The 288,358-nt window shown below is 45.4% G+C and overlaps 4 protein-coding genes across 4 annotated transcripts; 1 reads left to right on the plus strand and 3 right to left on the minus strand.

The window, feature by feature from the left end:
* Positions 1–31,496: 31,496 nt before the first annotated feature.
* Positions 31,497–185,221, plus strand: WWC2 (WW and C2 domain containing 2). Its single transcript, XM_080928496.1, has 23 exons — positions 31,497–31,813; positions 101,633–101,742; positions 117,332–117,535; positions 118,644–118,720; positions 130,303–130,382; positions 134,313–134,442; positions 137,694–137,840; positions 138,853–138,926; positions 142,188–142,430; positions 146,928–147,017; positions 148,013–148,629; positions 152,572–152,701; positions 153,095–153,175; positions 153,252–153,338; positions 156,402–156,594; positions 159,050–159,214; positions 162,912–163,030; positions 165,131–165,299; positions 167,546–167,707; positions 168,785–168,877; positions 171,659–171,901; positions 178,850–178,977; positions 182,318–185,221. The coding sequence occupies exons 1-23, from the start codon at positions 31,683–31,685 to the stop codon at positions 182,382–182,384; spliced, it is 3,540 nt and encodes a 1,179-aa protein (XP_080784622.1). The 5' UTR covers positions 31,497–31,682; the 3' UTR covers positions 182,385–185,221.
* Positions 185,222–185,756: 535 nt separating this feature from the next.
* CLDN22 (claudin 22) lies at positions 185,757–186,782 on the minus strand. Its single transcript, XM_080929055.1, has one exon. The coding sequence runs from the start codon at positions 186,452–186,454 to the stop codon at positions 185,792–185,794; it is 663 nt and encodes a 220-aa protein (XP_080785181.1). The 5' UTR covers positions 186,455–186,782; the 3' UTR covers positions 185,757–185,791.
* A 1,193-nt stretch (positions 186,783–187,975) lies between these two features.
* LOC308429479 (claudin-22-like) lies at positions 187,976–188,638 on the minus strand (the record flags this gene model as incomplete). Its single annotated transcript, XM_080928335.1, has 1 exon — positions 187,976–188,638. The coding sequence occupies one exon, from the start codon at positions 188,636–188,638 to the stop codon at positions 187,976–187,978; it is 663 nt and encodes a 220-aa protein (XP_080784461.1).
* Positions 188,639–245,004: 56,366 nt separating this feature from the next.
* On the minus strand, positions 245,005–245,442 carry LOC308429521 (small ribosomal subunit protein uS19-like; the record flags this gene model as incomplete). The annotated part of the gene is made up of 1 exon (XM_080928392.1): positions 245,005–245,442. The coding sequence occupies one exon, from the start codon at positions 245,440–245,442 to the stop codon at positions 245,005–245,007; it is 438 nt and encodes a 145-aa protein (XP_080784518.1).
* Between the last annotated feature and the right edge of the window lie 42,916 nt (positions 245,443–288,358).

The following is a 288,358-nucleotide window of genomic DNA, read 5'->3' on the forward strand; positions in this document are numbered from 1 at the left end:
GTCTTGAAAAACAAATGGATTCTAGAGGGACAGATAGAACTGATAGGCGAGAGAGGGAGGGAGGGAGGGAGGGAGGGAGGGAAAGGGAGAGAGAGGGAGGGAGGGAGGGGGGGGAGGGAGGGAGGGAGGGGGGGAGGGAGAGAGAGAGGGAGAGAGGGAGGGAGGGAGGGAGGGGGAGAGAGAGAGAGGGAGGGAGGGAGGGAGAGGGAGAGAGAGGGAGGGAGGGAGGGAGGGAGGGAGGGAGGGAGGGAGGGGGAGGGAGAGAGAGGGAGAGGGAGGGAGGGAGGGAGGGGGGAGGGAGGGAGGGGGAGGGAGGGAGGGGGAGGGAGAGAGAGGAGAGAGTCTATCATCCAGCTTGTTCAACACTGACTGTTTACCAACAGAAGATTCAACAATTCAGTAGTTGTTACGTTCCGGGTGTCTCGGCTGGTCTTCAGCCCAGACTAACGGTGGATGTGGATCATCCTTAGAAGACCTGGGCTTCCCCACAGGTGTGCTGAGCTGGTTGGGTTTTAGTCAACTCCAGATGTGGCCCAGGTGTTGACAACCAAGAATAGCCATCACATACACTAAACTTTTTTTTTCTTTTGGTCAGTTACAAGAAATGACAGTTAAAAAAAAAAAAAAAAAAAAAAGAAACTCTTAAGGTGTGTGTGTGGTGATACACACCTGTTATTCCAAGTGCAGGGGAGGCCAAGGCACAAAGGTCTTAAGTTTAAGGACACCCAGACCATATAAACAGACATTGTCACTAGAAAGAAGAAAGGGGCTGGTGAGATGGGTCAGTGGAGAAAGTACTGTCTATTACAAACATGAAGACCTTAATCCAAACCCCGGCACCCATATAAAAACCGTCAGCAAAAGTGCCCGGCTGGAATCCAGCTCTGAGGAGCCAGGGATGGGAGAAAAAAATCCTTTCTCGTGAACAATTCTTTCCTTTCCCACACTTTCTGTCAATGGCTGCAATTTGTATTTTGTGACCTTGCTCTTGCGTGCATGCCGTTACAAGACTATATTTTCATGTGTATTGTTCCTGTGTATCATTTCTTTTCTTATCACTGATAATCATTTTTGCCTCCAACTCTTAGGTTTTCAAGAGTGGCGTGGCCCACAGGTTTTGTTTGTTTGTAATTTAGTTTTGATTTCCATCTTCATTTTCAAGATTTTTATTTGTTTGTTTCATTATGTTCTGTTATAAGGAGAACACAGAAAGGACTCTTTTTAAAACGCAGTTTTTAACTGAAAACATACTCAGTTAAAGTTTAGATTTTTTTATTTTAATTTTTAAAATTTTGTCGGAGGGGGATGGGGAGGCTGGCGAGATGGCTCAATGGTTAAGAGCACTGGCTGCTCTTCCAGAGGACCTGAGTTCAATTCCCTATACCAACAGGGCAACACACAAACATCCATCCGTAACTTCAGTGCAAAGGGAGCTGAGATCTAACTTCCTCTTCTGGCCTCTGAGGGTACCATCCCCACACACACCCAAGAACTCGGGGCCACAAACATGCAAGTAAGATATATTTTAAAACAGAGTCGAGTGCATGTGCATGTGTGTGTGTGTGTGTGTGTGTGTGTGCGTGAATGCAAGCACAAGTATGAAGGTCAGATGACAACTTCCAGGAGTCCATTCTTGCCTTCCTATTTATTTCTGAGGGAAGCAAACCTCTTGTTCTTACTGCTTACCCCAGGCTAGCCGGCTTGCAAACATGCAAGTCCTTTCCACCCCCTGCATGCAGCTTTTACCCAGGTTCTGGGGATCCAAGTCCGGGCAGTTGTGGTATGCACCTTCACCCTGAGGTTCCTTTACTGAGTTTGTTGGAACAACTAAGACACTGGTTTCACTTCGATTACAGTGCATTTGTTGTGTTCCTGTGGTTTTTCTTTGTTCCTGATTGCCTTTCGGTTCTCCTGGTAAAGCATGTTTTCAGCATTCCTCCTGTCTTAGGGTTTTGCTGCTGTGAACAGACATTGTGACCAAGGCAACTCTTATAAGGCTGGCTTACAGGCTCAGAGGTTCAGTCCATTACCTTCAAGGCGGGAGCATGGCAGCATCAGGCATGGTTCAGGCAGAGCTGAGAGTTCTACATCTTCATCTGAAGGCTGCTGGTAAAAAAAACTGGCTTCCAGACAGCTAGGTGAGGGTCTTAAAGCAAACACCCACAGTGACACACCCACTCCAACAAGGGCACACCTCCAAATAGTGCTACTCCTAGGGCCAAGAATATTCAAACCACCACATTCCACTCCCTGGCTCCATAGGCTTATTCAAACACATGAGTCTATGGGGGCCATACCTAGCCATAGCATAATAATAATAACAATAAAGTACACTTAATCCAACTTCCAAAGACCGCTTTGTCTATAGCAGTCTCAACAATGGTAAAAAACTCAAGTTCAAAGTCTCTTCTGAGATCCAATCACTTAATTGTAATCCCCAAATCAAGGCAGGAAACCAACTGGGCAAACTCCAAACTGCACCTCTGTGTCTGATGTCAAAGCGACCTTCAGACCTCCACTCCACTCCATCTTTGTTGACAGCAAGAAACTTCTTTTCCTGGGCTGGTTCTGCTCCCTGTTAGCAGCTTCCCTATGGCTCTGACATCTCAAAAATCTTTGGGTCTCCAAGGCAGCTGCAATGTTACAGCTTCTTGTTTCAGTGTCTGGGATCCACACACAATCTTCTGGGCTCCTCCAAAGGGCTGGGGGCACTTCTCCATCTCTGCCCTTTGTAGCTCTCTAGGCTCAGGTTGATCCACTCCACTGACGGTGCTGTTCTTGGTGATCATCTCATGGTACTGGCATCTCTAATACACTGGGGTCTTCTGCTGTAACTAGGCTTCACCAATAGCCTCTCATAGGCTCTCTTCATGATGCCAAGCCTCAATTCCTTTTCAATCCTGGGCCATCAACTACAACTGAGGCTGCACCTTTACCAATGGCCTTCCCTGGCCTCTCACAGTGCTAACCCTCAGCTGTTCTTCATAACTCTTTCACACCTTCAAAACCAGCACCGCCTGGGTGACTCTTACACATTACCAAGTACAGCTGCTTCAGGAGGTAGAACCTTGGCTACCTCTGGAACACAGCTTCTTTGTGCTCTCAGAAAACACTTCCCATAATATTTCACCTCAGTGATGCTGGACTCTTCTTAATCACCACTAATTTTTTATCTTCAGCTGACCAGCATCAATTGTCCCAGTTCTTCTATTCTTGAAGCCAGAGCCACATGGCCAAAGCTGCCAAATTCTGCTCCTTGCTGGGGCTGAAACATGGTCCCTTTGCTCTATTACATTAACACCAGCTTGTTTTCCAATTCCCTCTCTGCCTAAGCTTGGCTGCCCTGGATCTTACTCTGTAAATTGACTTGGAACTCTGAGATTTGGGTTCCTGTCTCCTGGGATTAAAAGTGTGTACCCCATACCTGAATCTAAATTTAGCTGGGTAGGCTCTTCCTGGAGCCCCTTTAATACTCAAACCATGTGTTTTATATCTTTCCTTTCTCAGCTTGATACACTTGTTTAAAGTGCTCTTCATGACACAAAACCAGAGAACAAAGTCTATGATGGGAGATGTTTCTGAGACTTTCTTTGTCAGTGTAATTAATCTGAGTCTCTTCATGTTAGCCTCAGGTAGACTCTTCAGACAAGTAACCACATTCTTTACCAAAACATCACAGAAACAGTCTCTAGGCCACATATTGAAATAATCCACTGAAACCTCTTGGGACAGGTTTCAAATCGTTCACAGTAACAAAGTTTTCCATATTCCTACTAGGATGGCCTCCATTTAAAGCATTCTATTGCTTTCCAAATCCAAAGTCCCCGAATCCACATTCTTTCAAACAAAAGCATTGTTAGGCCTGTCACAGCAATACCCCACTCCTGGTACCAACTTCTGTCCTAGTTAGGGTTTTACTGCTGTGAACAGACACCATAACCAAGGCAAGTTTTATAAAGAACAACATCTAACTAGGGCTAGCTTATAGGTCAGCAGTTCGGTTCATTATCATCAAGGTGGAAACATGGCAGCATCCAGGCAGGCACGGTGTAGGCAGAGCTGAGAGTTCTACTTCTTCATCTGAAGACTGCTAGTGGAAGACTGGTTCCCAAACAGCTAGGATGAGGGGTCTTAAATCCCACACCCACAGTGACACACCTACTCCAACAAGGCCACACCTCCAAATAATGCCATATACAAACCATGATACCTCCCTTTTATTTTCAACTTACTTTAAAGTTGTGTGTTTACTTTTATTTAGGAACTACCCTTAAATGTTTGTCTTACTTAGGGTTTTACTGATGTGAAGAGACACCATGACTAAGGCAAGTTTTATAAAGAACAACATTTAACTGGGGCTTGCTTATAGGTCAGCAGTTCGGTTCATTATCATCAAGGTGGGAGCATGGCAGCATCCAGGCAGGCATGGTGCAGGCAGAGCTGACATCTTCATCGGAAGAAAGCCAGGAACAGACTGAGCATCCTCAGGCCCTAGGAAGAGGGCCTTTAAGCCCAGCCCCACAGTGACACACTTTCTCCAACAAGGTCACACCTTCTAATTGTGCTACTCCCTGGGCCAAACATATGCAAACCATCACAACATTCAAGATGAGTCTGTGACCTACAACAGAAAGTCAGTACACATTCTGACCCCATTCCCAGCTATGGCCAGGATATAAGAATATATTTTAGAGCCATCATAACTGATGTCCCCCTTTCCAATGATTTGGCTATAACATTGTCTCACGTTTCCAGAGAATTATTATCATCATCACCATCACCACCACCACCACCATAACCACCACCATAACCACCACAACCACCACCGCCATAGCCACCACCACCACTACCATAACCACCACCACCACCACCACCATAACCACCACCACCACCACCACCATCACTACCATAACCACCACAACCACCACCACCACCATAACCACCACCACCACCACCACCACCACCACAACCACCACCACCACCACCACCACCACCACAACCACCACCACCATAACCACCACCACCATAACCACCACCACCACCACCATAACCACCACCACCACCACCACCACCACCATAACCACCACCACCACCACCATAACCACTACCACCACCACCACCACCACGATCACCATCACCACCACCACCACCACCACCATAACCACCACAACCACCACCACCATAGCCACCACCACCACTACCATAACCACCACCATCACCACCACCATAACCACCACCACCACCATAACCACCACCACCACCACTACCATAACCACCACAACCACCACCACCACCATAACCACCACCACCACCACCACCACCACAACCACCACCACCACCACCACCAACACAACCACCACCACCATAACCACCACCACCATAACCACCACCACCACCACCATAACCACCACCACCACCACCACCACCACCATAACCACCACCACCACCACCATAACCACCACCACCACCACCACCACGATCACCATCACCACCACCATGACCACCACCACCATAACCACCACCACCATCACCACCATCACCACCACCACTACCACCACCACCACGATCACCATCACCACCACCCTCATCATTATTGAAAGTTCTTTTCACATTTCATTCAAACACAGTACATTTCTTTACTTTCTTTTGGTTTTTTTGTAACTTGGTCTTTCTAAGTGATTATAATCTTCTTCTCTCTGGAGAAGAAAACTAAGTGGTTCTCTTGGTTGGTGATGGTGTCTTTGGGTATTAAAAGCTAAACTACAGAAGTGTAGTTGGTAATTGGTATAGCCGTGATGGTACCCACATTTAGTCCCGGCACTGGGGAGGCAGAGGCAAGTGGATCTCTGTGAGTTCCAGGCAGGCCTAGTCTACAGGAAATTCTGGGACAATGGGACCACATAGAAAAACCTTGTCCAAAAGGGGGATAAAAGGAGGAAAGAAGGAGGGAGGGAGAGAGGAAGAAAGGAAAATAACCACTGTGGTGGTTTGAATATGCTTGACCTAGGGCATAGCATTACTGGGAGGTGTGGCCTTGTTGGAGTAGGTGTGTCACTGTGGGCATGGCCTTTAAAATCCTACTCCTAGCTGCCTGGAAGTCAGTATCCTGCTAGCGGCCTGCAGATGAAGATGTAGAACTCTCAGCTTCAGCCCCATGCCTGCCTGGATGCTGCCATGCTCCTGCCTTGATGATAATGGACTGAACCTCTGAACCTGTAAGCCAGCCCCAGTTAAATGCTGTCCTTATAAGAGTTGCCTTGGTCATGGTGTCTGTGCACAGCAGTAAAACAATAGCCAAGACACCTACCATAGTATCTAGAGAGGACAATTAGGCATGTCTATCAAAATCACAACTGTACATACCCTTTGACTGTGCAACCCCACCAAGAATTCTTGGAAGATAACAAATCCACGGCATAATTAGCCTGACGGTTGTTTGCTTGCAAGTAAGGACATTTTGTCTCCTTTATTACTTATTTATATTTTAATTTTATGTGTGTGAGTGTTTTGCTTACATGTTTTTTTTTTTAATGTTCATTTATGTTATGTATGTGAGTACACTGTCCTGTCTTCAGACACACCAGAAAAGGACTTCAGATACTATTACAGATGGTCGTGAGCCACCATGTAGACCCCTGGAAGAGTCAGTGCTCTTAACCACTGAGCCATCTCTCCAGGCCTAGCTTACGTGTTTTATCTGCACCATGTGAGTGCCTGGTAACCAGGGAGGCTAGGAGAGAGTATTGAATCCCCTGGAACTGAAGTTACAGATGGTTGTGAGTCACCATGTGGTTGGGAAGAATTGAACCTGGGTCCTCTGGAATAGCAGCCAGTGCCCTTAACCACTGAGTCATCTCTCCAGCCCTACAAACAGAATTCTAAAACTGTGAAGTCCCTCCTTGTTCTCTCAGTGTCTGTGGTTGTACTTGCAGCTTCTTTGGAGTTTTATAACTACCACAGCCTGGCGATGTTCTACATTTGAATCCTCGTTTAAGTGCACGGAAAAAAATTCACGTTATAAATTGTGTGATGAATTACTCTGTGAAGTAGCAAATATTTTTTGATTATAAATAAAACAGCCGTGGATTTATCTGCTTTTCAACTGCAGAAAATGGCCATGGCGAAGCAGCCTGAATTTCCAAAGCTTTTAAGCTATTTGTTCAAATTCAGAATAAATTCTTCCTAAAAACAGTTTTATTAGTAATGATTATATTCACAAACACCCTTAAGAAGGCTGATTTAATCCACAGTGAGTTGAAATGATTTGAATATTTATGATAAAAATAGTAGAAAGCAACATTTATTATTTCTAGAAAATTGAAAATGGAGGAGACGAGTCGATCCTTTTTCTTCTGTGTCCGTTCCTCATAAAAAGTCGGTGGGAGACACGAAAACAGCACAGCTAGACACAAAGAAAAAAAGAGATTTGGAGAGAACTGTATCCAGAACCTTCTGGGGACTTTCGAAGTACACACACACGCACACGCACACGCACACGCACACACACACACAAATCATAAAGTTTGATTTTCATTTATCTGGGGGAATGCGTAACAGCGTGACTCATGCTTTAAAGTCGTAGTTAGTGTCACTGATGGCATAAGAAAGGAATCTCAGAAAGAAGATTGGGGGGCCAGCCAAGGGTGGAGAAAGAAAGGTGATAGTAAAAGGTTGAAGATCTTAGAGGTCCAAGAACACAACTGTGTGGAATTAAACCAACTTGATTTCAAACAGTAAAACAAAGAAAAGGCAGAGAGATCTATACCTGTCCCCAGACTAATTGTCACATAGCCTGGCCGTCCTAGGAGTTCAATAAGAGTTCATCAACCAGAGTAGAACCCAGCTGAACTCAAGGTAGGATGCTCCTGCGTGTTTGGGGGGGGGGGGCAGATGTTAGTTACCCATATTGACCACCAGGTGGCAGCAGCAACGCATGGCCCCTTGGTTGTCCCAACAAAAACCTAGGCACGCTGAAGAAGTCTGGCTACAAATGGCTCAGATTCATAGGGCTTTTCTTTAATCAGGTGAAATACGGCTAAAGCAACCTCGTTAATAGAATTTTGTTCCCAATGTCATCTCTGCACACTGCCCCCAAACACATTTCAACAATCAAGCTAAACACATGGAAGCGGGTCAGTGAGAGAGGGCTCCGTGGCAAAAGCGCTTGTCAACTAACCTGATGACCTGAATTTGATCTCCCAGGTCTACATGTGGAGGTAACTAACTTCTAAAAGCTGTCATCTGACCTCCACAAATGCTCCATGGTACATAGGTACACATACGCACACACAAATAAATATGTAAAAATTGTAATTAAAAAAAAAAAAGCAATGGGTCAACAGTTTTGATGGTCATTGTTCAGAAAGAACTATTGTTACACCGAGATACCTTTTGAATTGTAGCTATGAATTGACCTATTTCCCCCAAATACAATTATTAGATGCTTTATTATTTTAGGCTTAGTCACATATGGATATTCCTCTGGGTATCACCAAAATTTTTTAAAAATCAAGTAAAAAAGATTAAAAACTATATTTACCAGTCCCCAAAGGAGTCCTTTCTCAAAAACCTTTCTCCTACTCCATGCTGAAGGATGACACCAAAATAGCTCGCAAGTTGAAAGTAGGGCTGGAGGGATGGCTCTGCTCTTCCAGAGGTCCTGAGTTCAAATCCCAGCACCAACATGGTGACTCGAAACCATCTGTAATGGGATCTGATGGCCTCTTATGGTCTGTCTGAAAACAGATACAGTAAACTCACATAAAATAAATAATAAATAAATAAATCTTTATTTTAAAAAGCTGAAAGTAAATGATTAGGAAGTAAAACAAACCATTCTTAGGGCTCATTGATGGAAACAGGCAGAAACCCCGAGGAAGACAAGGCATGCAGCCTGGGGAATTACAGACTGTGGTTTTCTGTGTTGTGGATGGGGATCAAACACATGGCCTCACACAGGCCTCACACGGGCCAGGCTCCCCCCCTGACTAGTACCTGAGCCCTGTGTGCGTGGCTTTTGACTCTGTTTTATCTTAGCTGTCGTTGCGGTGACTTGCTCTGTGTGCGGTCACCCATCACTTCCTATGTTCCCGTTTCTCAAACACTCACTTCCTGCGTGTTCTCCGTGGCCAACTGTGTAGCCCTTGGCAGAGTCCCCCCGATCTCCTGAGCCAGGGGAGCTCTGAGTGCACAGCACACACCAACCTCCCCTTACCAGCTCAGACCTCTGCCTACTGATCATCTGTGACAGCAAAAGTGTGACCCCCAGGGCTCCCAAGTCTTTCAGAGTGAGATTTCATTTCTCTTCTTCTTAGTTAGGGTTCCCATTGCTGAGAAGAGACACGTAACCAAGGCTACTCTAATAAAGGTTAATATTATAACTGGCTCACAGTTTCAGAGGTTTCGTTTATTATCACTATAGGGGTAGCATGACAGCATGCAGGTAGACATGGTGCTGGAGGAGCCAGGAGGAGACTGTTTCCACACTGAGTCTTCAAAGCCCACCCCCATGGTGCCACACTGCCTCTAACAAAACCACACCTCCTAACAATCCCTCTTCTTATGGGGACCATATGTAAAACCACCACAATGTTCATGTGGCTAAGGATGCCACACAGATTATTGCTAATTTAGGCACAGGCTATTGGCCTTATAGAACATGCATTTGACTGAAATGGATCAAGTCTTATGCTTCTGACGGTTTTCTGAGTGGCCCTTGACACAAACCATTGGAAACGCTAGAGAGAGGACACCGCAGCCTTGAAGTTCTAAGCCAAGGTGTAGAAGGGTTGAAGACACCCAAATGACGGAGCCAACTCCACAGTCATTGTATAACAGGCACCAAGGACGCATGGAGGTAGGATTGGTGTCTCTGCGGGGCACGATGACACGTGTTTTTAATGCCTGTACTCAGGAGGCAGAAGCAGGCAGATCTCTGTGAACTCAAAAGCAGCCTGACCCATAGTGAGTTCCAGGCTAGCCAGAGCTACAAAGGGAAACCCAGCCTCAAACATAAAGGTGGAAAACAGCTCTCTTAGTTTAGGTTTTATTGCTGCAAGGAGACACCATGACCCCAGCAACTTTTATAAGGAGACACTTAATTGGGGCTGGCATACTGTTTAGCGGTTCAGTCCATTTTCTTCATGGCAGGGAGCATGTCAGGCAGACATGGTGCTGGAGAAGTAGCTGAGAGTTCTACATCTGGATGAGCAGGCAGCAGGAAAAGACAGTGAACCGACAGGCCTGGTATAAGCTTCTGAAACCTCAAAACCCATCCCTAGTGACACACCTCCTCCGATAAGGCCACACCCATTCCAACAAGGCCACACCTACTCCAGCAAGGCCACACCTACTCCAACAAGGTCACACCTACTACAACAAGGCCACACCTACCCTAACAAGGCAACACCTACTCCAGCAAGGCCACACCTACTTCAGCAAGGCCACACCTACTCTAACAAGGCCACACCTACTCCAGCAAGGCCACACCTACTCTAACAAGGCCACACCTACTTCAGCAAGGCCACACCTACTCTAACAAGGCCACACCTACTCCAGCAAGGCCATTCATCCTAATCCTTTGAAATCATACCATCTCTTATGAGCCAATGGCGGCCATTTTCAGTCAAACCACCACAATAGCATTTGTGCAGGAACTCAGGATTTCCTTCATTTTATTTGCCATGTGGATACAATCTGGAAGGACATCTTGTCACTTACGAAAGACAAGGACCTTCGCAGAATAAATGATTACTATTTTCAGTGTCAACCACTCCACTGATTTTGGAAATTGTCCTTTGTGGAACCAACATAAAGTACCTGGGTGGTTTTATGAAGCCAGAGTTGTTTTTTGTTGTTGTTTTAGTGTGTGTGTGATTGTGTGTGTGTGTTCGTGCATGTGTATGGATATATGTGTCCATGTGTGTGTTTTATGTGAATGAGTGTTTTGCCAGCACACATGTGTGTACTACATCCATGTATGGTGCTCTGAGAGACGGGAAGAGGGCATCAGATGCCCTAAAGTTGGTTGTGAGGCACCATGTGCATTCTGGGAACTGAATCCAAGTCCTCTGCAAGAGCAGCAAACACTCCTAACGGCTGAGCCATCTGTCCAGCCCCATTGTTTGACTATTTTGTTCTAAATGCCCTGTAAAGCTGAAAAGGAAGGGCGTGTAACAGATCATAGGAAGCCGTGAAGTATTTCTACTGGAAGTAATTCCAGTCGCGTTTGCTAAATTAGTCAAGGAGTTGCACTGAGGTTCAGAGAAGAAAATTATATAACTTGTGTTTTAGGGAAACTTTCCTGAATGGTAGCAATTTAAAACCAAAGAGAAAGTAGGCCATGTCTGTAGAATGTGGGGCAAGCCCCACTGAGGCCTGAATCAGCACAGGGACTGAGAATGGGGAAAGACAGAAATTGAGAAAAACTAAATAAAACAAAACAATAATAATGAATTATAATATTTGGGAATAAGTAGTGATGGAGGAGGGACCTGAATGATTACTGAATTGTATTACTTTGGTCACTAAGAAAATAATAGTAGCTAAAGGATTAGGGGGAACCACATACGGGAAAGCTGACCGATTGGGTGCTGCTGTAGGGAGCCCTGGGGTTGGACTCAGGCCTTCATACTTGAGTGTCATTGGGAGCTATGTTGAGGCGATTTTAAAAAAATAGTCTAACAAGTTGATGCAGAGTCTGTAAGCAGATTTCAAGAAGAGAAAACCCAGAGCTATAGGTTTGGGATTTTTTGGCACAGAGGTGGTAATGGAAATAGTTCATCCAGAAAGGAAGAAGGAAAGGCGGAAAAAGAGCCTAGGGGGCCCAAGGTCCTGCCCACCCTGACTCCACCTGATCTCATCTGACCTCCGACGTCCAACCGGGCAGGTCCTTGTTAGTACTTAGACAGAAGAGTCTATAAAGCATGTTGATTGTGGGTCAGAAAGTGGCATAGGGATCCGAGCGACAGTCTGAGAAAAGGACGGAGATCGGAGAAGCAAAAGTGCCCGAGGGAGGGGGGATGGGAGCAGGGTGGGGTAAAGGGATAACATCTCAAATGTAAATGCAGAGTATCTAATAAAAAATATATTTTCTTAAAACGAAAATAAGTGCCCAAGGACAGGGAGCCTAAGGACAAAGTTCCTGCTTGCCAAGGTATGAGTTCGGCCAAGTCACCATAATAAAGGACCAAAACAAGAGTTAGTAAACAGAAGTTTGCTGACTCAACATTCGAAAGATGGAAGCCCACCATCCAGGTTCCTTCTTCCTCTTCCTCCTTCTAATTAAATAGTGGGTATTGTTTTTTCAGTCTGTGTATGTGCTCTAGTGTGTGTGTATGCCTCTGCATATACGTGGAGGTCAGAGGTCAGGACCAACCTTTGGAAATCAGTTCTTTCCTTCCACTAAGTGAGTCTTTGGGAATCAAACTCAAGTCCTTAGGCTTGATGGCAAATACATTTACTTGCTGAGACAGCTTGCAGACCCAGCTTGGTTTCCCCTAAAGGCCTCTCTCCTTAGCTCGTAGCTGGCTGTCTTCTCTACTGTGGTTTTCCTTGTATGTACACCAGCACTTAGCTCCTGTCTTAGAAAGAGACCAGTCACGGATCAAACTTTCAATTATCCCAATGCTGTGACCCTTTAATACAATTCCTCAAGTTGTGGAATACAATAATGTTTACGTATTGTAAACATCTGATATGCAAGATCAAGATATCTGATATGCAACTCCCAAGGGAGTCGAGACCCACCCCTTCAAAGATCCCAAGTGCTCACGTTGTGATGTGACCCTGTTAGAAAGTCAATGTGTGAACTCAGCAGGGGACACACTCAATCCAAGTCAAGTTATTATATCTGGAAAACCTTCTCCGGGCAAGCACATGGGGTAGAGTAGTAACGGCTAGCCTTTCCTGCAGAGACTCAATGTCGGGCCAAGTCATGAGTACTTTGCTTACGCTACTTCATTTAGCATTCGCTAGGGCCTCATGTATCAAGGGCCGTGATTGGACCATGAGAGCTCTAGTCTCGTGAGTGAACCCAAGTTTAGGAACTAGGAAAACAGTTTAATATTGGGAGGAAAAAAAAAAAAAAGAAGTCTGTTATAATTTTCATCACTATAAGAAATGTTGAAAGGTTCAATGTCATGAGATTTCTGAATTAGAAAATTGATTAGCTGGGCATAGTGACACATACCTTTAACCTCCTCACTTGGAGGCAGAGGCAGGAGGATCTCTGTTAGTTCGAGGTCAGCCTGGTCTCTAAAGCAAGTTCCAGGAAAGCCAACCCCTATTACACAAAGAAGCCCTATCTCAAAAAAACCAAAACAAACAAAAAAAAAAAAAAACAAAAAAACAAAAAAACAAAAAAAAAAAACCAATTAATTAATTTAGGCCTGGATGAGATGGTCAGTGGATAAACATGCTTGTCAGGAAAGCTTGGTGACCCGAATTAGTCCCCGAACCCAGGTTAGAAAAACAGAAGGAGAAAACTGACTCTCACCGCCACACATATGCATGGTGGATGTTACCCCCACATACATCATGCAGACAAACAATGGCAGAATGAAAAAGATTTGAAAACGTTGTTTTCTCCTTAAGCGATTGCAGATTTTGGTTGCAGTAAGGCGACAAACCGGGGTGGCAAAGAAAGACAAGGCCATCAGTGGATGGAAGGTAAGGGCAAAGGAAGATGAAATAATTCTAAATGATGCTTTGTGTCAGACACACTGAGACGCGGGGTCCCAATGCCTGCACAATTAATTCCTAGGTCAGGTGATAAATAGAAACCTGGACAGGAAGATGGCTGTAGGGTTGCCGAGTTAATCTAAATCAACTGGAAACCAACAAAGATCTTCGTGACCCAGATGCTTCTAACCCCCAGCCCCACCAGTCCCAGTAGACCATGACACTACATCACATAATTGAAACTAAGGGGTGACCAGGGTAGGCATTGTAGAAAATTTGGCAGCAGCAAAAGTTTCTGAATTATCAACAACAAAGCCAATCGTGTAACAAAGCTGAGATGTTTGCTCAGTATGACTTCCCCGCAGCCTTGGTTCTGACGTCACATGGGGAAGCATGTTGCATATGCGTCGCCCTAGCCACCAAGCTGACTGCTGTCTTTACAGTTCAGCCCAGACTAGAGTGTTGAATGTTACTCATTGAAGTGTTTTATTGTGCCTAGAACATTCTCTGCTCTTAGGAGGAACATAAATGATTTAATCACAGAACTCAAAACCTTTCTTCCCTACGTCACCTCTTAGCAAGTAACAGATTAGAGCAGGTTTTTTGTTTTTGTTTTTGCTTTTGTTTTTTTTTTGTTTTTTTTGTTTTTTTTTTGCAATTATATTGTGTTTAAAGGCTTTATTTTAAAACAGTCTTGGAGTTGCTGATTTGAGTTTCATTTTTTAAATGATTAAATGAAGTTTCTCTTGAGACTAGGACAGAATTTCCAACAATTTCTGAATGGTTCTAAACACACTCTTGAGATTTTGTACTATGGTTTTGTGCAAAGTGGACACTCAGCTTGGCCAGCTATGACAGCCAACTATCTATCAGCTATGAAAATGTTGACGATGCTCTGTGCCCTGAATAATCAAATACTCAGCTAAAACAGTTCTTGATTTAAAGCTCAATTAGCATCTCACTAATATACAAATTCCCCTTAATCGCGAATAAATGCTAAAATTATATGTATGCCAACAAATTGCTTAAATATGCATTTCTGTATGAGTTATTATCACTGTTTGACATGTATACATACAGGCCAAAGGTCGTCTAAAAATTCCTCCGAAGCGGTAATCAATAGTTCCTAAGAAAAATTGTGCAGAAAAATAAATACAACCGGAAAAAGCATGAAAAAGGAGAATACACAGACACACATTTCTATGTACTCCAAATGTATGTGTGTGCACCGGTGTTACCTCTGTGTCACTAAAAGAACAAGAGGAGAGGGAGAGAGATGGCAGGTTTTGAAAGAACGCTCAGGTTCTCCCGATGGCCTCTGAGCTAGGCTCCGAGAGTCCGGATGTCAGCCCTTCCTGTAGCCACGGGATGTCGATTCTCTTGGCAGCATCCCTGCATGTGGGTGGCTGAGGATCTGCACACTTGCAGAGACTCATAGGCCAGATGTGAAGCCAGAGTGGCAAAGGTCTTCACCACTCGGGAACAACAGGGGAAAAGACTGGACTTAACAGGTACGAGGCCACCCACTCCCTCTGTGGTGAGAGGCACTAGCTTGCAGCTTGGACTTTTCAAAAGAGGCCAAGAATTGTCTTCCAAAAGAAAAATCACACCTAAGGTATGTCAAGTCTTTGTTCTTGTTGTTGTTGTTGCTGCTGTTGTTGTTTCCCACTGTGTAACCAAAGCAAAGCACAGAAATAAATTTTACAGTAGTCTTACTCCAAGGAACAGTCAGGTTGCTAAGAAACTGAAGTGCTTGCGTGTGTGTGCACATGCTTATGGGCATTCAAGAACACATGTGAACATGAATTTGGTGTCATTCCTCAGGAGCTGAGTGAATCTTCTCCCCAGCCCTGGGATCCCCAGCCCTGGATAGCTGCAGCTTTTAACTGCACATTTGCCAATGCTCTTATGCATTGCCTTCTATAAACTGGTATGCAGAATGGTTTTCTTGTGGGTAGCCTGTCTACAATGAAGTGCAAATTAGTACCAGTGCCATGACATATCTGTCTGCCTTTATTCAGTTAACTGAAAACCCACGAAGATGAACCAAGATGAACCGCACATAGGTGGCTATATTTAAGCCACAGACACCCCAAGCTGAGGTTTCTCTGGGCATTGAGCCCAAATCAATGCTGTGGTGCTCGACCTCCTACAGTCTCTTAGTGGATGCTTTATAAATTCTTAGTCTGTTGTCTGTAATATTTCAGTAGATCAAAATATAAGAAAGGACCAGGATTGTGTCATGTGTCTGTAATCTTGGTATATAGGAGGCTGAGGCAGAAGGATCTGGAATTCAAGGTTATCTTTGGTTATATGGTTATCAGGTTTGCATGAAACTTGGTCTCAAACAAAACTGTGTGTGTGTGTGTGTGTGTACATGTGCACTGTAATTACATTGTATTTCTAGCTAATCTATAATCTATAATGTATAAGGTCAAACAGTTTACCACCACAAATAGTTGAAGAACTGACGTTTTATTAGTTACAATATAAGAGCCAAAATAGACAGGAGAATTTTCTGGCCTTTATGGTGGGTCAGAGACCATCTGTTTCCTCTGTATTTAGCTGTCTGAACAGTTGGACTTTATTTCCTCTGCGTAATGCTTAACTTTTAAGACCAAAAAGTTTTATCTAAGGATGCTGCACAGATGTGTTGTATTACAAATTTAAAGTCATTTCTGTGTGCCTCAGCTTGACATCCAAATATAGCTGGTGGAATTTGGTCTAGAATTATATTTTTGGATCATTTAACCCATGATTGTCCCCAGCTCAATTAATATACTGTATATTCTTGCACAAAAAAAAAGTCATTTGATTTTAAAAAGATATGGCAAACTCATACAAACTGTAAAGGCAAACAAAATTATTTAGAATTAGTACTATTAGATTTTTTTTTTCTTGACTCTGGGATTTACTTCAGTGTCGGAGCGCGAAGCTAACATAGTCCTGAACTTGACTCTACAGAGAGAAGAAACAACATAGTCCATGTGCATACTCTGCAATGCTAATAATGATTGTTTTACCAAATAAATGTTATTTGATGAGGTCTGTATACAATATAGTACATATTATTGTTACAGAGTAAATAAAAGATGTCTCAAAATAGCATCTGTGACCTACATTTCTAGGCATCTACAGATTACAACCTGTGGTGCTTTGAATAAGAATGACTGGAGCTCCGCCCCCCTGAAGGCTCATGTATTTGAATGTTTGGTTCCTAGCTGGTAAACTATAGAGGAAGGATTAGGAGGTGTGGCCTTGTTGGAGGAGGTGTGTCCCTGGGTGTGGGCTTTGATGTTCCAGAAGCCTACACCAGACACAGCCTGGACCTCTGCCTGCTGCCCACAAATAAGACATGAGCTGTCACCTACTAGTCGAGTGCCACGCTGGTCACAGACTCATCCTTTGGAACTGTAAGCAAGGTCCCAATAAATGCTTCCTTTGGAAGATGTCTTTGGTCACGATGTCTCTTTAGAGCAATAGAACAGTTTCTACAGATTCGACCAGAGTTAAACTAAATGCTTATTAAAGAGGAACCGCAGACCTTGGAGAAGCCTCAAGACATAAATGACATCATCACAGGTAGGAGACTTGCCCATCTCCTGGAAAGATTGTGCTCACACATTTAAAGATACCTTCTGACCAAGCGATGTGTCATTCTTGGGCTGGTTGGACGTTCAGTCTTTTGAAGAGGTTGCCTTGATCCCCAGTCCCTGCAAGTTATTTTCCCTTAGTGAAGCCTTAGTCTGGAATGCTTTTGCCTCTGTGGTTTATGGTGTGGAATATCCATACACAAGCTTCACTCAATCTCCCAAAATGCTAAAAGCTTTCAAAACCACTTGTCCCAGTAAGAAATTTGGTGCACTGGTGAGAAATGCAATGCATCGCCATCCACTAAATTCCAGTCTGGGGGACATTTATTGTCACACCACTGAGATTCCTCCAATCTCGACGGCTCCTTGGTGTCCCCTGTTTTGTCCTGACCTGTACACTGGTCCTCAGTCCTGGCTTAACTGAAGCTTTCCTGTGATTGGACTGGAGTCAGGGGCTAGGGGAACAGCATGCAATAGGATGGATGGCCTTCTTATCACAGCTCAGCAGGGGTATGATTTACTGCTGCTAATACTAAGCTTGAGCGTGTAGTTTAGTGTTTGCCCAGCCTCTTTACTGTGAAGTTACTCCTTTTCAACAATAGTGACACTACCTCCAGGCCATACGCAAGAGCTGAAGGATTAGGACTCTTCCTCTCTTTCCCATTTCTTCCTTCCTTCCATCCTTCTTTCCATCCTTCCTTCCTTCCTTCCTTCCTACCTACCTTCCTTCCTTCCTTTATTCATTCATTCATTCATTCATTCATTCATTCATTCAGGCAATCTCAATATTTTATATTTGGAATCATGTATAATTTGATTTTGGGTTATGATCCAATCTGTTTGGGGTTTCATGTAAGTAGCCTAAGATAGTCTTGAACTCCATATGTAGTCAAGGACGACCTTACAATTCTGCTTCTCCGGTCTCTGCCTGTCAAGTGCTGAGATTTTAGCCGTCACACCTGCCTCAGATTATAATCCAATTCTGTTTCATTTATTTCGTTGCTTAAAGTATTCCAAGAATCGTGTGATGGTTTTAGTGGGTAAAGTGCTCGATGTACAAGCATGATGTGAACTGAGGAGCCTAGAACCATATAACAGCCAGCAACAGTGGTAGAGGACTGCGAACCCAGTACCGGGAGGTGGGAGCAGATGGGTCTCTAGAGCTCAGTATAGCAAAGACAGAAAGGTTCAACAAGAGACCTTGTCTTAATCAATCAACCGGGTGATAGATGAAGGCACCCAGTATCAACTCTGGCCTACACACATGTACACCCAAGTACACACGCGCGCGCACACACACACACACTGATGAATTTCACTGCGGCATTTTCCTGTTTGGATTCAGCCTGCTTCTATCATATTTAATTCAGTTACTGGGAAGCCCTGCCATGCACCACACACCGTTACCTTCCTTGCCTGTCCCTCTATAGCCAAGAACACAGACATGGGTGCCATTCCCTCCTCTGGAGTCCTGGCTTCCTTTTCTCTCCTTTTCAAAACCGTTGTACTCAGGAGGCTGAGGCAGGCGGATTACCACAGATACAGGACTGGATCGTACACAGTGTGAGTTCCAGGACAGCCTGGACAGTGAATGAGATGTTGTTGTTGTCTCAACAAAACAACAGCAACAAAACAACCAGTACTGACCACAGTAAAATGCGAAATAATTAACTTAAAAAAAAAACCCTAAATCAGATTTATTTGCCAAAAGTATCAAATAGCCAACAGGAACCTGATGACTAAGTTTTAAAAGTATTTGTAAAAAATTCAAAAATCATTATGTTGCATAAAGAAAAGTCATCCAGTATGGGGAAAAAAAAACTTTTTTCATTTAGTATTTGTTCTCTGAGCATCTGTGTTTCTCTGTGGTAACCCTGTAGCCGTACCTTGCCTGCACCTACCCCATCCTTCAAGTGCATGGTCAGGGCTGACTTCACTATCATTGTATTTGGCTGCACACATTTTCATTATGTCGGAAACCTATTTTTATTAATATTATTATTATTATTTAATTAATTAATTTTACTTCCTTTACGTGTGAAGGTTTTATTTTACTATGTAGCATTCCATCGTTTTAATATTTCCAACGAGAAAGCAGTGAAGTCGTACTGGCATGGGGCTTTGGCATTTTAGGAATACTTTAAATCTTTGACGTGACAGTTCCTTTAAAAATGGGAAAATATCTGAAATATTTAGGCTTGACAAAGATACAGATGCTGGGTTCTGAACCGTCATTTATGCTTATCTCATTGGGACACTACGCAACGGCTGTATGCAGGCAGCCTTTGTTATTTTCTTCGAAATGTACGGCTATTGGTCCGCAGTTAAGTGGGGGAATGCTGCTCACCGGCTTGCTTCCCATGGCCCACTCAGTCTCCTGTCTTATGTCATCCAGCACTACTTGCTCAGGAATGACTCCGCCCAAAGTGGGCCCGGTCCTCCCACATCAAACATCCATCAAGAAAATGACACACATCTCCCAACTGCGTCATCTTATGGAGGCATTTTCTCAAATAAGAGTCCCTCTTCCAAGATGATTTTATCCTGTGCTAAGCTGACAAAACAGCCAACCAGCTTATTCAAGAAATGTTAACGGTCACAACTGAACATTCGTGCTCTGGTTCTCTTTCCCTGAATGGCCTAATGTAAAAGCTATGACTGGGTCTTTTAAACAGTAATACCAAGAGCCTTGTTATGGGGCAATTTTGGGAAAACTGCTATAACCTGAGACTTCATTCTATGTGAGTAAACTAAGGCCCAGGGAGAAGACGATTCACCCATTATGAAACACATTAAGCACCTACCATTCAGTGTACCAGAGAAGCACAATTGGAATGACCAGAAAAATGGGGATGGTGCACTGTGGTGCGTTCCTGGTGGCCTTATGAATTGGCAAACCATTCCGGCAGATAGTTAGGTCATCCAAGTCACAATATTAAATATGCTTATCATTTGATTCCGTAACAGCATGGAGAGGTATTTTTTAAAAAACAAACAGAAACAAAACAACCACAAAACTACTCCTCACTGCCTGCCACAGGACAGAGAGCTGTCCCCCACCTCTTAACTGGGCAAAGCCAGGATGACTAGCCCTGGTGACTTGGCCCTAGAAAAGCTGTAGGGCTGGTAAACTCAGCTACCACCCAGACCCAGATCCAGGGCTTTGACTTGGCCATCCCAACATCTACTCCATCTATGAACCGCTGGAGTTTGAGAAGGGACTGTTCCTGCAGGACCAAAGCTGTCGGATCTCTATGACTCAGGGTGACAACAGGCTATCCGAGAGGAATCCCCATTTATTGATGGTGTAGCAGAAGCCAGAGGCCTTAAGCCAAACAAATGACTCGTTGCAATGAATGTTTGGTGTACTGTGTGACACACGGCAGCTTCCATGGTGAGATAGAGTTTTTAGGTTTTTCAGGAGTGTTTCTCTGGGTAGCCTTGGCTGTCCTGGAGCTTGTTCTATAGACCAGGCTGACCTCTGCCTCCCATGTGCTGGGATTAAAGGGGTGTGCCACCACCACCTGGCTAATTTTTATTTTTCCTTGACGGGGAAGGTGCAAGGGAGGAGGAGGGATAGGGAGGGTCTAGAGATGAGTGGGATTAGGGGGGCAGGATGTGAAATTCACAAAGAATAGATAAAAAGTTAAAAAAAACTTTTTATATTGGTGTTGGGGGCAAACACTCTTAATCCCAGCACTGGAGTTGGGAGTGGGGGCAGGGCAGAGGCAGGCAGACCTCTTTGTGTTTGAGGCCAGCCTTATCTACAGAGCAAGTTCTAAGACAGCCAGGGCTAAACAAAGAATCCCTGCCCCCCCCAATAAAACAAAAGAAAACAAACAAAAACCAAGAATCACTAACACTTTTAAACATTTACTTGTTTGTGTATGTGTGTGAGCCTGCAAGATCAGAGAGCCTCCGGAGGTCAGAGACCAACTCAAGGGTGTTGATTTTCTCCCTCTACCACCATCAAACCTAACTCACCAAGCCTGGTACCCAGTGCCTGTACCTGATGCAATGGTCACATTAAGCACTTGCATCAGAAGCACCTGGGGTTTCGGTGGACAACACAGACTTCAGGGCCCCATTTCAGATCAACTGGATCAGACTCTCCTGTCATGGGCTTTGGCAACCTGTATTAGCAGATGCCCGCCACCATACTCTTGTGTTCATTCGGGGTTAGAAAACACTGTCATAGTAAGAGAGCTGAGATCAGTAGACAGCAACACAGAGGGAGTGCCCTGGGGTTGATGCTGGAGATCAGGGGGCACAGAAAAGTTCACTTGTATGGGGACTGAGGTCAACGAGGTGAAGATGAATTCCTTGGAAATGGGCTCTGGGTAGACCATCAGAACCCAAGAAGATGAATACATCATCCACGAGATGGGGTAGGGTCTCCATATGTGGGGAGTTTTAGCTTGAGGGGTAAAGGGCATCCTTGTGATGAAGGTGTGAGGAAGATTTTGATAAGGGAGTTGGCCAGTCATGAGGTATGGAGGCCTGAGTAAGGAGGGCATCTGGAAAGTAAAGAGAAAAGACAGTTCTGGTGACTGGTTCTACTTAGAGGCACTGATGAACCACTTAAGTGTACAGGGACAAGGAGGTCAGATTTCTCTAACTTTCTCAGGTTAGAGAAGGGCGCTCCAAACATGGAAAGGAGACAAAACTGCTCTTATCCTGAAGATTGCATTTGAAGCAAAAGAACTATCTGTGCATGTGGGGCAGACAGATACACAGATCCGCAAACATGTTTAAACACAACAGCAGTAAATCCACCTAGCTGTTCAGCCCTTCCTTCTAATAGCTTTTCCCACTGGGAGAACCAGAGTCCTTAAAGAGATAGGCGATCTCAGCAATCAGGGGATGGTGGTGTGTGGTTTTCTCTGACTTACAGTTTGAGGGGATACAGTCCCTCTTGGAAGACAGGGTATGGTAGCAAGACAAATGGGGAAGGCTATGTTGCACCCACAGCCAGGAAGTAGAGAGGGGACAGGAAGTGCCACCTCCTCCCAGGTGACCAACTTCCTCCAGTAAGGCTCTACCTCCTCCATGTACTATAGAGGTTCCACAAAGCAGGGGTCTAAGAGTTCAAACACATGAGTCTGTAAAGACGTTCCACATTCAACCTACAAGGGGCCTGGGTCCCCTTTGCTAAATGTGCGTGGTGCCTTCTGGAGGAAGCACAGATAAACAGACATGGAAGAAGAAAAGCATCTCCTGTTTGCTTGCCTTCTCTCTTGCAGGCAAGCTCATCTATCCCATCTGCTCTTCCAGAGGTCCTGAGTTCAAATCCCAGCAACCACATGGTGGCTCACAACCATCTGTAATGGGATCAGTGTCTGAAGACAGCAACCATGTACTCACATACATAAAATAAGTAAATAAATAAATATTTAAAAGAAAGATTGCCCATTCCCAAGAAGGGTCTTCCTACTTGAAGTGATGACATAAGAAAAAAAAATCCCTCACAAGTGAACCCAGTCATTTAGATATTAGTTAATTATTAATGTGTAGTTAGGTTGACAACCAAGGATAGCTACCATAGTGTGTGTGTGAGTGTGTAATCAGTTCTGTTCGTTTAGAAAACCCTGGCATTCATTTTTTTTTTTATTCATTAATTTACTTTTCCACGTTACATCCCGATCTCGGGTCCCCTCCCTCCTCTCTTCTCAGCCCCACTCTCACGAAACCCTCCCCCTCATCACCCATGGGTACCAACCAGGCCCGGAACATCAAGTCACAGAAGGACTCAGGGCATCCTCTCCCACTGAGGCTAGACAAGGAAGCCCAGCCAGTCCGGAGAAGTTCCAAAGACAGGCAACAGAATCAGAGACAGACATTCATTTTTATTTTTTTATATTCAAATGGAAAGAGACTGAAAACCTGATAACCTAGAACTATGTGATACTCTTACCAGTATCTTGTTTTTAAGAAGCAACAAAGATCTTCAAAGGACATTGTGTGTGTGTGTGTATGTGTCTGTCTGTCTGACTGTCTGACTGTCTGTTGCATGCATGCATGTGACCTGTGGCTTCTTGTAAGCAGGAGGAGGGTGTCAGGCATTCCCCCCTGTCAGTCTCTGATGTTTCTGCTTCCTTCAGCATTGCTCGGTGTCGGTATTAAGACAGGCATGTGACACACCTGGCTTCTTTACATGATGACTAGGAATTGAACAGCTGGTCCTTATGCCTGTGAAGAAGTTGCCACCACTACAGGATGCCTATGGGACAGTAGTAAGGCCATTTGTACATTAAGGTTACTTAGTAATTAGCTAATTCTATTTGCTTGTTTGTTTGTTTGTTTTTGTATCCTCAAGACTTAGGAGACTGAGGCAGAAGGATTGCTGTAAGTTCAAGGCCAACTAGGTGACATAGTAAGTTCTAGAATAACCTGGGCTAATAGAGTGAGACACTGTAGCTTTGGTGCAGGGTAGCATGTCCGAAAAGATAGAGCTTTGTTGTGTAGAATTATCCTAAGTGGATCTTCTTGGTCAACATATGCTCACCAACCGTCAAGAGAGCTATGAGTCTCTTTTTAGAAGAATAATCGTTAATGAAGTATTTGCCTCCTCACTAAATGTGCTAAGGGTAAGCACATTTCTACTCAGTAAGGAATGACTTCCAGTGCTGGAAAAGGTGTTGAATAATCTTCACACTTTAATATAATTCTGTAGCATTTGGGGGCTGGGGCGGGGTTAAGGCAGGAGTCTGGAGTCAGGAATTGTGGAGGAACATTGCTTGTTCTCTGGTTCCCTAACAGGCTTATGGTCAGCTTGCATCTTTATATAGCCCTCCCCATCTTTTTGAAAAGATTCACTTATTTATTTTATGTATATGAGTACTCTCTATGCCTGAATACCTGCATGCTGGAAGAGGGCATCAGATTTCACTATAAATGGTTATAAGCCACCATGTGGTTGCTGGGTATTGAACTTAGGACCTCTGGAAGAGCAGCCAGTGCTCTTAACTGCTGAGCCACCTCTCCAGCCCAGACTAGGCCCATCTTGCATAGGGATGGTGTCACCCATAGTGGATCCTCCTGCATCAAATAACAGCCAGGAAAATCCCAAGTATGTCCTAAGGCAATTTATTATCTAGGCGATTTCTCTGTAGAGGCTTTCCTGTCAGATGTCAATAGCCTTAACTGGACAGTTAGTGATAATTAGGAGAACCACTATTTCATGCTAATCGGCAAAATCCATTGCTCCTTTTTCCCCCATTAATTAACTTATTTATTCACAACATCCCCATCTCTGCCCTGCCTCTATATTTCCCTCCTTTTAAAATTTGACTATCTCGCAATCAAAACAAATTTGGGAAGTTATATTATAGATACATTTCTTTTAGTTATTCTTGCTTTTAGTGTTATATTTTGTTTGGTTTTTATTTATTTATTTTTTGTTTTGTTTTGTTAATGAGAAAGTTTTTTATGTAGCCCAGGCTGGCCTTGAACTTGTTATGTAAATGAGGATAAGCTTGAATTCCTGACTTCTGCCCTCAACTCCCTTGTGCTGGAGGTAAGGGTGTGGTGTGCGGGGATGTGCGGCTGTGAGTATAAAGTTGTTGTTTGAGACCACGTCTCCTTATCTTGTCTTTCCCACTCCCTCCCATCGCTTCCTGGCTAGGTTTACTGGCTCAAGCTACACATTTTTTGAAGACAGGCCCACATCCCACATCGTTAAGGAGTGGATGAAGTCTGCTTCTCTGTTTCCCAGCTTCCAGCATTGCTATGTAAAGAGTTGCTCAAGGGGTTTTGTGTAGCTGTTTACCTCTTCACACAAACTCCACCAGCAGATTCAAACAGAGTAAACTATTTATTATTGCGTTTCTTTGGTTCTGTGTTGGGGACGGGAGGTAAGGGTAGGAGCAGACAACCTGCTGGAGTCTGACCTCATACTGCACCATGCAGTTTCTAGGAATTTAACTGGGATCCTAAGGTTTGGTGGCGGATTTTACATGCTCTCAGCCCACTGGCTCCAAGATAGAAAAGAAAATGTAATGAGAAATTCAGAGAGACAGGGCAGAAAAGGCAAAGTCGTTTTAAAAGACAGAGGTGAGGACAAACAGTGTGTGTGTGTGTGTGTTTCTGTGCACGTGTATACCAGTGGACAAACTCTCAGGTGGATCCTGCCTTCCATCTTGTCTCTGGTTGGGTGTGGTGGCACATTCCTTTAGTCCCAGCAATCCAGAAGGCAGAGGCAGGATTGTCAAGGCCAGCCTGGTCTACATAGGGAGGTCCCGGGACTACACACACACACACACACACACACACACACACACACACACACACACAGACTTTTCTATTGTCAAAAAGACAATAGAAAACTTGAGATAGAGCCTCTTTGCTGTTTGTTGTTGCACGAGTCAGCAGGGTGGCTGGCCTAGGATCTCGTCTCTGCCTCCCACCTGCTTTGCTGTGAGTATAGAAGTGTGCTACAGTGCTTGGCTTTGCATAGTCTCTGGGGATTCCAGCCCAGGTCCTTATGAATGCTTGGCAAGTGTCTTACCCATTAGGCCATCCCCCTAGTTTCCACAATTCCACTTTTAGGAGGAGCTGCTTTTCCATGCAGTATAACATTGGCATGTGTATGTGTGTGTGTGGGGGGGGGGCTGCAAATCGGATGTGGTAGAATGAAAATCGAATGTGGTGTTATGTCTACCCCAGAGAAGGCCAGTGGATCTTCAGACTTACAGGAGAACCACGATGTCTGAGCATCTTTCCTTTGTACAGTTAGCTGCTTTGGCTTTTGATGGGGGTGAGAGCTCAAACCTTGGGTCCCTCTGTGTGCTTTCCAATGGACCGCCTTCTTCACCCGGGACGGGTTCTAGGTAGTCAGAGTCTACTCTGTGGGGTCTCCTATGAGGGATTAAGGAAAAGCCCAATCTGCTTGGTGACGCGTATTATGGAGTCAAAATAAAACTAATGCTTTGGCCTAAGGTGTTGGTACAATGATTAACAGGAAGAGAAGCAGTTATGGTAATGAGAGATTCCAGTTTGGGCCAGCCCTGGGAGTTTTTAAAGATCAGCACACTAAGCTTCTGAGAGACCTTTTAGATGATAAAGCCTAGGAAGTGTGGATCAGGTTACCTATTTTTAATAACTAAATACATTATTTAACTCGTTTGGTTGCACAAGAGCAAAAAAAAAAAAAAAAAAAAACCACCAAGTTTGATGGGGGGAAGGGGGTGTGTCCTCTTTATTTAGAATTTCCGTTTATATAATCCTTGATCCCCTTGAGAAAACAAGGGATATTAAAAAATTGAAACCAGTTCATCTTGCCTTACAGAGTTGGTTCACAAAGCAATACATAGACGCTGTGACAACGGTTCCTTCGAAGTCGGGTTTCCCTGCTAGCGACTAATTCTTACACACCTCACTGGAAGTGGAGGTCATAAAGAAATAAACAAAGTTGTATCACATTACCGAGGCAGCGCAGGCCAAAAGTGGGATTATCGAGGAGCTACTTAGTTCCCTCCCACCGACCGACTTCCCCCTCCATCCTGGGGCTGCAGTGGAAGTCCTGACCTTTACAGTGAGCTGCACCTCTCTGCCAAGTATCTCTAATTTCTGAACTCAAATCCTATATCAGATTCCCCTGTGGACTTCCTCATCTCCCCTCATCCCCCCAGTTCTCGGGGTTTCTTTCAACTCCCTAAAAACTTGGACAGATCCCAGAGTCCTCCTTGAAGTCCGTCCGTCTCTCTCCTCCTAATCTAATCAGCTGCAAATTCCTGTCAGGTCGTTTCTTTTCATCCCCCAAAGCTGTTTGTCGAACCCTAGCTCTTGTCTATCTAGTGTGCACACTATCACCGCAGCCTCCTTAACTGGATGGCTCCAGTCAGTCTTGAGTTCCTTCATGCCAGATGCATTTTTGAACTTGGGCTTGTCCATGTCTTTTCCACAAACATGCCCGGCCCGGCCTGTACATTTTGGTATCACATCTGTCCTCTGAGGAGTCTCCGGACCTACCCCTTGTAGAATTCTTTGATGGGGGTTTCCATGACAGCATCACACTTGTAGCAACCTCCCCCTCCTCCCTGGTTAAGAGCTGTGCTGTTCTTTGGACATGGAGCTAGTGTTTAGGAGACTATGTTGGTCATTTTCGGCCACCTGTCCTTCAAATGCATCATAATGCCACGGAAGTTATCTAGTGAGTGTCTTTTTGCCTCTTGGTTTTTCTTCCACTTAACATCTCTTTCCTTTTTAGACAAGAACCTGCATTGTGCTTACCTGATGCTTTGCAATTACTTGCTGTATAGTTAGAAATTCACTTAATCAGTAAGGACACACACCCTTATTGACACCCCCCACCCCGTGTGTGTGTGTGTGTGTGTGTGTGTGTGTGTGTGTGTGAGAGAGAGAGAGAGAGAGAGAGAGAAATACACATCCTTTGTAAACACCTTTGGGAACTTTAGCAGCTATCACCGAACTGGGATTGCTAGTTCATGCATATTTTGAATCCAGATGTACTAACAATTTAGGAAGTATTTTATCTATTCATGTGTATATATATATATATACATTCCTGTGTGTGAAAACGGGCTTGCGCATGGAAATCAGAGGACAGTCTGAGGTCCAGCTCTGTGTCTTCCACCTCATTTGAGACAGTCTCTTTGTGGTTTTGCTACTAGGTAGGCCAGGCTAACTGGCACAAGAGCCTCTCCCCTTGTTTTCCTCTTTTTCACCCTAGAGTGCCATGAATGCTCAAACTTGCTATGCCCTTGGCTTTTGTTTTGGGTTTTGGCAACAAGGTTTCTCCTCGTAGGCCTGGCTGTCCTGGGACTAAAACTCACTCTGCAGACCAGGCGAGCCTTGCTCAGAGATCCACCTGCCTCTGCCTGGCACGTGCCTCACCAACTTCTGGATACAATACTTGGCTTCATAAGATTCTGTGTATTTTAACTCAGGTCTGTCTGTCTGTTTATTATGAAAACACTGTAGCTGTCTTCAGACACACCAGAAGAGGGCATCAGATCCCATCACAGATGGATGTGAGGCACCATGTGGTTGCTGGGATTTGAACTCAGCATCTCTGGAAGAGCAGGCAGTGCTCTAAGCCTCTGAGCCCTCTCTCTGGTCCCTCAAACTCAGGTCTTTACATTTGTGTGGAAAGCACTTTTGCCCACTGAACCACCTCCTCGGGCATGTTTTGAAACATGTGCTACCACATGTTTTAGTTTTACCATCTTTATCCCTTTGTTTTTGTGGACTTTGTTGTTATTTTACTTTTTTTAAAAAAAGATTTATTTATCTTATGTAAATGGCCACACTGTCCTTGACACACCAGAAGAAGACATCAGATCCAATTACAGATGGCTGTGGACCACCATGTGATTGTTGGGAATTGAACTCATGACCTTTGTTAGAAAAGCCAGTGCTCTTAACTGCTGAGCCATCTCTCCAGTCCCTGTTGTTAATTTTTGTTTTCTTTCTTTCTTCTTTTTTTTTCCTTTTTTTTTTCTCATGTAGTCTAAGACAGTCTCAAACTTAAATAAGCTGGTTTCCAACTTCTGGTCTCCCTGTGCCCCTCCTAGCTGCTGAGATTACATGAGATTACAGCTGTCCACCACCTTCGAGTTTGTTCACTGTGCCTCATCCCAACAGACTGTTAACCCTGGTGAATGTATAAAACCAGGAGAAAAGTCAACCATCAGAGCTAGTGAACAGACCCTTTGCTGCTCAGTGCCTCGTAGCTGGCATCCCCAAGCAGCCTGCACCCTGTTTCTGGCCAACACGCACCAGAAGCCAAAAGCAAACTGAAATGTGTCTCTCTCTCTCTCTCTAAAAGGGGATAATCTGTACATCTCACAGATATGAACATAAATAACTTTTTTTTTTTTTTTTTTGCTTAACCCTCAGGGAGTCTCCAAATAAACTCAGAACCTGATCCTAATAACAAAGGCCCTGAGAACTGCAACCCTTCTCTCTGTCATGTGAATTGCTTTTGCCTAAAATTGCTGGTGCCAACCAGCAGGAGAACTGAGTGTGTCTCTCCAGCTTTGCCAATTTGGCATGTCTTTCTGAAGTCTGACAAGTAATGGGACAATAAATGCCATGGAGTGCCATGAGCCACTTTCTTGAGTGATATTTAGTTGAAGGCTTACCAAACTTAGTTATACAGAGGACTCCTGTGAAGTACTCATTCCAAGGAAGCAAACTGAACCTACTGGACCAGCAATGTGCTCCACTCATAACTTTTGAGTTGTAAGGTGTTGACATGCTAGCACAGTAAATATTTTCCAAATTCTTTAGGGGAAGGCAGAAATGCACTAGGAAGACTCAAATTGGGGTAGTTTTGATTAGTCGCTGGTTACATTTTGGCCATGTGAATGGGCACACAGAGAACCACACATTCAGTAGTGTAACAGGTTAATTTTAAACAGGATCCCTCTCCCCACTGAGGACTAGGACCCTGACTGATTATCTTACTATTAATGGACTGAGGCAGAAGGTTAGGGAGTAGAAACTCCCCTCAACAGAGCACAAAATGGAGCTTTCACAGGCCTTGGCTTTATGGGAAAGATCTAGAAAGTGGGAGGTTTCTCTTGGGAACAGCTGCCTTTCTCTGGTTGTCCTTCCCAGGTGCACCTGGCTTTCCAGGTTTTAAGGGTCTGCTGCTGCATAAACTGTTTCATTCAGAATAAATCCCTTTCCCCTTCAGGGCATGTGGAGTCCCCTTCTGGAAGCTTCATTCAAGGCTTGGTTCTTACTGTTTAGTGCTATTCACAACTTCAGGAGAAGCCCAGACACAGAAAATATCCCGCCCGAATGCCAGGTCCTGAAGTTATTTACATCAGCATGTATGATTAAGGGAATTCACACCAAGAGGTGAAGGACTGAGCTATGAGACCTTTCATCCTAAGGTGCTGCCTTTTCAAAGACTCTGCTTAGGGGCCTGAAAGAAAATTAATAAGGGGACAGAAAGGCTCCCTTCCAGACTGAGGACAAGGGACACTGCAAGCCTAGTGTCTTGACTCTGCCAAGGCTTTGTCGTCTTAGGAGTCTGACATCGGCTCAATTCGTTAATAGCTAAATAAATAAATGTTTGTGAGGTAAGGTCTACATCTCATACCTGATGGACCCTTGATCAAGCAAAGTGTGGCCTCTGACTCCCCGCCTTGGGCTTCCTTCAGAGTGATTATTAACACCTTTTGGGCTCCTGTCCGGGACTGGGGTGGAAAACTTCCCAGGGCAGAGGTTTGGAAGGAAGGGAGGGACTGGATATTGGAGGCAGCCATGTCCCTTGGATTTAAACCCAGAAGGGGAAGCCAGATGCACAGGGTCCTGCCACAGAGGGGAGGCGCGGGTGATTCGGACCTCCAGGGCCCGCGTGTGGCGAGTGGCGGCGACAGAGGCCCTATCGCTTCTAAGGATCAGGCCGGAGTTGCCCCGTGGGCCATTGGGGCGGACGTGTCGCGGCGCTCACGGAGAGGGACCCGCCTTTACTTTGCTCCCTTAGGCCTGCGAGGTCCCTGGTGAGGTCACCGAGGGCCAGACTCTGAGCAGAAGGCTCGGGGGCGCTGCGGCCCCGGACACGCCCCGGACACACTCCCAGAGCTTTTGCACACTTCCCCACCGCCAGGAACAGCCAAGGCATGGGGCGCGGCGTGGGGGTGGGGGTGGGGGTGGGGGCGTTCTGTGCCCTTACTGTTTGTTGGGACTTCTTCCCAGGACAGCATTCCCCACCCTTTCCTCTCGAAAGTCTTGTGGTTTCCCTAGAAGACGGAAAGAAGTTGAGAGGGTTGCAGACTTTTCCTTTGGGCTTCTTTCTCGTTCCCCCCAACACCCCCCCACCTCTAAATCCTCAAAGGGTCCGGCAGAGAGGAGACCCATCGGCTGGAGAGGAGGGAGCGAGCTGTGCATTCCTTCGCCCTCCCGCCTCCCACCTGGCCTGGCCGCTCCCCTCCCCCGCGCGGCCTCGGGCCCCACGTCCCGCCCGGGCCGCCCCGGCAGCGGCAGGGTTAAGCTCAGGAATGTGGCGGCGAGGAATGTGCATGCAGATGAGGCGGGCGCGGGGCGGGGCGGGGGCGGAGCGCATGCTAATCGCATGCAAATGAGGAGGCCAGTCGCCGCCGGGCCGTTGCTCCGCGGAGCTTCCCGGATCCGAGCCCAGACGGCGTCGGCCAGGGCAGCCTGGGCGCCGCGACCCTCGGCGGCCACAGGGGGACGGGGAGGAGGAGGAAGAGGCGGAGGCAGCGGCGGCAAGGAGGAGGAGGGCTCGCTCGCCTGTTCCGACGCAGACATGGTGGACTGATCCCCGGCCGGGCTGAGAGCAGGGATTCCCGAGGCTTCCCCGCGCGTGGCTCGCCGTGCCCCGAGCCCCGCACGCCCCTCGCCGGCACCCGCGTTCCCGCCGCTCCCCGCGCCCGGTCCCTATGGAGGCGCCGCTCGCCGGCGAGGCCGCCGACCATGCCTAGGAGGGCCGGGAGCGGGCAGCTGCCGCTACCCCGGGGCTGGGAGGAGGCCAGGGACTACGACGGCAAGGTCTTCTACATCGACCACAACACCAGGAGGACCAGCTGGATCGACCCCCGGGACAGGTGGGCGGCCGGGCCCTGGCCGGGTGCGGGGGGACCCGCCACGGGAAGTGCTGCGGCGACTGTTGTCTGGGAGACCTCGAGGGCGCGGGGGGCGTGGGGCGTCGCCAGCCCTGCACCCCTGAGGGGCTCCGGGGTCGGCGCGGGACCGTCGGCCTAGGCGCGGCTGTATCTGCCCGCCAGGCGCCCCTTCTCGGGCCCCATTGCCCACTGCCTTCCCCACGCCCCTCTGGGACTTGTAGACACTCCCTGTCCCAAGGGAAGGGAAGGATTGGTGCCCTGGATTGGCACCCTAAGTCCAGTTAGCCGGCTCAGGGTGGGGGGCACTTGACCCCTTTAGACCTCCCGTGTGCGCTTTAAAGTTGGTCAGATGGAGGGGGAGGGCACCTTTCGACCTCTGTGAGGCACGCTGAGCTCGCGGCCTCCCGGAGGCGTAAGTGATGGTGAACAACTAGCCATCTGGGCCACCTGTGGCATCTCTCCAGCCGGACCTAGTTCCTGAGCATTGATTGCAAGCTTTTTACCAGGGCGCACCCCGAACCATGACCTATATAGGTCCTGAACGTGGGGGGGGGGTCCCACTCCTGGCTCGACCTTTGTAGCTTTGCCCCTAAGATTTTAAAAACACTGTTTTGGAGTTTTGCTTCTAACCTCGGTTCCTCACCTGAAAACTTGGTCGGATTTTCTTTCGAAGTAGTAGTGGAGACTGGGACGGAACCTTGGCTACAGCTACGGGTAGCCCCCCAGCCCCGACTTGAAGCTTAGCCTGATTTTGCACAGGTCTCAGTACAAGCGTTTTGTTCTTACCTGGAGATCTGCAGCAAGTAGGCAGACATCTAAGAAGTTCAGGAGCTGAAGTTTAGTGGGATGCTCCACCCGTGTTGTTTCTCAACTTTCGCCTTACTTTTAAGGAGGAACCTTTCTTAGAATTATGGTTGTTAGAGGGCAAGGTCTCACACATCTGGGTAAACTCAGCACTTGTGAAGTGAAAGGATCAGGAGTTCAAGGCCAGTTTGGGTTATCCAAGATTCTGACTCAAAAAAAAAAAAAAAAAAATTAAGGAATGCCAGGGTGCATTTTTACTTGTAAATTTGAAAGCTGTCCATTAAAGAGGTATTTTGTTTTGTTTTGTTATTTTTTTACTAGACTGCCTCACACTGTACTGTAGCTAAGGCTCACTGGTTGGCTTGGAACTCCTTATATAACACAGGCTGGTGCCAAACTCACAGCAATCCCCCTGCCTCAGCCTCCTGAATGACTGACACCATACTGGGTTTGTTCCTCATTGTAAACTCAAGTAAGATCTCTTTAGGGATGCCCTTGCCACATACAGTTTTAGCATTTCTGAAAAGTCTCATGGGCTTTTTCTGCAATATGGTCTGGGGGGGCGTGTAGCCTTTTCAGGAGCTTTTCCTGTTAAGCCCCACCCCCTCTTAGTTTAAAACACACTGTTCTATTGATATCATCCCCAGGTACTCATTCCTACAACAATTGTATTTGAAAGCCATTAAAAAGCAGTTATAAGAAAGTCCTGAAAGACATAAATTTATGGAACAATCCTTGTTAAATTATCCATGAAGATAAGGTTTAGGTTTCCCTCTTGATGGTGATGAGGAAAGGCACCTGTGCCAGGCCTCATCTCTGCACACCCCATACATAAGCCATTGCTGTCCTGATGAAGGTTCTGACAGGGGTCACACCTCCATAGTCTCTCCAGGCATATTAGGTGTCATAAACCTCATCATGCCCAAGCCCGTTACCAATATGGTTGCACTTTGAAACTACTTCACGGACAGTCAAGGTCGGCACCGATGGTACTCACGCAACAGTGGTTTGTAGGGCACCTGTATAAATATTTGACTTTTACAGTTGTACGGCAGTTCTGGGGATACTGGGAGTCTCAGGTTCACTTACGCTTTCTAAGCATTCCCATCCTCTCCTGCCTCTGCTCACGCGCTTCTTGGTCTCGTCTCCTCTGTCTACCAGAGAGGATTATAAGAATATGCAAGGGCTGGGTGAGACAAACAGAAAGCGAAGTTACTTGGCTTATCTGTAGCACTGTTTTCTTACACAAGCCTGATGTGCAGTTCGCTTCGTTCACTTCAAACTGGAATGAGTTTGAGTTTTCTTTGCAGCTGCTAGGTCTTTCAGTACTTGAGGCTATGCATGTGGGTTATTAGAACAATTTCTGAATTTTGGTTTGAGAACTTTGGAAGCTGTTATGTGATGTCAGCCACTGTGATTTGTCAATTTAAATTATGTTTTCTTTTAGTGCAGCTAAGCGACAGTAAGTTTCCTACACAGTGTTAGAACTGATTAGTAGTTACTTGGAGTAACTACTAACTCTTGTTAAGTTTGCTACACAGCCAACAAGGAGAGATGTTACCCAGGCCAGGGAATGGGTGGATTCTTCTGCATGATCAGACTACAAATCCTGAAAGGAAAAGGAAAAATGTCTAGAGATGCTGTGGGCCTGCGGTGGTGTTGGATATTTATTTATTTATTTATTTATAAACAATTTAATTATTTATGTATGTGAGTACACTGTAGCTGTCTTCAGACACAGCAGAAGAGGGCATCTGATCCCATCACAGATGGTTGTGAGCCATCATGTGGTTGCTGGGAATTGAACTTAGGATTCTGGAAGAGCAGTTGGTGCCCTTAACTGCTGAGCCACGTCTCCAGCCCGGGTCGGATCTTTAAAGCCATTTCATTAAAATGGTCAGAAAGATCCATTCATTGGCTGTCGTTCCTTTCATTCCTTTAGGAGCGAGCATTTTGCTTTTGATGGTGCATCAGGAGGTGTCTATTTCTGGTTGGACAGAGTTCTGCTGAGGGATTGGGAGGAGGCTGGGGTCTACAGTAGCATCATTTCATCCAAGGAGTCGTGGCAGTAGGGCATGGGGGTCAGTCCTACCTTCAGGCTTTTGGCGCTAGGTCACGTCATGCAGACTTCGCCCAGGTGTATCACAGCTCTTGTTGTTCTGTTGAGTGCACAGCTGAGTTTCTGAATTAACTTTAAAATTGGGGGATACCACTCCCTCATACAATGTTTTCAATTCATAATTAGGACCAAATAGCATTATTTGCCCTGGTAGCATTTTATTTTATTTTATTTTATTTTATTTTATTTTATTTTATTTTATTAAAAAGAAAAAGAGTGTGTATGGGGCTTATCTGCTCCATGCCTGTGAAGTATCTTCAGAGGCCAGAAAAGGGCACTGGGTTCCCCTGGGGTTGCAGTTGCAGATGATCGATCCTCTCTCTCTCTCTCTCTCTCTCTCTCTCTCTCTCTCTCTCTCTGTGTGTGTGTGTGTGTGTGTGTGTGTGTATCTGATTTCTCACTGCCACATGGATGCTGGTCCTAGGTGGCCTCTGGGAAAGGTTTGATCCCCAAGGGGTCTCCACCCACAGGTGGACCTTGTGCTTGGTTCCCTCCCCTCTTTGCTCACCAAGAAGACTCTTTGACCACACCACTTGGTGTTTCTGGTGTTGTGGTGCTGGTGTCTTAAAGCACCAGATTCACACAGAAAGGGTGGAGTGAGCAGACAGGGAGGGCTGTTCTGTATTCTCATCCTTGGATGCCAGCCAAAGATGCCTATTTTTGTCCATTGAAGTTTACAGGTTGCTACGCAAAGGAATTGTATTAAGACTGATGGACCCTAACCTGTAGCTTATGATTGGGGCCTCATACAGAACAGCTTGTGGTTTGGAGTTGAAAAGAGACTTGGATGGCTGTGGGTGAATAAAGGGGTCAGGCAGATGTGTGTCTATCCACACTCAGTTGCTGGCATGTGATTGGGGTCCCAGGAACCCCGAATCTTCTTTCCTTTCAAATTGGAGTAAGTAAATGGATCAACCCACTGCTAATGTGCAAATTTTGAAAATCCAAATTTTGTATTTTTTGGTGGATGTGAACCGAGTGTAGGTTAGTCCAGTCAAAGGCTAAGGGTGTAAGTTGAGCTACCTACCTCTCCTGTTTTAGTTTTATTGGGATTAAAATATATATATCTCCTGAGCTACCAACAACCGGAGATAATCAATTTTCCAGTTGGATTAGAAATAATGAGAGAAGTGAGCTGCAGCTACATTTCGAAGAATAATATCAATATGTGAGTTACTTATAGCAGCCACACCAAAACAAACCGAAACAAAAAACTCACGGTCGTCTCTGGTCGCCGGAATGGTACCACCATGGCCGTGGTTGCTGGACGTTGTTCTTTCTCGGTAGGGTTAGCATCAGATGCCAGGCAGCGCTGAGCAGGGGCTGAGTGGGAATGGTGTGGGAGGTGTGGAGAGGCTGCTGAAGGAGTCTGCTTTCTAATCACTTCACCTAACTATGATGTCTCCCAAAAATAACCATAGCCGGATTTCTTGTTTTCTGCACCACTGTGTTCTAATGGCTGCTGGGTACATTGACTGACTAAGGTTCTTCTGTGACTTTAATGGTCTGTATCTGCAGTTTAATTTTGCTGCAAGATTCAGGACAATAGTTGGTTTTTCAAGAAAGACTGTTATTTATAAACAGGCTATTTGTTTTGAGCTGAAAATTGCTAAGTTGTCAGCTACAGTCAGCCATTGTGACATGTGGTCCACAAGCAAGCTGTATTTAAATTTAATGAGAGGAAGCCTGGGCTATTGCAAAGTGTGGAAGCTGCCCGCAGGCCCTGCTCTGCCTGGTAAATGGCACTTGCTTCCTTTTCTGGGTAAAATCCTATAGAAAAGGAGACACTCTCTGTGTAGGGGTGTGACCAGCTTCATCTTGCTCCTGTGGGAGTTGGGGACATGGCAGGAAACAGAGCTACTGCTCCAATATGTAGATTACTTCACAAAGACTTTCAGTCTGTGTGTGCGGGTACTGTAAACAAGATTGAAGTTGGTTGGCTAACTTTAGTTAGATTTTGGACTTAATTCTTCACCCACTTCTGAGATTGAAAAAATGACCACATACCTCTAGTATGTGGGACTAGAAAGAAAAAATTAAAGGCACAGAGTGTAGGCGAAAAATGATCTATGAAAATGTAAATGTAGAATGTTTTTACCATCTTGAATGTTTTTTTTCTTAGTCATTCTTATTGTGATAAAACAAACCACACAAAATTCACAATTTTAGCTGAGGTTTACAATTTAGTGATTTGTTTAAGTATTTTCACACTGTTAGGCAACCCTAACTACTACAGTGTTCCTGGACCTCAAAATAACCTTACCTATTAAAAACTCACTTCCCATTCTACCCCCCCCCCCCCCCCCACCAGGCTTTTGGCAGCCATTGATCTACATCCTGTGTCTGGTTTTCCCTGTGAACATTTGGTACTGACAGAGTGACACACTAACCCTCTGCCACCGGCCTCTCACTTAGCAGTGTTCCTGAGGCCCTGCCTCTTGTTGGCCTTAGCAGGAGCTTCATTTCTTTTCTGACCCACATGCCAATTCTATATCTAACCTGTTATTATTATTATTATATTATTATTATTGTGGGCTACAATATCAGATTTGTCATTTTAATGTAAATACAATTATAAGTTGTCTTTCATATAGCACTTTAATATAGTACTTCTTTTAAAAAAATATCGTGGTGGTGGCGCACACCTTTAATCCCAGCATACGGGAGGCAGAGACAGGCAGCCTATAAAGAGTTCCAGGACAGCCAGGGCTAAGGAGAAATCCTGTCTTGAAAAAAACAAGAACAAAGCAAAACATGTGAGTGAGTGTGTATTTGTGTGTGTGTCTGTGTATGATATCTGTGTGTGTGAAAGAGTGATTGTGTGCTGTGTGGGTAATATATGAGGCCGTGTGAGAAACACTGCTACTTGACCAGGACAAACTATGTCAGAAACATTTCAAGTTTTCTTGGTTTTGCATTTCTCTTCCTTTTCCTACTATATCTGAGTTTAGTAAAAATATTTTTAGTTTTTTATTTGAGAAAGGGTCTCACTGTGAGGCCATGTCTGGCTTGAACCTTGCTGTCTATCTAGACTGGGCTGCCTTCCACCTCACAGAGATCCGAATGCCTCTGCTGGGATTAAAGGTATGTGCCACCACACCTGGTGGAATGATTTGAACTCTGACATTATAGATGTTACCAGTGTATCAACCAGCTTGGTGTCTCAGACAGTAGGAGAGAGGTAAGAGTTGGTTCTGGGTCAGTCTGCTTATAATGGAGTTTGCACAGCTATCTAGTGAGACCTGCCTTGATACTTCTCTGTAATCTTTTAATTCAGCCTAGTGAGTACCACTCCAAACACAAGGGGAAACACTCAGGGGAATTAAATGTAGACTGTAGATTCAATGTACACATTACATTTTGTGTTCATGTCAAGTGTGCTTGTTAGGAAGTATTTGTATGAACCATATCATGAACCAAACCACGCAGTGTATGTTTTTATGAGTTTATTCTAAAAGAGTTAAGAGCTATCCATTCTACGTAGCCGTTTATTAATTAAACCTGCCTGTTATCATTTAAAATGTTATGAGACCTGCAAACCTTACCACACTCGGATGACAGAGGTCACCTCAAGAGCCATGTGTGCTGTCAGAGTTCCACCCCAGCCCCATTACAGCCCCAGCCCAGCCACGAGGACACCCCTTAAGTAAGTAGTGCTCAGAGGGACCTGAGGGGGCACAGCACTAAATGTTATGTGACATCTCAGGATGGAAAAAGGGAAAAACTAAGGAAATATGAGGTCTTGGCATAGGCACACAGATACCTGAGGTAGATAGGTATCGGAGGCACATAGGCACACTAGCTGCAGTAAATTCTCTGAGCTTCTAGGAGGAGCCTCATGTGAGAACCTGGCGCCCATTCTGTACCAACCTTGTGTTTTCCTGTGAATAGGAAACGCCTTTGGAAATGTTATTAAAGTTTATTAGAATATTATTAAGATTAAAAACAGCTGTCTGTCTGTCTACTGATCTTCATCATTTATGGCGAGCAAGCATGGCCTGGAGTGCGGTCCTGCCCTGCTGGCCCCCGGGCAGCCCTCAGCCAGTGGCTCTAAGGACGTGCTATGGCTTGCTCCATAAGGAATGGTGGGCTTCTTGCTTTTATTACTACCACCACCACCACCACCACCACTTGTTTTTTGAGATAGGATTTCACTTTGTAGTCTTGGCTGGCTTGGAACTCACCTCAAAAGAACTGCTTCTGAGCTCAGAGTGCTGGGATTAAAGATGTACACCACTATGCCCAACTCAAGCCTTAAACATGTTTTATATAAATATTTAAAATACATTTTAGCTATTTATGATCACCTGTCTTTTCCTTTGATCATTTATTATACAAATGATTTTTAGATATTGTATAGCAGGAAAATGAGTCCAGGCCAGCACAGAAGCTGAGTCTGAGGAATCGTCTCCGTCTTGGGTTGATTTTCTTGCAGTGAAGTGAAACACATCACTTAAAGTTTTCCATAATCCATTTCTTTTGGGGGCGTCTAGAAACATGGTAGCCAAGTTTGGCTTGTAGAATTCACAGCTGCTGCTGCTTGCTAACACTGTATATCACTCCATCTGTTGCCTTGAAATCAGGGGCTGTCCTGGGAGCCCGGCTTTGCAGTACAGGCCTGAAGTAGAGACTGTACGGTATATGGATAGATTAACCAAGGCTTATTTAGTTTGGTAAGTTACCAAATACTAGGCATCTGTCAGATTTATTATTATTATTAATGTTAATGCGTTTGTTTTGGGGACAGTCTGTAGCCTAGATTGGGAGCGGATTTTCTGTGTTGTGAGGGTGACCCTGAAGCTTTGTTCCTCCTGCTTTCACTTCCAAGTCCTGGGGATGGTGATGATGAGGAGGAAGAGGAGGGTGAGGATGATGACAATGATCTTGTGTATATTTGTGGGTGTGATGTGCATTTGTATATGTGTGTTTGGTTGTGTGAGTGCACTTGTGTATGTGTGAGGGGCTAAAGTTGATGTTGAATTTTTGTTTTTCACCTTATATGTTGAGGCAGGGTCTCTCACTGAACCCAGGATTCAGCAACTCCAGATAGTCTGGCTAGCCAGCTAAACTGGATCCTGAAAAAGTAGGCTCTAATGCCAGTGGAGGAATGGCCTTGCCAGGAAGAGCAAGGGCAGGCAGGTGCTTCCTCCTCATGTTCTTCATGCAGGCTCCCATCAGAAGACGTGTCCCAGATTCAAGAGGAACTTCCCACTGAACAGGTCTGAGTTTAGGGTAGGCCTTCCCATCTCAAATGATTTGATGAAGGAAACCTTCATTGGTGAACCCACCTGTCCTGGCTTTTAGTTAACTCCAGATGTAATTGCTTGACAACCAAGAATAGCCACTACACCGTGTTTCTGCTCCCTGAGTCCTAGGATGCTGGGCTGGCCTCTGTGTCCAGCTGCTTTCCTGTGGGTTCTGGATCCAGCTCTGGTCTTCACATTTGCACAGTGAAAGCTTGAGCCATCTCCAGAGCACTTTTCATTAATTTACTTTCAAAAATTTAACATTTAAATTTGTAACGTGTGACACCCGTACAGAGAATCTCAAGTACTATGGCCCCAACATGGAGGTCAGAGGACAACCCTTGGGAGCCGTTCTCCTTTTTCTGCCGTACACTCGGCACCAGGCTGGGGTCTGCAGCCGTCTTGTCGGCCCATTGATTTAATTTGTGAGACAGATTCTTTGCGTTCCAGGCCCCTTTGACCTGTCATTCGGCAGCTTCACTGGTGCTGAGAGTGCAGGTGCGCACACCTCACCTGGGCGTAGAAAGATTTTGAAAAAAGAATTGTGAATGTAGAAAACACATTCCACAAAATATCAAACTTCAAAGGCACAATAGCAATTCATTGTAGGAGACATGAATATGGTATTATGTCTTAATAAATAGAAATGCTAGTTATTTAAGTGTGTGTGTGAGGGATAAATGAGTGTGTGTTTGTGTAGATATGCATGACCATGGGTGTGCATGAACGAGCATGGATGTGGAGAGCAAATGTGACTGTCCTGGAAACACCAACCACCTCTTTTGGGTTGTCCTGAAGCTCCCGAGTTACAGTAGGTTGACTGGCCTCTGAGCTCCAGGGATCCTCCTGACTCTGCCTCCTTGGGGTTGAGATTACAAGTTTATACACACATAGCATTTTATCTGTCAACCTGACACAAACTAAAGTCATCTGAGAGAAGGGAACCAACCTCAAGTAAGAAAATGTCTTCATTAGTTGGGTGAAGTGGAAATTTCTGGTTTCTTTAACAACAGCTGTATCATGTGATGCTTTTCTGGAAGCTGCCTTGTGAGAGCGCATGTGTGAGGGCTTTTCTGAAAATCACACCAAAGAGAGAAACACACCAAAGAACTCGTGGTATTCCAGCTGATTTGGGCCGATTCTGCTTGTATTGAACTGGACTGCAGGTATCCTGACAAGGAAGAGTGGGGTCACCCCCAAGCAACTACTTCTAAACAAGTCCACGACACCCTTTCCCATTATCCTTTTTCCACTCCTCTGGTCGATGGGTTAGAAGGTGTTTAAGAATCCTTAATAAAGTAGGTTTTGAAACAAAATCTAACCCTTTAGGGCATTTTCTTAATGATTGATGGGGAGCCCATTGTGGGTGGAGCATCCCTGGTTGCTATGAGAATGCCCGCCGAGCGAGCCTTGATGAGCAAGCCACTAAGCAGCACCTTCCATGGCCTCTGCATTGGCTCCTGCCTCCTGGTTCCAGTCCTGTGGGGAGTTCCTGTCTTGACTTCCTTCACTGATGGATTGTGATGTAGAAGTGTAATCTGAATAAGCCCTTTACCCCCACCCCCTCCCCACATTGTTGATTTGGTCATGGTGTTTCAACACATCAATAGTAAGATACAAGGGTTCTGACCACTGAACTCAGGGTCTCTTGCTTGCAAGGCAAGTGATTTATTGACTAGCCATTCTTCTGGCTCTAGAAGCATTAACTTTTCTAAGCTAATAATGATGATCAAACAGAAAATAATCCCATGTAACAACCTTACTATACAGAGAGTTGAAACTTGTTAGAGTCAAGGGTGCCTGTCTCCCAAATATACCATGTTTATTTTTGCTCTTTGAATAATTTTTTTGTGTATTAGTCCTGTTCTTAGTAAATGATTCATCATTCCAAAAGTGTAACAGTGAGACTATTTGGGAGCTGGAGAGATGGCTCAGTGGTTAAGATCACTGGCTAATCTTTCAGAAGGACCTGGGTTCAAGTCCTAGCACCCGCATGGCGGCTCATAACTAACTGTAGCTTTTGTCCTGGGGATCTGACGCTCTTCTGGCCTTTGAGGGCACTGCATGCATGCGTGCACAGACTGCAGGCAGAACTCTCAAACACATTAAAAAACAAGTGAGAATGTTTGGAAACGGAACTGCCTGTGAAGTTACAGGTTAGCAAAGGAGGCGCTGGGAACTGGTACTTCACCCATAGCGTAGGAGGAGGTCAGTGCAGTCTTCTCTGCTTGCGCTTTTGCTCATACTGGTTGATGCAGTTCTGAATGTGAGGCTCAGTAGTAAATGTTGAGCTACAGAGGTTTACACTATACATTCCTGACGAAATTCTGCCTAACTAGCAGACTGCGGAATGTGTTTTGGTTCTTTATTGTTTCTCTGTCCTATAAAAAGTCTGTTTTATTAACTGACCATGATCCTTGATAAAAATTAAAACATGGTAGGCAACTCTTGTTGCAGGTTTGAAGGACACACAGTTTTATTTAGTGTAAAGCATTGATCTCTGTTTCCTTTGCATGTGGTGTTCAGGAGAGATAAGAGTTGTTTTCTTCTCCCTTGAAACTGAAGAGAGGGGGCTGGAGAGATGGCTCAGTGGTTAAGAACACTGACTGCTCTTCCAGATGTCCTGAGTTCAAATCCCAGCAACCACATGGTGACTCACAACCATCTGTAATGAAACCTGACGCCCTCTTCTGGTGTGTCTGAAGACAGCTACAGTGTACTTATATATAATAAATAAGTAATCAAAAAGAAATAGAAGAGAGTGGCTGTGTGGAATCTGTGGTTATCAGGGTGAGGTTTGGGCTGGTCAGTAGTTTGTCTCACGCTGCATCTTTTTTTCTTACTGATTATCCAGGTATTTGAATTTGGTTGAAACAGATGTTGTATTTACCTTCTTGTTGCTTCCCATCAATTCTGCTGAATGGTGTAAGTCCTGACTCTTAGGGCAGTAGGAATGCGCAGGTTTCTGAGATACCCAGAAGGGATGTGGGCATACCCTGTGTCAGCAGTATGTCAGTAGGAGGTCTGGAGATGCAGTCAGGACAGCGAGGACCTCCTGCCACCTGCCTGGCTGGGTCACTAATGGGTTTTCAGACTTTCCTTGTGTCTGTTGAGAATGGAGTCCTGTTTGGAATGTGTATGTCCCCTTTGCTCCTCTTTAGATTACCTGTTCCCACAGGGCACAGCACTGTGGAGCTCTGTATTCATAAAAATGACACGTAAGCATTTCAAGGACCCTTTCTAAGATTTTTCCAAGATGTAGGCATTTGCCCTGGTTTAGTTTACTGGACATGACCCCATAGTCATTTGTCAAACATATATTTGAAACATTAATAACATCAGGAGGAAATAGTGCTGAATAAAGTGAGGTCTTTCATAGATTTTTATGTTTTAAATTGGGGAGGACAAAGAAATTATGATAGCCTTGGCAAAGGGGAAGGAGTCTTTAGAAGCTGCTTTGAGTTAGAAGGCGCTTCCTTCTTAAGGATCTACATTTAACTAAGATCTTTCATCCACTTTGAGATCTTGTGGGCACAGGCTTAAGAGAGGGCCTTGAGAAAGTCCCAGACAGCTTTAGGGCATGATAGCTGCTAGGCGTGTGTAGCTATTTCCATATGAACTAGGCCAAGTTAAACATTTGATGGTAGCCACCTTGTAAGTGTGCAATAGCCCCGTGCATATATAAAGAGCTTTGCCTTCCCCTGCAGAAGGCCTGTTGGGCTGCCTTCTCCCAAACAGACAGGTGGTGTGTGAGAAACGGAATGGAAGGCTTTGAGTGACTGTGGGACTGAGACTGGGGGAGAAGAGGTCTGGCCACTTCTGCCTTGTAGACCATTACACTTTTGATGCTTTTGGGGGGTTCTTAAAATTGGAGATTTTTAGTTGGGCAGGGATTGTTGTAATCCCACCTCTCAGGAGGCAGGAACAGGACCGTAAGTTTGAGGCCAGCCTGAGATACAGGTACGTTAGTGGTAGTGCTCTTCCCTAGTTTGGGCAAGGCCCTGGGTTCAGTCCCCAGCATTGAAGAAGCTGAGATGATGAGAGATGGGACCTCTGTGTTTTGTACCGAACAGTGGCTCAGGAGGTGAAGCACAAGCCTAATGGCCCAGCGGCCAGGCAACCAGGTGACCCTGCTCTCCTCCTGTGACCAGGTGATCCCTGCTCTCCTCCTGTGACCAGGTGATCCCTGCTCTCCTACACTGTGGAAGGTGGGAACCAACTCCTGAAAGCTGCCCTCCGTTCTGACCTGCACATGTGTGTCAGGTGTGTGCATGCCTGTGCGTGTGTCTGCACACACATAATAAGGGAAACATACAAATAGTTAAAGGAGATCACTCCTTCCTAGAGAAGGGATCAGAGATGCTACTGGTGGTGAGAAACTGTTGGATTAAAATGATGCATTTTGCAATGGGAAACAGTGAATGGATTTTCTGGTTTTAGGTTAAAAGAAAAGAAAAAACATGCTGACATGTTCCAGTGCAGGTGCTGGAAGCCTGGGGGAGGGGCAGAGGCTTTGGGACTTTCTGATGGGGAGAGACCAGGAAGGGGGATGGTCAGCTAGTTCCTGCTTGCACTGGAAATCCAGAATTCTTTTTTAGATGTGTAGATGTTCTGGACGTAGGATCTGCAGTTCAGGAGATGCTCAGAACTGGAGGGACATATCATTCAAAGCTGTTGAATCTTGAGGCTTGTGCCGATGTGTACCTATGTTTTCAAACTTTTCTAGCCAAGATGACTTAATTTTTTTTCACTAAGTACACATACCTTATACTTACTGAGCGCTGCTGTGCTAAAGATGATGATGATATTAATACATACATTTATTGAGACCTTCACGTGTTATCTCAAGGTCAGTGAGGGCAAGCACTGTGTTTTGTTTGGTTACATTTTAGTGTTCATCTGTGCATAAGATCTTAATTTATCGGACAAATGAAACCTTTGATAGATCCATTATCATCCACTGCTATGTTTTGAATGAAGTTTGACTTTGTCCTCCACAAACTCAGGAGGTGTCTCAGGTCTTGTTGGGGGGGGGCTGTCTGTGAAGAGATTGAAGTTCTCTTAAGAGGGAACCAGCTTGGCCACTCTCCTGCCTGGGTGCCATCCAGCCACAAGGTCTTCAACAGAGCTGAGCAGAAGGGGTACCGTGTGACTTTGGACCTCAAGACCTTCTTTCTTAATAAAATTGGCCACTTTCAAATATTTTGGTATTGTAAGAAAGAGTTGAGTTAATACATCCCCAGCTTAGGAACCAGAGGCATACAAGGTTAAGGGACTTGTCCTAAGCCATGAAGCTTTGGGGTGGAGTGGCAGATCTAGGCTTGTGTGTTTGACTTCAAGCTTTAGCCGCATGCCATCTACAACCATTCCCTGCACAGCCTTTGCCTCTTGTCTGGTGCTTGGGAGTCACAGCTGCCTTTGAGGACTTAGTCTAAAATTCATCGTTTGGCACCACTCAACCTTAGCTGTCATTTATCTGTCTCGAAGGACCTTAATTGTTTGACTGGATTCTAGCTTCTGGAATGTGCAGTTACCTGCTCCTGAACTACAGCCTCCCCAGTTCATTGTCTCCTCTTCCCACGTGGTCAGGTCATGCACACCCTTGTTTATGCCCCTGTTCAGGACGTATATCGAGACACAGGCCTGTCAGCATTGGTTGCACAGACACAGCTAATTTGATTCTGTCACTTGTGCCGTATTCCAGTGTTGTAACTTCTTTCAGGGGCTGAGATCTGACATGCTGTAAATCCTCTTTATCCCTGTCATCTGATTCTAAAACCCCTTTGCCCTTGGAGCAGAGCCTCCTCCCAGCTCTGCTCAGTAACCACGTCTTCCACCTGTGTGCCCTCCAGGCTCCGCCCTCCTTAGAGGATCGGTGAGCAGTGTACTCAGGAGCGGACTTTCCTGATCCAGGGTCTCCCTTTCCTGTCAGCTCCTTTCTTTCATCTGTTCAACCCTCACCTGATCCGTTGTGTGATCAAGCCTGGGTTCTACTACTGATGGGGAACTACAGACCTCGATTGGAATTCCTTTCTACCTTGTAATTAGTCCTGAGTCTTGGCTGAGGTGGGTGGTGCAGGGTGGGGTAGGTAGTGTCAGTTAATCTCAGCATATCTCAGTACTTCTGGGTGTTTGGTAATAGAGCAACATACTGTATATATGCTTCTATTTGGACATCTAGTAGTCCTAACGCTTCCACTGTTTACTTCCTTAGAGAGCCTAGTTTGTGAACTCTAATTAAGCACTTAGATTATGCATGCAAAAAATCTTTTGTTCCTGTGTTGCTAAGAGCAACAGTTGGGAAAGTTAACCTTCCCTTTCTGAAGTTGTGGACAAATACAGGAATGTTAGCGGATTTTAAGAAGACTCCTTAAGTGTTGGGTGTTGCACCTATAATAAACTGCTAAGCAGTTGACCGTAATTACTGCGAAGGAAAAATGCAATAGATGTGAATAATCACGGGACACTGACAGAACATTCCTAAAATACTATTCAAATGAGACCAGCCCTCCCTGGGCTCTGGCAGAGGAGGGAGTCTGCAGCTGCTTGTCTGACTAACTTTGCTGTTGTGTCTAAAAACCCTGCTCAGTGGTTTGCTGGACAGGCCATGACTTACCTGGAATTTGCCTGACTTATTAAATAGTTTTTTCCTTTCCCAGGCAAACTATCTCCTTCCCTTTATTTCTACACTGCGGCTTTCCCTGCTCCCACCGTCTGCTCTAATTTGACCGACTCCTGACGACTGCTCAGGAGTTGTGTGCTTCTCTTGTATTTTTTTTTAAATTTTATTTCTTTGTGCTTTTTAAACTGTTTACTTACCTAAATTAGTGGCAGCAGTGAAGAACACATTTTGGCCCAATTGAATAAAAGTCTGGAACCATGGTTCTTAACCTTCCTCATGCTGGACTCTTTAATACAGCTCCTCATGTATTATAACCATAAAATTATTTTGTTGCTACTTCATAACTGTAATTTTGCTGCTCTTATGAATTACATTTTAAATATCTTATATATAGGGTATCTGATATGTGACCCCCTAAGGGGTAACAACCCACAGGTTAAACACCTGGTCTAGAGCTTTTAAACATCCATAGGTATTCATGAATTCTCTATCCAGAATTGCTACTCTGTGGAAATGGGCTAGACAAAGGAAGGCATTGAGTGGGGATGCTCTGAGTTAGGGGTTTACTGGTGGCAATTTAATTATTTCTCATTCAAGGACAGAGTGCTCATGGAAGAGGAGCCTGTGTCCTCTCCTCTGCCCTACGGCTCTTGGGCTCTTGGAAGCAAACCCTAGAAGATAGTGTGGCCTAACTTGTGAGGAATTTTAGAAGGGCTGGCTAAGTGTCTACCTCCAGGAGGAGGGCCCACTCTCACCCTGTTGCTTGGTGGATGTAAACTTTGCCCATGTGTATTCCAAATGATGATTTTAAAAAAAAGTCACATTTTTAACGTCAAATATTTAAATTACATTTTGCATATCTTAAAATTATGTATTATATATGCATATATATGTATGTAAAACTACAAGTATAATCTTAGGTGTGAATTCTAAAAGGCACTGTGTTATGCTTCATTGAAAACTGGGCAGGACATCCATTGATGCTGGTTGAGGGGTTTTTAAGAAAGAAGACCGTGATGGAGATAGAAACATCTGATTTCATCCCAGTGCCAGGAACGATGCAGCAGCTGCAGAGAAGAACATCGTCTACAAATATTGAAAGGGAGTTTGGCTACTTCACAGTGTAGTCATTTTGAGCTAACCATAATTTGGAGATGAAGGAAAAGGAAACAAACAGAAAAATTGGTTTTCCTTTTCTGGTTTTAGAACAATGAGGACTCAGTTGGATACCAGTTATCTTAAGAGATTTGGTGTCAGCCACCTGTTTATTTGTGCATTTTACTGAAAAAAATCCAGTATTTGTGTTCATAAAAGGATGGCATACAGAACAACATTATGAACTGATAACAGAAAAGATATTTAATTCTGAGATACAAAAATCTCCATAATGGTTTCATTTGAGCTAAAACTAATGCATAAAGCCATACATTCTGACATCTGTAAACTAGTCATTTTGAACAAGGAATTTTTATTTGTGGCTCTTCTGGGAGGAAATAGAATGCAGATTGGAAGAAATTGAAGTTTATGTAATAGTTCTGGAAGCTACTTGAAATGATTCTATACGTAATTGTATTGCTTAAAAAGTCATAAATTAATAGAACTCTGCCTTTATAAGAAATAAAATGTTCAAATGTTTCAAGTTTTTAACTGAGTGCAAAAATATTTAATATTTAACTTCACTGTGCCTTTATCTACATAGGAATTGTCTTGAGGTCTTCTGGTGTGAGGTAGACTTGGATACATAATACACCAACATTAGTTTTTCATAACATTGGACATTGAACTGGACCTCTTGGGAGAAGAGCGCTCTGCCTTGAGCTGCCCCACAGTTCCCTAACCACGGTGTAGGGGAACATGATGAGGTTGTTGATGTGTTAATCCTTTGTGATGATTGAGGCCCTAGTGTAGAGGCGCAACCTTCTCTATGGGTGAAGATTGTCAATGGAGGGAATATCTTTACTCCCTGTGTCTTTTTAGTTCTGCTGGGTTAAAATAGTACCACTTGGTTACCTGATTTAGTTAAACATTAGTCCAAATTAAAAAGTTGTGTGCAGTTGAAGATCATCTGAACTGAAAATACCTTGCTGCTTTTTATTCCCAGTGATGTGACAGTTCTGTAAACTCCACATTTTAGTGTCTTCTCATAACAAAGCCTATTCCTTCACGTTTCTGCCTCCCACTGTGATGGCAGAGTCAAAGAGGGACCAAACACACATGGCCCACAAAGGATAGACGAGTCCTCAGGGTCTTTTACAGGAAGTTTATGGAAGTAGCTTAGAAGGAAAGATTTATTTTGACTCACAGTTTGCATGGCAGTGTGTGTGTGTGTGTGTGCACGCGCGGGCGTGCGCCTGTGTTTTCACATGGACCCCAACTAGGAATTGGAGAGAGCTAGAGGGAACTAGAGGTGGTCTCTACACTGAAGATCTACCTCAGTAGCTTGTACCACAGAGAAGTCTCAAACATCACCCCAGCTGACACTTACTTCAAACACAAGCTTGTGGAGGACATTTCAGAGACAGACTCTCAGTGAAGCATTTTTGAGAAGCTGCTTCTCGCAGAACCCGCCCACCTCTAAGCAGGGCACTCTGCTGTGTGGCCTTGGCACGCAAGTCAATCATTTGCCTTCTTGGACTCTGGGCCTCTGAGTTTTCTGCCCCATTGCTCAGTATGTCTGACCTCATGCATTAACAGGCTCTCAGACTAGCACCATCCCTGGGAATGCTGGGAAATCAGGTTTGTTGGGAATGGTAAGGGCAACGTGTGCATTTATTTTCTTCTGTCTGTGCTGCTGAGTTGTAACTTTTGTGAAGGTGAGAATGGGACTTTGTGTGCGTGTTTCTACTGCTGTCCCCTAAGGGGTGACTAGGAGTTGCTGTGCATTATGAATATAATGTGCATCATCTCACATTCCCAGCAATTTATAATTCACACTTATTATGTCAATAATTTACCCTACACTTGCCGCACTGTTTGCTGTGAGCCATGTATCCCTCACGGCTCCCACAGACATGATTCCAGTCTTTTTAATGAACATGTCTGTTTAGTTTGTGTGTGCATGTTGCCCAGGTTGACTTGAAAGTCTTCCCCACTTGCTCTTGGTCTTGGTTTTGGAGGCAGGGTCTGTCACTGACCCTGGAGCTCATTGGTTTGGTAAGGCCTCCTGGCCAGCCAGCTCCACAGGTCCTCCTGTCTCCACAGTGCTGAAGTACAGGCACATATACTGCAACCAAATGTATGTCTTCAGACACACCAGAGGAAGGCATTGAATTCCAGTACAGATGGTTGCAAGCCACCTTGTGTTGCTGGGAATTGGACTCAGGACTTCTGGAAGAACAGTCAGTGCTCTTAACCTCTGAGCCATCTGTCCAGCCCCCATCTTCCCAGTCTTATCTCTTAATTCTTACCACAGCATCTTGGGTTGGATATGTTCAAGTGCTCTAGTGTTGGGCTCCTAATTTAATTCGCTGTTGTATTCATTAAGAAACATGAACTGCTTAATTCTTTCTGCCGACTGTCCTGAGCTCCGAAGCTCTCTTTCCATGGTACAGTGAGGTACTGCCTTTCCCACTGCACGCAGACCTGGAAGAGCCTCTATTCCAGTGAAGACAGGCCTCACCAGCCGCTCTCTTCCCTGTAAAGGAGTTTATTATTTTGAAAGCTGCACAGGTGACACAATTCGGATGGATGACATTATGCTGCTGTGGAGTGGGTTTTTCAGTGTCCCCAGGGTTTGTTACTGTGGCCTTGATCTCCAGAGGAGCTGTTTAAAGGTTTGTGTCCTAGGAGATGCTTAGGTCGGGGATGTTGCCATCTGAAGAGTAAAAGGTAACTCTTGCCAGACTGATGGCTACAGAGGCTGGACTCGAGCCCTGTCTTTCTGTGGCTTCCTGTCTGGTTCGTCCTCTTACACAAGGCTCCTGCCATTGTGGTTCTGTCCCCAGGTCCTCACCAGAACCCAGGAGATGCTAATGCCCCGGAACTTGCAGAACCCTAAAGTGTCTAAACCACTTTTCTTTATAAAGTTTCCCAGGCTCAGATAGTTTATTAAAGCAACAAGAATTGTACAAATAAATATATTCAGTGTGATGGTTTGTATATATTTGGCCCAGAGAGTGACACTATTTGAAGGAGTGGTCCTGTTGGAGTAGGTGTGTCACTGGATGTGGGCTTTATGACTCTCATCATAGCTGCCTGGAAGTCAGTCTTCCACTAGCAGCCTTCAGATAAGGATGCTGAACTTTCAGCTCTGCCTGCACCATGCTTGCCTGGATGCTGTCATGCTACCACTTTGATGATAATGGACTGAACCTCTGAACCTGTAAGCCAGCCCCAATTAAATGTTGTCTTTATGAGTTGCTTTGGTCATGGTGTCTGTTCACAGCAGTAAAACCCTAACTGAGGCAGTCAGTGAGAAGAAATCTTGCATTGTTCCTGGGATCTATTTCTCTTCCCAAAGGGAACATGCAAGTTAGCTGTGAAAGAAAAAAATTTCACCTATTGTAGCATTATTTTACATTGACTTGTTTCTCCTGAGAGGTCTTAGAGATTATGTAATCCATTTGTATATATGTTTGTTTTTTCATATCCTCATTTTGTGAGTGCACTGAACTTTTAAAAAAGTACTTTTCTCATTTATGAACATGCACCCTTTTCATTCACTCATTCATTCATTCACTCATTTATTCTTTCATTCTGGAGACTGAACTCAGGGTGTTACCCATTCTAGACAAGTACTAGGCAGCATCCCGACCTAAGGATCTCCCAGGACATGAACCATTGAACAGCCCACTAGCTACGACCAAGGCCGCAGGAGTGAGTCCTGGAGAGACACTGGAAGCGGCTCCAGCTCACAGCAGCACACCCTCAAATCACAGTTCTCACCGTTCAGAATAACAGAGACTCAAAGTGTCTCCAGCGGCCCAGTTTGTCCCTTGTCAGTCCTAAACAAAGTTCTGTGGACACTTACGTAGTCTCTGAACTGCAGATCCCTTTCTAGACTTGGAAAGGCTATCAGAAGACAAATGAAGTCTTAGTTTTAATACATTACTTGCAGTTGCTTTACATAGAATTTGTGTCAATTTATTATCCCAGTGACCCAGTGAATGAGGGTGTGTTTCCATACTTCCATCCAACATAGCATTTGGAAAGATTTGGTATTTGGAATGGATATGAGAAATATAAATTGATAGTACTGTGAAATATTTTTATCTTTTATAAAAAAAAAAAAGAAGAGGTTGAACTTTCCCCCTGTTTTATTGAGAAACACAGGAGGCAGAAATTTGAGGCCAAGAAGCAGCTTGGTGGGCTCCTTAGGGAGGGATCACCGGCATCCAGTTGTTAGAGTAGGACCCAGTGTCTGTAGCAGAAGGGCCGATGTCACACCTCCATCGTGAACCTGAGGAGAAAGGCAGCCTGGAACAGGCTGAGGCTGGTGGCCTCCTCGAACTGCAGGACCGAGCTGGTTAAAGAGGAGTTGCAATGGGTTCGGGCTAGAGCAAGTGGGAAAAGCCCCAACTACGGTAAGAGAGGCGTATAGGCGGTGAAAACCGGGCCCCAGAAGATGTGAGATGAGCTCCAGGATGAGGTAAGCTGGCAGTCCTGTCGCCGTGGGCCAAAAGAGCAGATCGGACTGATGAGCAGGGCCATCTGAGTGTAGCTGGAGGAGAAGATTGCCAAAGAGCAGGCGGACAGAGTGGCAGCCAGTCTGCCAAAGATGGCTGCCGCATTGGAAGATGGCAGTCCAGAAGGATGCTGGGCCAGCCCAGTTTCTCCTCTGTCTGGCTAGACTGCTGGAAACTGACTTCGGAATCGAGTTGATCTTTAACTAGACGGTTGCTTTCTCTCTTCCCTCTCTACCCTCCATTCCTCCTGTCTTGCTGACCAGCCCATCTCTGCGGAGGCTGAACACATTTTAGAACAACACTTACGTGACTGTGGGCAGCGCGCCAAGTGTCTTTAAACGCGTGTTGTGATGTGCATGATTTGTAATTAGTTTTTGTTGCTGTGGTAGCAGCCGTCTGTGAGAGACTCCAAGTAATGGCAGGGCTCTCCCAAGCAGCAGTCTCATTCCGTCCTGCCTGAGGAAGGTAGCTTTTCAGCCTAATGCAAAGTGCCTTCTGCACAGCGGGGAAGTTGTATATCTGAGTTGTAGATAGTCTAGGCACAGGCTTCACCCACCCAGCGAAACCTCTTTAAACTGTACCAAAGAACCAGTCAAACCTGAAGGGGAGTCCAGGAGGCATCAGCCTCCCCCCAAATAGTAATAAAGCAACAAAATCAAACATTGCATTGTGAAGGTTTTCAGTTGTATATCTCTTTTGACAGCTTTATCTTTTGATTGATTGATTGGGATAGGCATAATTCTTCATGTTTTCAAACCTAAAGGTAAATGCAAGAATAACATTACCTAAATCTTGGTCATCTAGAGATAGATCTTTATCTGTCTTTGTTTTTAAATTAACATCTTTGTTTTTAAATTAACATTGAGCATGGATTTTGAGTATTTCTGTATGCTCCTCTTTACATAGAGATAGTTTGTGGTTTAAGCCATCAATAGGATAAATCTCAGTAGTAACAGATTTCCTAAGTTTGATTTTGTGTCTGAAGCTCACTTGGCTCTTTAGGAATGTATAGGCTAGAATCTTTTGATTGTCCTGTTAATATTTTATGATGCCCTTACCCCAGTACCGAGGACCAATATTGGGGCCTTGCGCTTTACCCCTTGGCTAAGCCCCCAAGCACCTACTGGTAGGACCTTCTTGAGAGCATTTACGGAAGTGTTTCTGAGAGTGGTCTGATTCCACCACCACTCCTCTGGGGCCCTGTTTGCCAAACTGGATAATTTAAGTTCCTTCATCTTAACTCGTTCAGGTATAGTTCGCATCCTTAGAGCTGTGCAGAGTTGCTGTCTGAGCGTTTGTTTCATCTTGATCTTGTTGGGGATGTGTGGGGTGATTACTCTCACCCTTGACTGTGTGGGCAGTCCCCCTGTTCTCATTTAAACTCAGTTCACCTCTGGTTTTGCCTTTCCCCCTTCCTTGTTTAGGTGACTGAATTGTTCATTTCTCGTATTTTCTTAAAGTGACCACAGTCTCCTGTAAGAGCTTTTTTCCTGAGTTAATGATTTTTTTACTTTTTGCCTTTTTCTTTCATTCTGCATTGATTTTCATTCTTATTTTTACTTTTTTTTTTTTTTTTTTTTTTTTTTTTTGAGACAGGTTCTCTCTTTGTAGCCTCCTGAAAGTCACTGTGTAGACTAGGTTGGCTTCAGACTCACAGTGACCTGTCTCCGCCTCCCAAGAGCTGAGATTAAAGGCTTGTGCCACCACACCTGGCTTTTCACTTTGGCTTTCAGTTTTTGAAAATTTAATTTATGATAATTTGAGATTTTGTTTTCATTATTATACTTTATTCATTTGATTTTAATTATAAGGATAGTTTGTTTAATATGAAAAATTAGTTTCAAAAAAGCTTTATTATTTTATGTGTGTGGTTGTTTTGCCTGCATGTATGTCTGTGCAACACATGTGTGTTTGGTGCTGGCAGAGACCAGAGACAGTTTTAGATTCCCTGGAACTGGAGTTACAGATGCCATGTAGTTGCTGGGAGTCGAACCCAGTACTCTGGAAGAGCAGCTAGTGCTCTTAACTAATGAGCCATCTCTCCAGCCCTTTTATTATATCCTTTTAAAGACTTACTTTATTTTCACTTGTGTGTATCTGAAATCAAAGAGCCGTAATTGACTACTGCATTGTTAGCACTTGGTGTAAACTCTTGTCTGTCTGGTTCACACTGCTCCACCACAGTGTCAAGCCCGTGAAAGGTATTCAGTGTTCAACTAAGTGTGCCTTTTTAGGCACTGTTTAAATTTCAAAACAGAAAACCACGCAGTCTTTGTGGGTGTTTATTTATCTTCACACTCTAGAAGAATTCACTCTTGCTTCCCATTCTCCTGTCTAGATTAGAAAGGATCAGGGCATTCTTCCTTCCTAAGGAACAGGCCATCTTCCTTCCTAAGGATCAGAACATCCTTCCTTCCTAAGGAACAGACCATCCTTCCTTCCTAAGGAACAGACCATCCTTCCTTCCTAAGGAACAGGCCATCTTCCTTCCTAAGGAACAGGCCATCTTCCTTCCTAAGGAACAGGCCATCTTCCTTCCTAAGGAACAGGCCATCCTTCCTTCCTAAGGAGCAGGCCATCCTTCCTTCCTAAGGAACAGGCCATCCTTCCTTCCTAAGGATCAGAACATCCTTTCTTCCTAAGGAACAGACCATCCTTCCTTCCTAAGGATCGGGACATCCTTCCTTCCTAAGGAACAGACCATCCTTCCTTCCTAAGGAGCAGGCCATCCTTCCTTCCTAAGGAACAGGCCATCCTTCCTTCCTAAGGAACAGGCCATCCTTCCTTCCTAAGGAACAGACCATCTTCCTTCCTAAGGATCAGGACATCCTTCCTTCCTAAGGATCAGGACATCCTTCCTTCCTAAGGAGCAGGCCATCCTTCCTTCCTAAGGATCAGGACATCCTTCCTTCCTAAGGATCAGGACATCCTTCCTTCCTAAGGATCAGGCCATCCTTCCTTCCTAAGGAACAGGACATCCTTCCTTCCTAAGGATCAGGCCATCCTTCCTTCCTAAGTGCACAGCACACACAGGCTGACTCTGCTCTGAGGACCCACTGCTCACTGGAGAGAGAGTTGTTGGCCTTCTCCAGCCTGGTCCCGAGTAAGACCAGGCAGTGCACTAACATGAGGCTACTTCTGTAGAGCCGAGGTCAGCACTGCTTTACTCTTAGAATGGGAGTTCCCTGTGATTTTGGTGGCCCAGGTTCTGGGGTTACCCGACCTGTGAACCTCAGGTATTGTTCCTCAGAAGCCACACACCTTGTTTTTTGAAACAGGATCTCCTTCTGGGACCTGGGGTTCCCAGATTAAACTATGGTGGCTGGCAAGTAATCTCTAGATACCTGCCTGCTCCTGTCTTCCCAGAGGCAGGATTAGGAGCACATGCTTCTGCCTAGTGTCTAAGAGGCGCACAGAGATTGAGCTCCGGCCCTTAGTACTCTATCATCGGAGCCACCTCCTCAGCCTCTCTCAGTGGCATCCTTCATCAGGTACATGACTGCATGAACAGGGTATGTGGAGTCTGCTCACACCGTGGCTTCTCTGGGTTCTCACTGGCAGTACCCACACAAAGTTGGTCTTCGTTCAGAGTGCTGTCTCACACTTGTCTGGCGAGAGTGGCATTTCCAGTGTGTGTGGGACAAGAGCCCTCAGTGTTTCAGGCTTTCTGTCCCCCACCCGAGTCTCTCCCCTCTCTGCCCTTAAGACAGAGCATTATCTTCTCCACCTTTCTCTTAGCTCAACTCAGCTTTGTTTCCCTAAGTTCACATATACCAGCTGTCTCTTGTCCTTCATGATGCCCACTGACAGTTCTGACATGTGTGGATTAGTATGTTCCTCAGTGAATTTGTCTCATGCCAACTTCTGCTTTGGTTTTTGACCATTTATCTCACCACAGGCTACATACAATAAATTATGCCTTTACCATGCCACATGCAGCGGCATTCTGTGTTCTGCGGTCTTTTGATTGCCCATGAAAGATGTTGCCTTATTTTGCACTGTACAGTTACTGTTTTTGAGTCTTATAACCAAAATCCTGGTTTTGGGAGTTGCCAAGATGGCCCAGTGGGTAGAAGTGTTTGTGGTGCAAGGCTGAGCTCTGGTCCTGGAGCCCAAGACAGGCATCTGCAACCTGTGTGGGAGAAACGAGAGACCCTATCTCAGCAAGGTAGAATGAATGAACTGACTCCCAGAGGGGGTCTCAGGATCTCTGTGAGTGTGCCACAACAGTGTGTTCACACACACACACACACACACACACACACACACACACACACACACACACACTATGACATAGAAAAATACTAACCCAGTAGTAGGGACATTTGACGTGTTATATTTACTGAATGAATTAGTGAGTAAATTAATGTATTTTTATTCTCCTTTCAATTACTTTCAGGATCTGTATTGACATAGAGATACTGTCTTCAAACAGCATGCTTTAAAATAATCTTACCCAAGAGACATGCTTCACAAACATCATAAGCATTTTTATCAGGCATATTTATTAGTGATTAACCTAATTGTCTAAGTACACGATTACTTAGTGGAAGTGTAAGGAAAAAGATTTGAAAGTTTGAATTATAACTTGAACTCCACCAGGGTAAAAGATATGACCTGGTTTCTGCTAAGGTGATCTTCTGTGACCAGAGGGATACCGTCTTCTTTTTCTTATCACCCTATGCTGGAAGATCGCTTTCAGGCTGGGGACACCAGCTGCCTGGAACTTGTTGGGAGCAAGGATTAAGGGTTAGTGATGGAGCTGGAGAATCTGCCAGAGGTTCTGCGGTGAGGGTTTCCTATGATGAAGCGTTGCTGTTTCACTGGGAGTACAGGACCAGCTTGTAACTAGATGATCATATATTTTACTGTCTGGTCCAAGAGTCTCCAGGGATGGAAAAAGACATGCTAAGGTGAAAGGTATATACTAGGATTAGCCTAGAAAATGGAAACAGGTGGTCACCTACTTAAATACTCTTCAAATATTTGGAAGTCTGTCATGTGAACAAAACACTAGACTTCATCTGTGGGAGAGCCAGGACCAGAGGACTCATGGGGCAGGCTTCTTGTAGTCCTCTGCTTGTTAGAAAGTGGAGGGGTCTTCCTTACTGGGTGAGGTGCTTTTTATTGCTGTGGGTGCCAAGGCTTTGCATAACTCCCTCCTAAGGCCTGGTCAGGTGAGCCCATGCCCCAATCCATCAGATGTTTGTGACATTCTTTCCAAGTGTTAACATGAGCTTGTTAAGTGTAGCTCAGGCTTTTGTGTACTCCTGGTCTTGTACTACTGAAGGTTAGGATTCACTGTTCTGCTGGTTTTTATGAAAGGCCTATCTCTCCAGTCATCTGAGCTCTTGTACCAGCTGCAGCATCTGCCCACTCTGTATTATGCATAAGCTCTTCCTCCTCATTCAGTAGAGTGCATGGCTGGTCCGTTCTTTCTTTTTTTAACCCTTTCACTACCTCCATTCTCTGTTCTAGTCTGTGCCTTCCTCTGCCACTGTAAGGTTTGTTATCAGCACCCTCTAGTCTTCTGTAATCATTCTGTGTTACATTTATCTACCACTTTTCCTGTTAAACAAAAAGATGTTTTGCTTAATGGCAGAACAAGGTTTTAAACTGAAAGGGACATAAACTTTGGGTCTGTCTACTCCTTGCTGTAGGTACCATGGCCTTCCTTGGCTTTTACCAGGCACCAGTGATCTGTTTTATTCTTTGCTACTTTGTTAGTTCTTGGGAGAACTCCAAGGGGCAGGTGTGACTGTTTCTACTTAATGAGGAGGTGTAAAAAGGTTAAATGATGTGTCTGAGGTGACCCAGTCAGTAGGTGTGGAAGCTGGCTCCTGGCCCGGGTCTCTGCATGCACTACACTCACTCACACAGCCCATGCCTGGGTGCTGGCAGCCTGCCAGACATTGTGCCTGTTCCTGTCTGCTTCTCCAGATTAGAAGACGTTACCCTGGCCTTCCCCGACTGATACACATTCTAGTCATCGTCTCAGTTCTGTTCCTCCTTGGTATCAAGTTGGAGTCAGCTACTACTCTGGTGGAGCTGGGACTCTAGCCGGACAGGAAGACAGTCTAGGACTTCTGGAAGCTTCATGAGTACTTAAGGGAGATGTGACGGCAATGTACACGTTAGGTGGCCCCTGAGTTCCTCTTGGGCTCAGGGAGGCCCTCCTGGGGTTCAACAAGGACCATTGATGAGGTCTGGAGAGATGGCTCAGTGGTTAAAAGTATACTGTTCTAGTAAAAGGCCCGAGTTTTGTTCCCAGCATCCACATCAGGTGGCTCTCAATCACCTACAATTCCAGTTTCCAAAGATTTGACATCAATGTGTTCTGCCCTCCTTATGGATACCACGGGAACACCCCATACTCAATTTACAAGCAGACATTAGATTCTGAGAAATAAAGAACTGTTAACATGGAAATTTGGGGATGGTAAGAGGGAGCTAGAAAGTGGCTTGGACAGAGTCAGAGGGAAGAGCCTGTGCAAAATCCGAGCAGGAAAAGCTTCAGACCCTTAAGAAAGGGGTGGGGTCGGCAGCAGGTGGGAGTGATGTTAGAGCGGGCGTGTTGGCAAAGTTAGATCAAGATCTTGATGGTTTATCCTTGCAGCAACGTACATCTTTTCTTGAGTTTGATTTTGTTTATTTTTTGACTAAGTATTCTAGGTTCATTCTGTTGCTGTGATAAAACACTATCCTTTAGGAAGGATTTATTTGAGCTTACATTTTTAGGTCTTCAGCGAGGTAAGCCAGGGCAGGAACTCCAGCAGAAACCATGGAAGAATGTTGCTTGCTGTTCCTTTCACATGCATAGCCAGCTCTCTTATAGGACCCAGGACCAAATGCCTATGGGTGGTGCTGCCCACAGTGGGCCGGCCCTCCTGCATCCCTGAACCATAAAGACAGTCTACCACAGGAATGGTCACGGCCCACTCTGCTGTAAGCAATCCCTCAACTGAGGCTTTTCCTGTCAGATGACTGTGGGATGTGTCAAACTGACAAGACCAACCGGGAACTGGGTGGAACAGTTCCATAATGATATTCAGAAGTTACTCATGTGTTCAGCAGTTACAGACTTCCTACTGCTGTCTCCTTTGCCTTAGGGTAACTATACTTCTATTTCCTATGTGGCCTCCTATAGTGGTTTTATGCACTGAGGTTGACACATAGTCTATATTTTTCTCACCTTAAAAAGCCCCAATAGAATATATTAAACAGATAGTTTTCTTCACTTTCTTTCTTTCTTTTTTTTTAACTTAACATTTTTGGATACCATTTTATGTAAGTATAAGATCTCTTTGGTTATTTTTATAGCAGTATTATATTGTCTTTTGAATATACACTTTATTTAATTTGTCTAACCAGTTTATTACTGTTTAATTCACATAACGAATTGTGTGAAGTGGAAATGAGTTGATGAGTATCGTCTAGTCACTAGGTCCTAGTGGGAGGTAAGTAATAAGCTCAGGTAGTAGTAATGGAGCTGGGTAGGAAGTGGCGTTTTATAGAGATTTAACGTTCAGACACAAAGGGAACCACAGAGTGCTGGCCATTAGGGGTGGAAGTGGAGAATGAGTCTTGGGCCCCCTGGGGGACGATGTCACGTTGATGTCACGTGGCAGTACGAGTTCAGTTTTCAGACATGTTGAGTTTAGAGGATTGTGAGATATTTGAGGTGTAGAGGGGTCATTTGACATGAAGTTCAGAGCTCTGGAGACAGGATAGAACTTTGAGAGGTGTTATGATACAGATAGAGTATATTTACAATTACAGTGACTGAGATGTTGGCTTAACAGTGAATGTGGTGGAGTGTATCAGGAAGCGCGCCCTCATTTGCTTTTAATCTTTGAGAAAATTATTCGTAATACAGAACAGTTATGAAATTCTTTTTTCTTTCTTTTTAAGATTTATTTATTTATTGTGTCCATATTTTATTATAGATGGTTGTAAGCTACCATGTGGTTGCTGGGAATTGAACTCAGAGCCTCTGGAAGAACAGCCAGTTCTCGTAACCGCGGAGCCATCTCTCCAGCCCCCAGTTACAAAATTCTACTGGATCAGTTTTTTATAAAAAGAGTTAGCATGTTCATTTGTTCAGTATTCTGCCAAGATGTTGGCTACACAGCTTAGATAGTCCTTGTCGCAAACACATAGCGGATTGTGAGTTCTCCCCCAGTCTCCCCCAGTCGTGTTGAGGCACACAGTGTCCACTTCTCTAGGACAGTGCTTATGGGAGGGTGTTTGTGTTTGGAGCTTTCCTGAGCAGCCTTTGTCTACAGTTTCTTCTCTTGCATACCAATCATTCATTTCAGAAACCTGTTGTCATCTGCAATTCAGTTCTGGGGGACTTTATTAACCAGCTCGGTGTCGTCACACACATGCAGTTATTTCCAAAAGTGTTTTTCATCTCTATTTTTCCAAGAATGAAATTTTAGACCTGGGAATTGTGGTTAAAATATAAGAGACTGCAGGTTGTGGTAACTAATCCCAGCATTCAGGAGGCAGAGACAGGTGATTTTAGTGAGTTTGGGGCTAACCTGGTCTATATAAGTTGAGTTCCAGGCAAGCCAGGGCTACATAAGGAGTCTCGAAGGAAGGAAGGAAGGAAGGAAGGAAGATAGATTTGCATGTGTCTATTAATTAAAATTAACTATAAGTATACTTAGATGTACATATAATGTATATCTCTACATATTTGTGGTTTTGAATGAATGTGTGTATATGTATACACATACACACACATGCATAACTTCCTTATGACTTTTAAAATACAGCTGTACTTTTCTGTTAGTTCTGATTTTTTTTTATAGCACAAAGGAGGAGACATGGTAAGGATAGGTGGCTGGAGGCATCTGACTGTAATGTTGTGACCCTGCCCTGACGTGCACTTACCGAGGGAGGAAGGGAACAGCAACAGAAGCATCGAGGGAGCCGCCAGGCACTCTGAGCACTCATGGGGGTGGGGGTAGGGTGCATCCTGGTCAGCATGTAAAACAGCCATGTGGTAGATGTAAAGCTAATTAGACAGGCCCTCCACTCAGGCGGCTAATTCCATAATTCAGTCTAAAAATATTTCATAAAACCCAGGCATATGATTTGGGTTGATTCTTGACCCAAGACAATATATAGAATAAATGGACGCGTGGTAGGTTTTCAGCATCCACCATAGTCATTCGACAACTATAACTTAAGCCTTGGGAAACCACTGTCCCATTGAACATGAACAAAGCTAAGCCATGATGATGTAGTGTGCTCCCTAGATAGGGAGGAACTGGAAGCCCCAACACAGTGTGACAGCTGTGTCAGATTGAATACACCTTTACCTTTCAGGCCAGCCTTCCACTGCAGGCTTTCCTTGGAGAGAAGCTGTAATATACCCCTTTCAGATGAGCTGACAGTCCCACAGTAAAATACTGCTGAGTAGGAAAAAGGAAAAATTACTAAAGTATGCAGCAGGGAATGAATCTCTGTGCATTGTGCTGTGTTCCTGAGCCCCAAGTCCTTTCAGATATGTCTTTCCCATCTAGCACTACAGCTACATACTATAGCTACACAACTCTTTGTAGGACACACACTGATGCAACATCTCAGGCCTTTGCAACCTTGGTAACCAGCTCTCCTTCCTGGGAGCAGTATCATGTTCCTTTCCCTATTTAGGATGCTTGGCCTAAGTGGAGGACCACATCCTGACTCCATGGACTACAATTCAGTATATATGGCAGCCTTAAAAAGCTCCAAGATGGCTAGATGGTAGTAGCAATTGCCTTTAGTCATCTGGAGGCAGAGGTAGGAGGATGTCCATGAGTTCAAGGCTAGCCTGGTCTACAGATTTCCAGGACATCCAGGGCTACACAGAAAAACCCTGTCTCAAAATCTGCTAATTTAAATGTTGACACATTATAATTTGATAATATAGAGTCTGCATATGTTACATATCAACTAGTAAAACCCTAACGTTGCCTTTGAGCAGGGTATGGCACCCAAGGAACAATGAGGGAGTATGGATGGGGATCGTTCCCGAGGTTCTGGGGTCCTAATGGCCCCTCCCCAGAGCGGAGTCTACGTCAGTCAAGATTGGAAGTCCTGGTTCTTCCGTGGGATTTTCTAACACCAGCGTGGGCCTGCGTCTGCAGAAGGGGCAGCAACAGCGGGAAGTTGTCAGTTTCTCAGTAGGGCTTGAGTTAGTGTGTCATTCTTGAGTTGGCAATGGAAAAGGACCTTTTTATACCAAAATCCTTGTTGCTAAGGCTGTCTGCAGGCTCTAACTAAAGCATATGATCTTGTGTGAACAGGCAAGTTGGTAGAAATACAGGTTCTGCTTCTTGAACCACTGTCTCAGGTATTTGAAAAGGTCAGTGATGTCAAGAAGTGGCGTTCCCTTCCCCTTAAAAGTTCTTTTGTGTAGTCCCTGTGTGGCATCTGATTCTGGATGTTGTGTTTCTGATACAGCTGCAACAAATGAGCTGCACCTAAAATCATACTGAAGACAGGCTGAGTGCTAACAACAGGGCGTCTAGTCAGTTCCCGATCATATTTACAGTCCGTATTGGGGTGGTGGCAGTGGTGACTAGAGAGTACTTTTCTGGTGTTCGCAGCCTTTGCCCCTCCGCTGCGCTGCCGCACTCTCTAACGCCAGTGCCGCCTCTCCCTTGCTGAGCTCCAGCCGCAGGAGAAGGGGTAAGTAAGGAGGTGCCCATACCATGGCGCATACAAAGCCAACTGCCGGCAAATTCACCCGTGGTAAAGCGCCCAGGAAACAACTGGCTACAAAAACTGCCCGCGAGTGCGCCCTTTACTGGAGGGGTGAGGAAACCTCATCGTTAGCCTGGCACTGTGGCAGTCCTTGAAATCAGATGCTATCAGAAGTCCACTGAACTTCTGACTCACAAGCTCCCCTTTCAGCGCCTGGTGTGAGAAATTGCTCAGGACTTGTCAGGAGGCAAGTGTGGTTGGCCTTTTTGAAGACAGATACCAGCTGTGTGCATGGTATCCATGCCGAACGTAACAATTATGCCAAAAGATGTCCAGCTAGCCCCGCATACGCGGAGAACGTGCTTAAGAGTCCACTATGAAGGGAAACATTTCATTCTCAAAAAATGTTTTCCTCTTCTTCCTGTTACAATAGTTCCGAATGTTAGATATTTTTCCATGGGGGTCAAAGGTACCTAAGTATATGATTGCGAGTGGAAACATAGGGGACAGAATCAGGTGTTGGCAGCTTCTCCACGTTCATTTTTAATATTTTTTAAATTTAAATTTTTAATATGAATGCAAGATATAAAGCATTAATGCAAGCAAAATGTTTCAGTGAACACAATCCAACAGCTCATCTTTATAACAATTATAAATAAACCTGTTAAAATGATCTGGACTGTGCCAACATTTGGATTTTTTTTTAAATAAGTAAATTTCTTATTGATGACAACTAAACAGTGTTTGTAGCGTTTTTATCACCCAGTTGATCCCATCCATCCACTAGACTTTCTGAGTCGTCATATGTGCAAGTACATGTTTTTAATCTTGTCTGTCTCCTGTGCTGTCCCTGTAAGTCTGCTATTAAAATACATTAAACTATACCTGCAAAAAAAATCACTTTTCTAAATGCAAAGAGCACAAACAAGACAGTCCTCAGTGTGTGCGACCGCTTAGGCTATGACACATTACTGGCTCCTCTGACACCCGCCACCCTGGACCGTCAGTGCTGACTGGTGTGGAGGAGGGTATGCCAGCTCCCCATGAAAACCAGCTCCCTTTTCTCCTTTCTGTACCAGCCCCTGGAAGGAGGCCACTGTGCTTGCTCAGGACTCTTCCCAGGGTGCAGTGCGGGCACTGCTTCAAAACAGTAGCTAGTGGGAAGTGAACAGTGTAAGAGCTTCAGAAAGTGAAGCCCCAAAGAATTAATCTGACTAAATATGCATAAGTGGTGTGCTCTGAAAACGCCAAATACTGATTAAGAAATAAACCGAGGAAATTCTGGACAAGTGTGAAGTGGAGGCTGGTGTTAGGTGCAGTTGAGTTAGTGGGCTGCTTATTCTGCATGTGCATTCCCGCACTGTAAACCAGGCGTGGGAGCACACGTGGACTATCCTACCACTTGGAAGGCAGAGGCCAAGGGTTCAACAGTTGAATCCTCACCTATATAGCAAGTTTGAGGCCAAAGTGGGATACTGAAGGTTTTGCCTCAAGTAGACATGTAGACAGGAAAATACCGTTGTCAACTGGAATAATAAACATTTAAAATGTCACTTGTTACCTTGTCCCTCATTGGCTGTCTGAAGGCCAGATGGGTGACCAAAAGATCCACTGGAATTATTCTCAGAATTTGGTGAGGCTTGCACTTTGACACTGCCTCAGTTTCTCCAGAGTATGGGCTGAACTGTTCCACAGGCACGCAAAGGGACTTCATTAATGTTCTTCATCAAGTTGGACCAAGCAGCTTTCTTGAATGGATTCTCAACCTAGTGAAAGGCATCATGCTAGTCTGTACATTGTGATAAGAAAGGTAATTCCTTCCAAAAATATCATTTTCTCCCAAAGCATTTTGCTTCAATGCCAATGAAAGTGTCAGCACAGGGCTGTGGGCAAAGCGCGGTGGAGGGTGCTCATGACAGGCCCGGGTTTGGTCCAGTACTTAAATCCCCCAAACAAACTCTGAACAGCCTCGGGAGCCGTTGTGCATGGGGACAAACTGATTTTAAAATGTGTGTGAGAAGCAAGCGTCAGTGAGAGGGGACAGAGGCAACAGTGTTCGAAGGAAGGGTGGGTGTGGGGCTGAACTCTCCAGCATGATTAGGCATCTGAGAAGTTGTAGAGGTCATGAGTCTCCAGGAAGCAATGTGTCCATGCGAGCACAAGGTGCACATGCATGTTTATCAATGTGGAGCACACGGCCAAGGAGTGTGGTGTGTATAGAGGGACAGCCGAGGAGTGTGGCGTGTATAGAGGGAAAACTGTGGAGTGTGGTGTGTATAGAGACACGGCTGTGGAGTGTGGCGTGTATAGAGGGTCAGTTGAAGAAAGACAAGATGATGCCAAATCGAAATGTGGAGGTATAAAACATTGAGAAATGTTTATGGCCTTACAGTGTAAAAAGAGTGCTCAGATATGCATCAGATGCCGAGTCACCTAAAAACTTTAGATTTCAGCCAGCTTAAATACTTGGAAGCAGAGATTCTTCTGAGAATGGGGCTGAGCACGTTCTGAGCAGGTTCTTGTTTGTGGCCACTTGGCTAGTCCTTTTATTTGCAGCCCCTGGGTGGGTTTTTGTTTGCTTATCCCATTATTGCCAGACTTTTACTGATTCTTAAAAGTTCCTTACACACTGTAGAAAATTTCCTTGTAAGTTCTTTGTGCTCCAAGTATCTTTCTAGTTTCTGGCCCTTTTCTGTCCTCCCTCGCTCCTTTTCTTTGTCTTTGCCTCACATCTTTATGGAGTTACATTTTGGTTTTTAGAATTTTTAAATTTTTTTATTCTATTACATACATGTATGAGTGTTTTGCCTGCATGCGTGTATGTCTGTTTACCATGTGTATGCCTGGTGACCAGAGGTCAGAAGAGGATATTGGATCCCTTAGGCATAGGGTTTGGGAGGTTTTGATCTACCATATGGGTGCTGAGAATTAACCTGTGGTCCTCTGGAAGAGCAGAGAATGCTTTAAACTACTGAGCTCCCTCTCCATCCCTGAGGTGCTGGAGTTTTGTTTTTAAATCCATATCAGTTCTTAATGCAGTCAGATTTAATTAATTAATTAATTAATTAATTAACTTGTTTATTTATTTATTTATTTATTTTAAATACACTGTCGCTGTCTTCAGACACACCAGAAGAGGTCATTAGATCCCATTATAGATGGTTGTGAGCCACCATGTAGTTTCTGGGATTTGAACTCAGGACCTCTGGAAGAGCAGTCAGTGCTTTTAACCTCTGAGCCATCTCTCCAGCCCCCAACCTCTAATTTATGATTGGTCTTTTTTTCCCCCTCGCTCAGGAATCTTGTGTTTTGTATTCTTTGCAAAGATTTGAAGATTTATTGTTCACATTTGTATCAGTGACTTTTCAGGATGTGGTTTTGAGTGTTGTATTCTGAACAGAGTGACTTTCTTTTTCTGCTCTGTGGTTCTTGTTTTCGTACTGTGTACTAAAATTCCTATGTCAATAGGGAGAAGGATGTGCTTCCACACTAGTTTCTATGAGTGTGAGTGTGAGTGTGTGTGTGTGTGTGTGTGTGTGTGTGTGTGTGTGTGAGAGAGAGAGAGAGAGAGAGAGAGAGAGAGAGAGAGAGAGAGAGAGAGAGATCATTTCCTTTATTCTGTTTAATTCAGCCTTTACCAATGTTGCATTTTCTTCAGTATTTCGTTTTGCTAGAAATCTTGACATTTGGTAGAGAAGGTCCGGATTATTTTTGTGAGGACATTAGTACCATTTATAAATAATGATTCTTTGTTCTTCCTTGCTTTCCCTCCGTTCTTTTATTTCTTTTCACTGCCATACAGTTTTAGCTCAGAGTTGGAACACAGGGTGGAACTGAACTAGAGATAATGGCGCGTTTGTTTGGTCCAGATCCCCCGCAGGGAGTGATGTCGGCCTACACAGGTATTTTGTGGACATCCATTACCAGTTCAAGGAAGTCATCTTTTGAATTCGATATTGATCCACTGTAACATCTGTCCCCCGTTTTATTGGTTGATTCAGCTGACCTATCCCCAGTACATGTGTCCGACCCAAGCCTCTCCTGGTATAGGAAGGGGCCCCAGAACCAAACAAGCTGTCATGATTGCCAGTCCTTTCTGTTTGCTGGACACCATGAGGCAGTTTTAAAATAAAGTAAGTGGTTGTTGAATTTTATCATGAGGTTTTCTTAATTCTTTTTGATATATTCACAGGTGATGTGTATGTGTGTGCGCGCATGCATGCATGTGTGTGTGTAAAGAGAGAGAGGCCCAAGTAATAATAAATATACCAATTCATCTTCCATTGTTAGCTGACCTTGTATTCTTTGGAAGAACTTGAATTAGCCTTGAATTATCTTTTTTTGTTGTTGTTGTTTTTGTTAGGTTTCAGCTCACTAGTTCCTTATTTTTCCACATTTAAAGTGCTATTGATATAAGGTCTGTCTCTATCTCCGGTTATACAGACCCTCAGTTCTGGGAGTACAGGCCCTGCCGCTGTGCCTGGCTTTTTACATGTGTGCAAGGACTTGAACTCAGGCCCCCATCCTGCAGTGCAGTCACTGAACTGACTTATACTCACCCCCTGGGCACTGACTCTGCTCCTCTTGTTACAAGTGTGTTACGGGCGGTGTCTGGCTGTGCTCTTTGTTCTCAGTGTGACTGTGTGTGTTTAAATCATTCTGTAGTTGTGCATTTTGTCTTTGTTATTTATTTTTTACCACCATAGAAAATAAAACCCAGAAACAAAACCTAAAAATTGTATTGTTTGTACTAGTTATTGAGGGTTAGGTCCCCCAGCTTAGTGCTTAAGTTTGGGATGGTCTCTTCCCTGGCTGTCCCCTAAGGGCCTAGGGAAGGTCATTATCAGCTTGCTCTTAATGAGAGCCTGGTCCTCGTCCAGACAGAATACTAGACGATTGCTCTAGGGCTAGCACCTTGCTCACACTCTGAGTGGAGTACTAGACTCATTAGGCAAACTCATGCTTAATTCAGGGGTTAGCAGACTGGTCTGTAGACCAGATTTGATCCAGGGCCTTCATGTTTTGAGTGGCATTTTAATGGAACTCAGGATGCCTGTTGTTTTCTGTTATTACCTGTGACTGCTTTTGTTCTTCGCTAGGCAGCACTCAGGGAAATGCCTGTGTGGTGACATTTGTTGACTTGTAACTCTAATTTACTGACACCTTGTTTAGGTGAAAACCTTCTTTCAGGCCCTACTTGTTTTTTTCTACTGTCTCTATGAGCTCCTAACCCAAATCTTTCTTTTCTTGCTAGCTCAGAGACAGAGGTTTTCATGTGGTTGGGGATGGTCTCTGTGCGTTTCTACTGTGACTGTGGGCCATTTTCTGTTGGGCACTCCAGTAGTGGCTGGTGGCATGAGCTGACTCAGTGGTACCTCATGTTCCTTTTACTCTAACTTAGAGCAGACACGGAATGGGGATCATGGCTGCTTACTGTAGTTGGGGTTCACCTCAGTAGTGGAGTCTGATCGGGTCAGCTCAAGAAGATGTACGAGGGCCACTTCAGTAGTCTTGGTTTTAGGAGCTGAGTCATGTTTTTGCTCCCTTCCTTTAGTTAGTGTCACTTGTTAGGAGTGGCTCAAAGTTCTCTTCCCTCTTATTCCCATATGAGCAGGGTTGGCAGAGTGGGGACGGCCTTCCCCTTCATCTCTGGCTCTCATCCTTCTTAATGTGTGAGCCTTTGATATAATTCCTCATGTTGTTGCTACTTCATAACTGCTGTCATTGTAATGTAAGTATCTGACACTCCACCCACACAGGCTCAGTACCCACACTGTCTGTGCCGCTCTAGACTCAGGAGCGAGAACCAGGGTCTGCAGCCCACGTCTCACTCGGTGCCTTCCTTCATCGAATGGAGCTCAGCAGCAACCTTGGGATCACCACCTGCTGCGCTGCCATCACAGAGCCCAGTAGCTGATGTAGAAGCTGCCTGGCCACTTGGATTAGTAATAGCCCCCATCCCTACAGTGTCTGAAGCTGAAGTCCCATGTCCTGCTGTCTGCTGTTCACTTCTCTTAGTAAATACCAACTCTTAACCAACAGCCAAACCCATTTCTGCTTGTCTACTTCCTGTGTCCGTCAGCGAAGCTCCTGAGTGGTGACAGAACCCGCTCTGTGCGCAGGCAGTGGGGGCACTGTGGGGACCAAGAAGGGAACATTGTCGTTTTTTTTAGCCACTGAGATTTTAAATTTGCTTCTGAGCTTGGAACTACCCTGTCCCAACTGAGAGAATTAGTTATGCCAAGTGTACACACGGGGACATTCACACATTTGTGTGCCTCCCACAGGCCAGTTCTGAAAACATGACTTGTGTGTTCTGCACCTACAGTGCACATAGATCCATGAGTGACCTGGGAGGGGGAGGTTGTTCCGGAGCACACAGCAAGGAGGCCCGACCTACCTTAGAATCATCTAGGTTGCTAAGAGTGGACAGACATTCTGCCTTGCCTAAGACCCACAAAGTCAGGATTTCTTTCCTTCTTTCCTTCCTTCCTTCTCTCTCTCTCTCTCTCTCTCTCTCTCTCTCTCTCTCTCTCTCTCTCTTCCTTCCTTTCTTCCTTTCCCCTCTCTCTTTCCTTCCTTCTTTCTCTCCCTTCCTTTTCTTCCTTCCTTCTCTCTCTCTTTCCTTCCTTTCTTTGTTCTTCCCTTCCTTCTCTCTTTCTTTCTTTCTAGATTTATACCTTTTTTTAAAAGTATTTATTTATTTTATGTATGTGAGTTTTGTCTCTCCAGCTCCGGGATTTCTACCGTAGGCTGGGATCTTCTTCTCAGGACGTCACTGCAGGGTTTGTCCTCTTGCCTGGCTGGTTTTCTAAGAACTTGAAGTGATATTCAGACTCACACAGAAGTAGTATGTTAATCTGTTTCTGTTGTTGTGAGCAAGAGTGTTTGTCTGCTGTCTCTTTTTGTAAGGACCTGGCCCTGCTTTGCCAGGGACCCCGTTCTGCCCTAGTTTAAGCTGGATTTCGTCTTAGAGAACCTGTTTGTAAAGAGCCACACGGAGAGTTACAGCTTCAGGAGGGAAAGTGCAGTTCAGGCTGTAACATCCTGTTGCCTCTGAGGATAGCTGTAGCAACAAATTACATTAGAGTAGAAGAGTTCTTCAGTGTCCCTGAGTTAGGGTCTCTTTTCAATTTTTAAGTATTTATTTGTGTATATGTGTGTCTGTGCACGTGTGTGTCCATGTGTGCACTGCATCAAACATGTGGCAGTCACAGGACCACCAAGGGAGTCTCTTCTACCCTCTGGGTCCTGGAGATTGACAACTCAGTTCAGCAGGCTTGGCAGCTGAACCATCTCACCAGCTCAAAGTCAGTTTTTTTATTCGTAAATTTTCACTAAGGTTACATTCACATTTGTATTGATCTTGCTTAAGGCCCTTCCTTGGTCTTCGACATATGCCAGTGTGCTGTGGATACCTGTGAGCACGCCTTTCTGTGGGCTGTGATGTGTTTATCATGTAGGGGTACAGTTTTGATATCTTTGTGAATTATACATGATGTCTTTATGTTAGACCTTTCTAAATAAATAGATAGCAGGTATTGTTTATCCATCTCCATGCCAAGCACTGCTGGAAGGCTCAGAGACTACATAGAGTTCACCAGAGCGAGGCCTGTCTCCATAGAATGGGGACTAGAGTAGGGAGTGCGTACTTAGCAGGCAAACTGATACACCGCACGAGGTGTGCTGGGAAGGGACAAACAAGACAGGCCAGATGACTGGGGTAGTTCTCTCATGGGCAGAAAGTATGGGTATCCATCCGGGAGGGACACAGGACAGACAGGTACAATACCAAACAGGCCCCTACTGGGATGTTCTTGGGAAGCAGTGTAAGCGTGTCCCTTAGTGTATAAAACCGTGGGTTTGCTGAATAAATGTTTGATATTTCCGGCACACAGCTGAGGGAGCAGCACACATTTACTTATAGTAAACAAACGTTTTTGCCTCAATACACTTTTTGTTGTTGGCCATCCTTCTGCAGATTCTTGTCTTACTCTGTGCCTGTGAATGGATCAATGATGGACAGCACTGACTTTTCACCAGAGTATCTTACGGCAAAGAATAGTGAGCCCCCAAGGTTGGTGTGTGTGTGTGTGTGTGTGTGTGTGTGCTCGTGCACACGCACAGGTTCTTTTAGATAAAGAACAAGCGTTTTCTTGCCCCGTCTTTCTACTCTTCTGAAGATTCACCCAGTTTTGTCTTCCTTTATGAAACATGTGTGTGTTTATTTCACTATTGAAACGATGTGTAAGTGGTGACTTGTGTGCTCTGCATGTTTCATGGATGGATCCTCTGCCCTGGGCACACTCCTGGCCTTCATCAGTGAGGAGCCCTGTGGTGTGTGTTCTGGCTCAACATTCAGCAGCAGGCTAATGTTACCCAAGGGGACAAGGGTGTGGGCTGGGTGGTTTTACTCTTCAGTATCCTGGAAGGCAAAACAGAAATGTTCAGCTGCCTCCCATAAATTATATATAAAGTCAAAACCAAGAACAGGCTATTTGCTTCCCAGGATGAGCAGTATAAAGAGAAGAATATGAGAATTCAGGGTCCAGGTCAGAATGAACACTGGAATTCCTGTTGTCATCATCAGAGGAGAAAACCCAGTTGTAAAATACAGTGTTAATCATTTCTTCAAATCACACTTTTATTGGTTTTGGGATTCTTTAGCAGGCTGATTTTGGCTGTATACTGTGTCTTATTGAATTAACATAACATCAACTTGGCCTCTGATTTGAATTTAGACTTCATAATAGTTATGGTTGACTTGGGCTTGATACCGGGGTCAGAAGAGAGCCACCGGCACGCTCACCGTGTGCATTCTGGTGTCTGTCCACTGCCCCAGAAGCCTGCCTAACAGTTCTCTCTGGGAAGTCATTACCAATTGATTAGCGTTGCCTGGAGATGAGTCACACTTGGTAACTTCATCCTGCTAAGCAGAGATGAACTCATTTGGATAATTGAGAACTGTTTATAGAGTAGTTAGTACCATCATCCTTGGAGGTTTATATATTTTTAATAATGCACAAACATTTCTAGGCAAGTGTTAATGCCACTTTATTTCTAGATTAGTAAACGGAATGCATTTCACATTTTTACTGAAGTTGAAAATGGTGTATATTTTGAGTTAAGTGATGATTTTACTTAACTCATTTGGTTTTCCTGGCATAATCTAATTTCCTAATAGCATTCTGAGCAGCTAGGGAATACACAGGCAAGACTGACGCTCGGGATATGAAGAGGGAAACTCTAGAAGTTTCTCCTCTACACCTTTAGGTGTGGGAGCAACTGGTAAGCTACTGCACATCCTTAGAACCAGTATCAGGACTTTCTCCTCCGTTTGAATGACCTCATATCTGAAAAGGAACAAAGATAAATTCCGTTTAAACAGTAGGTGAGTTGGTTCATCAGTGCTCCAGTAGTCTGAATCAGTTTCCTCTGCGGTTCGTGTGGACTTGGGAGGGAAGTGGCTGCAGAGAGGAAGCGAGGTAGAAAGTGTGACTAAGCAGAACCCTGGGACTGCTCACTGGGCCACCTTACTGCTGTGTCCACTGTTCTAGAATCTCAGTTGCCAGTTGAAAAAAACAAAACAGAGCATCAAGAGGGGGACTGATAGTAAGACGCATGTGCTGGGTCAGGAAAACTGTGGCACGTATTTCAAATCTTGGAGCATTGTTCAATCATTCATATGCAGGTTAAAATTAATATCTGAAAGCAATAATTAAGTCCATGACTGCCAGAGCTAATTGGAGAGAGAAAATGCACGATCCCAGATGTCGTTACTTGTTCCTGATATATCTTACTAATAAGGGCTCTGCTTTCTGTTGTTTTCCTACTAATTGTTTGTAGCAGGACAAGATTTGTTTAATGAAGCTCATTGAACATGGACCGTTATTAATTGTAATTAGAAAACAACACCCAAACAAACACGATTATCTTCAGCAATTGGCAGTGAGGATTGTCTTGATGACATCGTTTTTTTAAACCCTTTGCACTTTCTCTTTCTTTCACAATACTGGCTAAGATTCAGTCAAAGCCAAGGATGGATGGCAACAAGTGAGATGTGTCCCTGTGGTCTCTCAGAGGTCAGGCCCTGCAGGAGGGGAGAAGCGTTGGTCAGTTGAGACTTGCAGTGCTGTTAAGCATGATGTAGTGGTTTAGAGCAGGGTCTTTTTCCCCCCAAAGATTTATTTATTTATTATATATGAGTACACTGTAGCTGCCTTCAGACACACCAGAAGGGGGTATCAAATCTCATAAGATGGTTTCGAGCCATCAGGTGGTTGCTGGGATTTGAACTCAGGACCTCTGGAAGAGCAGTTGGTATCTTAACCACGGAGCCATCTCTCCAGCCCTGGATCATGGTCTTAATCTTGGCACTGTTTAGTACTGTTTAGCACTGCAGCAATGCTCGCCTCCTTCACTGTTGGCTACATGCTATTTATAAACACTTAAAGTCACAGCTGCCTTATAATGGGAGGCTTAAAACATTCTTGTCAATATTGATTTTCAAGCTATTTGGAAATGAACCAAACAGCCCCCTCCACCCTGTAAAGTAAGTGTGTGTGTGTGTGTGTGTGTGTGAGTGAGTGAGTTATATGTGTGAGTACAGGTGTTGTAGTTTAAGTATGGAGATCGGAGAACAACTTTAGAAATCGTTCTGTCCTCCCACCACATCTGGATTTTTATATCGGTCCCAGGGTCAGACTCAGGCTGTTAGGCTTGAGGGGCAAGTACTTTTTTACTCACTCAGCCATCTTGCAGGTCTCAGATTATTTTTTTAATGTGTTATTGGAAACAACAACAAGACCAGCAATATTAAAGAAGCTTAGAAGTAATTATATTAAATATTTAAAAATAACATTTGTGTATACCTTCTGATTCTAATTTATACACATGTGTGTTTTATATTATGGGAATGATAACATAGGTAGCATTCACTGTGGACAGCTGAATACGGCCTGTCAATTGTGGCCAGATGCTGGGTGGGCAGTGGGCTAAGCCCTGAGGCAACAAACGGACTTTAGTGAATGCTGGGATTTCTCATGCTGCAAAACATACCCGTGTCACAGGCAGGGGAACTGGTCAGGAGGGACTCAGTGTTGGAAAGGACTTTTTTTGGCCCCACCCCTCGGGAGGCTGTCCCAACTTGGTAGGAAAAAAGAATGGAGCCACGCTGGAGGGCTGAAAGTGACTGAGAAGAAGCAGCATCAACCTGTCCCCTTTCCTAGAGCAGTGCTTCCCCCATGCTAAGGTTCTTAGGACATTGTTTGAGATTTGCTGACGGTTTCCTGGCTGCCCTCAGCACTTCTCGCCTGATCTCTTTATCTATTTTATATCAAGTGTCACCATGGATATTAAGTTCAGTGGGACCCGAATCACCACAACTTCAGAGGCTTACAGATGCTAAAAAACATTTTACTTTTTGCTTCAAGACTATAAAAAAAGATGCTGGAAACTAACGAAATTGAACATGTTTGGGATCATGGAACATGGGACAGAAGTTTCTGGCATGTTCCAGTTTAAATTTTGTCGTGAGAGAATTTTGAGCATTTTCAGACATAAAGATGCCACGAAAGCATCTCAAGGTGAACAGGAGAGCAGTTGTGAGGCAGGTTTGTCTCTGAGATGCTCATGTGCACACGGTTACACATGTCACTCTCAGTGTTCCGTGTGAATGGGGTCCACCTTTACAATACACAGTGATTGTGCCAAACAGCTCCTGTTGTGAGCAGATAAAACATAATGTAGGCTGTGAGAAATGTTAGAACTCTAACACCTTAGCTCTGCAGTGGGTGATCTTACAGAAACCATCTTTAAACTCTGATTTACCTCCCTGAGTGCAGAAGTGGACATACTGTGTCAGACTGGTTCTCCCACAAGCTTTAGGGGCGCACCTTCCAACTTCGTCTAAAAATACCTGTTTTGATACACTTACTAAACAGTGACTTTTGGGAAGATAAAGTACTAATGAAGAGATTGTTCAAAAGTTATCCAAGGATTAATCTGGTGGTATTATTTTCATGCCACTCCGAATGGATCTTGAATTTTAATAAGAGTAAGAAGCACGTTTAATGACTTTAAATTAGGTCAGACCTTAGGCATACAGAATATGGTTTGTCTTGCATAGCCTCCCATTTAATATTATATAAGGTGTTGTATATTAAGCTTTGAGACCCTGATGTTCTTGGTTAAATTAGCTTAATGTTCACTGAACTCTGTGTTTCTGCATACACTAATGGTAGTTATTGTTGCTGTTGTCCTTCCTTCCTTCCTTCCTTCCTTCCTTCCTTTCTTCCTTCCTTCCGTCTTTCATTTCTGACATAGGTTCTTGTAATGTATGTAGCCCAGGCTGTCTCGATCCATAGCCTCTGCCCCTGCACTGTATTAGAATGACAGATGTGTGCTACTGTGCCCAGCTTGGTTTCCTTCCTTCCTTAAATCGATTCCAGTGTTCAGAAGGTGGATACATTTACTTCTTTATAAACATCTTCACTGCAGTTCTTAGCTAGTAAAGTGATTGTCCATGTTCACGTTTAACTTCTGGTTCCAGTTTGAACCTCAACCAAGCTTAACATGGCAGTGAAGACCTGAAATCCCATCACTCCGGATGCTGAGGCGGCAGGCTTAACAGTTTGAGGCTAGCTTGGCCTACACATCAAGTACCAGGGTAGCCTAAGCTACATAGTGAGGTTGTATCATTTTGGTTTTGTTGCAGTGATAAAACACTACAACCAAAAGTGACGTCTGCTCCCCTGGAGCTGGAGTTAGAGACGTTCCTGAGCTGCCTGATGTGGGCTCTGTCAGCTGAACTCAGCTCCTCTGTAGGAGCGGCAAGTCCTCTTTAACTGTGAGCCGTCTCTACAGCTCCAGCTTCTCCCCTTCTGCTGTGTGGGCTCTGATTTGCTCCTCCATCAAACTCCAGAGTACGCGCTTTCCCTCTCTGACCAGTCTCTCTGGCTTTGGAGTCCATGTGTAAGTAAATAATCAAATCAGAGTCGTCCCTCAGTAGCCTTTAACGTGGACACCGTTCCCAAATTAATCTGGTTGTGTGTAAATAAATTACTGTATTTGGGTTTTTTTAGAATTCATAATTTACTTGTCCTTTTAGGACTATATTTGTGTAGTGCTTCACAGAGGAGGCTGTCGGCAGAGAAGCTCCTGGTCCTGCCGTGTAGCGCCAGGTTAGTCAGTCTCCCTAGGACCAGTTAGAAAATACACTTCCAAAGGCTTATTCAGATTCACTATCTGATTTTCTGCTCAAAATACAGTAATAATTTCTGACTGCCTTAGATGGGGAACTATTTAAGTTCTATGCTGTTCTTGGAAAGGGTGGTTCCGGGGAAATGCTAAAATGATGCTGAACCCTTTCAGCACGAGGTTTCTCACACGGGGTTTGCTGTTCATGGTCCATGTCCTCATTTTATAGTGACTGCAGTGTTCTGGGAGAGTCTTCCTTACTTATGATCAGTCCAGTGAGCATTTTAAATGATTGGTACTGGATTAGGATGGAGCTCGCCCGGTCTGATGTCTATGGCGGCACCATCTGCTCATCACCTGTCTTTCCCACCCCACCTCTTCTGCTTGTAGAATCAAGGAAGACAATAGAGATGCTGCCAAAAGCAGTGTACTCTACATCTCTGTAGTGGGCAGTGGGCTCAGGATTGCTCTGGGTCCCTGGCCCCTCATACAGACCAAAGACACCAGGCTTCTGAGGGCTGGCTTTGCTTTTATAAGTTTCCTCACACTTTAATTTCTTTGACGTCTCTCCCCTCATAGCCACTACATTCCATTGTGCTATATACTAAACATAGTCTCCTGCATACACACCTGCAGGATACCAGCAGGACACCTGCAGGAAACCTGCATGGACACCTGCAGGACACCTGCAGGACACCTGCAAAACACCAGAAAGACACCTGCATAGACACCTGCAGGACACCTGCAGAACACCAGCAAGACACCTGCATAGAAACGTACATAGACACCTGCAGGACAGGGGTAATAAGAATGCAAGGACAGAGGAAAGTGAATGACCAGAAGGCATGTCATGTGTTATGTTATATGTTAATGACACAATAGTTAATTGATACTCATAAAGGGAAAAAGTTAGGACGTAGTGGCCACCCATCATTCATCTGTCTATCCACCTACCCACCTATCTATCCACCCTCCCTCCCACCCATCCATCCATCCACCCATCACTCTCATCTTCTAACTACCGTGGAAGAAGAGATATGTGTGCAGTGAGAACAGACTTTGAAAGTCAGTGTGGGCTTTGGATCGTTAGAGCAGAGCCAGGGGTCAACATAGACACTGCAGCTAGTTTTTAGCAGCAATGAGATTTGTGACCTGGTAGAGGATCTCGGATGTTGAAGGAAGATGTCTGACTCTAACGCCTTTAAGATGGTTTTCATGAAGGGGGGACAGCATGGAGGACTGTTGGAGGGGTAGACTAGCTTGAACAATGTTAGTGTGACCTATGGGTGATGATAATGTCTGCGTGGAGTGCGGTCATTGAGACAGAACTGTGTTTAAGAGTTCTTACAGCATGCTTTCCTCTGTCAGAAGTGGGTAGGCAAGTACTGAGATGGACTTTGAAGTGTTATGCAATGTCACCCTCCACTTGGTGATTCTTGTGGGTGCTGAGGAGCCGCTTCCAGCCATCGACACAAGTGTGTCTGCTGAGGCTTAAATAGCCTTTTCTTGAGCTGGCTGGCAAAGTGATATAAATCACAAGTTTTCAACCTATAATTATGGACAAAAGTTTTTTATATGTTTGTTGCTGCCGTCTGAGTTCAGACTTAAAGGTGTGGTGATGTTGTTTGTGAGTGGACAGTTCTCTGTCACTTGTTGCTCTTGAAGTCCTAAACTGACAGAAACAGTTTCATTAATCCAGCCAGTAATCCAAGAAGGTATTTCAGCCTTTAAAGCTTTCTGTCTTCCGTGGCCTTTCAGACTGAGAGTGTGCCTCTCAGTGGCTGAATATCCAAGCGTCCTGGTGGGAAGTGTATGGGAACCGTGTGGCAGAACTATTGACCAGGCTGTTGAAGTCACATTACCAGGTTTGATCTCAATGACTCTAGAATTCTAGGTGTGTCTGGCAGTGGGGACTTGCGTCATCACTGCTCCAGCTAAGGGAGTTAATGAAGGCAAACTTTCCAGCAGTGAGTGTCCACCCTAAAGGGACTCCAGGGACCGCACTCATTCTAGAAAGCTCCAGGATGAAGCAGTCTGCATCCAGTCCAGACCTAAAGGGAGTGTTGTAACTTGGGGCGTTGGGGGGGTAGTGGGGTGGTGTGTTGTGGTTGAGGAGTGGGGGCAGGTGGTAGGGGGCGCTCTCACCCTCAGGCCTACAACAGGAAGGACGTGATCTTCCCTCACTTGATCCTTGTCCTTTTTAAAAAAGAAATGAACACTAACTCTCAGTGATTCTAAGTTTAAACTGCAGCGTGCCATGTTGATACCTTGCCAGTTTTTCACCTTCTTAATACTTTTATAGAGAGGTTTGAATGCTTTGTTGAAGATTCCCAAGGGTCACCGAACAGTTCTAGTGTTTTCTCATGAATTATTAAGATGACTCTGTACAGCTTGGCTTGCACATTATCTGAGCAGTGCTACTGTGTGAGACAAGGGTTGCCGTTGTTAACAGTCCTTCAGCAGCCGTTGTCTCTAGTCCGACTCTCAGTGCTGGGGCTTGCACCTGAGGCCTTGCAGCCCGTGATGACCCTATGCTAGTGCAGTCTGGGCTGTCTCCCAGCCCCCCCACCCCCGACTCTTAACAGCTCTGCTAAAAGTTATATGACTCCCAAACTCCAGGATTTAGCACCCTCCTTGGGTGTCCCTTGTCTGGCATTGCCTGTTTCCCTGGATGTGGTTCCAAGTTACAGACCTGACACCTGGCTTACTTTATAGGAATTTAAGTTGTCAGGCTGTAAAATGACAACACAATCTAACCAACACCCCCTGCCCCATGCTTGACTCCACTGGCCTCCACATTCCTTGGTAAATAAACATGAGCTGCCCCTTTGTCTAGTTAACAGAGGTCACATGGTATCTTCTGCAAACCCAGGTGTGATCAAGGTCTTTCCCTATTCCAAAGTATTTGTCTATCTCTTACATTCCCAGAAATCCTTACTATTCCTGTGTTCTATTCTTTCCTTCTTTTCTAGAGTGCTTTGGTGAGACAGGGTGGCCTCCAGGGAGTGAGCTCTTTTTGCGGGTCACAGTAACAACCCTTAAGGAATCCCAGTGGTTTGTGTAGACAAGAGGGGAGAGTGGCCGGAAGCTGTCTCCTCAGGTGGCTCCTTCCAGGAGGATATCTCAGGGTGCAGGAGAAGGTGTGCAAGGTGAGCAGGAAGGTCAGAAAATCATTCCCTTGGCTGCCCCTGAGCTTCAAGGCTTACCAGGCAGTGCCCTGGAGCTGGGGGTCTGTCTCAGCCTGCATGGGAGGCCTGGAGCCAACCGCTCCAATGACTCATGTGGCATAGTCCCTGTGCCAGTGACAACCAAAACAACCAAAACCAACGTACTTTATGATAGGGAGGATGTAGGATTTATTTAGGTAAACTGAGGGTCAGCCATCTCTGTGGCTTGACATGGGGCAAATCAAATGAAGAAGCCAGGTGCTAAGCTAGTGTTTTCCAAGCATGCCATGTCAGTTATGGGGTGTCCGCTCTTCCTTCCTGTGTTCCATTTGGATTGCTTGACTTGATCAAAGTGAGGGCCAGCGGTCCATTACTCTGGGGGCACCCCTTGTCTTGTTATCAGGTGTGGATGGTACATGGTACTCAGCCATTAAATCAACTTAGATATTTTCAATCTTATGAAGAGACGGAATTTTCTAGGTCATAACGAAAAAGTGATTTGTGATCTCACTTTTGGGTGTCTTATAATTTTATAACTTAATTATAAATAGAATTGAATCATCAAATAAAGTGGTGGGTGGGAGTGGCTTGCTTTAATGTTCCAGGATGTATTAATTTTAGATAAAATGAAATTAGTATTCCAATGGACAATTGAACCAGGTTTCTGAATTACTCTATTCAGTTGGGATTGACTCAATTTAACAAAACGGTATTTTTAGAGTTTTTGCAACTAATGAGAAAATGGAACTGAAATTAAAATTCTTTCACAGTGTGGGCAAAATAATTTTTGTGAGCAGCAATCGGAAGGTCCATAGAAGAGTCACGTTTGCTCTAATGCCATTTGTCAGATTGCATGACTTTTAAGCTCCCTCTTACTTTATTTGGAGAATGTATGACTTTATACATGTCAGGTTTTTCTGAGTCACATGATTGTGAACCTTTGTTTTTTTAAGTGATTGGCACAATTAGAAATCTGCAAAGACAGAAAGCTAGATCAAAGCCAGTGACTCCTCCTTTTCTCTCTCTCTCTCTCTCTCTCTCTCTCTCTCTCTCTCTTTCTCTTTCTTTTTTTTTTTCAAATCAAGAATATTTTAAGAAAACTTTTATGCCAAGACTACACGTCGAAGGAAACCCTGTAATATGCTTGTCTTTGGAACCAGCAGAACCCTCTGGGTGGTGAGGGTTTCAGAGTGGTCTGGACTTAGGCCAGCTTGATTTACTATTATAAAAATGCTCTTTGATGGAACCAGAGGTTCCTGGACACCAGTTGGCTTCTAGGGACATGGGCACACGCCTTCAAGTGGAGAGGCTGACAAGCTGGCTGGGTGCCAGTTCTGTGTGCCAGCCTGCAGTGTGGTGTCCACATAGCGTGACCCTCAGTGTGTTGCTTCATAAGCATGACCACCATAAAGTCTGTCATAGCCAAAGGACTCTCGAGAGGTGTGTCTGGGCATTAATAAGGAAAGGCTGATAGCTGCCCCTGGTGTTGGCCCGAAGATACTAATAATCAGATGCGTGGCTCCTTGGAGCCTGCACAGTCTTCACCTTTAACACACTTCAGGCATTCCTGGGCCTGTGCACGCCACATTCTGTTCATGTCAGCCTTATATTGACGGGGTGAATGCCTATGGGAATTCAAACCCTGGCTGAGCAAAGTTGATTTGAGGGTAGGTCAGGGTGTGGGGGCTGGGGTGGTGATGGAAAGGGGTGAAAGAACCTCTTTTGACTCGAGTGGTCACCACAGTTATGACAAATGTAGGGAGGGCCCTTTGATCAGGGTTTGGTATGTGGAGAACAGAAAGCTGAGTTGGTAAGCTTTCTTCTTTTTCTCCTAAATTCCACCCTGATAACAGAAAAGCATATTTGACCTGCATGGCACTAAACTATTTGAGCGTAAGGGTCAGGTGCTGGGCCCGAGGAGCTGCCTAGGTTATCAACAAACGGAGGGATAGGTACACTAGTTTTTATTAGTAACTAAAGCTTAGCTTTTTAAAGAACACAACAGGCCTTTTGAAAGCAGTTTAAGAAATGGGTGTGGAAGGGGGTGTGGGGGAAGGAAATCTCAGCAGAATGCTTTTAGATATTTCCTGTTGTATAAATGTTACATACTTCTCATACCTTTAGACTCATAGCAGATGGGAACGGAGCCCATTGAAGCTTACATTTAATCACTGTAGAAAGAATGTAGAAACTTACAGATTGTAAAGGAACTTGTAAAACTGGCACAAAATATAAGTTTGAAGTTTTTACCCGAATTCTACAATCTTTGTATTTGAATACGGTATGCTGAAGTACACTTGGGCCCCAAATAAGTATTTGACTTTTTAAAAATTGCTTTTGTTTAGCTCACAACATTTAATCAAAGCCATATACATTGGACATGGTCCATCTGATAACCCCCCCCCCAGGTCTATAGTGTCTCCAGAGCACCTGGATTGTTGTGTAGCACATTTTCATGGGTGCCTCTGAGGAGGACTCATAGGGACTAGACAGCTCTTAGAATCTGCATTTAGTCTAGTAACTTGGGTTTTGTGTCAAAAATGGGAACTTAAAAACTAAAGCTTTCTGCTTCTAACTTCCCAGTGAGCTAACCTCCCCCTCCCCAACAAGGGCTTTGCTCGCCAGCACAGTCAGCTAGCTCTCCAGTTCAGGGCCTGGACAAAGGCTGCTGTTGAAAGTGTCACCTTAAATCTCCCTCATTGTCAACAAAGATACAGAATTTGGAAAGATTTGGAACATTTGTTGTGAATATTTTCTTGGTTTTGCTTTGTTTTGTTCAAGATAGGGTTTTTCTGTGTACCCTTGGTTATCCTGGAACTCTTTAGCCTTGGTTATCCTGGAACTCTGTAGCCTTGGTTATCCTGGAACTCTTTAGCCTTGGTTATCCTGGAACTCTGTAGCCTTGGTTATCCTGGAACTCTGTAGCCTTGGTTACCCTGGAACTCTGTAGCCTTGGTTATCCTGGAACTCTTTAGCCTTGGTTATCCTGGAACTCTGTAGCCTTGGTTATCCTGGAACTCTGTAGCCTTGGTTATCCTGGAACTCTGTAGCCTTGGTTATCCTGGAACTCTGTATCCTTGATTATCCTGGAACTCATAGCCAAGGAGATCCGCCTGCCTCTGGCTCTACTGGGATCAGTAGTGTGCTCTGCCACTGCCCAGTGTAAATATTTTCCTTGGATAAATGCCATCCTGTTCAATTCATAGCTATATTCCTGGGTGGGTTAAGATTGTGGGGGCCGGTGGACAGAATGTTTGGGTTTCAAAACCATCTGTCCCTTAATAGCTCACTCTGGACAACCTCTTCATTTCTGTGGACTGTAGTGTTTTGTAAAGTGGACTTTTGCATATTGGGAAGTTGAAATCAATGAATGAAACAGGCCTGAGCCGGTATGTATCTGAAAGATGCTTCAGGATGACCAGAGAAATTCTCGGTTCAGTCAAGCAAGGTATAAGCTCACACCTTCTGCTTATATCTTTCAAATTAATTGTATGAATGTTTATCCCATTTTTGGTATTTGTTACTTTGTGTGCTCTGGAGGATGCACAGATCTGAATCCCCAAGGGTTGTCTCAAGGACATAACCAAAAGTGGTAAAAATAGCTTATAAAGAATACGGTTTAGGTACATTGGGATCTAGGGAGTCAAAACTCTGGGGGAGAATAAATAATTCCCCAGCCTTCTGTCCATAGAACAAGTGTTCTCTGAAGTTTTCCTAAATAGAGCAACATACCTCGTGGAAGCCCAGAGGTCAGTTTATCTTGTACTTAACTGTACTGGCATCATGGCACCAAGGGGTTGGGTGATATGGTTGTGTTCTAACTTAACATCATGTGTAAGTCTGTTGTGGTCAAACCATCATAGTGAACACAGAACATCACCAAAGGAGATGGATCTTTGAATTGACCAAGGAATATAATTTCTTTCTTTTTCTTTTCCTGTATTCATTCATGTATGGTATGTGTGCATGTGTGTATACATGTTTACATGTGCGGGTGCATATATATTCAGGTCCCAGTGGAGGCTGCAAGTCTTTCTTAGTTCCTCTTGCAATTTTTTTATTGAGGCCAGTCTCTCAATCAAACCCAGCACTAGCTCTTAGGATTAGGCAAGTCTCCCTAACCAGCTTGTTCTGGGGATCTTGTGCCTCTGTTTTCTGAGCTGAAATTACAAGTGGGCCACCACACTCACCTCACGATAGTGTGGGTTCTGGGGGTCTGATTTCCAGTCTTTGTTCTTCCGCAGCAAGCTCTTTAACCACTGAACCATTTCTTCAGCCTCTTGGTTCCTGTCTCTAAACAGTGCTGGTTGTTAGAAGGCATGTACCAACTTTCTGAAGTTAGGTCCACTTAAGGATTGTCCAGCCTATATACACTAAAGCACTGAGACCCAATGTAATGTTGAGTCATAGCATGACTCAGACTGGGCTAGGCAGTAAAGACTTCTATACACATAGCTCAAGTATGTGGCAGAAATAATAAAATGTAGTAGAAGGTCAGATGGGAGAGGTTTGTTTCTACGGTGTCAGGATTTGATGGGTTTTCTGTGAGCCATTACATTCCCGTTTGTGGACAGCCATGTTTTAGTCTTGGTATCTCATCTCAGGGTGAGAGTTGCCCTAGTTTGGATGATAAAGTATGTGTAGTCTAAGAGTTAGTAGGACTTGAGTGTGTGAACACAGCAGTCCAACTAATGGTAAGTACTGTAAATTAAACACACTGGCAACAGACAGCTCTGGGAGCTCTGGGAAGATGTTTTCAATAAGACTTGTGGCTGTGGGACAGTAAAGGAATTACTGGGGATGGAAATTGGAAGGTGAGTTGAGGCCAGAGTGTGAGTGTCCTGAATGTCAGATCAGACACCTCATATTCTATCTAATTGGCCATGAGTGATATATATGGTTTTAAATTATTTTAAAAGACCCATGTATTTTCTGCCAGATAATACTAAAGGGCTCTTTTGGGGCACAGAGGTTTAAAGCAAGATTGTCAAAGTCTACTGCTAATTAAGAGTCATTTCCATAAGTCAGTGAGAAAATACCACATAAATTAGTACAACCCGAGGTGAACCTAAGAAATCCTTACGTTTTCGAGCATAAATTAACCTTGGGCATTTGAATCTAATTCTGTTGTTTCACTGATGAAAAAGCCGACAGCCGGCATTGTTAAGTGGCAGAGAGAAGGGGTTGGACCCTCCTTTGACTTCTGCAGATCTGTGTCTTGAAAATTCTGGGGTTCACTTTGTACCTGGTCCCGTCAGTGTCCCTGTGTCTTGGCTCTGCTGCCATGCAGCTTTCTGTTCTGCTGAAAGGGTGACGAAGCTGGAGTCTCAGGCATGAAGGGAGCCTGTTGTGCAAGACTCCTCCCATGTGCCCTTGAGTGCCCCAGTGCATGCTGGGAGGTAGAAAACTGGAAAACAAGGCAGAAGATGTTACTCCCACCTGTGGGAAAGGCTTTTACATTTTGGCATGTGTTAAAAGTGTTCAAGATAAAAAATGGCCTTTAGCTATGAAATCATATTTTGTGGTAAGAAAGAGAAAGTCTGTATGTTACAAATGGAAGTAATGGATTTAGCAAAACTAAATTAAAACTAAAACAAGTCCAGTGTGGGCAAGCTCATATGCTAGCATGAGGGGACTTATTTTACTGTGGGTACACTTATTAAATATGCTGCAATAAAAGCTGTAAGGCTCGAGGAAGACTCAGCAAGTATAATTTATGTGTTTTATGTTTTTATGGATGCGATTTTACCATTATTTCTTAGGGGCCTTTAGAGAGACACAGCGTAGACCGTGGGTCCTGTGGCTGGATCAGCACTGTTACATCCTTAACTTGATCACATGACACGGTCGTTTTAGGAATTCCAGCCCCTATGAAGAAACCTTCCCCTCCCAAACCAGCCAATTACAGTCTTCAACGACTGTATTATCAAAACAAGGTTAAGGAACTTTGTTCTCCCCAGCAGCATGTTTAAATCCGAGTCACATGTCACTTAATGTTCAGAGACTGGAGACATTTCCTAACTTGACAAGCTCCTATAAAACCGACACTTTCCCTGGGACACCGGTTTGTACTGTAAACCGGCTTTGGGATGGAGATCCATGCCATCCAGCGAAGACCAGCTCCCAGGCAGCCCAGCCTTAGGGAGGCTCAGAGTGGAAAGAGCACTAAGCGGCCTTCAATCCTAGGAGAGGCAGGGCTGGAAAGGAGAGCAGCTTTGGGGATTTGTGGACTTTCTTCAGCTCTCATAGGAGGAGGGTGCTAAGGGCGAGACCTGTGGCTGCACTAGGCACATTCTTGCTGTTCTGTTTCTTTCTCCTGTGTGCTGACAGAACAGTAGGTAACTAGACAGAGACCTGCTCATCACAGACTACCAAAGGAGTCATTTGCTAAAATAAGGAAAAGTGCCTGCTGAGAGTTTACTGGGTCAGCCATTACAAACGCAGCCACAGGGACATTTTCCCAGCAGCCACTGCCCATTTCTTCTCTGTACCTTCAAGGCTCTTAGCACCAACGACTGCCTGCGTTAGGAACAGTTTGGACATGCTTCATCCTCCCAGGGGGCTGGAACCTGCTTGAGTGTGGAGACGGCTCTCTTAATAGGATGCTGACTCTAAAAAGGCTGACCAGGGGCGGTTGGAGGCTGAGCAGTCTGAGGCTAGACCGGGGCACACAGTGAGGCCACGTGGCACAGTGGGTATGAGTGCTTTCAGATCTGTCTCAGCCTCCAGCGCTCAGATAAAGCTGGGCGTGGCCACGCACGCCTGTCATCAGCACAGTGGAGAAACCACGAGCTCCAGGCTCAGTGAGAGACCCTGTCAGGAAGTGAGGCACAGTGACTCGGTGACTGACCCGTGCTTTCTCTCACGCACACACACATGCACGCACCACACACACAGGAGACGGAAGCTCAGAAGAGCAGAGGAGAGCAAGGTGCCATTTATGTCACTGTCGACCTAAAGCTCGCTGGAGCGTGCTTTATTCTCCGAGCTGCCCTGTTGCCAACATCCTCACGGTTCACATTTGCACATTACTTTAGAGTACTGAAAACTATATTATCATCTAGGAAAATTTTAGCTTTAAAACTTCATATGCACTTGCTCTAGGGATGAGTTGGTAACTAATAAATAGAGAAAACAAAGTTTTATGGCTTTCAAAATTAAAGTTGAAATTATTTTTAAAGAAAGATTTTATAGCTTCAATACAGATAGAGTCAGTTGTATCTGCAGAGGATGAATGAGCACACATGGGTTTCCACCCAGGGCTCTCCGACCAGTCCTTCTTAGATTCTGTCTCCATGGAGTGAACCACGCAGCGGATGGGACGGCCTCTTAGTGTTTATCTGTTTTAAACTTACATTCAAGGGTTGATTTCCCAGAGTTAGGGTTTTAAAAAAGCATTTTCCCCGTGTGTGTGTGTGTGTGTGTGTGTCTGTCTGTCTGTCTGTCTGTCTGTCTCGGGTGGGGGAAGTACATGATATCTGGAGTTTCCCTTCTTTGCTGTTTATAGTATTTTTTTCAACAGGATTGCTTTGACTTGAGTCTTTTGTGCTTTTATATGAATTTTAGGGTGGTTGTTTTTCTATTTCTGCGAGGAATGTCATCAGTATTTTGATGAAGATTGCATCGAGTCTATATAGATTACTTTCAGTAATATTTCTATTTCGCAGAATTAATTCTGCCAATTCATGAACGTGGGGTGCCTTTCCATTTTCTTGTCCCTCATCTCCTTTCTTCGGTGTTTTATAGTTTGTTACTGGCGGTGTCTTTCAGTTTGTGGTTCTCCCTAGATGGTGTGGTTGTTGAGGCTGTGAATGGAATGTTCTTCTTAATCTCATCCTCAGGGAGTTCATTATAGCTTGTATCAAAACTACCTATATTGAATATTGTTGCTTTGCTGAATTTTATTGGTTCCAAGCGCCCTTTGGTGGAGGCTTTGGAGTCTTTGTGTATAATACCATAGTCTGAAAAATGGGGTAGTTCTGGTCCTTTTTTCTGGTCAGATCTAGGGATTAACTACCTGTACTGGCTGGTTTTGTGTCAACTTGACTAAAGCTGGAGTTATCACAGAGAAAGGAGCCTCCGTTGAGGAAATGCCTCCATGAGATCCAGCTGTAAGGCATTTTCTCAACTAGTGATCAAAGGTGGAGGGCCCAACCCATTGCGGGTGGTGCCATCCCCGGGCTGGTAGATCTGGGTTCTATAAGAAAGCAGCTGAGCAAGCCAGGGGGAGCAAGCCAGTAAGTAACATCCCTCCATGGCCTCTGCATCAGCTCCTGCTCCCTGACCTGCTTGGGTTCTAGTCCTGACTTCCTTTGGTGATGAACAGCAGTGTGAAAGTGGAAGCTGAATAAACCGTTTTCTCCCAACTTGCTTCTTGGTCATGGTGTTTTGTGCGGGAATAGAAACCCTGACCAAGACACTGCTCTTCTTCCTAGTAGTTTACTTTGGCTAGTGGTCTGAGAGCAGAAGTGGTGTGTGTGCCCTTCCCTGCTGCTTCCGATGCTGCTTCTGGTAGGAGCTGTTGCACATCTAAGACACAGTCAGGATGCTGAGCCATGCTGCTGAGGGTTACTGTCTGGAGTGCAACTAGGACAATGTTGGGCTTGGCTTGAGGGAGGATGTGAGATCTGGAGGGTTTTGCTGCAACATTGTGTGACCTTTCATGGCACATACAGCTGTCAGTCATATTGAAGGAGACACAACGAACCATGTGCAAGCCGTGTACTGGGGAGTGTGTGGCATGATCAGGCACAGCCTTTGTATTACGAGGGCTCTCCCAGCACCCCCCCCCCTTTCCTCTTGGGCTAGTTAGCATTCTGCAGGACAACTCAAAGTCCCCAGCCTCACAGATGTCAGCCCAGTTCCTAGGGTTATCCAAAACAGACAGAAAGGGAACTGGGGAAGCTTGCTCTCAGTGAGTTCATGTTGCCTCCATTTTTGTTTTGTTTTTAAGAAGGTGCATTTTCTGTAAGCTGCACCAGATGCTTGTCTGCAAGTCTACAGTGCCTTTGGCTAAGCCTCCACAGAGAATCGACTCTTCCGTTTCTGCCAGCTGTTAGCTGTTTCCTAACTGGCTGTAAGGGAGGCCTGCCTCCTGGGCACAGCCCACAGTGAGGTCTTTGATGCTGGGATCCCATTCAGGCTGTTGCAGTGGGAGCTGATCTGCTTCCCGGCTTTTTCTTTGGTGACTTGGTTTCCCCATTTTTCTAGTCTGCTAAGTCACCTCTCTGTCATTTCTCTGTCACCCCTAATTAAGATGCTTTTGTCTGCTTACCTCCTTTATCCTTTGGTATTTGTTATTTTTAAGTTTTTATTTATTTTTATTTCATGTGTATGAGTGTTTGCCTAACTTTGTTAGTGTATCATGTGTATGCAAATGTCCTCAGGCTAGAAGAGGTCACCTTGGACTAGAGTTAGTGACAGTTGTGAGCTGCCTTATTTTTTGTTTTCTTTCAGAACCTTATTTCCTTTCATAATTCAATTAAGGCATGCGTGGTGTCAAATACCTTTAATTCCAGCACTTGGGAGGCAGAGCCAGGCAGATCTCTGTGAGTTCAAGGAGCTTCGAACTCTGTAGAGTGAGTTCCAGGACAGCTGCCCCAGGGCTGTTATACTGAGAAACCCTGTCTGGGGTGGGGGTGGGGAAAGTCAGTTGAGATAAACACTCAGTTTGACATTGGTATTTCATCTGAATAGAACAAATCCTTACCCATGCATCTTATGTTGTGATTTTTGGTTCTATTTCATTTTAACATACTTATACCTACAGAATCAGCTGAACTACTAAAGACGTGTCTCTGATGATGATCAGGAGGAGCTGGTGAAAGCACGTGGGGAGGGAACGGGCTTTATTGTACAGGGATTGTGGTGGTTTCTTTCTAACTCCTGCACTTTAGTTAAGACAGCGCTGCTCTGGTCAAATGGCTCCTTAGCGTTTAGAATAAAGGAACGGAATTTATGTGAGTGGTGATGGCTCTCCCCCAGCTCCGCCCAGCCGTGTCACCTTGTCCCCTCCGGCCTCATGACTTTTGTTTGCCTCAAGTGAGTCTGAGGCTAAGCTCAAAGGGCATGCATTTTTGTTTATGACTAAGGGCTGATCTCTGAAGTTATCAGACATTCCTCACATTCCATATGTCTAATTTTTAGTGCCTGGCGGATCTGCTGCTATGCCAGAAGAAAACACAGGCTAGCAAGGAGGAGGAAACACCAAAGTCTCCACAGAAGCGGAGAAATCCAGCCCTGTGTTTGACTAGCAAAGCAAATGCGTGGTATGGAAGTGATTTGTAACATGTTAGTGTCTTTCCTTAGGCTGCTTAGGAGCATTGCTCAATTTTCTAATATTTGAGTCTTGAAATTCCAAGTGAGGAGCTTCAGAAAACTCGTGATTCTTTCCGTCTTCGTGCATGTCGCGCTCAGGGCCAGCACGGTGTTTTAGGAAAAGAAATAGTTACAGAGGCTAGTGAGCATTGTGGGAGTGACTTAGTGTGACTACTAGGAACCTTCAGTACAGATGTGCTCCACAGTCAGACACACTGAATGTATTGATGGAGTGTTTCTGTCTTCCAAGCACTGTGGGAGAGTGGGGTGTGCAGAGAGGAAAATGGTGTCAGTCAGGCATGGAGGGTTCTGTGACTGACAGCTCACTCGTATTGGTCAGGCTGCTAAGGAAATAAACAACTTGTAAACTCCAGTGACCCCTTATTTATATAGCAAGCCAATTGAAGATTCAAACCAGGAAGTACTCACGTAAACAAACCATCACAGTCACTGCCATGCTTGGTAAAAACTCAAATCTGTCTTGGTCAAATATTACATATACTACCAAGATGTCAAACTGGATCCTAATGTCAATAACTTAAATGCAGATTTTCTAAGTATCTCAGTCAGTCTCAGTCTCAGTCTCTCTCTCTCTCTCTCTCTCTCTCCCTCTCCCTCTCTCTCTCTCTCTCTCTCTTTCTCTCTCTCTCTCCATCAGGATTTAGGGAAAAGTAAGAAGAATAAGAATGTTTCCTCATTTTAAGTAAGGCATCTTATATAAAATATGTGTATAGACATTCTGTTGAATCTGGATGTAATTGAATTATATCTAAATAAAAAAAATACTTTGTCCATTGTTCCTAAGAAAACCAGGACCATTTATGGATGTAAAGCACAGTCTTTGATATGGTAAGCATGCTTTCTGAATATGCTCTCCGCCAGCATGAGTGGCTGCAGGTGTACAGAAGCTACCTGACTCCTTTACCGTCCCAGACCTTTCTTTGGAAGACTGGACTTAATTGTCTAGGACTCCAGTCTGAGGTCTCCATGGCCTTCAGTGCTGGGGTTCCTGTATGGAACCAGACACAGGAAGAGCACTCAATACACACTTCCATAGGGGCCAGTTAGGGACAGTCCTGTCAGTAGATCACGCTCTGCTAACTAGCTAGACCTGATATATCTGAATACTCCTTTCAGAAAGGCTTCATAGCAACTGCAACCTAAAACTTTCCCCATCCAGCACCTTCTTCCCATCACACACCCACATACTTTGTGCATGTGTATAGCTGTGTGACAGGTGCCACCCTTCTGAGGTCACCTTTATAAACCTACATCGGACAACATACCAGTCGGTATCTAACCTAGCGCTTATCCAAGGCTACTTGATACTGCCTTGTTTGAGGACGATTAAAATCCCCATCAGCCCCACATTGCATGGCAAAGACCAAACAGTCCGGGATGTCATGGTGAAGGAAGTAAGTTAGCAGCAGCATTGGGTGAAAAGTAAACCCCAGGGTGTTGCTTATGTACAAAGCAGGCTCCATGTAAAGTCTAGAAAGCACGGTACTTGTTGTAGAAGGTACTTTTAAAGGAAAGGATGTGGGAACTCCAGTATTTGCTACAATAATGCAGTGTTTTTCAAAGAATATGCATTCTTGTAATTTTCTGATAACGTTTTAGTGGTTTTGTTTGGTTTTGCTTTTTGACTGTGTAGTCCTGACTGTTCTAGAACTCACTGTGTAAACCATGCTGGCCTCAGACTCACAGAGATCTGCCTGCTCTGCCTGCTGCGTGCTGGGAGTAAAGGCTTGTGACACCATGCCCCATTCCCATTTTGCCTAATGAGATTTTAAAAATTGTTTTCAAGAGACTCCAGCTGCTGTGTGGAGAAGTGAGCACAGAGGGACAGCAATGGACACATACCCAACCTTGGTGGCAGGTCAGGAGCAGGCACTGATTAGAGACGTGGTGGCGGAGAGGCAGTTGTATGAACTGAGGGCCTGTTCTGGAGGGTCAGCCCCTAGGACTTTGATGGACGCAGGAAAGGCTGTTGGAGGAGACAGCCAGGCTGGAATGCCTCCTGGGTGTGACTTGAGTATCTGAGTCCTGTTGCTGCCATTTGCTAAGATCAAATTGTATTCGGGGACAGACGGGTGAGGGGGTGGGATTTTGGAGGGGAAATCCAGCACTGTAGTTGATTTGAGTTACATTGCTGTGGCAGTGGGCTGTCCTGTGGCACTGCCAGGTAGAAACAGCTGGAAGGGAGTCACATGTCCATTGCTTTTCCTTAAGCTATGTCTGTCAAGCACCTCATACCTTGCTAGGTGCTTGGCATACAAAGACGAAAAACCAGTAGGACTGCTGTGGACTGAACAAACTGAGAAATGCAAACACCGGGAAAACGTGAATGGGAACAATATTTTCCAGGCTTATAGAATGTCACAAATTAGTGTCATCTCAGAGACGAGGAAGTTAATTTTAAAGATGGAATCTTAAAGGACAAGGACACTGAAAAGGAGAACCCGGCAAAAGATGGGAAAGGGATGGAGAGAGGACGCTGGCACTGTCGCCTCCGTTAGGAGAGCAGGCTTCCGCTGCCTGCCCCTTAAGCTGGCTGGGTGTTCTTGGCTGCTTCTGGCTGTTGAGTAGTTGGTGTCAGGGCTGCACACTGTGGATGTCCTGCTCCTAAGCTGTGAAACATCCCCACTCTGTCACACTTTCTCTTGTTTTTCTGCTGTTAATTAAAGTATCTCATACTTCCATTAAAAAAATCCTAGTGGAATCTTTCTTCCCGGATGCTGGGTATTTGTAGAACACTGTGGCATTGATTTTTACCAACCACATTAAAAGCAGTCTTAGAATTACTACATTGTAGCATGATGGGTAGTGGCCCAGACCAGGAAACTTCGCTGTAGGCCGGATTGTTGGGTGGACTTCGTATATGGAAGGTGCCTATAGTGTGGACTCAGGCAAGTGACCTCCTCACCCCAGAAGACATGCCCTTTTTAACGGATACGGAGTCTTCAGATGAGTAAAAGAAAAATCAGTGATTTATTTTGAAAATATTGCTCTTTTTTTTCAAAGGAGAGCAGTTTTGGCACATGGCTAGCTGAGTCCTGGGTTTCCGATAGCAGTAACGCAGGAACACCTTGGTGTGTGCCAGGGGCTCACTTTATGGCAGTCCAGAAATGTAAAGAAGGCACAATTGTTGGCGTGTTTCAAATTCTAACCCTGTGCCATTGTTATGAGGATTGTTTTGTGTTAACTGAAGTACCTGAAGAATTTTCTGAAAGTGTGATAAGAAGCAACAAAGCATAGGTTGTTTCCAAAATCTGCACGAGGTGCTGTTGACACACCGGCCGCCAGGGGCCAGCCGTGTGCACAGGACTGGCTCCCGAGGGCAGCGCCTGCATCTTACCTGCTGTCACGGCAGGGGGCTTGCTCTCTGCTCTGATGGAGTGGCTGTCTCCTGCAGCAAGCTCAGCCCACGTGATGAGAGCTTGCTACTGAGAGAGTGGGTGTCTGGCTTTCTGGGAGGGGAACTGGGTATTTTTGCATTGCCAAAAATTTTCAGCAGGAGCAGCTTCTGGCCAGAGCAGTTAGACTCGGCGTCTCAGTTAATGGTGCTGGATTCTGCTGTTCCCTGCTGCAGTTCTTAAAAACAAAAAAACAAAACAAAACAACACAAAAAAGAACAAAGAAAAGACAATCAAGTGTCTGTTAGCAAGCAAAGAAAGTTGTAAGTTTTATTTAGCCTCGAAACCATCTTTAAGTTTTGTTTTATTTTTGGGGATGTCTTAAAATTTTAAGTATCTGTTGACTAAGTTTGTGGTATGTGTGTGTGTGTGTGTGTGTGTGTGTGCGTGTGTGTGTGTGTGTGTGTGTGTGTGTGGCTCAGAGGACAACTTGTAGAGTCAGTTCTGTGCTTCTGCCATGTGGTTTCCTTTCCCTGGCATTCACTCTGTGGAGACCTGGGTAAGGGGCAGAGCCTGGAGTGCTCCGGGTCTTGCACAAACCCGTCCTGGCAGGCTTGCACATGCGCCCTCTTTCTCTCCAGTCAGTTGCATTCGTCACAGGTAACTGGACTTCCCTGGCATTAATTCTGGAGTAAAGAGCTAGGATTCAGCTTTTGTCCTTGCTAACTGGACAGCCAGCCTTGCCGGCATTTAAAAATAACCTTCCTTCCATCATAGGAGATAAGTAGGTTCTTCAGAGATTTGACATTCAAATTGTGTAAAATTCTGCTGTAGGTCAGTAAGACCAAATGATACGCCTGTAAGGTGAAGCCAATCAGGCAGTGAAGGAGCTGCCCCTCAGTAGGGGGCACACACAAAGCTCAAATATGAACCCCAAATGCTGCCAAATCCAAACCCTTGTGACCTTTGGTTAGCACCACAAGTGAAAACTTTCACACTGTGGCATTTCACGCACAAAAGTATTAAAATTATTGCATACAATTACCTTCAGGCTATGTGTGTAAGATCATATATGAAACATAAATGCATTTCATGTTTAGGTTCAGGTCCCTCTTACAGAATAGCTCATGAACTTGCAATATCCAAATAAATAAATAAATAAATAAATAAATAAATAAATAAATAAATAAATAAATAAATAAATAACCAGAAGCAGATCTGGTCTCACTGACACCCTCTGTGAGTAGTAATGAGATCACCCGAGCCTAGCTGGCCCAGGCTGGGGGAGTGTGGGTACACACATTCTCTTCTGTCCTGTGGGAAACTGTTGCTGCCCACATGCAGGAGAACGTATGTGAGAATTACATTTTCATTTTGTTCTTTAATGTGTGTGTGTGTGTGTGTGTGTGTTCGTGAGTGCATGTGTAGGTAGGTGCACATGTACTTGTGTGTGCACCCAGGGATAATCTCCGGTGTCATCCTCAAGAATGGCGTCCAGTTCCTTTACATCTTTGGTTGTTCTGGAGCCTACCAAATTGACCAGACCTGTTGAGTGAGCCTGAGCTGCCTCTCTCCAACCCCACCACACTGGGATTCTAAGTGCAAACCACCAGCCATTCCAACTGCTTCCCCCCCTAAGGTAGGTTCTGGGAATTGAACCCAGATCCTCAGGCTTACAAGACAAGTATTTTACCATCTGAGCTATCCCTTCAGTCCAAGGATTACAAAGTCTTGGCACCAATATATGTTTAAAAGCACGTCTAACACACTAGAAAAGAATTGATATTTTTAACTGTAAAAATATGCTTGCTCTTTGTTCAGCTACTAGGGATTTACTAGGGAATTTATGAACTGGGAAAGTTCCCTGTTACGTCATTAACCCTCACTCTGGGAAATGGAGGGGTTTTAACAGTAGCACACACTGTTGGTTTATGTAGTGTTTATAGTAGGGGTATGTGATGATTTCAATAAAAATGGCCCCCACAGACTTACAGGGAGTGGCACTGTTAGGTGTTAGTGTTGGAGGAGGCGTGTCACGTTGGGGGGCAGGCTCTAAGGTCTCAGGCACTTAAGCCAGGTGCAGTGTGACAGTGTCTTCCCACTGCCCTTGGATCTGGATGCAGAACTCTCAGCTACCTGTGCAGCAGCAGAGGCTGCCTTCCCCAAACTGCAGCTCCGCAGCACTATAGAGCCCATGGAAGCAACAAAAGGACCACACAAACTCCGTCTCTGGGGACAGCCATGTCTACCTGAATTCCGCCATGCTTCCCACCATGATGGTAATGGGCTAAACCTCTGACCAGTAAGCCAGCCCCAGTTAAGCATTTTCCTTTGTACGAGTTGCCTTGGTCATGGTGACATCACAGCAATAGAAACCTTAACTAAGAAAGGTGTAAAGGAGGCATTCATTTTTTAAGCACTTGATGCTTTGCCTGCTTGTGTGTTTATGCTGTTTGTGTGTGCACGGTGCCCACAGGCTGGAGACATTGTCTAGTCCCCTGGAACTGGAATTGCAGACAGCTATGGGCCACTCACTAGTAGGTGTTGGGACTTGAACCTGGGTCTTTTGTAAAATCTACTTAAGTTAACCTTAACTCAAGTTAAGCCTTAACTTCAGGGCGGGAGAGAAGGCTTAGTGGTTAAGAGCACTGGCCACTCTTCTAAAGGTCCTGAGTTCAATTCCCAGCAACCACATGGTGGCTCACAACCATTTATCTGTAATGGGATCTGATGCCCTCTTCTGGTGTGTCTGAAGACAGCTACTTATATACATAAAACAAATCTTAAAAAAAAAGATTCAAAACTTTAGTATATATATATAGCTTATTTAGTATAATCTCAACTTGGTAAAATACATGTATTTTTATTATTGTATATGTGTATCTGGTTATTTAATAAACACAGCCTCCTGAGGAAACATCTTGTTGTTAACTGAGATTACTATCGTAAGGCTAAAGGGATTTTAAAAAATTCTCCTAGCTCTGCAGTTTTGACAAAAGTCACATATCAGGACTGTCCCCAGAGAGACGGAGGTTTGTGTGGTCCTGTTGTTGGCTCACTGGGATCTAGTGCTCTTGAGCTGCAGGCTGGGAGAGCGGCCTCTTGGTGGACTGTTTGGATAACAATCCCTTAAGAACCCCTCTTCCTCTTACAAACGTCCCTGCCTTCTTGGCTGGCATGGCCACTTACATTCTCAAGCCAAAACCAAGTAGCCCGACAAGCAAATTTCTCTTGGCTGTTAGCAGGGAGAAGAGGTCAGGTAAAGTGTTTGCTTTCCTCAGTGGAGTGAAAGTCCTAAAGAAAGAAGAAAGAAACCTACTAAGGTGCTGGTCTGATTCATACGTGACTGTAATAAATAAAAATAAATCACAAATTTGATGCAGTACCGAGAGATTTCCTCTCAGTTGTCAGGCAGTGTATCAAGTGTCACCCTAACATCAACCTTCATATTGTTCCTTGCTCAAATGCACTTACTATTAATGTATACAGATGGCTCTCTTTTAAAAATACAGAACAAAAAGGGTCTCATTCTGTAGCCCTGGCTGGCCTGGAAGTTGCTAAGCAGACCAGGCTGGCCTCAGACTCACAGAAACTGGCCTGCCTCTGCCCGCTTCCTTCCCAGTGCTGGGGTTAAAGGCGCGCTACCATACCCAGCTGTAAATGGAACTTTTTGAAAAGAGTAATGTATAATCCCTCAGCCCACGTCCTGACTATGCTGTGAGGCGGGTCTGTGCTCAGGGACATCAGGCAGAAGCAGGGTTGAGGGAGACTTGGAGCACAAAACATAGCCGGTAGCAAAGGGTTAAATAGAGTGTCTGGCTGAAACTAAATCAACTCTTGGGGACAACACAATAATAATGACTATTATTATTATTATTATTATTATTATTATTATTATTATTATTATTATTATTATTATGTGTTTGGGGGAAGGAGGAAGGGAGGTAGATAGATTGGAAGAAAGAACATGCATAAGTGTGTGTGTGTAAACACACACACACACACACACACACACACACACACCCCAAGGAGCTCTTGTACAGAGATAGAGAACAGCGTACTGCCTTCGGGGTTGATTCTCTCCTGCCAACATGGGCTTCAGGAACTGAAGTAAATCAGCAGCTGTGGACCTGCTAAACCACCTCACTGGCCTAATTCTTTTATTTATTATTTATTTTTAATACTGCCAAGTTTTATAAAAGCATATTATCACCCAAACTGCATTTCCTCACTGAAAAAAAGCAAACCCAGACAGAACCTCCATAGCTTAATAGACTTGAAACTCGGCCTGGGGATGTTGCACTTGGCATTTCTCTTTATTATTAGGGATGTTGGGCCTTTCCTCATTCTTTAATTATTTATTGTCTCTTGTAAAAGGACTTTATTTGCTTGGAGTCTTGGCTTTCTTATATGCTTCTTCTTACTGTCTAAAACAACTTACTGAAGTAACATTTATGTAACGTGGAGTCACAATTATTATGCGAGCAGCACAAGGCATTTAATATAGCCATAGCACCGTGTAACCCTAGACTGTATTCACTTTGAAAGATTCCCATTTCTCCATGGAGCTCATAAGGTGTCTGTCTGTCCTACCGTCTCCCTGTCTTCTGGGATCCAACCATTTACCTATGTTCAGGTCTTATGGGTTGGGTGTTAATTTTATGTGATGGGATCATGCAATGTTACTTTTTTTCACTTAGTGTTTTTTAATTATTATTATTAGTTTAATTACTGTATGCAAAAAGGTACCCCCTTCTTGAGCTATACTATTGTAAGCTCTGAAGCGTTTGTCAGTAGTGTATCTGGTCCCCCAAACAGCAGCACGAGTTTCCAAGGTCTCCACATGCCCGCTTTGCTTTTGCAGGGGGTACTGGTTAGGTGAAGACACAGCTAGGTGTTAGGTGCAGAAGGGAGACCGACTCCTCTGGGCCATCTTCTCCAGGCTAGAACGGGCAGTGACCCTGTTATTGCTGGGGATTGTGTTTCTAGGCCAAAGGGCAAAGGTCAGCTAGCCTGTCACAGTAACTTCCCATTGTCAGAACATCACCATAGCTGTCTACTTGGTTTTGATTATTTGTACTCGGATATAGTATTCTAATCTGATGGTTCAGTCTTTCACTCTGACGTCTGTAGGTGTGGAGACAGAAAGGCAAAAATGATGCTGGGCAGATGTACAAAGTAAGCACAGACGTTCCTTCTGAAGTGACACTGGGAAGACTTTGCACTAACATGAATGAGACCCTCTGAAGGACTGGTTCTCTGTGTTACAGTCAGATTTACGCCTACAGATGTAATTCTGCTCTTACCACTGTGACGGTTAAATCAGTTCTCACCAACCAGTTCAGAGGGAAAAACGAGAGAATTACTCGCAAATTCACGATGTCACCATAGCTGAGATCATAGTACCCTACCTGGAACTTTTGGAATTTTTTTCGGTAGTGAGTGTATGTGTGTCATACTCGGGCTTACACGTGTTGGTTTGGTACCACATGTAAGATCTGTCTCTTGTCACCTAAGCTTGCCTCTCTCCATTTGCTCGGCCCTCACTTTGTCACGCCGTATGCCTATGTGCAAAGTCAGAGAAACAAGTTCTCCGGCTGAGTCGGGCAAACAGCATGGTTGCTTCTGGGCAGACAGCGTGTACAAGTCAGACAGGCATTCTTAGGGGGTGGGCTTACATGGGTCACTTTCTTTGGCACCAGATCTTTTGATACTGTTTGTAATTCCTTTATCAAAAGAAAAATATTTTTCTGGGCAGCTCATTGGCATGAGGTAGATTTTGAGTACAATTCTAAAACCAGGGTTTTTTTTTTTTTTTTGTTTTTTGTTTTTTTTTTTTTAAAAAAAAACTTAAATTGTGTTCAGACTTACTTGACGATTTGACAGTAAACTCAGCACACGCTCTTTTAACCTCTAAGAGTCATTTATCATTTAACTCAGACAACAGATGCAGAAGTCTACCGTTCACGCTCTGTGCTGCCTAGCTGTTTTAGTTAGGGTCTACTGTGGGAATTGAAAGACCAGGAGCCAAACAAGTTGAGGAGAAAGGGTTAATTTCAGCTCTCATTTCCCGATTCAGTCCATCGCTGAAGGAAGTCAGGACAGGAACTCAAACAGGGCAGCAACCTGGAGGCAGGAGCTGATGCAGGGGCCATAAGGAACTTATTGGCTTGCTCCTCGTGGCTGGCTCAGTGTGTTTTTCTGCCACGCCCAGAGGGGAGCTGGGCTCTCCCACACCAATTATCAGTCAAGAAAACGCACCACAGGCTTGTCCAAAAACCAATCTGTTAGGGACATTTTCTTAAACAAAACTTTCTCTTCCCAAATGACTCCAGCTTGTGCCAAGTTGACATAAAACTAACCATCACAGCTAAAATTTACCCCTTTCCCCTGTCCCTTTTGTTGAAAACCCAAAATCTAAAACCATATCAGGTACCAGGGCTCTTATAGAGAGAGAATGTCGCAGGACAAAGATTTGAACCCAGATCTCCTTGGTGTATATGTTAGATTCTTCTAGGTTAGAGGCTCCAGAACTTCATTCTGCAGTAGAACTACCTGGAGCACATATGTTGCTAGTACCCTGAGTTTGTAGATCTACCTTAGAGTACAGGACGTGTGTTTCTGTTGATACAGCCAGTCCTGGGGACACAGTTCAATAGCGTGAGGATTTGGAACGTGCCGCAGTGCCACTTAAGAGTAAATGGAGGATTCATGCCAGGTTGTACCAATAACCACTGTGTCCTAGAGAGTGTTCCTGTGTAATCTCTCTCTGTTTTCATGGACATCCTAGGGCAGGTAGTTGAGTTGCCGGAAGGGCATGTGGATCAGGGGGATTACCACCTTTAGAGAGAGGAACCAAGGAGGGAGAGATGCCCAGTTAGGAAGGCTCACACTTGGCTCTGTTAGAGCTGGTGGCCCTCAGAATTGACTACGTGTGACTCGAAGGCATGTCTAGATTTCATGCCACAGGGAAGGTAAGTGAAGAGGTGTCAGGGTTTTGTGTCCCTGAGAGGCCACTGTAGTTGGGATTCCAGGTCATTTCCTAGCATTCTGAGGAGTAGACAAGAACTCTGCTCTTCTGATGGATGTCATGGTCTAGGAAGTGCTCTGTAGAGATATTTGCTTCTCAGCACGGGGAGAAGGGATTGTGGGTGATTTCATAGGTGAGAGCCATGCCGGTACTGGGAAGCCATACTTGGTCAGCAGATGTGGTGACTGATGGTAGCTTCCCTGCAGCAGGGCAATCCTAATCTGCAACAGCAGCCTGCTGTGGCTGCATGAGCAGCCATGGAAATCCCCTGAAGCAAGATGAGGGATGTGATGGGAAAAGTCAACCGGAGATTATGTCTGAACCTGTGCTCTGCTGAAGGAAGACCTTTCGTTTCCCATCAGTTGTAAGGAGGCAGGTAATGACAGTCTCAGCTGTCTTGGGAAAGTCCTCTTAAGGCACTTGAAAGGTGATATTATGTTGATATGTGAATATTGGACGTGCATGGCTCCATTAGATGTGTGTCCTTCCTCCCAGGAATAATTCATAGCACACGTCAGACTTACAAATTTAAACCAGTCCGAGCATCCAACATCCAAGTTTGAAACTAGGGTAGCCTAGATATGTGTATAAAGAGAGTAAGTCCTCTCTCTCTCTCCCTCCCTCCCTCCCTCCTTCTCATACACACACAGTTATGAGTGTGCGTGTACTTACATGCACATGTGCATAGGCCAGATGTATTGTGTTGTGTCCGATTTAATTTACTGAAGCAGGGTCTCCTTGAACCTGAAGCCCACCCTGCACTGGTCCAGCTGGCCAGCTTCCGGGGGCATCCCTCTCTCCCGTGGGGATTGCAGGAGGCTGCACACTCGCTCAGTGTCCATGTGGGCACTAAGGGTCCGACCATCACAGCTCTGTCCATCCATGGAGCCATCTCCTCGGCGTCTCAGGGCACACTTCTGTCTCAGTGCTGGCTTTGTCATTTCATCGTGTTAGCGTCTGAATCTGGGGAGGTCTTGCTTCTAATAGGCGATCTACATTGCTCCAGGGTCTGGCTAGGCCCCAACTCTCCGACTGAAGATGGCCTGCCTTTATTTATAGAGATTTATCCTTCAGTGTCAGGAATGATCTATTGTATGTTTTTTGGATATCCACTTCTGTTATTTTTGTTCTTGAAAAAATGAAACAGCTCAGAGGTTAAAAGCATTTCCTGCCCTTGCAGAGAACCAGAGTTCGGTTCCCAGCACCCATGTCCTTTGGTTCACAACTGTCTGTATATAACTCTAGTTCCGGGGTATCTGACCACCACATCCACCTGAATGTATAGGTAAAATTTTAAATGAATTTCAGATGCAATAATGAAAATTCTAAGAACAATCAAGAACTAGAAGGAAATGCAACTTAGATGTTTAAATTCCCATTAGGATGCTGACTTAAAAAAAAAATGTACAAGTGTATCTGCATATATACCTGCATGCCAGAAGAGGGCATCAGATTCCGGTATCTGTGAGCCTCCATGTGGTTGCTGAGAATTGAACTCGGAACCTCTGGAAGAACAGACAGTGCTCTAACCACTGAGCCACCTCTCCAGCCCCAGGATACTGCCTTTGACATGCCTGGCTTGACGGACAAATCACAGTGTGTTTCTTCTGGTTTGTTGTAGGTTAACGAAGCCCCTGTCCTTCGCTGATTGTGTTGGGGATGAGTTACCGTGGGGATGGGAAGCAGGGTTTGACCCTCAGATTGGTGCCTACTACATCGATCACATCAACAGTAAGTTGTCTTTTTGGTGAAATAAGATATATTAGAAAACAAATCTAAAAATCTGTAGGTAGTCCTGCAAAAGGGTGAATGTTTTACAGAGTAAGTCGCCTTGTTTTTAAACTCCTGTTTTCTTAATGTCTAGCACTCAGCTCCAGGGCCCACTTAAGTATATGGGGTGTATATGAGAAACTTCGTATGAGTCTATAATCCTGTATAGGTCGGCAGGGCTGTGTCGATGGTAGCCCGGAACTTGCTATTTAGACCATGCTGGCCTCACAGACATATGCCTACCTCTTTATCTTGAGTGCTAGGATTAAAAGTATTGTCTAATACACCCAGCACTTTAGTATTTATTTTGTTTTTCTGTTTTAATATATAAACATTGCAAACTCTCAAAATGAATCTAAATCAAAACTACAAAAGAAGAAATGAGTAACAAATTTCTCTCTGTCCCCAACACTGTCCTTCTATGTGTCCAATCTCTGCTGACCATGTGCTCTCCAGGAAGAGAGAGAGAGAGAGAGAGAGAGAGAGAGAGAGAGAGAGAGGGAGACTTTGCAGATGCTCCTGTTGTGTTTTAGGATGTCGAAAGGTCTGACATGGCTGCTCCCTCACCAGTTGCAGTCCCTGACAGCCATGACCTTCATGAACTTCATCTTCTCCGTTTCCTGTTTTCTCAGTGTCCACGCTTGCTGAGGTCACCCGAGATACCACAAGATGGTGGTGACAGCTCATCCCCGCTGTAATCTTGACTTCTTCGGTTTTTCGCCATTTCTTCTTGCTGGCTCCTGAACTGTGGGATCTCCGTCCTGGACATCCTCTTCAGTACCTCTTGTTTCCTTCCAGCATTTCTCTTGCTTGACCTTCTTTACCAATACCTTCTTGTAGGATTTCTGGAAGATTTTTCTGCTTCTTTTATTCTGTGGATCTTCAGGGGTGATGATTTCAGGTTGTTCTGTTAGACTATTGTCTGCTAAATTTGTCACTCAAGCCTTTCAGAAACCTGGATGTAATATTTGTTTTCTTTCCAGAGCATTGCTGCCCATTTGCCTCTCTGCTTCCATCCCCTGGCCTGTGTTTATACTCTGTGGAGGGTGTGCAGCAGCAGTGCCTCCTTGGTTGCCTTCTGTTCTGTGTGTGGTTTGTCTAACTCCAGCGCCAGACTCTGTGCAGTCCCCGGGGCTTCTCTCATGACCACAGCCCTCAGCGTTCTAGAAGTGGTCTGTTCAGAGGCCTCTGCTCCCAGAGGCTTCCTCCTGCGCTCTCTGCTATACATCACCCTTCCTGTGGATAAGGTGCTGGTCTCCATGGCACATGGAGAATTTTAAAAGTGTTGTCATCTTCACCTGTATTTGTCTGCACGTCATGAGTCTTCACCAGCTTGTTAGCCTCTTGGAGGCAGTAACTGCATCTTATGTACTTATCCTTGAATCCTTCTGAACCCACGAAGGTCAGTCACAGAAGAAAAACTGGTTTTTCCTAAAGGATTTAAAGTGCATTTCAAGCATATGTTATACTTTAGAAAGAAACGTTCTGAATATATGAAACTTTGATTACAGGAATATTAATTTTTAAGCCTACCATATTGCTTTATATATAACTGTAGCCTAGTAGCCCAATGAATACTGTTCCCTGAGGGACCCGAGTTACCCGAAGCAAGGTGTTTCCTTTCTGAAAAGGAGCTGCCTGTTATCTCATTAATCTTCAAGACATTCCTGCAAAGTAGTTTGTCAGGAGCAGATGGTATTATTTCTTCATAGCAGCTGGTCTGCACAGATGTTGTGCTTTGACATTGTATAGTTTCAGCATTATTTCCTCTTTATTTAGATAAAAAATGAGACAAGAAATGTTTGGTTGCTTACTAATGTTGCTGCAGAAGACTCACATATTGGTCGTAAAGGGTCTGGCCTTGGCAGTGGAGTGTCTTGGGCCATGTCTTACATTTGCCTTTGCCTTCTTAGTGGGTGTGTGTGCGACATACTACCTAGGAAGTAGTATGATGCTTGTAAACTTTTGACACGTTTACTACTACCAGAAGGAAATGACTCTTAAAAGATTAGTTTATCTGAAAGTATATGTGCGAACCTGTAGGAGTTTATGTGCACCATGATGTGCAGGAGCCAGGGAAGTCAAGAAGATGGTACCGGAGGTTTGAGCCGCCATGTAGGTTCCGGGAATCAAATCCAGATCCTCTGGAATTGTAGTGAGTTAGCCCCGGAAGAAAAGCATTTGACAGCTCAGTACTGCCATGGCTTTATTCTTTCAGAAATGGAATTGTTGACATACACACGACTGCACAGATGTTAACACACAACTGCACAGATGTTGACACACACAACTGCACAGATGTTGACATACACACAACTGCACAGATGTTGACATGCACACAACTGCACAGATGTTGACACACACACAACTGCACAGATGTTGACATACACACAACTGCACAGATGTTGGCATACACACAACTGCACAGATGTTGACACACACAACTGCACAGATGTTGACACACACAACTGCACAGATGTTGACACACACAACTGCACAGATGTTGACACACACAACTGCACAGATGTTGACACACACAACTGCACAGATGTTGCATATGTTTTCAGTGAACTTTGACCAACATGTGATCCTTTGTACTCTCACCACAAACAAGACAGAACGTTTCTTCTTCGCTGCTACAAACGTTGTTCAGATTTCCGTCACCATAGCTTAAATTTGTCTATTCTAGAAGTCACTGTAAAAGGACAATATTGGATGTGGTGTTTGTTTGTTTTGCTTTTTTTATAAAAGGGCAGTGTCTCCCTAAGTAGTGCTGACTGGAATTTGCTATGTAGACCAGGCTGTCCTCAAACTCACGGAGCCCCTCCTCCTTCTCTCCCATTGCTACCTGGCCTCACTGGTTGTAGATTCTTTTACTTGACATGTTTTAAAAAACCAGAGGCCCAGCCCCTGCCACAACCAGCATGGCTACAGTGACCAAGCCTGTGGTGGAGAGAAAGGAGCAGAACAGTTTGTTCACTGTGCAGAGGCAGAACTGGAGACCAGAGGGTGATGCAGACCAGCCTGACGTGAGAGTAGACTACACTGCCATCTGAGGCCATGCTGATGTCCGAGGGCTACACACAAGTGTCTCTTTCCCCTTACTGGCCGTGACACCGAGACTCCACACCTTGCCTACCATAGTAGAGCTGGCCTTTGGGGCGGGGCACAGATGTGTTGGCCCAGAGGGTCTAAGCATGGGAGAGATGCCTGCGAGTGCACCAGCACACACACACACACACACACACACACACCTCGGCAGGAGAGCTGGGCCCACCCTTCACTGGCTGCTGCACTTGGGAGAGTGCCACCCAAGAGTGTGAGAGCAGGAGGTGGGCCCACCCTCACTGGAGCGGTGCTGGAGAGCTGGCCCTGGTGGCCTAGGAGCAGGAGAGCTGATGGGCTGAAAAGCTCAGCTACCACCCAGATCCAGGGCTCTTGAGTTGGCCCACCCCAGCACCTACCCTGTGTGAGCTGCTGGAGTGTGTGAAGGAGCTGGCCCTGCAGATCACAGCTGCAGAATCTCCATGACCCAGGACCAAACGGTCTCTGAGAGGAGTCCCAGTGAGGATCCAGTATGATGGTGTGGCAGAAGTCAGAGGCCTTGAACCAGACCAATGACTCACTGCAATAAATGTTTGCAAGTAAAGCTGTGTGGACAAACGGGTACACTGAGTGCACACTGAGACACATACAGCTTCCACGGCGAGATTTTTGTTGTTGTTTTGTTTTTCTCCACTTGCAACTCCAGTTCCATGAAATTCATCATCTTCCTCTGGCCTCCTGCGCGCACCTGATATACATGCGTACTCTCAGGCACATATGCATCAGTCCAAATAGATATTTAAACGTAAAGTGCCCTAACGAATTGAATAAAATAAAACTATAAGTATACTTATAGGGAACTCATATTCAAAGCATATGGGGTTTTCCAAAAGTCACTGTTAATGAGGAAAACTGATCTCAGCATTTTGTGGGCATGGCTGTGATGTCGATATATTATATCCCTTTCTATTGCTCACTAGGATTCCATCCAAAGATCTGAGCTGACATTGAAATTGCTCCTAGTGGGCGCTATTATGTCAGCGGCTTCTGTGGCCATAGTTATAGCAGGTTTTTTTTTTTTAAACCATAACAAAGTAAACCTTTTTATCTTGACCTGTGTGAGCAAGTGTGTGTGCATGCAGTGAGTACTGTGTGCTGAGTCCATGCCTTGTGCAGCCGGACAGAGTGCTACCCCTGAGCCACAGCCAAGTTTGTCAAGGCAGGCTGAGGGTACAGTGCCTCAGTGTTAGCTCTGTGCTCTTGGCTGTGAGTGCAGATCTCACGCAGGCTGAAGCTACGGTCCGGTGGTGTTTCTGCCCCGTTTGTTGCTCACGGCAGCCATCATCCTTGTCTTTAAGTAAGAGTTTCACTCTGTTAGATGCCTCATCTATTTTTTTGAAGTAAAAATTTGTGATTAAAATTTCTCTGTGTCATCTGTGGTCCAGGACAGGATGTGCTTATGTTGTAAGCTTGGTGACGGTCTAGGGTAGGTTTACAGTACATTTCTGTTGCTCATCATCAGGGGATAGGCATTTAGGTTGCTTCCAGCTTTTAGTTATTGTGAATGTTGCAAGGAACATGGGTGTGAACCTTTTCTTCGAGATCCTGTTTGTGGTTGTTCTGGATAAACATCCAGAAGTCGGCTGCTTGGATCACAGCTCTGGCTCTGAGGAATCTCCGCTGCTCTTCACAGCCAGTGGGCAGCAGTGCTCGGAGCCCGGTTCCAGCCTTCTCTTCAGCAGCCGTGAACCTCCTGGCTTACCCAGCGTGGCTGTCCTAAGGGGGCCCGGGACACGCCGTGGTGTTTTCATTTGCATTTCTTTGAATATTAGTGATGCTAGACATCCTTTCCCATGTGTATTGGACACTTGAATTTCTTCTTTGAGGAAATGCCCCATTTTTTTAACTAGGTTGTTTGGAGTGTTAGGAATTCTGTGTGTGTGTTCTGCTCATGAGTTCTTTATCAAATATATGTTTACCAGTACTTGTTTTCAAGTCTTGAATGTACCCATCTTGAGACGTGGGATTTTTATTTTCTTTTTAATGTTGAAAAGTAATCTGTTTATTTGGGTTTTTTGAACAAAGTCTAACTGTATCCAAACTGGCCTTGGATTCCTGACCATTGTTCTGTCTTAGCTTCCTGAATGCTGGGTGCAGGCTTTGGTCCTCAGTGCTCCTGTTGGGCAGGTCACAGCTGTCAGTAGCTCCAAGTCCAGGAGGTTGGGACACTTCTGTGTTCTGCAGACACCATGTGACCTTTCCTCACGTGCAAAGACATACCACATATGTAATTTAATAAAAATAACAAAAATCTTAATTTAGGTTTGTTTTTGATGAAGCTCACTTCACCATCTTTTTCTCTCCTTCATGGTTGGTGGGTTTGTGTTCTGGTTGGGAAATCTCCACAGGTAGAAACGGTCTCCCTGATTGCAGTGTGATCTGTCTTGCTCTTACTTGCATGAGGTTTCCAGGCTAGGCAGGAAGTAGCTTGACCTCGGTGTGATTCCGCTTTGTTCCTTTGGCTGTGCCATTCTCTGCTCTGGCTAGAATGCCCCGCATGCTATGTGATTCATGTCACAGTGAGAGGCCTCCAATGTCTAGTGGTGACTTTAGATCATGTGCATAGTTAAATGTACTTTAGAATCAGTTTGTTAGTTTCTGGCTAAAGAGCTTGTTGGAAGTCTGATCACTGTCTCTAGGCAAACTGGGAAGAGTGATTATTGTGACGACACCATGAATGTTATATAACTCAACATTCATTTGAAGTTTTTAGTTCCCTGGGGTTTTCAGAATGGAGATTTTTGGTTTTGATTTCTTTTGAGGTCTTTCTTTAAAAAAAAAAAAAGATTTATTTATTTATTATATATAGCTGTCTTCAGACACACCAGAAGAGGGCATCAGATCCCATTACAGATAGTTGTGAGCCATCATGTGGTTGCTGGGAATTGAACTCAGGACCTAGAAGAGCTGTCAGTGCTCTTAACGGCTGAGCCATCTCTCCAGCCCCTGAGGTTTTTGTTTATTATTTCTATTGAATTCATGCATAAGTTTTTATTTTCTGAATACAATTACAATAGTACAATGAAACAACTTTTCTGTATAGAATTTACATGCACAATGTATACATTTTAAGTATGCTGCCACCTGACTCACAACAGACATTTTTAGTCATAGAGGAATTTTGTCTTTGCCATTGACAATCAGCCTTTCTCCAACACCATGGGAATCTTTGCTACTAGAGATTAATTTTGTCTTTTCTTCCTAAGGATACCCAGGAATGGCCTCTGGACCATTCACACTGAGAACAGGTGCTCTTTGTGCTTCCAAGTAGTATTGGCATTGTAGTTAAATCTAGGATGGATGTCTGTGCTTGCTTGTTGTGAATGAACCTACTGCGAGCTGCCTTTTGTGGACAGACACCACCGTGTATACTGTAAAGAACCAAGACATGTGAGCCACGGTGAACACAGGCATCTTTTAGATGGTGTATCTGAATGGTCCAGCAAAGTGCCTGTGCCTTTCAGTGTCATCCTTAGTCTCGGAGAGTTCCAGCTGCTATCTGCCCTTGTGTTCTCCTCGTCCTGAACTCTAGCTGGTGCAGGTGTGTACGACATAATTTTCATTTGCATTGTCCTGCTGGCTAATGATGTCAAACATCTCAAGTATTTTCGTCAGCATTGCTGTGTGAATCTGTGTGCACACATTTCTGTGAATATGAAGAATTTGTTCATATATTTTGCCCAAGTTTTGAGTCACCTCTCTAATTAATGAGTTCCCTGAACTCTGTTTTCTACCTTTTCTTCTGCTCCATGGTTTCTCTTCACAGTTTCCTTGCAGCAGATTTGAAGAGCTGAAGCTTTTGAAAGTCCAATTAATTTTTAAAAAATGCCTCCTACTTTTTGAGTTCTAAGAAGTCATGTTTTCCTCTGAGAAAGTGTAAAGTGGTCTGCTTTTGGTTGCAGAGATTTCATGAAGGTCTTACAATTTAGATTGCTGTTCCACACCAAATTATTGTCTAAGTTTGGTGTGGTAAAAATGAAGCCTGTTCATCCCAGACTATTTCTTTTCTTTCTTTATTTTGTTTGTCTTGTCGCATGTATCTCTATACATGCATGTGCACCTGTGCATGCATCTCTGTACATGCATGTTAGAGGCCCGAAGTAGATATTAGGTGTCTTCTCTTGCTGCTGTTCATGTTATTTTAAAATCCGACTTACTGAACCTGGAGCTCACGGATTTGGCTTGCGTGGTGAGCCCTTGGCATCTGCCTTCCCCCCAAAGCACTGGGATTATGGAAGTACCCTGTTCCCAACTTTCTGTGTTGGTGTTGAGGACCTGAACCCAGTCAGTCTCTCGTGCTTACATGGCAAGCATTTCACACACTGGGCCATGTGTACTTATGTGTGTGTCCCATGCCTGTGCTGCTGGCAGAAGCCAGAGGAGGGCAGAGCAGACTGGAACTGGGGTCACTGGAGGCTGTGAGCAAGCTTGTGGGTGCTAGATGCTGAACCTGGGTCCTCTGGAGGAAAGGTGAGTGCTGTAAACTGTGAAGCCGCCCCTTTAAGCTATCTGCTTCTGTTCTGATGGAGTGTGTGTGACCTTAAGTCAAATTCTTTCCTTCTTCAAGTTGCTTTAGTTCAGTGGGTCTTCCCTCTGGGGGTCATCGACCCCTTCACAAGGGTTGGGTCAGACCACCTGAAAACACAATATTTGCATTATGATTCATAACAGTAGCAAAATTACACTTATGAAGTAGCAACAAAATAAGTTTATGTTGGGGATGTTGTAGTAAATATTTAATCTCAATCAGGGTTTTCTACCCCGCCTTTGATTCAGTTCCTAGATAAAAGATACAAAACTTTTACATTTTTAACCAGCTTTAATGAGCATTAGAGCTGGGCAGATACCGGCCCTCTGTGCTAGTGTGTCTACTTTCCTGCCAATAACCCCGAGGTGGGACTTGCTGGGTTCTGTCTGGTCCTTCCTACTCAGGCTGGTCAGTGCTCATGGCCGGTTCTCATGATGGTTTTCCCCATGGCATCTTCTGTTCTCTCTACCTTTTTCTCTTTTCCTCAGGTCCTGCCTCAGGACCTGAGCCCAGGAATGGAAAATCACACCTACTTCTCTTCTGCCCAGCTATAGTCTGTCAGCATCTTTATTCCACCAATAGTTTTAAATTAAGGAGTAAAGTCACATAGCATCACTTTATATAGATGTGAATTCTCTTGTCCCTGAGGAATCCAGGACTCGTATGTAGCATGACTCTGTGTGTGTGTGTGTGTGTGTGTGTGTGTGTGTGTGTGTGTAGCACAGACCAACTGTCCTAAAGGACCACATTAGGAAGGCAGAGGACTGCTGCTTTACTCAGTGTTTTATCACAGCCTGAGGTTTCTGCTGTTCTTCTAGGGTGGCCCAGGAGATTCAAGCATTGTCTGACAACATTAGCCCCTCCCCACACTCTTTTGACAAGAAGTAGATTTTTGTTTTGGAGTTTTTCCTCTCAAGTCCATTTGTAATCTCCTGAGATCCAGGAACCAACAAGAAATATTACAGGCATGAAACAACGAAGCAGGAGTTACTCTTGTGTCTCAGTTTCTTTCTAGTCCTTCTTGCTGGCTAGTCTTCCTTTGACTGGCTCTGTGCTCTGGTGTTAGTTGTAATCCCTGGGAGTGAAGGGTGGTGTGTGCTTCTTCCATGTTACCCTGAAACAGCTTCCTAGGCAACGTGTTTTGCTGGGATTTGAAGATGTTCTGGTGTGTGTATGATGTTTATATAGTGCTGTCTCTCAGAGAACATGAGTCTCAGACCTTTCTGTGGCTTCAGTGCATCCTTTAATCCCAGAGAGACAAGCTTGGTATTTAGAAGGAAGAGAACGTGTAGATAGGTTTCTAGGTACTTAACATAACCAGGTAAAACCTAATCCGAAGGAGATGTATTTGCTCTGCCTCTGCAATGACTCTGAGGTAGTGTGGGGTACTGCTGGAGCCCTGCTACATTGGTTAGAGCACTGCTGTGCTCTGACAGACCTTTACTGTAGATGTCCTTTTCAGTGACTAAGTTTACTCTACACTGTTGGGCACCTGAAATAATCTGACTCCGACTGATGAACTTAGACCCTTCCCTGTTGAGCTGTGTTTAGTAAAGGACCACCAGCCTAAGAGCTGGCCAAGCGGCCTGGATACTTTGAACTTCAGGACTGCCTGGAGGAGGCGGTGCTGTAGTGCTTTCTGCTGACGCACAGGTTTGGCTCCAGAAGCCTACTTCCTGCTTGGTCTTTTATGAACTTGACACAAGTTCAGAGTTATCTGGGAAGTGGAATCTCAATTAAGAAATGGTGTCTATCAGATTACCTGGAGGGAAGTCTGTGGAGCATTTTCTTTATTAAGGATTGGTGAGGGAGGGCCTCGCTCACTGTAGCAGGTAGTCTTGGGTTACAGAAGAAATCAGGCCAAGTAAGCCATGAAGAGCAAGTCTGTAAGCATCATTCGTCCATGGCTTTAGCTCCTGCCTCCACGTTCATGCCTTGAGTCCTGTCCTGACTTCCCTCAGTGCTGAAGTGGGACCTGAGAGTTCTTAGAAGAAACAAACAAACCCTCTCCTTTGGTCTTAGTGTTTTGTGACAGCAATAGAAACCCTAGCTAAGACGAGGCACCCTCCTGTGCCACCCTGGGGTGTTGCAATATTAGGCTCCTTAGAAGAACTGTGTGAAATGGACTTTTAAATTTTATTGTATTGTTAATTAGTTCCTTGAGAACCGTGTACACACGTGTGATAGGTCTCAGTCATGTTTCTCTCTCCTCCTAACTCCTCCCAGATCTCCGCTCAGCCTCATGACTTTCTGTGCTGACTAAATATTCAAGGGTGTGGGAGCATCCACAGGAACAAGGCCCCCCTACCAGTGGCCACAGCCTTAAACAAACCTGACTCTCCCTCCCCTGAAGACACCCATTTGCCCATAGCTGCGCGGTTGGGGATGAGCCCCTCACCTCTCTGCACTGAATGATGTGGGCCTTGGTCGTCTCGCGCAGGTCTTGTTCAGACACCACGGTTTTTGTGAGCTCATAAATGCTGCTGTCCTGTCATGCCCAGAAGACAGTCTTGCCTGGGTTCTCCCTGACTTCCGACTGTTAGGAAAAAGATGAAGAGAGTGCGTGGGGGTGGGGTGGGAGGGGGAATATGGCCCATGGCGGTGCAGCGAGGCCTGTGGACAAGGGCGATAGCTCTGGAGGACCCATGTTGGGAATCCCTTACCCCTGAGGAACCAGCCACATGATGGTAGAATACAGAATAGAGTTTATTCAGGTCATGGGGGAGTTAAGAGGGTAGTAGAGGCAGAGAGAGAAGAGGAAAAGAGAGAAGTAGAGGAGCAGAGGCATGCCAAGAGCACGTGGTGGGGGGATGGGGAGAGGAGGGGTAAGAGGGAGAGTGAGAGAGCAAGAGAGTGTAAGAGAGTAAGAGAGAGAGAGAGAGGAGGGGGCAAGCAGCCCCTTTTATAGTGTCAGGTCACTGGGGCAGAACATACCTGGCTATTGCTAGGTAACTGAGGGGTGGGGTTTACAGAATCCCACCATTCCCCACAGAGGTATTCCCCAATAGCCAGGTAGGTATGTTCTGCCCCAGTTACCTGGCACTATAGAAGGGGCTGCTTGCCCCCTCTTCTCTCTCTCTCTCTTACTCTTTCTTGCTCTTCTCCCCTCCTCCCTTGCCCCCAGGCCTCACCACACCTCCATGGGCCATGTCCTCCTCCACCTCCCACTGTCTTCGTCTTTTTTCTAACAGTGGTACTGAAACCCGAGATGGAACCAGGGGCCTTTTCTTTTTTTATATACATACATATCACTGGTGCCCCATGTTAAGATCCTTGCATGCATTTGCATAGGTTCTTCTCTGACACACTCTTGCTTTCAAATGGAGTTTACTACTTGATGTGAGAAGAATTGCCCTTGCACGGATAGGTCAGGGGTGAGGGGCAGGTAGAGCAGGGGACAGGTGGGAACCCCTTTCTTCTGAAGTGAACCTGTGCTGCCTGCAGAAAGTGCTAGCAGACCCTCAAAGGTTGGCTGAGATAACAGGAGAAAGATGGCCCCGGGTGGAGTTTAGGGGGTAGGAGAGGGAAGACCATAGCTAGATCCAAAGCATGGGGCTTGGGAAGCAAAGGACACTAAGTGTCTGGTCTGTGGGAATCCTGGCTGGAGAAAGGCAGGGGCGGGGTTGGCTTCCCTGGGACTTTTGGTGTCCTGTTTAATTCTTGCTGGATTCACTGACTTCTTCAATCAGATGAAGTCCTGTGCTCTCTAAATTGCTATTTCATTAACCATCCTTCTTTGAAGATGCGTGGGTTTTTGGGAGGTTACTTTGTGCATAATGATTTCCTCCAACCTTATTTTATTAACCGTCTAGTAGGTGGCTTAATAATTGTATGTGGAACAAATGAGCAACAGGTAAGTGTTGCAAATCCTTTATAAAATGAAAGTTAGAAAAGTTGCTCCTATTTATTTCATCCATTCTTCAGAACACAGAAGGGAGAATAGAGGTCTGCATTCTAGACAGAAACACTAGTCTCTGAAGGGTAATACCGTCTTCCACCGTAAGGCTGGTGCTTCCTGTCTGTAAAGTCCCATGTCTATGAAACTGGTGGATATGAATTCTCTTGAGATATGCTATTTTAAAATGTAGTATGTTCTCTAATATAGCAGACAGCATGCAAATTACATTGCATTATGATATAGTGATCTCCCAAGGCCAGTAGGTCTTAATAAAAAAATGCCACGTTTGTAAAGCACACTCTCCTTGCATGTTTACATTTAATAAATATTCTTTTCAAATCTGTTCAGCAAATATAACAGATGGAGATGAAGCCTCGTCTTGCTTTATGAAACCTTCGAAGATGCCTTTGGGAGTCCTCTATCGTAGTTCATATTTGAATTGCGCGATATTTCAGAAATATAAATGTTTCCTGCCTCTTGTAACAAATTCAAGCCCGTCTGCTTGAGTGCTTCTCCAGACTCATCCAGAACACATTATTAGTGCACAGCATACGGATAGCGTGTTGCCGGGTGCTCTTGTTTGAATTCGTTCATTCGAGTGTCAGTGTTGGAGCAGTATTTCAAGGCAGTTGGCAGCTATTTAAGTTTACCAGTTCCCAGACATGGGGACAGATAGACAGACTCGCAGATGCCTGCTTACTATTTTAATTTAAAACGTCTTTGCAGCTCTTCACTTGATTGGTTTAATAGTTACATATCTCGTGATGACAAATTACTAATATTTGTTATGTCACAGTTCCTATGGGCCATGAATCAGGTAAAGCTTAGCTGTCGTGGCCACAGTTTTCCCAACCCCATAAGCAGGAGCCAGGCTGCAGCCATCCGGTGCTGCGGGGGAGGACTCGGCTCTCGGTTCAGGCTGTGGTTTTGGCACTATTCCTTGCTGCTGTTGGCCAGAGGCCTCCTCACACCTTTCAGGGTGAGCTTCTCCAGGGGGCACATCATGCCATGGCAGCTGGCCTCCTTGTGGTGGTAGGGGTGGGGTAGCGGGAGAAAAAGAACCCAGCCCAGCTCAATCCGGAAGTGCTGTCCCCTCTGTAACCCAACAAGACTTTAGGACCAGAAATTCCTATTTGTTATGTTATCGGCTCTGTGCTTTGAGCCAAAGTACTGTCATTGAACTAAGTGAACCATGAACATCTGTGTCTGTGTGTGCACCATGTACATCTGTGTCTGTGTGTGAACCATGAACACCTGTGTCTGTGTGTGTGCACCATGTACACCTGTGTCTGTGTGTGCACCATGTACACCTGTGTCTGTGTGTGCACCATGTACATCTGTGTCTGTGTGTGCACCATGTACATCTGTGTCTGTGTGTGTGCACCATGTACACCTGTGTCTGTGTGTGCACCATGTACACCTGTGTCTGTGTGTGTGCACCATGTACACCTGTGTCTGTGTGTGCACCATGTACATCTGTGTCTGTGTGTGCACCATGTAGATCTGTGTCTGTGTGTGCACCATGTACATCTGTGTCTGTGTGTGTGTACCATGTACCCCTGTGTCTGTGTGTGCACCATGTACATCTGTGTCTGTGTGTGCACCATGTACACCTGTGTCTGTGTGTGCACCATGAACACCTGTGTCTGTGTGTGCACCATGTACACCTGTGTCTGTGTGTGTGCACCATGAACACCTGTGTCTGTGTGTGCACCATGTACATCTGTGTCTGTGTGTGTGCACCATGTGTCATGTCTGAGCCTGGTGCACAGATCAAAGAAGATGTCGGGTTCCCCAGAATTAGAGTCACAGGTGGTTGTGAGCACCTTTTGGGTGCTGGAAATTGAACCCAGAGTCTCTGAAGTGCAACAAGTGTCTTAGATCAGAGCCATTTTTCTAGCTCCACTGTCTTTAAAGGGATGCCCTTCATCCACGTCTTTAAAAGTATACGTTATCAACTTTAAACCTTATGTATTTTTAAGAAAGGATATTCTTTTCTCTTTTTAAAATTCACTTATTTATTCTAAGTATATGAGTACACTGTAGCTGTCTTCAGACACACCAGAAGAGGGCATGGGATCCCATTACAGATGGTTGTGAGCCACCATGTGGTTGCTGGGAATTGAACTCAGGACCTCTGGAAGAGCAGTCAGTGCTCTTCACCACTGAGCCATCTCTCCAGCCCCTAAACCTTATTTTTTAAAAGTAATCTTTTCTTCTGCATTCCAGGGAAGGAGGGGGGAGTGTTAGGCAGGCACTACAGTGAGCTACATTCACTTCAGTCAGTTTTGTCAAAGTGCATTGTCTCTGTTTTCAGTATACAGGTATATATCACATAACCTTTGTAATAAGGAGATGGTGTGTTTCTGTCCCCTCAGAAAGGACGTTTGCCCTCTGCTACAGTGAGTTTCTGTCTTTGGTCTTGATTTGCTCTTGGCCAGGATTTCGTATAATGGTTATACAGTGAGTGCTGTTTGGGGTCTGAGAGTAATGCTTATTGTCTTATCTATTTTTTTTTTTTATTGCTGAGTAGTATTTATTGTATGGATATACCAAAAATTAAATGCTGTAGTGGGTGGCTTTTGTCTTCTGTGAATAAATATTTTTATTCATGTATTTCTATTAATACATATTCTCGTAGTTCCTAAGTAAATAAGTTGCTGAATACTGGGCTGTATGACAATAAACTAAATGTTTTATGAAACAATTATTGCATTGGACATTTCTAGCCACGGTGAATGAGAGTCACAGTTGCTTCACGCTCCCTCTAGCACCTTGGTACTGGCAGTTTTAAATTTTGATTTTAAAAATGTGTCATTGTTTTGCCTGCACATGTTCACCATGTGAGCGCAATGCCTGCGGGGCCAGAAGAAGGCGTGAGGCTGGGACTGAAAAATGAGAATGAACCACTGTGCGGATGGATGGTGGGGACAAAACCCAGGCCCCCCGGAAGAGCAACCAGGGCTCTAACCATCTCTCCGGCCCCATAAGCTTTGATCACTTACGATGTGTGATGCTCTTCACCTGTGAGATGAGCCTCTTCATCTCCTCTCCAGCCAAAAGTGTATATTCTCTGTGACTTTCAGTGTGGACATTTTGAGGAGGTCTCTTAGCCAGCCTGCACTAGCCTCCTCGAGGATTCACAAATGCCACACCTTGCCTGTAAGCCGAGTTTACCCCACAGCTAGACACGAGCACAGGGCATCTTCCTGCCCCAGTATTGGCAAATATATTTATTATAAAATAAAAGGGCTAGGGCGACCCTTCCCAGGTCCATGCTTTTTTGGCAGGGGTTATTACTGGGTTAGGGAATTTTAGAGTCACTAAAGAACTTCCCCCTCAGAGAAAGAGTAGGTTGGCTTTGGTAGTAAATTTTCTATCTTCCACAGTTACTGATATTTTTGGTAAATATAATAAGAGATGAATTCATAGAAAAATAACATATCCACAAAGAAATGTAAGTCCCAATATTTATGGATCAATAGATATGTAACAACTGAACAAAATTGCCATTAAGAGCTAAATGATCTTTTTTTTTTTTTTTTTTTTTTTTGCTATTGATATTTATTACTGTGAATGTGAGGACCAGTGGTGGTCTGTGGCCTAGACCAGGAGTAGTGCTCATGTGGTGGGTACAGGGACGAGAGTCTCATGTTAGGTCAATGGCAGTGTGGCCCTTCAGAGTCCATTTGGCTCAGAGTATTCGTGGCCTTGGATGCTGACGGTAATTTGGCTCTTGTTTTTTGGAGTATGGGGAGCCAGATAATTCTCAAAAGGATGGTCTGATGGGTGGCGTCTGTGTGAAGGGCTCATAACTGCAGTCACTGTTGTCAAGGACTGTAGATGAAGGGACAAGGGATGGGGTCACAGTCACGTCCAAGTCTTAGACAAGTCACTTCTTAGACATTTTCAGCAGATGCTTTAGAGGATACAGGAATTCAAACTAGCTAGTCTCTAGATGAGTCATCCCATAGACAATGAAATTCTAACACGCAAATTCCCACCTACTGTCTTTTCAGAAACCACACAGATTGAAGATCCGAGAAAGCAGTGGAGAGGCGAGCAGGAGAAGATGCTCAAAGAATATCTCTCTGTGGCTCAGGACGCACTCAGGACACAGAAGGAGCTGTACCATGTGAAGGAACAGAGGCTGGCACTGGCCCTTGATGAATATGTGCGGTTAAATGATGCCTACAAGGAAAAATCAAGCTCTCACACGAGCCGTGAGTACTGGCCACACTCCACTGAGGGCGGGTGGAGGAGAGCTGACAGCCACGCACACTTCTGTGCTTCAGTGTTGAGCCCTTCCCTCCTAGACAAGAGCTCCTCCACGCCACGGAGATGCACCCACCCTACAGATTGCTCAGGGAAGTACCCCACCCCTACTCGAGGTGCAAGTCTCCCCATTTGGGCATCGGGCAAACCCTCTGTTTCTCCTGATCCTTCTGACTGGTTGCCTTTGATTTATGAGTAAATGTCTGTTAGAACAAGCAAAGGAGGCCAGAGGTATCTGGTCCCCTAGAGCCGGAGTCACAGATAGTTAGGAGCTGCCCAATTTGGGTGCTCAGAGCTGAACCCCTGGAGAGCAGCAAACGCCTTTCGCAGCCCGAATTTGAGTCATTTAAAGGGGATTCTCGCTCACTGTTGTCTCAAGGGTGCGACTGGGACAGGAGGGCATCCTCCTGTCTCGTTGTCACCTGTCAGTCCTCCGGAGCAGGCCTTCTTTGAAGAAGCAGGTCTGATGGGCTCGGAAGCTACAAAACAGAGTTCTTTATGGACGCAGGACAAGTTCCTTTGTGGTATTATTTTATATTCTGAGGTTTCATTTTGCTTTGTTTTAGTGTGACAAAGGCTTGAAGAGCCAGAACTGGTTGCTCATGGCAGTGATCCTTGCATTTGGAAGGCTGAGGCAGGAGAATCACTGCAGCTTTGAGTCGAGCCTGGGCTAGTTTTTTTTTTTTCCTAAGAGAGAAAAGACAACTAGGTCTGTAAAAGAACATAGATCTTGGCTCTCTGTGTGTTTGTGTGTTACAGGACCCAGGAAGGGTCTCACACATTTGGGGCCTGTGCTGGACCACTGGGCTATTTCTCCAAGCCTCTTACTTTTTATTTTAAGCTAGGGTCTCACTTAAGTTGTTTAACCTGCCCTTGAACCTTCCTTTTAGCCCAAGAAGGACTTGATTTTGCAATCTTTCTGCTTCAGCCTCCCATCCAACTAGGGTCACAGGCCTGGCTGGGATGCAGTTCCACCCGATAAGTCTTACTTGTAAAATCAGTAAATTATAAGCTTACGGTTATTGCAAATTTATAATTTTTTTTCTCTCTTAAAAGTTTTCTCAGGGTCTTCATCTAGCACTAAATATGATCCTGACATTTTAAAAGCTGAGATCTCCACCACGCGATTAAGGGTAAGATGGCTTTTGCTATAGTTTGTGGGTAAAAGTGGGTAAAAGCTTCAAACCATGAAAGAAACACGTGTGGCCATCTCCAAGCTCTGTCTCTGAAGGAACTTCTTCACTCTGCCCTGCCGAGCAGGCCTTCTCCTTTGTTTGAAGTTTGGATTACTTTGGTCTCCTATCCAAGTTCTAACCAGCCTGACCTTGCTTAGCTTCTGAGGTCAAATGAGATCTGGTACCTCAAGTAGTGGTTTGTTTCCAGTCGTATGGCCGTATACTGGATTACCTTTGTTGCTGATGTTGGCAGTTAGTGTATGCAAGGGAAACCTTGCATCCTGATAATTTACTTTCCCTCTCTGTCTCCTAAGCCGTGTTGTTCTTTTATCAGATGCCCTGATATTTAAAAAGGTGCCTACCTTGGCTGTCATTCTTCCTCAGGAAGGATTATTTCCCGATCATTGCTCTAATTATTTTGATAAGGCTGCTAAATACTGATCTGGTGTATCCTTGATTGGAAGATCATATGGACTGTGCATGAGCAAATGATCTCATATTTAATAAATACCAGGGTCAGGAGGCACATTACCATCATAACTGCAAATGCTGTTGTGCGCCCTCCAACATTACCCGCCACAGCCGCTCTCCCCGCATCCACGCCCCCTCCAAGCACGAGCCTAACGCCTTTTTTGGCATTGTAAAGCTGCAGTGCCCCCACATACATGGCTCCAGGCACTATTTCAGGATTTGCCCACATTCTCATTCAGGTTTAAAGTTACCAAGTACTGCTTTGGTGGACACAGCTCTCTGGTGTGCCACAGATGTGAATCCATTTATTCCTGATCATTAATAACTAGGTCTTTATGTACACATCATATACATGTATACTTTGTTGTTTTGTTTGTTTTTTTTTATTTTTTGTTTTTGGAGACAGGGTTTCTTTGTGTAACTCTAGCTGTCCTAGGTAGGACTCACTGGCTGGCCTTGAACTCACAGAGTTCGCCTGCCTCTCCCTCTGCCTCTGCCTCTGCCTCCCGAGTGCTAGGATTAAAGGTGTGAACCACCACTGCCCAGTTACATGTGCACATTTCTGATATAAGAGTGGGATTGGTCCGTCCGATTGTGCACATCTTTATAGTAGTTTATATAGTTTAATTGTCTGAGTGCTTGCCTAGTGTGTACCTCGAAACAGACAGACAGCAGACAAACCCAGTCCGTTTTGCAGTGGGCATTGCAGAAGAGTTTCCACCACTCTTGCTTCCGCACATTTGCATTCAGGCTCTGAATCACTTAATACGTATGACTTTTGCTTACATCTCATAGATTTTGAAGTTTTACTGTGATGTGGTTCCAAATATTTTCTTTCCTCTCTGGAAAAGTATAGTCTATTGCTTCATTTTCAAACACCTGGAGATTTTCTTAATCATTATGACTACTTCAGCTGAATTTTACTTATGTGTGTTTTTTCTTTAATGGCTTTATTTGTTTATTTTGGTTTCTAGTTCATTGCCCACATTCTGCACTTTAATATGCATTTTGACCAACATAGTCATAGTCATGAGACTTTATATTTCCACGCCTTGATTAATCCAGTGCCTGGCTCTCCTCTCTTTGGGGTCCTTGGGTCTAGGTGACTTTTCTGTTGGCTTTTGGTCCGTTCTTGATCTTTACAGATGCTTACTTTTAAGCCGTGTAGCACTTGTGCAGAAGTACGAAGATATGGCAAAGCTTTGGGCAGTCTTGCGTTTTTCTGAGCATTTAGCTTTGCTTCTTATAGGCATCTGGGTCAGGGCAGATGATTGAAATCCAGTCAGAGTTGGAAATGACTGTACCTCAGTCCTCAGTCCCTAAGGGCAGTCTCCAGTTTTCCTGGCTCACAGGCTGAGCTCTCAGAGTTCCCATGAGTCCATGGAATGTCCCCTGCATCGTGTGACTGAACTTCGACACCTCTGCTGGGCCGTGTGGTTCTCCATTCTCAGTCGCTGTCTTCGCCCACCTTCTCTGGGGTCCTTAGACAACGATCCACGTTGTCAAGGCTCTACCCCCTTTACTCTTGGGGCCTTTAACATAAATTCTATGGTTCTCCGGTGTCTTCAGACCGTGTGATTTCTTTAGATGGATAGACTGTTTGGTTTTTCTTATATATGCATTAAAAAAAGAAAGAAAAGGAAAGAAAGCAGGAGAACAGTCCACATGGGTTCATGTGTGGTCTTAGTGTGGCTTAGCCAAGGCCCTACTTTTGAGGCCCCAGGACAAAACGGAAATAGAACATGGAAGCACAGATCCAGGTTCCGTGTACTGGAAGTCTGAGTCATCTGCATTTGACTTATAAAACCATGGGAGAGGTGGTCTTTGTGATCTGTAGTAAATGCTCTTTAGGTGTCCTGGGCTGGGCCCTCCAGTCAATTTGTCTACAGTTCTCTATGCATTTTTTTAAGACTACCATGCAATGGCCTCAAATGCTTTAGAGTTGCGTCTGTACGCCATGTGATTTATTAAGCTAGACAACTTCTCTTTAGAACATGGAAATACATTTTTTAAGACCCAGTCTTACTAAAGTCCACCAGCACTTGATTGCGACATTTTAGGAAGTTATTACTGTCCTTGGAAATGTGAACAATCTCCTAGTTTTCTTTCTAACACTAATCATAGCCACAGCAGGCTACTGTGGTCTGCGCATTTGAGGAAGAGTATCCAAACTTGGGGAGGAATGGTTAAAGACAAAAGCATATTAAGGTCCCTCATACAAATAGCCATTAAAAGGACCCTGTCAGTCGGATCTCAGGAGACCCCAAGTGGTCACATCTCCAGATCTGTCTCCTAAGGCAAGGCTATGCCAGGATTTCTGGTCTTAGTTAGGGACAGTGTACCTCATACCTGTTCTGTTACCTTGTAACTACAAAGTGAGTCAGAGACGCCCTTCTTGGAAAAGGTGCTTCTGTGAAGAAGAGGATGTGAGGCCTCTGCCCTGCTGCCCTCACTGACCTGCTCTCGTCTCCCTCCCCCGTCCTCACCCATCACTGGTGCTCATGCACAGTTGAGATGCTTTTTAGAAGTAGTCAGACCCTGACTGTGCTGCTGCTGTGGTGCTGAAGCCTGAGCCTGATTTGAGCACTTGCCTGGCTTGGCTAACTCTTCCAGGTTTGGTTGGGTAGCACTTGGGGAAGAGGATGGGTGTCATAGGGTCTCTGTGGTTGGAACACCCTGCTTCTCTTGGCTGGTCTACTTGGGTAAGGGGATGAGTATCATTGTAGAGTGGCTGCAGTTGGGGCAACCTGGGCTACCCAGCAGAATCCCTGTACACAAAAGCCTCTTTCATAAATTGATGTCGGAAGCTAGTAATTAGTGAAGGAACTAACTCCACTGCTATGGACACCTACCTGCTTTTCAAGTCACACTGACAGGTGTCAGGGGTAAACAGGTACTAAGTAGTTCCATACTTAACCGCGTCAATGTAAAAATAGTACAGAATTACTATGTCGCTTTTCCTGGGGGATGTACAGACACCTAATGGGACATCAACAGTTGCTTGGTCCATGCTGGTGATCCAGAAGGGTTGCTTAGTAGGACCATGGGTGAGGGGTTACTTACTGAAGCATTGTACTCTTAGATACATGTTTCACCAAAGAGGCCAGCTCCACGTGTGTGAAGACTCAGCAGCTGCATCCTGAAGTCCCCGTGCAGTTAAATTGAAGGTTTGATTTGTAATTGTGAATGGAGTTGAAATAATTCATATGGAATATTTTACATTACGTTCTAAATGGTGTAATGAAATCATAGTACTGCTTATTGTGTAGGGTTATAAATCCCTATAAATAAGGATTAGCTTTTTGGCTACATATGAAAGATCTCTGTGTTTGCATTTTGTATAAACTTTAAAGTAAGGGTGGTGGTACCTGCCTAGGGTCCCAGCATTTTGAAGGCTGATGCAGGAGGATTGCAAGGATTGCAAGTTCCAGCCTGTTTAGGCTCCACAGTCAGCCTGGGAAATCCAATAAGATCATCACACAAATTCGCACACACAGGCACTGGCACATGGACACACACACATTTTGTCTTACACTCTGAGTTCCAGATGTGCCTGATCTTATTTTGGGATGAAGGAATAATCACACATAGCATGTGCTAACTTGTAACATCTTAGGATGTTAGATCAATTTGTTTTTATTAAGAATTGGTGTTTGGCTAAAGAATATAAATATAACACAACTTTTAGAGTGATTAAGAATGAAATTGAATATTATATGACTAAGAAAAAGAGGAAACTAAGAGAAATTGAGAGAAGACTGTCCCGTATAAGAGCTATTTTCATCCCCTGCTAGTGACTTCAAAGTAATTTTATCACACATTTGTGCCCCCTTTTTCTCAAGAAATCAGTGTCAGACCTTGAAAAGATAGCGCAATCATATCATGGACTTAATGATATTTTATTTCTTTTTCTCTGGTGATTTGACCTCTTTGTCTAATTTTAAGGGTGCTGTGCTACAGGCTAAGTAACAGATGCACATGAATTCCTTCACTGGCATTGTGTTGTTGAGGGATTCTTATTCTCACTTGTGTGAGTGACGAACTCCCTGCTCTGACTCTCAACACCCTTGTTTTTACCATATTTTAAATGCAGTTGGCTTCTCTAGGAAAGAATATAGTCTGAACAGTCCATATTGGCAGGTGGAGAAATCATTTGTAAATGATCAGCGTCGATGGTTTTATAAAGCCTGGACAAACAGGCAGAACGGGGGTCGGGGAAGGGTAAAATCGAGCAGGAGAGATGGCTCAGAGGGCAAGAGCACTGGCTGTTCAGAGTTCAATTCCCAGCACCCGCATGGTGGCTTATAACCATCTATAGTGAGATCCGGTGCCCTCTTCTGGCAGTCAGGTGTACATGCAGGCAAAACACTGTATATATAATAAATTAATCTTTTTTTAAAAAAGCACAAAAGAGATAAAACTGTCACTTCCAAAATAGCAAATATCATAAGAAACTCACACTTGCTACATTTAAAATTTGAGATGAAAAAGAAAGGCATTTTTAATAATTGATCAAAATTGACTCAAGGCAGGCAGGATGGCGTTTAGTCCCAACTCTTGGGAAGCAGAGGCAGGTGAATCTGAGTTTAAGGCCACCCGTGTGTACATAACAAACTGCAGGAGAGACAGAACTATATAGTGAGACTCAGTCTTAAAAACAAAACAAAACAAAAACCAATTCAAAACCAACCAAACAAACAAACCTACATTAGACAAACCTTGAAATTTTAGAGAAACAAGATTAAACAAATTTTGGTTTAACAGCAAATTGTATTGGGTGAGAATTTAAAAACGTATATGTCAGGTATATAAAGCCTAGATGCCCAAATCTAATTTAATTATATCAGCATTTAAAAATAATATATTATGACCTACTTGGGCTTCGTCCTAGGAATACACAGCTTAGCATCCGAATATGATTTAAAATAGTAACACAGTAATGGAAAAGAACCTCGCCAATAGATAAGTTTGAGCTTCTACTCATGGTTTTATTTTTAATATTTATTTATTTTATGTATGAGCACACTGCAGCTGTCCTCAGACACACCAGAAGAGGTCATCAGATCCCATCACAGATGGTTGTGAGCCACCATGTGGTTGCTGGGAATTGAACTCAGGACCGCTGGAAGAGCAGTCAGTGCTCTTAACCACTGAGCCATCTCTCCATTCCTACCCATGTTTTTAAAATTGTGTGTGTGTGTGTGTGAGTGTGTGTATGTGTGTGTGCATGTATGTGTGTACACCTGTGCCCTGAGCTCATATGGAAGTCAGTATATTTTGTGGAATCAATTCACCCTTGTGTGGGTTTCAGGAATGGTCAGGTGTGAACAACAAGCACTTTTACCTCCTTACAGCCAGACTTTACTCTGTCCTAAGTGTTCAAACTGAGTAGCATGAGCACTACTGAATATAGTACAAGAAACAAAGGAGACTTGGTCCCAGGTTTAAGTCAGGTATTCAGGGTATGTGCCATTAAGAAGGTGACATTAAATAGATTTGCAGGTGTGGTGAAGAAGCTAGTCTGGTGGGAGGAGCTACCGTAAGGTTATGATTCGGAAAGATGTACGTAGATCCCCTCATTATCACAATCTAATGGTAAACACTTGAACCTCTAAAAAGAAACCCATCCCCATTAATAGTGATGCCTCTTTCCACACACCTCTCTTCTCTAGCTATTCAAATTGTAGACGGTAGCCATCGTTTTTCCTCCATCCTTAAATTTTGTATGTTGTGACTTTTACAAACACCATTCTGGAGGCTTAAATAAGAATAACTCCCCCTAGGCTTTATATATTAGTCATTAAGGAGTGGCACTATTTGAGAAGGGTTAGAGGTGTGACCTTGTTGGGAGCATTATGGTGTATGGGGTGGCGGCTTTGAGGTTTCAAAAACCCATGCTACACCCAATTCTTTCTCTGTCTGCCTGCAGATCAGGTTGTAACTCTGTCCATCCTTAATGCCAGGATGCCATGACTACAGTGGAGAAACCTCTGAAACTGTTAGCAAGTAGTCGCTGTTTCTTTTGTAAGGTGTCTCCTCACAGCAATAGAGCACTGACTGAGACAGTCAGCAGTAACATTATGTGTCCTTTAGTTGGCTTCTTTGTTTCACTGTGTTTCAAAGGTCCCTCTGTATGATAGCATATTTGGAAGCAACAGTCCTTTCTAGTATGGAGGAACAGACTATAGGTAGCCTTCCATCAGACAGTGAGATCTGAGTTGTAGGTGACTCTGCATCTGTGAGGCTGTGGACATACATGGATGCATGTTTGAAAAGATACTTTCCCATTTCTCCAGATATTTTCTTGGAGTGAAATTGTTGGGTTATATGATAACTTTCTGGTTGATTTGTGTGTTTATAGAGAACGTTTACATAGTTCTGTATTGTTCTTATTTTCAGATAGTAAATTTCCTAGATGTTCTTAGGATTTTTTCATATAGGCTTTATAAATATTTTTATTGAAGGATCAATTTTTTTAATTCATCTTGTTTTTAGGGCAAAAATCCTTTAATTAGTCATCATAAATAGTTCTGGCAGCTTCTGGGGCTCTGTTTTCCTGTGTTTTTAGAGTTTAAAAATGGTGTTCACGGTCCTCCCGTTATCCGGAGTTGATAAGATGGTGCAGATTCGGAGCAGGGTAGGGACAGTAGTCGAGAGATTTCCAGGAGGAACACGGTGACAGTTGCCCTTTCTTGTCTTCCTGCACGACAGCGGAGTGACCGTGAAAGGGGAAGGTACTCATTAGTAAAATACCATTTTGCTCATTATAGCTTTAATGCTGCTGAGTTCACCTCAGGGGCAAGCCTGGGAAACCTGCCTGTCAGAGGCCTATGGGTTTTAGGTTTGCTTCTCCTCCTCCTCCTCCTCTTCCTCCTCCTCCTCAGTCTCCTGCTTTTGAAATAAAGCAGCGCTCCAGGGCTGTGCCAGGTGGGAAGAGCTGCTGTGGTTTCCAGCCATACACACTCAATTACGGCGTCTTCCTAGTTTTCAGAAATAACTTTGAAGTCAATTTAAAATGTCAGTTACTTTAACTTAGTCAGTAAAGAAAGCAGGAAAAGTGCAAAGGCCATGAGTCTCTTGTCTCTGACTTTATACTGAGGATTGTGAGTTTGATTCCAAAAAAGCCAAGGCATAAAAAAACAGAAAGCTCTCATTCTGCCAACGGGCTGGTGGGGGGGGAGCTCTGCATGTTGTCGGGTCTGGCCAAGGAACATTGACACTTCTAAGCTGGAAGAAAGGGCCACAGGTTTTACGTAGCCCAGTTTACTGTAACACTAACTGTAGCTTTAAAACTTCTGGGTTCCTCTTGGCTCTCTGTTAGGTTCCCCACTGTTTACTCTTCGGGTCTCATACTCCTCACAAACACTGTAAGTATTAGAATTATGTCGCTATCATGCGTAATTGGGAGAATTGAAGATGGGAGTCGTTGGTATGGTGCCCAGAGTAGCACAACTACCTGTTACAAACCTCCTCCACAGAGCGCGTGTGCGGGCGAGCATGTGCTATGACAGTGTGTGCTGCAGCGTGCGCTCCGCACGCAGACCAGCACTGGCCGACCCTCACCTGGCTGGGAGTGGAGCACGCCCCACAGCTAGTGAGGAAGGTGAGTGGACGCCGCACGCACAGAACCAGGGGACAGTTCGAGAGAGGCTCTGGCTGGAAACCAGATCTGCTCTCATTACTCAGTGTAATAGGAGTGAGTTGTTTCACAATTAAGAAACAAAATCCATTTGATTTTTAAAATCGATTCTTAGGAAGTAAGAACCATTCGGGTAATGTACCAGACTCCCTAAGCTAGGAAGGGTTGTGCATATGACCAGTGTTAGGAAGATTCAGTGAAGCTAAGGCAGCTCAGGTTAGCTCCTAACATTGCTCCATACACAATGAAACCCACACAGAATTAAATTTAGATTTTCCTAGCTTTTACCATGTGTGATAGGGACATTTCGCATGAGCCCTAGCGTGCGTTGAGTGTACAATGCTGAACTGCTAACTGTAGGTGTCCTGTTGCACAGTGGAATGTGTCACCTTGTATAATGAAAGCGCATGGCCCACTGAACAGCAGCTCCCTGTGTCCTTCCCTTTAGCCCCTGGATGCCATTCTCCCTCCTGTGAGTTTGTGAGTTTGTGTATGTGGCGCATGTAAGTAGAACCGGGCACGATTTATTCTTCTGTGAGTGGCTTCTTTTATCTAATGTGAGGTCCTCACGGCTCACCTGTGCTGACGCATACCTCAGCATCTTCCGGCTTTGTGGACCTGAATGCTGTTTCATTATAGGTACACAGCGTACTTCCGCCGTGTTTGCTGATGGCCGTTTGGTGTCTTCACCTCTTGGTAGTCACCGTGGCGAATGTGAAGCATGCTAGTATCTCTGAGACACCTGTCATTCTATCCCCAGTGACTCGTAGGACAGCACTTTAGTCAGTGTGCGGTGCTGACACTTCAGCAGCTCTACCTGGTATCAATAAGTCTGTGTGCACCACCTCTCTTCAAAAGGAAGCATGGGCCCAGCCATCTCTTTGAGTTGCTATTGATTTCTTGATGTTTGGTTTGTTTTGTGTTGTGTTGTTTTAAATAGAAGGGTTGTTGTCGTTTTGACAAAAAGTAGGAACAGGCTGTCAGACCCACGGGTACACAGGGAATGAGCTGTTGGTCACTCATGACTCCTTTGACATGCGAATGGCTAATGTCTCTCCCAAGATCCCATCAGGTACCCCCACCCACCTCGGTCTGTCTGCATTCCAATAGCTTTGGCCTTACTTCTAGAAATAGAATTGCTTGTGTTATTTTCCACGATAAAATATACGTGGACACAAAGTGAAGCGACAGATTGAACTCTAAGGCGTCAAATACTGAACTTTAATCTATTTTAACCACAGTACTGTGCTTTTACACACGGAGCCATGACGTACACAGCGCCTGCCTCTCTCACACCTGTGCCCTCCCCCTCCTACTCTGCCCCCCCTCCATTTATTTTGTGTCTTCTCTGGGCTTTCTGGATAATGGAGGTGTCTGAGGCTTTTACTGTTGAGTGATCTCATACTCTCTCATCTGTGATGTCTGCTCGTCTCCGAATCTAATCGAGACACTTTTTAACATTGAGTCCACGTGTTCCACTCGACTACAGGTTCTCCCAGCTTTAGCCTGCTATTTGGGAAGGTAGTTTCCTCCTTTGGGGAGAGGGGGTACTAAGCAAAGTACTTGAAAGGGATCTCTGCTACCTTTCCCTATCCCCCCAGCACCCCCCCCCCCAGCCTCCACACGCACACTGAATCTCTCACTAAGTCCGAGCTCTGCTCTCTGAAGCAGTTGTGCTCATCCTGGCGTATACAGGAAGCGGGTCCCACGGGTCCCACGGGTCCCACGGGTCATCAGTGTGACCCTTTAACATCATAGAGCAGAGCTTGCTGTAAAAGTGCTTTCCGATTCCTGATTAGTGTGCTGTCTAGTGCAGGGTTGAACCACTATAACCAAACCAACACGGGGAAGAAAGGACATGTTTGCCTCACACTTCTGTGACCCCAGTTCATCACTGAGGGAAGTCAGCAGGAACTCGAGGCAGGAACTGAAGCAGAAGCTTTAGAGGAGCTCTTCTGACTGGCACGCTCTGCCCCATCCTGTCTTGCTCAGCCCTCTTTCTTGTGCCACTCAGGACCACCTTCCCAGGGTGCCACTGCTCATCCCAGCCAGTCATCAGGCCAGAAAGTGCTCCAGCCTTGCCTGTTGGCGATCTAATGGAGGCATTTTCTCAGTTTAGATTCTTCTTCCAGACAGCTTGTGTCAAGTTCACACACACACACACATACACACACACACACACACACACACACACACACACAGGAGCATTCTCATTGCTCTTAACATAAGGTATTAATCTTCAATATGGCTTCAAGACTACATCTCTGACCTTTTGTAGCCCAGGCTTCCCTTTCCCTGTGATCCAGCAACAGGATCTTCTTTAGCCCTGAGAATCAAGCGGCTCTCTGACCTGGGCACTTGCCTTCCACCGAGTGAGGGCACACTCACCCTCTCCCCCACCTCACCGTTTTCTCAGACAGCCTCTGTCCAGCCCCTCACACTGCCCTCTGTCTCCTCACATACTGAGCCTCTCCTCCCCATTGGAGAGCTTCATTTCACTGGGTGGCCATTTCTACAGCCTGGCTCTTCTGTGCTTCAGTGGGGCCCCGGGGCAGGATGAGAGGCAGTGGGTTCATGCCTCAGGCCCAGACCTGGTCCCAGGACGCAGTCAATAAATACTTCAGAACGAGTAAAGTAAATAGAGAATAAAAGTACAGAAACACATTAAAGCTATCATTTGATATGTGGAGGAAGTTCCTGCCGCTCACGTGAAGGCCGTCATTGGATTGTAACTGAACACCAGGAATGTGCAGCTTTTCTGATCTGTCAAACTGCCACATTATCAATGCCAAAACACAGAAGAGATAACAGGAACAGTGTCTCTATCAGTGTGGTGACACACATTTATTAATCACTTGGTTTGCTTGAAGCCTTGCAGATGTTTGGGATGTCTGTGGTTTCATGCAGCTTACTGTCCCTAGACAGAGCACCCACGCGCCTTACTGTCCTGTGGCAGGCAGAGCACCCTGCAGCTGTTGAAGAATAAATAGTCTTGGCTAAATAACGCAGAACAAGGATGAGGAGAGTGATCTGAGAAGTGCCAGTGGGAAGGTGACGTGTGAGTGACGTGTGAACTAACTCAGAGACACCTGGGAGGAGTCAACCTTGGGAAGCAAAGTGTGATAGCATGTGTGAAGTCCCTGAGGCATGTGCCAGTGCGCTTGGCTGGCCACCTAGAGCCCAGTAACAGAAGGGGAGAAGTCAAGGGCATGGAGTCTTCGTGTGTCCCTGACTGAGTGCCTAACACAAAGCAAAGGCCAGGATGCTGCCCTGCGCTTCACAGTGTCCATCACTGACCATTCAGATGCAACTCATGGACCCTACACAATGTATGTGCGAAGAGGTTTATTAGCTTGCTAACTTCTCTTCTGAAATAATGTGCTGTTACTAATTCATAAACATTAATGGCCACCCTGATTTCTCTTGCAAGGTTAAAAAGCTGAAAAGAGAACTGTCCCAGATGAAGCAAGAACTTCTCTATAAGCAGCAAGGCTTTGAAACACTGCAACAGTGAGTATTAAAATACTAAAATTGACTTTACAGCAATTCAAAGCTCCCTAATTAAAAAAAAAAATAGATATACCAATTACATAAGGCATTTCTCAAAGAAACATAGAAAGTAAAAGGCTTAAAGCTCTGTGCCATAAGTCCAAAAGCAATCAACTAAAAAAATACTTGGAAAAAAAAATCTATACACTTTGAAAAGGTCTGAACTTTCTCTTAATCATTGAAGATGAGCCAAAGAAAACCAGCTTGAAGATTTAACTTTGTATCTTGGCCCACAGCCAGCCTTCTTCAGATTGTATGGGCTGCCTTGAAGGCCGGACCGAGATTCTGCACTGGAAAGGCTCTGACTCCCCGGCTTCTGTCCACCTTTCTGTCAGTCCCAGATACCATGTGGAGTCCAGCCAGATCCGTCACAGGGAGTCAGGGCAGGTGAGGCTCTGCAGAGGAGCCTGCTGTTCCCTTGTCCACTTTCTCGGCATTTCAATTCTGAATGACGGTGGGTTGCTGCAGTAGTGTTAGATGGGTCAGGTTCAAGGGAGACAGGAAAGAAACAGTGGCCAGTTCTGGAAGAGCCCATGCCATTCCCAGCATATGTTAGCCTGTTTTCTCTCACAGTCAGCAGTCCACAGATACCTCGTGGAAAGAAAGAAAGAAGCCTGTGGTTTTTATAGCCATGTGACCACAGGGAGCACCAAAGGTGTCAGCTGCGTGTCCTTCCTCAGCCATGTGTCAGGAGTGCCCAGCTACCGCAGAAGCCACCTCTCTGGAAAGTGCCCAGTGTTCCTCTTGCCTATGAAATCTTAGTCTGCCTTCCAAGGAAATCTGGTGCCATCCAAAGCGTTGCCCACTAAGGCTGATTGTTCTGCGTGCTGAATGGTGACTTACGTCTTGTGAAGCGCGCTCACTCTTCTTGGCCTGCAGTCAGACACATGGCTGTAGTCTCAGATGTTTGTAATTCAGCCTTCTCGCCTCCCACCATCAGGGCGCTGACGATCTACTGGGTGTGTCCGTTCAAGTGCTCCTCAAATCAAATGGTAGACAAGAAGTCTCACGAGGCACCTGCTGCAGTCTCTCCTAAGCCTCCCGTTTAGACTTGGAGCAGCTTCAGCTGGTTTCAGACTAGAGCCATCCAGATGTGTTACTTAGTACTTGTGTATCAACATTTATCGACAAAGCAGAACTTTGTAGGCAGGAGATCAAACACACTTTAAAGACTGCCACAAGATATTTAGCCATACGGTAGACATTTTCAGACCCATGAAATGTTAGAGGCTAGCCAGACTGCTGTTTGTTGTGTCCATGTGACAGTGACACTCAGATGTTTCAAGGCAGTGTGCTTGCAAACACATTTTAGAGGAATCTAAGCATCTTTAAGACTGTCAGAAGCAGTCCATGAGCAAACAATAGACATTTGTGTAGAAATCCAGGCTTTCTTGCAATGAACCAAGAACGGAAAGATACCGTACCTAAGGATGGAGACCTCTCCTGTTGCTCTTGGGTATTCACAAAACAAAGCTTTTTTTCCTTCTTCTGTTGTCACCATACACTAAAACACTGGGGGAGCTGGTAGGACCAGAGAGCAGACTTAAAAAAACCTCACTGCTAACTCTATGAAAGAATCAGTCTGTCTGTCTGTCTATTTACTTATGTGGCTGTGAAAGGGAAAGTTGAGAACCCTGTTGCAGGATTCTGTAACATTTCACTTCAGTGGGATTTTTTGTTTGTTTGTTTCATCTTGAATTATGTGATTTATCCTTGAGATTTCATTTTACTTGGTACAACAGTTTTATGCTGGATGAACAAATATTTTTCTGCCTATATTTTTCAGTTTATACCTTCATATCTGACTGTGGCCTAAACAGTAAGGTGGCTGGTGCCTAGGTAGATACCAGGAACACCCCTATGCCATCTCCCCAAATGGAAATGCTAGCAGCACTTAGCCAATCAAAAGCACATGTGATCCCCAGGAAAATCTGGCTCTAAGGCACATTTTCCAAAGAAAACATGCAAGTGAAAATCTCTTTCAGATATAAAGTAAACAGTTTAAAGTTTAAAAAAAAAACAGAAAAAAAATAAAGCTCCTTTTCATTGGAACACAGGTAAAAATATAAAACAAAACAAAAACATGGTGCTTCATTTTAAAAGCAGAAGGTGGCCCGGCCTATGATTCCAGAGTTAAGCCATGAAACCATGCCCATGTTTTTATAGTCAGGTCAGGAATGGGGGACAGGGCGAAGTAAGGCCTGGAGAGAAAGGAAAAGCCACTAGAGATGGAAATAAATGAGCATCAGAAGTGAACAGAGGAGAGGGTGGAAGGAGGGCTCCGAACAGAGCAAGACAGTCGAGAAATCGCCGTCAGCATGCAAAACTCAGAACTGTAAACTCGAAGTCAGCCCTGACTGCTTTCTGTATTCAAATGACAGGCTGTGATTCTGAATTAAGGGCAGGCTGTATTTACCATTTTACTTTGAGGGTTTCTGTTGCATGTTAATGCTTTCATAAAATCCCAGTTTGTCTCCAGGCTTTGTTTGCTCGTTTGTAACCGAGAGCGTCCTGCTTATCATGAAAGACTACACTTGCATTTCTTTCTCTCAGTGAGTCTGCATGGATGGCGTTGGTGTATAAAATTCTTGGAGGACCCTGAGGTTACTTTGATAAATCCCTTCACAAAGAAGTGAATATAGACTTGTGTGTATAAGATTCCTCAGCCATGGTTCAGAACTTTAGACTAGTCACCCTATTAGCTTTCTGTGTGGCTTAAGAGCTGAATTTATAGAAGCTGTCTGGCCTTACTTCTTCATTTGGAAAAAGTGACAATGGAATCTCCAAGGCCCTGTTCCTACTGTGTGTGTGTGTGTGTGTGTGTGTGTGTGTGTGTGTGTGTGAGAGAGAGAGAGAGAGAGAGAGAGAGAGAGAGAGAGAGAGAGAGAGAGAGAGCGCCTGTCTGTGTGCTGTGCATGTGTGTGTGCCTGTGTGTGTGTCTATGTGTGTCCGTCTGTTGTGTCTTTGTGTGTGTGTATCTGCGTGTATGTCTGTGTGTCTCTCTGTGTATATTTGGGTGTCTGCATGTATGTTTGTGTGCATGTGTCTGTGTGTGTGTGTGTTTAATTCTAAGACTTTATTGTCTGTACTTCATTATCAAATGACCTTATAATCAAGTTTACTTTGTTAGGCTTTTAAAGGCTTAGTTGCTTGTTCAGTAGCATAATATATTTACTAAATTAGTACTCAGGGAAATGCATTATCTACAAACTACTTGTTTGAGTTAACTTTGTTTGGCAAAGTGATTAATATGGCATTGTGTTTTATTCAGATTGCACCTTTCACATTGGAAGTTCATATTAATTATTAAGTGGCCTAAATGAGATGAGCTCAGAGTCCATTTCTTTTGATTCAGTGCCTGTCTGACTTCCCCAAATTGGAACTCATTCAGCAAGGCAAGACATTCCATCTCAATCCATGGCTTTAATACATACTTTTCATGTATTTGACAGAAATAAGAGACCACATAATCCAAATATTGTAAGAGATTCACTAGTCCAAATAAGTGTTTGTCGAGGCTTACTGGAGGCTCCCGCTGCTGCCCGTGCTCCCCAGTGCCGCTCGTCAACAGCAGTGGTACTCCTGTTGCTGGAGTGTTGTCCCTGCCATCTTTCTTTCTTGGTGTAGAGATAAGGCTGAGTGTGGTAAAGACTGGGTTCAGCTAGCATCAGGAGCTGCCCCAAACGTGTTTGTGCTTGAAAGTGGTTAGGAAGGGACAAAGCTGGGACATGGCGGATGGAGAAATTGAACCCGAAGGCAAGGTAGAGCGATCAGTGTCTGAGGTGTTGTGTGAGAAGAGTAATGCAAAGTCATCTGAGGGGGCCCCAAAACCAGGGGCTCCTCTGCACTTGTCTCTTTATTTCTTTTGCCTGTCTCCTCCTATCTTCATAGAATCGATGAAAAGATGTCTGGAGGCCAGAGTGGGTATGAACTTAGTGAAGCCAAAGCCATCCTGACGGAACTGAAGTCTATCAGAAAAGCAATCAGCTCAGGAGAAAAGGAAAAGCAAGATCTGATGCAGGTACGTTATGGGACTGTGTCTGTCTGCGGTCTGAGACGCTCCCTGCTCATGCGGATCGGCCGGGCCGTTGCAGGTGCCGAGGAACATGTGGAGAATGAGTCGGTTCCCAGCTTCTGGTGCCCTTTGTGAAGGCAGGGCTCAGGTGTCCTTTCTGAGTAGAGTGTAAGGAGGTGTCGTCAGAAGCCCGGAGGAGGAGCTTAGTATCTTAGCACCTACCCCCACTGAGCGCATTAGATAGTTCATGACTGTCAGGGATTCTCTAACAGTGACCCCACCCAGGGACGGGAGAGTGTATTGCCATCAGTAGGTAATGGGTTTGTCTCCTAGGGTGGAGGGTGTTGGCCCAGCCAGGGGGCGGCCGCAGTCACCTCTGGGAAAGGTGCCACCTGATCCTTCATTCTCCAGGTACACGTCCCAGCCGCAGGTCTCAGTCCTCACGTCATCCTTGTGCAGAGGAAAGCTAAGCAGCTGCCTGGTGTGAACCTTCCAGCGCTTTGCTTGTCAGAGCCAGGACGTGTGTTCACGACCTTTGTCTCCCTTTCCAATTCCCCATCATTGTGAGAAACTGGGGAGACGGGAGTTGGCCATCCTTTAGTCTGTATGTTTGAGCAGTGTTGAGCCAGCAGCGATTCTTGGGTCTGTACCAGAACCTCTCCATTTAAATGTGACGGTCATCTTCTGCGTGTTGGTTTCCAGCTGTTTTCTGCGTAAGAGGAATATTCTTATATCCATGTGGTTTTCAGTTTTAGAATTTCAAAATAACTTGCAAGAAGTAATGTAATGGAAAAGACGGTGCTGGCAAGGACAAATCCTTGGTGTCTAGTGCCATGTCCTAAGTGCTGCGCCCACGTGCAGGCCATTCATCCTACTGACGTCCATGTGGCATGGCCCCATTACAGTCCACGAACTTTAGTGTAGGAAGCCTAGTACGTTACTCAGATTGCAGGGCCAGAAGCAGCACTGTGGAGGTGTGAGCCCAGCTAGCCTCAGTATGGGATGTTTATACACAGATCTATACCAGCCGTAAACGTCACTCGACACTTCACAGTTGCTCACAGTTGTCCTGCTTGACTAAATTGGTAATGTCTGAGATGCACACGGTAGTTCTGTCCTTGGAGCCTGAACACAGTCACACTGGAGCCGGTAGTAGATCAAGTTAGGACTGCCCTTGTTTCTTCTGAATGCTTTGGTCTTGTCGACAGGTTAGGTTGAATTCTTTCGGCTACTAAAGTACATAGAATAATTAATTAGCAGTTGCTGAGATCCACAGTAGAACTAGACGTGAGATCAGATATTGGCTATGACTTGTAAACCTACGAGTACAATAGCAAATATTTTACATAGAAATCCAATAGCATAATTATGTACAGCTAAAGATAAACACACAGCCACTCAAAACCAATTCCACAGTAATATTCTTTCTCTTCATACTGGTAATACGCTCTGAGTTTATTTTCCAGTGTCTTCTATTTCTTTGAAACATATTAGTCAAAAGCTACCAAGTTGATTAACTATGTCATCTCCAAGTTAAGACAAAAGTTACTGATCATTTCCATTCAAAGACAAGCAGAGAAAAGTTGCCCACATTCATCAAAATATTTCTTTGTTCTTTTCTGTAATGAGTAGTAACTTGATGTGTCTCTGCAAGTTTTATCACATGTACATATGTGAGTATGTACTGTATGCTTGTTCTTGTGAAAGGAGAAAATTAAATATCGGATCTCAGGTATTTTCCTCCCTTCTTCCCTCCCTCCCTTCCTCTCTTCCTCTCTTCCCCTTTTCAACATTGTTTCCTTCTGTAGCCAAGCTGAACTAGAGCCTCCTATCCTTCCTGTGCCTGAGACTGCAAATGCATACGTCAGATCTACAGGCCTCTTACACCTGTTCTCCTAGGATGGAAATCCTAACCATCAGGTTAAATATCATCTTGTTAACAGTAACAAATGGGTTTTTAGTTTTTGTTCTTAAACTTAGTGCTACTATAGGGCTAAAAGCAGATTGGATTAGATTTTCTTTCTAGTACGCTGACTTGTGCACCCCTCCTTCTAAAGTTAACCCAGTGTGCTCAGCCTGGGCAGCCAAGAAAGGCACATAGACTTGGGTTACTTGCCTCGCTACCAGCCGTCAGTCACCTCCACAGGCAGTGCCGTGCAGTCAGCATAGATGGACTCGGTTTCCTACTCTGTAATATGAATGCAAAGTGAGTCACCTCTTGGGTCTAGACATTAAGTAGTATAACTGTAGCCCTTTCTAAAGGGGAACAATGTCTTACCGAATAACTAAAATGAGAGATTACATCATAAATAATGAATGAATGAATGACTCCTTAATTTCTATAATGTTAAGTGAGTCCTTCTGTATTAACCTGTTCTCCGTTGTTATAGCAAAACACCTGAAGCTAGCTACTTTATAAAAAATAAAAGGCTTGTTTGACTTACAGATTTAGAGGCTGAAAGCCCAGGAATGTGTGCCCCATTTCCTCTTCAGTTTATTGTAAAGTCCTCATGTGGCTGGTGTCACAATGACAGGATTGTACCTTGAAGAGATTGATGGTAAGACAGGAAGCCAGAGCAGTGCTTTTAGAGCCCAAACCTGTGTTCTCTGTACCAGCATGCTCTTTGGGAATGATTCGTGGTCTTTTCAGAGTTGTGTTAATATTGTACTGACCCCTTGTCTTCTGTTCTCTGCCACTTCTGAGCATCATCATATTGAGAATGTAGGGAATGCATACGAACCACATCCAAACTATAGTAGATCCCTATTGAAGTAAGGGTCACTTAAGAGGGTGTTTAAAAATAAGAATTGAACATACTATATTATATTTGAGGCCAAAGACTAGAGAGCTGGGCAGTTGAGTTCTTGCTGCTCTTGCAGAGGACCTGAGTTCTATCCCCAGCACCATGTCAGTTAGTTAATCAGATAGATAATTACAAGTACCTGTAATTCCACTTACGGGTCAGACACCCTGTTCTGGCCTCCATGGGCACCTGTTCACATGTGATAGGTGCACACACAGACACACACACAGACACACACACACAATGTATATAGTAAATAAGTACAAAGCTAGATTCTGTATCCACAGGGGAAGGGAGGCCATCTTCTGAATCAGCTTCACATACTTCCAACATCATGTGCTTGTGCAAAATTTACAAAGCTGTTTTCATCAGGACTCCTTCCATTTAGTGATACTGTGGAAATCAGCGGCCCGCTGCCTCTCTACTTAGGAGGTGCTGTGTGCTTCTTGACAGAGCCTTGCTAAGCTGCAGGAGCGGTTTCATTCGGATCAGAATATGGGCAGTTCCGAGCCGGATCTGAGATCTAGTCCTGTGACTTCTCATCTCTCTCTGTCCCGACAGACCCTTGATGCTGGGTCACAGACGAGCATTTCTGGAGATGTAAGTAGTCAGAGGGCATTGGCTGTCCCCAATGCCCTGAGGATGGGTTGAGAGGGTTGGGGCGGGGGATGGGATGGACCGTGTGGGGCAGAAGGGTAGTGACAGGATAGGGCTCCAGAGTACAGGATCAGGAGCTAGAGTGCATCCAGTGCTTCATTCTCCAGATACATCTTAAAAGTCACAGCCTCATCTTTCCTGTGAAAGTGCCAAGTACACATAGCTGGAGCTTTCTCGGGCTACATTTACAGATAGATGCTACAGTAAAGCTAGAAATGTATCCATGTTTAATTTCTCACTGGCTCAGTGTACAGCTGTGTGAATTGGAGTTGTTTCACATGAACATTGGGGGAATAAGTGTGTACCACACACGGGGTACACACTCACACAGACATACATCCCTGTGCATGGTGGGTTTTGTTTTGTTTTTTAAGAAATTTCTTTTTATAAATTTGACGTTGATCAAGTATTCATGAATTATAGCTGATGTTTGAAAATATTTAATGTGATCATCCCCTTCCCTCTCAAATTCATTTCTAAACATTTCCTCTTGTTCAGCTCCCAGTTGCATCTACGCCTTTCAGATGCGTAGGTGTAAGAGGGGGAGCAGGTAGCTGCGGACCGGAGGACTTTCAGTGCGAGCATCAGTTCCTGGGGTCCTTAGTTTCCATCTTGTGTAGTTAGGAGCTAAGTAATGGTAATGTTGGTAAAGAAATCAGTTCCGTTTCGCCAATTTCCTTGACCTGCATACCCTTCATAAACTCTCAGACACCAGACATATTTATGTGATATTTTTGTCTTGAATTTAATGTGTGGAGAAAGTGGTACTAAAGGCTCCACAAAACAGGTGAGCCCGAGTTGAAGACTCCCCTCCTGAGTAAGTGCCTTTAGCTTTGCTCCCCATTTCACAGACATTTTCTCCAGCTTTTCAATTACTTGTGCCTCTTAGAAACAAAAGCAGTTTACCTCATTCATTAGCACAGCTAATTGACTTCTTTCCTTCTGTTTTTACTAGATTGGGGTTCGAGGCAGATCAAATTTAGCCGAAAAGGTCAGGCTGAGTCTCCAGTATGAAGAAGCCAAGAGAAGGTGAGGCCCCGGAGCTGTCTCCCTGCGCTGGTGGGTTTGGAGGCTGGTCTGTTTTCTGCTCTGTGGTGACATGTGGCAGGTGCATGGCCACTCCCTCCCGTTCTCCCCAGCCTGCCCTTGGTGCTTTAACCTATCAAGGTGGCTCCCAGCTCTCTCCTTTCCCTGCAAAGCTGAAGAATAAGACTTTAATTTTTAACTTTTATTTAGTTATTGGGTTTTTAAGACAAGTTTTCTCTGTGTAGCCCTGATTGCCCTGGAGCTCGCTCTGTAGACCAGGCTGGTTTCGAACTCAGAGCTACCCTGCCTTTTGAGCACTGGGATTAAATGCGTGCACCACTGTGCCCAGCTTGACTAAGAAGAATTTAAGGAGAAATGTGGGGATAAATGTTTCCTCTCCCTTCTGGGAGAAAAGTTTTGAAATGGTGTATTTCCAATTGAAAGGGGGATGGTTGGTTCCTCAGACCGAAACTCCGTTCAGTGGTCTGGCCCTGCACCTCTACTGGAGACTTATCTCTGAGAACCTTTGTCCCAAAGGCTCCCCACTGCTTTCTGGAAGGTGCTGTGTGCTTGTGCCCTCTGACAGGCCACGGAAAGAGGGGGGAATCTCTACTGTACCTCATCAGCTCTTACTAACCCTGTGCTCCTGTCTTGTTAATTTCTGGACTCTGCACCTGTGCCACATGGCTCTAATATAAGCAGGTGGATACTCAGATCACTTCCTAACTATTGCACACCCCGAGGGTTTCTGAGGGCGGAGGGTATTCGGATACCATTGAGTTTACTATGCTTCTAAGAACCTAGACGTTGTTTCATCATTTGGGAGACATTAGGAGCTACTACATCACCACACAGGAAAGCAAGGGCTTCGTCTTGTTCCTCCTCTCAGAGTGCTGGGGCTCCTACCAGAAGGACCGTTGCCCATTAAGATGTGTCCACTGTTACTCGAGACGATGGACTTTTAACGTAATTGGCCATAGGCCTTAGAGGTTATCTGGCTCTTGAAAAGTGAAATGAATATTACTACAATATTTGCCTCTGTGTCAGCCAGGGTTTCAAACAGTACTTGGGTCTTCAATTTACTGAACAGAAACCCAGGTTTCATTCCGCAAATGATTAACCACATGACCTTGAACAAGTCCCTCGGTCATTCTGAGCAGCATTTAACTCAGCCAATTTTAATGTCTTTAAACTTCCCCTGGAAGATTTTCAATGTCTTGAGGGTAGGAAAGGATTTTATATTAATGCTATCTCCTTTCCAGGAATGGAACAGGGGGTCTGCCTTCAGTACGTTTTAAGGGCTGATCTTTGGAGTGGAGGCCTGGTGACTTAACAGCTGTCCTATGCCTGGGCGCTCTCACTGTGAGCAATCTAGCCCTCTAACAGCCAAAATTCCTTGGATATGCCGTGGACAAAGCCCAAGTTTATGCCTGGTTTTCTGAAGGCTAATGGCCGTAACTCAGAATTAAAGTGTGCCGGTCCTTACACCGTAGCCTCTCATGGACTTAACCTTGTTGCCTTTGGGTCACCTTGAGTGACCTCTAGTGGCTGTGACATTTGGTTACCTCCAGAATTTAGGTAACATTTCCCTTCCTAGTTCCTGGAAGTCCCTCCACATTCTCCCTGTCAGATATGTGGGCCTTTTTCCAAAGAAAGGTCAATACTCTTGTGCCCTTGAGTAATAGACACCTTTCTTCTCTCTGCTGTGCCGTTGCTCCAGCTCAAATGGCTACTTCGATCACATCAAAACTTAGCTCATTACTTCTCTGTCACTTGGCTGCACTGCTGTCATTTGGGATGGGTTTTAGGGTTACTGGTGATGCTGACCTGAAGGGGACCCACAAGGGATTTTGCATATGTTGAGAAACTGCATTTCCCTCCTCAGTTCTTAACAAGGGAAGAGGTGAGCTGCTGTTGGCGGAATCTGTTTTCTCCTGCGGCTTGTGTTTCATGTGCCCAGTGAAGCTAATAATAGCACGCTTATTTAGCAATCTGATGATTAATTTTCCAGTGCATTGAGACAGTTGTTTATGGCTTCGTGGGTGAAGCTGAGGAATTGCTGATGTCACATCTCTCGGAAGCACAGACAGGGAAAGAAGTGTACACGGCATGTGCACCGTCTAAGACAGCTTTTGTTGTCTTAAACCACGTGGGTGCAGCCCAACTTCACATCTCTGTTTTTCATAATAGTTGTTTTTCATAATAGTTTTTCTTTTCTTTATAGTTTCTTCGAAATCGGAGGAACAATCCCCTTTCTGTTTTTCATGCATGGTCACCAAGCAACCCCCTGGGTTGATGTGGGACATGGATACCTGTACCAGCTATGGCCATAGGTCATGGATACCTGTACCAGCTATGGCCATAGGTCATGGATACCTGTACCAGCTATGGCCATAGGTCATGGATACCTGTACCTTCTGGCCAACGAGCCATTGGCTTTCATCCTGTGTGAAGTCCTGATCCTCTTCTCAGTGCTACAGAGCAAGCCCTGTCATTGCAGAGTGCACTGTTAGTGCTGGCTTGGGAGCTGTGTCAGCCGACCATCCATGACTGCACAGGGAAGCTGGGGGTCGCAGAGCTGTGACTCTGGAGGCGCTGCTGTGGCGCCTTCCCTCGTCTTCCTCTGTCCTTTCTTCCTCCACCCTGTGGTCGCCACACCACCCACCTTCGCTTCTCTGGCTAAGGTCCACTGTGCCGGCTCTGTGCTGCCAAACAACCAGCACAGGGGAGCACAGGTCGGGAGCCATAGCCCCAGGGACAGTACAGGGTCACTCGGTAATTAGTGCTTACTGTGCAGAGGCCCAAGGAGGGGAGAGTTGGAGGCCTGAGGAGAAGGGGTCTGGGGGGAACCATTGTCCTTGGTGATGTGGGTTTAATCTGAGTTGCCCCAAGCTCACTCTTTCTCCTGGCTTCCTCCTGTGATCTACTAACATTCCAGTCTCCACCCTGCTCTGGGAAGTGCCACCTTTTCACTGGGGGACGCAAGCTTTACCCAGAAGACTCAATTTTCAACACTGGCATTTTGGGGTACTCTCACAGGCTGGTGTGCTTCTCGGTGGACGTGTGTAGGAGCCCTTCCCATCACACCACACGCACACTGGGATGCCCGCCCGTGGCACTCGGCTTTACACGTCGATGTCCATCTGACGGCTGTTCCATACACTGCGGCTCAGGGAATACGCAGATTTCAGTTACACCCCAAGCCTGGGCTTGCCGGCTCCTTCTGTGGGAGTCCTGAACACTTGTATCTTCTCTGTCTTTTAGCATGGCTAACTTGAAGATTGAACTGTCAAAGTTGGATGGTGAGGCCTGGCCTGGGGCCCTGGACATTGAGAAGGAGAAGTTGATGCTGATTAATGAGAAAGAAGAACTTCTGAAGGAGCTGCAGTTCATCACCCCCCAGAAACGCACGCAGGATGAGCTGGAGCGCCTGGAGGCGGAGCGCCAGCGCCTGGAGGAGGAGCTGATGGCTGTCCGGAGCGTGCCCAGCAGGGCTCTGACTGAGAGGTTTGTTTTCTTCTGGGAACAGGATGACATGGACCTGTGGTTGTGTCTTACTGGTGACATATCTCCAGGTTTGGGACTCTAAATAGCTTTGTTGTTAGTAGACTCAGAAACAGCTTGTCGGTGAAGCACACCTCCTATGCCCCGTCTCCTCGGTGTGTGTTAGGAATGTGAAAGGCTCACATGTCGGATAACTAAGGAATGCTGACACAAAGTCAGGAATTCGGTGCATCATTAGCAAGTCTGATAACCATAGCTACACTCTGCTGCTCTCTGATGGGGACGACCTAGACTGTCACAGAAAGTGAGCCTCGCTGCTCTCCTGACAAGAAGTCACATGTTTATCGCTTTTAATTTCACAAGGAAAGGAAAAGACAGCGTGCTCTCTTTGATATCTTAATCAGTCACAAGATGTTCCTTGCATGTGGCTTGTCAGTTGAAACCTGCTTCTGAAGCAGAGGCAATCAAACTAAGCAATTTTGTGATTTTTCTGTGGGAAGGTATGAGAGTTATTTATTCTAAAATATCCAGTCTTGCGGGCAGATGGGCAGACGCGTGTGTCTCCTGGGTGTGAGCTCTGTGCCCACACACTGCTGCTGTTTGGTGACAAACTGTGGCCTTTCAGATCATTGCCTGTCACAGACAGCTAGGGAGGAGCAGTGTCTGCCCCAGAGCAAACCTGAATGTGTCTCACGAGACCCGGAGATAAGTTCAAACATTCATCCAGAGCAGTTTCTCTTGCTTTTTACTCCTCATCTCTCAACAAATATCTAGATTCAAATGTCAAAATATTTTGAAAGTGTGGGAACAGTGGGGCGGGGAGGGAAAAGGCTGCTTTTCCTGATTAGGTCTTAACCTGTGAGCAATTTGAATTTAGCTGTTTAAGGGAGTTGTGTTGATGGAGACAGCATATGGCTGTAGCATCCCAGATTTGGGGAGCACAAGCAGGCCCCCAAGGCAAATCCTCTGATGACTGCACGCATTCAAGTAAATTCTCACCGTTGCTGGTCCCTGCTTCTCGCCCCCTCCCTTACTCTGTTTTCTCTGTCCAGTGCTGATCGGAGTTTTAGCTTAAGGTGTGAGGAAGGTCTGGGGTAGGTAACAAGTACCAACAAAGAAAGAAACACTCTGGGGTTTGATTGTATAACTTAAATTTCCAGCAGAGATTCTTCGGTGGATGGGATGAAGCAGTTAGGGTGGCCTTTGAACCTTGATTCAGAGACTCCTCCGTGACAGAGCAGGCAGGTGGTGTCCAGGAACATCTTAGGAAGAAGAATTCAGTTTCATCAAGTACAGCACCAGCACCAGACCCTCAGTTTCGGCCTGCTGTCAACATGGCCACCAAAGAAAGCTTCTTGCTGCCTTGCCTTAAGCTTTCCTATTCTCCATCCTGTTGTGGGTTCCTCATTATGTCGGGAGTAGGGGTGACTCAGACTGTGGTCTCAAGACACTGAGTTCTCAGTCATTCTGTGGAACCGGATCCTGATCTCTGCTGCCAACACAACACCAGCAGGGAGCCCCACAGCAGTGGCTGAGATCTCCCTCTACTGGTGACAAAGAGCATCTGCACAAGCCAGATTCGTTGAGGGAGAACATCAGGGTAAAGGAGAAATTGTTCTCCTTTCTGTAGCCCTTCCATATGCTTACCCACAGCATTCCTTAAGCTGCGGTTTCCTGTTGCTGACAGGTTTCTGCTGCTTCCCACAAATTCCAGGTGCTTACCTAGCATCTCCGATGAGCCAGGAACACTTAAATGTTGTTAAGCATCTGAGGATTGTTTAAAACAAGTGGGCCAGGGTGTGTGTGTGAGTGCCATTTATTTTATTTTTAAAGGAAAGTAGACTGCTTTACTGGATCACCGGCATGATCGCTTCCCAGATGCAGAGTTGTGAGCTCACGGGAGGCAGTGCATGTCTCCCTCTGCTGAAGCAGAGGCAGAAAGAGATGGTGGCCCTGAAAGGCTGCCAGGGTGGTGAAGAGAATGAGGGTGTGTGTGGGAGGCTCGCTGAGGGGCCAGGGTGAAAAGCCCCTTTCTGAATGAAGAGACTAGTTCAGGGCTGGTAAGGAGCTCAGACAGACAGACAAGGGCAGAAAGGACCGTGTATATAATCTTCTGGGAGTGGAGGGCCTTGTCACCACAGAAAGACACTTAAGAGTCTGAAGACTTGCAGAAACTGCTGCTCTACTAAGGTTTCTGTGGCTTTTCACTGTTCCTTTGTCATTTATTTTATTTTATTTCAGTGGATAAGAGATTGCGCTACTGGGTCTTGCTAGTGACTCCAGCAAGAAGTTTGTGTAGCGGAGAACCTTCTGAGACCTTAGCGTTATTTTGGGAGCACAGAAGCTCGGGCTTTTGAGATGGTCTAGTCAGTAAAGCGTCTGCTGTGTGTGCACAAGGACCCAGCAGGGCCATAGCACCTGTGTTTGGAAATCTGAAATCCAAGCAAGGCTCTAGGTGCCTGTAATTCTGGTCCAAAGGTCCTGAGGACTAACTGCTCAGCTAGTCCAGCCAGTCCACAAGTCCAGGTTCCGCAACTCCGATGTCTCAGAGATAAGGTGTGGCCTGGGGAGATGGCTCAGTGGTTCAGAGCACTTGCTCTTCTCACAGACGACCTAAGCTCGATTCCCAGCACCCACATGGTGCCTATAACTCCAATCCTGGGGAATCTGATGCCCTCTTCTGTCTTCTGCAGGCACTGCATGCATGTGGTAGACAAACCTATACAGAAGCAAAGCAGCCATACACATAAAATAAAAATAAAAGTGAAAATAAATATGGTTGAAAATGATCTCCAAAGATACCAAACATCAACATCAACCTCTATCCTACATACCACAGACACAGACACACAGTCACACACACACACACACCTTATGAACACACACACATACATAGAATACACCACATACACAATGCACACACCACAGACACACACAGAGATACACACAAACACAACCACACACATACACACCATATGAACACATACATATATATACATAGAGTACACCACACACACACACAACCACGCACTGCACACACACATACTCGATGAGTACTTGTGAGCACAGAAGACAAGCACCTGTCGTTGGGAGCCAGCCTACAGGAGCCGCCGAGCATCCCACAGCCTGGAGAACATGAGGAACCTGCATTAGGAAAGCTGATGTGTGTGTGTTCCGGCAGTGTTTGAGGCTTTCTTCAGTCCTTTGTGTCTTCTGACTCCGTTAATCTTTCTTCCTGATTGAATAGATTTAAGAGATTTCAAAAAGTAGAATTGTTTTTTAAATACCGTTGGAAAATTGTGAAAGAATTGATCATGCTGGTGTTATCGAAAATGGCAAGAATTACTTTTTAATTGTAACACATAATAGAAATTGTATTGTAGACACATCAAAGGAATAGGTGCCTATAAATAAAATAAAATTGGGGAGATTTTATGTTTTTCTCCAAACCAGTGTGGCTAATTGCGTATCTCCCAACCTTGTGGCCGTGAGGGAGTTTGATGGTTCTGTGGTCTGTAGAGAACTTTCCCACACCTTAGTCTTTGATCCCTTTATCAGGTAGACACAGCAGGATCATAATCACCACTCGTGGGTGAGGAAGGTGAGCTCCTCTCGCCAGTGGCTTGCTAGAGGATCCCAGGCTCACACGCTTCGTACCCCAGACTAGGACCAAGGCCTCCCTCGGATGGTGTCTCAGGACCCTGGTTGATGCAGCTTGTGCATTTTTCTTGGATGCCTGACCTGTTTTGAAACAAGTTTGTTTCTAAAAATCCTACCTTGTTCTACCTGTACAAAATCTGCTCCAAGTGATAAGACAAGATTGGGCTAGGAAGGCAAATCTCTTGACCTTCGTGTTGAAACTAATGGGCAGCTGGGCCCATAGGAGTGCGCTCGCTCGCTCTCTCTCTCTCTCTCTCTCTCTCTCTCTCTCTCTCTCTCTCTCTCTCTCTCTCTCTCCCTTCATCAATCCATCCCCTCCCTCCCTCCCTTCCTCCCCTCCCTCCCTCCCTTCCTCCCCTCTCTCTCAGTTGTTAAAGCTCCTAGGAAATTCGCATGGCCGCTTTCATCCTTAAGCACATTTTACAGCAGCACTTGATAAACTCAGTCACCTTTTACGTTTCCTTATTATTGCTACCTACGGCTTTCTAAACGAGAAGCCAGCCTCCGTCCCAAAAGGTCCTCCAGTCTTTGCTTAGCCTTTTGCTGTGCTCGGTGGTGCTGCTATGACTTCTTGCCTTTCTCCACGACCGAGGAGAGTTTACACTGTGAGCATTTAAAGTTTCCCGAGCTCTGGGACTGGACATAACCCCACCTCATTTATCGTGGCTGTAAGGTTTTGCTCCTTCTTTCTTGGTTATTCTGTTTTCTCTTTACCAAGTCAGACGAGCAGCCTCCCTTCTCACACATGAGTCTGGGATACTGAGACTTTCTGTTGTCTAGTTTGGATTTATTTCTACACTATCGTTTGAAAATTAATTTCTTTGTTTTTGTTTTTCCTAGGTTGAAATTGGAAGAGAAAAGAAAAGAGCTGCTACAGAAACTTGAAGAAACTACTAAACTAACTACTTACTTGTATTCACAACTTAAAAGGTAAGCATGTCCTCTGAGGGAGATGTTCTCTGCAGCATCCAGCCACATCCTGGGTCCTCTTTAGTTGGCCTTTAGCTTCTTAACAGTGAACAAATAAGTTTTGGCCACTCAGTGTTTGAATTACCAAGTTTAGGAACATTTTCCCCCTACACTCCATATTTATGTTTAGAATGCATTTTGAATGTCCTACAGAAAGAGGGTTTGCTTTATCTGTCACTGACGACTTGAGAACAAGTTACATCTCTGTCATCATCCCACCTGTCATGGAGGGAACTAGAAGAGCCACTGTGAGGTTGCTGTGCCATTCTCACACGCCGGGGGAGCTCGGGCTCTGTGCCCTCTCTCTCCAGCCCAGAGGCCGCAGTGACACCAAGCGTGAGGTTGCTGGGGACAGCTCTGCAAGTGCATTTACAAACAGGCATTTGATTTGGGTTTTTATTTAAACTTTACAAAAGGCGTGTCATTGGCAGTGGGAGCAATAATCTTACTATGTAGCCCTGGCTTGGCCTGAATTTGATATGTAGACCAGGCTGAACTTGAACTCACAGAAGTCCACCTGTTTCTGCCTCCTGAGTGTTGGGATTAGAGGTGTGCACACATCACTTTACCTGCCTGTATCATTAGATTCTTAAAAGTGGTTATTTACATTATATATGTATGTATGCATGTATGTATGTATGTAGGTAGGTAGGTATTTATGAGACAGAGACTCTGTGTGGCCCTGGCGGTCCTGGAGCTGGCTATGTAGACTAGGCTGGCCTTGAACTCAGATCCTTCTGCCTGTACCTCTGCCTCTGCAGTTCTGGGATTAAAGGTGTGTGCCACTCTGGTCAGCCGTGTGCCATGTGTCATTTAGAAAGACCAGCGTTGGTGACAGTAGAGAGTGGGTGGGAAAGTCTTTGTTCCCACAGCGAGTTCCTCTGCACTTGGGCTTCGCTCTCTTTCCGTTCCCTGTGGGGTGCAGGGTTTACAGTGTGCTGTTCTCCTGTTTGCAGCCTCTCCTCCAGCACACTGTCCATGTCGTCTGGGAGCAGTCTGGGGTCCCTGGCGTCCAGTCGGGGCTCTCTGAACACCTCCAGCAGAGGGTCACTCAACTCCCTCAGCTCCAGTGACCTGTATTACAGCAGCCAGGGCGAGCGGATGGACACAGATTATCAGTGTAAACTGGACTTCCTTCTTCAAGAGAAGGGTGGCTACGCTCCTTCCGGACCCATCACCACCATTCACGAGCATGAGGTGGTCAAGTCCCCCAGCCAGCCCGGCCAGAGTGGGCTCTGTGGGGTGGGAGTTGCAGCAACTAGCCACACTCCCCCACTGACGGAGGCCTCAAAGTCAGTGACGTCCCTCTCCTCCAGGTCCTCTCTCTCCTCATCTCCCCCCGGCTCTCCTCTGGTCTTGGACAGCACATTCCCAGGGTCTTCTCATGACACCTCTCTGCACCGGTTCACTGCTGACTTTGAAGACTGTGAGTTGAGTCGCCACTTTGCTGACATTGGCCTTGGTGAAACTCAGGCCTTGCTGGATTCAGACTTGGGAGGAGCATCCCAGTCTCTCCTTGAGGATAAAGACCTGGATGAATGCACCGGGGAGATGCTGTATGAAGGAACAGCAGGTAAGTGCACACCCTTGTTTCCCACTGTCCCCTGAGCCATCTTAGGAAGGATTGCGCTTTTTTCATATAAAGAAAGTATATGGTTCTCGTCTTTCTCTGCGGTGTTCTTTAATGAGTATTCATTAGGAGTATTTATTCTTTTTTTAATTTTTAAAAAAGATTTTATTTATTTTATGTGGGTGAGTACACTGTGGCTGTTTTCAGACACACCAGAAGAGGGCATCAGATCTCATTAAGATGGTTGTGAGCCACCATGTGGTTGCTGGGAACTGAACTCAGGACCTCTGGAAGAGCAGTCGGTGCTCTTAACCACTGAGCCATCTCATCTCGTCAGCCCCTGGAGTATTTATTCTATACCTGGACGTTTTTCTCCATCGAATATAAGTTGCCATTCCAGACGGGTGTATTTAGCTCAGTGGTACTGAGGTATCGAACCCAAGGCCTTTCACATGCAACCTGTCTGCCACTGAGGAGATGTTTCAGCCCGTAACTGAACATTTCAGTGTCAAGTTCTGAATTCAGACCCCCGTCAGCAACTCACACCTCTGCACTCCCAGGCAGGGAGCCAGAGAGGGGAGTTCCCAGGGCTTCCTGGCCAGAACCAGATAAACCTGCTGAGCCCTGTCAGCATTCAAGAGACTGTTCCCAAAAGTATGGTGGAGAGTTATTTACCAAGGACACCCAGTGTCAACTGCCAGTGTAGACACACAAACACATCCATGTGCATACTCAAGACACACTGCCTTCCTATTTAATAGACTCAGCCATCAGTGGTGTCTTATGGTCCCGGGCTCCTCTGTTGGCGGCAGATGCCTAGGATGTGTTTTGTGAGCAATCCGTATTTCACCTGGATTCTGGTTTAGAAATAGCAAAGAGATGAGGGCATTTTTTAAATTGACCTGAAACACATGAAAACAAAGTGACTTAGCATATTTGCTGATTAACACAAAGGCTTAGTATCTATCTTGCTCGGAGGATTCTGTATAAACAGGTTTGGGATTGTGCCGGACTCCCCTTCTGCCCTGGTTACTCGGTGCCCGGCGCTGTTCTGCCCTCTGCTGGCGGCTCTCCCAGCTGCAGCTCCAGGAGGAGATGGGCAGGGCGGGACGTCCTCACTTCAAGCTGAGCCTGTTGCTTTACCATTGCTTTCCTCCGCGTGACGGAAGCTCTCCATTTGTGCCATCCATTTACAAAGAACCTGTGTTCTGAGGATGGTCCATTCCATTGGTCTTGAAGCAAGCGAACTCTCTGCTCCTGCCAGGAAGTCCTGTTCAGTCAGCGTGTGCTAGCGTGTCCCCTCATGCAGAGAGGACAGCCTCTGTAGAACCCGGTCCTTGCTGTTTTAAGATTTCTTTCCCTTTGTATACACACTGATTGATTGGCCAGTTGTGATCTTTAAAGATGAATACAACTTGATGGGGGCATTCTGACACGGACCACTGAGGTTCTGTGTCATCAGTGGCCTGGGGCGGAGCTGGAGTGGACGAACCCTTCATGTGGTTTGTATGCTCTTTCAGAGAGGTGCTAACATTGCAGGTTAAATACCTATATGAAGTAAAATGCACACACACACACACTTGCTCATGGACACATTGGAGAGGTGTGCATAATGGCTCTCACACCACAGAGCCACTGAGGGGTCTCACAGGGACGGCTGGAGAGATGGCTCAGTGGTTAGAGCACAGACTGCTCTTGCAGAGGTCCTGAGCTCAATTCCCAGCAACCACAACCGTCTGTGATGGGATCCGATGGTGTGTCTGAAGCTGTGTGCTCACATACGTTAAACAAACAAATCTTTAGAAGAACCGTGGAGGAGGCGTGCCTGCTTTCGTCAGTGGACGCCAGGGCTGTTTTGGCGAGCGTGCTACCCTGTCTTCTACACCCATTCCTCTTCTGCAGTCCCCTTACGGAACTCAGGGTTAACCCCACGGGAGCCTGCCTGGCACACTCAGCGTGTGGCAGTGAGAACTCATACACAAGGCGGTGCAGCACTCCCCACACAGCACTGTAGGGTGGGGACAGACATGCCATTGCTCTTGCTTTTTTGCCTTTCAGGCTGTGACACTCCTTGGGCGTCTTCAACTGATTGTGCCCTTTATATATTTGGAATGTTGTCTAGTCAGCATTTCTCAACATCCTGTCAATGTGGAGAACCCAGTACCTGAGGGGAAATGCTCAGAAAGGGGGAGGATCCCAAAAACTTCAGCCCAAGGTCCATCGCAATCCTGAGTCTTCAGTTGCCAGGTGCACACACTGCCTTCTTCCTGACACTTGAGTTTGCTACCAGCTCTGTTGATTGAGACAGGTGCCTGGAGGAAGTTCCCATAAGACCTTTAAAAAAACAACCTTCTAAATGTTGAACAGCACCGTTATTTAAAAGGCACCCTTGGCCCAGTGTTGAGTGGCAGCGTGCTTGCCTGGGACATCTGACACCCTGGGTGCCATCCTATACCCAAGCCGTGAAGATTTTCACACAGGAGGGCGTTGTCTGCAGTGAGCTTTCCTATTCAAGGAGCATCATTCCCACCTCTTAAAGGGAGGGCGCTTGGGAGGACACTGTTTCTGAGGCCCTGTACCATGAAGCTGAGTCCGTGCTTTTAGCTTCTTCGCACTAAGCCCTGCTGGATGACAGAAACCAAGGTGGAATAGCTATGAAGCCTCCCACAGTTGGTCTCTGTCATTGTCAAAGTCAGCTTTCAGTCTGCCGTGGTTATCCCTGGGGGTAATCAATAAATCATGCCGTCACCTTCAGCCCTCACACAGAGGGTGGGCAAAGAGAAGGCACTTCATCCTCAAGGAAAAAGTGTTCCCCCATTGCAGAAATAAAAGAGAGGATGCAGCAATCAACCCCTGTAATCTGAAGCCTTAAAACTTAAACATCTTAACAGGATGTAAAGTCACAACTCAGAGGGGGGCTGGGATGCATACCCAGACCCTCCTCTGCTCCCTCACTGGAGGATGAAAGACGCTCTGCGGGCTTTGCTGCTTATTACAGTACAGAGCGAATGTTCCTCGCTCCCTGCAGGATGCTGGCGTATGAATATGAGCTAGAGATAAAAGCTCTAAGTGGTAGCTGGTGCTAAAGATTCAGTAGCACAAAAAAAAAAAAAAGTTGTTTTGTTTCTTTAGTAAGTCAAAGATGATGTTTTCTCTCTAATTTCCGATAGAAGAGAGCACAGATGGAGCAGGCTGTGTAGAGAGAAGCGAGAGCAAACTTCAGTAGCTGAGTTCAAGTCTGAACAGTACCAGTGTTTGGTGGGGGCATGCGCTCGCCTAGCCAGAGTTGGTCGTGGCTCATGAAAGCCTGAAGCAGAGAAGCCGGGGATAATGGGAATTATGTATCCCTTGCCTTAAAATAATTCAGGGCCATGACCTGTGAGGTGGGTCAGTGGATTAAGGCTGACAACCTGAATTTCATCCCCAGGACCCACATGGTGGAAGGAGAGACCTCCTTCAAGTTGTCCTCCAGCTTCCACATGTGCATCACACACATGCATGTGCATGTTCACTTAAATAGATGAACATGCTTTTTATCCGTATCTAATGGGAGTGGGCCTTGGAAGCTGGCTCTGGGGTTAAGAGCAGCTGATGCTCTTGCAAGGAACTGGAATTCAGTTCCCAGAACCCGCGTGGTGGCTCACAACTGCCAGTAACCCCAGACCTGGGGATCCACTGCCATCTTCTGGCCTACCTCGGTACTGCATGTACATGATGTAATTCTATAAATACCAAAACACTCAATACACATAAAATAAGTCTTTTTAAAATGATTTTTTAGACAGAAGCAAAACTAGTTTTTTCCCCAAGTAACCAAATCCTAACCCCTATGAACCCCAGCATTTCTCTCACCCCATCAGTGAGTCTTGTCTTTAAGAAGGACACTTTGGGAGTCTGTGGTGTGAGTATTTTAAACTAACAATGTTATCATTTTCTCCATCTCAGATGTGGATAAGTCATTACGTAAAAGAAGAGGACTCCATCTGCGAGTGGACAAGACTGCTCGAGTGTCTGCCGCCGCCTCTGATGAATCTGTGGCTGGGGACAGTGGGGTCTATGAAGCCTCCATGAAGCAGTAAGAAACCGGCAGGGGTCCATTCGGTCCCTGCAGCCTGTCAGCCAGGCTGGTGCATACTGTAAGGTGAAGTGGTCTCTGTCAGAAGCGTTCTGCCAGTCATGGAAATGGAAGACTGGTGTACGGATTGGCAGCTGACCTGGTGATTGGCCAATGCTTGTTGGCACACGCAGTCCCTTGTGTACATGTCTGGAATCCTCCGAGGTGGTGGGATAGCCTCTCGGGCTTAGGAATCCCAGACATTTAAATTTTGTTCCCCAAGCTCACAGTCAGACCTGATTCTTGTCCAAATTAGTGGAAACCACAGGAATTGGTTCCTTGGGACCGGAAGGCAAAGAGTAGCCACAATCAGTGTCCCTGTTAACTGACTGTGCACCTGTTCCTGGTTCCTAGGCCTGGTGAAATCGAAGACGTTCCCTACAGTGAAGAGGATGTCGCCATTGTGGAGACTGCCCAGGTGCAGATAGGACTCAGGTAAGGCAGGAGGGTGAAGGGAGGGGCTGTGGTTACCCTGTGGTTACTCTGTTTGATTCGTTGTCTCTTTCGGCAGATATGATACAAAGAGTTCAAGTTTCATGGTGATTATAGCACAACTCCGAAATCTTCATGCCTTCTTGATACCTCATTCTTCAAAAGTGTAAGTAAAGTCAGCACAGGAAACAAATGGAGGACAAATTGTCCTACAATGATTCTGCTTGTGATCAAACAGCTCATCAAAAAGGAAGATATGGGAACAGGGGCAGGCAGCTGAAGAGACGGCTAATGGGTAGGACTTCCAGCTGCTCTTCCAGGGCTCCCACAATTGTTTCTTTAGCACCCACATTGGACAACACCCAGTAACCACCTACAACTAAGGCTCTAGGGGTCTAACACCCTCTTCTGACTTCTGCAGGTACACACATATGAATACACACAGATACACATAATTAAACTAAATAGATCTTTTTTTAAAAAAAGACGAATGTGTGACCCAACAGTAGGTAACAATGATGCAGAACGTGTGAGGAAAGTGAACAGGGTCAGGTCCCATTCAGAGGATTGCCGCTGAGGCAGGGGGTCAACACTTCATGGTCCCTTCTCCAACCACAGGCCGTGTTGGGGCCTGATTGCTGGGGATCTGATTTCATTTTTTGTTATTGTATAGCAGTTACTACCATTAGTTTGGAAGCATTTTTTTTTCTGATGCCTTCCTTCCTTCCTTCTTTTTTTTTGTTTTTATTTTATGTGTGTGTTGCCTGAGCAAACGCTGTGCACCGCGTATGTTCCTAGTGTCTAAGGAGCTGCTGTGTGAGCACTGGAAACCACGCTTTAGTCCCCACAGAGCGGTGAGTGCCCCCGGCTGTGGGGCAGTCTCTCCCGCCTCTGTGCCCCTCCTTCCTCGGCTAGGCCAGTGACAGCCACCCTCACCTCACAGGAGGTCCCAGGCCCCCTTAAACCCGAGGGCAGCTCAGGAGCAATAGTGCTTCAGTAACAGCAACAGTGATCGCCGTTGCTTGTCTAATTGGCTGAAACTTCCCTGAGATGCAGTAACATTTTCTCAACCTTATATATAAGCCTGATACTGACGCTACCGGAAGTATCAACCGTGCACAGTACTCTGAGATGTTCTCCAGCTAAAGACCTGAGAGGTTTTTGTTTGACTTTATTTTCCTTCCTTCTTTCCTTCCTTCCTTCCTTCCTTCCTTCCTTCCTTCCTTCCTTCCTTCTTTCCTTCCAGTTTAAACTTAATTATTTTAAAAGTTACAAAAAGAAACATCATCAACCAAAAGTTACCAGACCGAAAGACTGTGTAACACCACAGAACCTGTGGAGCTTCACATTGGGTTTTATATTTTTCATTTCAAATATTTTTATGCACTTAGCCGCTGCTCTGAGTTAGAACTTCTGTGCCCTCTCACTGGCTATGTTTAGTTCTTCCTCTTCCGTTCATATTTAGCCTTGCTTGTTTACCTTTCTACCTGATAGACTGTACCCACATGTATATGTGTTTCCTGTACACATACACTGCTGGATAGATTCTGCACATAACTGAAAATGTGGGTTTTCTGATAGTGTGTGACTTAATACTGTGTATTCTAAGTCCATCCATTTTCCTGAAAATTCTGTGACTTTATTTATCTTTAGAATTGCTTTTCATGAGCACATGAATGGATAATAAAACTATGTATAAAATAAGTACTATTTAATCTCTGAAGAAAAATGGTTTTAGTTTCTTGAGACAAGATCTCGTGTTCCAAGCTATCCTCAAACACCAAAGCCTCCTGTCTCCACCTCCCAGGTTTGGGATTGAGGCCTGGGCCACCGTGCTTGACTCTAAAATGTCATTTTACTGCTAATTAGGACAAATATTGGTGTTCAGCTGATTGGTAACAGCCATGTTCTTTGGGGACTGGCTCTGGAGAGAGCTCTTCTAGCAGAATGGCCTTGCCTGCAGTCCCCCTGCCTTCCTGTTTTGGATGGAGGTTGGGGGTGGGAGGGGATGGTTTATTTCCTGGTTAGCCCTGGCTGGCCTCATTCTGTAGACCAGGGTGACCCACCTGTCTCTGCCTCCCAGGTGCTGTGCTAAGATGAAAGGTGTGCGACACCACGCTTGGATGGTGGTGGCGGCGATGATGATGATGATTTTATTATTATTTTATGTGTAGAGGTGTCTTGCCTACACATATGTCTGTGTGCCACATGCAAGTCAGAAAAGGGCATTGGTCTCCCAGAACTGGAGTGACAGGTGGTTGTGAGCTGCTGTAGGTGCTGGAACTGAAGCTGGGTCCTCTGGAAACAGCCAGTGCTCTTCAGCACTGCGCCATCTCTCCAGGCCCTTCTGAAGCTCATCAACTCAGTCCTGTTGGGTGTGAACTAAACAGGGGTCGGGAATAGAGCGCCTGGGACCTGCGGGCTGAAGGGACAGTGCCCTCTCCAGAGCTGAGCCACCAATGGATTTCTAGTGCTGGGTCTTTGTAATTAATGTTGATAAAGAATAAAAAATAACATGGAATTGAATTTACAGATTTTCCTTACTAGAATGGGGGAAAAAAAGGACATATTTTAGAATCTAAGTCAGTGGAGGGCATGTACTGAAAGGGGGAAGATTCAGTACTTCTGTCTCTAGAATTAGGAGGGAAACCCCTCAGGCTGCTTCCGGGAACTGTGAATGTTTGTGGAGTGTCAGAAAGGCTCCCTGAGGAGCACTGTGTCCCTGCTGTCCCACACTGTGCTTTGCATCTGTGCAGCCTGAGATCCTTCTGAGAGTCTGTCACGGCTGCGCCTTCGGAGACGCTAGACAATGATATTTTTGAACCTCCACTTCATCTGTTTTCTGTCTTACTAACAGTGCGCTCCTTAGCCTTTCTTTCTCTCTGTAGGGTATCAGTTCCGTTCCTAGGGTTGCTCTTCATCAGTCTCTTGTTTGGTGCTTAGGATGAGGGCTCTTTGAGAGAGCATCACCAGTGCCCACGTTAGTGTGTCCCCTTCTTGGGGTCCATCCTGCAGTCTCATGGTGAGGGCAGGCTGGGTTTTCCCTGTCCAGGGCCCGGTAGGCACGAGGGGCTAAGAGAGTGTCTACAGCTGAGCTCCATCCAATACTTCCATCTGATAACGCTGTGTTTCCTCATTTCCTCTCTTTTGTAGCTAATTGCAAATGACAGCTGTGAATCCACCGTAATTGACGTGCCCAGGAGATTCATTCTGTGCTTATTCTCGGCAGGTATTTTAGGGTCGCGGTGCTTCCCTCCTCGGCGGATGTCAGCTGTCTATTCCGAACAAAAGTCCATCCACCCACCGAGTCTGTGCTATACAATGATGTGTTCAGGGTGGCCATTTCTCAGGCAGCCCTTCAACAGAAGACGCTGCGAGTCGATCTCTGCTCCGTCAGTAAACACCGCAGGGAGGAATGTCTGGTAGGTACAGCACCATAATCCAAATCACTCTCAGATCACACTGTGGTCCCCGTGCTGCAAGGTTCTGCCCTGCTTACCAGTTAACCAACACTGGCTGCAGCTCTCTCCTCCCTCCCTCCCTCCCTCCCTCCCTCCTCCCTCCCTCCCTCCCTCTCTCTCCTCCCTCTCTCCTTCCCTCCCTCCTTCCCTCCCTCTCTCTCCCTCCCTCCCTCCTTCCCTCCCTCCATCCCTCCCTCCATCCCTCCTCCCTCTCTCTCCTCCCTCCCTCCCTCCCTTTCTCTCCTCCGTCCCTCCCTCTCTCTCCTCCCTCCCTCCCTCCCTCCCTCTCCTCCCTCCCTTCCTCTCTCTCCTCCCTCCCTCCCTCTCTCTCTCCTCCCTCCCTCTCTCCCTCCCTTCCTCTCTCTCCTCCCTCCCTCTCTCTCCTCCCTCCCTCTCTCCCTCCCTCCCTCTCTCTCCTCCCTCCCTCCCTCCCTCTCTCTCCCTCTCTCTCCCTCTCTCTCCTCCCTCCCTCCCTCCCTTCCTCTCTCTCTCCTCCCTCCCTCCCTCTAATGTTTACTTCTTTATCTGGGTATGGGTGTTGGTGTGGGCATGGATGTGAAGGTGAAAGCAGAGGAATTCACTTTCTCCTTTGACCGTGTAGGTTCTGAGGATAAGGCACAAGTCATCCAGTTTGGTGGCAAGCACCCTGCCCACTGAGCCATCTTGCCAGCCCTGGTTTCCTTTCTTTTCTAGAATGTTTCTCCTCTTATTCCAGATTTTTAAATTCTGCTTATAAACTATAATTCTCTGTGCAGCGTGGCTTTCATTCCTGTCCTTTGAGTGTGGAGGAATGTTTACCTCTGCTACAGGCTTCACTGTGGAGCGCATCCAGTTTCCTATGCGGGGCTCGTGTGTGGAGTACTCACTTTATTAAGCTCCTTTAAGCCTGGGAGACATCCTGGAGTTTGATGATAGAAAATTCGATTTCCTCCATTTTCCAATCTGCCCAAAATGAGTTATGCTCCTAGATGGTAGAGCTGGATATCAAAACTGTCCCATCCATAATTAATTGACTCAAACTAAAATTAAGTGGCCAGGTGGTAGCAGTGGGGCAGTGCGCACCTTTAATCCCAGCACTTGGGAGGCAGAGGCAGGGGGATCTCTGAGTTTGAGGCCAGCATGAACTACACAGAGAGTTTAGGCTACACAGAGAAACCCTCTATCTACACAGAGAAACCCTCTGTCTCAAAAAAACAAAACAAAACAAAAAATGAAACCAAGCAAGACATTTAAGTGTGTGGTTCCTTTATTCAGCCCATGAGCCCTTCCGTTGTATGACGCATCTGGACAGAACACTCGCTGCTTGGAAGAGTGTGATTCTCCTCAGTGCCCGAATCCAGACAGTGTGCACATGGGTCTGTGGTCCAGTGCAGGACCAGCATATCTCTAACGATGGCCACAGGAGAAAGAGCAAGTTTTCCTCAAAACACTATCTCAATACAATTAGAAAGAAACCAAGATGATTTTGTTTAGCCATTAGACATCGTCAGCACAGTGGATAGCATGTTTAATGTGTGTCACGGGTGCCACTTAAATTAATAAGTATGTTAAGTGGTAACACTGAAGAAACCGTGGACTAGAGGTTAGACTCTGCCTGTGAATAGGTTGGATCTGAAGTCATTTTACTTTTTCTTTTTGACATTTTAGTACCCACAGATTTAAAAAAAAAAAAAAAAACTTGCTAAATTATCATTCAAGAGCAAAGCCAGCATCTCTGTCTTTAATTTTTTTATAATGGTGTTTTATAATAATCAAGTCATTCTTCTGACATATTAGAAGGAATCCTTTGGTTTTAACTTAGTCATTTATCCTTTTGTTGGTGGTGGTGGTGGTTTTTTTAATTTGATTCCACATTCAGAAAAAGTTGTGTGCTTAGTCATTGGGGAAATTAGTCAGGAAATTTAACATTACAAAATAATCCCAGGATGGGCAATTAGACTGGGAATTATTTCTTACTGAGCCACAGCTGAAGATACAAATCTGTCCAGATTTTAAAACACCAGTGCTGAGGAGGGAAGGTGGCCCCATGCACATGCCTGAGCGCCCACAGCACCGTGTGAAAGCAGGGCCCAGTGCTTCATGCCTTGAGGAGCTAGAGGCCTAGAGTGTTTACTCCAGATTCAGTGAGAGACTGTTATTCCTAAAATAAATAAATAACAAACAGTGAAGAAGAAATTGAGGAAAATGTCTCAAAGCCATCCTCTGTCCACTGTATGTATCCTCAAAAACACAGTCACACGTGAGCACACACATACACATGCATACGCATATACACACACCCAGTCCTTTACATCCGCAGTAGTGTGTTGCTTCTGTTCTAGACAAGCTTGCTCGGTCATCTTTTGTCTTACCAGGGAGAACAAATACTAAATTAAATGTCTCGTCTCTCTCCTTTTGTTTCTTCCATTTCCCATAGGCCGGGACTCAGATCAGCCTGGCGGATTTGCCATTTTCCAATGAGATTTTCATGCTGTGGTATAATTTGCTTCCTTCTAAGCAAATGCCTTACAAGAAGAATGAAGAAGAAATCGAGGAGCCTGGAGCTCAGTCTAGGCGGCCTGAGCTTGACCCTCTAGACTTGGTGAGTCAGAGCTGGGGTTGGCAGTGTTGTGACATGGGGCACACACTGTGGAGGACAGAGGATGGTGTCTCTTCCCCTTTCCCAACCCCTCTTTGCTCCCAGCATCCTAGGAGACATCATTTTCAGCTTAGATTCAAGCAGAACTTATCTCCCATAAATAGTTACTTGAGACTTTGTTGTTTTAAATGACCATGAAAACCGTTGACTTTAATTTCTATTTCTGGTCATTGAGATCATGTATTTGATATCACATTTGAAACACTTCCATTTGGTAAATTATCAGCTTTCAGTCTGGAGGCATGTTACTTTTTCATCTTGTCAATATTCTTCAATATCTTTCTGTCAAAAGATGTGTTTTAACTAGTAGCTGGTTTGTTCCATGCTCGCTGGGAAGGCTGCTGGAGCACAAGGCTGGGTTCTGTGGATGTTCAGTTTGTTCGCCAGTCCTCAGTGATGTGGTCCCCTGCTGGGGACCGGACTCAGGCGCAGGAGCACTGCACCTGAGCCTCTCCTGCCCCACGGTGAGCACTGCAGTCCTCCACGTCTCCATGCAGAAGTGTGAGACAATATCAACATTAATTTTTTTAAAAGCCTGGTGGACCCGCCTGGTGCTTGTTGAAAATTTAATGTCTTTATTTGTCCTGGCTCTCAGAATTTTGGTCTTGGATTTGGTTTGCTACCTATGTCTTTTTAGGAACATACTCATCTCAACAAGATCATCTTAATTCTAGTGTTTTCTCATAATTGAGTTCATATCTGAAAGGTTCTAGAGAAGTTCAGCCATTAAAGCTAGAACTCCAGACTCCTTCTCCAGCACGGTGTATGCCTGAGTGACAATGCACTGTAATGTAATGTAAGCCAGGCCCCATGACATGTTGTCCTTTTAAGAGTTGCCTTGGCCATGGCATCTCTCCACAGCAGTGAGAACCCTAACTAAAACACCCACAGACTGATGTGAAGTGGTCCACTGGTGGCTGAGAAGGCGTCCATCTGGTCGATGGGTTGGTTTCCAGACTCAGACTCCAAGTTGGGAGATCTTTACTAATTATGTCAGATTCCTGGAGACAGCCGCCAGCTCAGGCTTGCTTTTTAGTAGAGCACAGTGAGCCGGCATTAGTGGGTGAGTTAGGGTCGTTTGCACTTAGGGTTATTATTGAGAGTGGTGATTAGATTGTTTGTGGTCTCCCCTCCCCCGCTCTAGTGTTAAGTGTTTACAGGTTTGCTCTGATCATGTGAGCCATTCCTTCCCAGCTCTCCTGTTCTCACATAAAATGATTTGTGAGTTAGACCGTCCTCTTCCTCTGTGTATAGTATTCCTCAGGGACAGGTACTGCGCTCATTTAGCAGTCTCGGAGGACAGTTGCTCCTCTCAGGGTTTATATCATTCTGGGTTTTTCTGGGAGTGGGTTGCTCACATAAAATCTGATGCTTGTGCCTTCACATGGGATTGGTTTCTCCCTTACAGCTTCTAGTGGTCCTCCACTTTGTTTCACCAGTTTTCCCCTTTGTGGGCACATATGTTGTGTGTGCGTGTATTCATTTGTGTGCACGTTCTTGTGCACTCACGTGAGCATCCATGTGCAGGGACGTGAGTATTCATGTGCTTCTCACTTTGGTTTTTGAGACAGGCACTGGTGTTGCGGACACGCACGGCCATGCCCAGGTTTTTCACATGGGCTCAGAGACTCTAACTCAGGCCCTCGGGTTTGCAAGGCAGATGCTTCCCTGATTGAGCCATTGACGGGCCCCTTCCTTGTATTGGTACCAGGGCTTAGGAAGGTTCCTTCTCTGGCCACGTGTTTGCAGTTCTAAACGCTTTTTGTGCTTGAGATTTAAAGGATTAGTATTTTAAAAAGTAAAAATAAAGAGGCCATAAGATGAACTAGCAAATACATTGTGCTTTGCCAGTGTTTTCCTGGTTAGAGAAGTGTGGCTTCTCCTGTTGTTTTTCTACTCAGATTCCACAGATCATAGCAGGAAGGGCTGTGAGTCCCAGTAGTTCAGCCAAGTTCAGCCACTGTGTCTCCAGAGCAGCCTGTGGCCAGGCAGTTTCCTGCCAGGGTCCTCCAGTCTGGCTTCCCAGGACGAGCTTAAAGCCCTGTCTCTTGCTTCGGAGTCCAGTTGATGTGCAAGGCCCTGTGCCTCAGGCTCCAAGGATGTCCAGGGTTCAGCCACCTGTGTTTACCCTTATCCAGCCCATCCATCCGATGCTGCATCACCTGACCCCGTTACAGCCACCAACTTCATGTGTCTCTATTCAGAGGGTCCCCAAATAGCTTGTCCTCTAACCACGGTATCAGAGAGTGGAGGGTGTCAGGACTCTCTTGACTTCACACTCCTTTACCAAACTGTCTCCAGTCTGTGCTGATGCTCTGTGGTGCAAGAGAGCAGTGGGCCTGTCTCTCTTCCTCAGACCCCTAAAGCACTGTGCTTTTCCTCACAGCATGCTCAGCTCAGCCTTTGGCTTCAGTTTTCAGTTGTGCAAACTGCCCCCCACCCCCACCCCGTTCTCTCTTACTCCCCAGTTCTTAGGATAATCAGTGGCAAGAGTCCTTGAACACACTTGCCTCGCCGTGACTAGGGCACCAACTAACCTGTCTTAGCTGTTTGTCTTCTCTGTTGGTGGCTGTTCGTCCTGACTTCTCTCCCATCCATTTTCATGGACATGGATTTATAATCTGTCATCTTGCCACCGACCCAATGTTAAAAATGGACCACACCCTTTCTCCTCCCCCTGCTGGCAAGGTTTTCTCCTCTGACTTGTAGCAGCTTTCTTCCTATGCACTGATGCACTTTTCTTTGTCTTCATGCTGGTAGAATAATCTGTAATTTCATTGGTTTTTCTTTAATATGCGAGATGTAAAAGTTTAATTGCTGTCTCTGATAAACTACAGTGTGTGAGTCACTTGTGGGTCTGCCTCTGTTGTCTGTTGGTGTTGGTGTTTTTTTTTGGGGGGGGGAGGCTTCCTACCATTACCTTCCTACCATAGATGCTGGCCATACTGAATGAGGGACAGTAAAAGCACCAGCTGAAATATTCTGGGATGAGCTGATGCTCGTACGGAAGGCAGATGACAACATGGGAAATGGCCTGTATCACCTGGGGTTCTTCTGAATTCCAGGTTTTCTCTCTAGACCCCTACGAGACATGAGATGGCCGCTTGCTGTTTCCGTTACTAGCAGCTGGTTTTGGCTTTCTCTGTGTCCTGCTCTGTACAGATGCAGCTTCGGAAAGGCAAAAGCCTGAGCAGAAACACCCTGGGTAATGGAATGTGGGGCCCACCTCACCATTCACCTCCTCCAACTCCTTTTATGTGGACTGCCTTGGTATCTGCTGGTCTTTTCATGCTGTGGGCCGTGGGGCCGCTGTTCCAGGCAGCCCATCTGTCCAGCCTGCAGGCCTCATGTCTAGGTTGACAAATGCCTTTAGAGAACCACTGGCAGTGATGGTCACCTCTCTTCTATCTGTTCTCCCTGGGACCTCAGCCCTCCAGCCTGACAGCCCCTGACAGGCTTTTTGCTTTGTAACATCTGGGAGTTTGTATTTGATTTTGGTTTCATTTTGTTGTGCTTTCATGCTTGTTCTCAGCAGGAGAACTGTTTCTTCACAGCTGGAAATGTAAGTCTGCACCCAAGGAGTTTCTGAATCATATTTAGAGCGTCTGGTGTTAACTACCATATGGTTTCTGTTCTGCAGGATGCTGTGTCTGCCTTACTTGCAAGAACGTCAGCTGAGCTGTTGGCTGTGGAGCAGGAACTGGCCCAGGAGGAGGAGGAGGAGCTGAGGCCAGAGCATCGGGGTTCAGGGGAAGATTGGTAAGCAACTGCTGCCTTCCTCCAGGGGGACTTGGGCGGTTCTTAGTTTCTCTAAGAAATTTTGGGGTACTTTATAGGATCTACCTTATTTTGAAACTGTGGCAAACATTGTGACATCAGGAGTACTGGCTGGAGCTCTCTTGTCATTGGAGAGTTGGAGGAAGGAACGGAGAGAGACGGGCAGGGTCAGCCCATTGGCTGGGCTCTTTCCTCTTGCTGCCGGCAACAGTGCCTGCTGCGGTCTGTGCACTGGCTTTTTGTCACGCTGTTCATCTGGAAAGCCATGAAGCCTTATGACAGAACACTGGTTCTCAGCTCATAGGCAGGGGCCCTTGGGGTCTGAACAACCCTCCCACAGGGGTCACCTAAGACCATCAGAAAACATGGATGTTTATGTTATTATGATTCATAATGGTATTAAAGCTACAATTATGAAGTGGCAGCAAATTAATTTTATGATTAGCGGTCACCACAACATGAAGAACTGTATTAAAGGGTTGCAATGTCAGGAAGGTTGAGACTAACCACTGCTGTAGAGTCAGATGAGGTAAAATTGACTTATTCCTGCCCCACCCCCTCCTAAAAATGTCATTCAGGCTGTTCGTGGGCAAAGTTGTTATTACTGTTGCAGTAATAACTTGTCTTGAGTTTCCTCCTCTGTGCCAGTAACCCATCCTTCAAGGATGCCAGATCTCGTGTGTGTGTGTGTGTGTGTGTGTGTGTGTGTGTGTGTGTGTGTGTGTGTGTGTGCATGTGAAGGGCCATCTCCCATGTGTGCACAATATTCTCTAAAAAGACATTTTAGCTAATGCCTCCATTTTGAGTAGCTTCCATATATAAACAATTCAGATGAATTTTTATGAACAGTCATACTAGAGTCATACTAGTTGCACATGGTTGGACTGTTAGCATGTAAGGTCTGTACTTACTTTGTATGTATACATGCAAAGATAGAACGTGACGAGGAACATGAAGTTAGTCATGGACTTTGTAGGGAAGCGCTACAGCAGCGGTGTAAAGGCAGCGTGGGAGACGTGTGCATGAGGTTTATCCTGGTGTCTCTAAGCAGTAAGCGTTCCACCAAGTCAGGGGATAGACTTAGTGGGCTTAAGAGGGGGACTTTCAGTTTGCTGTAGTATTTGTTGGTTCTCCCTTGTGTTCCTTTCATAGCCATTCATTAATATCCAGTCTGTCAGTCAGCCAACCTGTCACCCATTGTGATTAAGGGTTGACACTTAGAAGCCAGTGAAAAGGATTCTTTCTAGTCTTAGGATAGGAAAGCATCCACGTTCCAAGCCTTCACAGTACTTCTGCGGACTACACTGTAAAGCTGAGCAAATACTTTAAAAATATTTTCTGGTATTTTTATTTTATGTGTATGGGTGTGTATCTACATATACATATGCACCACGTGCATGCAATCCCCCAAGAGGCCAGAAGCCGGCGTCTGATCCTCTGGACTGGAGTTAGAGAGGGTTGTGAACCACTGCCAAGGAGCTGGAAACTAAACCTGGGTCCTCTGCAAGAGCAGCCAGTGCTCTTAACCACTGAGCCACAGAGGTCTCTGGCCATGCGGCCGTGTTCTCGAGACCACCCACATTCCAGCCAAAGCTTTTGTTACGGACAAGCATGTGAGGCCGTGAGCCATCTGATAGTGCAGTAAGAAACCGTTTACACGGGTCTGTGCCTGCCTGACGAACATTAGTAATACGTAATCCTCAAGTCTCACCTAAAAATAATCAGTTGTTATATTACTATTTCTACAATGAATTGACTAATATTTTTACTTTAAAGTGAATGTCATGTTTTTACATGCTGAAGTTAAAACTTGTCTGTAGTCCTTAGATATTCTGTTGACTATCTGGAGATTCGGTCAAGTTTCATTAACTTAACATTTTCACAGTGGTAATTTTGCCCTGGATTCCTGAAACATACAATGAGAATCTATTTTCTTGATCTACTCAGTTAAAGAGCTGCCAGGTATCACAGCGTGTCTTTGGTCACATGTGTGCCTCAGTTGCTTCTCAGGTAACTGGATTACCGCAGCTGCTCACACGGCCTGCCACACTGAGTGTGTGGTTTTGTTCTGTTTCACCACAGCCTAACGATACTCAGAGAGGCCTCTGTCAGAGTTCCGGCTGCAAGAGAGTCTGGGGTTCACTTGGCAGAGGGCAGCCGCTTCACAGAAGAGCCTCCTGAGACAAGCCAGTGTGGGAAGAAGGACTACGCACAGGACCCTGCTCAGCCAGCCTCTGAAGTTCCCACCCTGGTAAATGTTCACTACAGTTTCCTGATACCCACGCCACCCAAGGGGTTACTTGTTTTCTCTTCCAAATCAACATTTGGGCCCCAGATCTGATTGAAAGGCTTTTATGGGAATATCACTTCTCAGCACTGAAAGCACTTTACAATTTCACATGGTTCCAGAAGATGAATTTTTCCTTTATACTTGGCAGAAACAGTACTTGCTCCTTGATATCTGTAATGTTCTGTAAATGCTTGTTAGAAGTATTGTCTGGGGCTAGAGATGTAGTTGAATTGGTACAATACTTACAGCACTAGGTTCAGTCCCCAGCACCACACAAATAGCCACAGTGGGCACATCGCTATAATTCTGGCACTTAGAAGAGAGGCAGGCTGGAGACATGGCTCAGTGGGTTAGAGCACTGACTGCTCTTCCAGATGTCCTGAGTTCAATTCCCAGCAACCACATGATGGCTCACAACCATCTGTAATGAGATCTGATGCCCTCTTCTGGTGTGTCTGAAGACAGCTACAGTGTACTCATACATAAATAAATATTTTTAAAAAAAAAGAGGTAGAGGGTCATCACCTTTATAGTGAGTTTGTAGGCTAGCCTGACATATACATCTCCAAAATGACCAAAACCAAAAAAAAAAAAAAATGTTTTTAATTAAAACAAATATTTTCTGACCCAGATGTGGTAATTCCTGTATTCCAGCCCTCAAGAGGCTGGTGCAGGAAGATTATGAGCAGAGGCCAGCCTGGGCTCCGTGGCAAGTCTCTGTATCAAACACATACTGTCTCTATTACAGAGAAATCAATCAGGGGCTACTTAATGGTATCAAGTTGCAAAACCTATATCAGTATGAAACAAGAAGTAAGAATTCAGAGTTCACCTTGGCTGGCTGGAGTTCTAGCAGAAACCTGTTCTGAAAGATGACATTGATTTGGTTAGGTCCGGTGTCTTAGTTGGGGTTTCCATTGCTGTGAGCAGACACCGTGGCCAAGGCAACTGTTGGCTGGCTTACAGGCTCAGAGGTTCAATCCAGTATCAGGCAGACATGGTGCTGGAGAAGGGGCTGGAAGTTTTCTACATCTTGATCGACAGGGAACCAGAAGGAAACTAACTTCTGCAGGCAGAACTTGAGTATAGGACCTCAAAGCCCACCCCCCACAGTGATGCACCCCCTACAACAAAGCCACACCTACTTCAACAAGGCCACACCTAATAGTAGCATTTCCCATCAGCCAAGCCTATATCCAGACCCACACCTAGGGGACCATGAGTATGAAACAGGCAGCATGACCCTTTGGTGAGAAACCTCAAGTGCCATCGTTACCAGGGCATCCCCAACATGACTGCACAGTGCCCACGAATCTATAAAGGGCGTGGAGATAAACGGCTTTCGGGAAGCCTGTGGACTGTGACTGGTTAGCACTCTGATTGGATACTGAGTGGGGCTCATACCACGGCACCCATGTCTGTACACCATGTGCATGCAGTGCCCACAGTAGCCAGCAGAGGGAGTCAAATTCCCTGGAACTAGAGTTGCAGATGTGAGCTGCCATGTGGGTGCTGGGAATTGAACCTGGGACCCTACAAGAACAGCAAGTGCTCTTGACTACTGAGCCATCTCTCCAGAAGCTATATTGAATTTTCAATTTTTTTTTTTTAAATCATGGTACCTTGTTCTGACAAAGATCAGTTTAATGATAATACAGTCTGTCTTAGTCAGGGTTTCTATTCCTGCACAAAACATCATGATCAAGAAGCAAGTTGGGAGAAAAGGGTTTATTCAGCTTACACTTCCACATTGCTGTTCATCACCAAAGAAAGTCAGGACTGGAATTCAAGCAGGTCAGGAACCAAGAGCTGATGCAGAGGCCATGGAGGGATGTTCCTTACTGGCTTGCTTCCCCTGGCTTGCTCAGCCTGCTTTCTTATAGAACCCAGGTCTACCAGCCCAGGGATGGCACCACCCACAATGGGCTGGGCCAGGGATGGCTCCACCCACAATGGGCTGGGCCCTCCACCTTTGATCACTAGTTGAGAAAATGCCTTACAGCTGGATCTCATGGAGGCATTTCCCCAACTGAGGCTCCTTCCTCTGTGATAACTCCAGCTCGTGTCAAGTTGACACAAAACCAGCCAGTACACAGTTCAAGTAGGATTCTTCGAAGTAGAAGGCCTCCTCCCCTCCCTCCTTCTGTCAGACAAGCCCTGCTCACACGCACCTGCCGGCTCCTGACGAACGCCAGCTTTCATTGCAGGCCGACAAGGAGACAAACACGGATGAAGCAGTGGACAGTATGGCAGTTCGCCCCAAAGACCGCAGCGGCCTGAGCTCCCGGCAGCATCCATTCGTGAGAAACAGCATGATCGTGCGCTCACAAACCTTCTCCCCAGGCGAGCGGAGCCAGTACGTCTGCAGGGTAAGCGACAGCGCTGCTGAGGCGGCGCCGGCTAACAACCAGGACTGCACAGGGCTGCCTGGACACACTGCCGAGCAGTGTCGTACCTTGGGCTTCTTGTATCTGGTTTGTTTTCCCAGACACCCAATGTCTTGCTGGCCCTAATGGAATTTACTTAGCAAAGAAGTAGTTTAAGGATTTAGATGCTAAGAATTGTTGAACTTCTATGTTTCGAAACATAAAGCAACTTAAATGTATTTTGCATATTTCGTATGCATTTCTAACCATGTTAATCTTGCTGAAGAGAAAACGTGAATTGGATTTTACAACAAAAATCATGTTCTAAGTCCCCAAATCATACTCATTCCTGTGAAGAAAATTACGAGATTTACATCAGTTTCCCAAATTCTATTTCATGAATTATTTATGAATCACAGTAAATGGATTTAATATTACATAAAATAAGAGAGGGAGACTTTTAAATTCTGAACTTATTCTGGCAATAAAATGCTTTTATTGAACTCTTCCCTAGAAACAAAGACTTTGCTCCCTTCCGTTTTGCAGAGAATGTTCTTGTGAATAAGCCAGACCATAAGGCCGAGGAAGCTGTAGGTGCTGTGGGAAGTGTTCCCTGGCAGGCTAAGGGTGTTGGGGTGGGCAAGAGGCTCTGGGCAGCACAGCCTCTTAGCGCTGTCTCTAGAGAACAAACCACCTGAGAACTACAAGGACAGGGCTTGTCTCATTAAACAGAAGCAAACCCGTCACCTCCGCATACGGACTTGCTGCCTCCAAAGGCAGCTAGCTCTTCAAGGTACCTAAGAAAATTAAGTTCAGAAAACCAGAGTAGGGAAGAATTTATTTGTGAAAGAATTTCTTTAAAATCAGCTCATGGCTACGGATGTGGCTCCGTGGTTGCTGAGTTCCCCAGCCTGTGTGAGGCCCTGGATTTGAGCGGCACAGACGAGAAGGGAAAGAAGCAGGTGGCTCACGTTGCCTCTCACTACCTGCCTTGTCCCATGAGCGCCTCTGTTCTGACTGCCACCAGCTCTGTGGCTTATTTGGTGAATATTGTCTTTCCCTTTTGTCTTTGGTCACCAGCTAAATCGAAGTGACAGTGACAGCTCAACTTTGGCCAAAAAATCCTTGTTTGTGAGAAACTCCACTGAGCGGCGCAGTTTGCGGGTCAAAAGGGTACGTATTCCCTGAGCCAGACTTGAAGACCGTAAACTCCAGAGTGGTTGGGTGTTGGCATTGCCAGCTCTTGCGCTGGTCACTGAGGCCTGTGCAGCTGCTGCTCTGAGTCACTTTTTGAGCCAGGAGATGTTTGGCTCTGATTTGGAACCTGTGGTGATTGAGGATGGAAACTGGTTTGCCCCCGGCGTCAGTGAGCTAAACTGCACATTTCTCAGGGGGCTTCAGCGTCTCCACCATGTCCGGATCCTTAGTGATTGTGGGAGAATTTAAAACCAGCACCTCCCCAAGGGAGCAGATATTCTACAAAGGAGAAGCGCAGGGCACTTGGTAGGGTTTTTAGGGGAAGAAGGGGCTGTCTTCTTATGGGAAATTGTGTAACTTTCATAAAGTTATTTTTAGGTTTAAAAGTTAATGTGGCTAAGACAGTTTTTTCTTCTTTCTATGCCCCGTCTTCTTTTAGGGGATGGCAGCTTTGTGCTGGTGTAAGAAGTGGGGGACCAAACTACGTTGCTCACAAGCTTAGTTAATAGAGCTCCTTGACCTAGACAAAGGAGGGTCCTGAAATTTGCTAAAGTTAGGACCTTTAGCTGGTTTTAGAGAAGGCAGATACAACTTGATTTAGGAATCCCATCTTGAAAACTATGCAGAGGTCTAAATGTAGCACACAGGAAAGGTTTGCCTGCTTGGCCGTCACAATGTGAGTCACAGGGTCAGAGAGGACAGCGTGGCAGTGCTGTGCTGAGTCCTCCTCACACTGGCTCTCAAGAGCCAGCCATGCCCAGCTCTTCCCAGTTTAGTGACAAGGCAGCCACATTTAGAATACAGATAGTCATGCGGAATAAAGCATGGAGGCCTACAAGTCAGCACTACCCGGTCCGCTGAGAGACCTCACTGCCGAGCACTGATTGCTGACACACTGCCGAGCACTGATTGCCGACATGCTGCACACTAGACCTTAAGAGGCTCCATGCACTCTGCTGAAGTGCACGCGTGTTTGTTATGACAGGCATGTGCATACCACCACATGTATGAAAGTCAGAGGCAACTTTCGGGAGTTGGTTCCTCTCCTCAGCCTGGGCGAGGCGAGGTCTCTTGCATACTCCAGCCTCGCTGGCCTGTGAGCCTCTAAGCAGTCCTCCAGTCTGTGTCTCCCGGCTTCTAGTAGGTGCATGCAGCTTTCTTACTTGGGTCATGTCTGTGGTTAGCGTGTTTACTCGGGAGCCATCGCCAGCCTGGGAAAGATTTCTGACCCCGAAAGGCGGAAGTCATGTGCTCACAGCATTTGCATGCCTGGATATTTCTTGCCATGCTGTGTGTTGGAGAAGGCAGAGACTGAATCAAGGAAGCCTAATAACAATGTAACAGAACCTGAATATTTACTGATGAGGTGTTGGGCAAAAAGAAGGGGGCAAGAAGACGGGGGTTTTCCCAGCGGGCGGTGGCACCGGGCTGTTATGTGAAATCTTCCTGGAGACAGGGATGTGTCTACTCATCTCTGACGGGGAACCGACAGACCAGGTGCGGGTATATCGAGGTCCAACTCTGACCTTGGAGAGAACTGCCTCAGAGCAGGGTCCGTGAGTGCTCTCAGGTCCCTGAGCAGCTCACTAGGAAGACAAAGTTCAAAGACGAAGTACAAAGTGAGGCCGGTCTGAAGACTGGAGCACAGCTTGCTGATAGAATGTTAGACTTACAAGGTCAGTTCCCAGTGCCATTAGAGGAAAAGTATTTAGGTGAGGTCTCAGTATGACTGAGTCACAGAAAGGCCCCTCACTGGCATCTGTTCCAACCACCACGGTTACCCCAGATCTCCAGTCTGGAGCACGTGTACCCACTCTTAGGCGTCCAGTAGCTTCCATCCCCCTGTTGTGAATCCAGGCAAGAAATCCTCTCCTGACGGTCCTGCTCATGTGATCTTAGTTAAGTCCTTTTCTCAAGCAGGTATTTCTTGATTTTAAACTAAGATCAAGCAGGTCTGCCTCATCCCTGGGTCCTCTGTCTACCAGCTTCTGTGGGTAAGACAGGAATTGAAAGTCACTGCTGAGCACAGCCTCATACTGTGTCCTCCCCTAATCTTCTGTATTAGCCCGCAGACAGTTACCTCTGCCTACCTAATTTCTGGATGAATGGGCAGTTGGGCCCTGGGAAGGACTTGGCAGAAGTCGATGGTCACAGTGGGCAGGGGTTGGATGTAAACATGGAAGGACACTCAATCCGGTGGTCACAGCTGTGGTGGCGGGGACTGTGCCCTGAGATGGAGAGGGTGTGCATTCTGTGATGCTTTTCATTCATCGTGGGCTGTCCTAATTACTTTATTTATTTACTTCCTCATTTGTTTACTGGAGGGGCCACCTTGTGTGGAGGCCAGGGAATAACTTTGAGAAGCTGATTCTGTCTGTCCACAGTATGGGTCCCACGGGCTCAGGCTGTCAGGCTGAGCCGTCTCACCGGCCCACTTCCCACTTATTCAATCTCTGTAGTTTAAAGTGATATAACCTGACTTTATACTCAGCTGCTAGTTGGTAGCAGACTAGCTTGAAGCCAGCTCTGCTGTTCTCAGAGTCTCAGGCTGGTGGAGCCTCCTTCTGCCTTTCTGCGGTGTCCCCAGCAGGAGGCAAAAATGTGCAGATCTCAGGGCGCCTTTGCCAAGCTTCTGCCTAGAGTGATACTGTCTCCACTGTCCTGGCTTTGGCCAGAGCCAGCCATGTGTCCAGTTTTGCCTCCTGTCATGTGCAGGAAGAGCAGAGATAGTGAGGAGTCTGTTGTCTCTCCCTGCAGGCGGTCTGCCAGCCTGCTCTCAGGAGGACTGCCCAGGAGTGCCCCGTGCGCACATCTCTGGACTTGGAGCTGGACCTGCAGGCCTCGCTGACCCGCCAGAGCCGTCTCAACGACGAGCTGCAGGCCCTGAGAGGCTTACGGCAGAAGCTGGAGGAGCTAAAAGCTCAGGGAGAGACAGACCTTCCCCCAGGCGTGCTGGAGGATGAGAGATTCCAGAAGCTTCTGAAGCAAGCAGAGAAGCAGGTACAGAGCTCCGGGTCCCCCCTGGGTGGGGCTAGTGCAGCTGTACCCTTGGGTGCTGGTGGCACCCTGGAGGAGGTTCCTAACGTGGGCATTTTCCTGTCCTCTTACCAGGACTGAGGGCATGGCCACTGTACTGTTGCAGTGTCTGCTGTGATGGCTCTGCAGTCTCTGACAGGAAGGGAGCCCCTCTGCACCCCCTTGTCTTTCAGCCAGCCGTTCCTAATGTTTACATTTCAGCACTTTGCAGATTCATTAGCCAGGAGTTACAAAGACACTGATAATTTTAATGTTCTAATTTTCACTTTCCTGCCTCAAAGATGACATTTCACTTAATGGTACGCATTTGCCTTTCTCCCTAAAAACATGTACAGAAAATAATAAGTCACTGAATAAACAAAAAATTAGGAGTTGGTTTGTTTAGGTTTTGGGAGGGCTTTTTTGTTTTTGTTTTGTTTTTTGGTTTTGGTTTTTGTTTTGGTTTGGTTTGGTTTTTTTTGGGGGGGGGGGGCATCTAGTATGTAGCCCTGGCTGGCCTAGAATTTGCTATGTAGACCAGGCTGTCCTCAAAGAAATTCACCTGCCTCTGTCTCCAGAGTGTTGGGATTAAAAGTAAGTGCTAATCACATAGTCACACACAGATTATGTTGTTAAGGGTTTTATGTTTTAGTTTTGAGGATTTTTGTTTCTTTTTTTTTTTTTTTTTTTTTGGTTTTTGGGGGGTTTTGGGGGGTTGTTTTGTTTGTTTGTTTTGTTTTGAGACAGTTTCTCACTGAATATCTCAGGCTGACCTTTAAGAATGTCTTCAATCTCAGCCACTGGGAGGCAGAGGCAGGGGGATCTATGTGAGTTCAACACCAGCCTGGTCTACAGAGTGAGTTTCAGGACAGCCAGGACTATATAATGAGGCCCTGTCTCAAAACAAAAAAGAGAACATGTAATGCCCCTGCCTCAGCCCCTCAAGTACTGATTACAGATATGTACCATTCCACCTAGCAAAAATCAAATATTTTAAAGGGATTGTTTCTAATCTGCAACCTAAATATCACTGAATCTGCCTAAGTATGATATTGATTTATTCCCAGGGTTAGGATTTATATTTTTGTTCAGCCATCTGTATTCATCTGTACATGTGATCTTCAGGAAGAGCTTTTCATACGATGGATGTGTTACAAGTGCTTAGACATTATTTTCTCTTAACGTAGCCCTGAGGCTAGGGATCTAAGTACAGACTATACTTCCTGGAAATTCCTGATAGGAAGGATCTTCCATAACAAATTAGTTATGAACCGAAAGGCTTGGGCCCACCTGGTGGCAGTGCTGAGAAGCGACTGGACCACAAGAACTTTAAGATCCTCAGCCAAGCCTTCATCGCTGAAGGAGCCCTTAGAAGGCGGAGGTCTAGCTGGGAGAGGGGAGTCATGGGAGAGCCTTTGAAAGGCCTTCCTCCCAGATGACCCTCCGAGCTCCAGCACACTCTCCACAGTCACCTCCTCCCTCCATATGTGGGTTCAGACAACAGAGCTACTGGCCTGGAGAAAGCCAACCTTTCTCCCTGTAAGCTGTTCTCGCTGGGGTGTTGCTATAGTAACAAAAAACAGCTGCATATTAATGAGAACAGAACAGTCCAGACAAACCTAAGATTTAAAGATCGATTGCCTTAAGCACTATATGCTCACAATTTCAGCAAACATCTAGGAAAAACAGAAGAACTAATTAAGAAAGGAGGTTGAGGGGTCCTCTGTCCCTTACCAAGGTGACAGCAGAAACTTAAAATCCCGTAAAGAAACATCAAGTCTATGTATAGGTTCCACCAAAATTTTAAAGAACAAATTGTCTCAATTTCATATACTCAGAGAGAATATTCCACACTTCAATCTGTGCAGCTAAATAGATACCTAACTCTAAAAAGGAGAGAAGCACAGGCTGCCCTCACTGTGATGGGAAGGACAGAACTCCCAACTAAAATCCCAGCAAATGGAGTCCAATGTGTGGGAAGACTTTTTAATATTAAATTTAATATTAAATTCAGAGGGAAACTATCAGGCAGCTTGGTTGGTGTACACAAATACTGATAAAAAGACAGTAGATATTAGTATTTAAAACTTTCACAACTCTCCTTAACCTGATGAAAAATAACAAGAGACCAGATGTAATCCTAAACAAGACAAACATAAAATCATTTCTTTAAAATCAGCTGAGTGTGGTGGCCTTGCGTTTAATTCCAGCACTTTAGAGGCGCGGGGGTGGGGGGTCTCTGTGCTGTGGAGACCAGCCTGGTCTACATGGTAGCTCCAGGCCGGGGGGGGGGGGGCTATAGGATGAGGCCCTGTCTCAGAAAACTAACAAAGCAACAAAAATACAACCAAAGTAAATGGTGTTAGTCACGGTCGGTTGCAGTGAAGGGATATTTCAGGGACTCAGTCCCTGGAGAGGAACTGAGAGCCTCATCCTGATCCATAGGCAAGAGACTGGGCCTGGTGCGGACTTCTGACACCTCAAAGTCTGCCCCACCCCCACCCCCCCAAGACAGTATAACATGAGAAGGAAAGATGGAACCGGACTAACAGAAGAAATAGGACCACTCTCGTGTGTTGATTGTGGGTCTGCCATGGCTGTTCCACGCTGTGCCTCCACGCTGTGCCTCACTGGAGCTGAGGCAGGGTAGGGTGACTGTGAGAGTCTTGAAGGTGAAGTGAAGGGCTGTGGGTTTCTCGAAGAGGTGCTATTGAAAGGATGGTGGAGAGTGGGAGGCTCCTTCCGAGCCCAGGGCCAGGCTTCAGCACAGAAGACAGCGGGGCTCTGGCAAACGTAACGAGCCTCTTGTTACAGAACAGGATGAAGGAGTCACAATGCGCTATTTCCCGATGCTTAAACGTGGTGTTTCGCTCTGTGGTTCTGTGGGGTTTCTCCTGTTAAGATTGTTCAAGATTTAGTGAGCATTAAGGTGACTCGGCTTCTCCTTCCAGACCCATGATACCCTTGGATCCGTCCACAATCTGGTCAGTGCCTGGAAAATGGAGGTCATTTAAAACCCAACAACCGGTGGATTCAGAACCTTGAGCAGTTGCTGCTGTGAAATGGCTGCTCTTGGTGCCTTCAGCCTAGGTGCAGACTCCAGGACCTTGTGCAGACCCTGTTCCTTTTGCTTTTTCCATGTCATAGTATCCTGAGTCCCCTCTCCTTGGTGGCCATCTGTATAGGGTCCTTAAAGCTTGCTAACCCTTTGCAATCCGCTTTCTGTTCTGTTGCCCCGCCCACTCTGAGACTCTAGGAGTGAGTGCTCCTCCTTTTACAGTGAGTGGGTGAGTGCAGCAGCCAAGAGAGCTGGCCCTTGGGGACCGTGGTGTTCGGGGACTCTGTGACAAGTTCCAGGAATATCAGTCGTGAATGTTCCTAACATCCTCGAGTAAAGCAATGAGCTGCCCTTATCTCTCCACTCTCATAAACTGTTCTGACACGGAGACCTGCAGGTGCTCTGCTGCCAATCCCTCAAGATGTCACCTCAGGGAAAGAAACGGCAGAGGAAGGACAAGAGTGGCCACTTAGCTTCCTTGAGTACCAGTGCCTGAGACCTCTTGTTTATTTGGGTTTTCCCTGACGGATGTACCCCTGTGCATGCCAGCACCAGTCACCATACGAGCACTCGTTGAGTTTCGTGGGCCCGTGTCACGACACAGCCCACCACTCGGCATGGCTGAGTGTGGCCCCCTCCCCCTCGCCAGCAGTTGGCTGCCACTGTGCTGCATGTGCTTTGCTCACAGAACGGATGCAACATGCAAGGTGATCCTTCCTGTATACGGCACAATCTCACCCCAGCTCAGAACTGCAGAGGCTGGGGCTGTAGAGGCTTGTCTAGGGTGCCCGAGCCCAGGGCTCCACCCCCAGTCCTACAGAGGATGGGGCGTGAAGATTCACACCTGTAACCCCTGCACTGAGGGGTTGGAGGTAGAAGGACCAGAAGTTCTAAGGTTACCCTCTGCTACGTAGCAAGTTTAAGGCCAGCCTGGGCTACATGAAACCTGGTTTCAGTAAAACAAGAATTCCCAAGAGTCAATACAAGAGTTGTAGCTCAGTGGTGGAGCACTTGCCTACTGACACATGAAAGGCTCCTGGCCCATTCCATTCTGTAGGGGTAAGAAAGTCAAAGATGTAGTGGCCAAGATCTCCTTTGCTTTTTTTTTTTTAATTAAGTTTTATTTATTTATTTTAATGTATGTGGGTACACTGTTGCTGTCTTCAGACACACCAGAAGAGGACATCTGGTCCCATTACAGATGGTTGTGGGCCACCATGTGGTTGTTGGGATTTGAACTCAGGACCTCTAGAAGGGCAGTCAGTGCTCTTAACCACTGAACCATCTCTCCAGCCCCTCCTTTGCTTTCTTTACCAGGTTTTCCATTCCAGCTTTGGAAACTTGTCTTAAAGATTGATACTTTGGAGTTCTCTCAGTGAGATGGTACTTTGTTCCTCACGAATCTGTGGTTGTCTGATATTGACAGCTAGCATACCTCTAGCCCCTTGGTTTCTAATGGTGGCTATAGTCATTGGCATGTAGATGGAGCGCCATTATCCCAACACAGTCCTGAGCTGTGCTCTCTGATGAGTTCGGTTCCAAAAATCACTTTGCCACCAAGATAAAGAGAAAAGAAGGGGGTTGGGTAGAGCCCAAGATAAAGACATCCTCGTTGATAGAAGTGGAAAGAGATACAGCCACCCTAAGGCCTGTGTGCCCCGACTGGGCAGGTCCTGAGCTCTGACACCCCTCAGGCCCTCGCCCCTCAGAGGCCCTCACCCCTTAATGGTGTTACAGGACAGTTAAATTGCAACTTGAGTTTGGAGGAAGGCCTTCCTGTCACATCTGGTGCCCACCACTCACACTCCGGCACTGCTCCTTCTGCCTGAGGCAGCTTTACAGCAAGCAGCAGAGCAGGGCCCACAGCAGGGCCCATTCCTACTCCTTTAAAATGGCCGGGGCCCCTGAGAACAAAGAGGTTTTGTCTTTGTTACCAAGTCTGCAGGTGGATAGACCATTGTACCCTGTGTTTTCCCCACGTCTGAAATGTGTAATAAGCAGCTCTGACAGCTCAGCTGCGGGCCGTTTGTTATGGCTGCAGAAGTGGACATTCACCACAGGCGTGTCTTCTGCTCCGTCTTCGCCTTCACACCCCCTGGACAGTGTGCTCATGGACATAGCCGTGCCTACTGATATCCCTGCCAATGGTCATAAAACCTGGAGAAGCAGTGCTTAAGCCAGCAGCAGACCCTGCTTCTCTCAGACTCATCCTCCGTAACCCTCCTTGACGGCAGGAAAGCCTCTTTTATAGTTTATAAGAAAACAAATGTTTGTACTTAGGAAGCATAGCAAGAAGCCGAGGACGTAAGACTGTTGTGTTCCTAACACAGCTGTGAGTCGCTGGGCCTCCCGACTGTGAATTGAAGCATAGAGAAGGGCCAGCTCTCTCCTTGGCCAGAGGAGAGGCAGAGGTGGGCGGGGAAGGACTCTGTTCTTCCTAAGAAGCAGAAATGTCTGTTCCTTCCTCGGGTTGTTTCTCTGTCAACACAAGTGCCTGGGCACTAGAGGGTGGTGTTTTGTTTAAAAAGGAAAAAAAAAAAAAAGAACCTTTCAAGAGATACACATGCTAGCACTTTTGAAAGTTAGGCTAACCTGAAAAATGTCGGATACTAATACTGTTGTCCTGTTCTATTAGTCCTGGTGCTCTCCTTGTGGGGAGCAGAAGCTGCACAGAAAGGGCCAGGCCAACCAGCACCTTGAGGAGACCACAAAGAGAGGAAGGTGCTGGGAGTCCAGAAGCTGACAGCAGTCCTGCTACAGCGACAATGGACGGTGTCTGTCACCTGGAGAGAAAAGAACACTTTAATTTTTATACATCTTACACATCTACTCTTCCCGTTTGTTTTTCCCGTTCGTTAAACTTCATCTGTTAGTTCACAGCTCTGCCCTACCTTCTGTAGACTGTAGCCTGCGGGAATGTTAACAGGAGATTGAATGGTGGGGAGTGATTTAAACTCCAAACAAGCCTTTGAAGTACTTAAAAAGAAACTATGGCCCAGGGCTAGCTAGGCCTTTTGTCCAGACTCTCAGCTAGGAAGTGAGCAAAACTAGGAAGTGAGCAAAACTAGGAAGTGAGCAAAAGGGAATTTGAAATCCGAGGTATTGCCACAGACTCTGCCATCTTCGCAATGGACACAGACACTTACTGAGGGCCATCAGTACGTATTTGATGATTAGGTGACCAAATGAATGAGATGTGGAAGCAGCCACTAGTGAGCAATGCTGCTGGTCCATTTGTATTATATATATATTTAATGTATAATAATAGTATATATACATATATAAAACAATATTTACATGTCACCAGCAGTAACAAAGAATGGATTTTACTAAAGTTTAGTCATCAGCGAGAACTTGCAGAAGGGCCCTAAGGAGAGGGTGGGCATTGACAATGTTCCTGTGTGAGGTTCTTTGAGCTCTACCCGTGTCTTACTGCTTAGTAGGTTGGTTGTACACCAGTAAAGCTTTTTAACTGGCTAACATGGGGAAACATGGCTAGGATGGTAGAAAAAGTTGGCAAGTGTAGTCGCCAAAACATTGCCAGTGTTCAGTTTCTTGGAAAGAGTGCTAATAGTATTCAATATTCAGATTTATGTTTGTTGTTTTAGTTTGTTTGGTTGGTTTTTTTTGTTGTTGTTGTTTTTGATTTTTTTGTTTTGTTTTGTTTTGAGAGTTCTTAGGTTTTCCAGATGTAAACATCTTAAACGTGATTAAAATTAACTCACCCTGGATCATACGGTGCCTCCTCCCTTTGGCATGAGCCGAGCGCATGGGTACCGTCCCCTGCTGCCTAGCACAAGGTGCCCTTGATGGTCCAGCTTGGCCTCCCAGCCCCGTAGCGTGTCTTCAGGTTTCCATTTGCTTTCCTTTGCCAGGCTGAGCAGACAAGAGAAGAGCAGAAGCAGGACTTGAACGCAGAGAGGCTGATGAGGCAGGTCTCCAAGGATGTGTACCGACTGCGGGAGCAGAGTCAGAAGGAGCCTCGGCAGGTGCAATCCTTCAGGTAAACGGCTGCACAGGACCAGCTGCATGGTGTCCCTGGTGTGCTCCATCCCAAGGGGACACTCTCTGGGAGGTTCCAGACATAAGAGTCTGTCTCCTCAGGAACTCGGAAACACTCCCCCCTCCTGTCATCATGAGTACATCTCACTGAGAAAGCTTGTCCCAGGATTCAGAAAGATACACAAAATCACAGATCTTTGGGGACTTAGTTCACTCACTTTCTGGGCATTCCTTGGGTGCCCTTCTCTCTCCCCACACACATACCTTGCGCCCGACAGTGCAGCAAGGGAACAAACACATACTTCCTGCTCCTACAGAGGGCCTCCAGTCTGAGAAGACAGAGCTCTGCCGCCACCGCAGTGCCCTGTGCAGCCTTTGCGGGCTAAGCAGGGATTCCGAGAGCATGTAGGGAGAATCTCAGTCTGTGTGGGCGCCAGGTCAGCTCAAAGGAAGGCGTCATCGGAGTACGTCTTGGAAGGAGGCCATCAGGTCTCCAGGCACTGGCTGTGGTGGCTGTGTGCAGTAGAGCTGCCCCAGGCGAGCCTGTGAGGTAGAGCAGGGCTCGGACCCCACACCAAAGGATTTCAGTTGTGGCTCTGGGTCCTGGGAGCCGGGCCTCTGAGTAGGGAGCCTGTGGGAGCAGGTATTCGGGCGCAGTGGAAACCAAGACTGAGGTGGAGCAGAGAGGAGAGGAGAGGAGACTTCCTGCACCCTGCCTGGGGTGACCATGCTGCGAGACGGCACTGGCAACTCCAGCCGGTGGACAGTCAGAAATCAAACCATAAATCGGGGTTAAAGTGGGAAGTTATCACAGAGATAAAAAAGAGGAGCCTGCGAACGCAGTGTGGCGGTTCCTATGGGAAACTAGGGATGCTCCAGAGGGTCAGCGGGTGTGGTCCTGGAGCATAACAGAAAAGAGAATTAGCATGTCCCCTGATTGTGCCACAGAGGCCTCAGAGATCATGCCAGATGATGGCCAAGTGATAGAGTCACAGGAAAAGTGTCACCTTAGTTCTGGCTTAGGTTTTTATAGAGAGGTCCTTAGAGAGTGTCTAATCTTAGGCCAGCAAGAAAGTTCTGTGCACAAAGGTGCCTAGAACCAAGCCTGATTTCCTGAATTCAAAACCTAGAACCCACATGGTAGAAAGAAAACTAACTCCCATAGGCTGTGCTCTGACCTCCATACATGCACTGCTCACCTGTACACATAAACACACTCGTACACTTCCCCACATGCACATGTGTGTGCACACACAAATAAATAAATGTGAAAGGCTATGAGGAAGCAGCAAACGGGGACTCATGGCAGACGGGGGAGCTTTGAAGGTGGGGCCTGCTGAAGACGGGACATGGAGACTGAGCACTCGCAGCGGGGTAGGCACAGGAGGCGGAGGTGCTGAAGGTTCTGTTTGCAAGGTAAAGGGCTTGGGTTCCCTGCCTACAGAGCTAGACGACCACTGTGGCACTTGCAGGAAGTGCTGCTCCTTGGTGCTTCAGCATGGAGTGGTGACAGGCACTTCCTGCTCAGGATGTGTCCACAGGAAGCAATGTTATCATCTGTGGAAAGTCTTACAGCTTCTGGTTGTTAAAACCCAGAGAATGCAGAAGCGTTCTGTTCCCCTTAAGAAACCCACCTGTCCTGGTGTGGTGGCACACGGCTCTTACCCCAGCAGGATGGAGGTAGATGTAGATGCTGGCAGATCTCTTTTTAAAAAAGGAAAAAAAACAAACCAATCCGTTGGTATCACAAGGCAAGTGGTGAGCGAGCTTGGTGGAGGGAGATAAGGCACAGCACGTGGGGACTGTAACACCTGTAACAGTCACACACGCTCTGTGATGCCTGGGCCAGTGAAAGATCAAGGAGTGGCTGTGGGTGGGGCACAGGCACAGCCCTACACTGCCTCTTGTGTCCCTGGGTGTCATGTTGCCAGGGTGAGGTCAGCCAACAAGGATTCCGTGCACTCTAAGGCAGGTGCTGCAGCTGACCACGAAGTTAAGTCCTTGCAAGTGTCACCAGGGCTTGTGGCCACCCAAACATCGTGACCACCCTCTCTGCCTGACATCCTAGCTCATCCCTTAGGGGACAGAGCCAAAGCTGAAGGGCACTGTGTCACAAAGTGACTGTCCAGTGTCCTGGTTCCACCTGGCCTTTTCTCTCTCTTCTTACTCTTCAGAACAGTCAACCGAGCTCTTGGTTTTCTCCATCTGGACTGTTTCTTGTAGGGGGTGTGAGGGGAGGCATTATACACGCGCATGCACACACACACCATAAGTAAATAAATGTAATGAACAAATGTTAAAAGAAGGCGGAGAGCAATTGAAGAAAACATGGCAGTGCCTCTCCCTGTCGCACACAGAGATGATCACGGCTGCTCTTAGTGCTCGAGTCTGCCTTCATGTGACTTAGTTTTAACAAGCTTCCTGTTAGCATGGATTCCATAAGTTCAGGATTTTGGCTCTTTTGAATCTTCTCCTACCCTGGCTCAGAAATACCGGATCATAGCTGTACCGGCTGGTTTTGTGTCAACCTGACACAAGCAAGTTATCATAGAGGAAGGAGCCTCAGTTGAGGAAATGCCTCCTTGAGATCCAGCTGTAAGGCATTTTCTCAACTAGTGACCAAGGGGGGAGGGCCCAGCCCATTGTGGGTGGTGCCATCCCTGGGCTGGTAGACCTGGGTTCTATAAAAAAGCAGGCTGAGCAAGCCAGGGGAAGCAAGCCAGTAAGTACCATCCCTCCATGGCCTCTGCATCAGTTCCTGCTTCCTGACCTGCTTGAGTTCCAATCCTGACTTCCTTTGCTGATGAACAAACAGCAATGTGAAAGTGTAAACTGAATAAGCTCTTTCCTCCCCAACTTGCCTCTTGGTCAGATGTTTTGTGTAGGAATAGAAACCCTAAGACAATAGCCTAAAATCTGCCGCTGGTGGATTACAAACACCTTTCAGTTGGAACTTCTGAAGGAAACTTTGTCTGTAGAGGATTTACAGCCAGAGGGGCTGTAATATGCTATCAGCTGTAAACCAATGAAGACTCAGCCTGGCAAGATGGTTCAGAAGGAACGTGCCTTGTGACCTGCCTGATGATCGGAGTCCAAACCCAGGGTGCACCTGGAGGAAGGAGAGAACAGACTCCCACAAGTTGTTCTGTGCCCTCCACTCCAACACGGAAGCATGTGCACCCCACACATACACTAAACACAGAACAGCGGTGAAAGGAAAAGGATTAAACCAGAGGCTCTTGTGATTTCAAGTGTAGTGTCTGGGGTTGTGAAGACAGCCTTCAGCCTCTCAGAATTTCTGGGATCGTATTTAAGTGGTCCTTCTCCCTCTCTCCCATCAGGGAGAAGATTGCCTACTTCACAAGAGCGAAGATCAGCATCCCGTCCCTGCCCGCTGACGACGTGTGACCCTGTGGCCTAAACCGATTCTCAGCTGCTCACTACCCAGGGAGGGTCAAAGACTGAATATTTACTTTTAGTTGTTTTTACTTTTTGTTGGGGGTGGGGCTTGTGTTTCCTGTAACATAACTGTCAACTCTTGAAGAGCTTCCCTTTCACACCCGTTTCATCAGGTTAATTTGAATGTAACTCTTACATGCTTTCAGAAGAAAAAAAAAATCACATAACAAAAACGGGGTCATCTGGTCCACAAGTGTTGCACGGTATGTATGTGTTAACCACTGGGCTTCACTGCAGGATGGAACACAGGTAGCCAGTGCCCAGCGTCTGCCAAATGAGCCAACTGCAGCCCGTGGAGCTGGTGCCACAGCATACCCCTGAACCAGAGAGCCGAACTCTCCGTCGGCGTGGACTCGAGCGAACATCTCTGAGCCCACCCGGAACCTGCCCAGTCCCTTCCATCGCCCGCGTCTGACCACTGTGTTTCTGCAAACCGTTTCTTTCTGCCCCCTTGTCCAGAGAAAAGAGCGAATGGAAGCTGAGGGCAGGAACATGAGAAGCAGGGGTGCTCTGCAGTAGAGGTGGACTTGTGTTGTGGAGAGATGCAGGCCAGGGGCAGAGAGGAAACGGGTGGGCGCAGCTCTCAGAAACACCGAGGAAACTCAGCAGAGGCCTTCGTGCCCACTGCTTCTATCGAGGTCTGAGGCTGCGGGCCTTCGGGTCGGTGTCCGGCCTGCACAGGCGACACCACAGTGAGATCAGCCAGCGTTTGTCATTGGGTTTCCACACTCACTAGAAACTATTTTGTAGCTGTCATCTTCAGGGGACTCTGTCAGTAATGCCTAAAAGGTCCTTGGGTGCCGAAACAAAGGGTGTGGCCGAGGCGACTTGTACTCAGTGTTGACTGGATCAATATATATATATTCTGGATGAACAAGCAAGCTTGACATAGAAATTGGTCAAAGTGCCATGTTCTCCAGGCTAGGGTTAACTTACCAGACCCCGGGCACTTCTTTTAAAAAAAGACTCAGTATAGCTTAGCCAGCATAAACATGTTAAAATAAATACTTTTTTAGGTAATTTAAACCACACTCATGTACTCTGTCATACTGGAAGAAGCCGTGTTCTGGTGAGCCAACTTACATAGCAAGCTAAATTTTTATTTTTTAATGCAAAATAATTTTATAGAAATTAATAGAAGAAAGGCAAGGACAAAATCTGTTTTTAAAAAGCTATGTTCTGCTGGAATCTCCATTTAGTTAGGATTTTTATTTTCTTGAATCTGTGTATATTTTAGAAAGTTCATTTTTATCAGAATCCAAGTTCATACTCAGCCAGGATTTCAGTTACCAAGTTACTGCACCTAAAACGTGATCATTTCACCCAAATGTTCCACGGCTTATATCCAACCTCTCAGAAGATGTAACTGGACAGGACACTGCTTGGAACAAAAAGAAGCCCTGGTGGCAGAAAGCACAGACCTCCCACACTGCCCAGTCTGCCCTGTAGGTGACTGGAGGGAGGGGCATGCCGTCCTTCCTGGTCAAGGTCGAATTGAGCGGCAGAGCGGAGGAGGCTGACAGTATAACTCTAAATGAAGGTCAGCTGTCTCAGCGTCACGGTTTGACCTAAGAAAATGTTCATAGAACTTTGTGTACTTGTACCGTACGATTTTATTTTCATTTATTTATTTGCGGCCTTATTTATGTTCTGTTTAATATATAGTTTGGTTCTGGCCATCTTAAATGTTGGGCTTACAAGAGGCTATATTGGAATTTACAGCTTTATTATCTTCATCAGATTTATCCCTCACTTTTTGTAATACAAAAGGTGTCAGACGAGTATTAAGGAATAAAGTGTGTCTCAGGCTGGTAGTTGAGAGTTGTAACTGAGGGACTTGGGTTTTATTTTATAAAACGTGCTCATTTCTAACATGATGGAAACTACTCATTCTGATAGAATCCTTTCTTCACTCTGAAAGTCAGCAATAGTGTTGTGTCCTTAAGGAAGCTTTTGTAGGTCTGTCACATTTGGACTGGCCCAAGTGATTAAAAGAAAAAACATTTACTAACTTGATCACAATACCATATGAACAAATAAAAATTTTAATATTATTAAAAAATATTTTTAAACTTAGAATTTATTCTGCACAGGGTAAAAAGAGTTTAATATTTAGCTCTCAAGTTTGGATTATCAATATATTACAATTTTATATATCAGACTCAAGTGTTACAGGTACAAAAAGAATATTAAGTTGCCAAATGAACAAAGTTTAGCTGAGTCTCTGTGGCATACAAAGTAAATACATTGAAACTTTTTTGCTATGTATTTATATTGTATTAAATATGAGACGCTCGGGACTGAACTAAATACTTAATCAGGTTAAATTCCGAATATGTCTGTTTCCATTTGTCCTGTTGTAAAGTATGCCGATGCTTTACTTGCCGTGTTTCTGAGGGTGGAAAACAAATTCAGTGATTTTTTTTCCTAAAACAAAGAATACATATTTCCTAATACCGAATTTTAATGTTGCTTATTGTTCAGCTAATTTCCCTGATTGGCACAAATACAAGAATCTACTTGAACCATGTACCAAGCAAATATAAAACATTCCATGAAGAGTTCTTTAAGCCAGAATTTTGTCCTGAATAATTCTTGTTTAGACTCTCTGCATAAATAAGTTGGGGTATTTCTGTGAGGACTAGCGGCACGTGTTCCCGTTAACCACCCAGGCTGACAGTGTGCTCCAGGAGGAGGCAGCCGGCCCAGGAGGCACTGTGCCCACAGACACCAGTCCTGCCCTCTGCCACTGAGCCAAGGCAGGCAGGACATTCCACTGTACAACACAGGGCACAGAAACAGGAGGGCTTTTATGTGACAGAATCCTACCTCTGAGATTCCCTGCTCTGCTCGGAGGCATGGATGAATGTGTCTGCTGTAGAAAAGTCTGAAAAAAGAGGTCCCCTCTCTCACCTGAGTCTGTAAGGACTTTTTTATTTTAACTGTCATCAGTTGTCACATATTTTAAATATCCATTGAGACCTTAGCTTCCTAAGTTACCTTAGACACCGGAAAGCACGTGATTTGCAGTTACATCTGTTTCCCAAATGATTGCTCTCGATACAGAAGTGATCAGGGAATGTTTTATTTACTGGTACCCTGTGTGTGCGCATAGTCACAGCCTACTGTAAACGTTTGGCACAGTAACAACAGATTCCATCAATAGGTTCCATAGACAGAGCAGAAGCACTCGACTCGCTGGTAGAAGGAACTTGTATCTGAAGAAGATAATAGCCACAGGAGGCAAGTATGCATCACAGAAAAATCAAAAGCACAGTGAGTAGGAGTGAGTGTAGCAGGAGAGCCTACCAAGTCCTGCTGAGTCAGATCAGAGATGCCACTGATCCTCGGCGGGCTTAGATTTCTGGACTGGCTTGTTTCAGCTCCAGATGCTGCTGCTGGTCTCCAAATCCAGCCACCGCATAGTGGCCCGAGTCTGGAGGAGCTGGCCTTGAGCAGGCTGCACAGTGAAGCACACACCCTCCAAGCACCAGGCAGAAGCCAGCAAACCAGCCCAGGAACAGGGCCTCCCCAAACTCCCACCTGGGCACAATCTCAGGCATGGTCTCATCCCAGAACTCCTGCACCGTCATGTGGGCCACCCAGGACACAGGAACCAGGACCATCACACCCGAGGTCCAGAGCAGGATCCCTCCCAGGATGAGCAGTCGCTTCTTCAGACCCTTCTGTGTCTCTCCCAGTCTCAAGCAGTCCAGGCCACAGCCAGAGGCCAGCAAGCCCAGCAGCCCCAGCCCATTGGACAAGGACATCAAGATCCTGGAGACCTGCAGCTCGGCTGGCAAGGCCAGGAAGGAGTCGAAATCCTTGCACTGCCTTCCGACTTCCTCCTGGATGACGCAGGATTTCCAGAGCCCCATGGTCCAGTTTTCCATCTCGTTCAGCTCCAGGTTGAGGTTCTTCCAGTGTGGCAAGTAGTTTGTGAGGCAGGATAAAACCCATCCCAGCAGGGAGAGGAGAAGTGAAGCCATCTGAGTTGCCGTTCGGAAGACTAAGCCCATTAGAGCGTTGTGTGAGCCTGAGCCAGCCCGAGTCCTGCCCCACACTTGCTGGAAAAAGTGTGACACTTCTCACCCGAGGAGCTCAGACATAGTTTTGCATTGTGTGTATAGGAGGACGCTTGCCAGATCTACTATTGTTTGAGTCCATGTTGAAAAGGTTTCAGAAGCGGACAGGGAAACGCCGCTATGAGCCAGTCATGCTAAGGAGTGGCCCAGGACGTGTTTATGTCCTGTGGGCTCAGTTTTATGCAGAGCACTTTGTCAGTGAGCCTCTCGGGTCAGACAGCGCTAATCCTCTTCTTTGTGGAGATTTACCTGGCTCTCACGTTCCCAGCGTTCCTAACAAGTCAGAGAATTAAGTCTGAATGTGAAACGTGTTTAATTGAAGGTCTGGGTTCATCTCCTCCTCTTTGTGTTGTGTTAATTACACCTGTCAGAGTTAGCTCAGTCGCTCTCACATTTCAGTGTGTGTGTTATAATACTGGGTGTTACCATCATTGGGGAAAAAGAGGTTCAGAGAGAAGTATTTCTTAACCAAATAAATCAATCTTATCAGAAATCCCTGGAGGCTTTAGCCAGGCCTGTTTGGAAACATTCACTGCAGAGCACGTGAAGCGATGCTGGAAGACAGGTCTCCTTTCTCCCCATGCCTTGATAAATCACCCCTGTGCGCGAGCCAGGAGCAGTTTCCTGCCTTGTGCATTTGGGGGGAATTTTTGCTTCTTTACTGAAACATACTTTCTAGACTGCTCACCACTCCACAATCTAGCCCCACATCTGTCATTTTTAACTACACAGAGGTTTTCATTCTGACAAATATACAGACAGAATCTAGATAGAAAAAAAATTAAAATGCTTTTTGGGGGTTGTTCCTTTTCCCCTATTTTACATTTGAAGCTTCTAAGGAAAGAGAGGAGAGCAGAGATTAGTTAGGTCTTGAAATTAGTAGAAGACCCTGGAGTTCTGATCGCCCCTTCAGAGCGCCCAGGACCATCCAGCCTCCCAGAAGCCGCACGGTTCACCAGGTTCCTGGGAATGCCTGAACACAAAATGCTTTTGTTTAAAGAGCAGAACCACAATGGAGGTGACATTTGGGGACTGGTGTAAGCCTGTGGCTCTTCTAATACTTAACAGTGCAGATTGTCATTTTCTTTAAGAAGTGGAAAGTAATTTTCCTTCCCAGCCACAGACAGCCGCACAGCTTCCCCACAAAGTGAACTCATCAAGGCACTTGACTGAATATTTTGGACAACCGCCAACACACACGGGCTTAAATGACCTGACAGATTTTTGCTTTTGGGGGGTTTTTTTACACACAGCTGTGCAGCGTTTGTAATCATAAGTTCCTTATAGATTTCCTATCATTCAGATTTGAAAAGTAAACCTCTAGTATAGAAAAAATGATGTTAAAGTTATTGAATGAAAAAAAAAATGTCAGCAGTACAATTTAGTTAACATAACACAGCAGAGACCTTTTTTCTTATCAGTTGATTAAGGACACGACTCGGCCCTGCTGGTGGCTTACACTTTAGGCTGTGCAGTTCCATTTTCCAGGTATGAACTGTGGTCTTGAGGTCCAGCCACCGCATAGTGGCCCGAGTCTGGAGGAGCTGGCCTTGAGCAGGCTGCACAGTGAAGCACACACCCTCCAAGCACCAGGCAGAAGCCAGCAAACCAGCCCAGGAACAGGGCCTCCCCAAACTCCCACCTGGGCACAATCTCAGGCATGGTCTCATCCCAGAACTCCTGCACCGTCATGTGGGCCACCCAGGACACAGGAACCAGGACCATCACACCCGAGGTCCAGAGCAGGATCCCTCCCAGGATGAGCAGTCGCTTCTTCAGACCCTTCTGTGTCTCTCCCAGTCTCAAGCAGTCCAGGCCACAGCCAGAGGCCAGCAAGCCCAGCAGCCCCAGCCCATTGGACAAGGACATCAAGATCCTGGAGACCTGCAGCTCGGCTGGCAAGGCCAGGAAGGAGTCGAAATCCTTACACTGCCTCCCGACTTCCTCCTGGATGACGCAGGATTTCCAGAGCCCCATGGTCCAGTTTTCCATCTCGTTCAGCTCCAGGTTGAGGTTCTTCCAGTGTGGCAGATACGTGGTAATAATGGCTAGAACCCATCCCAGCAACGACAGAGAAAGCCCTATGGATTGCATGGCTGTTCTGAAGGTGAAAGCCATTGGGATTGATAGCACAACCCGGCCACTCTATAGGACGGCAGGTCCCTTGTGGTTGACGGGGGTATAATGATCTCCAGCCTATGCTGCCCAGAGTATAAGCTTTGGTCATTAACTCTCTGGGCAACTCTGAAATGTGTTTTTGTTCCTCTTGAATATAGTGTTTCATGTAAAGGGTGAAGGACTCTGTTAAAATCTATGAGTTAGGCTCTCTGATAAGGATTTGATCTTTTACCTTCCAATTTGCTTGGTAAAATTATATCCCCAACGCTTGATGAGTATAAGTCTGAAGATGAACAAAGAGGTCTCTGTGACCCCTCACCCTAACATACAACAGAAATCTTTGTGCTTCAATATGGATTAATTAGATTTTAAGTGGTGATAAAAGGCCAGCTCTTTCTACAACAGGACCTCATTGTAATAGTGGCATCTGAGATTTCAGGGATGCAAAACAAGGCCTTGTAAAGAAAGGTAGACTGTGTCCCTATAATCTCTATTCTCCTCAGACATCCTTAACCTACACAAGAGCTCACCCCGTGTTCCTCAGTTTCATGGGGACTCACTTGGGACTTGGCAGTTCACTGCACTAATTAAAATGTAAAGGACCCAGGTTGGTGCTCAGAGAAACTCAGTGAGGAAAGCGACATTGTGGGAAATTCCGACAATGTGTAGTCCATCCTCGTTAGAGACACTGGGATGTGTCTCCGGGAGCTGCTTATAGCCCAGAGCTGAGCTTTCCACACCACTTCATCTGAAAAGGCAGAGGAGCTGCAGGCATGAAGGCGCCTGTCAGTCGCAAAAGTCTGGTATGAGAGTAATAGCCACGCTGGGGCTGACCTTCAAGGCTCCATCTTGTTGTTTTGGCTCAGGCCACACCTTGAGAACATACCTCAGGCGAGCATGACCCCTCAGAGAACACTGGGCCTCCCAGGCCAGGACAAAAGGTCGCGTGCTCCAGATTCCCATCGCCATTACATCTCTGGCGGGGCCCAGCCCCCTTCCCTCACCTACAGAGCATGCGGAACCTTCAGGGGAGCACCAACCCTGAATGAGTGCAGCTCAGTGGAGGAGCACCACCGTCCTCCACACTGCACAAGACAAGGGCAGTTTGGGACCAGAGAGTCATTCATTCATGGCACTGATGCAAACTCTAAATCCCAGTGTTCCCACCGGGAGCCTAAGAGAAGGATTAGGAGGTGGTGTTTGTTTTTTGCCTTCATCTTATATTTTTAAGGTTGTTAGACTAAAGGTGGAGTTCAATGGCAGACCCTTGACTGATGTGCAAAAGGTCCTGGGTTCTATCCCAGGTTCCATCTTACTTCAAAATAAGGTTTGCCAACAACATGATTTTTTTCTTCTTCAGTGCTAAGCTCAGTCCCTGCCCAACATATACTAGGCAAGCACTCTACTCCATCTACATAGGACGATGAAGGTCCGAACAGCAACTAACAAGGAAAACACTGATATCTCATTGAAACAGTCTTCTTCAAGCTGGGTGGTGGTGGGACAAGCTCTTATTGCCAGCATTAGGAAGGCAGAGGCAGGAGGATCTCTGAGTCTGAGGCCAACCTGGTCTATAGTGCTGGTCTCATGCATGTGACCAGGCTGGCCTCAGACTCAGTGGTTCAGTCTCACCCCTGCCTGTGGGGTCCTTGTTTGAGTGTGGGAAGAGCATTGACAAACAACTAAATCTGAAGGCCAGAGACAAGCTGAGAGGCAGGCCAGGTGGTCCAGTGGGTAAGGTACCTGCTGCCAAGCCTGAAGACCTGAGTTCAATCCCCAGGTCCAACATGGTAGGAGGAGAGAACCAAACCATGGAAATTATGCTCTGACCTCCACAAATATGCAGTGGGGTGTGTATGCCACACATATGCCCAGCCACATAAACAAAAAATTTAATTTCTTTAAATTTATTTTTATCTTATTTTTATACACGAGTGTTTTGCCTGCATGTATGTCTGTGCACCATGGATGTGAGGGCAGAAGAGGGTGTTGGATCCCTTGGAACTGGAATTATAGGTAGTTGTGAGCCACCATGAGGGTGCTAGGAACCTGGGTCCTCTAGAAGAGCAGCTGAGAGAGAGGGAGGGGGAGGGAGGGAAACAGGGAGGGAGGGAAACAGGGAGGGAGGGAGAGCACACGGGCTTAAGGGCCTTGGGAAAATACCCAGACCACAAGGCAGGAAGTTCTACCCCATGAAGGAACTGGCAAGTGGAAGGGAACCCGAGATACAGACACAATTCAGTTCTGCTCAGAGCCGTGTAAGTTCAGCTAAGGGCCGAGGACCCATTTCCAGAGCAGTGTACTCCCATGGGGCTGGAAACACCTGCAGCCATTGTTGGAAAAAGAAATCTATCACCAAAAGTAAATCACAGGAAACTATTCCAAAGCTGTTGTCCAGATCTGTGTTCTGGGAGACTCATGTTAGCACTGTGTAGGGAAGATGGTCTCTCTTTGGTTTCTTCTTTAAAGTTCATGACTGGGTTTATGGGGATCAAACTCACTGGCTGTGCCAAGCTTGGCAGGTTTGCCATACACTCCTGCCACCGTCAGCCAGTGCCAGCTCCCCAGTAGATACCTGGGCTGCCCCTCCTGGTTCAACCCTTCAATGCAAGCTCCTCAGGTTCCTACCTGTGAGCATGCTAAGGATGGGGGTGCTTGCTGTGTTTCAGATGAGACCAGCCCAAAATATTTAAACATTCAGTCAGAAACAGTGCTAAGGAAGGAGCATTTGTCACAGGAAAGGGAGGCAAAGGTGCTGAAACAGGCCAGGCAGAGTGATACACACCCTTAATCCCAAAGTTTGTGGAGCAGTTGTGGGCTGGCTGATCTCAGTGAATTCAAGGTTAACCTGGTCTAGGTAATTAATTCCAGGCCAGGCAAGGCTACATAAGCAAAGACTATGTTGCATGTAGCTGACAGAGGTAGGTGTGTTAAAGTTATTTTACTATGAAGAAATCCTGGGGACAAGTTTAGGAGGGAAGGACCAACATTTGGGTGGAACAACCCATAATCCCAGTACCACTGGTGAGGAAACCAGAGAATTCTGAAATTGAGGCTAGTCTGAGTCCACACAGTAAGTGCTTGTCAATAGAATAAGGGGGGGAGGGTTGACTTAGTTCTGATGTCTTACCAGTTGCCATGAGGCCTGCAGTGAAGCAGTGTCTCGTGGTGAGAGCAGTTGGAACACAGAAGAGCAAGGGAACCCCGAGGTTGTGAGGCTGGAGCTGGTGGCAGAGCGTTTAACACCAAGCGCTGGGATTTCAGCGGAAAGATAGCTAAGGACCTAGAAAGGCCGTAAGTGAATGTGTCACGGTCACATCTGCATTTTGTAACTAACTGTTGTTCCTATAGTCCTTCTTTGTACCACCTGAGACCCAACCACAACCCAACTGTCTACAGACAGTGACCGGATTGATGCTCGGTGTCTGGGGGACTTGCTCTGTATTCCCAGAGTCAGGGATGCAGGGTCAGAGATGCAGGGAGAGCAAAAACAGAGCAACAGGACAAGGACACAGGATGGCATTGGAGGGTTATAGATTCTAAGGTGAGAGGAAAGACACAACCTCCTGTTTTCAGAATTATCCTTTCCCTCCATGGTTGGTGAGATGGCTCAGCAGGTAAAAGCACTTGCCAACCTCATCAGCACTCACATGGTTGAAGGAGAGAATTGACTCCTACAAATTGTTCTCTGGTCTCCACAGACATGCTGTGTTTAGGCTCGTATGCATGCCCACATGATTGATAGATAGATAGATAGATAGATAGATAGATAGATAGATAGATAGATAGGTAGGTAGGTAGGTAGGTAGGTAGGTAGGTAGACAGACAGACAGACAGACAGACAGACAGACAGATAGGTAGGTAGACAGAGAGTTAGATGAGAGATATGTAGGCAGATGGACAAATATAAAAAGTAATTAAATAAAAACAATTCCTCAAGCTCTAGAGATCCAAGCATATCATCCCACAGCATGTGCTACAGCTGTGAGCTCAGTCACAGGTCAACTGTTAGGCACAAGATAAAGGTCTGTCATGGTTGGAGACCTGGCAGGAAGGATGGCCACAGAACAGGCAGCTTCAGGAAAGACCGTTTTACGCCTCTCTGCACCTCGGGTGTGTACTCACAGCAGGGTCTGCCCTTTCTCCCTGTCACTTTGACATGTCAGAAAAGACAAAGAGATTCTTCCTGCCAAACACAACTCCATTTGATTAAAGAAAGCCCGTACTTTCAGAGACTGAAGTAGGAGAAACACCTGAGCCCAGACATTCCAGGTCAGCCTGGGCCAGACAGGAACACCCTGTCTCCAAAAAGGAAAATAAAACATTTTTAAATCTGTATTTTAAGATATGTTCTTATCCTAGTAACCAGTACCTCTCAGCTCACTTAAGGCCAGGGCTCCTGGTCCCCTCGTGCCCTACAGCTCTATGAATGTGTTTTATATGTGCTCATCAAAATGTCTGCACTGTGAGCAGATTTGATGGATCCTTCTAGAATAAGAACAAAATGTCAACACCATGGTCGCTGTGCCCAATGCCAAAGGCCTTTCATACTGATGACACCAGCTGTCCTTGCGCATCTGGTGCTATCAGCTGCAGTGGGGTAGGACAAACCGCTAAGGCCTGGTCAACTACAAACAAGAACATCCTGTTCCAGGATTGGCGATTATCCTTGAAGTCTAGGAGATAAGATTGGAAAGTGTGGGGCCATCACAATGTTCACAGGGTCCTGGTGGTGTTTTTTTTTTTTTTTTTTTTTTTTTTTTTTTTGTTTTGAAATTTTCTGCAAAGAACACATAGGAGTCTCTTAAGGTGAAAAAGAAGTCTGAAAAAAAAAAAGATTATCTTTCGGGCTGAAATCCCTCTGTCAATCATCATTACAGGTAGCAATTATGAAAGTATCTTTTGTGTGCCAGACACTGCACAGAGGCCTCTGATGCCAGCCGTCTCAGTCAAGCTATGGCAGTGTTCCAGAAACAGTGGAGTCTGTGATACTAGGAATCGAACCCAGGGACTCAGGCACACTATGTCCCTCAGTTTACAGGAGATAAGACTAAAGCACGGGAGGCCAAGTGTTTGACAGCTTACACTTGGCTCCAGAGGCATCTACAGACCTCTGGGGGACAAGCATGAATTCTCAGGACCCAAAGGAGACTTGGGATGTCCCTTACCTGTGTTCAAACATTGTCCCTCCTAAGGAAACCACCCAAGGAACTCATTCCAAGGGTGCTTTGGGTTCTACCTTACAGGAGCTGGTGGGGCAGAAACCCTGGGTGACGAGAGCTGGGAACAAGGGCACAGCCACCATGAGAATGTCTTGTCACGCAGAGACCATGGATACAAATAACTTCCAGGCATACAGCATGATAAAATGAAGCACAATAATTAAGTAGTGATAAGGGTGTGTGTGTGTGTGTGTGTGTGTGTGTAAGTAAACCCAAACTAAAGGATATCCTCTGCTATCTTGCTCAAGGACACCTACCTCCTTTGAGACAGAGTCTCTTATTAGCCTGGAACACACTGATTGGGCTAGCCAGGTATCCTCCTGCCTCCACATCCCCAGCACTGGGATAAGCATTTTTACATGGGCTCTGCTGTTGAAACTCAGGCCCTTACGCTAATGCAGCAAGAATTTTATTGGCTAAACCTGTCTAAGCCCAAGATGTGATAAGTTTTGAGAATTATAATGATCTTTGTTTTTAATGTAACGTCTACACACTCATATATAACTCAGTATTTAATGATGGCTGGTGTTCAACAACCATAGCATCCCAAGACCTTCATCAGCTGGTCAAGGTGAGACAGACCCAAAACATCCCTGTAACAGGCTCATGTGCTAAAATCCGCATCACCAGGAAGCTAGGGCAGGATACTGCAGGTTAGGAAACCTCTCCGTGAGTCTGAAGCACACCAAACTTGCCTTGGGACACCACGCCCCTTGGGTTCACTGCCTGGAACTGGGGGTCTCATGATCCTTAGGATGAATCATCCAGTATACTCACTGAAGCTAGATACGGTGGTAAGCCCAGGGCATAATTGGCTTGGGGGTCTCAGCCAGTGCCAGGGCAAAGGCAAGACTGGCTGGCGAGACTCTGGCAGCTCCCGGCACACCCTACCTGTTTGTTTTGGTTTGTTCTAGGGTTACCTGAAACAGATGAGGTTCCTAATGGCCTGCCTATTCTGAGCCTCCAAAATGTCCCAGCTTGACTCAGAGACAGAGAATGTTACTGGCTAGGAGACACACGCACACACACACACAGAGACACACACTATATTTAAGTCATTTACCTCCTATTTGCATTGATTAACTAGTTCAGTTTTATAGCCATTCTGTGTATTAGTTCAGTGGGATAAAGATAGACAGACAGACAGACAGACAGATAGATAGGTGGGTAGATAAATGATAGATAGGTAGGTGGGTAGATGATAGATAGATAGATAGATAGATAGATTGATAGATAGATAGATTGATTGATTGATAGAAGATAGACAGACAAATATGGCATACATACATGCATGATGGAATACTTTTTGCTTTAAAGAATAAAATTCCAGGGCCAACGAGATGGTTCAGTGAGTCAGAGGGCTTACTGTTAACGTATAAGAACCTGAGTTCAAACCACCAATATCCAAATAAAAGTCCAGACATGACTGCTTGAGTAATTGTAAGTGCACGTTGAAGGTCACTGTATTTATTCCATAATACAAACAGCTCCATTTGGCAGACAAGGAATTGGAGACTTAAATATGGGGACTAACTAGCTTTGGGGCATTATAACAAAGAGGCAAGTCCAGGCCTGTTTGTGTTCAGCCTTAATCTTTTTCACCATTGGTCTTTGTCACAATAGCTTCTGCAATTTGTCCTAAAGCTTTGCTTGCTGTCTGCTGGCATTCATTGGCTGTGACGAGTCCCTGGACCAGAGTCAGAGCTCCAAGTGTGTCCGCCAGCAGTGGGTTCTGACATTGCCAGAACCATCTGTTGGCTTTGTAGATATAAAGTTAGAAACCACAATGGGAAAAGGGCTTTCTCGGGGGTTATGGGAATTGCCCCTACCTGGGACCCCGTCTCCACCCATTCCGCAAACAGAAGTGAAAAGACCTCTCACTCAGGATTAACTGAGTTCTTTACCTTACAAATCCTTTCTAAATATGAATAAAGTTCTCTGGCTGAGCTAATTTCCAGTTAACTGATGGGGAAATCATCACAAACCAGGCAGGATCAAAATCTCTAGGTGGGTGTCTAGTGACTCACAGAATCCCAGAGGAAGCAGACACCCCAGACATGACAGCAGCTCCCCTTCTGAGAAGCTGAAGCCTGAAAAGCTAGTTGAAGTTCCGGGTCAGGACTGAGCTATGGCCTTGGAACTTAGATTCCTGGGCTCTTTCACAAGGTATGGGCTCAGCAGGAATCAGTCAGTTAAGCCCTGGTCATCACAGTATTTGTCCTTTTCCTCCCAAGTCAGAGACCAAATTCCATGCAAACATCAGCCAAGCACCTGTCACATGCTGGAAAGTATGCCGGGAGTGAGGCTGGAGGGATGGAGGATGGGAACACCCAGTCCTTGGCAGCACAAACAGGAGCCAATGGCAAGGCCGTGATGGGGCTCAACCTGGAGCCACTGCAGAGAACCTACGTGTCTTTCAGCCTCGGGACCTCGTAGCAAAGATTCTCCAGCCAGAATTGAACACCAAAGGCTTCAGGAAGCTAAGGATGGATTCTGAATTCATATCATTTCTCAGGCCAAGGGGCATTGGACCCCTAAATGTACCTGAATCCTGAACCTCCCAGGAGGGTCCACTCCATAGATGGTAAGAAAACCACTGCCATCTGAGCAGCCTGCAGTTCTGATTTTTCCACTTAAAACCAGAAGGCCTACTGATGGAAACCTGTGGTGTCACCAGTCAGTCATCCAACAAGTAAGTGTGTGTGTGTGTGTGTGTGTGTGTGTGTGCACGTGCATGTGTGTTTGCATGTGTGTGTGTGTGTGTTTGGGAGAGGGTGCATCTGTGTGTGAACACACATGTGAACATGTGAAGGTCAGAGCTCAGCCATTCTCCGTTCACTTTGTGAGACAGGGTCCTTTGATGAACCTACTCCATCCAATCTATCAGGCTGACTGGCCGGGGAGCTCCAGGGTTGTGCCTGCATCTGCATTATCACCACCATCATTGTAGCCTTTTACACTAGTGCTAGGGCTCTGAACTCATGCCCTCATGCTTGTGTGACAGACACTTGACTGAGTCACCTCCCCAGTCCCCTCCCCAAGTGTGTTTTGAGTTGACACAGGCCCTGGGTCTGGGGTGGGGATGGGGGGTAAACAGATCTGTCACATCCCTGTTTTGTGTCATATGGAAATAGGGTCAGTTTTGGTAGGAAAAAAAATGATGGCTAAAAGAAACCATCTAAAAGAAAGGATTTAAGTGAGTGTCTATGAGCCTCCATATCTGTCCTGACTGTGACCCCCAGCATGAAGCAGCCTAGAGTCACCTGAGAAGGGAATTCAATTGAAGGATCCCCAGATCAGATTGGCCTATGACCATGTCTGGTGGGGGATGGTCTTGACTGCAAATTGATGTTATAGGGCCCGGCCCACTGTGGGTGGCACCATCCCCTAGGCTGGCAGTCCTAGAATGTATAGGAGAACTACCTAAGCAGGAGCCTACAAGGGAGAGAGCAGGCAGTTTCCTTCCTTAGTCTTGGTTTGCTTATTTACTTTTAATTTTGATGTGTATGCACTTGTGTGAGTTTAAATGTCCTTCATGAGAACAGGATCCCGAGGGACAGAAGAGAACACCAGACTGTAGAATTAGAGTTACAGGTAGATGGGAGCCACCATGTGGTGCTGGGACTTGAATCCGGGTCCTCTAGAAGAGCAATTAGTGCTCTTAACCACTGAGCCATCTCTCCAACCTCATCCTCCATGGCTGCTGCTTCAAGTTTCTGCTTGATTCCCTGTCCTGATTTTCCTCAATGACAGACTTTAACATGGAACCATAAGCCAAATAAAACCCATTCCTCCTCTAAGTTGCTTTTGGTCAAAATGTTTTACCACAGCAATAGACAGGAAGTTAGAACCCGTGTTGGGCTCCTCTGCTCCACCACCTATCCTGTCAAGCTCTCGCGGACATACACGGAGGAGAAGTGCTGCTTCAATTACTTCCCGACTCATCAAGCCTTAAAGATTCTGGAACATACTAGAGGAATTCAGATTACCTGCCTCCTGACCTCTCTGGGGGAATCCCCTGAAATAGCACAGCACCCCAGGGTCGGCGCAGGACTCGCAGTTCCACAGGAGGCATTACAGGGCCGCCTGGGTTAGGGGCGGGAGGGGAGCGTGGGGCTCCCCCTCCACATCAAAATTCACGTGCTGCCGCAGGAGCACCTGCGTCTGCAGACACAGCGCTCATTGTCTTTTCCACGTCTTCCTCCGGAAAACTGTACACTTGGGAGGGTTGAGGAGCGAGCTTTTCCTTCTTCCATTTCACTCCAAAGGGCGTCCAGCACGGACGTGGTTTTTGTTCTGCGCCGACCTTTAAAAACTCATTGCCTAGGCCACACCGCTTCCTTTTTATTCCGAGACAGCACTCCTGAGCAACTGGCTCCCCCAGCTACGGGGGAAGGGGGGCAGTCATTAGGGCTCAAACCCACCAGCCCACAGAAGGAGACACTAGTCCATCCGGGCTGTGTTCCTTTCCCACCGCTGCAACCAAACACCTGACAAGAAGCAGGTTCGAAGAAGGAAGGCATCATTACTCTGGCTTGCTGGGGAAGGCAAGGTGACGCTGAGGCAGCGGGACAGTAAGTGAGAGAGTTCGGTTACATCTCAGTAGATCAGGTAGTGAAGAGCTCAGACAGGAACCTAACCAAGGTGTGACTCATACGGCCCTATGTCGGCCAGCAAGACCCCCACATGCAAAGAGTATCCCAGACTCAGAAAACAGCACTACTGGCTAGAGACAAAGTGTGAAAACTACATGAATGTGTTGGGCGAGACACTTTACTTTCAAAACATGACTTCGCTTTAAAATGTTATTATTCAAAAGCATTACAAGAATTTCCAGGTACCCCTCTAAGCCTCTTGTAAGTAAGAAGGTGGTCTCTAGAACCCTGGGTTTGAAGCTTAACTGTGCAACTTAATGACCGTGTGACCTTGGGTAACTTGACATCCTGACTTCTGCTCTATGATAAGATTATAAAATATAAGTATTCACAAGGTGACTGAGAACCCTGGTGGCAATGTGTGGAACCCCACAACACACAATGGACTCTTGATAGATGAGCTGCTATTTTTACCCTGGAGTTTGTTTTCCCTGTCCTCCTTCAGGGAATATGACACACCGATGCTTCTGTAGCTGGGTTCTTTGATACTGTGCATGACCTGAACCAGACTCCCTTGTCCGAAGCTTTATACAACCTGATTCTTCTAAAATTGGGGGTTTTGTGCCACAGGCAAGCTTGGCTGGCCTGTGAAACCACTGTTTCTCCCAAGACACTACTGAATGGTTCTGTCTCCTACACTCCTCTCTCTTGCTGGACTTGTTGCCGACGCGCTGGCTTTAGGTAAGAGGACGACAGACTCTGGTCACTGAGTGTGGTTGCTGCAGCCACTGGCCGAGAGGCAGGGTGTGGAAGCGGTGCTTTTGGCAGCTCGTACCCAGCTTTTGTGGAAGAAAAGCTGTGGCTGTGATCAGCGTGAAGGCTTCTGTCAGCATACTCTCGAAGGAAATACTCATTCTTAAAAGGAGAGAAATTTATGAAAGAAATTACAAGCATGAATGCTTTATATCTATTCCTGAATGTTTTCATTTACCCACCCCACCCACCTGCCCATCTACCCATCTCTCTATTTATCCATACATTCATCCATCTGTCCATCTGACTGTCTGTCCATCTATCCATCAATCATCGATACATCTATTCATCCATCTACCATCTATCTATCCACCTCACTCTCCTATTAATCCATCTACCCATGTACCCATCTAACCACCAATCCATTCATCTGTCTGCCAACCCATTTATCTACCATCCATCCATCCACCCACCCACCCACTCACACGTCTACTCATCCATACACCAATTTATCAATCCCTTTCTACATTGGGGCACCTGCTTTGGGTACTAATACAAGATAAACATTCTTAATTCAAATTCCAAGTCAGGTGCTCTGCTCCCACCTATATGGGATGAGGAATACTGAGCCTGGAGCTCTGTGACAGGTACATGATTTAGGAAGGGTTGGAGACCTGGGAAAGGAGGGTCCTCACTGCCAAGTGGCTCAAAGACCTCTCACGTGAAGAATTTGCCAAAGATGCTCCCGTGGAAACGCTTTGCTTTACCAACCTTGCCAGGTGAAGGGGTTCACTGTGCAGGCGTGGAGAAGCAGAGTGGGAGCTATATTCATGCCTGAATGGTTTCTCAGAGAACACCTCCAAAGCCAAGGGAACTCTGCGCTAAGCCCATTTTCCTTAAGCATTGAGCTCAGCACTCTGTGCCCAACCCCCTTCCAGAAAGGTCTGTGACCGGGTGAATACAGACAGTTCTTGGAGTCTACCCTCAGAGACAAAACTCAGGGATCTTGCATTCACTGAGCACCCACTGTATGCCTCACACCTACATGGTTTATGTGCAAGAGAGGCCACTGTCTGAGGGAAGGTTGCAAATCTACTCAGGAAGCTTTTATTCTTTCCTGCTGGGGTCCCTATAAAGACCTGCTGTGAACATCTGGTCCTGGTTAACTTGATGGATTTCAAACCGCAGCACAACAGAAATGTCAACTAAAACAAATCCCCATCAGGCTCAACCTTAAAAGGCTAAGTAAATAAAGTACGCTACTGGTGATCTGTGAAGGAAGTAAGCACAGTCGAACCCTGCTGTTGGCTTGCTGGGATGTCTTTGCTTTCTGGAGAAAAGCCACACAAGTCTGGCAAGATGGCCTAACGGGTGAGGTCACTTGCCACCAGGCCTGATGCCACGAGTTTGGTCCCCAGAACCTACATAGTAGGAGAGAACCGCCTCCAACAAGACAATAATTGACAGCCCAGGAGACCTATAGCCAGAAGGGGAGGGGGGGTGAGACAGGGTCTCACTATGTAGTCCTGAAAGTCCTGGAGCTCACTAGGTTGACCAGGCTGGCCTCAAACTCATAGAGATCTGCTTGCATCCGTTTCTTGAATACTGGGATCAAAGATGTGTGCCACTATGCCTGGCTAACATTGACATTTTCTAAACATCGATTTGTGGTGTCTGCCTTACATAACATGCCTGATTGCATACATAGTTCAGACAGAAAACACTTGTCCTAATTTTTTGAGCTGCAGGCCACTGTGAAGGGGTAATTTGCCTCCTTTCTGTTGTGTTCAGTATCCAGCAAGAACACACAAACTTGGGGCTGGAGAGATAGCTCAGAGGTTAAGAGCACTAGCTGCTCTTCCAAAGGGTTCTAAGTTCAATTCCCAGTGACCACATGGTGGCTTATAACCATCTATAATGAGATTTGGCGCCCTCATCTGGCTTGTAGGCATAAATGCATGTAGAACGATAGACAAATCTTTAAAACACACACACACACACACACACACACACACACACACACACACACACACACAAGCTTTATACTGCAAAGAAGCTCTCTCCTCTGTGCTGGGCTTGGCATTTGCTGGGATGGTAGATGTGCATTGGAGCAACTTGGAGAAGTTCACAACCAATCCCAGGCAAACAAGAGGCATCCACCACTCAAATGGAGTTGTTGTTGTAGCTGTTTTATTTTGAGACAAGGTCTGACTCTGAAGCTCTGGTTGATGTCAAACTAGTAATTCAGACCAAGCTGGCCTCAAACTCAGAGGTTTGCCCGCCCCTGCCCCTGCCCTTGCCCCTGCCCCTGCCCCTGCCCCTGCCCCTGCCCCTGCCTCATACTGGGATGAAAGGCATGCCACTATGCCCATCTCTCCTTGGTTTTCTGATCTTAGCAGCACTGAGTAAATTCATTTATTGCTTTCCGGGAGCAAACCAATCACCCTTAAGTCTTCTGCTGTGGGAAGACAAGGCTGACTGGACCAACTCAGAGGTCTCAGGATCTCGCTTTCCCTTCTTATCCTCTTTCCCAATCTATATTCTCCCCCCCTCCCTTCCACTTCCTCTCATATACCTCACCCTAACCCACTCTATTGCCGCCACCTTCCATTCTATGTCCCCTTCCCAGCCCATCTGCCCTCTACAGTCTTGGGAGAGGAAGGGCATCTCCAGGCCTGTGTGATGGCGCTAACATAGTTTGCCTTTGGTCTTCCTAAAACTTTGTGGGTTGGGTCTCCAGACTGATGCTGTTGGGAGATGGGGGCTTCTCTCAGAGGAGAGGGTGAGACTCGCAAGTATTTCTGATCCAGGCTGTAGTGTAACTATTGCTTGTTCCTTGTTCTAGTGTCTGCTGTTGGTCTCACCATGAAATGTTAGAGCCCGCCCCCCCCCACCCCTGTTGGGGGACACTTACCCTAGAGCCATGCCATGCTATTAGAACTTCAAACTACCCAACACAAGCTATTAAGTAAGCTTCTTTCCTTTATGAGTACATTGGGGAGGGGGAAGGCTGGTTAGTATAGAACTGTCCCTTCTTGGACAAGCCAAACACTGCAGCATTTCTTCACTGAATTCTGCTTCCCACATCCTGATGTGGGCCAGGTCTCAAGCCACACCCCGACGACACTCAGCACCTTTCCACTGTGGTTGGCATACACGCTCATGTTGCAACCCTGTAGGGTTACACTGGTTTTATATATGAGGAATTAGGCCAGCTGCCTCCTAGCCTTCACTACCAGGTCTCTAGTTCAAGTATCTGTATCTCCCTGGGCATTAGTAGAGTGGCCCTGGTGAATGCTGGGTTCTGGGGGCGGGGCTGAGAGAAGAGTTGAGAAGCAGAAATAGGAGACCAATTTCCAGACCCTAGATTTTTGAGAAATTGGTAGGGGTAGGGACCATTTGTTATTCAACTAAAAGTGACATTGCTTACATAATTTATATTTGTTAAGAATTGCTTACATAGCCAGGCAGTGGTAGCACACACTTTTAACCCCAGCACTCAGGAGGTAGAGGCAGGTAGATCTCTGTGAGTTCCAGACCAGCCTGGTCTACAGAGTCAGGCCTAGGACAGCCAGTGGTACCGAGCAAAACTTTGTCTCAAAAAGCAAAACAAAACAAACAAACAAACAGAATTATTTACATTTATTGTGTTTGTTTTTACTTTTTATTAGAAAGTTTTTCACTTCAGATCATGGAGAATGTGTAGAGTTCGGGTGCCCCTTTTTCTGCACATGTGCCCATCCTTGGCCAATCTCACTGGTGTCTTTTACACTAAAACTTTCCTCGTTGTCCTTTTTTGAGAAAGGTCCCGGTACTTAGATAGCATTCTGTCTCTCCAAAACCAAGCTGAGGAAACTGCACAAAAAACTGAGATTACACACACACACACACACACACACCATACACACAAATATACAAAGATATACCTTGTGATGATTTGCTATTAAGTGCTGACCATATTGGGTTAAGGGGTGCCTGGTGTCAGGAAAAGCATTACTTATAGGAATTGTGTGAGGCTATTTCCACCAGATGCTGACATTTGAATAAGCACACTAAGGCTCACCTCACAGCGTGGGTGGATAACCAATCTGTCCAAGGTCCAGACAGAATAAACCAGTGACAGATCCTTACTCTCTCTCCCTCTCTCTCTCTCTCTCTCTCTCTCTCTCTCTCTCTCTCTCTCTCTCTCTCTCTGAGTGTGTGTGTGTGTGTGAGAGAGAGAGAGAGAGAGAGAGTCTGTCTGTCTATCTCCCCCCCTTCTTTCTCCCTCTCTCCTGTTCCCTTCTTCTGTCTGTCTCCATTCTCCACCCATCTCCATCTCTATTCATTCCCATGAGCTTGGACATCCATTTTTCTCCTCAAATATCAGAACCCGTGGTTCTTGGGCTTCAATACTCAGGGTCTTATGTGGATGCCAACCCAAGCCCATGCCCTGAACCTTCTGTTCTGGGCCTTCAGTCCTGGACAGCAGCTTCTCTCTTTCTCTGAATTATATGTGTGTCACAGAACTTCCTATGTGAGCCAGGTTGTAAAATGAATGTCTTCTAGATCCACATACATAACTTAGTGGCTGTACTTCTCAAGGAAAAACCCCGAGTGTCATCCTGCCACAGAGCTCTCTCCTCCGTCTAGTCTCTAACCTCTTGGAAGATAAGCCAGAGCACTGGCAGCAAGTGACCAAGGACATCTGGGGAGTCCTGTGTGTCTTGTAGAACTCCCCCGCTTTCCTGCCCCAACTCTGTCCCTGCCTGAATGTTATGACTCAGATAGAGGTTGCTGATCTCTGAGACTAATGGATGAGCAGCGCTCATTCTAAAGCACCTTAAGAAAGAGGCAAAGGCAAAACACAGTGATTTTATTAGTTCCTCTAACAATTCTCTGCAGGACTGATTTAAAGTTGGAGAGCTAGTGATCTTATGCAATTCCCAGCATGCACTAGGCAGCTCACTGCTGTTGGTAACTCCAGTCCCAGAGGCATCTGACGTCCTCTTCTGGCCTTCACTGGTGCCAGGCACCCACACAAGTCCATGGATACAATATAGCCAAACACCCGTACACCTAGAATAAAATAGATTTTTGAATACAAGGGAAAGCATTCTCAGAAATGGCAGTGGGCTAGTAAGTTCAGGAGAGTCCATACAGTGTGTGGTCTTCTGTAGCTCCCTCTCCCAACTGTTTTGCAGACTTCGTTGTTCACTTGCTCCTTTGATCCCAGCACTGGGGAGGCAGAGACGGGCAGATCTGAGTTCAAGGCCAGGCGATAGGATCAGCAAGGATTTGCAGTCTCCCTCTGCAAAAAGGCTTTGTTTCCATGTTAGTCTTCATGTAGCTCTGTCTGTTCCCACTCATGTATCAAACGCTACTAATCTTTGTAGTTATCTGAGGCCCCAGCGATCCTCCATTACCAGCCAACTGCCCCAGCGTAAGGGCCTTGAAGATGAAGGGCCGACTACAAGATGGATGACCTCAGAGGACCAGCACCAGAAATACAGCAAGAGACAAAACAGGCATGAAACGTGCTGAACCAGAATAGCTTCAGAGCTGTAAGCAGCGCGTCCGGTTCTGTGACCACACCATCCTGTCTAAACTACAGGGCGCTCCTACTTGAAACATGATTTGTAATCCACACACGCCAGTATAAACACAGCATCTCTCTTTCTTATGGAGTTTCTGTGAAGTGGAATTTATCAGTTGCAAAGCACTGGTGATGTTTCAAACAGAAAGAAGAAGGATGTTTTACGGATGCTGAGTCTTGCTTGGGTGTGTAACACATCCCTTGCCCTGATGAAGTCTGGCACCTCCTGCCAAAGCGTAGGGACACAGGGAGATAAGTCAAGGTCACACATGTTTGCAGAGGCGAGACTGCACACATTCATCTGGAAACCAGGGGACTGTGCTCCATTGGAAATCACTTCTATTTCATGACTGCGTAGACAGGGACAACAGCGAAATCTAAAGACAGCCGACTGGGTGAGCTGTTTATGAGTATGTCTCAGTATTACATTTCTTGTCTTAAAGTAAATTCTAAAATTGTGCCTGTTTTGGGGCCCACAAACCTGAATCTGCCTCTTCTTGGTACTTGGGTCTCCAGCCAAAGGGAGAGGGGTAGATAAACCAGAAGAGGATACATTTTTTTCTACCAACAAAAAAAAAAACCAAAAAACTGTGTATTTATATTTATAAGCTCGAGAGCCGATCTACAGATGGAGGTAAGGCACAGACGGATGGATGTCTCTGTCCCAGTTGTGCCACCTGCCTGCCCCCTGAGTGTATATATTATACACCTGCCTGAGTGTATAAATCTGTGACGTCAACATCAGAAACTGTGTGGGTTTGACTCCGTGGCCTGAGGCAGACAAGAACAGTTAGAGAAAACACATTTGAGTTTACAGGCACTGCTGATTTACCGGTAAGATGGAGGCCAGGGATGAATAAGTTACATTGTAGAACAACCGCTTCTTATCACACAAGATTCGGCTGGTAGTTAGTCATTTAAAGGAAACAGTTTCTTACTTCAGGGAGTGATGAAACATGATCTGTGTTCCCCTTAACCATGCTGTTTCTCTTTCAGGACATAAATACACACTCTCCCACTAATCTTGCAACATCTGGCCCCTGTGCTGAGAGCAGAGATTCTCAACCTTCCTGACGCTGTGGCCCTTCATCTTGAATACAATCCCTCTTGGTTTGGCGACCCCAACCATACAATTATTTTTGCTGTTACTCCATAACTGCAATTTAGCTACTGTTACAACTCACAGTTTAAATATCTGTGTTTTCCAGATAGTCTTGGGTGACCCCTGTGACAAGGTCATTTCACCTTCCAAGGGGTTGAGATCACAGGTTGATAACTGCAGACTTGGAGGATGGGCCTCCAAGTGTGTCCTGGCTCCTCTGTCGTACGTATAAAAGTCTCGTGTCAGCCTTGCTCCCACCATTTCCCCTCCTGGGTTCAAGGCGGAAGACAGTTGTAAGGCATACCGACAACTCAGGAGCAGAGCACGTCAACCTTTTTAAAAATAATATTGCTTCTTGCTAGGCGATGGTGGCCCAGGCAAACAATCCATCACTCAGGAGGCAGAGGCAGGCGGATCTCTGAGTTCAAGGCCAGCCTAGTCTACAGAGTAAGTTCCAGGACAGCCAGGACTACACTTCTCTGTGTCAAAAAACAAACAACAACAACAACATACACACACACAGATACATTTCTCTTCCTTGTCCTCCACCACTTCCTCCTTTAAAAAAAAAAAGATTAATTTTTATTTATGTGTTTGTGTGTTCTGTGTGTCTCTCTGTGTGTATACCTGTGTGTGTATGGGTGCCCATGGAAGCTACGAGAAGGAGTGCAATCCCATGGGATTGGACTTTTATAGTCAGCTCTCTAACGTGGATACCAGAAACTGAACTCAAGTCTCATGGAAGAACAGCAAGTGCTTTAACCACTGGGCCATTTCTCCAGCCCCATCTCTCTCTCTCTCTCTCTCTCTCTCTCTCTCTCTCTCTCTCTCTCTCTCTCTCTCTCTGTGTGTGTGTGTGTGTGTGTGTGTGTGTGTGTGTGTTTGATAACTGGTCACCAACACCTAATATGAAAGTAATTACAAGCGATTCCTCTTAAGCCATCCAATGAATTTCCTTCAAAATGGCTCTTCAGTCATGCCGCTACTTGGTCAATGGATGTGATATTTAATGGAGTTACACTCTGCCAAGGATGGGTGGGATACATAGATGCAGAAGCAAGCAGCACAGCCCCAGACTAATGCACGGCCCAAGCTCTGGCACACTGGCTAGAGCAAGGCAGTCACAGGCAGCACAAGCCCCTCGGTGACCTCCAAACTGGGCAGAACTAGAATGCCAACAGCCTGCATGTGTGTGACGGGAGCTCTGGTGGGGACAAGGCAGGTGGAAAGCCACATTCAAAGGATGAAGAAACCCAAACTATGGGCTGGAGAGACAGCTCAGCGGTAAAGAACACTGGCTGTTCTTCCAGAGGTCCTCAGTTCAATTCCCAGCAACCACATGGTGGCTCACAACCATCTGTAATGGGATCTGATGCCCTCTTCTGGTGTGTCTGGAAACAGTGACAGTGTACTCATATACATGAAATAAATAAATAAATCTAAAAAAAAAATCCTATAATTAATTTACCTCTAAGGATGTGACTTCGGGAAGTCCCTTCCCTCCTCTGGTCCTAACACCTGCCTCACCTGCCGAAAGGACAGAAAAAACCCATGACGGTGCTTCCTACTGTGCTGAGGGAAGAGATCCAAAGGCCCCCAGGTCTGCACCGACCCTTACATGTATACCTCAGCCAGTGTCCCCTGTAAACATACAGTATGCGACTGTGATGCAGCAGGTGACATTTCTGCTCAGAGAGCTACTTCAAATGGATTACACACTGCAGCTGAAAACAGTAAGAATTTAAAAACAATTTGTGTTTTGTGTATGTGCAGTGTCACGTATCAAATTCAGGACCTTGGACGTGTCAGGGAAGTACTCTGTCACACTGAGCTAGCCTTGAGAGGTTTAAATACCCTCCTCTAAGGGGACACAAAATCCTTCCACCCACTGAGATGAAGCTGGATGTCACCACACCGTGTGCAAGAAACAAAATCCTAGGAAGGAGAGAATCCCTTCAGATGGGTTGTGGACCATTGCAAGTGGGCATGCAGAAGCGTCAAAGCTGGGATTATAAATTCCTGCCTCTGCTCTCTTCAACACTCTCCTATCCTGATGCTCAAAGAAGGCCCAGAGTTTAGACCCCTCATGTCTGTGTTCTCTTTGTGCAAAATGCCTGGTTCCTCCAGTCCTGAAACCACGAAGGACAGGGCTATGCCTTATTTTAAAAGAAAAGGAAAAAAACTATTCACAATCAATACCATTGTATTTAAACAGTGTGCTTGTTTTATTTAATGTATATGGGTGCTGTATCTGCTTGTACCTCTGTGTAATACGTGCACCCATAGAGGCCAGAAGACAATGTTGGGTCTCCTGCGACTGGAGTTATAGTCCAGGATAAGCCACCATGCTGATGCTGAGAATCCAACCCAGGTCCCGTGAAAGAACAGTCACTGCTCTTAAACACCAAGTTTCTCCTGTTCTAGAGCTCTGCCTCTCGATCTTCAAGCAGATCGTAGTGAGGATAATTCCCTCACCAATCTGGAAGGTGAGAGGAAGGAAAGGCACCAACTTTTAATAAGTCTAGGCCCCCTACACAGTGGCTGGTCACCTGATGAGATTCTGACATATTGAAATGATACCCCATGGAGCGGATCTCATCAGATGAAGAAGCTGTCTAAAGATCAGACTGTCTACTGAGGCTGAACTCTGCCAGGAGCACCTAAGGACTTCCACACAAACCCAGGGTCTGCCCAGCATCAGAGCCAACTCTGCAGGGCGCACACATTCCTGTAGAGAAAACCCGGCCCCGCCCACGTAGCTGAGGACCAAGTGTCTGTCAGAGCATTACAACCCCTGTAGGCATGGGATTCTCAAGCCAACAAATAAAATTAAATCAGCTCTGTCATAGCTGAGATGGAGCCTTTCTTATTGGGAAGGAGCAAAAGCTGGTGGGGGGGGCAGGAATGCACAAAACACAGTCAAATTGCTCTGGATTTTCAGAAGGAAGCATAAATGTTCACTTCCCTTCACATCATCAGGAAGGGTCCAATTATAATGCACATAATCTTACAGTTTGACCACACTCACAGACTACTATATGTGTTCACTGTTTTATTTATATATGTGGGCAAATTCTTATTTGTTCACATAGATCATAGCCCTAGAGATTATGGGGTTTCGGCTGTAGATTACGCTTTTCTTTAATGGATATATTTTATTTACATTTCAAAAGTTACCCCTTTCCGGGATTCCCCTCCATCCTCCCATTCTGTCCCCCATCCCCCTGCTTCTATAAGAACCCACCCACCCACCCACCCACTCCCACCTCCCCGCCCTGACATTCCCCTATACTGCAGCATCGAGTCTTGGCAGGACCAAGGGCTTCTCTTCCCATTGATGCCGCACAAGGCCATCCTCTGCTACATGTGCAGCTGGAGCCATGGGTCTCTCCATGTGTACACTTTGGATGGTGGTTTAGTCCCTGGGAGCTCTGGTTGGTTGATATTGTTGTTCTTATGGGGATGCGAACCCCTTCAGCTCCTTCAGTCCTTTCTCTAACTCCTCCATTAAGGATCCATTCTCACTCTATCAGGCTCTTGCAGATGTCTAAAGTTCAGTTCCTTCCTCCAACATTAGGCAGCTCATAATATCTGCAACTTCAGCTCTGGCTGACTTGTGGCCTCTATCCTCCAAGGGCACCAGCCCCCACTCACCCACATACATGTAATTAAATAAATGATGTAATATAATACAATATTTAAAAAATCTACCTTGTAAAGCTGTTGTATTACGGATTATTTCCAACACATGTTTTGGGGAAGACACTTGGATATATGTTCCTATGTACATATATACAAGTCCAAGAAATGCCACCACAGCTTGCTGGGAGCCACCAGGAGCAAGGAGAGGGAGATCAAACAAAGTAAGACTTGCCAATACCTAAACTTTGGGCCTTAGAATTAGGGAGGAGTAAATTCTTGTGCTTTGAGCCTCTGTATTTGTGGAAAGTTGTTGTGGGAGCCACAGAATATGCATGCCATATCCCAAGCTCCCCAACCACTCGCCCCCTCTCCTCATCTGCCCTCTGACCCAGTGAATACAGTTCATAGGAACTGTGTCCCTTTATGGGTGTTGTTAGCTCAGAGATAAAGGGGAAGGAGGAGCATTTATTTCCTCTGAACTGTGATCTGTGAGGTATTTGGGTCCCCCAACTGATGGTTTTGTGACAGTTGGTCACTCCTCCTGAGTCTTTGCACAACTCTGTCTGTCTCTGTCTCTTTCTGTCTCTGTCTCTCTGTCTCTCTGTCTCTCTGTCTCTCTGTCTCTCTCTCTCTCTCTCTCTCTCTCTCTCTCTCTCTCTCTCTCTCTCTCTCTTCCTCCATCCCCCAAGACAGGGTTTCTCTGTATAGCTTTGGCTGTTCTGCAACTAGCTCTGTAGAGAAGGCTGGTCTCAAACAGTGATCCATCTGCCTCTGCCTCTGCCTCTCTGCCTCTGCCTCTCTGCCTCTGCCTCTGCCTCTCTGCCTCTGCCTCTGCCTCTGCCTCTGCCTCTGCCTCTCTGCCTCTGCCTCTGCCTCTGCCTCTGCCTCTCTGCCTCTGCCTCCCGAGGATTAAAATCAGGCTCCACCACCATCTGGCTTGAATATTCTCTTGTTCTACATTTGTAGCCCCCACTCCACTTCATGTCCTTTTAGTCCAGGGGCTGATCTCAGCTCAGCTCCTGTTTGGCCTAAGTTGTTGTTTTGTGTCTACGTTTCCAACTCTAACTGATGACTTGAACAGGAAGTATCTTCTTCATCAAATAACTTGGTATGGCCATGTTTCTTTAAGATAAATTCTAGGAACAGACTCATTTGAACAAATAATCTAAAATAACAATTATTTAACATTAGCACCGGGTGGTAATTTTGTAATGTTCATTAGTAATTTTGGTCAGAGCTCCTGACACATAGTTAGGCTCTCCTGTATTAACTTATACTCCCAACAACAGAGGACAAAGGGTTTTGCCTGGCATGAAGTCTAAGGTCCAGGGGTCCCAGGCTTTATTACCAAATGTGAAACTGTTCATCTTGAGAGGAGACACGAAATCTCTCTGAGTGTCAAGGGGAGCTTTCTGAAATGGAGAAGCATCCTAAAGGAGAGAGAAGCATGTGCTACCCTATTCCAGGGTTATCAGGAAGCATGCCTGAAAGTCCTTGTAATGGACAGTCTAGGTCAAAGGCAGGGTGATTCCAATTAAGGAACTATAGTAGCCGGGAGAAAGAAAGCAGCTGCGGGTTGGGTAGGTGAATGGTTATTATTGTCTGAGATTAAAGCAGCAAGCCCTCCTAATAGAGCGTCCATTGTTCAGAAGAACTGATTAAGAACACACTGGCAATAGGCATTGCTGTAGATGGGAGGATTGTTCTAACTATGGAGTGTGTGATTTAGTCCCAGACACTGACCTTATCTTGAGTGAATTATGATATTTTCTGGGCCTCAGCCACATGCTCTCTCAATGAGCTGACCTCATCCTGATAAAATAATCAGTTCAGGTTCGTCATCACCATCGATCTGGACCAACCGAGGAAGCCTAACAAACGGGTGCCTGTGCGATGCTTAGACTTAATCTCGTTAGGAGGCTTTGTGACGAATGTCTGGATCACCGTGAACCCCTTCCACACCTATCCCGCAAGCTCAGAGTGGTTCTCTACTGCTTAAGAAGTACTTACGCCTAAAATTAAAACGTATTTGCCAGAAACAGCGGCACTGCGGCCCTGAAGCCCCCCACGCTGGGCACGTGAAGAGCTGGACAAAGGGACAAAGGTCTGCTGGGAGCTGCCGAGCAACCTGAAAGGGTGCTTTAAAGTTCCAGGGAGACAGTTGCTTCATTCACAAAATGTAAGTCCTTTGAACAAGAAAATTCACATTCTTCAAGATTAAAGAGAGAAAGAGAGGAAGAAGAGGAGGGGGAAGAAAAAGAAAAGAAAGAATAAGAAGAGAAAGAAACTAAAGGAAAGAGAAGTTGAAATAAAATTTGATCTCCCCCCTCCCCCGAGCCTCCCCCGCCGGTGCTAGGAATTGAACCCATGGCTGCACATCATACAAACACTTTCCACTGAGATACATTCTCAGCCTATGGAATAAAATTTAAAAATAAAACCCACCATTCTAATGACTGGCTCCACCCTCAGAAAGGGCCGACCTAAGGGCTCAGGATACAGTCAGTCCAGGTGGTGGGGTGCTCGCCTGGTGTGTCTGATACCCAGGGACCCACACACCAGGCGTAGTGTGTTTGGTTGTCATCCCAGTGACTGCAGGGCAAGAAGGGAGCTCAAGGTCACCCTAATACGTGCAAATTTGAGGCCAGCCTGGGCTTTAAAAGATTCTGCCTGGGGGGGGGGGGAGTGAGGGAAGGAAGGAGGGAGGGTCCATTCTAAGTAACCATGATCCATGCATGTCTCCTTCTCTCACGGCAAACTAAAGGCCAAATCTGTGTGTCCCCCACCCCAGCCTCTCCCTCCCTTAGCTTTTCTTTTCTTTTTCTTTTCTTTTTTTTTTTTTTAACATTTTTAAGGTTGTAATTAAGTATTTGTGGGTACATATACATACACATATGTATATATGTGACAATAATATAGGAAATCCCTTAGCTTTTCAAATCTGGGTGGAACTGGAGGAAATCCCAATGGAGCCCAGGCACCTGTGCTGACTCCACCTTTTCAGTTCCCCATCCACCACTCTCGGATCTGAGAGACTAATGTATCCTGGAAGGTGGGTGATCTGGAGCCACTGATTGGATGACCTGTGTGTGACTAAGACCCCTGTGTGTGTGTGTATGTGTGTGTGTGTGCGCGCGCGCGCATGCGTGCAGTCTGAAGACTATTTAGAGCAGAGGGAAAGGACATTTTCCCTGCTAAAGTGTTCCAAGGACAGGTGGAACTTATTATTTATAGTTTGACACAGTGAATAAATACATACCTGGCTATTCTGCAGTTTGCCCCAGGGGGGATGAATTAATGATTGGTCAGTGGGAACAACAACATCATCAGAGTGGTACTGTATGACTGTACTCCACACCACATTGACCCCTGCCCCAGCCTGCCTTTCTGTAAAAATACAGACAGATATCAGGGTCACCAGAGTAAGGGACAGTCTCGTGTGTGGACACAAACTAAGCATCTTTTCTCACTGTACGTTCTGAAACTAACATCAAGAACAGCAAGCATCCCTCATCATGTGGCTTTTACCTGTGCATCCATCCCCTTGCCCCCGAGTGCTGCTTAGAAACACGGGCTCTGAGGTGACCAATGAACATGCAAGCTGTCACTCTGAAGCCCATTGTTCTGTATGCTACCTGAAGGACTGAGTTGTTTTAAAAGAAAGCAAGACGAAGGGGGTGGCTTGGTGGGCAAAGCATAAGCATGAAGGCCTACATTTGGATCCCAAGAGTGTCTTAGAGTCTATTGATATGACAAAACACCATGACCAGAAAGTACGTCGTGGAGGAAAGGATTTATCTGGCTTACACTTCTGCATTGTTAGTCCATTATTGAAGGAAGCCACGGCAGGAACTCAAACAAAGCAGGAACTTGGAGGCAGGAGCTGATGTTGAGGCCATGGAGGGGTGCTGCATCCTGACTTGCTCAGCCTGGCTTGCTCACCGTGGCTTGTTCAGCCTACATTTTTATAGATTCTGAGACCTCAAGCCTAGAGATGGAACCACCCACAATGGGGTGGGACCTCTCTTATCAATCAATTATTAGAAAATTCCTTATGGCTGGATATTATAGAACCATTTTCTCAATTGAGATTTCTCCCTTTCAAATGACTTTAGCTTGTGTCAAGTTGACATGAAAACCAGCCAGGACATAAACTTAACAGTTAACTCTAAGACTTGAATTTCAGACCTTAATACTTACTTTCATCTTACTTTGAAAATGTTACTCCCGTCTTTTAGGCCTTCATTTTCTGACCTGTAGGATGAAGCTGCTACTAGCCTCTACACTGAGAGGCTGTCGGGAGGCTGGAGGAGGTAAAATGTGCCAAGAGTTTTCGAATAAAACATGGCCCATGGTAGGGACTAACTATACACTCCTATGTGTCAAAAAATGGTGATTTTTGTCCCTCCGGTGGCCTATCACAGGAATCCAGTTATGGTACACCAGGTGGTCGGCACCGGCAAGCAAATGAATGGGCTCACACCAGTTCAGAAAGATAAAAGGAACACAAATGAAAATTAATCTTTCACTAGAAGAAGAAAGATGCAAGAAGGGAGAAGACCCCAGGAAATGGGGAACATTTGCAGATGGCTCTGCATGGCTGGAGCAGCTCACCAGAGGCTCCTTGGGGCAGAAAGCATACACAGTCAAGCCAGGATGGATCTTTTCTGCCAATCTGAGGGATTTGAATTTCATCCTAAAAGCCAAAAGAATGCCTTGAAGGAGTTTTAAATAGCCTGGCCTTGGAAGGGTTAACAGCCCAGCATCTTACTGCCCACCTTCATCATCCTTATTGTATCTGAAAGAAACCCCACTCTGCTTCCTTTGTGATCTTGAGAATCTTTGCAGCATGCTTGTGAGGGTCTTGAATTGCAACCTCATTTTCCCTGAAACAGTCCTGATGATTCTGAGGAGGTGACTGACTAATATCAAATGCTGGCTCCTCCTGCCAGATCACCCCAAAACCCTGAATGTGCACCCAGTTCCTTTTCAGTAGTGCAATAGTTTTCTTAAGGGGACCCCTCTGCCCATTGTATTTCTTCATCTGCAACCTGTGATGTAGACCCAAGTAAGCTGGGTCTTTGTAACATTTGGAGCAAACCACCTGGTGGGGCTGTCTGGCCAGTGTGAGGGTAATCAGCAGATTTATTTGAGAAAATGTATTTATGGTACAAATGGCTGTTCCAAATGGGCCCATTATCTGGCCTTTCACTATTACCATAAATTTCCCTCTATGATATGAATGCCCACAGTAACTCCATTGTGTTCCCTGGACAAGAAGACTTTGAGGCCATATTAATGCTTGCTCCAATGGTGTGTTTTGAATGCTCAAGCACAAACTCTTTGCTGGATGCTCCATGGCATGTTCTCAAGGCAGCCAGGGGAAGAGGCAAAGGAGGGTGAGATTTGTTTAATTGTCAGGGGACAGCACAGTGAAGCCAGTCCTAGATTCATAGCTTGGAACACAAGAGAGTAAATAGTAACTAATGCCCTAGGGAAGTTTCAAAGGGCATCAGCTTCTTTCTGGATTTGGGGGTCCTGGCCACCAGAGTGGAGCATCTGCCCTCAGAGAGAGTCTGTAAAGATTAGCAAGACCCACGCCTCTCAAGGTGAAACTTCTCCAAAGACTCTGTGGTTAAACCTCATGCTGAATGGAAACTTTGGGTTTCTATGGCTCCAGATTCTGTTCTGCAAATAGATGCTGGGATTTCTGACAAAATCCCTGTGCCAAGCCCTAAAATACTTTGCCATGTGTTCTGGCTTGGCTTTTCAGACTTTGAAGCTGGTACAGAAGCAATGGGAACAGGTTCTTAAGAAACTGACCCCCTCATGACTTGAAGAAAAAGGAGCTGTGGATGTGCAGTTACATTCATGTGTATACAGAAATGCAGCAACTGTCACACATGTGTGGCCAAAACCCCATATTTGCACACATTTAAAAGGGAGAGGAACATACTATTTTTTTTTAAAGTTACTACATAATTCTTATATGTGAGAAAACTGTGTTGTTCTAAGCAACACCCTGGCTAAAGTAGAATTGGGAGAGCTGCTTCTGTAGTTAAGTGTACAAGCTACTTTTTCAGAGGACATAAAATTCCCAGCATCCACATGACAGCTCACAACCAGCTACAGCTCAGTTTCGGGGGTCCTAATGCCCACATCTTGCCTCTATAGGCACCAGGCATGCAACTGATGCACAGAGAGACATAGATCTATACAAAAGGAAAAAAAACTCATACACATAAAATATATGAAGTATTTTAAAAAGAAAACATTTGTGGACTTTTGGATAGGAAAGATTTATTTCTTGGTCTAAACATTGGCAAAGATCTTGAGAAAGACTGTCTGGACATTAAAGGAAGAGGTAGCCTACAGAAGGTTGGAGGAGTTTAGGAGTCTTCAGACAGCCAACATTAAGTCACAATTATGTAGTGGGGGGGGGGAGAGAAATTGGCACCCATTGCATGTTATCAATCTCAGACTGTATTTTGTTGTGTTCTCAGACTGTATGTTGAATCCCTAGCCCCCAGTATGTATTTGTCCACTGGGCCATTAAGGAGGCAATTAAGGTTAAATGAGGCCATAAGGGTGGGGCTCTCATCTAACAATACCAGTGACTTTGATCTTAATCTTCTCCAAGCAGCACCCTGGCTTAAGAGAGTAGGTGAAGGGATGGGAAAGATGGCGCTGTAGTTAAGTTGTCTGTATTAGGACAGGAAAAGACCAGAGGCCCCCCTCTCAGCACACACTAAGAATCCTCTGCAAAGGCAACAAGTACTCTTAAGTACTGAGCATCTTCTTCTCTAGCTCTGAACCCTACTTTTGAAAAAATTCCATACTACAGAAAACTAAAAAAAGAAATTAAAGCCTCATTTCTTACTGCATTACTTTTATAAAAATGTCACAGGAGATGTCATTAGCTTTGTAATCGAGTTAATTTTCTACAGATTTGTCATGGAACAAACATGTCAATAAACATGGGAGATAATTTTTACTAACTTATTTATTTATTCATTCAGATACACCAGAAGAGGGTATTGGATCTCATTACAGATGGTTATGAGCCATCATGTGGTTGCTGGAATTTGAACTCAGGACCCCTGGAAGAGCAATCAGTGCTCTTAACGACTGAGTCATCTCTCCAGCCCCTGGAACATCATTTTAAATAATTTATTTATTTTCCTTTTATGTACATTGGTGTACATATGTACTGCCTGCATGTATATCTGTATGAGGTTCCCTGGAACTGGAATTACAGACAGTTCTGAGCTGCCATGTGGGTGCTTACAACTGATCCCTGGTCCTTTGGAAGAACAGTCAGTGCTCCTGATTGCTGAGCCATCCCTCCAGTCTTGCAACAATGTTTTTAAATGCTTGCATAACATTTTAGAGATTCCTACAGTTCATTGAACCAGACTCATTTATAGACATCTCAGCTAATCCCAGAGGCCAGAATACTCTCTCTGCCTGTGCCTCCACACCAATGGAGCATTCATAGACATTTCTGCCTGCTTTTCTAGCACCCTATTGATTTGTAAGAAGATCAAACAATAACTCTAGCAACATGACAGAATTAGGCTCATTCAGGGTTCAATTCAAATGTATAATTGCAAATGATAGTTACATAATTGCTTGACGTGATGCCCAAGTTTCACACCTCCAGAATATTGCTCAGAACTTGAACTTAATGTTCTGTAACCTCCTCTGTCTAAGCATTCCCAATTTCAGCATGTTCTGTGGTTCATTCCTTCCAAACACAGCTGTTCCCACCCGAGTCTTCCTGAATAATGTCCAACATTGTGTCTGAGAGTTCGGGGCAGGTAGCCATGCCAGGGTTCATGTTCCCATTGGTTCTTCACTATGTCTGAATAAAGGGCACCCTTTGGAGCCTTGGGGTGGGTGAGATAAGGAAATGATACAGCCATGGGTGAGTCCAAGAGACCCTGAGAGGCTGTCTTAATCAGTCATCCTACCAATTACACCGTTTAGAAATCCATCCACGGGCTGGAGAGATGGCTCAGTGGTTAAGAACACTGACTGCTTTTCCAGAGGTCCTGAGTTCAAATCCCAGCAACCAAATGATGGCTCACAAACATGTGTACTGGGATCCAATGCCCTCTTCTGGTGTGTACTTACATACATTTAAAAAAATTAAAAAGAAAATAAGAAATCCATCTGAGAAAGCAAAGGCTTTCTACTCGCTCACCCAACTTATACTTACTGGGTACCTAGTCTGTGTGAGGCCTGGAACTTAGGGATGTGATCGTCACATCATGATCATAAGTTATCGTCTCTCATCTGTTGCATTAGCAGACCTGAAAACGTAGCCATTTTCCAGATTTCTATCAGAAGCAAAACCATAGTCAGAGCCTGTGTGGTGGCTTCTTCACACAGAAGACGGGATGGAACAGACAGCACTGAGGTAGTGGGGCTCTCCTTACAGAAGGATGAGCCGGTTACCTGGCTCTAATCTCTCCTCAAATGATTCCACTGAGTGCCACCAGTATCTCCTACGCTGGCTGGGACAGCAGTATTCTGTGTGTGTGCGAGGTGAAGACTCTGCTTGAAGATTGGGGAGAGGTGGGGCAGGACTGTGGTTCTAGTACTCTGGAGGCAGGAGCAGGCAGATCTCTTTGAGCTCAAGGCTAACTGGGGCTACATGGTGAAAGCCTGTCTCAAAGACTGCTCCCTTCTGGAACTCTAGCTTTTGTGTGTTGGCTGCGTTTTCCCATAGCTATTCCTGTTTTGCTTTTCCTTAACAATGTGCATCTTTAAAAATGTTAACCTGTGCCCTTTATTCATGGAAACTTGGGGGGGAAGAAACTCCACGTGTGCTTAGGATGAACAGTGACCCAAAGACAGCACAGTTGACAGAGGAACCAGAGCCCTTGGAATACAGTGAATTTCTTCTTTTGACCACCATCAATCCCGTCTTCCTCGTTTTCCTATACCTCTTCCCTCCTCCTCTTCCTCCTCCTGTTCTTCTCTCCCTTTCTCCCTTTCCAGTTTAAGCTGAAAAGTGTTCAGATCCCTGAGACCTCAGTAAGACACTACGTAGAACCAGAAGTTTAGACTTGACCTCAAGGGCTGCCACCAAAGGGACTCACTCACCCACTGAGAGCAGAGATTTCAATAGGGCTTTACCCTTCCAATCCGGGAAAACCATTGGCAACATCTCTCAGAGAGGACATACTGACCAGGCTAAGCAGTCTCCATTGCTGAAACTCTGAGCAACATTGGAAGGGAAATATCTTGGGTTTTAAAAGAATTTCAACATAGTTTCTGTATTACCGTGGTTCGCTGTGGGTTTATAAATTAATGTTCCACCCATGATTGGGTTGTGTGTACTCTCTCTCTCTTACAGGAAAGAGGTGAAGCTTTGTCCACAGAGGAACCACCTAGCACACCCAAGCCTGCAGCGAATCAAACTCAACCTACCCCTGGGCTAGTGGCTTGTAAAGCCTGTGCTGACTGACAGGTGCAACACAAATGCCATCAGACCAGCTGGTGGGCGGGACAAATGCAACATACAAATGCCATCAGACCAGCTGGTGGGCGGGACAAATGCAATATACAAATGCCATCAGACCAGCTGGTGGGCAGGGGATCAAACCACAGCTCTGATGTTTGTCCTCAGAACTGGCAACAAAAGATTGGAAGTCAGAGGAGAAAATAGAACAGTGGGTGAGTTACTGTAGCTTGACAATCCCCATTGTTTGTTTACTGACGTTTTATTTGTAGACTTTAAAACTGTTCCCACTGTTAATCCCTCTGGCCATGTGTACAGTAGCAATAAAGTCACACAGCCAGAAAGCTGACAGCAGCCAGGCAGCTCCAGAAATGTTTTCAAACCAATTGTGACTGTCACTTTCTCTCAGATCAATCTCACAGTCAAAGTCCCCACTTTTGCTGTTGTTTTTCCTTTGTCGGGGAAGGTGAGATTGGATGTTCGGATGGGGAGGTCGGTGCAGCTAAGAACAGAACTTTGCCGTGCAGGACAGGAACGTAGGAACGGAGTCCTCCTTAGAAATTGCTAATTCGTTTTTCAAGGGCCCAGTGTAATCCTCTCTGCCATAAGAGAGCCTGCAAAGCATGGCGTGGTCGCTCAGATGCCTGGGGAAGGTTCTGGAAGCTTCGGAGCTGGAGGGATGAATGTAAGGATCAGAAGAGGCAGAGAAGGCAGCATAGTTATAGCACCGAGGGGTAATATTTGCACCCTGAATTTTTACTGGATAAGAGATATGGAATTGTCTTCAGTTCTGTAAATAAGACCGAGAACGAGATGGCTGGGGCAGCATTTAGGTATCTGAGCTATGTGCACGCTACCGAGAAACGAACACACAACTGTGCTTGCATCAAAAAGAGATCAAGTTTGGCTCCGGATTCAGGTGAAGGATGCCGGGTAACCTTGCGGGAGCAGGACTTCCGGGCTGAAACCTGGAGGGGTCCACCCAGTGCTGCCAGCCATTGTCAGAGAAAGCAGTAGGCCTAGAAACTGGTGCTGCCCACAGTCTAAGCCATTATAGCCCAAAGTACGAAAGTGGAGTTCAGTCCCTAAGACGTAAGTTCGGGGAACAGCCCCGAAGGTAGTGGAGGCTCCCACAATGCCACTGCCATGGGTACGTCCTAATGCCTGTCTCCTGCAGCTGCGCAGTGAACACGCACAGACAAGAACTCCTGTGTATTGTATTATTTGGAGGGTGTCTGTTATTAGACATATTTGACAGCCAATGAACTGGTTTCTGTTATTTCTGGACGGTGTTTTCGGGTGGTTTAAAATTGCTCGTATGATTCTAAGTACCAGCTGTGTAGGATGGAAAATCGCATCCCTTCACCAAGACCTTCCTTAGCAAACTGAATTCTGGACTCGGTGGCTCCTATCAGTTCAAGGCTCCTTTCCCTGCTGAGACCCCAGAGCTCTGCCACGCTCGGAAGATAGTCTCCAGGAGTTACCAGGCAACCGTCTATTGTGGGTCTGTAGAGTTCAGCAACGCCCTACCATCCCTGTCATTGAGAAGGAGTAGAGGGTCACAGCATCACTGCCAGGCTCACAATAATGTCCTGCTCCAGAATACAGTCTGGTCCTCCTGACTGTGGTGCATGATCTTGCTTCCAGCCCCTGAGTTAACACCCATGTCATACTTGCCCAACAGTCCCCAACGGGGACTCTCAAACCCTCCTCCGTGGAGCTGAGAGAGACTGAAAGCTCCACATGTGGCACCCATGCCAACTGTGCCAGTAAACGTGAGCCACTGTGTCTGCCTGGCACCAAGAGCCTGTGTTCTCCTACCAAGGACACGCCGTCAGCAAGGAGCCCATCTCCTACTTACGTTGTCAACTTTCCTTTTTCCTTTGCACTATTCTCTAGTGCATTCATCTTTCTTAGGTTAAAAAAGGAATCAGGTACAGTTTCCAAGGCCCTCGTGAGCAGAGCATTTGTTTGGAGCGCCTGAAATAACGACTTAACGGAAACCTAAAAGACGAAAAACAGGAAGAAAAACATTAGCTGTAACTATCTTTTCATGACAACTGGATGCCAAGTGCTCTGAAAGCTAGAGTGTAAGCGAATGAACTTACCCAGTGAACTTTCAGGAACAGATGCAGATATTAAAAGTTATTATAGTTTTTAAGGGAAAGTCTCACAATAATATACATGGTGCCTTGATCCCTAGACCGCCTTGTCTCCATCACTGAGCCTGAAGAACAACTAAAGCTTTTGTGGTCTAAACATGAAATGCCCATCCTGTCTTCCTATAAACTCATACATCGGAGGCTTGGTTTGCATCTGGTGATGATCCTAATTTGGACTGTTCTGGAAACTCGGAGCCTTGCAGGAAGAAATAGGTTGAAAGTTCTATATAGGTAAACAGCCTCCTCTTCTACACACTATAAGAGTCTTCTTCCTGGTGGGTCTCAACACAACAGAGCCAAACAGTCGTGGACAGGATGCAGCCCTCTGAATCTATGGTCTGAAAACAAACAAAAACGAAACAGTTCTTCTAGTTTTGTTTCTGTTGAGTGATTTGTGTCCTCCCTAAAGCATGTCCTCCCATACTCGTGAGAACACAAACTAAAAAGCAAAGCAGAGTTCCAAACTATCTTCCCACACTGACTATCCACAGCTCCACCTCACGGGGCAGAAGGTTAGTTATTATGCAGTTCAATAAGAAGACCCACTGGCCTATGAAACTGTCCAAAGATAAAGTCATTATTTTTTCAGAGGTTATGGGACCTTACTGAAGTTTGGAGATAACTTCCTGTTTGTAAACAGAAACATTTGTTCCATTTTGGATTCTCTCAACAAAGCGTTTGAAAGAATGAAACTAGTCGTTTGTAGAAAAGCCAAAAATATCCAGTTCAGGATGAGAAAAAACAAACAAACAAACAAACAAAAATAAAACCATTAACTCACAGGGAAACAAACCAATTGGGGAAGAAACAGGATTCTATGGGTGGCTGCCTTGGCTGAGAAAGAATGAGATAAAGGATGCTTTGGGGGCTTTGTGTTTTGTTTTGTTTATTTTGTTTAAGGCTTTGACTCAGTAAGTAATTCAGTAAAAAAATCATTAACGCACCAAATGTATGTGGAGCAGAATAAAGTAACGTGCTTTTGGGTGGGCACTGATGATTTAGAAATGATGGAACCTTTTTGGTTAACTTGTATATGTGTGTGAATGTTTTGCCTGTGTGTATGTGGTTAACTTGTATATGTGTGTGAATGTTTTGCCTGTGTGTATGTGGTTAACTTGTATATGTGTGTGAATGTTTTGCCTGTGTGTATGTGGTTAACTTGTATATGTGTGTGAATGTTTTGCCTGTGTGTATGTGGTTAACTTGTATATGTGTGTGAATGTTTTGCCTGTGTGTATGTGGTTAACTTGTATATGTGTGTGAATGTTTTGCCTGTGTGTATGTGGTTAACTTGTATATGTGTGTGAATGTTTTGCCTGTGTGTATGTGGTTAACTTGTATATGTGTGTGAATGTTTTGCCTGTGTGTATGTGGTTAACTTGTATATGTGTGTGAATGTTTTGCCTGTGTGTATGTGTATCACATGCATCCCTGGTGTCTTCATGAGTCAGAAGAGGAAGTCAGATCGCTCAGAACTGGAGACAGATCGTTGTGAGCTATCTGGACACTGGTAACTAAATGAGGACCCTCTGTAAGAGCAAGGAGTGCTCTTAACCACCAAACCATCTCTCCAGTTCCCTAAACTCTAGTTTTTTAAGAAGCTAGATGTGCTTAAATTTGGAGAACTGACGTGCAATCATTCAGGCAAACAGGTTAGTTCAGAAGACAGAAAACTAATGGGGTGCCAGAGTTCCCCATTCCCCCTCCAGCCCCCAGCCCCCAGCAAAGCCTGCTAGAAAGATATTCCCAGCTCCACTCGGAGGTGGGAGGAGGTGGGAGGGGAGAAGATGCTGCTTATAAAGACTGTGGAGGATTTAAAAAGTGTAAGACACAAGAACAGAGTGCTTCAGAAATGAGGAAGATACAGTAAAAGAAGCATTGGAGGACACGTGTTAGGAGTGAGCCCAGTGACCAGCTGAAGCTACAGAGTCCTTGGGAACCAGGAGGAAAAATTAAGCCAGAGAAAATGAGGGGAGGGGCAGTGGGGGATGTGTAGAGTTTTAGCGGCTCTCCAGTTCCTACTGACTCTGATATGATCAGAGAAATAAACACAATCTATTCAAAATACAACTCAAGGACAGGCTGGGAGATGGCTTAGTGGATTATGTGTTTGCCACACAAGCCTGAGGACCAGGGTTCTGATCCCCAGAAAAGTCGGGGAACTATGGCAGCCCACCTGTAATCCAGCATAGGAAATTGGAAACACAGGAGTCACAGGGCAAGCTGGCTAATAAAACTGTGAGTGCTGGGTTTGACAAGAGACTCTGCCTCCGTAAAACAGAGAGGCGAGCAGAGAATAAAGGCATGCAGTGTTAACCGCTGACCTCCATGTGCGCATGCGCATACGCATGGGAATCTGCATACGTGAGCACACGCTATACAAACACATGATAAAAGAATTCAAGATCCAGAAAACATCAGATGCAAGAGGAAGGACATTTTCTGGCCTTTTCTTTTTGGTAACGACTTTCAGTATGAGGATCAGAAAGGATAACATAATAAAATATCCCTAACAGTGATAAAACGGAAGAGTCACCACCAGTGTCAGAAAAGTCACAGGGGGGCATCCTGAAAACTACACAGCCACAGGCAGTCGCTGGTTCTTCAATACCTGCAAGTACTGGTGCAGCTGGTGCTTGTGATGCTATGATGTTATGCATGTGTGCATGCATTATACATTGTATGTGTGTGTGTGCATGTGTGTGTGTTCGTGCTGGTACAATGGCCATATCCCTAGTCCCCCATCCCACCCCCAACCCCACTGTTGCAGTTAACTTCCTGGCCTACAATTTCCAGCCTTGAGCATGCTTGGAATTAATGGACATCCACAAGTAAAAATGGTCTATAAAAGATACTTGCCAAGGAGTCCAGAGAGACCCCTCTGCACAAAACAGACCCTTAGAGAAAAAGAGGCAGACTTTAAACAAATATAAATATGTACAGGCCAGGGAAAAGGAAGGCATAAGCTAGAAATCCTACAGAGAAATACTGTTTGTAACAACTATTCAATTTATCTATTTCTTTCCTTATTGTTTAATTTGTTTTGGCAGTACTGGGAATTGAACCTAGGGCCTCAGAAATTTCTGGGCAGGTTCTTTACCACTGATTTACATCCCCAGGCATAATTTTCTGTAAACTGAATAAAGTAAATGACTTGATAAGGAGACTGGTAGATGGAAACTCATATGAGGGCAGGCATAAGTAAAAACACTCTCTCAGAGGACCTGGGGTTGGTGCCCAGCACCCACACAGTGGCTCAAAAACATCTGCGAGTCCAGTTCCCTTGGATTCAATGTCCTGGCCTGACTCCCCAGGCTCCAGGCATGATTGAGGTATGCATACAAATATGAAGAGAAAACATACATACACACAATAAAAATAAACAAACCTTTCAAAAAAGGAAAGATGGTCAAATATGGTGGTAAGCCAGGGTCGGTAGTGTACTCACTACAAAGCATTCGTCTTTATGTTTAGAGCTGTTTATAAGAAAGTGCTGTGTCTGTGGAGGGATCAGAGCAAATGGGCGAGGCCTGAACTGGACCTGACCAGCAGCACTCCATCCCCTCCCATAGACTTTTCCTCACTACCATTTTGTTTTCTTTCTGAAGATACCCATTCCATGCTTGATCTTCCCCTTGGAACAAAGTCTTAAGGTCTTCCTGAATATATTAAACCATCCACTGAGAATTCATTAGTTCAAGGACTAGCCAGCCTGATATTTCACAAGGCAGGCTTCCATAGTACATCTTTGTCTAACTCTCTGTTAAACTCTCCCCCGGAAATATCTCTTTTCTTTAATGTACCTAACGTCATTTAACAGGTTGCATGGAGACAAAATGGGGGCTCTTTGATCTAGCACACAGCTGTACACGTGGTGAATGTTGGGAATTTGTGTTGACTTGTTTAATTTTGTAGAACACGGCACCTCCCCCAGTTGCTTATCCAGTACTCCAGAAGGAGCTGGTACTGATTTTCCATGTCTCTTTGTTTTGACATGAAAATGCCCACATGTAGAACAAAGAATTCGTGTCAGAAACAAACAGATACAGAGATTTACAGGTGCTGTGGACCGAATGAACTAAGACAAGGTCGAAAGCTCACTGAGCATTGTGGGGTTGGTTTAGTTTAAACAGCACAAAAGGATGAACTGAAGTAAAGCAGATTACAGAAATAAGTTAGTGTCCGTCAGCTGAGACAAAACTCAGGGTGCCAAGCACCGGTGTGTGTGGCCCTGGAACCCCCATGGCTCATAGGAACTGCCCAGAGGACTAAGAGGGAATTAGATAGGGAGGTTCCTGTGTAGATTTTTCTCTGCTTCTCAACTTTGTGATCTTCTTACTGTTGAGTATTGTCTTAGTGTATAGAATGGATAATGCCTGCCTTATCCATGATTGCCTTATTAAGGGTTTTCATTGCTGTGAAGAGACACCATTACCAAGGCAACCCTTCCAAAGGCAAGCACTTCATTGTGGAAGGGCAGGAAGGGAAGGGGAGGGGAAGTGAAGGGAGAGAAGAGAAGGGATGTTTCAGAGGTTTAGTCCATTATCATCATGGTGGGAAACTTGGCAGCATCCAGCACACATGGTGCTGGAGGAGCGGAGCGTTCTATATTTTGATTCAATGGCAGACTCTTGCTTCTACAGGAAGCCAGCAGGCTCTCTTTCCACCCTGGGAGGAGCTTGAGCACTCGCAGCCCTCAAAGTCAGCCTACATAGTGACACACTTCCTCCAACACGGCCACACCTATTCCAACAAGACCACACCTCCTAAGAGCGCCACTTCCCATGGGTCAAGCATATTCAAATGATCACATGGATTATTAATCCACAGTGAATTTGCCTTGTAGGGTAAGGCTACCAGACAGGATCCAGGAGAGAGAGGCATATTCGTAAGACTATAGACCAGGAAGATGCTGCACAAAAGAAAAGAATGCCTGTATTAGTCTGTTGGGCTTTTTAAAATTACTATAACAAAAATACCTGAGTTGGATAGCTTTTATGAAACACAAATTTAATGCCAAACGTGTAGAGCCAAACACCCTTAATCCCAAGCTTAGCAAGCAGAGGCAGGTGAATCTCAGTGAGTTTGAGAAGCCTGGACTTCATAGTGAGATACTGCTGCAGAACCAACACATAGCAGCAGCGAAAACAAAATCTGAAGTAGAAATAGAAAACATATAATAATCACATAAATGCAGCCCCTGTGGTAAAGCAGGAACCCTATTCCATGACTGAAATTTTTTGGCAAGGACACTAGTTTTTAACTTAGCATCTTCAGGACGCAGTTCCCACAGGCTGACCTCCAGTTAGTAGGGATGATTTTCAGTTCTGCATCATAAATAATAACCATTTACTCCTGAAAATAAAGCCAACATGAGTGCTTTCTAATATCTCTAATACGTCTTTTCTTTTTCCTGCCTTATTGCAAGGGCGAGACAGGGATGGAAAAGGGAAGGCTGAGCGTTCTACTTTGTTCCTGATCTTTGGGGAAAACATTAAATATTTTGCCACTAAGTGGGGTGTTGTTTCCCGGTTTTCTACATCTCTTTCATTAGGCTAAAGCTGGTGCCTTCTCTCCTATTTTGTTAATAGGGCTTTTTTGTCTTGTCTTATCTTGTTTTAGCTTGCTCTGGTGCATATTTCTATTTCCCACTCATAAATGAAGTCTGAACTTCCCCCATTATATTTTATCTATTGAAATGGTCTTAATAGTTTTCTTTTATTCTGTGAGTAGGATAAATTACACAAATTGTTAAACTAGCTTTATACTGCTGGGATAAAATCTATTTGTCATGATATTTATTCTTTATATTGATGGATTTGATTAGTGTCTTAGTTAGGGTTTTCTGCTGTGCACAGACACCATGACCATGGCAACTTTTTTTAATATTTATTTATTTATTATATAAATATATTAAATAAATAAAGACACTGTAGCTGTCTTCAGATACAACAGAAAGGGGCATCAGATCTTACTACACATGGTTGTAAGCCACCATGAGGTTGCTGGGATTTGAACTCAGGACCTCTGGAAGAGCAGTCAGTGCTCTTAACCACTGAGCCATCTCTCCAGCCTGTCAACTCTTATAAGGACAATATTTAATTGGGGCTGGCTTACAGGTTCAGAGGTTCAGTCCATTATCATCAAGGCAGGAACATGGCAGCATCCAGGCAGACATGGTGCAGGAGGAGCTGAGAGCTCTACATCTTCATCTGAAGGCTGCTAGCAGAAAACTGGATTCCAGACAGCTAGGATGAGTGTCTTAAAGCCAACACCCACAGTGACACACCTGCTCCAACCCGGCCACCCTTCTTGATAGTGCCACTCCCTAGCCAAGCATACAAACCATCACAATTAGCTAGTAGTTTGATTTAAAAACAAAACGAAAAAGCCTTTTGTGCTAATATTCATGATAAATAGAGACCTTTAATTTTTTTTCTCATAATGTTTTGTCAATTACAAATATTAGGATTTTGCTGGCTTCATATAATGAATTGGAAGCATTTTCTCCCTCAAATATTTAGAAGATTTTTTTTTTCTTAACAGGTTGGTAGGCTCAACAGAAAAATAACTTGAGCTTCCAGCTTTCTTTCTTCCTTTCTTTCTTTTTAGGCTGTTTTTCAAGACAAACTTTTTTTGTGTAGCCCTGGCTATCCTGGAACTCACTCTAGAGACCAAGCTGGTCTCGAACTCAGAAATCCATCTACCTCCAGAGTGCTGAAATTTAAGGTTTACTACCACCTCTGGCTCTTTGTGTGACTTTAATCTGTTTAATAAATTCAACGCCGTTTGGATTTTCTGCCTCATTTCTGTGCCAGTTTTTCTGTTACTAAAGTTTGTCCAGTTCCATGTACACTATTGGTCTAGAGATGCTTCTGAGACACACACTATGCTTTCCGAGTTTGTAGCATCTGTAGCAATGGCTCCTCTGCCACTGTAGCACTGGTCATTTCCCCCTGTGTTATAGCAAAGGGTACTTGTTCTTTTTTATTGCTCATGACAGTTGCGTTAAATTAATATACCACATTTCCGTCATTCACTCATCGGTTGGTGGGTATTGTAGTTGTCACCGCTCTTTGGTCCCTATGGATAGTGAGGTTGAGAACATTTATATGAAACTTCCATATCGACTGCTCCAGCTGTTGATGGGGTTTCCATGTTCATACCCAGGCCTTGCCAGCTGACTCCCCACATCCTGCTGCCATGCACACGCTTGAGGGGTGTCTCTTGGTTTCTATCCCCAAAGGCAAGTAGATTTACCGCCTGAGCTGGATTGACCCTGGGGTAGAAGCTTAGGGAGCCCCGACAGCTGGCGGCACGGAGGTACAGCAAACGTCGTAGCAGAGCCCGACGTTTATTAACTGGTTGAAAGGTATTGCTTAAGAATTCTTAAACACTGGGGAGGTAGAGGCAGGAAGATCTCTGAGTTGGGGTCCAGCCTGGTCTACAGACTGAATGAGTTCCAGGACAGCCAGGGCTACACAGAGAAATCCTGGCATCAATACATCCACCACCACTCAAAGAAAAATTGCCATGCAATATGTAATTTTTTAGTTCATGTTACTGAACTCACATGTGTATAAACAGCATAATTTCCCTGTAATTTTGACTTGTTTCATATTCAGAATCTCCTAGCCCTGGAAATCTAGAATAAGAAGAGTCTTCCAGAGTAAGAATAACAAGAGGCGGGAAAATGTCATCCGCTGGGATTCATTTCTTCCTAAGGATGAAATGCTAATAACTCCTTTCTCCTCCATTTTTTTTTTTTATCGTTTGCCTATTTTGTCATCTTACCCAGACCCACTTGCTCTGCCGGCTACAAGGAAGCCTCGTGTGAAATGGGCATTTAGCAGCCTTTTCTCCTTCCTCTTCCAGGGATCACGGGAGGAATTATCGAAAGGTCTTTACGTTCCCTCATAGAACAGGTCTTGTGCTGGCTTAATGAGTATGGGAAGGAAGAAGAGAAGGAGGTTAAGTATATAGGAATTTATAGATGTTTTGGTGTCCAGAGTCCATGTAAATAATGTATTACTCCCTGTAAATATTAACTCTGCTCGAGTTTAGGTCTTTAAATACAAATTAGCAGGGGCTCCAGGGAGAAAGAGCTGCCCAAGCTTAATGATCTTTTTAACGCCGGGTACTCAGGACCCTGCAGGGAATTCCTGGAGTGGGTAGTCCTTAAGCTGCAGGTCTCCCCGGCTGAACAGTTTGTAAAAGAAAACGGGAAATGAGTAGTCGTTCTATAAAACAAAACAAAACAAAACAAAAAACAGAAACAGGTAACAATTATGATAATTGGCCTGCAAACTCCGGGCTTTTAAACATCCGGGGGTACTATTTATTTATTTATTTGTTTATTATTATTATTATTATTATTATTATTATTATTATTATTATTATTATTATTATTTAAAGTAATACAAGCAGAACCTTTGGCCAAGACTATCAGAGGAGGCTAAGTTTGCCCAGGGGCCCACAATTCCCAGTTTTCATTATGATCGCTGTAAATCCCACCATGGAAATACGCATGCGCATGCCTCCACGTCTCCACCTCGACTTTGCCTCTCTCGCCTCCTTTTGAACTCCCATCTCAGCACTTGCCCAGTAAAGATGTTCCCTCCTCTCCCTCCTTCAAACAAATGTGTTTTATGAGATTCAGCTACAGACTTGTCTTCTCTCTCCACCCTGCATCCCCACCTTTGAAACCGCCACACTTTCCACTTCCTCTTTGCCACCTAGTAAGTGCCACTAAATGTCACACATTCCCCTCCACCCCACACCAACCAGCTACTTCCTCTCTTCTCTGCTGCGGTGCATCCTGGGCTGACATATATGAGACCCCTCCATGACCTTGGTACCCAATTCTGTGGGCTATGGTGCTGAGTACCTCTGGCTCTGGCACTGTCTGTGTTCCGGGTGACTTTTGCAGTTTGAGCTTTTTCCTAGATGAGAGCATCTGGAAGACCAAGTGAGTTAGGTTAGGAAGCATCCGGTATGTGTTCAGCATTTAACTTGCACTTGATAAATAAGATCGGCCATTAACTGTGCCTGGCAGACGGTACCCAGGAGACCTTCTTCTCTGCTTCACTTCCCATAATGCTCTCCTCACCTCGAATTAGAATTCCTCATTCCCACTCCACACTCACTCCATCCAGGGGTTTGTTAGGGATTGGTTCTGATCCTGTCTCAACTCAATTCGGCTCACGAACATATTGAGTTTCCAGACGCGAAGGGTCTCCGTCCCCAGCTAGATTTTTGATTGGCAATAAAGAATTGCTGCCTAGCCAAGGGAACAAAGGGAGATGGAGAGAGACGCTTAGAGTTGCACGGGCCCTAAGGACACTGGAGAGAGGCAGTGAGAGGAGAATCTCCATGTTCTAGAGGGAGTCAGATCAGATTTAGAACTGTAGAAGGAAAATCATCCAAAATATAGGTGAGAAGGAATGTGGCCCCCAAAAGGCCTGCATCTTGGGCAGCAAAGACTAGGGTGCCACCCAGAAGGAACAGGACAACAAAGATAGGTCATAGATGTAAAGCGTGTTGAGTCAGGAGTACTGGAAGAAAATCTCTGCCTTGAGGTAGACAAGGCATTTAAAAAATAAGCTAGTGTGTGTGTGTGTGTGTGTGTGTGTGTGTGTGTCTTTCATTCGCTGTTCCAAAGAGTTCCTGAGTGGGTGGCTAGAAGCACATGACCCACTGGGAGCACAAAGTGGTGTAGTCAAAACTACCCACTACAGGGGTTCGAAGATTTATTTCAGGGACTAAGTAGCTGACATAGGTAATCCGCCACACAGTCTTGGGCAAACAGTGTGGTTGACTACATGACAGGAATGAAGCCTAGTTATCTGACTGTAGGGGCTTAGAGGTTAAGGGCGCTTACTTTGTTCCTTTCCTTTCCCAGGATTCACAAAGAGTAGTTCATATCCACCTGTAACTAAAGCTTGAAGAGGGAGAACATGCCTCTGGCCTGCTAAGCACCTACATGTAGGTGCTCTAACACACACACAACCACATATGTACACACCTATAAACACACATACACACACACATACACATATGCACACATACACACATATAAACAAACACCCACATACACAAATACATACACACTTAAAAGTAATATCTTTTTAAAACATTATACAATTTTATGAGTTTAGAAAAAAAAAAAAAAAAAAGACTGTTTTAGTTAGGGTTTCCATTGCTGTGAATAGATACCATGACCAAAGCAAGTCTTTTATTGGACAACATTTAATTGGGGCTGGCTTACAGTTTCAGAGGTTCAGTCCAGTATCATCAAGGCACTGTCCAGGCAGATACAGTGCTAGAGAAGGAGCTGAGAGTTCTACATCATCTTGATCCAAATGCAAACATGAAAGGACTCCCCCTACAGGCAGCCAGGAAGAGGCTTTCTTCTGCACTGAGTAGACCTTGAGCATAGGACCTCAAAGACCACTCTTACGGGGACTCACTTCTTCCAACAAGGCCACACCTACTCTAACAAGGCCACACCTACTCTAACAAGGCCACACCTCCTAATAATGCTATTCCCTGGGTCAAGCATATTCAAACCACCACAGAGGTCTACTTTTTTTTTTGAGTTTTTAATGTTTTTATTTTATTTTGTTTCATTTAAAACTTTTTTTAATTATTATAATACTTTATTTTTTTATAAAACAACTTTATTTTACAAATTTTTTGAGTTTTTAATGTTTTTATTTTATTTTGTTTCATTTAAAACTTTTTTTTAATTATTATAATACTTTATTTTTTTTTATAAAACAACTTTATTTTACAAACAGAGGTCTACTTTTTAAAATAACAAATACTACTATTAATTGATGTGTAATTTATGAGGAGAGCCATGGGCCATTTGACCTGCCCTAAGCCCCTCCCTTCTTTCCTCTCCTCCCATATCTCACTTGGATGCCTAGCTGCTGTTGATAACCTATAACAGAACCCATGTTTTCCTAAGTCTCACCTATGGTCAGAGACAGTCAACTAAGATGAATCCCTCCATTGTCAAAGGCTCCTACTTCAACTTGCTGACTCAGGAGTGCCACTACTCTGGAGAGCCATATAAGAAATCCTGGACGTGCTCAGACAGTGTTTGTCAATGCCCCACTGGGGGGCAGTGAACCAGGAAAGGAAGCCTGGTAAGGTGGATCTGGTTTGGAAACCTTGGGGACCCAAAAGGACAGTAGGAGCTTTACCTGCTCCCAATACCAGGCCCCTTGCACCTATCCATGGCCCTTGCATAGAGAGAGTTGTGGCCATCAGTCATGTAAGAGCAGTACCTCCAAGACACTCTACACTAGGATGAGGCAGCCCTAACATCACAGACCAAGCCAATAGGAAGCACCTGTTGTCAGACCCCAACCTATCCCAAAACCATACATAAGACCCTATCCAGAAGGAATAAAGGTGTGAGAATTACTCCATCACCTGAGAGCATCTGTTGTATAAGAGCTGTAACACTTTGTGGGAAGAGAACTCTCCCCTGAAGCTTTGCGGCTGGAAGCTCCCGTGCTCCCTACTCACTAGCCAGTCCTCCTCCAGCCCAACTCAGTACAGCAGAGCCAGTGCAGTGACTCGGAGCAACACGGGGACGGCAACGGCCGAAGACCTCCGAGGACAGCATCCGGTGCACACACCAGCACGCCACCAGTTAGCTCTAGGACTATGGCTGGGGCCGCCACTGTATCACCAGTCATTGTGTTGGTCCTTAGGGGACAATTGTTTTCCCAGGTGATGTCACCTGAGCTCTCATGAGTCCGAGTGAAGCAATAAACTATGCCCAAGAGAGGCATATTTTGTACTATTGCTTCAGCCTGGGTATTTTATAACATGCATTGAAATACAGAAGTTGGGAGGCAGAGGCGGGCAAGCCTGTTCCACACAGTGAGGTCCAGGACAGTCTACATAGAGAAACCCTGTCTCAAAAAACTATAAAACTAACAAAATAAATAAACTAATTAAATCAAAATGCTAAAATAAAATAAAATTTGTAACTTAGGGTTTTTTTTTTCCTCCCTTTGGAAACGTGCATGAGGGACTGGGTCCGGCGCAGGCTGGAGTGACAGGGCCACACATGTGCTTCCCAAATCCACAATCTTTGTGCCCAGCCTCTTCATTCTCTGGGGAACTACCCAGTTCTTTTCAGTTGCCATTCACGGTCTCCAGTCAGTAGCCAAGCAGAGCCCCTGCCTGGAAAGTTCCTTCACTTCTAAGAAACACAGCTCTGTTGGTCCTGGGCCGCTTATGTGTTGTGAATATCAGAAAACTAGTTCATGGAGGCTTCAGGAAGTCTTTCTACAGATAAGCCATTGGATATGTATTTACGAATGGCTGCTTTTCAGACCCTGACAATGGTGCGATCATGATTCCCAGAGGTATCATGTCATTAAGAATGATTTAAAATAAGTCAGATGATCACTTAAAAGATCTCTTAAGTACCTTGTACTCTGCCAGTTTCTGTACACTGTGTGGAGATGTGCCTCTCCCTTCCTTGCTCGCCTAAGGCACCTTCTGACTGATTAAACTAAAAAGCCTATGTCATATAGCAAAAAGCAAGGTCGTAAGATGGGACATCCAGCAGAGAGAAAGGAACTCTGGGAAAGAAAGAGGCATGGGGAGATTGACCACTGAGATATGGAGGAACGTGGACATAGGAAAACTGAGAAGTAACCAGCCACAAGGTTTAAGCATTGGAAGTAAGTATAAACCTCCATGACATGATTTGGGAACTGGGGTGGGCCTAGACAGGCCCAAGGTTCCCAAGGCCTCATGCTATTACATAGAACTCCTCTTGCCTCTGCCTCGTGAGAGCTGGGATTACAGGCATGAGGCACCACACTTGGCTTTCATTCATACATTTAGCAAATGAAAGAATCAAGCGACCATGATTTTGAGACCGCCATTCAAAGTTACTCAGTGTGCCTAGTACATCCACCAGCAGAGGGTGAGCTGAAGACCCAAGGGCATAATCTGCAACCACTGACAAATACAAAAGCCAACAGGAAGTCTTATTCCCCAAGCTGAAGTTCCTTGGGATCTTTCACTCTCACTGGGACACCGCACAGATCAGTAACATGAATGATGCTGGAAAGAATTTTGCAGGAGCGCTCAGCAACCAAAAAAAAAAAAAAAAAAAAAAAAATGGCAGATAAGCCTCATGACCTGAGCTTGATCCCATATGCCCACCTGTGCCCACACCAGAGAACTGACCCCTGAAACTTGTCCCCTGGCTCCCACAGGTGTTCCATGGCACACATGCACACATACACACACATACACACACATATACACACACATACACACACACATACACACACATATACACACACATACACACACACATACACACACACATACACACACATACACACACACATACACACACATATACACACACATACACACACACATACACACACACATACACACACATATACACACACATACACACACACATACACACACATACACACACATACACACACATACACACACACATACACACATACACATACACATACACACACACATACACACATACACACACACACACACACACACGTGCACACAGAGATAATAAATAAAATGTTGAGAATCTTGTTCTTACTGTTTGAAAGAATCCCATACAAAACCTCACAAAAACAGGCTTCGAGCACTCAATACCGCACAAAATGCCCACTCTTTTAAAGGCTAGGGAAATGCAAATTTGGGTTTATCAGCTTGTCCCAAAAAAAACTAATAACTAAGTTGCAGAGGGGAGACTGAAAGCCAAGCCTTCTTAGTTATAGAAATCAGAAGGAACATAACCAAGAGCAGATTGAATGATGCCTGTGGCCCAGGCAGAAATTCACTCTAAACTTAAAGGTAATATGCAGCCTCCTTTTTCTACAAATATTCAAGGGATCCTGTAAGTTTCTTTGCACACACCTGGATGACACTCCCAAGAATAAACCCAGAGGATCTACTACTGACTTATGGGGTCAGAGGAAAGGGACTCTGCAGTATGCATTCCTATCCCACCTGCACAGGGGCAAGCTTCCTTCTTCTGCAAGAACAGGCCTGATTCACACGCTTGCATACAAATGCACCCCCGGGGCATCACTGGGTCACCATGGCCTTTTGCCGCCCTGTCCCTGTCTTTGACACGTCCCGAAAAGTGACCTCCAGAAAAAAGACACTGAAATCAGTCTATAAAGACTTTGCCTTGGATCCTTTGTCACTCTGGTTCCGGGAAAGAGGCACTGCCAAAACTTATTGATCCGAATCCTGTCCTCCAACCTGTATTGATTCCAAATCCTGCTCACCTGGGAAGAAAGAACGTACAGCTCGAATCTGCTATTTAACTCGCCTGGCTAATTAAAAAGGAATCACCATCCACACTGGTGGGGCTTGAACAGGAGGAGAAAGGACTGCTTGGTGTTTAAACTGCCTGCCAGATTCCGTCAGTCCCCGCCCCTTTGCCTCTCAGGTCAGATTTCATCTTGCTGGGTATTTGCAGATAGTCTGGCCGGGTAAGTGGAAGCCATTTGCCCTTCTTGTCTCTGGATAGGGGTAGAATAAAAACTGAGATGTTCTGTGAGTACAAAGAGAGCAATGCACCCAGATTGTACTGACTGGTTTTGTGTCAACCTGACACAAGCTGGAGTTACCACAGAGGAAGGAGCCTAGGTTGAGGAAATGCCTCCATGAGATCCAGCTGTAAGGCATTTTCTCAACTAGTGACCAAGTGGGTAGGGCCCAGCCCATTGTGGGTGGTGCCATCCCTGGGCTGGTAGACCTGGGTTCTATAAGAAAGCAGGCTGAGCAAGCCAGGGGAAGCAAGACAGTAAGTAACATCCCTCCATGGCCTCTGCATCAGCTCCTGCTTCCTGACCTGCTTGAGTTCCAGTCCTGACTTCCTTTGGTGATGAACAGCAATGTGGAAGTGTTAGCTGAATAAACCCTTTCTTCCCCAACTTGCTTCTTGGTCATGATGTTTTGTACAGAAACAGAAACCTTGACTAAGACACAGATGTTGGGGAAACACAAGTTTAGCCCAAGTAAATCTGACTCCTGGTGGCAATCAGAGTTTATTTAATTTTGGCTTTAAAACTGGAAGCAGGGACCAGAGAGATGACTCCGTGGGTGAAAGTGTTTGCCACCAAGCCTGGCAACCTGGTTTCTATCTTCAGGACCCACATGGGAGAGAACCAACTTCTGCAAGTCTATGAGCACCATGTGGCACCCATGTATGCAAACACACACAAGAATATACCCACTTACAGAGTAAGTAAAGAAAGACTTTGTTTGTTTAAATTGGAGTCAAGTTTAACTCTATAAAGTTTGGTCCTGTCTTGGACTCTTTTTCTTTTTTAATCCTTCAGTGATCTATCTGGGAAATGAAAGTATGATGTCTTAGTCCTTAGGAGAAGGAATCAGAGTCCCTGACCCCAACTTAGTGAGATTAATGGACATTTAGGTCCTTGATACCTATCTTATCCTAACTATCAGCAAGAACTGTCCTAGGTCTCAGTAGCAACAAGATCTTCCCGGACCTTGAAAATAAACCCTGGAAAGGCACAGGTCACACTGACCCCAGCCTCATTTTCAGCTCAAAGTAAGTCCCCCTCCCGCTGTGACCTCTTCACCTCCAGGTCTCCCAGCTCTGGGTGCTTAATTCTGGGACCTGGCTTGACCTAGCCTAGCTCCTCTTTCTTACTTTGGCATATTTACCAAGTTTTCCATTCCTTAAAAGTATAGCTGTGTGTGCTGCCAACAGCCTGAGCCCCTGGCTGAAGCCCAAGGAAACCTCTCAGCCACCCCCGAAACTGCTCAGTTGAATACGCCCTGGTGCCTGATGTGATAGGACCAGTGATTAACCCCAAGATTGTACGAATCAGTGTCTCCAAAGGCAACAGAGGCAAAAAGCCAAGAGTATGTAGTCCTTCTCGGTTGTTTTTGTCTAACCGAAAGTGGTTTACCCTTTCATTAACACCAATTAATACTTCCTGAACGCACAGCAGTATCACGGCTTTGGATTAAGCCTACCTCGTGCTTTTTAGAGGCCTAAGTGAACACACAAGAATCAAGACATGACAGTTAATTAGCAAATATTTATGGAGTTCCTCTTCAGCCATGGCGTTTTTCTAGGTCCTTGTAGATCAGAACTCAGAAGCTCAGCATCACCAAGGAGTAGAGAAAGTTTACTTCCACAAACCCCCACACCCTGTCCCCAGACACTCCCTGTTCTCTTAGCATAATTCCAAGTTTCCAACCAGGAACTGTATCTGCCCTCTGAGGAGTGTCTGGGAATGTTTGAGAGTGTTTGTTGTTTGCTTTTGGCTGTTACAAACCAGCATTTATTGGATTGGTGTGCAGGGAGGTTAATGCAAGATGGAGTTCCAGTCCATTCCTCACAACCCAAAATGTTCCTTCTCACTCAGAATGCTAATGCAATTCTACTAAAGGCTCACAGAAGAAAAGCTGTAAAAATTCTCCCGGTCTCAAGGACACCTCACTCCGAGACCCTCCTCCACATTGTGGGGAAATCCTTTTTTTGGAGGGTGGGTGACTTGTGGAGAAAGCAAGGACCAGGTTAATGCAAATCCAGAAATTCCAGTTCCCTGGGGAATTAAGAATCAGTGTCTGTTTTGCTAAATAGGAAAGAATCAGATCTTTCATGGCCGTCATTAAGTTACCTCTTTTTGGAAGCATTTCAGTAATATTCTACGTTTGTCGAGTGATTTGTCACTTGTTTCCAGATCAACAGTCACATCATCACAATTATATTCTGAAATTATTTTTCCTAACAACTGTGCCCAATTAGAAAAACAGAGGGGCGTGAAGACTAAGAAGGACTCTAGTGGCCTGCAGAGATCCCAGCACTGCCTGCCAGAGGCATCTCCAGATGGCCTCAACCATGAAATTAAGACCAGCCAAGGGTGGGGGGGAGGGGGGAAGGGTAGAGCAGAGACAGAGCGCCCGAGAGATCGAGCCACTTGCAAGGCAGCACTTCAAAATGGAGTTCATTTGGAGCAACGCTTTTCCATAACCTGAGCGTTGACCTCTGAAAGTATCAGCTGGTTCTAAGGAAGCAGAGGAAAACTCCAGGGTTTCCCGAGGGCGCGTGAGCCTAGTCTTCATTCACTCACCAAAAGGATTAAGCCAGTTTCAAGAAGGAAAGAGTAACAGACAGGTTTAGGAACTGCCCTGTCGGTTTCTGGGCAGGAGGGAGCTAGCAGCCTGCAGTCTGAGCATGCTGTGGTCTGATGGGTAAGGGATGCTGGGCTGAAAAGGCTGGTGTGGCCTCAGAGATGCCTAACTGAGCTGGCAGTACATTGGGGAGCTGTTTCAGTGCAAGTCCCACTCTCCTGCAGTATGACCCTAGAAAGGGGTCTTGATCTCTCTGAGGGTCAACCTCCTCATCTTTAAATGTCAATATCTACTATTGTCCACCTTCTAAACAATAGGAAATAGTGAATAGACATCTCAGTGCTAATGCGTAAGGGGTCAGCTGAAAATAGATGCTATTAGTTGATTTTTCTCCCCACAAAGACACATGGCTTCTTCTGGTCTAAATTAAAATGCAATTACATTCTGTTCTTGACAAACATGGGGCCTTTTTGTATATCTTCCCAAAGCAGTGCTTTCAGAACACAGTATCAGAAGCATCGCTGTGGGTTACTTCGTCATTTGATATCAACTAAACTGATGTGATGACAAAGGATAGAAACTCATTCAAACTGAACAAAACACAAAAGTACATGTGGCGAGCCTTAGAAATATGGCTATATTTGTGGCTCTGACAATACCATCAGAACTTGGTTCCACTCTCTCCTCTGACCTCTTCTTAGTAGAATAATCCACTCACTGAGGCATTTAGTTTCAGCATCCTGACACTCAGATTCCAGTCCTGAACAAGGCTCGGGACATAATCTGAGGATGCTGAATGTTCTTCCCAACAATCATGGTGGCAAAGGAAATTCGGTACTGTTATTTGCCTGGGTCTCCTGCCATACCCCTGACCTGGAAAAAGAGCACTTCCTGAAGTACAAACATGAGAGGAAGGAAGGGATGCTCCCAGAAGGAAATGTAGAGTGGATGGAGACCAAAAGACATAAGGATCAACTCCCAGTTCTTCACACACTGAGAAAGCAACCTGAGAATGCTAGCCAGAGCTAGCCAGGGCTAGCCAGACTGTGGTCAGGTATGTGAACCATATGTCTCAGTTTGGAATTTCTCAGCATGAAGTCCTGACCCACATGAGATACCTGCTAAACATTTAGATTCTTGGGTTGAACTCAGGATCGACTTTACCACCATTGAGCTCTAAAGATGAAAATAACCATTTGGAAGAATCTAATGAAAGCAAGAAGAGAGTCAGGCAACAACAGATGGGAAAGAGGAAGACGAGGCTGATGGGAGATGAGGAAGAGAAGGGAAAAGGAGGAAGTGGGGGAGGCAAAAGCGGAGAAAGAGAGGAAGCAGAGGAGGAAAAGATGAAGGAGGCAGAGAAGAAAAATCAGGAGAGAAGTTGTAAGAGAGAAGGAGGAAGAGGGGAAAGAGGAGGGTATCTAATGGACAGAAACGGCTAACAATACCTGAAGCCAGAATCCTAGTGCATCAGGGTCTGTGGAGACCAGGTCTAGTAGTCTCCGATATCATCAATCTCATGCAAAGAACGCTGAAATAAGGCAGCAAGAGAAATCATTAAAACAAAACAAAAGGCAACACACCAAAAAAACAAAAACAAACAAACTTGAAGGAAAAGCTTTCTTATATTTAAGACTGAGTTAATTTGTAGTCTTTTCCACCCACAACATTTTTATTTACTGAGGCTGTCCTGTGGTGTTCTTCCCCCAGGGCATGAGTCACCTCTTTATCCCGTGTGTCAGCTCCGTATAGGCTATTCCCGCATTAGTCACTTCTCAGCTGTCAATCATCAGACTGTTTTCAGCATCCCGGTGCTTATGTTCAAGTATGCTCCTACCCATGTCTCCGTGATCCACTTCTTTCCATACCATCGCATAGGCACTGGATCATCTCTTATTTTTATAAGAGTAAGTAATGAGGCATTTTCAGAGGCTATAGTCACGTAACTTTACGACAGAATCTCACGTGACTGCTGCGGTATATTGTATATGTCATTGTGGCTAATCCCTCGTTTGACTTTATCATAGACATGGATATATAGGAAACTCTATTGATTTATGGTTTGGTATTGCTGTGGTTTCAGGTACATACTGAAGGTCTTAGAATATTTTCCATATAGGTGCCGGGGGGGGGGGCGGGGACGGGGTGTGTGGCCCCAATACAACAGCATGAACAATCTCAAACCAGAGCAGCTCTAACCAGTCACCTGGGCAGCATTCCAGACATGCTGCTCTGAGCATTCAACACTGTTTTTACATCCTTTTTATAGCCTTCCTTTCTGCAAGGAAGAAATGTGGTAGCATTTCATAGCAAAAATTGCTGCCAGACATGGGCCTTATAAGGTAAGTTTACTGCTGCTCTTTTCTAAGTGACCCTTTCCCACATGCAGCCTGAGATGGCAGCTTGGTGCTTCAGTACTGAGCAATGACTATTACTCCCTGGCTCTTCCCTCTACTGTGGTTTCTTTCTTCTCTTTTTGTGCATTTGCAGGTCATGACCTCTTCCCAGGTGTATTCTCTTGTATTTAGCCATATTAAATCTCATTACATCTGATGGCTTTTCACCCTCCCCCATTTGCCAAGTCAGACCACAACTTAATCTATATCCATTCTCCTTCCCCCCTCCCTCTCTTCCTCCCTCCCTCTCTCCCTGTTCTTTTCTTACCTCTCTCCCAAAGAGATTAAAACATTCTCCTCTGGCATTTTGACTATTTAAGCCAATGCCATTCAAAGAACAGCAGGTACCAAAAGGTCACTTTGAACTTTGTGTGCTTTTCATTGAGAGCAAAAGGTGAGATTCTCATATCAAAACTCTCCCTGTACTGGGGAGATGCCCCATCCTCCCCTGTAAAGATGAGAAGTCAAAAGCAAAAGAATTCTGCGACCTTGGCCAGGCAATCGGATCTTTCCAGCCTCCACACGCATTGTAGTTGCTTCAACTACATTTTCTTCATCAACTCAATGCATAATTTATGGCTTAGGCCACATTCCTCAAAGACACAGTCCCAAACACAGAGATTACAAAGGCTGAAATTGCAAATTCAATTGCAAAAAGAGCTGGGCATGGTGGCATATGCCTTTAACCTCAGAGAAGTAAATGTATCTCTGTGAGTTCAAGGCCAGCCTGATCTACATAAGGAGCCCAGTTCAGCCAGGGCTACAAGATAGACTAGAGACCCTGTCTCAAACAAACAAACGAACAAACAAAATCCCTAGTTCTAGATAAAATAAATAAACAAAAATTTTTAACAGTACTGAAGATTGATCCAAAGACGTCATATATGCTGGGCTACAGGGTTCTTTGTTTTGTTTTTAACAATTTTTAAAAATTTAGATTATAATATAATTACACGGTTTTGCTCTTCCCTTTCCTCTCATGTAACAGCCCCCGTCTCTTTTAAATTCATGGCCTTCTTTCCTTTGATTGTTGTTATATATTCCTAAATATGTAAATACAACCTGTTGAGTCCATATGCTGACGTTTATATGTCTTTGTTTGCAGAGCTGCCCGTTTGGTACTAGATTACCAATTGGTATGCTCATCCCCAGCTGAATAGTTTTGTTTTTTTAATTTTAATTAATTTTTATTTCTATGAGTACACTGTAGCTGTCTTCAGACACACCAGGAGAAGGCACTGGATCCTATTATAGATGGTAATGAGCCACCGTGTGGTTGCTGGGAATTGAACTTAAACTTCTGGAAAAGCAGTCAGTGCCCTTAACCACTGAGCCATCTCTCCAGCCCCTGGATGGTTATTTAAGACCATCATTTGCCATCCTTGGGACACACAAGATGAGAAGAACTGACTCTGTAAAGGAGCCCTCTGACCTCCACAAGCATTTTGGGAAATGTACATCCCCCCCCCTACCCCCACGCTCATAAATAAACGTAATGAACTTTTCCAATTAAGACATTTAAAAATAATTGTTTACATTTTTCTTTTAATTTTTGTGGTGTTTAGCTTGAAATACAGGCCTTCACCCAGGTTAACAAACTGTCTACCACTAAGCTGCATACCCAGCCCTACATTTTATTTTGTTTTAAAGATTTTATTAGTTGCATTCTTTTTAACTAAGTGTAGATGTGTGTGCCTGCACGTGGACATGCTCACATGAGTACAGGTTCCCTCAAAGGCCAGAGGCATCAGATCCCCCGGAGTTATAGATGGCTGTGAGCCCTATGTGAACTACATGCGTGTGAACTGCATGTATGTGAACTGCATGCATGTGAACTGCATGCATGTGAACTGCATGCGTGTGAGCTGCATGTATGTGAACCGCAGTATGTGAACTGCACAGGGGCTGAGAAGCAAACAGGTCCTCTAGAAGAACAGTATGCACTCTTAAACACTAAGCCATCGCTCCAGTCTGGAGCTCTGCATTTTAAAGGGGAATTGATTTGAGAAACAAAAAACTATAGTAGAGGGCTGGAGAGATGGCTCAGCGGTTAGGAGCACTGACTGCTCTTCCAAAGGTCCTGAGTGCAAACCCCAGCAACCACATGGTGGCTCACAACCATCTGTAATGGGATCTGATGCCCTCTTCTGGTGTCTCTGAAGACAGCTACAGTGTAGTCACATATAATAAATAAACAAATCTTAAAAAAAAAAAAAAACTATAGTAGAACATTTCATGAGCTGCTTTATAAAATAAAATAGGCAATTATAATAACATACAGAAATCATGAACACTCAGATATACTAACAGTTGGGCAACTATACAGTTAGAAGCAGGTAAACCATATTCAGAAAGTAGTCTTTATGTCAAGAGCCAGGTACACACACACACACACACACACTACTATGGTGTAGTTCTGTGTCTCCAACTTTTTTTTTTTTTTTTAAAGATTTATTTATTATAAGTACACTGTGGCTATCTTCAGACACACCAGAAGAGGGCGTCAAATCTCATTACAGATGGTTATGAGTCTGCATGTGGTTGCTGGGATTTGAACCCAAGGCCTCTGGAAGAAAAGTCAGTGCTCTTAACCACTGAGCCATCTCTCCAGCCCCTGTCTTCAACTTTATAATTGTAGTCATCCAAGAGACTGTCACAGACAAGCTAAGCATGTTTGACACATAATCAAAACCACCATAAAAAAAATCATAATTTACTAGAGAGTTGAGACCTTGAGAAAATTTATTTTCCTCAGATGTAGAAAAAGGACATTGTTTAGGTTTGTAGGGTATTTCAATATTTTTTTATGTACCTGCAGAATGCTTTCACACAAAGTCAACAGACTGTGATAATTCAGTTGCCTGAAATTAAATTTGCAAAAGCATATAGGAATTACAATGCTCTCCAACCCTTTCCCCTCAAAGTAACGTAAGCTTGTGGTATTACCATTGTAGTACACCACTGTGTGCTATCAGCAGTTCAAATAACCCAAGGATAAAAATGAGAGGAGAACAAATTATTCTTTTAAGCCATTCACAAAATCATAAGGAAAAAAAAGGGGGGTTGGGGAGCCTTTCCTCAGAAAAAATAAAATAAAATAAGGAGACCAGAGAAAAGAAATAAAAGCAAAAAACAAAAACTTTAAAAAATACAAAAATAAATGCACTTTTAGATTACAGTTAATTACATAGAAAGAGAACATTGAGAGCTGACCAAACCCATAATCAATGAAGATATTTTGAACTTTAAAGACAACTGATCTTTTGTTTTAGGGCATTAGTCTCCAAAGAACACACCGACATTCATTTCCACTTTTTGAAGTTCTACGATTTGATAATACATTTATTCTGGATCCCTTGTCTCGTTTATGGTCACTCACTGTATATAGAGCCTTCTTCCAGATGCACATACACCAAAGCTGCTTTGGTGTGGGCAACACAGCCATGGAAGAGCAGCGTATTGTCCTCTCAGCCCTCGGTGATGAGCCTCAGGTGTGACAGTCAGTGACTACGCTGTCACCTAAGAAGTTAACGCAGCTTGCATACCTTACAAGCTCCTAGGCTTTTACCAGCTGGGAACAAGGACTAGCAACATAGTTTAATCTGGAAGATTTCATCATTGCTGAATTGTGTAGGCCATTCTTTTCCAGAATTGGTCTTTCTCTTCTTTATGTAGCTCCTTCAGAGGGAGACAGAGGCACACACACACACCAACACAGAGAGAGAGACAGAGACACAGAGAGACACACATAGAGACACAGAGAAAGACAGACAGAAAGGCAGAGAAACAGAGGCAAAGAGACAGAGAAACACAACATACAGAGACACACACATACAAAGACAGAGAAATACACATAGAGAGAAAGAGACACACACGTATACACAGAAACAGAGGTAGAGAGAGACAGACACAAACACATGCACATAAAGACACAGAGAAAGACAGATACACACACACACACACACACACACACATAATAACTAGGATTTTCAGGATTTGTCCTTTCAAAGTTTCAACATCTGTTTGTATGTTTATTTTTTTTAACTATTTAAATCATATTTTTACCCATGCTTTTTTTTTTTAAGATTTATTTATTTATTTATTTAATATATGTGAGTACACTGTAGCTGTCTTCAGACACACCAGAAGAGGGCATCAGATCCCATTACAAATGGTTGTGGTTGCTGGGAATTGAACTCAGGACCTCTGGAAGAACAGTCAGTGCTCTTTTTTTTTTTTTTTTTTTTTTTTTTTTTTTTTTTTTTTTTTTTAGGGATCAAAATAATGAGTCTTTATTGGCCTCCGCTACTTGAGGGGGATGAATCGGGAGGAGTGGGTGGCACCAATACCGGGCCGGCCGTGCTTCACGGGCTTGTAGGTGATGGAGAACGCGCCCAGGTAGTGACCGATCATCTCTGGTTTTATCTCCACCTGGTTGAAGGTCTTGCCATTGTACACACCCACCATGCTGCCGACCATCTCAGGCAGAATGATCACGTCCCTCAGGTGGGTCTTTACCACCTCGGGCTTCTCCATGGATGGCGCCTCCTTCTTGGCTTTTCTCAAGCGCTTGAGCAGTGAGTGCTGTTTCCGCCTCAGGCCACGGTTCAGGCGCCGCCTCTGGCGGGCGCTATACAGCTGCATCAGCTGCTCATAGGACATGTCCAGCAGTTGGTCGAGGTCCACACCACGGTAGGTGAACTTGCAGAAGGTCCGCTTCTTCTTCTGCTCCGCTTTAGCCATCTTGGCGGCGGCTCGGAAAAGGAAGTCCAGTCAGTGCTCTTAACCACTGATCCGTCTCTCCAGCCCCACCATTTGGTATTTTTATCTTTCAGGATTGTGATTTGATTTGAAGGACTTTAGATTTTAACAAAATTTGAGTTTTTAGGATTGTAACACTTGAGGTTATATCCTATCATATCACAACCTTCATTATTATAATGGACATTAATAAATAACGAACTATTTCTTTGGGTCTTTATTTCTTTACACCCGTCCTCAAGTCACACATGAAAATAATCTTATAGAAAAACTCAGGGCTGGGAATGGTGGCATTCACTTTTAATCCCAGCACTCAGGAGGCAGAGGCAAGCAGATCTGAGTTCGAGACCAGCCTGATCTTCAAAGTGAGTTCCAGGACACCCAGGGCTATGTAGAGAGACCCTGTCTCAAACCAACCAACCAACCAAACAAACAAACAGACCAAAAGCAGACTGTAGTGGCATATGCTTTTAATCCCAACACTCTGGAGCCAGAGGTCAGCAGATCTGTGACGTATAGGTCAACCTGGCCTACATGATGATCTCCAGGCTAGCCTGTCATGAGGGAAACAATGATGACTGAATTCCAGCTTTACTACAGAGGAATCGGTCTCACATTTATCCTCTGACCTCTACAGGTGCACTATGGCATGTGTGCATGTGCGTGTGCACACATGCACTAAATAAGTCTTTGTAAGATGTGTTAAAGAAATAAGTCACAGGGACACAAACGTTTCCCTTATTTTGGAGGAACCGACAATTAGCAAATTTCTGAGACAGGGAGTAAACCCCAGTAGGAAACGCCAAAAGAATATGAGCAGACAAGTTGCCTAAGAGACAAACTACATAGCTAAGTGACACATGCGTGTGCTGTTCTTCCTCAAGTGTCTTGAAGCAGGACCTGTTCCACCCATTCAGCACCCCCTATGACCCAAGCCTTACTCTTGTTAGGCACACGGGACCTATCTGTCCCCAGCCTGTCACCAACCCTGGCCATCCTGGCCACCCATCTGGAGTCAGAGCCTGCTCTGAGGTCCTAGTATCACTCCCCCACCCCCACCCCGTGTGGATACATATGGCTGCCTTGGGCAGAATGCTGAACTCTGCATATTTGTGGGAATAACGACCAGATAAGTTAAGATGTAAAAAGTACTTAGCACAGCACCCGAGAAAGAGAAATCCTACGAGGGAGGACTACCCTGGGCTTCACCAGGAAGAAAAGTCACTTCCTGAAGGCAAATGGGAGGGAGCAATGTCTTTGTTTGAGACTGGCTCAGAACCTCAGATTTACAGCAGTTGGTCTCTCCTGATGACAGAACATTCTCCTCTGGAATAACTCCATATATATGGTGCTGGGGAGAAGAGCAAACTAGTTGTCTCTGCTGCCGTGCTGAGCCTGCTGTTTCAGTGTCCAAAGGCACAGCAGACAGGCAGACCTGCTGGCTTTTCATGCACTAACTCTTAACGGTTCACGGAGTTCACATTAACCCCTCCCCATAACCCCAGCCTGGGAAGAGAGCCATGGAAAAAAGACTGACAAAGGCACTCTTGAATTCCCAAATAATGAATGAAGGAGAGAGAGAAAAATCTTATTAGCATTGCTCCCCTGTTGAAAACTATCCCTGCATACACACAGCTACTCTTTGGCTTCCTTGGGCATCCACCCAGTAAAATTCTACAGGCCCCAGATAGCATTTCACTGAGCCTGAGGCCTGCCTTGGAAACAGCTCAAGACAGCAAACTACTGTTCTCTAAAGGTATGAGGAAGAGTCAGGATTCGTCTTCAAAATAAATGGCTGCTATGAAATTTCAGGGTCTCTTGGATCCTTGGCTTGGGAGCAAGGCCATGAATAGCTAAGATGTCAAACATCTTTATTATACTTGCTTCTATAGAGAATGCCTCAGGAAGAAAAAAGTGCTCCAGGAATATTTGACTCTCGTAGAACTCCGGTGCTATTCTGGTTCACGAAACCAAGACATATTCCAATACAACAATAAAAATGTAGCTCTCAGTCATAAATATAGAATTCCCCAAACCACTGGATAGGCCCAGATTCTTGTCCTCAAACATAGAGATTCTTTTTAACTGCAACCATCCAGATTTCTACAGTGGGATATTATAACTCATCAAGCATCCATAAGTGAGAATATAAATAGAATTGTAAAACACGAAAGACAAGCCATGGATAATGGATGAAGCAGGGATTCATTATATATGCAGATTTCTAACTTCCTGTTGTAGAGGCAAGCGTGTACGTGGGTGTGTGTGTGCTTGTGTGTTCGAAGTTGGTGGGTGGGGAAGAGGAGGCATTAACTCACTGTGGTTGATGCTACCCTTGGACAGGTGGTTCTAAATTATATAAGCAAATTAGCAGAGTCTAACAGTCTCCATAAGTCAGCTTCAAGCTCTGCCTTGGCTTCCGTCATCGATGGACTATGTCTTAGTTAGGGATTTATTGCTGTGAAGAGACACCATGACCACAACAACTTTTTATAATAAAGGAAAACATTTAATTAGAGATGACTTATAGTTCAGAGATTTTGTTTGTTATCATCACGGCAGGAAGCATGGTGGCGTGCACGTAGACATAGTGCTGTTGAAATAGCTGAGAGTTCTACATCGGAATGGGCAGGCAGCAGGACTCTAGGCCTGGCTTGAGCACTCAAAACCTTAAAGCCCTCCCCCAGTGACAGATGTCCCACAACAGAGCCACCCCTACTCCAACAAGGCCACCCCTACTCCAACAAGGCCACCCCTACTCCAACAAGGCCACCCCTACTCCAACAAGGCCACCCCTACTCCAACCAGGCCACCCCTACTCCAACAAGGCCACCCCTACTCCTACAAGGCCACACCTACTCCAACAAGGCCACACCTACCAACAAGGCCACACCTACTCTAACAAGGACACACCTATTACAAAGCCATGTCCACTATAACAAGGCCATACCTCCTAGTTGTACCCTTGGCGCTATGGCAACCATTTTAATTCAAGCCACCACTTGTATTATGAAACAAACCCTTTCCTCCCTATCAGTTTTTGCCAGTATTTTATCACATCAACTAAAAAAATGAACTAGGGTAAAGGGATTCTAACCTCCGTTTATTCTTCTTTGATTTGTTCTTGTAACCATCTTCAATATTTGAACTAGTTGCCTGTTAGCCCGGTTACTAGGAGCTGCAATATTGAAAGGAACGAGCAAAAATGGCGGCAGAATCCCTGCAGATAGATCCAAAGGGATCATTAAGAAACTGTTTTCCACAGGCTGATGTATGAAGCAGGACTGGTGAGGTGTGGAAGTTTAGCTACAAGAATGACAGCAAGAGTCTGAAGCCAAGAAATCATGGATCCTGAGACCAGATACTGTGTTTGGTCATGAAGGCACAACAGCCAATTAAGATAATAAGATGTCATATTAAGTTAGTAAAATACATATGTGACTTTGGAGTCTAGAAAGTGGAACCAACCGGCTACTTAGGAACTGTTGATGTAATAAGGAAATCTAAAGTCGGGTAGGAGTGGCAGGCACTTTTAATCCTGGATCTCTGTTTGAAACCAGTCTGGTCTACAGGGCAAGTTCAAGGACATCCGGGTTCACACAGAGAAACCCTGTCTCAAAACAAAAATGGAAACAATAGTAACAGAATATGCAGGCTTAGTAGAAGTACCAAGAGGAGCAGAGAAACCTTGTCTGAAGGCGTTAAGGATAGGTTTTGGGTTTTTTGTTTTTTTTTTTTTTAATAAATTAGCTGCTAAGATAGCTACTATTTTTTCCCTACATTCCTTAATGTGTGTGTGTGTGTGTGTGTGTGACTACACTGTGGAGCTCAGAGGCTAACTTGTAGGAGTTGGCTCTCTCCTGTCACATGAGTCCCAGAGATTGAATTCATTATGAGTGGCCGCAGCTAAACCTTTATTAGCTAAACCGTATTGCTGGATTTTGAAAGGTGAGTTTGTGAAACCGAAAGTAGATTGGAAAAAGGCTCCAGCATTATGGGAAGTGATATATACAATCTAATAAAAGATGCAATGGGTCTTTCCCCTTCTCCTTGCCCCAGTAAAGACACAGGAGATGGCTCAGTGGTTAAGAACATGTACTACTCCTGTAGAGGACCTAAGTTCAGTTCTCAGTGCCCACTCTGGGTTGTTCACAATCACCTCTAACTCCAATTCCAGGGGATCTAACACCGCTGGACTCCAAGGCCACCAACATGTCCATGTGCATGTCCCCATGCCCCCATGTATATGCAAAATTTAAAATAAAATCAGCTTCTTAAAACACACACAAACACACACACAGACATCAAGACCATTTCCAGCCCTGAAATGTAAGTCTGTCTACTCAGGACACTGAAATGATGAGAAACTAACTCAGAGCCTTCAAGCCCTGGGCTGTCTCTTAGGGAGTGGCCGTTTGCCATTCAAAGCAAGTATCGAAGAGGGAATGTGGCCTTGGTGACCCTACTCTGACAGTAAAGGAGATGACATGCTGGCTGCCCACTACACCAGAAACATGCACCCAAAGTGGCCAGCGTGCAAAAGCTGTGCTGGGGAAGAATAGGCTGCGAACTTCTGGTTTATGACCTTCCACCCGGCTTTTAAGCCCTTGAAACACACCCACTACTCACCAAACAGAAAGAAACACCAAAGGGCCCAGTTACGCTTATCTGGGGCTCCCTGTTAGGGCCCTCACCTCTCACCAAGATCAGCCAAGCAAGGCGTAAATGCCAGAGCGACCTACCTACCCACGGTTGCAACAGTCATCCACATTTCCTTGGGCAGTCACACAGACTGGACCTGACCCTGCCTCTGCCCCTCAGGGCCCCTGCCACCATTCCAGCCTCCTCTTATAAAAGAGGCTGGCTTTCCTCCAGCCCCAACCAAGAATCTTCTGTCCTTAATCCTCCGTTTGTTAATTATATAAACACTGTGTGTGTTTCTGTGTGTACCAGCGCATGTCACTCCCTTCACTGGAAGAACACGTGGAGTGTACCAGGCAGCAGTGCTGAAAACAACAACAGAGGCTCTGAGACATCCCAAACCAGAGCAAGGGATGCAGGGCCGAGGGCAGGTTCAAGTCCAAGTCCACCAAGGGGCTGACGATACAGCATGTGATAGGTAGGGCATAGGGAGCCTCATCTGGCCAGGCATACGCTAAGCAATAAGATGGGTCCTCTTCATCCCTTCTCATTTCATCCTTCCAAGAACCATGAGAAGGTCCCCTGCCTTTCCATGCTCAGGTACAGAAACAGATCCACAGAGAATTGGTGTGTGTTGGGGGGGAGGTAGGAGGTGGATTCCGTTCCAGGAACAAGGAAGTACCACCATCCAGGTCTTCCTGGTTACCAGGCAACCTGCCAGCCAGCCTCCAGCAGCAGTGAACACCAAGTGCACACTGAGTCTCAAATGCCCATGTGTTTGTTTTCCTCTTTGTGACAGAATTCCCAACATAAACAACCTGAAAGGGAGACGTACTTTAATTCCTCGTTTTATTGGGTGCAGTCCAGGTTCAACTGGATACATTGAACTGAGTTTGAGGAGCGGACAAGCATCATGGTGGAGGAGGGGTATGGCAGAGGCTGCTCTCCCCATGGCGTCCAGGAAGCAGAGAAGCACGGGGTGGGGGGCATGGAAGAGAAAGGAAAGAAGGGAGAGAGAAGGAAGGGAGGGAGAAAGAAAAGGGGAGAGAGGAGGGAAGGAGGAAAAAGGGAGAGAGAGGGAGAAAAGGAAGTAAGAGAGGGAGAGGATGGAGGAAGGGAAGGAGAGAGAAGGAAGGGAAAAAGAGGGAAAGGGAGAAAGCGAGCAAATATCCCCTCCCCAAACATCTTTAGCTTTCTCCATATTTGAGCAGCCACTTCACAGACATACACTGAACCACGTGAAAATGGATGCATCTGTTCCTTCTTTACTTCCATCCAGTTTCCCCCATGTACTTGGTGATGCTGCACACACACAAGGCAAGACCCACCCCCACTCCGTTAATACCCTCTGGGACCACCTTAACTGCCACACGAAGACATGTATGTTCCTAATCTCTCGGGTACTTCCCAAGTCAGTCAAGCTCCAGAATAAAACTATCACAACCTGTGACAAAAACCAGGTTGCAGGGTTTCAGAGTTTCTAAGCTTCCAAAACTTTCTAAGATTGAAACTTGGCAGACTAAAAACAATGTGTCACAAAATCTGGTTAAGAAATAGCATAAGATTGAAGAATCAAGTGTTAGCTCCTGGCTGGAAATGCATGGGTAAACTGACCAAGGTTCAGGATGGGAAGGAGAATCATCAAAGAGGAGCCCCGTCAAAAAAGAGCACCGTAAAAGAGGAGCACCATTAGAGAGGAGCACCATCAAAGAGGAGCACCATCAAAGAGGAGCATCATCAAAGAGGAGCATCATCAAAGAGGAGCACTGTCAAAGATGAGCACTGTCAAAGAGGAACACCATCAAAGAAGAGCACTATCAAAGAAGAGCACCATTAAAGATGAGCATCATCAGAAAGAGAGGAACACCATCAGAGAGGAGCACCATCAAAGAGGAACACTGTCAAAGAGGACCTAAACAAAGAACATCAGCAAATACAAAAGCTGCTGGCTCCCACTGATTTTTAAAAGATATAATTGAGAGAGAAAATAGGATCTCTTTTCCCCAGTAAATTTTGTTAGCCATCAGTTTGCATCTCTAGTCCTATTTCTCACCCCAAACTTCAAATGTGAGTCTCAACTTCCCCATTTCTGGAGTTCTCACTGTAACAAACTCATCTCCCTTCAACCTTGACACAGTAACCTAAATACAAATCTCCCTGTATCCAGTTTTCCATTGTTGCCCTCTTGCCCCATCACTGTTACATCTTTCTCTGGTCCCTGTAGACAGTGCTCTCTCCTCTCACTTGGGCTTTGGCAGCCTATAATATCTCTGCTTCTTACCCTACATGTGGACAGATACCTCGGTGTCCCCTTCCAGTCCCCAGCTTTCAGATGCCCCCACCCAGCTGTGCTGCAACTTCAATTCAAATACTAAGAACAAATTCACTCACATGAAAGAATGAGCTCAAAGGCCATAGATCTTGGAATACATGTTGCTAACTTGCTCTCCTAAAAAATTAAGGCAAATTTATAAAGTAGCATTTTTAAAAATCACATTTGAAGGTCTGTTTAAGCATGGGTCTTGCCTTTTCAATTTGCTTTCTCTTTTGATTCTTTCTCTATTAGGTGTGCCAAGATGAGAGAAGGACAACAGCCATCTGGTCTACCTTCCTCACCTACCTCAGACTCCTACATGAAAATGATTTGTAGCAAAGTCCTGGTCTAACTAGTTGATAAACTATATGTACATCAGCTTTTTAATCCATTTCTACCTTTTAAGATTTTGATTTTGTTTATGTGTATGTATGTGTGTTTATATAAATTCATCACACATATGTGAGGGTATCTAAGGAGAACAGAAGAGGGTGTTGGATCCCACTGGAGCTGAAGTTGTAGGCAGTTGTGAGTTGTTCAACCTCAGGGCCTCTGGGGGAGCAATGAGCACCATCTCTTCAGCCCCTAACCTCTACCTTTTAAGTTTCAGCACTGAAACTGAGAAGAGACTTACTAAAGGTGTTAGGCAAAAGAGTCTGGAAGTTCCAGAGGACCTGGTTTGATTCCTGGAACCCACATAAACATCTGTAACTCCAGTTCTGGTGATCTGATGCCCTCTTCTGGTCTCCATCGAACCAGGTACACAAAAGGTATAGAAAACAAATACAGGCAGAATACCAATAGGGGTAAAATAAAATAAAAATAATTTAAATTTTATATTAAATTAATTTAAATAAATATCATTTTTTAAAAATGTAGCAGAAAAGAGACCCCTGGTCAATAGAACTCCAAAGTCTGTGGAAAGACTGATCAAATATCCCAGATCCCTCCGGCAGAGATGTTCCAAGAAGATGAAGCAGGAACTGGCCAGACCCTTCACAAAGTCTATTCACTTCGAAAGAAGTGAAATCCCAAAGGGATGATTCCTGCTTCCCAAAATGGGTTGACATTCTTGAATTTTTTGTCCCTCCAAGAGGAAAGTGCTCGAACATGAAAGTTCACCTTATTCACTGCAATTGACAAACTCCCTGTAGGTGAAAGTCATGCTAAATTCCAGGGTTGAGGAGGGTGAAGGCATGTGTGTGCCTTAGGAAAATGAATGCAATGCTTGCAAAAGAAAGATTGTATCAGGGAGACACATACCTAAATGGTGTAATTGCTGCTGAGGTCACTGACTGAGCTACTCTCTCTCCGCCGGTCTCAGACCTTGGTAGATTTCTGTCCTTTGTCACCTACATCATTGGAAAGAATTGCTTCACTGACTGCACAATACTCTCTCCTTTAGTACATAGCTATGAAAAGTTTGGTGTCACTCAAGGTCACAAGCTCAAATTGGTCGGAGTCTGGAAAGAGAGGAGTCATTACCCCTTATGGTTGCTTAGCAGGGTTGAGCCAGCAAATTAGCGGCTTCCACTGAAGATCTGCTGTACTGATGCCCTATCCCAGTTAGCATCCCTTCTCACTTCTTGATCACCAGCCTCAGAGAAAAATGCCTGGCCTGCCAGGACCTCGTGACCATGAATGTGTTACCTTTGAAACAAATCAAAACAACCAAACCATTCCAATGATGATAATAGTAACAATCCACCTGCAACAATAACAGAAGAGGAAGGAATTCTTCTTTGGCCTTAAAAGGTCAGCAGCCACAGGCCCTGGGCTCTCACACATGCACTGACCCATGAGTTCTAGCATTTCTAGTCATTATTTTCCCTTGACTCAACCATTCTTTAGCCCTCAAAGGGGAGTGTCAGGCTGCTTAAAACTCCAGCATTTGCTGTTTTCACCCTCCCGGAAAGGGCAATGAATCAAATTACTGACAGCCATTCTTTTTCCTCTGAGCTTGGCTTTGGCTATAGGGGAAACATCTTAAGACTAGGGGTAGAGAAATAAAGAACATAAGGCCATGGTCATAACCTTGTGTGCTCCCCTTTTGTGACTGCCATTCCCACCCCCTGGGTCCTAGCTTAGAAAGACAAGGGCTATTAGTAACAAAGAAAGTAAGGGCACCTTTTGAAACATGTTTTTGTACATTTTAAAATTAAGATTAGGATCTCACTGTAACCCTGTATGGCCTAGAACTCACTTTGTAGACCAGGCTGAACTCCAGCTCACAAAGATCTCTCTGCCTCTGCCTCCTGAACACTGAGGTTAAAGGTGTGCGACACCACATGTGACACTGTTTCTTGATTAAACAAATTAGAATTTGTTACTGAGCCAACCAACAATGTGTAGAATATATTAAAAGCAAATCAAATTCCCAGTTAAACACACCCAGAGTCTGTCATGATGGTGTTTACACCTTTATTCCCAGCAATTGTAGAACAGATGCAGGTGAATCTCAAGTTCACAACTAGTCTGGTCTACATGGAGAGTATGTAATCAGTCCACACATGGAAAGTTCCAGCCTCCCCTGACCACATTCTGCACCATCTTACACACTACCACCACTACCAACAACAACAAAAACCACCACCACCACCACCACAATCTCCACCACACCATTGCTGCTGCCATAGCCGCCGCCACCACAAACATAATTTGTCTTTCTGGTGTCTTCAGAGTCTTCCTTGGGCCCAGCTCCTAGACTGTAAGGAAGCCCAGGCAGTTCATAAAAGGCAACATCGACATGAATCAAGGGCCTTTATCCTGACTGAACTAATTCCACTTTTCTAGCTGTGTGAGTGATTCATCTTAGAAGCAGGTCTTTGTGCCCCAGTGCAACTACCTCAGCTAGTCCCTCGGGAGCAGTGACAGGTCTCCCATTTGCCATATCCCTGTCCAAACTTCCTAAGGTGGGTGAGGTTGCACACCTGCAAGTCCAGCAGCATAGAGGCTGATGCAGAAGGAGCAAGAGTTCAAGGCCAACCTAAGTGTCTGTGAAAACATCAGACCACCCAGGGAGATACAGCCCTTTTCAAACAAACAACAAAAACACCTTTCTTTTTTTAAGGTGTTTGCTCAGATATTTTGTTACAGTGACAAGTGCCTAAACAAAAGCTTCCCTCCTGCAACCCCTCTCTGCATCCTTTGATCTTGGGGGCCTATTCAATACTCAGGATACTTGGCCAAGGTTACCCTGACTTGTGAAAGTAGACGGAAACCTAGAACTCTGGTTATCTACTTAGAACTTAGGCTCAAGCCCTGCTTTCTACAGCTACTCCAATGTTTTGTGGGAAATGTAGCTCCAAGTGACCCCCCCCCCAAAGCATTCCGGGTTGAGCGAGGGATATGAGTGTCACAGGAATCAAGGACTTCTGGAACGCCCAAAGCTCTGTATCATCGGCAACCAGCTTGAGAGAGAAGCCCCTGCAGAAGGAGGCAAAAGCAATCTCTGGGGTTGACTCTAGGCGGTGGGTTTCAGAGAAGCTGTGAGGACAGACACCAAAGCAGTGTATCAGTGTAGACAAAAGGAAAGGTGGGGTTGGGGGTGGGGCAGCCTTTGTTGAGAAGGGAAGGAAGACAGACCATGGGTGAGTAGCGGAAGAAGGAGGAGGTGGGAGTTAGTGAAGGAGCTTGTAGATTAGTTTGGTCTTTCAGATGAGACATTGTCAAACAAGAGTTGTTGTTCAAAAGAGCAGCAGAGGGGAGAGGATGACTGGCCCCTGGGGCGCCAGTGGAGTGCACTCAGGAAAATGATGGGGTGTGAGGACTACACAGAAGGAAGAAATGAAGAAAGGAAGGAGAGGGAGGGGGTAAATTGGAAACTATGCCGTTAGCTTTTACAGGAAGGCCAGCAAACTGGATGGCACATAGGCCGACCACTTGAATGTAGCTGCCTCTACCCATTCTTAATTCAAACGGTCTTTTACGCTCCAATAAAAAGAGCATTTTCCAAATAAAATCTTTTCTAAACACACTTCAAGTCCTCATTTATATGACAGAAAAAATAAACAAAACACGGACTGTCCATATTAAAAGTGGACTCGAGAGGGAGCTGACCCTTCCCACACACTCACCTGTCCAAGTACACTTGTGCCTGCACAGCCCCAAGGCAGCCTGGCACAATTTGGAAATCTGGCAATTCCGGCTCCTTCAGCACCACCCAGTGGCCACAAGAGAGAATAACAGGAGTGCGGCCTGGAGTTCAAAGCCTGTAAAACAACCCCTTGTGTTGAGAAGGTGCTTTTCCTGCCAAATCAAATCACCGTGTGTTACAAATCCTGGAAGAGCAATCCAGAGGAACAAAGCCCTGATTTTTTTTTTTTCTTTAGCAAGCGTGGAAACCAAACCCTACTTCCTTCCTCCAGGATTAGGGTTTATTGAGGTTGATGGAGTAGGTCATCTTGTTTCAAGGATGACCCGCTGACATCGCTACCTGGGCCCTGAGAGAGGGGAAATGTTTAAGCTCTATGGGGAGTTTATCAAAGGTTTTTCTGTTCGGGTTACTGAACTGCTACAAAGGGCTCTCTGTGGCTGTTTCGCTCTGTGCCCTGCCGCCGCCACCACCACCACCACCACCACCACCGCTCTTGCTTAAACTTTGTTAATAACACTGAACTTGACTCTCTTGCTTGCATAGCTATAAGGGCAAATGGGCTTGTGAGCCAGAATGAATGGCACCTTAAATGTCCCTCTGTGCCTCCCTGTGAGTACCCTAGGAGGTGGGGGGAGGGGCTTCGAGGGAACTCACCGAATCGTGTTCTATCGTCCACCGGACACATGATTAAGCACAAATAGTTTAGACACGCGTGTCTTGGCTACTTTCCCATTGCTATGATAAAGCACCATGTCCAAGTCAATATATAAGAAAGGGTTTGGCACTTGGCCTCTTGCCTTCCTACTCTCTTCGTCTCGTCCTTGCTCTTCCCCCTGCTCCTCCTCTCCCCATTCCCCCCAATCCTCGCCTCTCTCCACATGCTCATGGCCGGCTTTCACTTCTCTATTCCTCTCTCTCTGCCTCTACTATCCTCTTAACCCCCGACCCCCATGACCTGAATAAACTATTCTGTACTATAAAAAAAAGAAAAAAGAAAAAAAAAAAAAGAAAGAAAGAAAAAGAAAGGGTTTGGTTGGAATCGTGAGTCCGGAGGGTTAGAGCCCATGATGGCAGAATAAAGGCAGGAGACAGAAACAGTTTCTGTCTCCAAACTGCAAGCAGGAGGCAGAGCGCACACTGGGGGTGGCAAGAATCTTTTAAAACTGCAGAGCTCACCCCTGCCCCATGCCAAACTTCCTCCAGCAAAGCCACGCCTCCCAATCTTCCCCAATCAGCCACCCACCGGAGATCAAATGTTTAAACATATGAACCTATGGAGACCATTCTCACTCAAATATCAACGTGTGTGAGTGTGTATATGTCTATGTACCATGTGCATGCCCGATGCCCAGAGAGGTAATGGACACCCTGTAAGTAAAGCGACCGTGTGGGTGTTCTGCAAAAGCAACAAGTGCTATTTAGCATGGAGGTACCTCTCCAGTCCCCAATTTTATGTTTCTAATGAGATAATATATATTTGATGGTGATGAATTTTACCTTGAGATACAGAGTATTTAAGAATGCCACATTGTATATTGTTCAAAAGCACATATGAATCAACATGCCTGTTGGGTAAAATACTGAAGCTGTTGTGTTTGAAGATCTCCCTGACTGACTCTGGGGTGTTGCTGTTCTATCTGTTTAAGAGCCAACACTGAGCCTTTAACCTGAATCCACCAGTTGTTGCTAAGATCCATGCCTGTTCCAGACAGTCTGGTTCCTAAAGACTGTCTGTTCCCCTGAGTGTAAGACCCTGACTCCTGGGGAAAGCCTGACATTCTAGGGTCCTTTCTCCACCCCTTAGGGGCTTGGTGGCCTTGATGGGACAGCACTTTGTTAGAATACTTCTATATACCTCTGCTCTGTGGCCTTGGAAGAACTTTGTGAGCCCTGTGGGACAGAGACCACACACTCTAAAGGGTCTCTTTTGCACCCCTAAGAAAGTTCTCCCACGATCATCAACATCATCCAAGACAGTCGAACTGCTGGAATGAAAAAGGGGTTCTTGCATACCTACTTCCTAAAGGAAATAGTCTCTCCTGGGGAAAAAGGAGAGAAGCTCATAAAACTCATAAAACACAAGGAAGTAACAAGACCCAGGAGTTTCCATCCTAAGGGTTATACAAACAGAACACAAGGGGTTGGGGGGAGCTCTGCTGGAGTTGCCTAACAAGGTACACAGGGGACGCCTAGGGTGTGGCTCTCATAAGCCTATGCTGGGATAAGAATTTTAGGAATGTGGCTGCCTGAGTCACTCAGGATCCCACTAAACCCATTGGCTCACCACACAAGACTCAGATGGCACCATTACATTGGTATGCTGTCTGTGCCCTAGCTGGACTGAATGGATGTAATTCACATTTCTCTGCTGGGAGGAATAGCAACAGGACATCCACACAATGCCCCCAGAAGATCTGGTGAAACTGCAATGCATACACAAAAGGAAACAACATGTGGCCGTTGGGATCCTCGCGCCTGCGGCTATCTCCCTCTTCACAGGGTCCCTCTTCACCTCCTCCAAAAGCAACACGATTCCTGGAGTGAGGACGCCCAGTGCAATCTGGCGGTACTTTCCCAAGGATTACTAAGATATGGCTGCATTGGATTGGGCTTCATGATAAAAATGTAAGCAATACTAAGTTTCTTACTAGCTTTCAAAAGATTCCCCCAATTCCTACTTTGCGGGGTGGGGGGAATCCTCCTTGGGAATCACAGTTCCTATTACTTAGTATTTTGCATCCCCACCGAGGGACCACGAGATGACAAGAGGGAACAAAAATCTAGCACCAGCAAGGAACATCTAGAAATTTCATCATGTCTCTCTCGGCCTCCGAGACTCTTATAGATATTAATTTAACTTGCTGCATAATTGGTAATAAAATTCTCTTTGTATTAAGGAAGTGATAAAAGTTAATAGGCTGGGAGCCAGCATAATTCCTGGGTGGATTTACTGCGAACACGTAGCCCTCTAATTGTATTGTGAAGGCTGAGTTACTGTGCCACGTCTCCCAACCATAATGGCATTGATTAATGGCTCAAGTGGCATTGCCAGTAGCCATACACAGCCTGGTACAAAGTAGGTACTTAATAAGCATCATCTGAAAAGGATAAAAGTAGGTTCTTTTGAACCTCGGTTCTTGGTTTAGCCATACACTCGTTCAGTCTACCTGAGATCACCAGGGACCTTCTTTCGAGATCTAACAGCCGGTCATCAATCTGACTTGACTTGACCATCAGCATTAGACCATTTATTTCTCTCTTCCTTGAGAGTTTTGTCTTTCTGTTCTGCTTCTAGAATATTGTATTGTTTCTGCCTGCTCTTGCCTCTCTGTCTTTCCCACACTTCCCTCAGTCTCTCAGGCTAATGTGAACAGTCTATGTGTCTTTTTTGTTACAGTTTGGATGCAATATATCTTTCACAGGTCCCTGAGTTGGATCTTGGTCTCCACCTGGTGGTGCTAATTTGAGCAGTAGTAGAAATGTCAGGAATTGGGCTTTTGTGGTAACTCACTAGGATTGTGCTTTTGAGAAATCGACCTGTTCCCCAGCCTCTCCTCTCTGCTTTCTTTCCCCACCACCTCCTCCTCACCACAGTGGACTGAAATCAATGAATCCATGAGCCAAATGTTTCTTCCTCTTCTTCTTCAGACAACCTGTCACAGAGGCAGGAAAGCTAACAGACACAGTGCTTTTCTTATCGGTTACCTATATCTCCCACTGAAGACAAGTTCCTTGACAACAAGTATTTATGTCTCTTTATTCTGTCTCCTCAATACCCAGAACAGAGCCTGGCACATAAGAACTCCCAATGAATAGTTCTCCAAATGACATCTTCATTAAACCTCGTGGTAGTTTTCATAAGAATGCCCCCCATGGGCTCATATATTTGGATGCTTTGTCCCCTGGTGGTAGAAGTGGAACTGTTTGGGAAGGATTAGGAGGTATGGCATTGTTGGAGAAGGTTTTCAAAGCTCACACCGTTTCAGCTTTCCCCCTCCCTGCCCCCCATCTCTCTCTGCCTTGTGGTTGTTGTCTCAACATGTAAGCTGTCAGCTACTGCTCAAGCACCAGGCCTGCCTGCTTGCTTGCTGCCGTGCCTCCTCTCCATGATAGTCATGGGCCCTGCTACCTTCCGGAAATGTCAGCCCCAAATTAAGTACTTTCTTTTTTTAAGTTGCTTGGATAGTGGTGTCTCTTCACAGCAACAGAAAAGTAACTAAGATACATTCAAAGGCATCTTTATAGAAGCCCATCTCTGGGGATCACTTATTCCCCATGGGCATGCATGCTTCCTCAGTGCTGTGTGGGAGACATCCTTCAACCAGGACATAACCTTTCCAGGCCCTGTGTGCCTAGAGAGGGCTCTGCACATTTAAATACTGTCAACTTCTGAGGGGAGGGTTCTTTTTTTTAATTCACAAGATTTTCTTACCCTGTTTCTTCATTTGTACAACTTGAAAACCTACAACCGTTAGCTTCACTGCATAGTTCTATGTGTGTAAATAAGACAGCCCTATGTTAATGTATGCTGTGACATTAGACAGGCTACAAAAGGGTGCTATCCGAAGCCCTGGTTCTGCTTTGTCAGAGCCTAGGAGCTTCAGGGAGGTAGATTGTGGGAGAAGCAGGTCGTGTCTTTATGAAGATCCAGGGAAGACATCCATGGATAACTTGCTGGCACTGAATTTGTAGGTCTGTTCATAAAACCGCAAGACCACCTGCCAAAAGGCAATTATTACTATGTCACTGTTATTCCAGCCTCTCTACACTCCCATGATAAATCTTCATCTGGTCATTTAGAACCATGTCAGAATGGCATTTCGCTTGTAAACCCCAAGGTGAAGTTCAGAAAGGAAAAAAAAAAAGCCATTATGTAATTTAGTGAAAATGTGCATATATTGAAATGAACAGAGCTTATGAAATGAAGTGACACTTCCTCTCTCCCCCATGTAGACATTATCATACGGGTACGTGGAATTCAGGCTCTGCATGAAAGCATAGCTGTGACAAGTCCCTTGGGGTTCTCATTCTTGTCTGAATTTATTCCCACTCCCACCCCACCCCTGCTGCTCATGAAATCTAGTTCACCCTGCAGACACGGGTGGGCCTGTAACAGGGAGAGAGTTTTATTATTATTATTACTTTCCAGTCCCCTCTTAAATGAAGCTAGTAACTATAGTAGCCTGTCAACCTGCTGGTGATAAAACATTTCAAATGAAACCTCCTCTTCCGCAGAGATAAGGAAAACTAGGTTTAGAGTCTAATCTCTTTTAGCTTAGAATCTTCTTTTCTCTTCTAAGGCCAGCTGGAAATGTTTTTAAAGCCAATGATGGAATTCTGCACTTGTGCAGTATGGCCTTGTCCTACCTGTGCATAAAGACACTAATGCCTCTGGATTGGCAACTCAAAGCCCTTCTACCTTCCAGGGATCATTGCTGAAGGCGACAGCTTCAGTGGTGGGGACGTATATGGGGAAAGTTGGCAACATTCTGACAAGTGAGCTTTCATGTCTGCGGAGCTGGCCTTCTGAGCCAGATGGCACTGTAGAGACACAATCTGTTTCCCGTGGCAAACATCTGGAAACAGAATGGTCCATGGCAGGCCAGCACACCACCCTGAGAGAGTTCTTCTTCCTTCCTTCTGCACATCTATTGAGGCCAGCACACGTGGGTATTGCCAGTACACTGTGCTCCAGCCCAGCAGCATGTAAAAGAACACAAAAGGTTTCCGGTTTCCCTCCCGAAGTCAGTAAGCCCTGGCACCGACATCTGACTAATGTCTTGCCGCATGCACACCCACAGAGGACCACTGTCATTTACAACAAAGGCTAAAGTCTTTAGCAAAGTCCTGGTAAACGTATATTGTTCAAGAACAGAGAAGGAGCAAATGGCTCCTTGGTTTACTCCCACTGTGATCACAAAATACCTTAGATTAGGCAATTTGTAGTCATAGAAACTAATTTCTTGCTCTTCTGGAGTCTGGGAAAACCAAGGTGCTGGCAGAGTGCATGCCTGGTGACAAGTCACTCCTCATAGACTTGTTTCTTGGTGACCTCCTGTGGAGAAAAGAGTAGCTTATGCCCTCGTAGGATACTAAGCTCACACAGGAAGCTCCGAAAGGCAGGTCTCTGGGCTTCTTTCTCACCTTTTTAATACTATTGCATCGGGGGTTAGAGGTCGACAGGAAGATCGAAGGAGATCTGAACATCCAGGACATGGCCACTGTGGGTCCAAGTCCCGCATGTGCCCACTGTCATGTCATTGGGAGTGCTGGGTGAAGTGAGCCTTCGCACTATGAGCAAAGAAGCCCAGAGTGCTCTGGGGAAGAAAAGTAAACCCAGAAACACGGCTTCAGGGAAGACTCTCTGGGCAAGAAGACTTTAGCCCCAACACAGGGAGGCATCGTGACTAGTCTCTGACACACCCGTCTTCTCAGCCGCCTCCCTACACCCACACAAGCTGCACTTAGAAGCTCACTTAACCCGTGAATCACACAAATCCAAGAACGCGTCGTTTTCTGAATGAAAAGCTTCGGTACCTGTGACACGGGTGCTCTCCCCAAACCTGTGGGGTGAGGGTGAATGTGGGTAATAACGGAGCTTCTCTTAGTTAGGGTTCCTGTTGCTATGACAAAATACAATAACCAAAAGCAAATTAGGAGGGGAAGGGACTTATTCCATCTTACAATATTCAGGGCACTGAGGAAAATCAGAGCCGGAACCTGGAGGTGAGGCAGGAGCGGATGCAGAGGCCATGGAGGAGTGCTGCTTACTGGCTTGCTCCTCCTGGCTTGCTCTGCCCACTCCTTATGCCACCATAGCGATCTGGGCCCTCCAACATCAATAATTAACTGAGAAAATGCCCTCAGATTTGCCTACAGGCCAGTCTTAGGGCGGCGTTTTCTTGATTAGGATTCACTCTTCCCATATACATCTAGCCTTGTATCAAGTTGACAAAACTCAACACACACAAGCCAGAAGTGGTGGTACACACCTTAAGTTCCAGCACGCCAGAGGCAGAGGCAGGCAGATCTCTGTGAGTCTGAGGCCAGCCTGGTCTACATAGTGAGTCCGAGACAGCCAGAGATAGATAAGAAAACCCTGTCTCAAAAAATAAACAAAAAACCCCAAGCCAGTATAGACCACAATGTTCAAGTATACAATTCCTTAGTTTATTACATATTATATATATAATATATATATATAATATAGTTATATATTGAATATAATTATACATATGTAATAGTACCTTATATTTACATATATAGTATTAGCTATTAAAATTTAGGAGTAAATATAGTAATTCATTAGCAATAGTGGCTTTAAATTATACTAACCTATACTAACAGTAATTATCAAATGAATTTACTTAATTCATTTATTTAATTATTCATTAAATGGCATATAATTTATCCATTCATTGAAACAAACGTTGAACTGGCCTGGAAAGATGATTTAGGATGCTTGTTGCTTTTGCAGAGGACCTGGGTACAATTGCCAGCACCCACATCTGTAATTCTAATTCCAGGAAATCTGATACCCTCTTATGGCCTCTTGGGGCACAGACACATACACAGTGCAATTAGATGCAGGCAAACACTCTTATATGGAAAATAAAATAAGGCTAAGAGACACAATAAAAATAAAGTAAAAATAGCGAAGTGTCAACAATTTAAAACAAAATCAAAAACAAAAACAGATGTTGAACTCTCTGAGACTCATGTCTTTCAGGTGACATATTGTGGAAGAGGCTGATGTGCCAAAAGAATCTAGAGAATACAGTAACAAGTCTCCAAAAGGTTCAGTGATTGGAATCGTGTGTCCTATACAAGAGACACATCTGAGATAGATGTGGCCTAACATAGGCTTCTTTTCTGAAGTCTCTGCAGACATATAAGTGAAAGGCAGCGATGGTTCCTGATGGGCTATCAGAGTGCAGACCTAAATCTAACCACAATAGTTCTTCTCAGAGAAGGACAAGATGGAGGAAGAAATGCCAAGCAGAGCTTAGTTACAAATTCACCAGCCAAGAACCTCAGGAGCCCCCAGACACTGGAAGTACAGCCCCTGGGTTTACCATTCTAAGCCATGTACAACAGGACCTGGGTGTAGAGTGGCTACGTGGTGATTTCCTATGCACCCCATCTCCACCCTGGCAGGGGGCACACCCTCCCTTAGGGGGGAAAAACCACTGTTGTATTTCATTATTAACATCTGTTAGTCTAGGTAATGGTGGTCCATTCCTGTAATTCCAATTCTCCATAGATGGATGCAGAGAGATCATGAGTCAGAAAGACCAACTTGGGCTATACAGAAAATCTGATCCATCCTCATATACATATCAAGATCTTGCCAAACACACACACACACACACACACACACACACACACACACACACACACAGTCTTAAAATCTCTTAACCTGCACATGGACTCTGTCCACACAGTCTTTCTGTGAAATCTGGGTGTGGCCCTAAATTCTAAGTTTCTATGTAGGCTGTCAGAAGTGGGTGGTATGTGTGTTGTGTGTATGTGTTGTGTGGTGTATGTGTGTGTGTATGGTGTGTGTGTGTATAGTGTGTATGTGTATATGGTGTGTGTGTGTATGGTGTGTGTGTGTATGGTGTGTGTGTGTATGGTGTGTGTGTGTATGGTGTGTGTGTGTATGGTGTGTGTGTGTATGGTGTGTGTGTATATGGTGTGTGTGTGTATATGGTGTGTGTGTATATGGTGTGTGTGTGTATGGTGTGTGTGTGTGTGAGCGCACATGCACGCTCTCGTGCTTACATCCACACGCACATTTGAAAGCTGTTGCATTAGCGCATATGTGACATCCCTTCTCTGCTCTAAAGGGTTTGACCTACATTCAGGCTTGGATCTATCCCTCCCTGGTGTGAGAGGCTCAGATTATCTATCTAGGAAATGAAGAAGACTCTTATCTGCCACTAGGCATTTGTCTAACAGGCTCTGAGATCCTGAGATCAGAGGGTCTAGATAAACCCAGCGCTGTTTACCATCTCTGCAGCCGCATTCACCTTCAGTACTGTGTTGGAATATACGAAGGTAGGAAGGGCCGGAAGTACAATTGTTAGCAACTCCCCACACAGGGGCAGGTTAAAGTGCTAAATTCTAAAAGAGACAGATAATCTGCAAACCACCTCCAGGCCTAATAGGGCCCAGCATAGCTTAAGCTTTTCAGATCTCTAAAGGTCTCAGCAAGCTCTGAAGCCGGTTGCTCACAATGTACTGCCCCCACTGCTCAGGGACCTCCAGCACAAGCAAGCCAGCATTCCCTCTGCCTGGACAGGACTGTGGATCGCACTTCACTTAACATGCCGCCCCTCTGAGAGCTGAGCTTGCATCTCTTCATTTCTGAACCAAGACTCGAGACGTTAAATAACTTGCTGAAGACCACAGGACTGGTGAGACCTAAGGCTTGACTGCTCTTCTGTAGATTCCTGTTCTGGCTTTCCAGCCATCCTCTGGCCTTTGACACTAAGTAGCAGGCTCTAGGCCCTATCTAGATCATCACAGGCTGAGAGATCAATTGCTTCTGCCTTGCCTGCTAGGCCCAGGGGAAGGTGCTATGACTATCTTTGACTTATCGGCAAATGTAAATGATCCTGTAACCCAGGAGTGGTATCTGCCTTGGAGGACCTCTGTCCATCCCATGATTTGATGGAATAATCTCTGAGCTGAGCTGGAAGACCCCTCTCTTCCCACATCTGTCCCTTGCCTACTGTACCAGCTGGTAGACACCAGGATGGATCTAAACATTAAACTGACACTGTTAAGGTTTGGGTGTGAACTGTTCTTCAAAGGTGTATATGTGAGGGATATGGTCACAGCCTAGGGCACTATGAGAAGGTTATAGAACTCTTAGGAGTGGGTCCTACTGGAAGGTCATTCAAGCTATGCCCTTCGGGGGGATATTAATATATGACTCTTTTCTGGTTCTTTTTATTTTCCCTTTTCTAGTAACCATGAGGAGAAGAGGTTTGGTCTTTCACATGCTCCTCACCATGTGCTCCCACCATGTGATCCCACCATGTGCTCCCACCATGTGCTCCCACCATGTGATCCCACCATGTGCTCCCACCATGTGCTCCCACCATGTGCTCCCCACCATGTGCTCCCACTATGTGCTCCCCACCATGTGCTCCCCACCATGTGCTCCCACCATGTGCTCCCACCATGTGCTCCCCACCATGTGCTCCCACCATGTGTCCCAGCAAAAAGCCTGTGCTTTAGACTGATTAAACTTCTCTGTGTCGTTATTTAAACGGCTGGCAGGACCGAGAAAGTCCTGCCATATGCATCGGTGGAACTTACTTTAGAGCACTCAGGCACAAGGGTCAGGAAGGTTTTTGACCCAAATTACCTCTGTCCTCTTATGGAAAATCATTTTAGAGTTTACTAATATTATTTCCGATATCTTCGAAACCATATCTTGGGGCTACTGGGATGATGTTTGCTGGTAGAGGCTTTGATAGATTGGGAAGTACTTGATAGTGTTTAGTAATAATGTTATAATGATAATTTTCAAAGTCAACGCTCTCTTCCCTCATCTACAATGTGGAAACATTGGGATAGACAATCCCCCAGGCACTTCTTTGAGATGCTTGGTTCCCAGGTAAGCCTCAGGGGATGACTGGGCTTGTATCTATGATATATTAACTATGAAATGAGAGAAGCTCTTCTATAAATGTATGAAAAGACTCAACTCTCCAGTCTCTTAGGTTTCATTACAATATCTTCCTGACATTTAAAAACATGGTTCACTCTTTCTTGGACTCTGAGCCACCATCTTGAGAACTAGTAGTTATTGCCCAATGAGATTAGGATTCTAGAGTTGAGGGAGATGACCAGATGACTTGTGTTTGAGAACAGCAAGATTTAGTCTTGGGTCAGGGTAAGAGGTGGGATAAAGAGATCAGAAGAAGCTCGCAGAGAGGAATGGATTGAATATTAAAGGAAACAAAAGGGGGTAGGGTGGCAGAACCTTCCCCGAATGAATAAAGACTTCAGGGGACGAATCAATGGGCAGTGAATAAAGAAGGTGGGCTGGGAGTTTTAGAGAGGTTAGAGATGGGAGAGACAGAGGGAAAGAAGGAAGATGGAGGAAGAGAAAGACGATCCTAACTAAACAACCTGCCCTGTGGCCAGCTCTGTACCTCTATGCTCCGCTCCGGTCTGTGTCCTTCCCGTTCTGTGTCTGCTTCCGAGTCTCTCACTTCTCCTCCCACTTGCCATTCCCTGCCCGGGGAAGTTCCGCCCTCATACTTCCTGCCCCAGCTATTGGCCATCATCTCTTTATTACAGCCAATCAGCGCACCTGATACACCTCTTAGGTTGACTTTAGGCAGGTGAAGAAGGGTGAACATTTACAATGTAGAAAAACAGGTGATGGGCCAGAAAAAATGACAATGCCAAGATCCTGCCAGCACTTAGCTCTCGGCTGGTGCAGAATTAACAATTGAGGACACAACTGTTCATAGAAATTTTAATTCCCAATTGGGGGTTTCTGCCCCACCTTAGACCAATTAGTTTCCAGATAAAAGACAGACACAACTTTTATATTTACAATGAGCCTTAATCAGCACTAGAGCTGGGGAGATATTTACTCTCTATAGTATTAGAATGTACGTTCCTACTGGTAACCCCAAGTTATTACTTACTTTATTTTATATGGGCTGTTCTAAACTCTAATTGGCCAGCACTCAGGGCCACATTTTCATGGCTGACCTAACTCATGGAGGCTTCTCCTCTATTCACCTTCTTCTTTTCCTCGAACCCCACCTATATCTCTTCTGCCCAACTATTAGCTGCCAGCATCTTTATTTACCAGTCAGAAATAAATTTGGGACAAGGTCATTTAGCATCACTTGGGTATACAGGGGGCCCTCACTTAGCATTACAATACTCAGCAAGACTAAACCTCAACATACACTTTAATACAATTTGTGGAAGGTTATCCCACCAAATGTGACTTGGAAACCTTTCTTTTGCAAGTAGTTGTCAAGGAAGGAGTTAAGGGAAGAGGAATCCTGAGTTTCAGTGCTACTGACCCCTGGCAGTGCTAGAGACCTTGTCAGAGTATAGTCTCCTGGAAACACAAGCTGCCCCCTAGTGTTTCTTTCCTTCTGTGTGAATCCAGAATTGTGAGCGAAGCGATGAGTCCCTAGCCTGTGCTTTGGAGGGGGCCTAAGTGGGGCATAACACCCCCTGTCAATAGGGTGCTCTGATTGGACCTAGCCACTTCCTGGGAGGCTGGGTTTCTTGCAACTTAAAAGAAGCGTTAGCAGTGTTAACTGTGAGCCCAGAACAGTCAGGAAGACACTCTGATTCCTTGAAGCTGGGAAAACACAAAGCAAGATTGAAAGCCTCCTTTTGCCTCCGAGGTAAACAAAAGTCTCCAAAAGTGGGTTCTATAGACAATAATGTGGTAGTGTCCACAGAAAAATATTAACATTTGAGGTATTGGAAGCTCCTCTCCTGTTGTTTTGAGAGAGGTATCACTACACTCTGAGGGGGGAAATTCTAATATTGTAAAAGCTAATATAATATCATCCATAATATTCCGGAATAAAGGAAAATAATATACTTTCTATTTCTAGAGAGCTTATAATTTCAGGATCTCAAACCCAGAGTAATGTATTCCAACCAACTTCTCAATCAGAAACGCTCAAGAGTACCTGGTGGGAATAATCCCCTCCTCAGCAAGGAAACAGATAGAACCACTCAGTCCCCCTGATTCTGCTCCCCCCAATCCGATGGTACTCATTTAAGGAATTCTGGCACCCAAGGCCTTCCCACTTGGGTGTGAACAGACTTCTTTTTGGATATCTCTTTGTCTTTCCAGGTGCCATCAATCTCTAAAATTAGTTTATTAATAAGCCACCTAGTACCCTGGACTTTATGGTTGGGCTCTGGAACCTCTCTGCCACAGGCCTATGGTTCGGAGGCATGGTCCTTAGGGTGGTATTGTTAGGAAGGAGATTGTTAGGTATTGTCAGGAGATAGTGCCTAGTGGGGAATGACCCCTGGTCTCCTTTCCTCTTTTGCTTCTTGGCCATAAAGTAAATGTTTTTGTTGCACCACAGGCTCTCACCATGATTTTCTGCCTTATTACAAACCTAAGGCATGGGCCTTCAAAACTGTGACCCACAGGGTGGAGAGATAGCTCATCAGTTAAGAAAGAGTACTGACTGCTCTTCCAGAAGGTAGGGTTTCAGTTCCCGACACCCATGGCTCACAATTGTATAGACTTATGACATAAGCACTCCATGGTATCATTATATGGAAGGGTTTTTTATTGTGGATGTGAGGAAAAGGACAGCCAGCCAGAGGCATCTGGAAGAGTCCAAAGCAGACTGAACATGGCCAGCAGACTAGACCTGGCCATAAGAGAAGTGAGAACATAAAGACTCTCTCTTTCTCTCTCTCTCTCTCTCTCTCTCTCTCTCTCTCTCTCTCTCTCTCTCTCTCACACACACACACACACACACACACACAGAGAGAGAGAGAGAGAGAGAGAGAGAGAGAGAGAGAGAGAGAGAGAGAAGAACATAGCCAAATTAACAGGGTTATAAGGAGAATGAGTAGCTGGGGGAGGAAGGGGGGAAGAAGTGAGAAGAGCTAGGATACTAGCTAGCATGGACTTTGAAATGTGTAATAGATACTTCTCACCCAGAGGAACCTTGGAGGCATGCAATTTGGTATACTAATAGGCACCGCCAATGCCTTTTGTCCCTTCTGCCTTTTAGAATTTGGGAAAACAGGATTTCCTTTGAACCTGACATAACTTCAGTTGCTTTCATTCCAAGGGATCTGATGCCCTTTTCCAGCCTCCAAAGTGTTCCAGGCACACATGTGGTAAATATGCACACATACAGGCCCTCACACAGACTAAATACATAAATAAATAAATAAATAAATAAATAAATCTTAAAAACAAACCAAAGGGCTAGAGAAATGGCTCAGTGGTTAAGAGCACTGACTGCTCTTCCAGAGGTCCTGAGTTCAATTCCCAGCAACCACATGGTAGCTCACAACCATCTGTAATGGAATCTGATGCCCTCTTCTGGTGTGTCTGAAGACAGCTACCTTGTACTCACATAAAATAAATAAAATAAACCATATATATATATATATATATATATATATATAACAAAACAAAAACAGTATAGACCAAAACAAACCCTTTCTCTTTTTAAGTTGATTATCTCAAATATTTTGTTACAGGGACAGGAAGATGATTAACACTGGAAACCAAGATTCCTTGTGTCTGAGTTGGAGACTTCAGGTGGTTAGCCTCAGCCTTCTCTTCTCCAAACTAAGGATAAAAGGAAGAAAGCAGCCCAGAGGTTGTGTTAGTCATTGCTCGATGCCTGTTACATGCCTGCTTTCCTAATTTTTCTCAAGTTTCCTAAGAAAAACAAAGACTAACTTCATCCCAGCCATGCCCAAGAAGATGGCATGCAAACAATTCTGCCCATCAGCATCTGCTCTTTCAAGTGTTACAATTAGATAATTAGAACTGAATTACTCTTTTTTTAAGTGGATACATTGTCTCTTCTTATTGAGCATTTATGATCTTTGGCTCTCAGGACCATCCAGGGCCAAAGTTGAGACTCCTTTGACCCTGAGCCATCTCGATCATAATAGCACTTCTTTTTTAAATATTTATTTATTTTATGTTTATATATATAAGTACACTGTAACTGTCTTCACACACACCAGAAGAGGGCATCAGATTCCATTACAGATGGTTGTGAGCTACCATGTGGTTGCTGGGAACTGAACTCAGGACCTCAGGAAGAGCAGCCGCTAAGCCATCTCTCCAGGCCCATGACAACACTTCTTACCCTGAGCAGTGGGGCTCCCACAGCAAGGGACTTCCACAGCACGCTCCTCATGTGAGTCCAAGCTGGAGTTGCTAACTACAATGTCTGACCCCACCCTCTCACTTGCTGAAAAGTACCATCAGACCCCACACATGCCTGCCCCACCCCCACCCCACGCCCTGATGGTGAGGGTAATGTAACTATTTGTTTCCTGTTTAGTAATTCTAGCTCCAGATGGCAGGGACGACCTGAAGATTCTCCTTTTATTCCTTAGCTTGGAAGGGGTGGGAATGGAATAAAAGTGAGTAGAAATGCCCCGCGCAGTCTCTATATGTATCAAAGCCCCATGGACTTTATTTCACCACACCAAGTCCCCCTGAACTCAGTGCAATAAGTTCTGGAAATTCATTTCCATGGGACTTGGCACTGTAAAAAATAATTGGAACATGCTGCGCTCTTAACGCTCCTTTCAGAGAACTGAGAAAGTGTGCCTTCCATAGTAGGTGGGGGTGACAGACGCCTGGGTGCTGGCTGGTTTTCCATATTGTCCTGTCAATGGAAGCTATTATCAAGTCAGCCGGAGCCAGGCAGTGCTCCCCTCAATGAGGTGTTTAAAACTGCCTTCCCTGGTGAGAATGGGAACAACTGTTTTTGTTCTCATCTTTAAAATTAACTGCACAGTATTACCACCACCAATGAGGTGTTTAACATCAAAATGGCCTTCCCTGGTGAGAAGGAAAATACTTACTTTGTTTCTGTCCTTAAAATTAATTAAGGTTTTTTTTTTTGTTTTGTTTTGTTTTTGTTTTCAAAACTCATCCTTAACCAACCAATAGTTGCATAGAAGGCAAGAGAAGTAGATGAGATTTTAAACTGTTGTCTTTGGTAGCTCATTAACAGTCTTCCTGTTTAGACCACTTTCTGAATACTTTTGTGCACCCTTGTTTTCTTTCTCTCCTGTTAGGTTTTGTAGCTCTGGCCTCATGCGTTAGGCCTTGGCAGGGATTTTTAATAGACATTTGTTTGAGTGAGTTAGGACTCCGTCGACCCAGAGATTTATTACTGGCTTGCACATTTGCCACTGAAAGACCTCCGAAGGGAGACCCTCACTCAAATCTCAGGAGAGGCGCGCACCCAGCAAGGCACCGAGACCAGACTTGCTGCAATCGCATGAGGAAGTTTATTGAAAGTGAAAGAGTGAGATCTCAGGCCAGCATGCTGGGGTCGAGACTCATACACCACGCAGGGGTAGAGGAGTTCGACCCCGGCCTGAACTTGTAACAGGCTTATAAAGGCAAAAATCACAAAGGAGGGGGAGGACAGGGGGAATGAGGAAATTCATAAGGGGAAGAATCATACATTTTTTATCAGTACACCCCCAGGCACACCTAGGGCGTTGGAACATTCCACAGAGGTCATCCGGACCTTCTGTGGTATTTTGGGAACTCAAATCTCAAGAAAGTGGGATTTCCTGGGTGGGATTTCCTGGGAGCGGCAGAGGAAATCCCTAGGGCAAGGAATCAGTGTCCTTTGACAACCTTTTACTCTTCATTCCCCCGTTTTTCTTTTTGTAAAAAGCTCTAATCTTAGAGCGATCCCTCAGCTTCTTGTAATATCTGGTATTGTTGTCTTAGGACCATTACCTGTACAGCACTCACCCTTTCTTTTATAAAAGTCACCAGTCTATTGAGGATGCATGGCCCATAGGTTAGGATTAGCATTAAAATGAGTAAAGGCCCGACCAAAGCAGAGACTAGGGTAGAGAACCAGGGTGACCGGTTAAACCAATTTTCATACCATCCTTGGTATGTTTCTCTTTCTTTTTTTCTGTTTTCTAGTCTTTCTCTAAGCTTTGCCATAGAATCTCTTATGACACCAGAATGATCTACGTAAAAGCAACATTCTTCTTTTAGGGCAGCACAGAGCCCTCCTTCCTTTAGAAAAAGCAGATCTAATCCCCTCCTGCTCTGTAGCACTACCTCTGATAATGAAGTCAATGACTCTTCTAGTTTGGTTATGGACTGTTCTAATGCTCCCAGGTCCGCGTCCATAGCTGCTCTGAGTTCATTATAGTAGTAAGGTTGTTGGATGAGGGCAGCTGCTCCTGTTCCAATTCCTGCTGCCACTCCGAGTCCTAACAAGACAGCTAAGGTCAAAGTAGCGGCGGTTTAGAACAACAAATGCACTATCAAGCAGATTGAACAGGCGGTCCTCAGTTCTCATAGGGAGATAGGAGGGTGTGGTCAAAAGGGGATACGAGTCCTCCTTTGGTGACAGAGTGAGACAAGGAGGTCTCTCAGGCCTGGGTGCAGGGTTATCAAGCACCGAATTGGGGCCTACGGGTCATGTGGGCAGACTCTCTATCTTTATCTTAATAACAAAAATGAATCTAGGGTCCCCTCTGCCAGTATAGACTCTCCATCCCCAACGGTTTCCTCTTACCCACTGACGATCTTGTTTTCCCTATGGGGTGAAGCTGATATTTAGAGGGTTACAATAAATGTCTTTGCACGGTCCCAGAGGGCTACCGGAGCTTTCAGAGGCACACCCAGTCCTATAAGCCGGGTATTTGGATGGATCTCTTTCCCTTTTCTCTGGCTCCCCTGGCCTACGACCCTTTTTAACTATAATTAGATCCCAAGCGGAGGAAGGGTTCCAGTAGGCTTTTCCCGTGGTCTCACATCCCCATTTACTACAAAAATAGTCTGAGGCCCCTCTCTTCATTTCCCTGGTGTGTCCCTGTCCGGGGCAGACATAGAAGTCTGCTGCCTGAAGGTTGGCTCGGTAAAACTGTCCTGAACACCCCAATGTGATCCCTATGCCATGAGGGACACACTGTTCTTCTGGGGGTGGCTTTTCTAAATTGGTATAACTGGAAAGATCCCAGGCCATAGAGCCGGCTGCTAACTTACAGACATTGGGTGCAAGATCAGGCCACCAAGTCCAAGGGGGGTGCACTGCGGTTGTTGACCACACGACGTCGCCCACTTCATTAAGCACTTCCCAGGTTAATTTTTGAGGGGCATGGGGGTTATTACCCAAGGTTGGGGCTACGACGAAGGTGCAGCTTAAGAGAATTGTCACCAGCAGCCACTGTACCCAAGCAGCAATCCTGTTGACCTTGACTGCCAAGGGGGTAGTCAACAGCACCAGGTAGTGTCCCTTCCACCGGGGCTCAAGCGTGCCAGCGCGATGTCGTCTGACCAGGACTGAGTCTCCGACCTGGAACCCGTGGGGCACCGCGGTGGTTCCTGGAGTGTAGGCTTCTTTGATTTGACTCCAGATCTGTGTTTTAATAACTTCTAAGGCCTTTAAGTGGGCAAATAGAGCAGAGGAGGAGGGGGAGTTAGTGCCAGGATCCAATATCCCGCACGACTCCGTTAAGGGGGGCAGTCCCCCATGTAGGATTTCATAAGGGGTAAGGCCGAAACGCCCCGGCGAGTTTCGGACTCTAAGAAGCGCAAAGGGGAGGAGGGTCACCCAGTCTTTACCGCCGGTCTCAATAGCTAATTTAGTAAGGGTCTCTTTTAGAGTTCTATTCATTCTTTCTACCTGTCCTGAGCTCTGGGGTCTGTAAGCACAATGTAATTTCCAATTAGTCCCCAATAAACAAGCTAATATCTAACTTACCTGGGCAACACAGATGGCCCATTGTCTGATCCAATTACCTTAGGGGTGCCAAACCTAGGGAAGATCTCTTCTGGAATCTTCTTAGCTATGACCGCTGCTGCCATTTCTCTCTTTGTGGGGAGGCTTTTACCCACCCAGAAAATGTATCTATAAAGACTAATAGATACTTATATATCTATATCTTCTTGGCTCAGTTCTGTAAAATCCACTTCTCAGTAAACCTCAGGTCTATCTTCTCTCCTCCCAGCCTTCTACATACATTTGCTTTCTAACATGGCACACAGTTATCTAGTCAAATCTGGCACAAAAGAATTTGACCTCAAGACAGTCTTTACAAGTTTGTCTACCTCTAGATGAGTCCATTGATGCATTTTCTTCAAGTCCAGTGCTGTACACCAGGTCCTGGATAGGGCAATGAGCTCAACAGGTTATAGGGGTTAAGTACTGTAAGGTGGAGTTCTGCCACCAATTTGTTTACCTCTCAGAGATCTTGAACTGTCCAGCAGTCGTTGGTTCCATGTTTCCGCACCAGTAGGAGAGGCACACCTCAGGATGATGGACACATACGAAGTTGTTGGAGTAACTGAATGATGAGTGTCTTGATCCCGTCTCATGCCTCCTTTGATATGGGGTACTAACGCACCACTAGCCTGTACTTTCAGCTCCATATGGGCAGGGGCTGGTTTTCAGCCTCTCTCATTCCTGCAGTCTCTGCCCAGGCCTGTGGATATGCCTGCAGCCACCAGTCCGTCTGATCTGAGGCAGGCTGTTTAGAGTTGGTACTCGTCCTCCAACTGGATGGTTAGAACCTGCACAGGCTCCCCTTCTGGACCTCTAACCTGTGGTCCACCAGAGTGGAAGTGAATCTGTGCCCCATCTTAGTCAGGAGGTCTCTCCCCAACAGGGTGCAGAGACAGTCTGGCATTACAATGAATAAGTGGGATACCCGGCCCACTCCGAGATCCACAGATCTTCGGGTAGTCCATAAATATTTAAAACTTTGGAGCCACATGTCCGGGGCTTCTGTTGCTGGTGTCCCCTTTTTTTCTTGTTGGGGCAATTTTTGTCTCAGTGGCCTTCTTCTTTATAGTAAGCACATTGACCTTTGTCAAGAGGCTCCTTCCTAGTGCCAGACTTGATTCCTAACTCCCTGGCCCTTCACTACTGTGGCCAAAATCCTACAAATTCCTTTTTTGTCTACTACCCTCCGGTCCTCTCTTTCCTCTGCCTTCTGCTTCTCTCTTTCTCGCTTCTCTTCCTCAGTCTCCTCCTTATGAAACACTTTCTCTGATTCCTTCACCAAATCCTGCAAGGTATAGTTTTGGAACCCTTCTAGCCATTGTAACTTTCTCTTAATATCTGATGCTGACTGCTGTATAAAGGCCATAGCCACCTCTGCCTGCTGACCCTCAGAGGTTGGGTCAAGGTATAACCCCTGTCAAGAAACACAGACGGCGGTTCAACAGGTCCCTGAAGATCTCTCTTACCTTAGCCAAATTCGTGGGTTGCCTTGCGGCTCCCTTGAGACCTGCCACTAGAGCCCGGCGGTAGACCTTGAGACACTCCTTACCTTCTGCAGAGTTGTAATCCTAGTCAGGGCGGATCAAGGGAAAAGCTGCATCTATAAGATTAGGGATATTGGTGGGGGTCCCATCTGGTCCTGGAACATTTTTTCTAGCTTCCAGGAGGATCCTCTCCCTCTCTTCCGTAGTAAAGAGGACCTGCAAAAGCTGCTGGCAGTTGTCCCAAGTGGGCTGATGAGAAAACATCAGGGACTCAAGGAGTCCTGTCAGGCCCGAGGGGTCCTCTGAAAAAGAGGGGTGGTTAGTTTTCCAGTTATACATATCGGCTGATGAAAACAGCCAATACTGTAGCGGGACTACTTCTCCCGGAGCTGGGGCGGGTCCATAAGCCCGTAATGGTAGGGCAATAGCAGAGCCAAGCCCCGCGCCATTTCCCCCTGGGCTTCGAACCCGGGGGCTTCGGGTCCCGGCCACTGGTCCTGTTTCAGAGGTCGTCTGGGAGTCAGTGGGAGTTGGCGCCTGTGGGGGACTTGCATGAGAAGCCAGTTGAGGGTATGGGGGTGGAGGGTTGTCGAGGAGAAGAAAACCATCATCAATTTCAGGATAGATCTGCGTGGGGGCCGATGGAGCAGGTGCCAGCTTGTTCGAGGCCACGGCCACCGTTGCCGTTTCTGCCCCCACTGTCCAGGGTCTCACCCAGGATGTCGGGTTTTGGATCAGGTCCTCCCACACGATGATGTATGGAACCTGATTGGGGTGTCCCCCTGAAGCCTGAAAAACAATTCGCTTAACAGCGGAGATAAGAGATAGATTAAAAGTTCCCTCCGAAGGCCATCCTACGCCAAAACTCGGCCATTCGGAGGAGCAGAAAGTTTGCCACGGTCCTTTCCTAACTTCAACAGAAAGATTATGGGCCCTTGACTTAACGTCCGTCCAATGGTTCAAAGTCAGTGTTAGTGGGGTTGTCACAGTCTGGCCCATTTCTAGTTCTGACACACACACACAAAACACTCACAGATACTACAAAACAGAGAGACAAAGTCAGTCGCCGACCTCGAATCGACCCGAAATCCCGAAAAGAGCCAGATGGCCCACAATTGGCCCTCTGACACAGATCGTCAAGGAGAAAAACTGATCTCCCGACTTTTCCCGTGGGGGTCCACCAGGCGTCCCTGGTCCTCCCCCTGTCCTCCTGGGACGTCTCCCAGGGCGAGCAAACAGTGGATCCTGGACACGTCTATCCCCGTCCACTCCACTCCTCCCTTGGAAGAGCAGACTCGGTTAGAGCGTTTGCGAATACCGAACTGCGATCGCACCAGACCTCTGAACAAATCACAAACACAGAATCACAATCTGGACAATCCACAAACACAGAATCACAATCTGGACAATCCACAAACACAGAGTCACAACAGGACAACAAGGAAAGAAAGGAAAGAAAATCCTTACCTCCAAGTAGGTCTAGGGCCCCTGGGTGGTCGCGCAAATCCCGGACGAGCCCCCAAATGAAAGACCTCCGAAGGGAGACCCTCACTCAAATCTCAGGAGAGGCGCGCACCCAGCAAGGCACCGAGACCAGACTTGCTGCAATCGCATGAGGAAGTTTATTGAAAGTGAAAGAGTGAGATCTCAGGCCAGCATGCTGGGGTCGAGACTCATACACCACGCAGGGGTAGAGGAGTTCGACCCCGGCCTGAACTTGTAACAGGCTTATAAAGGCAAAAATCACAAAGGAGGGGGAGGACAGGGGGAATGAGGAAATTCATAAGGGGAAGAATCATACATTTTTTATCAGTACACCCCCAGGCACACCTAGGGCGTTGGAACATTCCACAGAGGTCATCCGGACCTTCTGTGGTATTTTGGGAACTCAAATCTCAAGAAAGTGGGATTTCCTGGGTGGGATTTCCTGGGAGCGGCAGAGGAAATCCCTAGGGCAAGGAATCAGTGTCCTTTGACAACCTTTTACTCTTCACCACCAGCCTACTCCCCTCCTTCTGTGAAGTAAAGAAATTGCTCATTAAGAAGAAGTCAAGCTGAGCAGGGTGTGGTGGTGCGGTGTGTGCCTTCAGTCCCAGCATTCAGAAGGCAGAGGCAGGAGGATTTCGGGCCCAGCCTGGTTTATATAGTGAGTTCCAGGACAGCCAGGGTTACACAGAGAGACCCTGTCAAAACACAAACAAAGCAAAAACAAATTAAAAGTACCCTCCAGTATTAACGTCTGACGGGGTTTTGATAGTTGATGTCAAAAGAGGCCCACTTCTCTCTTCCTGGGGGATTCCAGAGGCAGCTCTATCCTTCGAAACTGTTTGCAGAGTCTTTGAGAGCAGAGATGCTTCACAATGCAGCAGAGTACTAATTGTGGGCTTTGAAGAACAAATAGCAGACTGCTCGTATCCAGAAAAATTCTCTGAAGAAACAGAGACCTGGAAGGGAACCAAGAGACCTTGACAGCTGATATGTTTCCCTAAGGAAGGGTCTGTGTCCTGCCTTCTGCCCCAAAGTGGAGCTGTAGCCAGAGGGAGATAAGGTGTACGGAAGGAAGGTGAGAACTGAATAGGTTTGGGGGATCTTTGAGCAATGTGACCCCTGCCCCATTGCCAACAGCACACAGAGATACCATGGAACATATTCTTCTCACATGTGAGAACTGTGATTTGGATACAAAATGTCCCTTCTGAAAGTTTGTGTTCATGAAGGCTTGGTCTCCAATACAAATATTCAGAGGTGCGGCTTCGGGCACCAGGTTAGATCATGAACACTCTAACCTCACCAATGGGTTAGTGTGCTGATGGATGCATAATTGAATCCAGTGCGGGGAAGCGGTGGGAACCATGAAAGGAGGAGCCTGACTGGAGGATGCCTGCCATTGAAGGAGTGCCTTTGAAAGGCACCTTGTCCCACAAACCTTCATGCTTTCCAACGACTGAGAGATTATCAGTTTTCTCCATTTTGCTCTTGGAGATGTTCTGATTTACAGAGCAAAGTGGACCATGGACAGAGACTGCTGAGACCATGATGCACACAAGTCATCTACCAAGTTGTTGTTCCTTCGGGTATTTTTGTCACAATGACAGGAAAAAGAAAAAAAAAAAAAAAAAAAAAAAAAACCTAAAACAAGACATGTACTAGAACCAACTGTATGGTGTGCCTAGGCAAATGGGCCAGAAACAGGCTCATGCGGCACCCCAACAGGTCCAGAGAGCAACAGAGTGGTCACCTCTTCCTCAGAGAAGGAAGCAGATTGCAGGGACCTGAGGGGCTCCCTCTACAGTGTCTTTAGTGAGCTAGTCAGAAAATGGACATGTTTGTGTCTTTTCAAAATATTAGAAGTTATTAAACAATAAATTTACAAGGTAAAGTGGTTTTAAGGGCAGCAACTTGCCAGGTGATCCTACCTACCTTGGTAATCTGGTTGAGGTAAATTCTTTTATTGTGATCTCTCAATTACTAATATGAATGCTCCTAGCACACAGAATGCAGTAAATATGTCTACCTCTATATATACATGTGGCAGTTTGGATAAAAATGACCCCCATAGGTTCATATGTTTGGATGCTGGGTCCCCAGTTGGTGGAACTGTTTGGGAAGGATTAAGAGGCATGGTCTTGATAGAGGAGATGTGTCACTGAGTAGTGGGCTTTGAGATTTCAAAAGTTTATTCCATTCCCAGCTAGCTCTTTTTTTTTCTCTGCCTTGTGCTTGGGAATCAGACATAAGCTGTTAGCTACTGCTCTAACACCGTGCCTGCCTGTTTGCTTGCCTGCCTGCCTACTACCATGTTCCCACGATAGCCATGAACTCACCCTCTGAAACTGTTGGCTCCCACTAAACACATTCTTTTATAAGTTGCCATGGTGTTTTGCCTTGTGTACTGGCTGGTTTTGTATCAACTTGACACAAGCTAGAGTTATCATAAAGAAGCCTCAGTTGAGGAAATGCCTCCATGAGATCCAGCTGTAGGCATTTTCTCAACTAGTGATCAAGGGGGGAGGGCCCAGCCCATTGTGGGTGGTGCCATTTGGGGGCTGGTAGATCTGGGTTCTATGAGAAAGCAGGCTGAGCAAGCCATGAGAAGCAAGCAGGTAACATCCCTCCATGGCCTCTGCATCAGCTTCTGCTTCCTGAGCTGCTTGAGTTCCAGTCTTGACTTTCTTTGATGAACAGCAATGTGGAAATTGTAAACTGAAAAAACCCTTTCCTCCCCAACTTGCTTCTTGGTCATGATGTTTGTGCAGGAATAGAAACACTGCTAAGACACCTGGGCAATGGAGAAGTAACTAAGGTATGGCATATATGTGGATTATAGGATGGATACAGACTAAAGCAACCACTGTAGAGTTCTAAAGGTCTCAGAAGCAGGCTGATAGAATCCTAAGTAGAGTCTTCTATGTTGATAAGATAATGAATGAGCCAAACCAGTTGCAGGAAATAGCCGATGCTGGAGAAAAGGGGTTCTCGCCCTTCCTAATGCTTCGACCCTTTCACATTCCTCATGTGGCAGTGACCCCAACAATAAAACTATTTCCATTGCTACCTCATAACTGTAATTTTGCTACTGTTGTGGATCATAATGTAAATACCTGTGTTTTTCAATGGTCTTAAGCAATTCCTGGGAAAGAGTCATTTCACCCCCAAAGGGGTTACAACCCATAGTTTGAAAACTGCTGCTTTGTTTGTAATAACCAGAAGCTGGAAAGAACCCGGATGTCCTTCGACAGAGGAATAAATGCAGAAAATGTGGTATATTTGCACAATGGAGTACTGCTCAGATATTTTAAAAAAAAATGATTTCATGAAATTCTTAGGCAAATGGATGGAACTAGAAAATATCATCCTGATTGAAGTAACCCAATCACAAAAAACAAACAAGCAAACAAACAAAACAAAACCACACACACACACGAGATATGCACTTACTGATAAATAAATATTAGCCCAAAAGCTAGGAATACACAAAATACAATTCACAGATCACATGAAGCTCAAGAAGAAGGATGACCAAAGTGCTGATGCTTCAGTCCTTCTTAGAAGGGAGAACAAAAATATTCACAGGAGGAAATACAAAGACAAAGTTTGAAGCAGAAACTGAAGCAAAGGCCATCCAGAGACTGCCCCACCTGGCGATCCAGCCCATATACAGCCACCAAACCCAGACAACATTGCTGATGCCAAAAAGAACATGCTGGCAGGAGCCTGCTATAGCTGCCTCCTGAGGGGCTCTGCCAGGTCATTACAAAGGCATTACAGAGGCAGATGCTCACAGCCAACCATAGAGAAAGAGTTGAAGGAGCTGAAGGGGTTTGCAACCCCATAAGAACAACAATACCAACCAACCAGAGCCCCCAGGGACTAAACCACTATCCAAAGAGCACATGTGGACAGACCATGGCTCCAGCTGCACATGTAGCAGAGGATGGCCTTGTTGGGCATCAATGGGAAGAGAAGCCCTTGGTCCTGCCAAGACTCGATGCTGCAGTGTAGGGGAATGTCAGGGCAGGGAGGTGGGAGGGGCACCCTCATAGAAGCAAAGCAGAGGGAGAGGGGATAGAATAGGGGGTTTATGGAGGGGAAACCGGGAAAGGGGATAACATTTGAAATGTAAATAGGGCTAGAGGGATGGCTCAGTGGTTGAGGGCGCTGACTGCTCTTCTAGAGGTCCTGAGTTCACTTCCCAGCAACCACATGGTGGCTCAACAACCATTTGTGATGGAATCTGGTGCCCTCTTCTGGTGTGTCTGGGGACAGCTACAGTGTACTTAAATATAATAAATAAACTTAAAAAAAAAAAAGAAATGTAAATAAAATACATCCAAGAAAAAAAATGAAAAAAGAAAACTGTTTCCCTCAGTCTGTAAAAACTAGATGCTGCAGTCACTGGTCTAGCAAAAACACTGTACCTGAGAGGTATTTGATTATATACCCAGCATGAAGAAAACAAAACGAAAAAACCCTGCTGCTGTAAAGCCAGGCCACTGGAGAATCATGGGAATGAAGATGGAAGCAGCTGCAGAGGTTGAAGGGCAGAAGTGGGCAGGTCGGTATCCAGACAGTGATCAGTAGATAATCAACATCAGCAGAGTCAGAAGCTGCTTATAAGCCTGACCTAAAACCACAGGAACAACCTGGAGCTCTCTGCCAGGATCATGGACATAATGCCAGGCATTAGATGACAGTTTGCTGGAGTCAAGCCACCTCAATGCTACATATCCATCATGGGATGGGGTCCAGGTGAGGGAGACCCTCTTTCCCTGTCCCATTTCTACCCCTCATCTGCTCTCTGCTCCTTTGCCTCAACACTGTGAGCTCTCTGTAATGGACACTCAGACTCACTAGGAAAGAAAGCAAAATCCTGAGAGGCCGGAAATCATTTTCTTCAGCTGGTGGGATGGACCTTAAAGCACAAAATAAATTCAATCGTAGAAAGACAGGACAACAACTACATCATTTTTGCCAAGTAAAACACCCACTGTTCCTAAAGCGCCCTTGCTGAATCTGGGCATGGATTCACACCTAAAGTCACAATGGAGTGCCAGGGAAGGGTTGAACTGCCCCCAAAACAGACATGAGCCAATCTGATGAAACTCACAGCAGGGTCTTTATTCTAGCTCAGCCCCTCCCGCTCCGGCTGCCGACATGCAGGATGGTTGGTGGAGAGAGGAACCCTGAATATCTATCTGGGCAAGGCTTTCTGGTAAGCAGCAAGTGTGTGGGGAGGGTAAGTGGGCAAGCATCTAATTGGAAAGCTACTGTGGCCTTTAACATAACTGGCTGGTGCTGGGAGTCAGATCATAAACTTCTGCTCCCCTCTGTTAGTGGTCGTTAGGTGTAACCTGGGGGTGTAGGTTTATTGAGGGAATAACCTGGAGATAATGGTCTTGTTGGGGATGAGCCTACTGATTGGAACTAGGCTTGAGTTCTGTTGGAGGGATAACTTGGAAACTAATGCCTGTTAGTTTACCTGAATTTAAACTTAGGTCAAGTTCTCTAAAAAAAAAAATCAAGTCTGAATTTAAAAGATTTGGCCTCTCAACAACACTTGACCTTATGGGATAGTCACCCAGAAAGACTGCCCAGCCGTGGGGTTAAGCAAGTACAAAGTCTTTATTAGCCAGCTGGCAACTGACTAGATGCTGGGCATCCCAGTACAGCCCTGAACCTTCCCCAGGACGAGCTTTTACACACAACAAATCATGTCCCAAACCGACATACTTCAGTTAACAAGAACAGTGAGCCAGAAACAGAACTACAGAAGCTGAAAAGCAAGGTCAGTACATTTAGAAACTCTCCCAGAACTACGGACTTTTGGCGGATTAGCTCTTCGGTTTTGCTTTGGCAGTGATGCTGTCTGTGTGCTGAGTGTTATGTCCTGAATTGCCACTTCTATCCTGGAGTCTGTTGTGCTAAGGGCTGGGGCCTTGTGACATTGGGAGGTAGAGGCAGGAGTAGGAATTTAAAGTTGTACTTGGCTGCAGAGAGAGCTCAAGGCCAACCTGGGCGACATGAGACTGTTTCAAAAAAACAACAAATGTTCACTTGTCTATACATAGAGCACTGCTTTTCCCTTATGATTCATAAGTGATCGTACCCAAATCTTATATATAAAGAAAAAGGGACACATTTTATAAGTTAAATACTTTGCCTAAGAATGGAATATTGCTAAACAGCGGAGCCAAGATCAGTTTCAGGAATGTCTGCCTCCTAAAGGCAGTGTTTTCTTAAACCACCAAGTAAAACAACCCAGTGTATGTTCATTGGGCCCCCTGGGTTTCTTCACGAACATTCCTTCCTGCTAACACGCCACTTCTAGGTTCAAGGCAACCACACATTCGCGTGCTGGGGCTGTGGGAGCAGAGAACGGTACATTTCTTCCTGGGATCCCAGTGCTTGGGTTAGGTGAAGCAGAAGGGCTACCTAGTTCAAATCCGGGCTGAGTGAGAAACTCCTTCCCAGTAAATAATGAAAAAAAAATTAAAGAAAACCTATTCCAATAATCACAGTGTAGTATCTATCCCCTGTTTCCTCCAGTGTAAACTATTGAATTTATTTGGTATGTTATTTTTCTTCCATGATAGGACCTTTCTCATATTTTATTATTCTTGTGGGTAGAAACATGACTCAGACCTTTATAATTAGAATATTTCATACCACTAGCCAGAGCACTTATTTAAGGCACAGAGACAAGAGCCAGTGAATTCAAAAAATTCCCAACCAAGTCTTAGCCAGATCAGCAAAAACTGTCCAGGAAATGCAAGCTCTCTTCCTCCTGAGACCGCTAAACCCTGAAGGGTGTATGTATACAGTGAGTGAAGAACCATTTGCCACTCCCTGGAAATCCTTGATTGATATCCTAGCTGACTCAGAGAAAGCAAGGTCAACAGACCCAGGAAAAAACAGGCTTCCACAGTCTGCCTTTTTAACTATGACAGCCAATCAATCTCTTCTTGTTTAAACACAAGTCATTTTAAAATCACACACACACACACACACACACACACACACACACACACACACACGTGCTCAGAGGGAAGGAGAGGGGAAGGGATGGAGAAAAAAAAAACTGAGGCCAACCTTATATACAACTTATTTTCCAGCTTGAAAGATAAAATATTCATATACATATATATATGCATATGCATATACATCATATATATAACTGAAGTCAATTGCTATGCCACCAGAAAAGAGGTGTATCAGCATATCTGACACAGGTTTATGCTGATTTTAGAAAGTAGCCCAAATGAAGTATTACTTCATGGTCTTATTTAGCCCTCAGAGCTGCTACAGTGGATTAACATTGGTTACTGTTAAGTCCTATTTATTTAGTTTTGGTTTCCAGAGACAGGGCTTCTCTGTGTAGCTCTGGCTGTCCTGGACTCCACCTGTAGCAGGCTGGTCTCAAACTGAGAAATCTGCCCGTCTCTGCTCCAGAGTAGTTATATTAAAGATGTCTGCCCAGCTTGCTACTTTTGAACCTTAACACCAAGCAGAGGTCTTAGGATAAGTCACGAGGGTGAACGTAGAGTTCTTTGCACTGCCAATTTACCACCAGAGACTAGATTTTCATTATAAAGGCATATTTTTAGACTATCCATATATCTACAGTGGGTTCCTCCTTTAGAATTTCTATGAGTCAAGCATTATTTGTCTAACATTGAGAGACTACGAAAGTAAAAATGAAACATAATATTTAAACTTATGACAGGTGACCAACCAAAGAACAACTTCTTTAGTGCATCTCTCTTTCCCTCCCCCCACCTCTCTTTCTTTTTAAACAGAATCTCTAACTAACTCTGAGTGTCCTGGAACCCGCCTGCCTCTGCCTCCCACGTGCTAGGATTAAAGGCGTGCACCTCCACACGCAGCTCAGATTACTGCTTTTAACTGACAAAAATTGAGAGGAGATGGAGACATTGTTAAGTATTGTGAATGCATCATCTTGTACATTCAAAAATAAAGTAATGTTTTAATTATTATTCTTAAATTCTATGTGACGGCTGCTTTCCCTGCATGTGTACCGCATGTGCGTGTGGTGCCCTCAGAGGCCAGAAGAGAGCACATCCCCTCGGACTGGGGCTTATAGTTGTGAGCCACCTTGTGGGTGCTGGGAATCCCACTCAGGTCCTGTGGAATTCTGAGCAGCAAGTGCTCTTAACCACTGAGCCATCCTTCCGGCCCCAAGAGTAGAACAATGTTCAACGTTGAAAAAGAAAGACAGAGACAGGTAAGAGTAAGGACACCAGAAAGTGGGTCCGGAAGTGAGGAAGATTTCTATTGGTGTATTTATTTCTCTGGGGGTTACTTTGCCCCCTTTCACACCTTAACAAGTATGGGGGTTCTGCCCCACTTCTTGTTTGTAGATTCCCAAGTACAAGACACAAAAATGCTATAATTTATAAAAAAAGCTGTTGGCATCAAGTTGGGCAGGCTATACTAATCCCTCCACCCTTTAAATCTCACGAAATGCCAGTCACTTGCTAATCTGGTGTCTCCCAAGAGGCCTCTCCTCCACCAGGTCCTCAGGGTACACTTCTCTCAGCTGTGAGCCGGTTTATCCCATCTAATGGGGACCTCCCGCTCTCTTCTCTCTCTTTCCTCCTGTCTTTCTCCTCCTCCTCATGGTCTCTCTCGAGATGCCCCCCCCCCCCGCCTTGATTCTAATCTAGGATGCCACCACCCTATCCTTATTGCCCAGTTATAAGCCCCAGCCATTTACTGACTAATCAGGAATTAAATTGGAAACAAGGTTTACATAACGAAGGCTGGCTTATATGAAAATTCACTCATTTGGACGGCAACCAGATCCTGAGGTTCAGAATTGAGCCCTTATTTAGCCACAGTACCAGACCAACCCCCAACAGATTTCCACTTTCCTTTTATGCTTTTTTTATTTTTATTATACGTTCTTTTTTTCATGCATGTGTTTGTTAAATTTCCATGCTTTGGAGTTTATTAAAAAGTGGCCCCTGGGCTGGAGAGATGACTCATCGGTGTGGCACCTTTTGCAAGGATTAGGACTTGAGGCCTTTTTGGAGTAGGTGTGGCTTTGTTGGAGGAAGTGTATCACCGGAAGTGGGCTTTGGCATTTTATAAGCACACACCAAATGTTTCTCTCTTCCTGCTGATCCAGTTGTAGAAGCTTCTCCAGTACCGTGTCTGCCTTTCTGCTGCTGTGCTTCTGGCCATGCTGATAATGGACTACAGCTCTCAAACTGTAAACAAGCCTCAGTGACACTCTTTATAGGAGTTGCTGTGGTCATGGTGTCTCTTTATAGCAATAAAACACTAAGACAACCGTCAATGCCAGTTTCTCTCTAAGTTGACTGCTGCTTCGAACACAAAGCACGCTCTTGCATGTATACACATCCTGTGCATATACATGTAACGGTAATGACTGGGAAGAAGAGGCTATCGATTCCGGTGTGGGGACGGGCATGGAAGGACTTGAAAAGAGAAATCTTGGGAGGGGGTGAGGGAGGGATTTGAGTGGGGCTGGAAGAAGGGGAGAAAATGGTGTAATGATACTTTAAATTAAAAAGTATCCCAGGGGCTGGAGAGATGGCTCGGTGGTGAAGAGCACTGACTGCTCTTCCAGAGGTCCTGAGTTCCAATTCCCAGCAACCACAGGGTGGCTCACAACCATCTGTAATGAGATCTGATGCCCTCTTCTGGTGTGTCTGAAGACAGCTGCAGTGTACTTATATAATGTATATAAATAAATCTGTTAAAAGATAAAATAAAATAAAATGTATCCCTGTCACAGTGACATCCACTCTTAATCCCAGAGGCAGGAGAATCTCTGAGTTTGAATCCAACTCGCTCTACACAGTGAGTTCCAGGATGCCAGGGTTATGGAGAGAGACCCTGTCTCAAACTGAATAACGTGCATATCAGACAACCCTGGTTTTGACATTCAGGACTTGCCTTACCACTGTCATCTGTATGCCTTGTGAGCTCACATATTTTGTGTCAAAAATTCTCCCTCATTGTGAGGTGTTTTTCAATCTAAGCCAGAACTTCAGCCAGGCTCTGCAGTCTACATGTGGGTCATCATACCTCTGAGGCTCTTGGCTTTAGGCTGTTTCGTGGACTGCCATCTGCAGACAAACTGGCTGGATGCTGGGATTGCTAACAGATTCCTTCAGAGACAGGATCCAACAGCAGTTACAACAGATGCTCTTCCACTGATAGCAGAAAGCCTACTCCTGAAACAGAGGACTCCTTCACACAGTTACTAGGGGCAGTGGTCGTGAATATTTTTTCGCAGGTTCTCCCCGTTAGCTGTGATCAGCTGGAGACAGGCCTGTGTCTGTCCTTTGCTGCTGACAGTGACACCATCTGACCTCTGGTC

The sequence above is a fragment of the Micromys minutus genome (assembly GCF_963924665.1).
Source record: "Micromys minutus genome assembly, chromosome: 14".
In the NCBI taxonomy this organism is placed as follows: Eukaryota; Metazoa; Chordata; class Mammalia; order Rodentia; family Muridae; genus Micromys; species Micromys minutus.

Coding starts and splice junctions, on each gene's coding strand:
- WWC2 (XM_080928496.1), top strand. CDS start 31,683: ATGCCTAGGAGGGCCGGGAGCGGGCAGCTGCCGCTACCCCGGGGCTGG. Junction 130,383..134,312: donor GGCTTTGAAACACTGCAACA/GTGAGTATTAAA, acceptor CTATCTTCATAG/AATCGATGAAAAGATGTCTG. Junction 142,431..146,927: donor AGCAGGGCTCTGACTGAGAG/GTTTGTTTTCTT, acceptor TGTTTTTCCTAG/GTTGAAATTGGAAGAGAAAA.
- CLDN22 (XM_080929055.1), bottom strand. CDS start 186,454: ATGGGCTTAGTCTTCCGAACGGCAACTCAGATGGCTTCACTTCTCCTC.